General features: G+C 43.4%; 1 protein-coding gene, 1 long non-coding RNA gene and 1 pseudogene across 3 annotated transcripts; 1 reads left to right on the top strand and 2 right to left on the bottom strand.

Annotated features, from left to right (window-relative positions):
• Positions 1–32,539: 32,539 nt before the first annotated feature.
• On the top strand, positions 32,540–38,733 carry LOC308564509. The gene is made up of 3 exons (XR_013999960.1): positions 32,540–32,646; positions 35,773–35,931; positions 38,641–38,733. It is a non-coding gene; the product is annotated as an uncharacterized lncRNA (long non-coding RNA).
• Positions 38,734–109,536: 70,803 nt separating this feature from the next.
• PARVA (parvin alpha) lies at positions 109,537–239,165 on the bottom strand. Its single transcript, XM_081155528.1, has 13 exons — positions 238,646–239,165; positions 148,073–148,162; positions 147,921–147,991; positions 146,319–146,421; positions 132,795–132,935; positions 128,735–128,850; positions 125,211–125,269; positions 123,030–123,049; positions 121,661–121,722; positions 120,863–120,931; positions 117,340–117,441; positions 116,527–116,599; positions 109,537–112,259 (listed from the first exon to the last, which is right to left on the bottom strand). The coding sequence occupies exons 1-13, from the start codon at positions 238,779–238,781 to the stop codon at positions 112,183–112,185; spliced, it is 1,119 nt and encodes a 372-aa protein (XP_081011654.1). The 5' UTR covers positions 238,782–239,165; the 3' UTR covers positions 109,537–112,182.
• On the bottom strand, positions 160,594–161,636 carry LOC308565853 (protein O-glucosyltransferase 1 pseudogene; annotated as a pseudogene). Its single transcript has one exon. The product of its transcript is annotated as a protein O-glucosyltransferase 1 pseudogene (transcript).
• Positions 239,166–239,691: the final 526 nt, after the last annotated feature.

Here is a 239,691-nt window from a genome sequence, read left to right as displayed (position 1 = left end):
TGTACACACATGCTCTGAGCGTCTCTGTACCAGGCAGAATACAAAGATAAGATACAGTTACTGCCCTCAAGGGGCTCAGAGGGAGAGAAAGGGGTAAATTTAAGATGTAGAAGACAATGTGATTAATGCTAACGCTGAGTGACAGTGTGGGGGACTAGGGGAAAGAAGGGAGGCTTGGTTACACTATTGTGTAGGTGCTGGGAAGTCTTCTGTGAAATAATGGACAGTCTTCTCCTTAGAAGAAGAGCGCACAATGGCAAGAGTGTATCCCAGGTAAGTGCTGATGGAGGAGAAGGCATGGAGGCGAGAGATGGGTGAATGCAGCTGGCCAGGAGATTAGAAGAGAAGACCAAACTTTCTCATTGGTAGTTCCATGGCTGGGGTCACCCAGTGTCATAGACACCTCCATCATCTGTAACGTCTCAGAGCAAAAAGAGTGGCTGCTTCAGCAAATTCCACATACCAAGCTGAGTGGTCACACTGCATTCTCCCCATGCTTGTCAGGAGGCTTGTCCAACACACACATGGTCTTCCTCTGGTCTAGGTGCATGGCGGGGAGCTCCCCAAACCAGCCAACCACAATGCCGACTCAGCCGTAATAGAAGATAAGTATAATAAGACATGTCTCTGACTTGGCAGGAGTCGAGTTCTTCCAACATAACTCTTTCCGTGCTCTAAAATAAAATCCATGCAGCTTTTCAACAGCACATCCAGGGCCACTCCGCTTCCAAGGGATTTGCAGTTTCAGCCAATTTGCTTAGAAGATGGCTGTGCAAATTTGCACTACCCCGTGAGCCTGGGTTTGAAAAGGAGGGGAGGGATCTCCAGCTATAATGAGAAAAATTTTTTTAAAAAGCAGAAGCCAGAGCCCATGCAATAGATGGCTGCTCTTGCAGGTCAACTCACGCTGGGCACCACTCACCCAGCTCTCCAAGGAATGCAGTAAATGAATTCCAGTGGCCCTGAATTCATTCACTCCACAGACATATTCTGAATGCCTATTATATGCAAAGCACCATGGAGAATATAAAGTTGTACAGGCCACCATCCATACCCTGAAAAAGCTTACAGTTTAGGAGGAAGAAAGGGCACCTACAAAGAATGGTTCGACATGCTGGATGGTGAAAGTGACACTGAGACATTGATGGGCAAAGGAAGTGAAGATCTCCTGGTAAAGGAGGAACAGACTGCGAGAAGACTTCCTGAAGAAGGCAGCTGTAGAGAAAACAGGTTTTACAGACAAAACAGATAGAAAAGACCTCACTCACACCTCACTCAAATCTCACCACACACGAGTGTGCTAGGGGCCACTATCTCCATGCACTGGGCAGAGGAACCCAGGCTCAGAGAGCATGGGTGACTTGCACAATGTCACACACTCCATCGGTGGCAAAGCCAGGAACCAAAGGTCTCCTTCTCGGCTAAAAGAGGCCTTCCTGTGAGTACAGCACATTGGAAAAATGACAAGAATCCAGTTTGCAGGAAGGATACTGAACGGGCCACCAGGCCAGAAAGATACACTGAGACCACTGCGGAGGTCTCATGCTCCTGGCAGAGGGGAATGCACACAATGGCTGGGCGATGAAGCACACAGGGAATAGGACGCTTTGGAGACATGAGAGCCTGGGATCAGGTGTGATGACCAAGAGCCACGGGGGACAGCGGTCTGGGTCTGGTCCCAGCTCTGACAGCTATGTAAAACTGTGGGCAAGGTATTTAATTTCTCTGTGCCTCCACTTCCTCATTTATTAAGTAGGCATGATAATTCTATACCTACTTCACAGAATTATTGTGAAAATTAAATGAATTGCAAAGCAGTAAGAATAATGCTACCCATAAGAACTGCTATCAAAGTATTATTAGATAATGATCGTTATAATGATGCAGCAACTTAATTAACCAGATGAGACTCACTGAGGTTGGCAGATTATCTGAGAGAGGACTGGAGCAATTCAGACAAGAGAAGATAGTAGTAGCTGCAGGGGGAATGGAAGGGAAGCAACCGATTTGAGAGATCAGAGACCTGGGAAGAAGGGGGATGTTTCACGAGGCCTGCAGCCTGGGAAAAAGGCAGTGTGGCTGGAAGGAGGGGCCACTCAGCCACAGGACTCAGAGGACTCTTGTTGGACTCTGCTCCTTGAACATCCAGGTACACTTCTCTGAGCCTCAAGTCTTCCATCTCTATCATGGGGCTAACCATCCTTCCCCTTTTTACTCTTGGCACTGTTGTGTGGACTTGGCCACAGGACATTAAGACTTAAAACACTGTACAGATAAAGGGCATAAAGCAAAAAAGAGTTGGGACAAGGGACCAGCCTGAGGAATGAGCCCTGAGAAAGAGAGGAATCTCTACTTAACCTTGTCCACCCATGACATTCCCAGATAGTAACACTGAGGGTCAATTCCAACATTCTCGCCCTGCACAGCTGCAGGCTGGTGCCAGCCCAGGAACACTGACAACTGGGGCTTCCTCAGTGTGGGTTCGCTGAGGATAGAGCCCACAAAGGGTCTGGTTCAAGGGGCAGACCAGGAGGCAGCCCCCCACATGGACATCAGGATTCACCATTCTAGGGCACAGCAGAGAGAAAGGAAGTCCAGAGAAAAATAATACCCATTGGCTCTACCTCCTCCAGCTCTCCAGTTATAAAGCCTGTGAACAGATCAAAAGAAGGGTCCTGGAGCCAGCCACGGAGAGATTGGGGGGGGGGGGGGGAGAAACAGCCCTGCAGGGCTGCAGGAGGCAGCCCTCCAGCATCTGCCTTCCACTGGGACCAAACGTTTGTTTACATTTCCTGCATTATCTTGTCACTGGCTGGATAAGATTTCTTCTAGAAACTCATCTTTTTTATGTTAAGTGAAGCCTATGTAGTCCAGGAAACAATAAAGATCAGCAGCTCCTATTCCCCATGAAAGTTTTCTCTATATTAGCTTCAGGAGGAACCCAGCCCATGTCTCTTCTCTGGCAGACCCCATGCCGCCTCCTCACATCACTCACCACTGTAGGCTGGAATGGTCTCCTTAACCAATTCTCTCTCCCACTAGCCTGGGGTTCCTTGAAGGTCCTTAAAAGAGCCTGGAGTTCTCATTCTTCTCTGAGCCCCCACAACCCACCATGGACCATGGCACAAACAAAGACATTTCAGCCCCCATCTGTGGCACCCAAAGACAGTGAGAACCCAACGCACGACCCACTCCTATCACTCAACTTACCCCTTACTCAAAAAAGACTTTCAACGAAGCAGCACCTCATTTGTTCAAGCCTTCCCTGTTTGGTTTTCCAAAAAACCTGATTTCCTAGATCAAAAAGCCTAATTTAGGTTTGAGATCTTAGTTTGTGTTTTGCGTTAGAGTACTGTTTGAAACAGGTTCTGGAAAAGTAAAAGGTCTTGTCACTCCAAAATACAGCCACTAAGTTCAAACCACTCCAGAATCATGCGTTCTCTCTTCAACCAACTTTTTTGTGACTTTCAACAGTTTTAAAGTTGATAAACCAGAGGAAGCCTTTATTTAAAGAAAAAAAAAAAAAAGATCTAAGCAAACACTTCCTAGTGTTCTCTAAGAATTTAGACTCTAAGAACACAATCTGTCCACACAAGGATAAATGCAGTTTTATTAAAGAAAACACAACGGGCTTACACACTCTCTTCAAATAGTGTACACTGTGCACACAAAGAAGCAAACGCAAATTCAAAGGGACAACAGAGTCACCAGTGGGGGACTGCTATGGTTTTGCTCAAAAGCTGAACTATAAGGCAGGGGCCTATGCTAGACACAGACTCCTGGCTTTGTCCTTCCCAAAGTAATCGCTCTCGGGACCATCAAAAAGAGCTCAAGGAGATGACCACAGAATCATGCAGTGGAGCTACTTTATTGAAGAAACAGTCAACTGAATTAATCATCCACAAAACCAAGCCCCTTGGCACTAAATATGTTCAAGACCTCAAACACTCCTGGAGTTTCAATTTATTCCAAATATAGACCTGAAATCATAAACTAAGGAGCGAAAGCAGCGGTGTTTTAAATGATTGACCAATTCCATCCAAATATCCCACACTTCTCTTCTGAGGGAAAATAAATGTGTCAAGAAATATAATTTCTAGAAATTCTTCTATCATGGAAAGAAATGTTTTTAAGATCAGTGTGGCCTTTAAGAACATGAGCAGAAACTAAAATATATGCAAAACTTATTTCCACTGCACTCCACAGATAAAACGTCACTTTTCTGTTTAATATATTGTGTGTTAATAGTTTGGATCCTCTTACTACTTGAACATTTGTCAAGCACCTGGATGTCAGAATCATAAAAGAGAATGACAAGTCTGTTCCTGTCCATAAGGAGCTCACAAGTTGGGTATTTGTACCTAAAATGAAAGGGTTTAATAAATGGGTGATGCTAATTTCTCTAAGAAATTTTTAGTAATAGAAAAAAGGTCCAAAGTTCTCTGCAGCAGTTATTTTATTTTCCCTAGTTGAAAAACAATTAACATAACAAAATGATCTAAAAGAGAGATGCTGCTAAACCCAAAGTTATGACATTTGAACCAAAGGACCTGCTAGGTGACAAGGCCTGTGCTAGATACTGGTCATCTTTGCCAACTTCCCTAGGTTAAAACACTCCCAGGGCTGTGCTTGATTCAACGGCAGATAACTAATGCTTCCCCGAAAAGATCACACATTCACTTTAATCCATTTGAATAATTTCTCAAACAGTGGGCTGGGTTCAAACTGAGATCCAAGTTCAGACAATTCTACATGAAGCTAATCTTCAACAAGAGGGGCCAGACATTTTAGTTACTGGGATTTCATTCATTCCAACTCATTTAACAATTATGTATTAAGCATCAAGTCCAGGGACTTTCTCAACACTCAGCAATTATACTGGCAAATAAAACAGACATGGAACCTTTCCTTGTGGGGCTTACAATCTACCTAGTAGGTTAAGTCAGGTAGGTAATCAAGGAATTTTATTATTAATTTTATTGAGGGAAATAAATGAACAGAATGAAGTGATTCAGAATAACAAGCCAGGGGGGTGGGGAGGGGGAGGGCACAGGCACCCATTAGATGGGATGGTTAGGTCAGGGAGAGTCTCTATGAAGATAAAACCCTACAGAAGATATATTCTTGTAACTTCCAACATATCTGCGACAAAGGGCAGATGTGATTGTTGCTGAAAGGTGTTCTGAATAACTAGTATATATAATTTAGAAAAGACAAAAATATTTTTTAAAAGCATGAAGCTAAACAAATCTAGAAATTTAATGAAACCCCAATAAACATAGTTTCTGAAAAAAAATTTAAATTGGACAAAGTGCTTCTAAAATTGGATAGGTAAACTCATGAGGAAAGCTGGATGGGGGGGTATTAAAAAAGAAAGTAATGAGAAAAGATTAACTGAATTAGATATTAAAACCCTTTACAGAGCTATGATAATTAACGGTAGATAGCAGAACGAATTTAATGTGTGGATCCACAAAGAAAAGATTCAATGAATAGCTGGAACAAGTCAAGAATCAGGTAAAAATGTCTGGGTCCCTACCTCACTCTTTATACCATACCAGATAAATTCTACACACACTCAACTATATGAAGTATGTTATGGCTTCACCTGGGAAGGTTTCAGAACACTCACCGAGGCTTCACCTTGGGCCACTCTGATTTAGATCAAGGGTGAACCGTGAGAATCAGTATTTTTAAAAAAAACTCCCTGGGTGACAAAGATATTCAGCCTGGTTTGAAATCCAGTGGAGAAGATCATCTGAGTCCCTTCCTGCTCTTTCTGTGCTCTGAATACTGCAGAGAGACCTGTCTGAACTTGTGAAGTTAAACCGTTCCCTTCCCATCCCAGACCCCACCTGCCCCCTCCCCCACCCCCACCCCCACCCCCAAGTCACCTTTCTGCAGCCTTGTCCTAGCAGTCTCCTCCCACAACAAAGGCTGACAAAAGGGAAAGAGCACAGCAAAGGAGGACGAGGGGCATGGCTAAGCGACATCGGACATCCTGCATCCCAGTGAGGGCTCACAGCTCAGTCCCTGTTTAACCACTATTGGCTGTGTGACCCCAGGCAAGCCTCCTAATCTCTTAGACTCCACTTCCTCATGGACAAAAACCACCATGTTGTTGTAAGAAATAAACAAGTTAACCTATTGAAAGAACTATGTAAACTGTCAAGCATCACAGGAACATTAGTTATTTACTAGATAGGTGACATCTAGGAACACATTTATATGAGTCTAAACCCCTCACATCCATGTCCCCCTTCCCTACCCCTTCTCAATTTAAGGAAAACAACATTCTCCAGGTTTCCATTTTCTAACTATACAAACTAAACTTCACAAACAAAACAGGTTGAACATAACATTTCATATCAAGCCTAAACTTAAAAGGGATTCAAATTTGTAGAACATGCCAACAAACGAATGCTTCCTCACGTCTGCTTACGTACATGCTAAGGATTTCCAAAACAAACTCTATCTTCTGAGACAACTTCTACTCTATTTCTAAATATTAAGTCCACCTAAAATTTACACTGCCATGTCTCCCCCACCCCCCAAACCTGGGGAACAGTGGAGGAAGTAGGCGTTTTGTTTCTAACACCATTGGCACAGGCACACATCTTAACTGGTCTCCTCAAGCGAGGCATTGCTATTCAATCCACTTGCTAATAAAATCCATTGAATTTGGAAGATTCCCTGACAGAGGAGACTTGAAGCACGTGCCCATCTTACATACTGGATTTATCCTTGGGAAGCATCTGCCAAGGGCCTCTGAGAGCATGCCTTCCACATTGCTCAGAGGTGGGAGGGGAGAAGAGGGAGATGGCGCCATTGGGCAGGACACTCAGCTCTAATGACACACCTGGCTTCCCTCTTCCCAGGTGCTCAACCAACCAGGACTCCTCAGTGTCCAGGGGGGATGGCTGGGAAAATTCCTCACCGGCCACGTTGGAACCAAGCACCACATAACCTGAATCCATAAGGCACACCAGGCAACAGAAAGGCCTAAATCAGGCCCTGAGGTGTTCCAGTCTGAGACACAGATTAAGGGGCCAGTTAGCTAAACATCCTAGCAACGCTCCCTGGGACCAAGCCCATGGCAGCGAACAGGGTGCAGGACAGCAGCCCGGCATGACTGCCCAGGCAGACGCCAGGCGCTGCGGCACTAAGCTAGCTGCCTTCGGTGAGGGGCCTCTCCAGAGCACCACATAGGGTGTATTTCCCAGCAAACTGGTTCGCCAGAGACCATTTGCTTTCAATGAACAGAAACTCACTCCCAATAACCTAAGGGGGGAAAAAGGGCAGGGGAACATAGGTTCATTGTAAGGTCCAGGGGTCTATCAGAAAGCCCCTGAATCAGGAACCGCAGTCAGCTCCGATGGGAAATGGAAACCATCAGGAAATGAGACTATCCCCAAGGTCTCTCGTCTCCTCCTCTGCACAGCTGCTTTGTCTTTTTCCTCTGCAAAGCCGTTTTAGTCCATGCTTCTCTGCACCCGTGGGTCAAACATCTACTCCCCACTTAGCTTTTCCCCGGACTACAGTGTGAACATCAAAGACAATCCCAAAATATTCAGGAGACAGAGTTTAACTCAGCTTGGGTCAGATGTCCCCCTTTGATCCAAACATCAGAGAGAAGGTGGGTGAACTGGTCTAACTATAGAGGATACCTACCTGTCCAGCACAATTGCAAAAAAATAATAGGACAAATGACAGCTCGATGAACTCCGACCTTTGTTAAAGCCACAAGGTTTTCCAAAGGTACCATCTTGACTTCTTATCATCACTCCAAGGAAGCACAGCTGTACAGCCAGATCCCCAAATAACAGATAAATGTCTTCTTTGTAACTTGCTTGTTGGTTGCTCGGGTCAGAGAAAAAAAGCATTTTGTTGTTATCAAATAGAAATTTATTTCTGGTTCCTGCTTTTGCCTGGAAATGAGTAGGACCTGGACAATTCACGAAAATGTCCTTGAGATCATGAATGCAAGGATGGGGGAGAGAGGCAGCCACGATGGAGACACACACAACACACACACAGAGAACGGAAGCCTTCAAGGCAGACGTACAAAAATAATTTTCCATAGCTAGAATCTGTTCAGTGTAAAGGTTCAGCAAAGCTCCCTCCTTACAAAAGCCCACTGGGCTTTTCATCAAGTAGCCCCAAAGAGTCCATCAGTCGGGGTTTCTTTCACCTATGGCAACAAACACATTCCTCACTGACCGTGCACTGCTCTGTGCGGTTGCTAATAAGATATCTGTTACAGGAGGCTTACAAATCCATGTACATTGATTTTAATTAATGAATCAATCCCTGGCCCTGAACAACTTGGTCCAGAGACAGTAAGCAATTCAAGTTCAGTCTGTATTCCCAGCCTAAAATCTACATTAAAAAGAAGTTAATTCTCAGATTGATGCAGGACAAATAAAAATAATTGGGTTTGTATCCCTCAACAAAAAAGAAACATCTCTTCCAAGTTCAGACAATAACTCTTCACACATTAATAAGAGAAATATATTTCCAATGATTTCCTAACAAACTTACCTAGGCTAAGAGATGTTTTGTACAAGCCTGAAATCTGGAAAACCTGGGTCAGATATTATGCCTCTCAGTTAAACCTCTAAAATCAGCTGAGCCCAACTTTCTCAAAAGCTTATCAGAACCTTTCAGCTGAGACTGAAGTTGAACAGAGAATTACCCAAACACAAAGCACAAATGACAAGTAAGGACAAAGTGGCACTCACTAGCCCGGCTGTGCTCTGAATCTGTTGTGCTTCATTAGAAAGGCAGGCAAACTTTTGCATTTGCTTTTATTTTATTGTTCACAAAGGCTGAGGCAGAATTTGACCTTTCTGAGCTATTGCCGACTATGAATTAGAAACAAGCTCAATGTAAAAGACAGCATATCAATATATGAGTGCTCATCATTTCATTTTGTCTCCTTTTTCATGGTCTTTCCACGGGGTTTGTCTACCCAGTCTATTTTTAGACTTTTATCAGAACTTCCAATGACTCCTCCTAAACCTACAGTGGAAAAACGTCTAGTTTCAGTCCCATTTTCTCAAATCCCACAGCCAGCCAACACCAATTAGTTCAGGAAAAGAACAGAAGAGTCAGTCGATAAGTGAAAACGTATCACACTTGATTTTCTTTTTTTTTTTTTTTTAAGATCATAAAAGTCCATGAATTCACAAACAAAACAGAAAGCTGCAGTGAGCACCAACCCCGCGCAGACAGAGACACCAACCCGTGTCTGCTCCAACTTCGGAACTCAGACAAGTGGAGGCTGCTCATAAAAGAGTGAGCACAAGTTGCAGCAGACCCATTACACTGGGAGACAACCACTTCGTGTTTCCACCTTACTCTTAAAAATACTTAATAAAACAGTTATCAAAGTGATTCTGAAGTCAGTAACAATGCCCTGAAACCCTGCAAAAGGACAACCCACCCCGCCCCACTCTCCCCACCCCCAAAGACCCTGTGTATGTGGAAGTAAACAGCAAGCAAAAGCAAGAGACAGGCCAGAGCTCAGGCGGCTGGCACAAGCCTGTGTTCTCTCTTCTCCTTCCCTCCCTCCTCCCTCCCTCTCTTCCCTTCTCTCTGTTTCTCAACTGGGTGAACAAAACAAAAGGAGCTGACACTTTAGCTATACATATGGACTCCAGAGCTCTCTGCCTAATGTCAGCTTGCATGCCCACAAGTTTTAGGATTCACTGGAACACTAAAGCTCCTTGAAACGCTGCCATGCGTCTGTCGGAGCATTTCGGCGGACGCGGCCTGCCACCTTCCTGGCTGAGTGGTGCCGGGCTGCAAGCAGAGCAGGGTACGCCAGTGTAGCCTGACATTCAGATCAAGACCGCAAATTATAACCAGTTTCAGTAAATTGACTCGGGTGCCTTTGTTCCTCAGACATACATCTTCCTACGGCTTACAAACTCAGGCAGCAGAACCTAACCACCAACGCGACTATAGCCAGGACTGGGAAAGGAAGTTATTGAAGCCTGGATTTCCTGCTTTTGCTTGTAGCCAAGAACTATGAGGCTTGTAGTGGTTTCAGGAACTGACTCATCTAATGATTCATGGATAAGATACTGCTTTTAATATGTTTCTGACCCGGCGGCTCAAGAACTTCAAAACCAACCTGAACCTGTGCTTCACTCTTCTTTGCAAATGAACAGTCACAGCAAAATAAACAGGAGGACAACAGTTAATGAAACAATGAAAACATAACACCAAGGGCAGGAAGAGTGGAATGTGACTATCACATGTGAAGCCATGAGCAAAAGCCTAATCCGTGGGCTGTGACTTGACAGCGTCCAAACTTCCCAAAAGTGGTAACAGGTGGGATAAGGTTTATTTTTAGATGTCATTCCCCTAGATGTAAAAATAGATTTAGCACAGCAATATTTTAATTCAGGAGCATCTGGGGTTGTGACTCTAAAAACCCAAGATGTAAGGAAGTGTGTAGCTACAGATTTAACTGTTAGAGTTGCAAACCAGGGAGAGTGCAGGGTTAACCAACTAATGAGTAATGGATAATAAAGGACTTGCAGTGGAACCTGTTCTCTTAAATCATCCTCTACAGAAGACTGCAATTCGGTATTTCCACCCATCTTCAGACCATTCTGCACATACATGCACACACTCGCGCAAATATAACCCATACACCCAGGACTGAAGAGCAAAGCTCTCTAAGAGTTTAAAGTCAGGAGCTGGTACCTCCGGCTGCTCCCCGTGATGTCCCCACGGATTCATTCATCCTGAAGAAGACCCCTAGGGAAAAGTTTTCAATCTTCCCTCACCCACCAATCCTTGGGTTTTCCCTGCCCCCCAATACAGGACATTAAGCACAAGCTCAGTTTCAGGGGCAGCTTTCAAAGTGTTTACAGGTTTCAACGCAAGCCCAGTGGCACAGAGGGAAAGGGGGTAAAGAAAACAAAAGTGTAGGCTGGCTGGGGGGCAGAGGTGGAGGAAGCAGTGAGAACAGTTGACCAGGCAAGGCCAAAGTGCAGGGGCTGGCTGGCAGGCGCTGCTAGGCTGGGCTCCTCCAACAGATTTACTGACATGACGTCAGTGGCTCCAGTCCAGCTTTTTCTTTGGTAGCTTTTACCACACGCCTCCTGAAGCCTCCACTATGTTAGGGAGCCACAGGACCACAATGAAAATTCCCTTTGTGAAACCAAGTTTACCTCGGGGCACAGAGGCCAGCCTCTGAACTACAGGCTCCTCGCCCTCTCTTGGTGCCCACAGAGGAAAGGGGAGGGAATGAACCCCAACAATACTGTACTTTGCTTAATACAGAGGAACCATTAAATGAAGCTGCCTTTAAAAAAAAGAACCGACGGGGGGGGGCAAAATTTCACAGTCCAGGGCACTAATTAATTTCTCAGAGATGCCATGAATGATGATAATTTCAGGACTATTCGCTCATTCTATTGTGAGCCTGTGTTGACTGGACTGTGAACGCACACGGCTTTGTTTCACCACCACCAACAACAAAATGTATTACTGAAGCTGAAACTCCAGGCCTGAACGGAACCTCTGAGGAAAGTATTACAGCAGCTTATCTTTAAAATGAGTTTTTCCTTGATGCTGCTTTTTTGGGTTTTGCCTAAGTGCATATTCTGTGATGCACCAACATGGGCATAAAACAATTTCCAAGAAGCAAAGACAGGAATTACTAAAAATAAGTCTAATAGCAGACCTGTTAAACAAAAAACACTCATGTCAGACTTACAGGCTTTCTATCGTGTACCCACAATAGCGTAACAGCCGTGTTTTGTGTAAGACTCCACTGCACAAATCTGACTAAAACTACAAAGCTTTAACATTTTTTTAGCTACTAAAAATAATGTATTACATACTGATAAATTCTTTAAGTGACTGAAAATTAAATATATTCTATTTTAAACACTTCAAGAGAGGAAGGTATAAGACTTGAGTATTTATTCAAACAGATGTGTGTAAATGACCCCCAAAATATCATCAAACTATAGTTTGCAATCTGAATGGCTCAGAGAGGTAATAAGAGATTTCTCACCTTCTGGTTATTTAAGCAAGGGGTAGAACAAACGTCACTAAAGTCTTCTGTGAAGCCTAAATTATCGTGAGCTTTGGCCTTCGAGATGAGAGTCAAACCATGACCTGTCCGTGGGGAATTCTTTAATTTGGCCTTTTTCTTGAGGAAGAAGTGGACAAGCATGGGCCTGGAAGTAGCCAATGAGACGCAAAGGGGCCAGCATGAGACCAGTGTGCAAAGAAATTTTTTTACCATGGTCAACAAGTTGACATAGTAGGTGGGATCCATTTCCGGAGGAATGGGATAGAAAAAGAAAAAAAAGCAGAGATCCTAGCACCTGCACTGTAGCCCTGAAGTACCATTTCCACTAAAAGGAACCAAAACTCTGCAGAAATGATCCATTTTAAGTCCAAGAATATACAAGAAGAGACTGGATAGCAAGTAAGCTATAACAAACTATTAGGGTTACATCAAAAGGACAAGAGAGTCAACTAAAGAAACTCCCATTGGCCAAATATGGTACCTTTTGAGCACCAATAAAAAGAGTAACTACAATGGATTCAAAAGCATCCAATCATTTAAAATCTATGATTGTATAAGGCTACTCAAACAGGAAAACAAAACAAAACACAAACAGAAACCTGCCTTTCCTGTATAAACTATACACCAAGTTAGCTAAATAATTGATGAGAAAAAGTCTCTCTCTAAAGGGGTATTCTAGCTAATAAATGAAGAAGAAATGAGAGGACTGGAATATTACCAGTGGCTCATATGAAAAGACATAGGCAGAGATCATAAATCAATGGCTGCTAATATCACAAAGACCAGACAACTACACATTATGGGCCTCCTGGTGGAATACTAGTTATAAAATATTCCTTTCAAAAAAATTAAACCTGAATCAGACCAAGCTTCAAATCTGAATTCCCATTTATAGGAAATACAGAGGACAGTAGAATACGACAAACGGGACCATGAGAATGCAACTACAAAACCCAAAATGATGGAAATGCTACAAGAGAAACAATAAGGCTTTTTAAATAGCAAATCAACTGCAAGAAAGGAAAAAAAAAAAAGGCAGGAGGAGAGACCTTTAAAGAGTTTTAAGAAACATATTGACCAAATATAACCTGTTGATCTTGTTTGGAACCTGATCTGAACAAACCAACTGTGGGAAAACATTTATGAGACAATCAAAGAAATGTGAACAGGGACTAGGTATTTGATATTAAGGAATTATTATTAAAATGTTCCTACGATATTGTACTTGATGTTTTTAAAAAGAATCATATTTTTAAAAATACATACAAAAATTTACAGATGAAACAGTATGACATCTGGGAGACGAAGCGGGGTTCAGAAGAAACAAGAATGGCCATGACTCGATGTCTATTGCTAAGTGATGGTGGTCCACGGAGGCTCGTTACCCTCCACTATGCTGAATTTTTCCATAATAAAACTTTTGAAAACCTAAAATAAAATTAAAAGTAGACACGGTTCCTGGCCCCCTCCTTCAAAAAGGAAGAAAGATGCTATGGGAACAGGTACTTGGCACTCCAATGCATGGCTGCTAAGGGATGGTAATCGCAATCATAATTACATCAGCAGCTAACATTTATGGGACACTTACTGCTCTGCCAGGCATGTGTAACCCTCAGTTAATCCTTGCTCTAACCCATAAGGCAGGCACTGCTATGTCCATTTTACAGGTAAGGATACTGGGGTTGAGAAGAAGTAAAGAGGTGGCCCAAGGACAAACAGACAAGTGGATAAAATGTGTGTGATTCCACAATTTCATAAGCATAACGAGAATCAGAATGAATTGTCTTTTCAAAATAGTAACAACTTTTAAGAGGGTTGGTAACTCCATGATCCAGAAGAGTCAATGCTCTCCAGTGTTAAAGAGAGCAGAATCGAGAAGTATTGCTTTACTGATGACCATTTTTGGTGAAACTCGTGGAACTGCAGAGGCAGTCTCTAAAATTTCAGAGTGATAAGAGTGGAGAAAAAAGCATAAAAAGTGGAGGGCATGTGTGCAAGTGTGTGTGTGTGTGTAAAAACATGAAAGGAAAAGGGAAACAATCTGAAGAGAGAGAGAAAAACAACAGAGCAGGAAATCCAGCAAGGAAGGAAGCTGGGGAAAAGCTTAAAACTAAACCCAAAGGGGGAAGATGGAAAAGCAAATAAATGAGCTCCTGTCAGGCTAGTCCAGTCTAGTTGGGACAAATCCTGAGGATCTCAGATGGAGAACTGAAGGGCAGAGGAAGCAGGAGACTTCAGAATGGGTTGGGGGGACCAATGGAGACACTCACTGCGGGTCATTTACTATATTTCATCATATTTCACTTTAAACTCACACTCAAAAACTATTTTATTTTATTCATTTTTCAGGTGAGGAAATGGAGGCCCAAAGAAATTAAATCGTCTACCAGATATCACAGCCAATAAGCAGAACTGGGGTCTGACTTCAAGGCCATGCTTTTAGGCTACTTTACTAAATAAATCAAGCAATAGAGAGCTACACAAAGTTAGGTCAACAACAAAGTGGCCAACAGCAGAGGTGCCAGAACGTCAGTGGGAAAGTCTAAGAAAGGGGCAAGTCCTGAATACAAGAGCACAAGGCCCAGAGTGACCGGAGCTAGGTGAACGGGAGGAAAAGACAGTATCAACCAGTCCACTCCCTTCCACTAAAAACCAGCCACCAAGATGGCACAGACGGAGAGCAACCCCATTTCAAAGCCCCTAATGTCTTTTTTCAGAGGCCTGATTATTCAGAACTCTGAGGAAGCAGTTAACACCCTTCTTACCTCCACCCCCATCACTGCCCATCACATGTCACAGCCTGAGACAGAGCCTAAGTGACCCGGGTGGAGGGGACAGAAATTCACCCCATCTCTTAGGTTCCCTAGCACCCCCACTACCAAGGAGTGAAGTCAAGGTCATGTGCCTAAACCCTACCCCCCAGCACGAGCCATTTCCATATCCAAGCCTTCAGGGTAGTAGAGGGGACTAACTTACTCTGACAGCCTGCCAACAGGGCACATTCCAAAGAAAAACCCGATAAAACTGGTAAGTCCAGTTCCAAGCTTCAAAACCACCTCAGCTCCCCCCCCCCCCCCACACACACACAGAGCCATAGAGCAGTTTGGATCAACCCAGCCCCCAGGAGTAGCCTTACCCTCTCATTTTCAATGGCCAGTACAACCAGTCTGAGAGGTGAGGGGTATTACTTAAGTCTCCATAGTCTGAGGGCTGAAACCAAAAGGGAAAGCTGAATCTTGCCCCTTCTCAGGAAGATCAATGACTAGGGCAGGAAAATTCCCCTAGGAAAAGCTTGACTGAGTCACACCCAGCATTTGAGAACCTCAGCCACAGGTTTGTTCTGAAGACAGTAAAATGGGCCACCAAGAACACAAACTACTTTGTGTTTTTTTGTGCTTTGTGTACTTTTGTGTTTTGTGTACTTTGCCTTTTCTGGGCAGATACTCTAAGCGAGGGGAAGTCTACCTTTGTTTCAATGTCACAATCAATCTTAAATCCATTCAAATGCCTCAATAAAACAGAGGTGACTTATGCCCTGGCCAGTGTTGCTCAGTGGTTAGAGCATCGGCCCAAGTACCGAAGGGTCCTGGGTTTAATTTCTGGTCAAGGGCACATATCTGGGTTGCAGGTTCAATCGCTGGCCCAGTCAGGGCACATGCAAGGAGGCAACCAATCAATGTGTCTCTCTCACATTGATGTTTCTCTCCCTCCCTCCCTTCCACTCTACACAAAAAAGTCAATGGAAAAAATATCCTTGGGTGAGGGTTAACAAAGACAAAACAAAAAAACACCTAGATGACTTAATACGCAGACTTTTGTTAGCCTGGCAGCTATGAAGTCACACAGATCTAAGGACTGGCTTTAAATTTTGGCCCTGCACAGCTGGTGTGGCTCAGCGGTTGAGCATTCACCCAGGAACCAAGAGGTCACTGGTTCGATTCACAGTCAGGGCACATGCCCGGGTTGCAGGCTTGATCTCCAGTCGGGGGCATGCAGGAGGCAGCCAACTGAGTTTCTCTCTCATTGATGTTTCTATCTCTCTATGCCTCTCCCTTCCTCTATCTCTCTAAAAATCAATAAAAACATGTTTAAAAATATAATAAAATAAAATTTTGGCCCTGTCACACTGGCTGTGTGGCCTTGGGCAAGTTACCAAACCTCTCTGAGCTTCCCTTTTTTCAACTACAAATGGAGCTCTTAGATTTCAATAAGGTAATACTAAAGAATGGGCTGAAGACAGAACCTGGCCTACCAGCCTTCCTTTTTTATCCAAATTCTCCCAGAGCGGCCCAAGGAATTAGTGCCACTAAAAGAAGAGTGAACTCAGAAGACCTGCACCGTCTCCACAAAATCTGGTTTGGGGAGGAGAGTATGGGGTGGTAGATGGGATGACTCAGATAAGGCACTCACATTTTATGTCTTTAATCTAAAGCTCAACTCAAAGGCATGCTAGAGGGGCAGGTGGCCCAGTATCACCTTCCCAGAAAGAGAAACCAAAGATTTTCAAGCCATTTGACCAGTCACAGGGAAAGCCAGTATCAGGGGCTGTCTAACCAGGCCTTCCTTCCACACAGCTGAAAATGGAAGACCTAGATCTCAGCCCCCGGAGGACCCTCAAAGGCCTTCTTCCAAATGAACAGCCCCAACAAGGAAACAGTTCTCCAGGCTCTCAACAGCAAAACCCAGATGCCATTCTTAATCAAGATCTGAAAGACACTACAGTGGAGAGGAACCTGCCGGAGTTACTGCCTAAACCACAGATAGTAACTCAGCAAATAGTGGTGTCAAGAGACTCACCTAAAATTGAGCAGTGTCATTACAATTACTTTTGGTTCTGGGCTAAGTACTAAAAATATCTTTAATTCCTAAAATCCCACTCCATTTCCTCTGCTGTACGTATTCAGGCACAGCATAGGACATCTTTACACACTCTCCCAAAGAACACAATAAGCGAGTTTGAAACCAAAGACTGTCAAGAGCCCTGAGACCATAGGTTCAATACCATAATCAGAAATGCCCCAAATTTCAGTTACAAACCTTTCAGAATTCCACTGGGAAAAACTTCCTAAATTACACTTTGCTAGTCAAAAAGGAAATGAATCAATGCTGAATCATTCCTATGAATCATGAGAATTTTTTCTTAATAGGTTAGGAATTGATCCTCAGAATAGCAGAGGATTTGAAACAATTTGGTTGAAACTAGCACAAGTTTATAGGACAAGTTGTTCCCTGAAATTCCCTTCTATTGTAGCTCCAGGCTCACAATAGCTTGGGACACTCCTGCAAGAATAATACTGTCAAGAGCTCAACACCAGAGCACCACCGAGGCCTCCTGCCCAGATTTTCTCTCCATTCTGCTTAATTAAAGGGAGCCGGCCAGTTTCCTCAACAGTTTCCTATTAGTAGAATGACCATGAAGTTTACCGTCCACCGGACATTTGAGAGTAAAAAGGGGTGCTAATTATTAAGGATTACACCAAAACTAGAAGCATAAACCAAGCCTGTTTCAGGCAAGCAGTTACACAGCCACAAGGAACAGTAAAGGACAACCCTTTAGAAAATGCAAATGGATAAAAACTGCCACAGTTACTATGAGGAAGACAGTCAGCATTTGGTGGGAGGACACAGGAACTAGAAAGACCAAGTTGAAATTAAAGGAAAAACTGGGCAGAGCACAGCTGGCTACACGAGGTATAAATTAACCTGACTCTGGGTTTCTTTTTTCCCATCTTAAATCTATTTACAAATCAGATTCAATAGATGACTTGTGGCCCCATATGCCTTCCGGGTTTTTCTTCCTCATGATCTCCTAGTTTATCCTTCATGATTTTAGTTCTTTGACTGTTTAAAGCAAATGAAGACTTACTGTACCTGAAAATGGTGAATTTGTGTGGTGGGTGAATAAGCCACATAGGCAGTTAACACAGTCAACGTTTATCATTAAGGAGAGAGTCATTTCACATCATTAAACCATTCTTCACAAAGAAAAAAATCTTTCATTTAAGATATATCTTTAGGCTCCTCACTAAAGCCAGTAGTAGAAATGTAAACTCTTATTAGGTCATCGCTTTGAATATCAATCTTAATCTCTTGACCAGCAAAACAAATTGCAGAGTCCCTGCGAGGAGTGCAGGGGGTAAGATGGGGAACAAGGCCAACACTGTGCTGTGTGATACCAGAATGTTTTATTTTTCCTATGAGAGTATAATTCACCCACCACACAAATTCGCCATTTTCAGGTACAGTAAGTCTTCATGTAACATTGCTGATAGGTTCCACAACATTAAGTGAAAATACAAAATAAAACCAATTTCACCATAAGCTAATGGATATAAACAAGAATTAAGTTCCTACAGCATCTCATCAGTGTTATAACAAAACAAAGTTGAACAAAACGGGCGTGTGTTTTTGTGTGTATGTGGGGGGTTTTTTGAGAACATGCTGTATACAATTCAGTGGCTTTTAGTAGATTCACAAGGCTGTGAATCACTGTTTTTAAATCATCCTTTCTCCTTTCTTCAACGTCAGTTAGCTGCCTAAAAGCCCCTATCCCCAACAAGTTTACTCATCCCTCAGCAATTTTTAACTTAAAGACTGGGAAGTCACGTGAACTACCACATTAGTTCTGCATACCGTGGTTAAGAGACAATAGATGTCAACAGAATGCAGGTGGTCCCCAGTCCTGGCTCACACAAAGCTATCTTAACTACTCAAACCAGTCACAGGGAGTGGACCAGGTCAGAACAACAAGGGGACGCTGACACACGCTGAAGTGCAGCTGGGGATCTGAGCAGAACACAGCCAGTTTAGGCCAACTGACAGAAAACAGGTCCCTACCCAGCTTCCAGAAAGGATTCGGCTCACCTAACCAGGGTACTAACCCAAGTAGACACTCATCTTGGATTAACAAACTTGCTCTTACATATGCAAATACACGGGCAAAGGGAGGGCTACCTTTCACGTAAAAGTGTTAATTATTATGTAAATTATATTTAAGACCCAAAGCAAAGAGTCTGATGAGAGAGGCTGGCAAAGACTTGATTCCAGAGCGTGGAATACCTACTTGGAGGAACAGGATGGTCTGGGTTTTCACAGCAGACACACTGAGCTAGCTCTTAACTAAACTTTACCACAATTCTTCAAAGTAGAAAACATCATCCCCATTTTCCAGATAAGGAAACTGAGGGCACAGACAAGTTAAGCAGCCTGTGCTAAACAGGTATTAAGAAGTGCAGGAAGGACTAACGATTCTCAGAGGGAAGGGGGGGGGGAAGAGATTAACAGAAGAATTTATATGCATGTATGCATGACCCATGGACACAGACAATAGCATGGGGGGGGCAGAAGGGGTCAAAGGGGGGAAAAAAAGAGGACGTCTGTAATATTTTCAACAATAAATTTTTTAAAAGTGCAGGAAGGCAGCAATGGTAGGGGGAGGTTCCTCTCTGCCTCTAGTTCTCTCTCCCACCTAATGCTTAGTGCCCTCAGAACGTCAGCAGGGAGGAATTCCTCAATGGTTCTGCCAGCAGGCCCAGGGCCCTAAGCACAGTTTCTTTATGAAGGGTTCCTTACAACCACCTTAGAGAGAACTTTTAAGACCAATGCAAAGTTAAGACCATGACTTCTAAGCAAGGATCTAAGAAAGAGGTTTCCTTTTGGGCGGATGGAGGTACATCATACCCACTTTTTAGAAGCAGTTCCATTTAATTCATACTACCATTTGGCAAAGAATGACCTCAAATATGATGTATTTACTGATGGATTTCCTCCACTTTATGAACAGGGGAAGTGTGGTTCATAGCGATTAATGGTCCAGGACTTTATGAGATGCCCCAGCCTCTCCTGGATTTCAGTCCATTTGCCTGAGACCAGAAGTCCGGTTCTTCTAAGTAACTCTGCCTCAGCCCTGGGTGTTCCTCCATAGTCCCTGTCCAGGTTGACCTGGCAGGAAATCCGTGAAGACCTGGTAGGCAAGATAACATTTGAATTTGTTATTTACTGAGCACTTACTGTCAGGAGGCATTCTACTGGAATTTCCAAATGGGGACACCGAGGCTGAGAGAAGAGGTAATTTGCACAAAGCCACAGAACTAGTAAGTGGCTGAGCCAAGAGTCCAAATAAGGTGTGTCGGACTCCAAACCTGTGTGTTTAAACATATGATTTTCTTGCGTTTTTCCAAACCGGAACCAGGAAACTTCCCACTCTAATCTCAACCAGTTCCCTCCTCTCCCCCTCCTTCCCTCCCTTTTCCTTCTTTCAATTAATAGTTCACAGCCAACTTTCAGATCTATACTAGCCCATGACTGGCAATAAACCTTTGTTAACAGTATTTGAAATTTGAATTCATTACTCTGGAGAGTATTTCAGGGGGGTTGTTTGTCTTTTAACAACTTAGGCCTACTCTACTCCCAAAACGGCATCTGGCAAAAAGCAAAACAAAACAAACAACAACAACAACAAAAACTTTTCCTTCAAGGCCCAACTCCGTCACTTCCTCTACAAATCTTTCCTCAGTCCCCACCACTAGGCAACAAAGCTCTTCGGAAATGTCATGAGCACTAACTCCACTGACTTTTTCCCCCTCTATTCTGATACTATGTAAGGAAATTCATGCTCCTAGAAATACAAATGTGTAAAAAAATGAAAGCCCCTCCCCCTTCCCAATCCACCCCTTCAAAGAGAACCCTGTCAATAATGTACAATCTTCCAGATACTTCTGGATAGAGATGTACACATTTCATCAACTCTAAGACACCACTAGTTGGAAGATGCAGCATGATTTTCTTTCTAAGAAATGTTGCAAAACAAACCATCCCAGAGTGCTTCCTTATCACTTAAAAATCATATTTTATGCATATTGAAACTTTTTAATCATGTCGATCTTGTACATACATAAAGAAAAGTATAAGCAAAATAAACCGGATAAGATATACCTAAAACAAGCTCTCAGAGGGACCAATACCCATGCTGTGGTGCACACTGTCGCCCCCTACCTGCATCCGTTCGACAGCCTTTGATGAGTGTGTGCAACCATGTCATGGGTCCAGTCAGAATTGCAGGAAATGTTCAAATATGGAAAAAGTGTGCATCATAAAACATGGGATACACTATTTCCCCACTGGATTGCGATGATCTTTTACATGGCTGTTTCCCTTCCTGTAAATTTAACTGATCACCATTCATTGGCCACCTTTTACTGATCAACAAATCCCTGGCACACAGTAGCACCTGTAAATGTTTAAATGTCCGGGGTCAAGCAGCAGTTCTATGCAAAACTGGGAGCACCTGGATTTCTGGGAACACAGGGTGGAAGGAAGAGAAAAGAAAGAAAAGAATGAAAAGCCGCATATGGTTTATCAGCAGCAGGTTCATCTCTGGGAAGCTGTCAGGATCACCCTTCCTACCCCCTCACTCTGCAATGTCAAGGGATACTCTGAGAAACTCAGAAAGTATTCCCACTACTCAAAAAATAAAACTACCTCTGCAAGCAGTCAGGCAAGAATTAGCCTTTAAAACCTTCCCCAGGAAGCTTGACACAGACCTCTATTATCACATCTGGAAACAACTGCTACACTCGCAAGGGCCAACAGAAGAGAGCGCGCAGAGCATGGAGAAGGTGGTCCTGCCCATTTTATTGCTTCCTGGGCAAAAAGGATGCAACCTTATTTTTGTGTAGTTGCATCTTTAAAACCAACCAAGAACATCTTTGTGAATTCCCTAAGATTCAGTATATATCCTGAAGTACATCACCTCACAAACATAGGGGGAGGAAAATCCCAATCCAGAGTTAGGAGGAATGGCCACATTTTGTCTGATTCAATCTAAGGATAAAAATTACAGAGCGTCTAGAGCAATGGTTCCCAGTTGGAGGCAAAGACCACTGTGGGGTCTCTTAAACGCTGCACCTCCCCCAGCCCTCCTAAGTCTCCAGGGGCGACGACCAGGCTGTAGAAAGCTCCATGGCGGCAGCATGCACAAGCTCAGGTGGGAACCACTGGTGTGGCAGAGGGTACCCTGGGTTTGAGTCAGAACCATCCTGAATCAGCCATGTAAAAGGATCCGTGTACTGTTAATTACCAACTCGAGTCAAAACCTGGGAAAGGCGAGGGGCCTGGAAAGGAGAGAGACAGTATGCAAGAAGGGTGGGCTAGGAAAGGAGCACACGGTCTCACCCTGGCTTCCCCAGTGCCTGGCACACATCAGGGACACTAATATCTGCTGAATGAGATTCATGTGGCTGAGAAGCACATGGTCATGCACATCATCAAATTTCCACAGAGCCACCTACTGTGTGCAGGGAATCTGAGTTCGCTGTGGCAACTCAGGCAAGAGTCATCGCCCACCCCTGACCCCCTCCCTCACTTCACAGTGGAGCAGATTTTAGTTTTGTTTCAGCTTCACCTGACATCTAAGTGGAGGTGTTCTAGAAGCATATATGTCCCTGTTTAACAATTCCTAGTCATAAAGAAGCTGCTCCCTGCCTCCAAATCACAGATAACACTTCCTCGGATATCCAGTTATATAGATGCTAATCATTTTTACACTTTATGATCAAGATAAAAGTCAAAGGTGAAAGAAAATTACGGAGACATTTTTAATGCGTAACAAAACTAGAAACCTTTTATCAAAATAAGAACAATATCAGCCTTCTCTCTCCAGTATTTAAAGCAAAAGCCCATTTTGAATTATGGGAATGTCTTGGCTCCGCCAGTATGAGATGCTATTAAGTAGTTTGTTTTCTGTTTTCCTTTCAATGAAAATACCTGATGAGGTCTTCTAAGTGTCCCAGATTTCAAGACGGGGCTAGGGGCTGGGGACTGACAGTTCCCTCAGCTGACGGGGCTCTTTCCAACTCGAACCGCCATTGTCTCCCAAAGGCTTTCAGATGAAAAGGCAGAGAGGGAGAAAGGGTTGAAAGAGATTCCACCAAAGGCAGCATCGCTCACAATGGTTTCAATAGTTTTGAAATCAGCTAGTCCCCAAGACACCCCCAGCCACGGGGATGGGTGATCTGAAAATGAAGCATATCAAAATGCTATTGGTAAGCTAAATTACCAGACAGCTTATCTGAGGCCCACATCCGCCATATGGTGCCCCAACTTCTGCCGCCTGTTGCTGCCACAACAATAGGCACGCCTACCCAAAGCACCATCGGACAGAAACCCAGCAGCAGTGGCATGCGGGGTGACTACAGTGTTTACATTTTATTTTGTGCTATTAGCTCTGTGCCTCCCCCTATCCCAGTAGAGACTTGAAACACACACATATTCAATGCCAAAAGTACGTGTTACCTGCGGACACACCTCATGTGTGCACATGAATGGGTACACATCAGGTGAACAGAGAGAAAACCAGATGTCAACTTCAGAACTGGAGCTGCCTGGTGGGGGAGGGCGAGCCAGGCAGGCTCCCAGATAGGGCTGCAAGCAGACAATGAGCTTTTCTCAAAACACTCAGGCGGGCGGGCCTTAGGGAGTGGCTATTTAAAACACTTGGCTCCTTTTATTTCACCACCATGGAAGTGAATTCGGCTCTGGCTCTGAAGTGCCAGAGCAAATGAAGTCATTTGGTTTCCGCGGGCTCCCTCTGCATTCTAGCAGAAGTGAGACCAGACGGGAGTCCGAGAGTAGGAAGGTCCAGCTGAAGTTGTTCTTTCTTCCACTTAAAATTGATTCCACAGAGGATTGGGCGCCTGGGCTTCATTAACTTTTTTTTTTCTTTGAAAAGACAATAAGGTCATAGGAAATTTAAAGGATACTGGACACTGGAATGAATGCTCTCGAATATGACTCCCTTTACAAAATGCCAACAAGTCAAAGTATAAAGTTGGCCAGATAAGGAGATCAGCTTCTAAGGGCTTAGTTGGTATAAAAGATTACTGGTGACTTGTGTCAAATGAATTCATAAGATTTCTGCATTTCTTTGTACTTTCTACTCTCTCTAAAAAGGTCTCTATCTTTGCAGAGATGATATTGATAGTAATAAAATATTCATTTCTTAGTTTACTACCTATTAGGGAAAAGAAACCTGGTTTTCAAAGAGCACTCAGAACACATAACATCTGTATGCAAAAATGCACAAGATGCAGATTTGGATAGGTGTAAAGCAAAAAAAAAAAAGTCTCTCTCCTAATATTCAGATCTACTTAACTATTACATAAAGGTACTCATTTTCATCCCCCCAAATTACCCGCACCTAAGCAGACAACATTCTTGGATGAACTTTTCAAATTTTCTTAAACATTCTCAGTTGAAAAAAAAACACACACAAAAAAACTCCTTTCAAGTTAAATTGAGATTGCACTTGAACTCCATCCAAGAGCGGAGCTGAACTGAATTATGATAATTAGAAAGCTGTGCCTATAAAAAAGCAGCGTAGTTCATGCATTTTTTTTTTAAAGTTCATGCCAGAGAATATAAGTTCAATATGTTCTCACATAATTAACATTTCCCACCATTAGCAGCAGTTTTTCAGTTTATATATCAGTAAAAACAACAGCACTCGTCATTGTTGTATATTCCCAGTCAATAGTGTTTCAGTCACTTTACACATACATCTAAACCCGTCAGATGCCTAAAAGCAACCAGAATCTCCGCTGGAGACGACAGTGACTTAACTTGTTCATCAATAAGCTGGCTTTTTCTTAGAAACCCATTTTCCAGTGCTGGGCCCTGTTCCTTAAACTACAACTGCTAATGAAATGCTAGGACAGAGCCTTAATTAATTAGTTTTTAAATTAATGTGGGGGGGGAGGCAGAAAGCATTTCAGTAAATACTGATTTTAAAAAACTGCAGGGAGGAAAGAGGGGCCCATAATACAGCCAGCATGGAGCCTTCCCTTGGCCTGCCACAAAAGTAGAAAAGACAGCCTCATAGAACAACCCCCCCAATCCAATCAGAAGAGAGACCAGTGGTTTCACAGTTAGCCAGGACTCCCAGACTATGGAAACTATTTTTTGAGAATCCTCCCAACCATGCAAAAAGCCAGTGAACAAAAGAACTTAAGCACTGAGAGTGAGCCACCCTCTAAGGAAAACTATCCTGAAAACCCACCCTTCAGGGCACCCCATTTGCTTTGACTAAAATAAAAACACATATTTTGAAATTCTCTCGTTCTGCACCACTACACAGCCCAAATGTATCTGAAAAAATGGATGAATTTCAACTGTGAGTTTAAATACGGGATAAGGTCAAGGAAGCTTGAGATGAGTATGTTACAGATTAAGGACTCTCAATGGTTAACAGCTTTGAAATAAAACAACATACAAACCCCAACAAAAACACTCCAGGTATTTAGATCCAAATATTCTGGCATTCCAAAAACTAACCCAGAATAGGGAAGGTCTCGAACCTCCCTGATTTCAGAAGCAGCCAGTAATTATAACACAACGGGGTCTAACTGGGTATTTGTCAAAAAGCCCAACCCTGAAACGTTAAGTGCTTAGTGTGAGTGCTTAGCATGAACCGGAATTACTTGATTTTTATCACCTTTGTGAATATGAAAGAATAAACCACATCATTGATATTGTTCAAACATGATTGGGATCTCATTTAAATGCCACAGGGTAATCTGTGTCTTCAACAGAGAAAGAAAAAGAAAAGAAAAGGCACCACTCAGCTATAAAAGATTATTCCAGCCATCGGTCAGTCCCCAACAGCCCAGCAGCGAAGCCTAAGTTTGTCAAAGGGCAAAAGGCTTACAATATACTTTTCTTACTGAGTTCAGAAGTAGGACATTAGCCCTCCACTGTCCCAGTCACTGAACTCTAAGGGGGAAACAGCAACACCCACATTTGTCAACAGAAAGGTGGGCTCTGATTTCCCTGTGGCTCTATAGAGAAAGCTGGACCCTTGCTCTGGCCAGCATTCTCCAGTCTTTGGAGAAAACAGGCCCCAAAAGTTTTATCACTAAACAGATCCAACCTCTAAGCAAGGCTTTCACTCAGCAATGTTTTTTTTTTTGTCTTTTTGCACTTTCTTTATTGGAAACAAGACTAGGTGCCTAAAATACAAGCTTAAAAGTGTTATATACCTACTATCTGTGTGTCAACATGGTGATCTTATGTACACTAGATCATACATGCAGTTATTTGCACCAAACTTTTGAGTGATAAAACGCAACAATTTTCATTTGCAGGCAGTATAATTATGCTCACAATTAACACATAATAACGCATGAGATGGGAGAGAAGAGTAACCCCACAGATGTGCAGGCTTTTGTACAACCGCTGTGTATGAGAGATCAACCCATTTCTGAAGCAGGAGACCTTAAAATATTGCTAATGACATAGCTTATTTCTTCAAAGCTCTATGTAAATTTGAGATCTACATTCTCTAACTGTCCCTTTACATACTTTTCTACTGAAAATGTGACAACAAATACGATCTAGACACAGATGATATACAAGTATACTCTTCCCAAATTTCCCCATTAAGAAACGCCCTCTTATACTAGCTGTTCTGTATTGTCAGAGCCAGGAAAATTCAAAATTGTTTATAAATAACAGAAGCGCAACCAACAACAAAAAAAACCCAGGACCTTAGTTTTCCTTATGAACTGCTTGTCCTCTTTCTAAATAAAAGGAGATGTCAGTCCCCAAAGTGAGTATATGAAAGTAGATTTCTTGCTGTATAAAGCAAAAGAGAGGTAGAAAAGAGGGAAAGGAAGGAGAAAGCTGACTTCCCCCAGGCTGTACCCACAGCCCCAACTCTTCCTTATGTATAATTAGTTCGCTGCTGTGGAGCACACACTTTGTACCACAGTGCAAGGAAGCACCTCTCGGTGAGAAATTCACTTCAATCTGGCTCAAGCTAAGCTAGGTTGCCCTCCCTCTTTAAATCAAATTTCATTACGTATATGTCATGAGTCTTGGTTTATGCTTTGGGAGAAAAAAAAAACACAAAATAAAACAAAACAAAAAATCCCTCTAATAATCTCTCAGGCATATTCTCTGGACGGAGTTCTATTTGATACCTTACAAAAGATCACACAGAGGAGGGCTCTAAACAAAGATTCTTTCCTATATTTTTTACTCTCACTGTCAGGGCAAAGTGTCACACTGGTTTTGTTCTAAATTTGTAAAAAAAAAAAGGGGGGGGAATAAAAGAAAGAAAAGGTATTCTAATATTCCCCTAAAACTGTGGATCAAGTAATACTTATCATTTAAGTAAAAATAAAATGGTCTACATTGGCACTTTTATACCATCAGCAAGAAGCAGTAATGGATACTGTTTATCAGTTCATTTTTTTTACACCAACAGCAAATAAAAGAATTGTAAACTCTGTTTAAAACCTGAAACCTGAGATTTCAACACAGAGTTGCACATACAAAGAAACGCTAAACAAAAATATCTGTGACCATTTATGGAAATAGTGAGATTAGAAAAATAAGCCTTTCCCTGAAAAAAATTATCAACAATTCAAAACCTCGATGTTGACAAAGGTTCAACTAATCCATTTGTCTTTCCTGAGTCACTCCGTAATTAGTTCTACCATTTCCTTCTAAAGAGGGAAGATTCTTACCAAAGTTGGATCTAAGTCTGGCATTCAGATGTGATTGGGCCCAAAGATCCTACTTACAGAAGGGCACAAAACCAACTGTGAAAGGATGAAGCAGCTCTGGGCACAACCTGAGGTCTGTTCCCCAAACACTGCCTCCAAAACACCCTAGCCGAGGAGCCCCCCATGAATAAGACAGAAGCAAGATCCATGGCAGACCACAAAGAAGGAGCCCACTCCCCGCACGGACAAGGCAGGGAGCTCTGGTCTTCCTGAAGGGACCTGTCTGTCTACTCAGGTAACCACCTGCAGGCAGCCAGCACGCCACGAGCGATCAGAGCACAACTTCCAGAAACAATCCTAGGGAGAGGTGGGGAGGAAGAAACATGTAGCTGACCTGAACTGATAGTGTTCTACTCCTCTGCAGTATCTGTAGCATTTTATTTTATTTTATTTTATTTTATTTTATTTTATTTTATTTTTTACATTATTTTGAAATCTGATAGGTTTTGCAGACCTCTCTGTCCCAGGACCTGGGCTTCCTCCAAGACACTGTTTTTAAAACACGGCCTTTTTACATTACCCGCTCCTGCAACATCATCTGTCTCTAAGTTTCCAGTGCTTACTGAGGTCAATTTTCATTTCTACAAATCACAGGCAGCCACTTGCTTCTGAGAAGTTAACAAGCCTTCTGAGAAATGCTGGTGGCTGGTATTTCATTGTTTCACAAATATTTTTATCCAGTGACAGCACTCAACTTTAAATAAATCTTTAAAAGAGAGAATTTAAAAGCAAGGAAAATGATGATCTGGATTTTCTTTCTTTCGGGGGAGGAGAATAAGGAGGTGTGAGCCCTGCATTGTTTTCAGCTCATTTAAAATGTTGCCTGTTTAAAAAAAAAAAAAAAAAAATACGCATTTTTTTTTTTTTAAAGGAAACACAGAAGTTGAACTTTCTTTAAAGCGGGCCTCTGGACTTTTGAAAACAAGTGTTGCTGCTACGAACAAAGACTAGAAGTGCACCCTGATTTTCTCCCCTCCTGGAGATCATTTCTCCTCCAATAAACAAACAAATCCCCCAGTATTTCCTACCGAAGGGAAGTTTTCCAGGGAGAGTCTCCTCCAGGGTTTGGTGGTAACTGCGACTCAGTCTTTTTTGGACACAATGTTTCTGCTGACTCCTGAAAATTTTCCACTTGAATGTGCAAGGAAGGAGCGGCGGCGGCGGTCCGCAGTCCCGGCGGAGCGGCAGAGGCGCCCGTGCCCTCTTTCATCTTTGAGAAGAAGGAGCGAACCCCCGCTGGCAGCACGAGTCGGCGCGGACCCCGGGCGGCCTCGGGGGGCCCCGACCGCTGGGGCGGCCCGGGGGCTCCTGGGGGGCGGTCGGGCCGCCTTCGGGCTCCCAGGCGGCTCTCCCGCCCGCGCTCGCTCCAACTTCTGACTTCTCCGAGAAAAACGGGAAAAGGGCCCGCGGCTGTGAGGGTATGTGCGTGTGCGCGCCCGCGGGCGGGAGCGGGGCGCGGGGGGGCGGCGCGGCCGCCCGGCGCCTCCGGGCCGCCCGCGGGGGCCGCCTGTTGCCGCGCGGGCTCCGCGGCGCGCGGCCCAACTTGGCGTCCCGGCAACTCGCGCCCGGACTCACCTCGAGGGGCTCGGACGGCGCGGGGCCCGGCCCGCGCACAAAGCGGAGCCCGAGTGGAAGGGCCGCCGGGGCGGGACGCGCCGCCGCCCCCCGCCCCGCGGCGCCCGGTGCGCTCCTCGCCCGGCAGCAGCCCCGCGCGCCAACTTACCTCACGAACGGAGCCGCCGCGGCGCCGGGTGAGTCCGAGGCAAACTTCGGCGCCGCTTCTCCCGCCCGCAGCTCGGTGCCCGGCCCCCTCCCCGGCTCCCGGTCCCCGGGCCGGACCACCCGCCTCTGCTCGGCACCGCCGCTGCCCCGGGGCCGGCCGGGCGCACTGGTCGGCCGCCCGCGGCTCCGGGCAAAGGTGGACGGGGCGGGGGGGCTTCACTGCATGGCCTGTCCCCGGACGCGGCCGCCCAGGGCCCGGGCCCCGCCGCGCGGACTGGCCCGCGGGGTGGAAGCGAGTCTGCAAAGTGCTTGGTGGGCGCCCGCGGCGGGCGGCGGGGCCGCGGCGGCGGCTGCAGAGGCTCGGCTCGGCTCCGGCGGCGAGGCGCGGCGCGAGCGATGCTAAGAATGTTCGGAATGAGGACAGGAATGAAATGAACGCCAGGACCGAACTCGCTTCGGAGGGGTGGGGCCTCGGTGACGTCATGCGGCCTGCCGCCCAGGGCCGGGGGCGGGGCCTGCCGGCGGTGACGTCATGGGGATTCGGGGCGGGCCCGGCCGGGCGGCCCGGCTGCCGAGGCGCGGGCTCCCCCCTCGGAGGGGCGGTGGGGCGGCGGGGCGGAGCCTCGCGCCCACGGGGGAGCGCGGAGCGCGCGGGAGCCGCCCTGCCCCCTCCCCGCGCGGGCCCCGGGCTTTGTCCCGGGCTGGGCGGGGCGGAGGGCGGCCCGGAGGAGCGCGCGCCCGCCCTGCCTCAGTTTCCCTCGTCCGCGACGGGGGAGCGCGGGCGGCCGCGGAGAGAGCTCCTGGGCTCGCGGAAACCTGCAGGTCCGGGGAGGGAAGTGTCTTCCCAGAAGCGCGAGGCGGCCGGGCGCGGCGGGGCCGCCCAGCGTGCGGTTCTCCCTCCCGGGCAGAGGGGCGCTGCGGCCGGGACGGGGGGCCTCGGCGGAGCCGGGAGGGTCGCGGCGGAGTTCCTCACGCCCGTCCCGCGAGCGCGGTCTTCTCCAGGCGCTCAAGAAATTAAGTTCGCTCGCCGCTGTGGGTTGTACTTTTCTCAAGTAATGACTTGGCTTAAAAACTCCCTAAATTATAAAATGCTGCATCGGGGAAACGTCACATCACACCTTTTCCCCCTTCTTTCTTTTTTTAAAATTTTTTATTTTTTTTGTGGGTAAACTTCACTTCCATAATAAGAATTATTATTTTTTGTATCTTGATTTTTATTTTTTAATTCATCTTTATTGTTGAAAGTATTAAAGATATCCCCCTTTTCCCCCCATGGACCCCCTCCTCCCCACTTCCGCCCCCTCCCCAGAATTATTTTAATCCTACCTTTGGAGCTAGTGACCCAAAAGTGACATAGTAGGCCCAGTGGGTAAATCAGAAAGCAGCTGAGTAAAGTTGACTTACTGTGGCAGAACTGTCAAAAATTTGGGGTAATTGTAATTTGCAAGTTCACTTAGATCAAAATAGCAATGCAGTTCCTGTGCTGTTGGCCTCCTCCCTTCTAGGCACTTTGCTCTTCTTTCCAGTTAGTGCCTCGAGAAAAATAATGTCTAATTTATGTGTCCCAGGAATCCCCTAAATATAGGTAACTGGAAGAAGTGGGTTGTGACTCTCTTTCTACAAAACAAATTTTACTAGTGCATATTTTTATTGAAATTTTTGTTGAGAAAATTAATTCACATGCAATTGTAAAAAATAATAACACAGAGATTGCCCAGATTTCCCCAGTGGTAATGTCTTCCAGAATCATAAACAAGATATTGACATTGATACAATCCACCTTAAATTTCCCCAGTTTCACTTGTACTCATTTGCATATACCTGTATTTATTTCTATACAATTTTCTCACCTGTATAGGTATCCACCACTATGGTCAGGTACTAATGCATTTTATTTCTAGTTTGTGTGCAATAACAAGGTAATACAATGAGGCTCACAATAATGACCCCAGCCACCTTCGCACTGGTTTTTGGAAATGTGTAAAAACATAATTAATTTGGCATTAAAACTGTACTAGACATCTCTCTCCAACTATTCTCACCTTATAAAAGCACCTGATAGAGTCGGATGGTAGTGGCAGCCAAACAATAGGTTTCTAAACCACTATTTGTTTGCCCAGTGCAGGTGCCTTTCAGAATCTAGCTCCTATCTCAGAGCCACCTGGCAGTACAACGTCTCCTATTCCTTACTGAATTACAGAAAAATTCCTTGGCCTGGGATTCAAAGCTCTTCATGAAGTACTGTGACTTCCTGACCAGAATTTGCTCCAGAGTCTCCCATCTGCATGCATATATTTTTTTCCAGGAAGACTGCTTAATTAGATATTTCCTCCCTAGAACCCTTAAAGCTCCTTGCACCAGACACACTATTTGTACAAGTGTACTGGGATGATGCCCCCATATCTGAGCCACTAGAATGTGGACTGGGTCTCATTCAGCTAAGTGTACATTGCCGGGATCTACACATAAATAGGAATAACTCTTGTGACTGAGGATTCAACCCAGGCAGTCCAGCTCCAGGTTTTATGTTCTTAACCTTCCATTTAACCACCCAAATATAGTACTATACAGAGTGCTAAAGATCAACCATCCGCCAGGGTGGCCGACCCTGAGATGTAACAATCACTTGTATCACTGATGATATAAGACAGTTTGTTACTCCTAAGTATTACCAAGGAAGAAACTAACTTGTAACACATTAGAGAAAAGTGATCCACTTAATGGTAACAACTCATACTGAGACACTCTGAGAGGGCCTTAAGCTAGAAAAGAGAGCCAGTGGGCTAGAGCAGTGATTTTCAACTAGTGTGTGGCACACTGATGTGTGGCAAGAATTTTTAAAGCATGTAATACCTAACTAGTCAGGGGCACTGACCTTTTTTCCCTTAGATTGTCAAATAAGAAAATGACAACAGCCAACACAAAAGCTATCTGGTGTGAATGAATAAAAATTATACCTATTTTTTGGTCAGATCGGCAAAAAATAGATTTTTTGGTGTGCCGCAGAATTTAGTAATTAGTTTATGTGTGCCATGAGATGAAAATGGTTGAAAATCACTGGGTTAGATCTTACTCTAAGGAAGCACCTGGCTCAGGAGGATAATGCTTTGTAAGACAAGTAAAGATGTGTTAATAGTAATGATACAATTTGTCTCATTTCTAATGAAGTTGAATACCTTTTCTTATAGGAGTGTAAATTGGTACAAGCACTTCAGAAAAGTTTGCTATTAGCTAGTGAAGTTGAAGATATGCATGTTTATGACCCAGCACTTCCTCTTAGAAATACAACCAAGAGAAACTGAGGTACGTGTGCACCAGGACACACATACAAGAATGTTCCCTGGGGCATTTTTGTAATAACCCCAAACAAGAAGCAAACCAAATGTCCACTAATGGTGGAAAGGATAAATGAATTGTGATATAATCACATGGTGGAATACTGTACAAGGTTGCAAATGAAGGAAGTATAGCTTCATACAACAACATGGATGAATTCTAAAACTACAATATTGAGTGAAAGAAGCATGAAATAAAAGAATCCATGTAGTAAAATTGTGCATGTATATATAGTTTAAAAACAAGCACAAGTGCCTATCAGTAAATTGAGTTGATAAAAAAGCTGTCATACATTTAACAATGAAATACTATGCAACTGCAAAAAAAAATAAAAGTAGGAGCTCTTCCCCTTTGCGACAGCATGGATGGACCTGGACATTATTTTTTTAATGTTTTTATTGATTTCAGAGACAGGAAGGGTGAGGGAGAGAGATAGAAACATTGATGAAAAACATCGATCAGCCACCACCTGCATGCCCCCTACTGGGGATCAAGCCCACAACTGGGGCATGTGCCCTGACCAGGAATCAAACCTGCAACTTTCTGGTGCATGGGAAGACACTTAACCAACTGAGCCACACTGACCGGGCTGGAGATTATTACCCTAAGCGAAATAAGCCAGTTAGAGAAAGACAAATATCACAAGATTGATTTCACTTATATGTGGAATGTAATGAACAAAATAAACTGTCAAACAAAATAGGTCCAGATGCATGGAACAGAATGACAGATCTCGGGGGGGGGGGGGGGGGGGGGCGGAGATTAACCAATGAACACATGCATATATGCATAACCTATGGATACAGACGGTAGTTCGGGGAAGACCTGGGGTGGCAGGGGCTGGGTGGAGGGGACAAAGGTCGGGGGGAAGTGGGGGACATCTATAATACTCCCGACAGTAAACTTTTTAAAAGCAAAATTTAACACTATCGTTTAGGGATGCATACTTAGGTGGCAAAACTAGACTGAAGGAAAAAAATAACATGAAGTAATTACCAGTAAATCTGGGGTGGCGGTTATAAGTAGGGATAGGGTGTTGGGACAAGGAAGGGAAATGTGAGAGGGCTTCTGGGATGCTGGCAATGTTATATTTTTCTCTGGTTACATGGGTGTTCACCATAATGACTCATTAAGCTGTATATTTGTTTCAAGCATTCTTTTCTACATATCTTTTATATTGCACAATTTTTAAACATTAAAATTAAATCTTGACTAGAGCTGCCAATATTCAGATGCCTCCCATGTGCCCAGAACTTGACCTGCTTCTGAGTCCTATCCCCTCTCACACTTTGACAGCCCTTTTAGAATACATCATTCCCTCTCTTCTAGATCTTCCACATCACTCTATACTGGACCCTTTCCATCAGCATTTCAACATACAGAAGTCTCTCTCCCATCTTAAAAGCAACAAAAAATAATCTATTGCCCTAACCCCATCCCCGGCTACTGCCCTCTCTCCTCCCTTTCACAGTTAAACTTTTGAAAGGAGTTGTCTGACCTCATTACCTCCACTTCTTTACCTCCCACTATCCCTCAACTCTCTCCAACTGGGCTTCTGCCTCCATCACTTATTTTATCAAAACAGGTGCCCCTCTAGCCTTCATGACTCAGAATACCCTTCCGGAGTGGTCTGCTATATTTAGGAAGAGTCCATCTAAGGGCCTGCATGCGCCAACCCCTCCCTGCCTTTTCAGGCATCTTCCATCTCTCCTTTCCAACTGAGTGTTCCTAGCCCACTGGGTAAATTTTAGTTCCTCAAATTTATCATCTGTCCCCAGAGCGCTTGTTTGTGTGAGCATAGCTCCTTGTAATACGTTTCCCTCCTCTTTGTCTAATTCATTCCTCTCCTCCTGTGATTAGCTCAAATGTTACTTCATCAAGTGAGGTTTTTTGCCCTGATCCTCAGACTTCACCACATGGTCTTCTATTGTATTATCTAATGCTGGGTAACAAATATCTCCAAAGCTTAACGTCTGAAACAGTAGTAATCGTTTATTACCTCTCATGATTTCTGGGGGTCAGGTATTTGGGAATGACTTGGCTGGGTGGTTCTGGCTTGTGGTCTCATAGGAGATTATAGTCAGGTGTCTGAGGAATGCAGTTACCTAAAGCTTTGAGGGAGACTGGAGTTCCCACTTCAAGGCTGTTCACTCATGTGGCTGGCAAGCTGGTGTTGGTTGTGGTAATGGGACTCTGTTTCTCTGTACATGGACCTCTTCGTATTTCTTGGGCTTGGGCTGCTTCACAACATGGTGACTTGAACTCAAATCCAAGCATTGAGAAAGGGAGAGGGAGGGGAAGAAAAAGACTATTTCTTTTCCTGAACTAGCCTCAGAAGCTGCATAGCATCACTTCTTCCATATTATCTGTGTTAGAAGTGAGGGGAATTAGATTCTACCTTTTATTATTATTATTATTATTATTATTATTATTATTATTATTATTATTATTTTAATCCTTACTGGAGGATATTTTTTCCATTGATTTTCAGAGAGAGTGGAAGGGGGAGGAGAGAGAGAGAAACATCAGTGTGAGAGAGACACATCGATGGGTTGCCTTCCGCACGCACCCCGACCAGGGCTGGAGATTGAGCCTGCAACCGAGGTACGTGCCCTTGCCTGGGATCGAACCTGGGACCCTTCAGTCTGCAAGCCAACGCTTGCTAACCACTGAGCCAAACTGGCTAGGGCTAGATTCTACGTTTTAGAGGGAAGGTGTCAAAAAATCTGCAGACATTTTGAAAATCACATATACTCTCCCTTCCTGGACCTATCACAGTCTGAAATTTTATATTACTCTGTGATTATTTGACTAATCCCACACCAGAACACATGGTGGTTAAATAAGCTGGTGGAACAAGAATTGTATCTGCTTTGCCTACCATTTTATTCCTAGCACCTAGCACATTAGCTGGCAATCAATGTGGAATAAATATGTTATTAATTATATGGAACACCAGCAACAGCCCATTTAAGTAGGTATCATTTTTTCCATTTTATAGATGTGGAAATAAAACGGTTGGATAACTTCCGTTTGATTCAAAGACCAAAGTTTGAATCAAGGTCTCTGATACTAAGCTGGAACTATTTCTAGGACCCCAGACATCCTCCCTGTGACAGCAGAAGCAGCACAGAAGCTACTCTGGCCTGAGCAAAGAGTCTCCTGGGTCCCCACATCTCCTCATCAAGAAGACTTGTGGTAGCTCCCTTGGCTTCCCAGGTACACAGATTTAAGGACAGGACTGTCATTACGGTAAGAAAACACTCAGTCTAGTCATGAAAAAATTATTCTCCAAAATAATTGATCATTGTGAGTGTGTTTATCGTGAGCAATTTGAAGAGAATTCGGAGCTTCTGAAACTACAAGCTTAATCTTGGGAGGGTCAACCGGAGTTGTCACTGAGAGAACTAGTGCCTCCCAGTGAACAGCAATACCATCTGTCCGACCCCACGCATTCCTCCACTCCATGGAAGGTCTTATGTCCTTCACTAGGGAGAAAGGGGCCCGTCAATAGCTGTTCTGTCCAGGGAGCTGACCATTAGTCATGTGTGCCTATTTAAATCAATTAATATTAAGTAAAATTTAAAATTCAGTTCCTCAATCACAGTAGCCCCATTTTAGGGGCTACCATATTGAGAAGTGCAAATATAGAACATTTATATCATCACTGAAAATTCTCTTGGACAGTGCTGCCAGAGGACCTAGGTAGTCCTCGCCCCAGAGAATTCCAGATCCACGGGAGAAGAAGAAACCAAGGGCTGGAGGAATGTATCCACCCCAAGGAGAGCCCCAGCTCACACTTGTAGGAAGAGGTTACTAATTATGGGGCTCTGGGTGTGGATTTGCTTCTGTAGGTCTGTGGTCTCTCACCCAGCTTTCTGCTACTTCTCCATCTATCCCCTGGGCCATCAGCCTCATTGGATTTTATTTTTATTTTTTTATTACAGTTTGCATTCAACACTATTTTATATTAGTTTTAGATGTACTTCACAGCAGATAGACATTCATATACTTTATGAAGTGTTCCCTCTGATAATTCAAGTGCGCACCTGGCACCATAGACAGTCACCACATTGTTGACTATATTCCCTATGCTGTACCTTCAACCCCTGCCTAATTTTGAAACCACCAACCTTTCAACCGCATTTTATTTATTTATTTATTTATTTATTTATTTATTTATTTATTTTGTTAAATATGTCTTTATTGATTTCAGAGAGAGGAAAGCAGAGGGAGAGAGAGAGAAACATCCATGATGTCATTGATCGGCTGCCTCCTGCGCGCCCCCACTGGGGATCGAGCCCGCAATCCCAGGGATGAGCCCTGACCGGGAATCGAACCGCAATCTCCTGCATCCTAGGTCGATGCTCAACCGCTGAGCCACACCATCCGGGCTCAACCTCATTTTAAATAATCGCCATCACTCTCCAGATCAAACCACTCCTTGCCTGCTGCCCTGAGCCCACCGAGCCCGGGCTTAGCCTGGGACAACACATGTCTTTCCCGTCTCTCTGCTTTCAACCATTGCATCTCCATTCTTGGGCCCGTCTCTGTCTCTCCTGTATCAGAGCATGTGATTTCCCTCCTTGTCAAAGATGCCCCGCCCCCCGCTTCTCCGTCAGCGTGTGTTCCAGTCTGTCCCTTCACCTCACTGGAGAGCTTGCTTTCCTCATTGTTCTCTCCCCGTCACCTTCCATCTCTGCCCACCCCACCCAGTGCTGCCTCTCTAGCCTTCAGGTATGCGCAGCTTCCCCAATGGTGTTAATAACTTTAATTCACCCTTAGGGGCCACCATCCGATCTTCCTCTTCATTTCCCTACCAGTAGGCTTTGGGGAGCTGTCTGCAGAAAGACTCTCCCTCCTCATTTCCCACTTCGGGCCTGGCTCTCATCCAAATCAGTTCCTTCCCGTTTAATAACATTCGTTCTGGATACGGCGTTCAGGCCTCTCCACAATCAGTCTCTCCCCTAACCTCTTACCCGTTTTCCTCTGTGCCATCTAACCACCCTTCTCACCATCCACCACACATCTCAAACACCCCACTGCCTGCATCTTTATTAATACCATTTGTCTTGACAGAAACGAGTGCGCCGTGCACATCCCCTTCATGTTTGGGGGCTGAGCTCCGGTGGCCCCTTCTCGGGAAGTCGTCCTGGTAATGAAAGCTCTTCATACTTCCCTGACTCACGCCGCTGAGCACAGGCCGCCTGCTGCTACGGTGTACTCTTGTGCGGCTATTTATCTTCTCTCCCTCTGAGTTTCAGGGTGCTTCCCGCAAGGAATTAGCATGCACGTCTTTGCACTCTCCAGCGTAGTTAGATGCAGAATCTTGTGCACGGTGGATATTCAAATGCCGGGGGATTGACTCATACACTGACATGTCCCATCATCACTTAAAAATGGGCCAGGAGTAAACCAGGCAGCACTATTTTAAATAAGCCTCCTGAAAGGAATATTATGAAATGGAGACTGTCACAGCTATTTGCTGTGTAAATGACCTGAGGATGAAGGTGGAAAATTAAAACCCAATGCACCCCTTTGGAAGGTGCTGGGCCATGGGTGTGAGTGGGTGCCGGGGACTAGGAAGAGCTGCGTGGCTGGCGAGCTTTGTTGCCATTGGGTTTTTAATCCTCACTGTACTTTTTTTTTTTAACTCTCATCCAAGGATATTTTTTCCATTGCTTTTCAGAGAGAGTGGAAGAGAGAGAGAGAGAGAGAGAGAGAAGCATCGATGTGAGAGAGAAGCATCGATGGGCTGCCTCTCACGCACGCCCTGACGGGGGCCAGGGATCCAGCCTGCGACCGAGCGCGTGCCCTTGACGGGGTCGAACCTGAGACCCTTCAGCCCGCAGGCTGATGCTCTAACCACTGAGCCAAACCAGCCAGGGCTATTGGTTCATTTTGGTGGTTAAAAAAAAATCTGTGCTATTTGTTTGTTTTTTCCTTCCCTGTTTGGGGCAGGGAATGGAGTTGGTTCAGGGAGAAAAGGTACAGTCTTTGGGGGCAGGCACGCCTTGTCCTGGACCACAGCCTCATCGCTGACTTGATGTATGAAAACGGGTAAGTAAATCTCTCTTTATATTGGAGAAGAAACATTATTGACCTGAGGAAAGGTTTATGATAAAAACATAAACAACATGATATCATGTTTATAATTTGTTTTCAAAACGCGTATGTGAAAATATATATATGCACAGTAAAAGGACCTGGAAGCTACATGCCAAAATGCTATTAATATTTACTTATTTTCTTTGGCTTTTTATGTGATTCTCAAGCTTAACGTGCAGTGACTTTTATAAAAAAGGCCCATTAAAATAATCTGGGTTAAGAAATTATAATATAAAAATCCCCTAAGCATCTGTGTTTTAAGTAGTTAAAATTATTTCTTTGGGTTTAAAGTTATGTGTGTTTTTCTTTCAACAATCTCACATATGCAGAAAAAGATGAGAGGAAGTTGAGACATGATACCCCATCACTCCCAACTTCTTTATTGTGTCTTTCCTTCAAACAAGAAAATTCCAGGATACGTGCATTCCTCGGAGATACTGCAGGGTTGGTTCCAGACGACCGAAATAAAGTATCACGATAAAGCAGGTCGCAGTCTTTCTGCTGGTGGAGGGCCTCACCTTCTCTTTGTAAAAACACAGCCTCTGTGAAGCACAGTAAAGTGAAGCACAGTAGAAGGATGTGCGCCTGTACAACCTTGTACAACCATCTGGATTAGGAAATTAACACTGTCCTTTGAGACTCAGACCTCATTCAGGTTTCCCCAATTACCTAATAGTGGCCTTTATAGCAAAGGATCCAGTCCTAAATTATGTGTTGTATTCAGTTGTTATGTCTCTTTAGTCGCCTTTAATATGAGTCAGTGCCTCAGCATTTGCTTAACTTTCGTGATTTTAATGCTTTTGAAGATTACAGGTCAGCAGTTTTGTCCCTTAATTGGGGTTTGTGGTAGCCACACTCCAAGAGGGCCTGCGGTGATTCTCCTCTCTTGGTGTTCACACCCGTGTGGAGTCCCCTCCCACCCTGAGTCAGAGGTGACCCATGTGGCCAGTAGAACAGTGAAGAAGTGATGGTATGTGTCTAGAGGCTGGGTCATAAAAGGCATTGCAGCTTCTGCCTTTGTCTCTTGCATTGCTTGCTCCGGGCGAAGCCAGCCCTTGCATCATGAGGACACTCAAGTAGCCTTGTAGAGAAGCCCACATGGAGATGAGCTAAAGCATTTCATTAGCAGCCACGTCAACTTGCCAGCCATGAGGGTAAGCCACTTTGGAAGTGGGTTTTCCCACAACCTCAGGGGAGAGTGTAAGCCAGAGCTGCCCATCCAAGCTGATCCCAAATTCCTGACCCACAGAAACTGAAAGATAATAAATACTTGGGTTTGTGTGTGTTTTTTTTTAATTTTTAAATTAAAATTATTGGGGTGTCATTGGTTAATAAAATTATATAGGTTTCAAGTGTACAATTCTGTAACATTATCTGTATATTGTATTGTGTATTTAACACCCAAGTCAAATCTCCCGTGACCATATATTTGATTTCCTTTACCCTAATAAATGCTGTTTTAATCCTCAAGTTTGGGGGTAATTTTTTACACAGCAATGGCTAACACAGGTCTGTCTACTTCCTCATGGATAGATACAAGCTACCCATCTTTGGTAGGCACACCCCAGTGCTGAAGCTGTGTTCTTCTGATTGCCTCCTGTATGTCACACGTGATTTCAGTTTGTCACATTCTTGGTGATGAAAAGTTAGATCACCTGATTAAGGTGGTGCTTGCCATGCTTCTCCACTGTAAAGTCACTCTGTGTGTGTGTGTGTGTGTGTGTGTGTAGTTAATTTGTGGGGAGTAACTGATACAATGTAACTACACTCTTTCTCACCAAACTTTGCCTGTATTTATTTTTAAAATACCTGTATAGATGCTTGGACTCCTGTTTTACTAAATGGATTATAATCCATTATCATTTTTGATGATCAAATCATGCCATATTTGGCTAGTCAGAGCCCCTTCAACTATTTTCTGTGTCCTTTTGACATATCTCCATCCTGTTTTGAGCACTTTGCAACTTTCTAACACCAAAAAATGTTCCCAGCACATCTGATACTTTCCTTGGCCAGTGGTTGAGTTTGACACTTCCCCAAAGAGACATGATTTCTTTTAGTGGAGAATGGTTTTTAGAAGTCAAGATGTGGGTGCTAAGTATGCTCATTGCTCTTGGGGTGCTTGCCACTTCTCTCTGTATATCTTAAATGGGCAGCTAGGTAATATATTTATGTACTTACACATAACTGAATCTATATTTCTCTCTCTCCCACATATATATATATAACCATGAGTTTATATTGGTACCTCCAATTCCAGTGAAATGCCTTTGGATTTTAGTTGTCTTTTTTCCATATTTGTGGCTCCCTTTTCCAACAGTGGGAAACTGACTCCCATTACTCTCGATACGTGATTTGGCCACCCCCCTTACTGTAACCAATTTCGTTTTCACCACTCCCTGCTTCCCTCACCCCACGGACGCCCTCTTCCCTCCACACTGGGAGCACCCTTTTCCAGCAGTATGGGAGATTAGATATCGGAAGTGAGCCTTTGTATCAGTTTCCGATTGGTGTGTAACAAACCACCCCCAAATGTGGTGGCTTTAAACAAAAATAATTTCTTTTCTCTGGCCTCTGGACCGGCTGAGCGACCCTGCGTGCCTCCCCTGGGCTCGCTCACGCGCCTGCTTTCCGTTAGCGAGCGGGGCGGAGAATGGGCACTCTCACGGCCTCGCTCACATGTCTGGGCCTCGGCTGAGATGGCTGAGAGGGCTCCACCGCTCTCCATGTGACCTTCCATCTAGACTTCTTCACGGGATGCTGGAAGTGTTCCAGGAAAGCAAAAGCCGAAAGGCCTCTTAAGTCACTTACACCACATTCTATTGTCAAAGCAAGTCACAGCACAGCCCAGACCCGAGGGGGGGAACAGACCTCGCTCTAGACGGAACGACTAGAGTAGCAAAGTTCCACGGCAAAGGAGCACCCGCACAGGGAGGCACTATTCGCCGGGGGCCATCAGTGGAATAACTTACCACACTTTCCTAATAAATGATAAGAATGTCAGTTAAAGTATATATTTAAAACAAAACAAAACACCAGTATTCCAAATGTCTCTCTGAACTGGAAAGAAGATAAAGAATCCACAGAGCCCTAAACAAAGTACAAACATGAACCTTGGGAGACAAGCAACCTTTAAATTTGCCTTTTTCTACTAAGATTTTCTGCCAACACTTTAGAACTTTATATATATATATATATACACACACACACACGAGGATTTTTAGAGAGAGTGGGAGGCAAGAGAGAGAGAAAAACATTGATGTGAGAGACACATCGATTTGGTTGCCTCCAGCACTCTCCCCAACCAGGGCTGGAGATTGAACCGCAACCGAGGTACCTGCCCTTGACCAGCAATCGAACCCGAGACCCTTCAGTTCGCAGGCCAACACTCTCACCACTGAGCCAAACTGGCCAGGGAGAGAACGTCTCTTAATAGCTATGTGGAGCATGGGCGATAAGACGGAAAATCTGGAGGCCACAAAAACGGAATCAAATATGAGACCCTTCCCTAAAGCTGGGACACAACCCTCAGGGTGAGGGGAATGAGCAAAACAGTCTTACTGGAAAAAGGAGACAGCCAGAAAAACTTGTATGCACGTCTTGTCTTTGGTGCTGGATGTTGCAAAAGAGAATTATCTGGAAATCTGTAACCACAAACTGAACACATGGGTTTACAGAGTTTTCTGAAAAGAAAAATGCAAGCTGATGATGTTATTTAAAGTGGTCCCCTGTTGTGAGGCCCCCAGTTGGCTCAGAGGTGCAAATGTAAATCTTCTGCGGAAAAATTTAGACTCAGTCCGGGCCTCCAAGAATTCCTACAGATGATGTTTCAACGAAAAATGAGCAACTCACTGTAAAACAAAGTCCCAAAACATACTAAGGGGCGAGGTGTCGTCTGTGAGAACCAGCAGAAACAGAGCCTTTATGCATTCAGATGCTAGACTAGAAGACACAGACTTTGAAGTAACTAAGTTTAATACGTGTTATCCACTGAATTGTGCCCCCCTAGAACTTACAGTTTCAAGCCCTAGCCGCCACTGCGACAGTATTTAGAGTAAGGAAGGAATTAGGGTTAAATGAGGTCATAAGGGTGGGGCCCTGGCTGGATTAGTGTCTATGAGAAAAAACACCAGAGAGCTTGCTTTCTCTCTGCTGTCTGAGGACTCTTCGAGAAGGGGCCATCTGGAAGCCAGGAAGAGAGCTCTCACCAAGAGCCTGACCGTTCTCGTATCCTGATCTTGGACTTCCAGCCTCCAGGCTATGAGAAAATACATTGCTGTGGTTTAAGCCACCCAGTCTGTGGTATTTTGTTATGGCAGCCTGAGCTGACTAATACAATATATTTAAATAAATATAAGACAAGCTTAAAATATGAGCATGGAATAACTTGGCAGAAGTGAGAAAAGTTTACTTAGAAATTCTCAAAATTAAAATTTTAGTAGTTGAAAGTAAAAAAACAAAAACATTTGAAAAATGGGTTCCAACCCTGAAAATAGATTCTAACACTGCATATAGAATTAGTGAACTGGATGATAGATTGAATGAATTTATATGGAACACAAAGAGGCAATATGCAACTTCAGAATAACTGATGATTTTCCAGAAGTATTGAAAACACACATCCTAAATGCAGGAATTCCAATAAACCCCAAGCAGGATAAATAAAAACAAAAGCCATATCTAGGCACATCATCACATAACTACAGAACACCAAAGGATAAGATACTTGAAGCATCCAGAGACCAAAGACACATCACCTATAGAGAGCAACCTTGATTGCTCCCTGACTTCTCAGCAGATCTGATGGAGGCTAGAAGACAGTAGAATATCGTCTTCATTGTGCTGAGAGAAAATAAACTACAATTCTAAACCATGTGTAAATGATATTATATATTTATGTATATATATATTTTTGTATTTCGAGAATAGGTTAAAAATTATTAACTTCAGACAGATATAAAGATGAGAGATTACACCATCCACAGACATTCACTAAAGGAAATTTTAAGGGATGTACCTCAGCCAAAAGGAAAATGAACTCATATGGAAGCCCAAGGAGCATGAAGGAAGGATGAACATATTTAAAAATATGTCAGTAACTCTAAGCAAACATTGTATAACATTTAAAATATGTATTGTCCCATTTGTGAAGGAATGCTGACTAGGATTGAGATACCGGACAACAATATCATGTAAGGTGGGGGATGAGTTCATATGTCCTAAGATCCTTGATTATGGGTCTCCCGACAGCCAACTCACCACTTCCAACTTAGATTATGAAGCAATTTATTTTTTGATAAGTCCACTGATTTGTCCAGATCCATTCTTTCTCCCTTTAACTCCCACATTCCAAGCCCCTATCTTAGTTGCTACTGGCACATATCAGTGAATGACTGACTAGGCCTGTTGGAGCAGTTTTTTAAAATATATATTAAAAAGCTTAAACAGGCCCATACAAGGGTCAGGTTGTTAAAATTATCTTCATTGCAAACAGTTTTTAAAAAACTTTAGAATGCTTTATTCATTGTGTGCTTTTTTGTTGTTAATTCAAAAATGAAACATGTTAGTTAAATTACATTTTAAAAATTGAGAAAAATATAAAGAAAATAAGTGTCACTCATTGTATATCATAAAACTAACCACTCAGTGTTTTTTAAAACATTTTAAAGTTTTTAAAATACAACATTTTAAAGTGCTTTTAAAATACAACAAATAGGTTAATGTAACAAATAGTTGTGTTTCCACTACTCAGAACTGAAAATTGCTAACATTTTGTTATATTTACTTCTAGGGAGTTCCTTGCATTTTCATATACTAGGATAGGTTACAAATAGAAGCCCAAATATTCTACATCTAAATCTTCAAGATCTAAATCAAGTCAACAAACTGTTTAAGTATATTTTACTCTCCTACACTGACAAATATATATTCATAACAAAAAATTATGAAGCTATAGTTTTTTAATACTGAAAAGTTAGTAAATAACAAAGATGATTTTATTTTAATTATTCCTGTGCATGTGTGGGAGTTTCCTGATGGGCTTCTTTTGTTTAGATGGTTAATAAACTGGAATATTTATAATTTATGAATAATTATGTATTGTTCACAAAATTTATTTTTTTGCCTCCATTTCAGCAAAACCACTAATATTGTTAAAAATAAATTTTTTCCACATACTTTATTTTCTATTCACCATAATTCTAAAGTAGACAACTTTTCTTCAGTCATTTGGGTTCTTATATAATTTTTTGTTAATTTCTGTTCAGGCAACTTCTTTCATCTAGGACACTATCAACTGGAATTATTGGTAAAATTCTTAAAATTTCAGAAACAAAACATGAACTTTATATATCATGTTTGCTGAATAAGGTTATTTTATGAGAAATAATTATATCTCATAATTAAAATATATTTAAAGTACGTTCAGATTGTCATATTGTTATCATTTATATGATTCTCATAGTCTCATAAAATATTTTCATATAATAATGTAAAGCATTGTTACCATTCTTTACATATGTTGCATCTTATAGCACTGAGCACAAATCCCAAGTGAAAGACTTGTGTGCATGTTTTGAAAATATATTTATATTTTTGTGTTTGTGATTATGTGAGAAAGTCTAAAGGCAAGGCCAAGGAGAAATAAATGTTTCCCTAGGTGTAAGGGTGCTAGTTTACTTTATCTTCTAAATCAGTCATTTTCAACCTTTTTCATCTCATGGCACACATAAACTAATCACTAAAATTCTGCAACACATACAAAAAAATTTTTACTAATTTGACAAAGAAGTAGGTATTGTGTGTTTTTGTTTAATTGCTCAAACTATTACAGATGTCTCTTTTTCTCCCCATTGACCCGTTCCACCCTGCCCCATGCCCCTCCCCAGTCCCTCTCCACACCATTGTCCGTGTCCTTGGGTTGTGCATATATGCATGTAAATTCTTTGGTTAATATCTCCCCCTCCACTCCCCCCCTTCCCTCCGTGATTCATCAGTCTCGTCTATGCTTCCATGTCATTGAATCTATTCTGTCCATCAGAAATAGGTATAGTTTTGATTGATTTACCAAAAAAAAAAGAATAGTAATTACCTAGTTTTTTGCTCCAGAGTGACTTTTTAAAAAATCAGGTTCCTATTCTTGTACATAGGATTTCTGGTACCAAGAATTAACCAATCAGACACAACCTTACTATGTGACATGACCAATAAGATGCAGCTCTATTATATGACCTATATATTCATGGTTCAAGGGCATTCACACTTGGCGGTTATTGATATATTAACCCTTGTCATTTTTTTATTTGACAATCTAAAGAAAAAGAGAGCAGTGCCCCTGACTAAATAGTCGGGTATTGCATGTTTTAAAAAGCCTTGCCACACATCAGTGTGCTATGGCACACCGGTTGAAAATCACTGTTCTAAATGAAGGGAACAAAAGATTGTTGACCAATTCAGAACTTTTTTTGATGTTTTCTTCCAATTTCATTCTCCCACCTCCTCAGAGGCCACTACCATTGAGCTTGGTTGGTGTATAGTTCTAGGTATCTTTCATGTATATTCATATATAATATTTGTATTATATTTGGAGTATGTTTTTAAATTCTTGCATATGACATCATACTCTGTGTCAGGTGCTGAAACTAGTGTTTTGAAATTCAATTTCTTGGATATAGCCATGTTATATATGGGGATCTATTTCATTTCTGTTTGATGTGGATTATATCATATTATCACATCTTATTGTCCAATTTTGTATTGATGAACTTTCTGCAACTTTATTTTTTAAAAATATAATTATGCATCTTGAAGACTGTTTCATACCAATACAGAAAGCTCTTCATTATCCATTTTAAATGTGTATTTTCTTTTATGGATGTAGCTTACTGAATGGCCAGTTAGACTTTTTAAATCTTTTGTATTTCAAACAATACCATAATAAATGACCTTAAACATACTTTATTTGGTATTTATGTATGGATATCTGCAAGATATACTATCAAAAGTGGGGTTATTGAGCCGAAAAAAATGTGTATCTTTAGTTTCGATAGATAATGCCAAGTCACTTTTCACAGAGGTTGCAGCAATTTATATGTCCACCAACAATATGAAAATTTCTGTTTCTCTCATACTTAAAAATTAAACTTTTTATTTTAACTAATGTAATAGATTTATTGGTTATTTCCTTGATTTTTTCTTATTATGAGTAAGTTTAAATAATATGTTCATATGTTTTATGGCCAACTGTATTTCTTTTTTTGAAAAGTTTTTATATCCTTTGCCCATTGTTCTATTGTATTGTTGGGTGTATATTTCTAGTTAATTTGTAGGAGATTATTATAAATTAGGGAAATTTACCCTTTGTAACAGGAGTCGTAAATACATTTTCCCCCATTTTTTTGTCTTTTAACTTTATCATGGCTTTTGTGTTGGATAATATTTTAATGAACCACCCTTATCAGTCTTTTACAGCTTTTGTTTTTTATATTGTATTTAGGAAGGCCTTCCCCACTATTTCTAATTATATAAATATATATAGTTATACCTATATAAGAGTGAGGCAAAAGTAGGTTTACAGTTGTGACTACATGAGTTTATTCTTGTATTATTAGTTCTTAATTATTGTATTGTTTTCCATATGAACAATCATAAACCTACATTTGCCCCACCCTGTATATATATAACTATATATAGTTTTATATCTATTATAGTTTATATATATATTATAGTTTATAATTATATATATATACAGGGTGGGGCAAAAGTAGGTTTACAGTTGTGAGTATGTGAAAAAGTTTATTACTGTATTATTTATTAATTATTGTATTATCTTCAATACAAACAACTGTAAACCTAATTTTGCTCCACCCTGTATGTATGTGTAGGGGTGTGTGTGTGTGATATATATATATAGTATACATATATACTGTATGTGTACATATACTGTATGTATATACATACGCTGTGTATATAAATATATATACACACACATAGTTTTAGTTTTTATACTTAAAGATTTGATCTATCCAAAATTCCTTTGGTATATAAGGCAAGCACTCAAGTTAATTTTTTTCCCAAATGGCCACTTCCTGTCCCAATAACACATAGTTAAATAGTTCTTGTTTTACCTACTGGTTTGTAAATGCCATTTTATAATATGAATATCCTTATTTGTGAATCTATTTCTCAGTTCTTTATCATAGGACACTGATCTGTTGGTTTATTTCTACACAAATACAGCATTGTTTCAATTTCTATAGATTTATATAGATTTGTGTATGAGGGATTTTTTTCCTATTGAATTGTAACATGTACCATAAAGTACACACATCTTAATTTTACAGCTAAAATGAAGGTTTACCTATACACAAACCTTTCTAAAGGATCAGAATATAGAATATTTCCAGTACTCCAGAAGTGTATCTTATACTCCTTCCCTGTCAATACCCTCAGAATGTAACCACTATACTGACATCACTCTTTATTGATTATTTTTGCCTATTCTCGAGTTTCACATATATGGAAACTTACAAGATTTCCTCTTTTGTGCCCGTTTGTTAGCTCAGCATTATGTCTCAAAGACTTACCCATTTCACTGCATTAAGCAATAATTAGTACTTTTTCATTGCTATGTAGAATTCCGTTGTGTGGAATACTAGAATTTATTGACCTGTTTCGCTGCTGATATACATTAAATGCTTCCTGGTTTGGAGATATTGTGAATAGTCTTGCTTTCAATATTCTTGGACATGTTTTCAATAGATATAAGCAATTATTTCTGTTGGGTATATGCTCAGGGATTGAATTGCTAGGTCCTAGAGTCTAAGTTTATCCAGATTTAATGGACACTTTCAAACAGTTTTCCATAGGGGTTATACAAATTTAAACTTCCTCAATAATGTATGAGCATTCCAGTTATTCTACATTAGTATTATGTATTTGCTGTCTTTTTGGAAGGGTGTGTGTAGTAATATCTGATTATGGTTTTATTTTCATTTCCAAGATTATTGATGATGCTATGCAACTTTTCATTCATTTACTAGAGACTTGGTCGTCCTCTTTTGTGAGCTTGTTTAAATTTTAGCTCATACTTTTGTAAAAGTCTTTTAAACTTTTACTTAGTGATTTGCCAGATCATATTATATGTCCTGTAGAGGATTCCTTTGGTGGATATGTGTACTACAGATATATTTTCCATGACCATGGCTTGCATTTTCACTCACTCAATGTTGTGATTTGATAGGAAATATTTAATGAGCTTCAATTTATTATATTTTCCTTCTGAGTGATTATAATTGAATGCTGTTTTTAATTTCATTTTTAGTTGTTCATTTGTAGTCTATAGAAATACAATTGATTTTTGTGTGATCTTGCATCCTGTGGCCTTGCTGAGCTCACATTAATTTTAGGAGGTTGGCTGTTTGTGAAGATTTCTTGGGATTTTCTGTGTAGATCATTATGTCATCTGAAAATAGGGACAGTTTTATTTCTTCCTTTCCATTTTGTGTGGCTTTTGTTGTACTGGCTAGACCTTCCAGTCCTATGTTGAACAAGAGCAGTGAGAGCGAATATCCTTGTCTTGTTGTTGAATTTAGGGGGAAGGCATTTGTTTTCCACCCTATGATTTTAACTGCACAGTTTCTTGTAGATGCTCTTTATCAAGATGAGAAAGGTCCCCTTTGTTCCCAGTTTGCTCAGTGTTTTTATACACACACAGGAAGTGAATTTTGTTAAATGTTTGTTTCTGCAGCAATTGATATGGTCCTGTGGTTTTTCTTTATTGACCTGTTAATAAAGTAGATACATAGATTGAATATTGAATCTGTTTATATATGTTTTAAATTTTTCTCAGCAATATATTATAGTTGTCAATGTAAAGATCTTAAACATCTTTCATTAGGTTTATTCCTATGCCTTTGATGCTTTTGTTTGCAAATGGTATTACTTCTTTAATTTCATTTTCTAAGTATTTATTATTGGGATGTTAAATAAAATTGTTTTTAACATTGACTTTGTATGCAGCAACTTTCTAAATTTACTGAATAATTTCAGCAGTTTTTCTTTAGATTCTTTTTTATTTTCTTTGTACTCCATCATGTTTCTATGAGTAAGAACAATTTTAGTTCTTTCTTCTTTACTATTTATTTCTATTGGTTTTTCTTGCTGTTGGCCAGAATCTCCAGCACAAAACTATATAAAAGTGGTGTCTTATTTCTGAAATCAGCGGGAAAACATTCACTATTTCACTTTTGAGGATTTCAACTATAGATTTTTTTTGAGGGGGGGTTTCTGTGTACAAAATTCAGAATCAATTTTTTTCAAATATTCTTTAGCCCCACATATGTTATGAAGACCTGCTTGTGAGGGCACTTGAAATATAGTATTGACTAATCAAGACAACCAGCATTCTGCTTTTACTCTCATTAGCCTTTCATTTACTCCCAGGCCATAAGTCTTTGTTTCTTCTGGGCGCTCTGTTTCTTCTGTGCCACCTCCTCTCCTGGTTTGGGAGCGGCCTGCTCTTTGGCAGTGCGGATCCCGCAGTGCGGCAGGGAGAGCGCTTGTCTGGGTCAGTGCGCCCGCAAGCTCTGTGAGCTCTGCGCCCATCCTGGGAGGTTTGGTCACGGGATGTGCTCAATGACCAGAGAATCTGCATCTGCACCCTAAGTTCAGCCCCACTTTCTGCATTTTTAAGCATGTGCAGCAAAAACTCAGCCCTCTGTTTGGGCCGTCAGCCTTGTGTCCAGCCTCACTGTCTGGCCTGGGCACACAACTCCACCATTGTAACCATGGAATGGTGCACGCTGCTTCGGTAAAGTGACATCCTTCAGCTACCGGGTGGCTTTTTAGACATGCATACCCTTGATGGCCTGGCCAGTTTCACGAGTGTTCTTAAAGTGAGCACAAAGATTTGAACCTCTTTATTTGCATGACTTCTGGGTTTTTCTGGGTCAAGTAAATAGTGAACTAATTTCAGGTCACCTCAGACCACTTGTGGGAAGAGGTAATTTACTTTTGTTTCTGATTGAGAAATGTAGCAAATGTTTTTAAAGTGTTTTAAATCAAAGTAAAATTTATATGGAAAAAAAGACACAGATCTGAAGTATAAATGAATTTTAATATACTCATATATCTAGTATTCTAATCAAGATTTAAAACATTTTTATACCCCTCCCCCAATTTTATCTTGCCTCTTTTCAGGCACTACACACAGCATCTAGGCAACCATTGTTCTGATTTCTGTCACTGTTTTAGTTTCCCCTGTTCTGAAATTTCGCATACATGGAATGGTAGAGCACGTGTTCTTTTGTGTTTGGATTACTAGTTCAGCAAAATGTTTTCACTATACCATAAATTTTTATTTATTCTCTTATTTGATGAAGATTTAAGTTCTCTCTAGTTTTGGGGTATAATAAATTAAGCTACTATAAACATTTTCATACAAGTCCTTTTGTGAACCTAAGTTTAGATTCTGTTGGGATAATACCTAGGACAGGAACTATTGGGTTTAAAGATTAAGCCTATGTTTAACTATATAAGAAACTTCAAAACAGTTTATAATAGTGGTAGTGCTGTTTTCCATTACCACTAGCAATATATGAGTTCCAAATGTTCCATATCCTCAAAAAATGTCTGGTGTTAGTCTTTTTAAATTTTAGTTCTCTCTCTCTCTCCCTCTCTCTCTCTCTCTCCCTCCCCCTCACACACACACACACACACACACACACACGCACGCACACACACTTGTGTAATAATCTCTTTATCAGATTAAGGAGCTTCTCTTTTATTCTTTTTCTACTATGAGATTATATCATTTATAGGTGTTAAATTTTATCCAATACTTTTTCTGCATCTATTGAGGCAACTTGAATAATTCTCATTTATTTTATTAATGTGATGAATTATATTGATTGATGTTTTAACAAATTTATTGAAGCACAATTTACATACCTTAAATTTATCCATTTCAAATGTACAGTTTGACACGTTTTAGGAAATGTACACTGTTGTGCAACCATTATCACAAACTTTCACCCCAAAAGATCCATTGTTCCCTTCTGCACATCATTTCTATTCTTATTCCAGACTCTAGGCGACCTATGTAATGCTTTCTGTCTGTATAACTTTGTTATTTCTAGAAATTCTATATAAATGGAAGCATGAAATACGTGGCCTTTTTTGTGGCCTTTCCCACATGGCAAGGGACTGAGGCCTCCTGCCAACAACCATATGAACGAGTCATCTTCGAAGCGGATTATCTGGTCTCCGTCAGACTTCTGCTGGCATCTTGACTGCAACCTCGTGAGACTCCAAGATCCAAATCTCCGCATCTGAGCAACCCGCAAACTCCTGAGCCTGAGATAATAAATATCTTGTTGCAAACATTAAGTATTGAGGTCATTTATTATGCAATAACAGATAACTAATAAACTTATTCTGGAACAACTCCAGTCAGCCATGATTATCCTTTTTACATATCCCTGAATCCAGTTTGTTATATTTTATGTAGAATTATTGTTTAATTTCATGGGAGAGAGTGATCTATAATTTTCCTTTCTTGTAATGTCCTTTCAGGTATTGGTATCAAGATTATGCTGACTCATTAAATGAGTTGGGAAGTGTACTCACATTTTTACGATCTCAAGGAGTTTTTGGAAAATTAGTAATATTTATTATATATTTAGAATTCAAGAGTGAAAACATTTAAACCTAGGGTTTTCTCTGGAGAAAGTTTTAAAATTACAAATGTAATTTTTATAGGTATGGAACTATTCAAAATTTTATATTTCTTATTTCAATTCTGTTAACTGTACAGGAAGTTATTCATTTTACTGTAGTTGTCAAATTCATTGCTGTAAAGTCTTTCCTAATATCTTTGTCATGTAGGATCTGTAGAATTCTTAAAATTTATAGTTTGTGCTCTTTCTCATTTTTCCATTAATCTTTCTATGTATTGATTTTTAAAAATTTTAAAGAACTTTAGAATTTTCTGTTTCTCTATTATGTGCTTGCTTTTCCATTTTATTAAGTTCTGCCCCCATCTTTATTATTGACTTCTTTCTACTTTATTTGGGTTGATTTCCTGTTGTTTACTAGCTTCAAAAGTTGGAAGTTTTCATAATTTACTTTCAACCTTATTTTTTATAATACATACATTTAAAAATTCTCTCTAGGCAGTGCTTAGCTGTTACCTACAATTTTTTATATGTAGCATTCATTGCTATAATTAATTCAAAATATTTAAAAATATTTATTATAATTTCTTTTCTGATCCATGGGCTATTTGAGTGCTTAATTTTCAATCTCTAGGCATTTTCTAATAATCTTTTGTAAAATCGATTTAAAATCTAAATTGACTGTGTTCAGAGAATATGTTCTATATTGTTGCTATTCAAAGTGTTGTTCGTGAGCCCAACACCATCAGTATTTGGCAGTTTGTTGGAAATTCAAAATCCACATTTTGTCAAGATCCTAGTATATATCTATGCTGGCTAAAGTTTGAGAAGCACTGGTCCATGTGATTTCAATTTTTTGGACTGTGTTCAGACTTGCCTTATGATTCGCTAGGTGGTCAGTTTGGTGTATGTTCCACCTGCATTTCAAAATAATGCCCATCGTGCAGGGGTTCAGTGCCCTGTTCTATACGTGTCTGTAGGTCAAGGTGGTTAATCATCCATCTCAGGTATTTTATATCCTTACTGAGTTTTTGTCCGCTGTTCTATAACTTCTTAAAAGAGACTTGTTAAAATTTCCAACTGTAATTGTGGATTTGTGTAGTTCTCCTTTTAGTTCTATTAACTTTTGCTTTAAATATTTCGAAACTGTGTTACTAGGTGTGTGCATGTTTTAGAGTATTTTAATCCTCCTGCCTACCTTTTTATGTAGGAAATTTCCTTTTTACCTTCAACAATACTTTTCTTTAGAATCCTATCTTATGATATCTATATATCTATACCTATATCTCTGTCTATACATATATATGTATATGATATATATTTATATATATCAGCTTTCTTTGGATTAGTATTTACATCTTTAGTCATTTTTTCTTTTTCTTTCAATATGTCTTAACTTTACATTTAAAAGTGTTTTTGTGTAAACAGCTTATATTTGGCCTTTGAAAAATCCAGTCTTTTAGTGTTTATCTTTTAGTTACAGTTTTCTATTTATAATCAACGTATATTCTTAGTAATATAATTAACTTTAAGTCTGCCACCTTCTGTTTATTTTCTATTTGTCCATTCTATCTCTGTTGCTCCTTTCTTGCCCCCTTTTGAGATTCCAATTGTATATGTGTTAGATCTTCACATTGTATCCTACACTCCCCATATACTCTTTTCTATCATTTCCAGTTTTTTCCCCACTCTGAACTTGAGCCTGCATATTTTCACTTCTAGTTCATTAATCCTCTTTGTTGCTGCATTCTTATCTGCTCTTAAACTCATGCCTTGAATTCTTAATTTTAGTTATGATTTACATTTTAACTCAAAGAGAGTGGTAGGATGCTTCTTCTGGTACCTCCAACACCAACGAGAGCTCCCCCCTTCCCTCCCTTTGCAAGCTCTCTCTCTGAAATCAAATGAGGCACCTGGCTGAGAGGAGCCTGTGGAGGCCAACACCGAAATATGCTCATGCCTTGTCACCATCCCCTTCTTTTGTTTCATGTAACTTGTTTATTGGCACAAGTAGACACAATAAATTCCTCTTTTCAGCTTCTTTTCCAGCACATAGGTAATTGTTTTAGTTCCATTACATACCTGTGAGCGCTTTGAGTTCCTTTCATTGTTTTCCAGCTCTTGTCCAGTTATCTCTGGAAAATTCCTCAATAATAATCTTGGTTCCGTTCGACTCACAGCCCCCAAAATGGCCATACTCATGCCAATCAGTGTGTAAATATTATTAGTAGTATACTGTATCAAGAAACAGAGAAACCCTGCATTCAAAGCAAAATTACTCATAATTTTAAAAAGTAGTATAACTCTCTGAGTGCCTTGACAGTGCCCAGAAGTCCCTTTTAAAATCTCTGCAAACATCACCAATACTTTTAAAAGATTCTTTTCTAAATAAACACCCCAAAATTGTTTTTGGATGAATGAACAATACCTGCTTATCCTCAAGGACTAGCAAAATGAGAAAAAATAATTTTCTTATTGAATTTTGTTGCTTTCCTGTTGGTGTACTCATCACAAGTATGGCCACAGCATGCCCTCGTAATAGTAGTCAGAGGGAAACGTACAGCATGTTATCGTCAGTATGGCTTTTCCAGGGGTTTGGGGTGTCACCTCCATGGATAGCGTTGCCTCTGTCGATAGAGAACAAGGTCTACATTCCAAGCAACTGACTTATAGACTCTTAGAATTCACTGGCTCTGAATTTCAGAATAGCTTATACAACACTTAGACACCAAAGGAGGGGATGGGGGCGTAACTTCATTGGGCTTTCTGAGTTTTCTTTACTTGATCTTTTTGTTCTACTTCCAAGGAAAATTATTATATAATGAAATATTGAAGCCAACTCCACTGTAATGAATCATTTTCTCTGTCATCTATGCTGCATGCTGAATCTCCGTTGATGGTCATAATGCTTAGCCCAGAGTGGGCAACTGTCAAATGAACGAATAGATGGATGAATGAATGAATGAATGAATGAACAAATGAGTATCTCATGAAACACAGTTGAAGGGATTGGAAATTTTAGACTGGAGAACATTTAGATAAAACTTGGTCGTTTCTTCAGATATTTGAAGGTCTAGTTTTTGTTTTTTGAAGATTCAACAGTTTTATGAGGCAGATGTAGGCAGAATCGAGACATTGCACAAAGGTTCATTTCAATCCAACAAACACAGGACCTACTACGTGCCACATTTGACCCATTTTGAAAATAGAATCACTAAACAGTACAATCCTGCGCTCCTGCTTTGGGTCGAGTGGGGACCTGTGGCGGTGAGGGGATTTCTAGAGAGGAAGCAATCTTGTTGGGAAATGGGGCCTGGGAACTTGTCTAGAAGCTGAGATGGCACATTTAGTTCAATTTTAATTTAAAGTTTGTTTCCATTTGGAGTAACTAAGGATGGTTAGTGTGTGTGTGTGTGTGTGTGTGTGTGTTGGGTGGGGAGGGGAGTCTAATGGAGCCACCTTTTGGCACCATCACTTCTAAGGGCTAGTATTTAATGCTCTATGAACCCATCCCCTCAAAACTTTTACTTCTTAAGGCAACGTGGATGACTTTGCTGATTAGGCAAAAGGTCAAGAAGTTCCCAGAAAGAAAGACAAGGATTAATATTTTGAGACTTTTTTCCCTTATATCTTATTTGTAAGTGATCCTCCCCCACTAAAAGCAACTTACTAAATAATGTCTTACCTGCATGAGAAAATGTACTAGTTTCCAAAATCATACAATCAGAGCTACCCCTACTTAGTTAAATGTCCAGATTGGCTTTGTTTGGACAATGTGGTCACTACATGTATAGATTTGCAAGGGGCTGACTTATAGCCATTGTCTCGGGAAAGCTGAGCCTTTACTGGTGTGCCTTGGCCCAAAGTGTTAAGTTAACTTGAGGTGTGGGAAGCAGGCTGATGTTTTCCTACTTCTATTAATACCCCAAGGCCCCAGGGAAGGCCTGAAATCAACCAGTTCCGAGTGAGAAAGGCAGGGAACTAGAGAGGCTGTCACATGCTGGAAGCAGGGCCAGCAAGCAAAGGGCAGGCTGTGAGCCCATGAGAATGTCCAGGGCAGGATTGGGAGGAAATGTCAGATAAGAGGGCAGGATCCTGAGTGCTGGGCAGGAAGGGAGGCCTGCAGCTTAAATAATATCACATGAACTCTCCCTCGGTGTGAGGCCTTATCAAAGAGGCTCCTGAGCCCTGGAGAATTCCACACCTCCAGGAAGGGGAAATTCACAGTCCTGGGATCTCCCTTCAGGATCGTTTGCCCCTCAACTAGCATACAAGGCTCTGTGTTCTAGCCACCTTTCTTTTCATACAAAATCCTGATTGTACTCCACCGCCCGCCCTGCTTTCCTGGCTTAGGGACTGTGAGCCTAGGAAATGTATGTGTGATGAGATTTGTGGCCACATTTTCTATATCCCATCTGGGGACACAAGGTCTGATAAGCATGCGTGTGCTTCTGGGATTATGACTAGAATATGTGTAATCAGAGCTGCCCCAGAAAACTGGCATCCACTGTGGCCAAAGCTTTGAGCAGTAGGATCCCAGCTTTTATGGTCCTCGCAGCCCGAACAGCTGCCTTTTCTTATGTTGTGTCCAAGCTAGATTCATTTCAGGTGACATCAGGTGACAGTGGAAATCTGTGATGATGCTGGAGGCCCTGAGGTGCCCCTATTGAATACATAATCATGCCTTGATACAACTCGGCTTCAGTTAGGGTTCTCCACGGGAATGCTTTTCAAAAGCAATGTTGCTAGTATGAGGCCATTTTTTTGTCTTTTAGATTAGCAAGTTTTTTGTTGTTGTTTTAAATTTATCTTTATTGTTGAAAGTATTACAAACGTCCCTCTTTTCCCCCATTGACTCCCTCCACACAGCAACCCCCACCAGGGCAAGTTTTTTGCTTGTTTGTTTTTTAATGATAATACTCACTTTGGCGAAGAAAGAGGGTGAGATGGGTACTGCAGGTAAAATATACATTAATGAAACTTTTATAAAAAAGTTTGCCAGTTTTTCTAAGGAACCTTAAAAAAATTAGAGTGTTCTAGACATAATGCACTTTGGCGCAGTAATTAAACAGTTTCCTTTAGGGAAATGATCAGCTATGTGGACAAAAACGTGTGATGTTTATCCCAGGATTGTTAATGTCAAGTATGAAAATTTAATTCAGTATCTAATAATAAAGAAGTGGTTAAATTATTTGCATTAAACTTATATAATGGAATATTATGCCTGCATAAAAAAATAACATATTTAGAGAAAATACAACTTTCACAGAAAAGAAAATAACAAATCCTCCTAAATACACGAAAAACGCTGATCCAATGTGGGCGAACACTTAGGGATCTGAATACGAAGTGAGGATTATCAGGGCCATCTGGGAGGCCCACATGCTCTGTAAGTGGGAAGATTGTTTCACCACCTTCTCGGAAGATGATTTGCCATAGCTATCAAATTTTAAAATGCACAAATTTTTGATCCAAGAATTCTACTTTGAAGAATTTATCCTGCAGGCACATTTGTATTTGTCTAATGATACACGTACAAGGAGTGAAATTACAATATTGTTTTAATGGCAAAATCTGGGAACAACTTAAACATCTGCCAATAGAGAGAGCGTTGGGTAAATACATTATGGTACAACTATTAAATGCAGCGCACTATGCAGCTGTTGGAAAGAATGAGGTAGCCTGTCTGGGTGGCTCAGTTGGTTGGAGCACCATCCTCTACGCCAAAAGTTTTCGGTTTGATACCCAGTCAGGGCACATACCGAGGCTGCAGCTTCGGTCCCCATTCGGGGCAGGTATGGAAGGCAACCGATTGATGTTTCTCTCTCACATCGATGTTTCTCTCTCTCTCTCCCCTTCTCTTCCCCTTTCTCTCTCTAAAATCAATAAACATATCCTCGGGTGAAGATTTAAAAAAAGAAAAGAAAGAAAAAAAGAATGAGGTAGTTCATTTAGTTAATACTGCTGTGGAGCTATAGCCGAAATATATTAAATGGAAAAAGTGTGGCACTAATATGTGTGTGTATAAATTTATAGACTCTCTCAGGAAGGACATAAAAACTGTTAACAATAGTGTCTTGGGGCACAGGAATGAAAGGAACACTTATTATTTACTTTATGTTCTTTCATATTTTTCACATTTTGTACCATGTAGGCATATAACCTATTTAGAAATTAATTAAAAATTAAAATTAAACTAATAAAGAAATAGAAATACATTTTAAAATTACTGGGAGATGCTTATAATATAAAAATAAATTTTACAAAACACACCGTATTTCTGGTATGATCTCATTTGTTTTTTAAAAAATAATGTACATAAAAAAGACAGGAAGACCATATCAAAATGACACTGAATGATAGATAAATTAAATTTTTTCTTAATATTTTTGAGATTTTTTTTCACAATGACTACATGTATTATTTCTGTAATCTGAAAGAATAATAAAAAACACACACAACTTATCTCTGGTTAATGAGATTAAGGGAAACTTATTTTCTTCTTCATTCCCTTTGGTATTTTTCCATAATGGTTTTGTACTACTTTTAACCAGGAAAAACAAAATTAAAACTGTGATCTAGGAGACTGGATCAGAGTTTCCAAAAACTGTGCCTGGGGCTTCTGATCTGTGAGAGGCATCTGTCCCTGGACACCCTCTGGCCAGGGTGGGCTCAGACCCACCCACTGGCCCTGCAGAGCAAGGGAGAGAGCTTATTCTTATTGCTGAGTCTCACTGTCCCCCAGTCAACCACCTCTCTGTCCAAGCAGCCACGTTTGCTGCTGCAGAGGGACCGTGGGAGTAAGCAGTGGAGTGGGGAGGATTGGGAGGAGCCAGAGGAGCCGTGGCCAAGGGGGAAAGCCAGGCACAGGGGAGGTTCCCGGCTGCAAACATCTAAGGCACAGTGCTGCAGGCTGTGTGGAACACATCCTCACTCAAGCTCCTCTACTCTCCAAGGTTGCTGAGGTTTCTCGAGTGTCTCCCGTGCTGGAAGTCTTTGCCTCCTCTATTTCCAGGGGGCTGTGCCTGTCATTCTAGAAAGACCATGAGTGCCTACAATTGTAAAATTCCTGGCACAGAACCCTAACCCATTGGAACAGCCGTTTTCCTAACAAATAGCAGTCGTATAAATGTAGTGTTAAATTCAACAGTGTAGAAAAGAGCAGAGGAAGGACAGTTCCTGGGTCCTGAGTTCCGGTGGCTGCCATGTACTGTAGCCCAGGTTACATGCTGCCACGTCTTCCAGCAATGAAGCGACATTAGTAATTTGAGTATTTATCACAGCAGTTTTTCTGGAAGATGCCCATAAATTGTTTAACAAAATTCGTATATTGTGACAATTTTGAGACATATAGAAGGAAAGTGTCTTGAGGAGGGGACGCCTTTTTCTAGTTGGTCGGTAACAGCTCTGTTATCGAATATAGAAATTTAATGCAGGAGCCACGGCTTGCCCGTGTTCACACACCAAACCGATCTGCTGTGAAACTCCTGGACGTGAGCATGGGTGGTGGACAGAACTATAAAGGTAGGTTCATACGCATATTTACAGGTGCTAGGAAGGAGGCAGAACCACGGCCCTTTTTGCATCTTGGGTGGGCCTAGGGGGGCTGTCAGTTCTGCCCTCACGCTTGGACTTCTGGCCTCCCCGTCATGAGAGCTGCATGCTGATGTGTGAATTTCAAAGCAATTACTGGCACCTAAGGGCTCCATTAAGCAGAAACTGCTGCGTGACCCCGCAAGCTCTGTAACTTGGTCTCTGTGGTGTTTAAGCCTGAGTCGTGGACCCACACGCTCTCTCCTAGATTGTGCAGCGCAGATTCTGAGATTGGCCACACTGACGGCTCACATCCTTTGCGCTGTGCGTGTGTGCAAGCATGTGTGCAAGCTCACTCGTGTGCATAATGAATGCACATTGGCTTCCCTCTAAAATTCTTGTTGAAATTATAATACAAGTTACTTTTGGCCATGTTCAGTAAATAGGTGGGACAAAAACATCTTGTTCTGCTGAGATAAAGGTAGCTGAAATATGTCAGCCACCCTGGACTGCCATGTCAGGGAAGCTTTTTAGTAATGAAGGGCCCTGAGTCTGGGAATGGCCCCAGGGTCTAGCACACAAGGCCTCTTTCTCTCTCCCTTTCCTCACAACGCTCCACCTCCTCAGCCAAGCTACTTATGAAAAAAGAGCAGGAAGTCACTGAAATCCCAGGGCTCCCTCAGTACTGTTCTGTCTCCTTTGTGAGACTCCTTTTCTCACAGAGCCCTTCAAGAGGTCACTCCCTAATGTCCTATCTAAGCAACCTAGACCCACTCTTGAATTCTAGACCTATATATTTTGCTGGTAGCCAGATGTCTAAAAGGACAAGATGTTATGAAACTCAGTGTTTCCAGAAAGTGAACCTATTAGCCAGCATCCCCATTTACAATTTTCTTCTCCCATATCCTCTATCTTGGTGTGGTGGCTCTGAGAAAGCCTAACAGAGCTCTAACTAAAGGGAGTGTAGTGACCAAGGGTCCAGCTTCTGTGCTCTGAAATCCATCACTGTGTTTGCACTGAGACCCTACTTCCCATGGGCTGCTCCCAGAAATGACAGAGCTTGGCAAAGATACTAAGGCAGATTGTTCCTGGGTGAGGTGGGACAGCTCTGACAACTGACTTTGACTCAAAGGCTCCCTGATGGTCCTGCGGAATCTCCCATAGACTGCACGGCAGTCAAGGATGCGTCTACCCAAACTTTCCTCCCTTGCTTAACATTTGGGGTCTCTTGCATCTGTGGTCTGTTGGCTCTCCCAGGATTTTGTAGCTCCTTTTCTATTTTCCTAAATGAAAATATTTGCACATTTAATCTCATCTTGGCATCTCTTTCTCAAGGAGCCAGAATAATAAAAGTGAGGAGTAATAGTACTATTGGCTCGACTGTATTCTGGAAGGACCAGCAGTTCATCCTCACAGATAAAAAGCACTTATTTCTTGCCTATGAGTGTGTTAAGTGACATGATCAGTGGCTCACTTTGTCAGAGGACACAGCCAGGATCCTCTTGACCTGTAGGACATTGACATTCAGGCATCATTAAGAGACTGAAAAAAATCAAGTGCACACAGTGGGAAAAGGTACTTGCAATACATGCATCTGATATGACTTGCATACAGAATATATGTATTCTTACAAGTCAATAAGAAAAGAGCAGGCAACCCAATTAAAAAAATGTGCAAAGGACCTGAAGAGGCATTTCACAAAAGTCAATGTCCAAATGGCCAATAAGCATTTGAAAAGGTGTTAAACTCCACTAGTTATTTGGGAAATGTAAATTAAAATCCCAATGTGATGCCACTAGAAATGGCCAAAATGAAAACACCAGATAATACCAAGGGTTGACAAGTAACTGGAGTTGAGTCATCAGAACTCTCACACTGTTAGTGGAAGTGTATATTAGGACAAGTATTTTGGAAAACTCTTTGATAGTATCTACGAAACTGTAAATACACATTTTCTATGACCAGCAATTCCATGTGTACATAAGTTCATCAAAGACAGAATAAGAATGTTTCTAGCAGCATTATTCATAATGCCAAAAAGCAAGTCATAACATAATTCTAATTTTTAAGTGCTTAAAATCACACAAAACTAGTCTAGACTGTTAGAAATCTCATAGTGGTTACCTTTGGGGAATGGGGGTGGGTAGTGACCGGAACTGGGCAAGACGGCGGCTTCTGGGTGCTGGTAAGTTATGGTTTATGATCTGAGTGTGAATTTCACAGGTATGTTCACATTAACAAAACCCATCAAGCTGTGCTAGGATTTGTGCAACTTATCTGTGTATATTTTTTTCTTCAATAAAATTTACCAAAAAATGTTTACTCTGTTCCTGAATATTTTTGTTATCAAAATTTTAGAAAACACAGAATAGAACAAGAAGAACTTACAACTCACTTTGAACATTTTAATGATTATCCTTTTAGCTTTTTCTCTATATACTCAGATGTCCTGTATCAGGGAGCCCAGCTGGACCAGTAAGTAAGCTATAATATCAACAGTTAATAATGATCCTAGTGAAGGCTAATACTCAATTTTTGCTAGCAGACTGATCAGAGAAGAAAGTAGAATTAAGACAGAAAAAGAAAATGAGTCTGGAAGGGTAGGTGCATGTGGGGAGGAATTCTGAATCTGATAGAAATTGCCAGAAGATAAAAAACTGAAATCTTGTGTCAACCCACTTGTTGATGACATGTCACAAGCTTGTACAAGCCACCTCAGCCACCAGGGCACCAGGCTGTTTGACCTCATTCCCCTGGAGTAAGATTGATAAGCACATTCCACTGAGACCAGATGTAGCTGGGAGAGGCCAGAAGCCGGTTTACAAGAAGACACAGAGGGAGTGGAGAGGTTTGGGCAAGCTTTTTGATTGTGTCTTGGAGTTATCATGAAAGGTCAAGGAAGTGAGACTTTTGAGGGCTGTTCCAGTGAAACTCTGGATCAAGCCACATCCATTTTCCCATGAAGCTGTTAGGCTGGCTGCTCACAAATGGCAAGAAAACTTTGCATGTGTGTATGTGTGCGAGAACATGTGTGTGTGTGTGTGTGTGTGTGAGCATAAATAAAGGAAATGCTGTGATTGACAAGTTTGAGGGGAAACTGGATGTGTATGCCTTTTGATAATTTGTTCTCAGACCTTCTTCCCGCTAACTTACATTTCACCATATGCTCTTCATGTCAGTTGATAGGGTGAGTAGCTTGGACAGGTACAGAGAAGAGAAAAGGCAGTGTGGGGAAGAGGGAGAGAAAGCTTTGGGATGCCAACACTTCAACTACTAGTCCAAATTTAGCCACCAATTACTGTCACGTAAGTGTAGCAATAGCTAACATGAATTTCAGGGTCTGTGCTAAGTGTATCTTCTGTATGTCACTTAATTTTCAAAACCACTTGAAAAGGTTCTCTTATTGTCCCTGTATTATAGGTGAGGAAACTGAAGTTCAGAAGGCTTAGGAACCTTATGGGAGATCTCATAACATTTTCTAAGATGCAGATTTGAACTGAGGCCCATCGAAATCCAACGTGCCCACTTCCTGGTTCATAAACAACCATCTTTTCACTGTATCCTCAGGCAGCAGAAGGCCTAGGGAGCCCTGTGGGGTCTGTTTCTAAGAGCACTGATCCCAGTCATGAAGGTTCCACCCTCAGGACCTAAGCCCCACCCAAAGTTCTCACCTGCTAGTACCAACACGTTAGACATTAGGTTTCAACATAGGTTTGGGGGGTGGGGGACACATAGATATTCAGTCTACAGTAATATGTTCCTATCTCCAGCCAGTGCAGCCACCCACATGGTACACACTACAGTCAAATCATCTTTAAAAAACAACAACTAAAGGGTCATCCTTTCCAACCCAGCATTCCTCTCACCAGACAAAGAACCTGACCATGTGATCGCAAACATCCAGCCTCCAGAACTGCAAGAAATAGATTTCTGTTGTTTAGAAATCACCCACTCTGTGGTATTTTATTATAGCAGCTTGAATGGACTGAGACAGAAATGTTAACGAGGGCCTGAACTAGGCCTACTACAGTAGGCGCAAAAGACAGTAAGAAGTAAAAGCATTACCGGAGGCATGTGCTCTTACACATCAGGCTCTAATTAGGCTCAGCCAGCCCTAAATACGGAGGTGACTTACAGCTACACTTGACAATCTTAACATCTTCCCAGGGAATGACTTGACTTTGCCTCTGAATAATTTTTAAATATCGAAGCCTAATTCTGTTTAATTCACTGGTGCAGTTTGGTTATTGGTTTATTGTATATTATCTAATTGACAGGACTTCTTCCTATCTTGCAGACTGAAATCTCTTTAACATTATAATTATTGCTGGACAATAGAGTATTCATTTTATTCTGAAAGTAATCATGCTGTAACATCAGGCTTTGCTTTTTGCAATCAATGGAGACAATTTTTTTTTTCATTATAACAAAAAGAAATACTAATTTTAGGAGCCGCAATAGAAAGATAAGGTCCAATGGAGCCATTATTTGGATAGGCAGCTGATTTTACATCACTGGCTGGTGCTGTTTGCTGAAACACAATAGAGTGAGGTACCAGGGCTATTTGTGTAGCTAAAAAGGTCCCGACGTAAAATACACACCCAACCTGAGGGAATTACAGAATGAGCTATGTGCTTCCGCGATATCAGCCAAAGTACAGAACTGCTCTCACTGCCTTCAGGTCTGTAGATCATTAGATTGGGGGAAAGCCTTAATAGAAAGCTGACTCATCCAATATTCAATATCTAATATTGAAGTTTAGTATATGATCACTTATCATTTCACAAAATCACTAATGGACTTGTATGGGAAGGTATTAGTCCTTTTGTTGATGTGATATTTATTATTTAAAAAATTGCCAAGACAGCTAGGTTATGAAAGTCAGTTCAGCAAATATTTACTGAGCAACTACTTTTTTCATTTAGTATAAACAAAAGCCCTCACTGCAATGAATGTGCTTACTCTGGAAAGTGGGGGTTGGTGGGGCAGTGAGTGAAAAAGGTATAATTTAGTATATGCTTACCTGGTCCCCTTGTACACATTAAAGTTTTAAAAATGCTCTTTTAGAATTCAATTGCCATATAACTTCACTTATATTTTTAACTTTTTATTGATACCTAGTTGTTTAATTTCTGCGACTTTGTTCCTTTTCAAGTTTATGAGTCCTCTCAGCTTTTGCATTTTCATATAAATGCTAGAAAAGCTTGTCAATTTCCCAAATAAAACATTGCTGGCACTTTGGTCAGGATTGCATGCAATTTATAGATAAATTTGGACACAATCTTTAAAATATTGTCTTTCATTCATGAAAATGATACATTCTTCCATTTATTTAGACTTATTTTCATTTCTCTCAGTAACGTTTTGTGGTTTTCATTGACAAGGTCTTGAACATCTGTCCTTGCATTTATTACTAGATACTTGATTTTTTTGATACACTTTTTTTGGCTGGAAAATGTTCCCCCAAAGATGTTGGGTCCTAATTCCAGAAACCTGTATATGTGACCTTATTTGAAAAGGGTCTTTGAGATGTGATTAGGTTAAGGACCTTGAGGTAAGGAGATGCTCCTGGATTTTCTGGATAGACCCCAAATGCCACCACAGTTATACCTTTTATTTTAGTTTTGGGGGGTGCACAGGCACTCTTTTAAGAGAGGCAGAGAAATATTTGACCTAGGCACAAAGGGAAGAAGGTCATAGGAAGATGGAGCAGAAAGAGACTTGAAGATGCTGGCCTTGAATATTGGAGTGATGTCACCGCTGTCCAAGAATGCCAACGGCCTCGCAGTGCTGGGAGAGGCAGGAACAGATTCTCTCCTAGAGCTTCCACAAGGAATGTGGTGCTGCTGGCATCTCGATTTTTGTCCCAGTGAAACTGGCTTTGGAATTTTGGCCTCCAGAACTGTGAGACAATAAATTTGTGATGTTTTAAAGACAATTCTTCTGGAGTTGATAGGTGTCTCTAGGTTAAAGGGGTCCCAGGTTCCTTGATGCCTCCATATTTTTGTCTTCTCCATCTTGGTCCAGCGATGCTTCGCTATCTTTCGGGTGCTTTAGTAACTCTAAGCAGCTTTAATATTTTTAAATTTATCTTTATCTTTGAAAGTATTACAGATGTCCCCTTTTATCCCCACTGAGCCACTCCACCCACTCCCATGGTTTAATTTTTTTAAATCCAACTTTTATAGATGTCCTCAGCAGAAGAGTGGTTTTATTATCTAGCCCCACGTTACTCAATAACCTCACTTGTCATTTAATTAATTAATTAATTTATTATTTTGTTGATTTGAGAGAGAGAGAGATCTATTTGTTGTTCCACTCATTTATGCATTCATTGGTTGATTCTTGTATTGTGCCCTGACTGGGGATCGAACCCACCACCTAGACTTATCAGGATGATGCTCCAACCAACTGAGCTCCCAACCAGGGCTTACTTGTCATTTTATTGAGTGTACTATAATTTTTAAAAGTTTATTCATGCCCGGCCTGTGTGGCTCAGCAGTTGAGCATCAACCTAGGATCCAGGAGATCGAGGTTCGATTCCCCGTCAGGGCACATGCCCGGGTTGAGGGCTCGATCCCCAGTCGGGGGCGTGCAGGAGGCAGCCGATCAATGACTCTCTCATCATTGATGTTTCTATCTCTCTCTCTCCCTCTCCTTTCCTCTCTCTGAAATCAATAAAGATATATTTAAAAAAATAAAAAGTTTATTTTCTGAATTGCTTCTAATTTCTCTACATTACTCTTTCTTTCTTCTTCTTTTCCTTCCTGAGTCTTCATTTCATCTCAGTCTGTTATGCTAAAACATGTTTTCTCCAAATGTCTGCTGAACCTTGTTTTTAAATATATATATTTAAAGCAAGGCACTAAATGCAGATTGGAGAGAGAAAGAGAAAGAGGTTGTTAGCAGACTTTACTGATCAGGGGTAACCTGCCATTTCCTTGAGACGACTTTAAAATGCCCAGATATGTAGGCCCTCTCCCGTGAGCGGGGCATGTTCCAGGCTTTGGTGTTCTGGAAGTCTCACCATTCAGTTCAACGACTTTTCATTTATTTCGTCAGTACTCAAGCCATTGCTTCCCACGTCTCAGCCAGGGGGTAGAGTCTCATCAGCATAACATCTGGCCCAATCAACTGGGACCAAGGGACCTGCTCACATATCGTATGAAGCTGCCACTTTCGCACTGAGGCTGGATGTTTTTACTAGAGGATGCTGAACGCAAGGACATGAGCATACCCTTCATGAAGGCATATATTTTAAGCTATTGACTTGCTTTCTTTGCAGCGCTTTTGGAAGTGCTGAAGTCTCTGTAGGTCCTGAGAAACCACTCCTCTCGACTTGGCTGAGTAGGAAAACCATCCAGCTCTCTTGCATAACCAGCTTCTTCTCTTCACAGACTTAAAAGTTTTCCTAAGGCCAACCAGGGCCACATTCCAGGCAGTGGAATGTCATCTATCTGCACATGACGGTGAATACCTGGGCTCTCTCAAAGCGACGTCATTTGTGGCATATATGCAGGCGCAACAAAATTAGAGCAGAAACTTCCCTCAGTCTTTAGGTGAATTCTGTTAGGTCCAAATTTACACAGGGAGATTTGAGGATAAGCAGCGCCCTGCTATCTGTGCATATTCCCCAGTATCAACTTGGGCTAGCTGAACAAGAGAGAATAAAATTTAGCGAGAGAGACTTTAATTTGAACCAGAGCCACTCCATAGTTGTGTGACCTGCGGCATGTTATTCAATTTGGGGGCTCAGTTTCCCCTTTATCTAAAATGGGAGAATAAAGAAACCTTGTTCTGCTCAATTCTGTGAAAACAGTAACTATGTTAAACACATGTTAGTTTTTTCTCACACAACTCCAGTGACTTGAAGGCATTTTGTAAAGCGCCCGAGAAAGAGCTGGGACATTTCTGGATCTGGATATAGTGTCCAGGGAACCTGGGTCAATAACAGGTTGGAGCATTGTTCGTACAAGAGCTGAAATGGATGGTCTGAGGAAACGACTAGAGAGACAGCATTGCGTAGAAAAGGCAAATTAAAAGCTGGACAGTCAATTTGTCAATTCAGAGGAGCTGGGTCCAAAGGGAGAAGCTCGATTGTGTACAAATTAAGCTAAAACCTGAGAAATCAATCATGAGTATAACTTTGAAATGGGCTTGGGAGGCAGAGTCTGGAGTAATTCCCAGAACCACTGGCTATGGCTCCTGGGCTGCAGGCAAGGCATGGCCTGGAGAGGGCAAGGCCAGGCCCTAAAATAAGATAGACTTGGGATATTTACCTTTTTCTTTTTGTAAAAAAAGCTAACATCTACAAGTAGAAGGACTAAAAATAAAAGCCTACCTCTCTCTTCCCAGATGCAGGGCAAACGTAATACACGCATCTACACATACATACAAAATACTTTTGTTACAGAGATCAATCTGTACATAGCATTACTTAATCATATATTTTGGTGATTCATTCACCCAACAAATATTGATTGTGCATTATTTTAGGTGCTAGAAATGTAGTAGTGAATAAAACAGAAATCCTTCTCCCCCCAAATCTTTTCATATTGATACATGTCGCTTATTTTTTAAAAAATATATCTTTATTGATTTCAGAGAGAGGAAGGGAGAAGGAGAGAGAGAGAAACATCAGTGATGAGAGAGTCATTGATCAGCTTCCTCCTGCACGCCCCCAACTGGGGATCGAGCCAGCAACCCGGGCATGTGCCCTGACTGGGAATCGAACCTCGATCTCCTGGATCCTAGGTCAACGCTCAACCGCTGAGCTGTGCCAGCTGGGCCATGTCACTTATTTTTAACAGTGGCGAAATCATTTTACAGTTTAAGGGACATCTATTGTTTTCTCTCCGTCTGAGTCTTTCCTTTTCATTTCAAATGGTGTCTTTCAAGCAAGAGTTTTGAAGTACAATTTATAATATTTTCCCCTTTTATGATTAGTGATTTTTTTTTGTGTGTGTTTTATTTGAGAAAACCTTTGCCTATTTCAAGGCTGTAAAGATTTTATCATGTTTTCCTTTAGAAGTTTAATGGTCTAGCCTCTTGTTATATCTGTCTCCTGATTAAGACTTGGCTTGGTCTGAATCACAGAAATTTGTCTAAAAATGGGCAGCCATAGCTAGTGCATGAGAATCCCTTTACCTTTTGGGGCGGTGAATGCTGTGAGATAAAAGTCCGAGGTGCTGTTGGCCATGTTTGCTGCCTGAGAATGAAGTCTGCGCAGAAGAGGGCAGAGGCGAGAGACAGAGAGAGGCGTGCTCCTGGCCTTGTTGGAACACCTGGATCCCACTGGACCTCAAGCCATATATCTTTAAGCCTTTCAAGTGCATGAGCCGATAAACCCCTATTTTGGCCTCAGGCAGTTTGAGTTATATCTATTTCAACTACGTGTATAATCGAATTTAACATGACTAATGAGCAAAGTAAGGATGTAGACTAAATTATTTATAACCAGTCTTCTATGGGTGAACATTAAAGTTGTTCCAAGTTTTAGCTATATAAACCTTGCAGCCCCGAGGGCTGAGGTGAGGGGGAGAAAGGAGGAAGATTTGGGGTAAATGGAAGGGTCATGTTTGGAGAAAGATGCACCGAATTTCAAAAGAAGAATAAAGTTGGCAATGGGCTCCTCTGAGCCTGCAGAGCTGAGGGGTCTGTTTCGTCACACTCTTCCTTAGAGGACTGGTGACTTCTGCCCAAGGGCAAGTGAGTGGCCAGGAAGATGGGCTGTTCTGCAGGCCAGTGCCAGAGGGGAGCGGGCTCGGGAAAAGGGCGCTGCCATTGTGTGTGCCCCTGAGCGGGCTGTGGCTCCAGCCCTCCTCACACATCTCTTCCTGCTCAGACATAGCCCTCTGTGGAGGTGACTCACAGACCCTGAAACACAAGATCTTTCTGTGAGCTCGAATATAATCTTAAATATAAATCTCAACTATAAATAATTATTAGATTAAAGCTTGAAATTCAAAATGTGCGACAAAGGGATTATTGTTATTGTTAAGGCTCATTTGAAAAGTAAGAGAGTATCCTGGAAATGAAAGACTGCCTCCTCATGAACGAGTCAGAGAGATCTCAACGGCTCTACTGGATTAAAACTTTGGACAGGTTACTTCTTATGTCTTAGTTTTTTAACTTATACAATGGGGATAACAAATGCTTCCTTCATATAATTGTTGTGAGGATTAAAGGAGATGATTTTTAGCAGCATGACACATGGAACAGAGTCAATGAATGGTAATAGACATTATTAGTAAACAAAAGCTCAGAAAAGTAGAGACATGTCCAAGCTCTCATAACTAGGGAGAGTCCAGAACAGTCTCGATACCATGATTTCTGACCATTGTTCTTTTCACTTTACTCTTCAACTTCTGAAATGACTCTTTTAAAAGGACGCCTGGGGAAGACACAGACTAGGCTCTCAGCCAGTGAAGAAGAGTGTGGAGATAATAGGATGTTCTCTGATTCCTTTTTCCTTTAACATTGGACAATTTTCCTTTCTCAAACATTCTCCAAATGAGATCCTCGTGGGTACAGACCTAGGCCACCCCAAGATTTCCTGCGGCAAGGAAGACTTCCCAGAGCTCTTCCCAGGCTCCCCCTAGCGGCCGCTGCAGGACATGCCCAGTGCCAACTAGGCCAGGAAGACTTGGCGCCTCCAGAGGAGAGGGGTCATTTAGTAAGCCCAGGCAAGACAAACACTTCACAGAATGTACCCAGTTGTGATGCAATATTTTCCCAGGGGGAGCACACACTCATAGTCTGCTCTGGGATTCCAGGGCTAAAAGGGTAAACAGTGGTGGGGGATGGAGCTGAGGTCCTCCAGGAGTGGCTGAAGACCAGGGAGCAGAAAGATAAAGCCTTTGTGACCCCATGAAGTCTTTAGCAGCCATGTCCCTCAGGGCCACGGTGCCTGGCCAACTGGGGACATTCCCATTCAATCTGGATCTGTTCCCGGAGAACCAGCTCCCAAGCTCTCTTCCCCTCTGCCTCTTCTTGGTCGTACATTTACACAAACTCCTGTCTGCAACAACCTGTCTCTAACAGATTTCAGTGGGAGCCTGTGCTATTTAATCCCCAGGACACCCTATGAGCTTAAGAATCTTCTATTATCCCAGTCTTAGAGATGAGGAGACTGTGATTCAGAGACCCTACTTCTGCTGCCAAGGATCACACACCCATGGAATGGAAAAGTTGTCATTCAAGCCCAAGGCCAGGAACTTCAAAGGCTGTTTTCTTTCTACCGGGCTACCCTGCACTGAACACTGTAATTGTTTGTTACCTACAGACATCATCAATCATAGAACCGAAGAAAACCTTGGAATCACAGGAGAAGAAAAGCCTTATTACCACGGTTCTACGTGTGTCTCCTTTCCTGGCTTCTCACTCGTCTTCCTCCCTGTGGTTTGTTCTACATGCCTTGCTTTTATCTAAGAACCACTACCAAGCCACAAATTCCTGTTTTGTCTTTAATCCAGGGAAGTAAGTAGTGTCTGCTGGCCTGATCTGTGACTCAGAGCCATGATTGCTTTGGACTGTTTGGGTCCAAAGGGCTGGCTAAATGCACAGCCTTCCAGTTCTTTCATCTCCTTGGTGGAAGTTAAATAAAGGAAGACTAACATTATTGAAACACTATTAACTATCACATTCTGGGGGGGGGAAATATATATATATATGTATATATAATTTATTCTTCACCACAACTATTTGATGTAGGTATCAGTACTCCCACTATATAGATGAGGAAACAGAGTATCCGAGAAGTAAAGTGACCTGTCCAGGGTCACATCTCTGGGATACAAGAGCTGAGATTTGAACCCAATCTCTCTGACTACCAGTCTATGATCTATCTCTTCTACCACACTTCCTTCTGGTTAAAAGCATTTTTTTTCTTTTTAAATCAACTCTAATTAGATATAATTTAACTTATATTAAAATGTCCTCATTTTAAGTGTAAAGTTTGATGAGTTTTGACAAATTTTACGCCCTGTAACCACCACCACAATCAAAATAGAAAATATTTCCATTATTTTAAAAGTTCCATTGTGTCCCTTTGTCATCAATTTCATCCCCAGCCCAGGTAACCACTCACCTGCTTTCTCTTGCTAGAGATTAGTTTTACCTTTTCTAGAACTTCATATAAATGGAATCATAGAATATGTACACTTTTAGGTCTTGGCTCTTTTGCGTGGCATAATGATTTTCAGATATCTCTATAGGGCAGGGTAAAAGGTTTACAGTTGTGAGTACTCAAAACAGTTTATTCTTGTATTATTATTTATTAATTATTGTATTATTTATCTGTATTATGTAAACCTACTTTTGCCCACCCTTTTATGTCATTGCATATGTCAGTAGTTTGTTCCTTTTTTATTCCTGGGTAGTATTCTGTTGTGTCAATACACAAAAATTTGCTTATTTATTCACCGTTTCTTTTGATAGATATTTGTGTGGCTTTCAGTTTTAAATTATTATGAAAAATGCTGCTATGAACATTTGTGTACACTTCTTTGTCTGACATGTTTTTATTTCTCTTGGGTTAATCCCTGTAAATGGAATTTCTGAGCTATATGCAAAGTGTTTAGCTTTTTAAGAAACTGCTGAAGTGATTTCAAAGTGGTATCATTAGATTTTCTTTCTTTCTCTTAGCAATATTTTAGTTTCCATTTTACAGGCCTTTCACAATTTCATTAGATATATATATATATATTCCTTAGTAGTTTATCATTTTGCATGTTGTTATAAACAATATTTTAGTTGCTTTTCTAATTTTTTTGTTGCTAATATATAGAGATGTGGTTGATTTTTTGTATGTTAATTTTGTCCTGCAACCATGTTAAACTTACTTATTAGTTTTAGTAGCAAGACTTTAGGATTTTCTAGGTATACAATCATGTCATTGGGGATAAAGATAGTTTTACTTCTTTCTTTCCAAACTGTATGCTCTTATTCTCCCCGGCCCCCTTCTTTGCATTGTTTAGAACCTCTAATGTTTCTTCGTTCTGAATTTTATGGGGGATATATTCAGCCTTTCACCATTAAGTATACTGTTAGATTAACACATATACTGTTAATCAGGCTGAAGAAGTTCTCCTCTAAGCCCACTCTGCTGAGAGTTTTTATCATCAATGGACTTTGAATTTTGTCACTTTCCCTACATCTATTCAAATGTACCACAGTTTGTTAGTATGATAAATGATATCAATTGATTTACAAATATAAAACCAAGCTAGAATTCCAGGAATAAATCCCATTTTTTATAATTTGCTATCCTTAAAAAATATCCCTGGATATAATTTGCTGATTGGTTTTGAAGGATTTTGCATCAATGTTCACAAAGGATAGCAGTCTGTAGTTTTCTTTTCCTATAATGTCTTTGTCAGGTTTTGGTAATGGGGAACGCTGGCCTCATTTTCTATTTTCTGAAGAGCTTGTGTGTAGAATTTGTATTATTTCTTCTCGAAATATTTGAGTGGTGAATGTAGAATTCACCAAGGAAGCCATCTAGTCACAGAGATTTCTTTGTGTGAAGGTGTTTATTTTAGACTGTGCAGCTGCTATAATAAAAATACCATAAACTGGATGGCTTAAACAACCAATGTTTATTTTTCACAGTTTTGAAGGCTGGGAAGTCCAAGATCAAGGTGCTGACAGATTTGGTGTCTGGTGAGGGCCTGCTTCTTGGTTCATAGATGACCATCTTTTTACTTTGTCCTCACATGGCAGAAAGGGAGAAGTCTGGTCTCTTCAGCCCTTTTCAGGGCACTAATGGCATTCATGAGGACTTCACCCTCATGACCCAATAACTCCCTAAAGGCCTCTCCTCTAAATACCATTACACTGAGATTAGGTTTCAACATACGAATTTGAGGTGGGGAGGAGAGACAAACATTCAGTCCATAGCAGTGTTTAATTACAAATTCAATTTATTTAATAAAATATAGGTCTATTCAGATTTTCTATTTCTTCTTGAGTCAATTTTGTAAGTTCTATTCTTTTAGGGAATTTGTTCATTTCATCTAAGTTGTCAAATTTGTTGACATTATGTTATTCACGATATTTCTGTATTGTCCTTTTAGTATCTGCAATATCTATAATAATGTTTCCTCTTTCATTCCTGAATTGGTGCTTTGTGACTACTCTTTTTTATTCTTGAAAAGTCTAGCTAGAAGGTTTGATTTTTTCATTCTATTGATCACATCAGTAGTTTTTACTTTCATTGTTTTTGTCTACTGTTTATCTGTTGCTTTTTATTGCTTTCTGCTCTTGGTTTTACCATTTTTCTCCTTCTACATATCTTGGGTTTAATTTACTTTTCTTTCTCTAGCTTCTTAAGGTGGAAGCTTAGGTCATTGGCCCCATTCTTTGCCAGTTGATTCAGAGTTTACATTTTGTCTACTCTATTATAATCTGTTTTGATATATTTGGTTGATAGAATTATGCCTTATTCTTCTTTGCATCCTGCATAAATATTAACATAGTGTTCTGCATATAGCAGGTACTTAATAAATAATTATTAAAATAACAACTAATATTTTTGTGTGTTTCCAAGCACCAGTTATAGATGGAGAGCAGAGAACAGTGCACATAGTGGGGGCTGGGCTTACTATTGCTATTTAGTCATCAAAAGTCAGCTCAGACAGCATCTCATCTGAGAAAGTCTCCACTGCTGGAGAGAATTGCTCTCATTCAATTTTTTTTAATATTTAAAAAAATGTTTCAGTTACAGTTGACATACAATACTATATTAGTTTCAGGTGTACAACATAGTGATTACACATTTACATAACTTAGGTAGTGATCACCCTGATACATCTAGCACCCATATGACACCATACATACATATCATCCAATTTTTTTTATTTTGCATGAATTCCTATTGTTGCCCTTACGTTGTATCATAATATTTAAAAATTAGTTTATAAGTCTGTCTATCCTACTCTAGTTTTAGTTTCTTGACAATAGGGACCGTGTCTTGCTCCTCAGTGGCCAGCATAATGCCTGACATACAGGAATCGTCGGATAAACGTTCGTTGGGTGAGTGAGAGAACAAAAGGCCTTTCTCTGCCTCTGGAGCCTGGTGAAACACTCAGAACATATGTAACAATCTGTGCGTTCTTTTGTGCTGTATTTCAGAATAAACATGCAGACCTATTGTATTTTTGAAATGCATTTTAAGTGGAAAAACGTTCAGCATGTGTTGTAAGTTACCGCTCTCCCTCTGAGTAGGGTCCGGAATCAATCAATGTCTAGAACCCAACAGCGAGTGGACAACGTCGCCACCCCTCCCCCACCGTTTCCTTTGTCTTGAAAGAAAATAACTGTTTTAAACCAAACTAACCTCTTCTGTCTTTGTTCCCAGAGTTGAGAACTGTTTCACAAAGAAAGGAGGGTCTGCATCTCCACTGTTTCAGAAATACTGAATTCAGAGCAATTACATAACAGGAAATGTCCCTAAACTCTAGCCAGATCAATTTGTTCCCCCTCCCCAGGGCTATTATCACAGTGCCCTTGCCAAAGCTCTCAACAAGTCTTCATAATCTCTTGCATGCTTAGTTCTCCATGGAGTTTTCCAAGCACTTTCCCACCCATTATCTTTTCTAATCATCACAACAGCTGCTATATGTTCCACGGGGCACTGAATAAAGGAAAGAGACCAGCTCTGGAGCCAGCAGCACCGATTCTGTTTCTGCCCTGCCACTTACTGGTGTGTGGCAGTAGGCTAACAGCTTCACATTCATAACCTTGGCTTTCTCGTTTGTAAAATGGAGATAATAATACTTATCTCACAAGTTGCTTATCATAGTTAGAGCTAATATGTATAAACCATGTGGCATGGTGTTTGGCACACGATAGGTGCTTGCTAAATGGTAGTTATTATTATTGTTTTCATGTTCTGTAAATGTTGTAATTATTTAGGTTTCTTGTAGCAATTCAGGGTGAGATTAAACCAGGTGCAATAAAGGAATACTAATGGGCATCATACAAGCCACAAATTTACTGCCTCCCAGCACGGCTTCTAAGGGCAAGAAAAGAAGGAACTTAAACAAACAAACAAAAACAAAACAAAACAAAACCTCCCCCCAAACTAAATGGGACAAAGGGAAGCCCTGTAATATAAATAATTCTGGAGTACAACTGAATTCATCCTGGAATCTGTGTAGACCTTGTGCTTAAAATGGTTGCATTGGAGAATTTATTACTTGTTAATCTGTTTCTATGAATATAATTAACAAAAATTGAAGTGGCACCTACTCATGCTGGATACTAAGGTTAAAGAGATCAATGAATGAATGAATCAGTAACTGAATGAAAGAGCACAGAGGATGTACTCACCAACTCTGTTCAGAATTGGGAAAGTCTCCACAGAACAGTCTTGAAGGACAGGTTGGGTTTTCCTCAGATGGTGCCATCACTGAGTTTTACAGGTGTGATGAGATTTTGTGAAGATCTTTCATGGAAAGCATTAGCTTGGCATCATGGTCAAGTTTTTCCTGTTCTAAAGGTAGACACAATTGAGTGAGAATCCAAACCCTGTCATTGGTGAGCTAGGGAAACTTGGATAAGTTTGGCTCAGTGCTTATGTTGATTCAGATTAAACTGGAGATATAATGCCTACTTTGGGGATTTTTAAGGATCAACAAAAATTTTCCCAACTTCCTCATATCAGTTTGAATTAATGGAAATGGCAGAAATTCGATAGATGTAAATAAAAATGTCACTTTAATGCTCATAAAACTGTATTAGAAAACTTGGATGTTTAGAAATGATGGCTTCCTATTCTTGTACCCCAACATTAAACATACTCAATGGGCCTAGGCAGAAATGGAAACTACGGGCCTCTGTCTTGGGGCCTCTCCACTATGCTTACTGTGAGGCTCAGCAAGCAGACCAAAATGCATTCTTTCTCTGGGCAGGCAGATCAAACAGTGGTTCTAGCTATGACTGAGCCAAGCATATCTAGTTTCTTCTTCCCAACTAACCAATGAAGTGAATGACCCTCCCCAGAGAGAATGAGGGGGTGAACAAGAGGCCAAGAGTTTTACTCTAATGGAGATCCTTCCACATAAAGACAAGAAGCCAGAGGAAGGGAGGTTGCCTCCAAGACCTACAGTAAAGTGTTGTTGTAAGGATGAAATATGAGGTAATATGTACAAAATACTAAGCACAGTGCCTGGCACATAATAAACACTCAACAAATGTCAGCCTTTATTGTTGTTGTTGTTATGGTAGTAGATTAGCAGGGCCCAATATATTATCTGATATACTCCCATTAAAGTATCCATGAAAATATGCAAAAAGACAAACACTGAAAGCTAAAGAGAAGATCATATACCAAAGTTTAAGAAGTAATTTCTTCCAGTTGTACTGTTGATAAAGATACACATCTTGTACTGTACTCTCTTTTAGAAAGCATGGAACCCCCTTTGGGCAGGAGTCTCAAATGACCCAAAATATCGACAAACACTATGCAGCTACATCTTTTCTGCATTGGGGATTCTCTGTTGAGCTTGGTAGACGTAATCCTATCCTCTCATTTCCATAAATTTCACTCCACATATATCCAGAAGCTACAATTCTCAGGACATGTGATACGTTACATCTTGAAATGAGTAGCTACCCAAGGAAAAACATTCTGGTAAAAATGATAGAGTCCTGGGAACAGTGCCATAGGTAGAGATGGGATGGTGACAGAGGAAGAGGCAGGGCAAAGGATATGGCCTCTGTCGAAAGAACTAATGAATGCATCTGACCCAAAAGTCAGAGGGAGAGGAGAGCTCACCTCAGTCCTGCTCAGTCAAGTGAGAATATTGCCTGCCCAGCCCAGGACTAGGGACCATGATATCCACTCCTGTTCTAAGATGCTTTTGATTTTAAAATGTACTATTATTTTGTTACATTCTGAAAAAAAGAACATTATCAATTAAATTATAACTTGCCATTGATCATGATATGCAGCCAAATATCCATGATGGTAAAATGTGGAAAACTGTGTGCCTCAGAAACAAAAAAAAATAGTATTCTAAGTACAATAACGTTGCCAGTTATACATGTTGCAAATAGCTTTTCCCAATTTGTGGCTTGGTTTTTCTCTCTATGGTTCCATTGATTAACTGAAGTTTTAATGAAGTCAAACTTATCTACCTTTTTCTCTGTGGCTATTTCTATAGTTTTATCTTTCTCATTTCATCTTTAACCTACTTAGAATTAATTTTAGGTATAGTGTGAAGTAAGGGTCCAATAGTGTATTTTTTATTTATGGCCTATTTCCTTAAGAGTGACTTAGATATTAGGTTCTATTCTCTTCCATTATTTGTAAACTTTTGTGCCAATGTTGTACTGAATTTCCTGTAGCTTAACATCTGTGAGAGCAAGTTCTTCTCCATTTGCTCTTCTACCAGGGCATTTGTTTATTTGTGACCCTTTACATATATTTATCACACACACACAAAGTGCTTCCCAAACAAAAAATTGCTAGAACTTTAAGATAGTATTGAATCTATAGATAAATTTGAAAAGAAATAACTTCATTGTAATATTGAGTCTTACAATTCATTGGTATGATATGTATTTCCACTTTGGAGTAGTCCTTATTAATTTCTCTTGATATGTTTTACAGTTTTTGGATTGTCTTGCACATTTGCTGTAAGATTTATTCCTGGGTATTTTTTACACTATTAAAGCAATATTTGTGTTTTGTTGCTATAGTGAATTTATAGACAAATATATATTACATAAAATATAAATGTTATTATATTTACATATTTATACATATAAATTCTATGTATATTATCTTTGAATTCAGTGATAGTTCTAATAATTTGTACATTTAAACTTTTTCTACATATACAATCATAACGCAAGTGAGTGATATCATTCTGTTTCTTTTGTTTTTTATTTTGCTTGCCGTAGTGCATAGTCTAGTATTTTCAGTATGATACTGAATAGAGCTGGTAATGGTGGACAGCCTGTCTTAACCCTGATCCCCAAATACTGTTTCATAACTTAATAGTCAGGAGGACCTTTGCTGCTTTTTTGTTGTTTGCTGTTGTCGTTTTATAGTTATACTGTATAAGATTAGTGAATTTTCTTGGGTTCAAAGCCAAGCTTCACGAATAACTAGCTGGATGATCTTTGGCAAGTTATTTTACTTCTCTGTGAGTTTTCTCACAAGAAAAAAGGGATGTCTTGCTCCAGGTTCCCTGATAAACAGAGACTGGGGAAAGATTAGGAGCCTGAGAGGCTAGAAAAGATGAACGAAGTGGACAGTGATGCGGGGAAGTATGGGAAGCAATGCAAGCTAATGTCTTACTATCCCTGCTGCTGTTTCATGGCATAATCGGTGGCTCAGCAGAGGAGCCACCCAGCCAGGTAAGATGCCTACAGATAGGCTGAATGACAGCCCAGGGCTCGGAAGAGTCAGTGGGGAGGAGGAGAGTGAGGGATTTTGTTCTCCAGCTTCCTGTCTTTTCTTACCCCTTGGGTTGTTAACTCTCCCTCATCTCTGGGCTGCATTATCAGGCTTTTTGGCAGCTGTGGGCAGCCAGATCCCAAACCCTATGGAAGAGCATTTCCTCTGAGTGTGGAGGTTGTGGGAGGAGCCGTAGACCCCTGGTAAGTGGTTGCCCAGCTTCAGGCAGCAGAACTACAAGGGCCTGCATGAAGTCCTTCGGCCGAGGTGGTGAGTGAAGCTGCGCAGGTGGCTAAGAGTCCAGGAGACAGGTGACACTGAAAGACTCTGAGAACTTGCACAAAATAGGTCAGTTTATGGGGCGGCTACTACTGGTGCCTACATCACAGGGTTGTTGTGTGGGGCAACCATGTTACTAATTGTATAATGATTAGAAAAGTGCCTGGTACAGTGAGCTCTCAAATACTATTAGCTAAAATGCAATCCAATTTATCATCTTTTTCTCTATAGACACTAATCTTTGTGAAATACTTAGAAAAGTCTTCTCTACTCAGCTATTATAAAAATAGCATCCATCTGGATTTTATTTTGGCATCTGAAGTGAGATCAGACTCATGCTTTATGCTTTTCTAAATGACTTGACACCAGGCCAAGCACCATGTTATTGGATATTCCATATTTTCTCCCTTTGCTTTAACATTTGATTTATAATATATTAAATTTTCATATTTATTTGCTAATTTACTAACTTTTATTCTGTTCCATTGATATAGCTATAAATTCTACTCCACTATTTTAAGAATTGTAGATTTGATAATAATGTATTGTATGACATGTTCCCATTTCTTGTTCTTTTTTTTTTTTCAAAGGATTTTCCTGGCTATTTTCACATGTTTATAATTTTGGATGAAGTTAAGAATCATTTTTTCAAGTTCCTTCTTCTAAAAAAATTCCCCTGGGATTTTTATTGTGAATACATTCAATTTATGGTTTACATTAGGAAAAAATTATGATGGTGAAATTTACTTTAAAAAAATACATCTCTCTATTTATTCAATATTTAATGTTTTTAGTAGAACTTTGTAGCTTCCCACAAGTTCCAAATATTTCTTGTGCCATCATTCCTAGATAATTTATAATTTTCTATAGTAGTGAATAGAATGTCTTTCTTCTATCATATATTTTACTTGATTACTGTTTGTATGTCAGAAATCTATTCGTTTTAATTTTTTAGCAGCTTTACTAAGGTAAATTTTACAGTGTCATAGAATTTACTCATTCAAGTGTGCATGTCAATAATTTTTAGTAATGTTAATGGGTAGTGCAACTATCACCATAAATTAATTTTAGTATATTTTTCCTCCTTTAATAAGACTTCTCATGTCTGTTTGCAGTTAATCCAGTTCCCATCCCCAGCCCCAGGTGTTTGCTAATCTACCTTGGGTCTCTGTACATTTTCTGGACAATTCATATAAATGAGTCATACACTATGTCATCTCTTGGGCCTTTCTTTCACTTAGCATAATGTTTTTCAAGGTTCATCTATGATCTATCCATTCACCAGCATGGACATTTAGGTTGTTTTCAGTTTTGGACTGTCATGAATACCGCTGCTATAAATATTCGCATGAAGTCTTTGCGTGGACTTTTCTCATGGGTAGGTAGGTAGGAGTGCAATTGCAGGGTTGTATGGTAATCTTATGTTTAACTTTTTGAGAAACTGCCAAACTGGTGTTTTCCAAAGGAGCTACACTATTTTATACTTTCACCAGCAATATATGAAGGTTCTCCATTGACTTTCAAAATATTTATTTTGTATGTGACTATCTTATTGAATAATGTTTTTTAAAAAAAATAGTTTTTCTGTTGTTGCTTGGATTAGTACCTAGGTGTTGAAAGTGACAGCATTCCAACTCAAACTAGCTGAAGGAAAAAAGAGAAATGTCCTGGTTTATGTAATTAAGAAGGACAAATGAAATGCTAATCATATACAACTAGAATTCAGGGACTTAAGAAATAATCAAGAGGGCTCTCTCAGCTATGCTTCTTAATATTTTTTTAAGTCTTGAACATCTTGACAGATGATAGATCCTGAATGATGATACAGTTTTTCTTCTTTTGTTTCTTTATGTAATGATTATGTTGATCAGACTTTTGTACCAATATTATACCCTCCTTGAATCTCTAAAATAAACCCCTATTGGTCATATGGTATTATAATTTTATATATGACTACCTTTGATTTGCTAATACTTTGTTCAGAATATTTCTTCCTAAATAAATGGGTGAACTGCGTCTTCTTTGTTTTATACCATCTTTAACCAATTTGGCTATTAAAATGCTTGCTACTAAAATGAGTTAGAGAGTTTTCTATATTTTTATATGGTTTAAATAATTTAAATAGAATTACAATAATTTGTTCTATTGCTTAGATGAAGCTCAGTTATAAAACCATTTGGACTTACTGCCAGTTTTAATGGTAGATTTCTTGTCATTTTTCAGCTGCTTTTATAATTGGTTTATTTAACCTTTCTACTTTTTGGGTTAATGTTGACAATTCTAATTTTGTTAGGAAGTTCTCTATTTTCTGTAGATTTTCAAATTTGTGGCTATAGAGTATTCATGTGATATTCTTTCTTAATCCTTTAAATCCCTATTACATCTTTGGTTAGAAACTGGTTGTACCCATTTACAGTTCTACCTAAAATGTAAAATGGTTACTGTTTCTTTTCTTTTTTTTTTTTTAATATATCTTTATTGATTCCAGAGAGAGGAAGGGAGAGGGAGAGAGAGATAGAAACATCAGTGATGAGAGAGTCATTGAACCGCTGCCTCCTGCGCGCCCCCTGCTGGGGATCGAGCCCGCAACCCAGGCGTGTGCCCTGACCCGGAATTGAACCCCGATCTCTTGGATCTAGGATCAACCGCTGAGCCACGCCCGGCGGGGAGAGTTACTGTTTCTTTATATCTATCTGATGGTATCAGATGATTAAAAAATTTGTCAAATTGCTGTGTACAAATTTTAGCACATTGACTTCCATTTCCCTGATTTTAAATGAATATCAACATTTTATCATGAGTTTATAAGTTTATGGTTCTCTGCCACTGCTGAATATATGTACATAACCTTTGCCTGCCTTAAAAATTTATTTGCATATATTTTTAAAAACTTATTTGTGACTGCCCTAGCCGGTTTGGCTTGGTGGCTAGAGCATCAGCCTGCAGACTGAAGGGTCCTGGGTTCCATTCCAGCCAAGGGCACGTACCTCAGTTGCAGGCTCGATCCCGGGCCCTGGCTGGGGTGCATGCTGGAGGCAACCAATGGATGTGCCTCTATCACATTGATGTTTCTCTCTCTCTCTCTCTCCTTCTTCTAACCTCTCTGAAAATCAATGGAAAAGCTATCCTCAGGTGAGGATTTAAAAAACAACTTATTTGTGACTTCCAGTGCTGGTCGAGATAGAGTAAATCCACCACAACCTATATTTTCCACAGTACACAGCTAAGAACTCTGAGAGAAATTTTAAAAAACCCCACAAACCTTATGTGAAGATTCTGAAAAATAAACGATAATATTCAGATTGGGGAGGGAAGTCAGATCTTGAAGAACAATCAATATGGGAATGAATTTCCTGGTTTTGTTCCCTCCTTTGTCTGCCAGCTTTAATCTAAGAGTGGCTCCAGTTATAGAACTATAATAGGTATGGACAGAAAAAACTCAGAAAAAACTTTTCCTCTCCCAAATCCAATCTGTTACTTCATACTGACCCGAAGTGGAAATTCTCATCTTTAGTAACTTTAAAAGTATCTATTTTATGGGTGTTGACTATATCTCAGATTCTTGGTGATTACAGTGTGTTTTTTGTACTGCATGCTGTTGTTCAAAACATAATTAGAATTATGTTTTCAAATGTTTAACATTGTTATCTTTTATTATGAGCTCATCTTCAGTGGGGCTTTTCTGTTAGGATCCTGTGCAGCCTGTGTTGGAGGCATGTCCCTCGAAGGTAGTTTTGTGTGTCCTTCTACCAGATTATGTTAACGTCTCAGCCGCACAGTATTCCCACAGATAAAACCCACTGGAGTGAGTCCTGGGTCAAAGGTTATAGCCATTTGAATTCTGATAATTTTTGGCAGTTTGTTCTCTATACAGGTTGTACCAATTAGGACTCCTAATAGAAATATATAAAAGCAGCAGCTAGTAATCAGGTGAGAATATCTAAGTATAGCTTTAACTTACATTATTTTATTATAAATAAAATTGAGCATCTTTTCATATGTTTTATACGCTGCTTATATATTTTAAAATTTTTTATATTCTTTTTAATTTTTTATTGGAGTTTAGTTTTTTCTTGTCTTCGTCTAGGACATTTTATGATCTGGGGAGGTTAGCCTTCTGCTTTCCTATGAATTGCCAACATTTTCCTGATTTGTCATTTATCCTTTGCTATATTGATTATTGAATAAGTTTTGGGGTATAGTAGTTCTTTTCTGTCTTAAAATAGTTTTGTTGCTGTAGTTGCGTCAGTTTTTCTTTTGTTGTTTGTTTTTTGTTTTGTTTTTTTGCTGCAATCAAATTTAACAATCTTTACCTGTGGCTTTTCACTTTTGTGTTTTAATTAGAAAGGTCTTCTTCATTCCAAGGTCATAAAGAGAATTCTCCACTATTTTTCCCACTACTTCATGATTATTTTATTTTACATTTCAAGATTTGGTCCTTTGGGATTTATCCTAGTATATAATATGCGATGGACCTAACTACAGTCAATCTCATTATTCACAGATTCTGTATTTACAGTTCACCCACTTGCTAAAATGTATTTGTAACCTCAGATCAATACTCACAGAGCTATTGCTGTCATTTGCGGACATACAAGGAGTGATGAAAATTGGAGTTGCCTGACACATGCCTGTTCCCAGCTGAGGCTCTGCCTTCTTCCTTCAGTTCTCGTTCTGTAAACAAGTGTCCTTTTTGTGGCCTAATTAGTACCACATTTTTTGCATTTCCATGAAGTTTGTTGGTGATTTCTCTGTTTAAAATGGCCAAGTATAGTGCTAAAGTGCTGTCTAATGTTCTCCAGCACAGGCTATAATGTGCCTTCCAGAGAAAATATGTGTTCGAGAAGCTTTGTTCAGGTATGAGGTACAGTGCTGGCCTTGAGTGCAGCGTTAACAAGTCAACAACGTATATTAAGGCATCTTTACACAGAAACGCATGTAAAACAAAGTATGTGTTGGTCAGTTGATGATAATGTGACCAGAGATGTGCAGAAACCTGACCCTGTATTTCTCCTAATGAAAATGGTTCAATGTTCACTAAGCCCCTGTTTGCAGCATCCTCATAGAATATAACTACTGCCAATGAGGGTCGACTGTGTGTGGTTTTTCACGATGGCTACTAACTGCCCCAACACCATTACTGAATAGCTCACCTTCTCCCACTGAGATGTCACCCTTATCCTAAAGGCTCGTTTCATGTTCTATTCTCTTGGTCAGTCTGTGTTCATGTACCAAGACCACATGAAACTTTATTTTTAAAAAAGTTATAGATCTGCTAAGCATAGTTCCCTCCTCATTTCTCTTTTTTAAAGAATTTTCCAGGATACGCCTGTTTGTGTCCCTCTGTTCCTCCTTTGGCCTGTGAACCTTCCACTACTTCTGTCTTAGCCAATGTTCTTTAATTAAAAGTAACAGAATCCCACTCGTATATTAGCTTTGAAATTAAAGAGGGCCCATAAGGAAGGTGACATGGAGGTGGGAGAGAGCAAGAGGGGATTACAGGATACTTAGCAAGATTGTGTGCTCTCTTGATGGTGGTTGTAGCTTATTTTTAGTGTGTTAACTTAGATGCACGGAAACAATGGACAGAGCTTGCTTAAGGCAAAGATAAACCTTTTGCTAAAAAGTTACTTACCTGGGGAGTGACTACCTACCATGACCTGCCCACTTAGGAATTTATGATTAGATCACCTTGCGAGGTTGCTTTCCATATAATCCTTTTTTCATTCACACAGAATAGATGGGTGTTGCCGAATCCAAGGATGTGAGCAGTCCTGAGCAAAGATGCCCTTAGGAGCCAGGGTCAGGGTCCTTCAGAGACTGGCCCCATGCGGTCTCTCTGTTTCTGTTCACCTGGTCAGTTCATTCCACTCCTTATCTCTCTCCAGAGGCGGGTTCAGGCTTCTCTATCTACAGGACAGAAGATGGCTACCCCACTGCTGCCAAATTACATCTCTTCAATTCAAGTGACCAACCAGGTCAGGGGACAACACATCCCTGGATCCCAAATCTAAACTCCTGGGAGAATCTGATTTGTTCAGTTTGGGCCAATGATCTGGGGGGCAGGGAGCAGGGCGTATATTCAGATAATGCTGCTTTTGTGGCCAAAGGAATTCAGTTTCTCTGGAAGGCAAGTTATGTGCTGGGCAGATGACTTTGTCACTATAGCTAATTGATGTCATTTCCATGCTCTCTCGTTCCCTTTATTCTTTTCATTCTGGTTCTAAAGTCTGCTAAGGTTTTGATGCCCTGTGGTACTAACAAAGCCAGGATGCCATTTCCCTCCCAAGAAACAATTGTTTGTCTCCAAAGTGGTCCGTCCCTGCCTTGTAAGCTTCTTAGCCTGGTTTGCTGGCCTTGGGAGGGATTGCTAGTTTTGCCTTCAGGAGCATGTTAAGTACGGCCTTAATAACCAAGCCAGTGACCTACTGGTTCATCTCTTAGCCTTTGGGGATGACTGGAAATGTGTGTTTTTGCAAACACTGGGGATAAGATAAAACAGAAAATTCAACTCCATAGCTCCCAGTGTCTCCATTCCCTTCAACATCCTAGCTTAATGGTGCTAGGATAAAACAATCTTAATTGCCCGAGTCACTATTGTGGATGAAAAAGAGGTGCTGTAATAAATCATAAATTTCTAACTAGGCAGGTATGGTGGACAGTCACTCCCCAGGCATACAACTTTTTAGTAAAAGGCTGATCCTTGCCTTAAGCAAGCCCTGTCCATTGTTTCTGAGCATATAGGTTAACACACCTTTGAAATGCCTCTTTTTAGACCCTTCCTTCTAAAACATAACCACCCTCTAGAGAGCAAATAATCTTAATCATCCTGCAGTCCAATCCCGCCTTGTTTTCTCCCACCTTCTCGTAATCTTCCTGAAACTCCCTCTTTAATTCTGAATGCATAAAAGAAACTGCAAAACTGTTATTCACCAGAGCATTGGAGATCTTGCTCCCGGGGATATGATGTCAGCTTGGCTCAAATAAACTTATGAAAATAGTCTAAGGGTTTGGATATTTCTTATGTTGACCATGCAGAGAACTCTTTTCAAATGCTTACTGGTCCCTGGTACCAATGCCACCAAGTGGGACAGGAAGCCAGAGCCCAGGGCTCCCTCCTTGCGTGGGGAGCATTTCTCAGTATTACTGGCACAGAGATGTTTGGGGTACACACAAGCATCTGTGCTTGGACAGCTTTAAGCTCAAGCTTCTTTTTTAGTGTGGTGAAAAGACATTGTTAAGAGCTTCTCTTTAGGGAAAAACATAACTCACGGTTTCTAATTTTAAACAGAAAATCCAATTTCCACCATCATCATCGATCAGATGTAGCCTTTTCTAAAAACCATAGGGAGTTGTCATGTGGGATTCTAGTGGATTCACTTGATCTCTAGAGAGTACATTTTAAACAACACACAGAAATACTTGAAGAAAATGAAAATGCATTGGGTTTGAGTTGTCTTTCGTGGGGAAGGACAGAGGGAGCTGCAGGTGGGGAGGTGAAAAGAGGAGGGGATCGGGAAGATCCCTCTGAAGTTATTTTCTTGAGTATCGGAGAAGAGGAACGAGCGTAAAGACCAGCTGAAGAAGTGGGACTCCTTGATGAGATTCTTGTAATGAACACCCCTCCCTGCAGCGCTGCAAGTGGCCCGTCCAATGCAGGGCCTGCAGCCGGAGGGGAGAACCTGACAGTGCCGGTTCCTGTCTCCGAGCAAGGGCAGGCACTTTGCTGGGCCTCTGCAAAGCATCCTTGGACCAACAGTGCTCCACACATTTTTCTGAGACTTTGGATCATTTGCAATTTGCCCCACAACTCCCACACATTTGCCTCTTAGTGTCCCAAAGCCCTCACTGCCGCAACGTTCCCATAGGAATGTGGACGGCTGCCAAGCGGCCTCATGAACATTCCATTCATCTGCTTGGCTGGGAGGCAGCGAGGAAGCCAAGTGGGCTGGCTGTTTAACTGTTTGGGTCCCAAATTCACCCTGAAATGAATGGTCAAGCTTGTTGGACTTTTCCAACAATCAGGAAGAAAAACAGAAGATAAAACCAAAGAGAAGTACTTATTTATTCATATGATCCCATCTGAAAAAAAGCTATTTTTAAAGGTAGCCAAATGAAAACCACATTTTCTGATTCTCCTTGTTGTGAAATCATCTTCCACCAGAAAGGCATTTTGAAGTAATGAGGCTTTGTGAGGTGTGACTAAAAACAATATGACTAATTTATTTTATTTTTTTAAGCAAACACAGCAGAATACAGCCGTCCAAATGAAGGTTGTGTCTTCCAAGTAATCTCAGTGGGATGTTATCCTGCAATTCCAAGACGCTCAAACATGTAAAAATCCTGTCAGGGAATTACTGGCCAAGTCTTGTTCCCACTGTTCTGCTCTCTGTTGATCATTCATTCAGCATGTATTAGACACCTCCTGTGTGCCAAGCACTCAGCCAGGCCCAGGGGACAGAGTGATGAGAGAGATGCAATCTCATTGCATGTTTGCTGTAGGAGGCCTCCTGGGGCCAGTGGAAAAAGTTAGACCAAGCTAGGTTTGAATCCCAGTTTAGCCTGTGCGGGTTGTGTAACCTCAGGCAACTTTCCTAAACTCTTTGAGTCACAGTGTCCTCATTTCTAAAATGAAGATGGTAAAATTGACTTCATAGGATTGCTTTGAGGAGAAAATCAGATGAAATATGCAGTAACTAGCCTTTGTAGAGGCTGACACAGAGTAATTGCTCAGCAGATGAGTTCTTGTGATTATGATTGTTTGAATTACATAGCTAGTTCAACCATCTTTTTGTGGGGACTAGACTCTGAATGCACTTTTGGAAAAGTTAAACATTTTATTATTGTGTGTATGGTAATACAAGGTATGAAATTCCAAGTGTACAGAAATCAGGTGATGGAAATGAAAACTTATTTCCTCCCTGGCTCTTCCCCAGAAGGAACCAGTATAACCAGGATCTTTTGTATTTCCAGATTTATCTATATTTCTTGGAGACAGGTTCATAACAACACTTGTTGATACTTTTGTTGTTGTTGTTGTTGTTAATCCTCACTTGAGGATATATTTTTTCCATTTAATTTTAGAGAGAGTGGAAGGGGGTGGGGTGGGGAGAGAGAGAACATCGATGTGAGAGACACACATTGATTGGTTGCCTCCCCTACGCACCCTGACCGGGGCTGGGAATCAAACTTGCAACCCAGGTATGTGCCCTTGATTGGAAATCAACCTGCAACCTTTTGGTGTGTGGGCCAGTGTTCTAACCACTGAGCCACACCAGCCAGGACACACTTGTTGATTCTTGTTGCATTATTTTTTTTAATGATTACATGGCGTTCCATTGACTGGGTATATCATAATTGATTTAGCCAGTCCTCTATTGATTAACATTTGTTTATAATCTTTGGCCGTAACAACGATGCAGCAAACACCCTCCTTGTGCTCAGCTTTGACTGAGAATAATTAAGCCAAATACATCCAATAGACTCCTAAGGCAGCTCCAGGCAACATCATTGGAATAAGGTGACTGGTCGGAAGTAGATAATGATGACCTGATTGGATACATTCTGGATTGTTTTCTCAAAATACATCTCACTATTCTATTCCTGGAATATTCATACTACTCCTCAAATGCTACCTATTGGCAAAGTGCAGAGTCTACATAATATTACAAGAATGGTGGCATTCACCTGAAATTTATATGATTTTATTAACCAATGTCACCCCAATAAATAAATTAAAAAAAGAATGGTGGCATTTTCGCTCAGACATGAGTGTCTTAAAACCCCGCTAAGGTATAGAATACATGGACACATTTTCCTGTGGTTGGCACCAAGAAGTCAAGGATGCAGAAATTCCAGACAGCCACTCTAGAAGCAGCTGTTAAGAAGATTTGCACTCCAATTTGCTGCCTCAGCTTGAAACAGTGAAATGTATTAAAATGTGCCACATCAGTTAACACGGGCTCAATTAGACTATGTCTGCCAATTTGGAAGGAGGACAAGTGTTCCTTGGTGGCCATCTTTGCGGATGTCCAGGCCTGCACCGGCTGTTTGTGGAATTGAATCAGAGGGAACCTATACGTGAGGTTCTGGCACAATCCAAGCACAACTAAAACCTGGGGATTAACCTTCCTGGATGAATAATTATTTCTGAATCATGAGAAAGGCATATGTGAACAAGAGGCAGGGGGAATGCAAGTCTTTCTAAGAAGTATCCTCTGTCAGAGGCGGACGTGGATCCTTAAATGAGCTCCATGCAAATGAAAACCGGTCCCAATGACATCTTGAGCCAAAGAAAATTCTTGGTTGGGGTTGAAAAAAATGTCAGATAAATAGTTTCTCCTTGCTTCTCAGCAGGCTCCGGCTATCGCTGCAATCCAGATCTGGCCTCTGAGAAGTTCTGGCAGGTTTATCTTGGACCAGCTGCTGTGATGAAATCACAGTAATTCCAGGTTTCCCTCAAATCTAGAGAGCCAAAGGCAATCTGGGCTTCTAGCATCCGGCTTACTGCACTGCCTCTCTCCAGTCCTTCCTCAACTTTCAAGCTTCTGATTTTTTTTTTGGAAACTGAGACAGGGGTAGTGGAGGAAACCCTTCCAGGGCAGTCAAGAAATGTGGAAAATGTTTATTTCGGGTTAATCCAGGAAACCTCTATGGAGCACTAGTGAGTCTATTTAGGTAGGCCACATGGTGTGGCACTAACGTGGCCAGTGTATCCTACAATATGCCAGGCTCCCTACACAAAAGATCTCATTTAATCCACAACCGCACTATGAAGCAGGAACAGTTACTCCTATTTTCCAAAAGAGCAATGAATGGGCTTGTTAATGGTGGGTCTCAGGAAGGCTGAGTCTCTTACTCGGACTCACAGCTGGGGTTTGAACCTGCCGTAGCCTGGATCTCAGGCCTCTGCTTCTTCTCGCTACGCTATGGCCCTGGCCATCAGCAAGAAGGCCGTAGTTAGAGTCTAGGAAAAGAGGTTGTGATAAGAAAAACTAAGGCAAACAAAAGGGAGGAAGCTGAACCCAGATGGAGATGTAGGTGAGTACAGTTTGCTCACCCTGAGGCCAACCTCTGAAGGGTCCTGGGAACCCAGTGGGAGGTTGTAGCTGAACAGGAGTTCTATGGAAAGTAACCTCACAGGGTGACCTGATCACAAATTCCTTATGGTGCAGGTCATATGGCGAGCCACGCTCCCAGGCATATAACGTTTTTAGTAAAAGCTTATCTTTGCCTTAAGTAAGCCCTGCCCATTGTTTCAGTGCATCCAGGCTAACACACTTCGAAATGCCTCTTCTGAGACCCCTCCTTCTAACGTGTGAGCACCCTCAAGAGAGTTCATAATCTACTATCCTGTATTTCAACCTTGCCTTGCTTTCTCCCACCCTCATACAGTCTTCCTTAAGTTCCCTCTTTAATTCCAAATGCGTAAAAGAAACTGCATGGTTTTATTCTCTGGGGCATTTTAAACCTTTCTTCCCAGCAATTGTCATCAGTTTTGGTTGAAATAAACTCATAAAAATTCTCTGCAGGTTTGGATATTGCTTCTGTCCACGAGGCTGTTGGCCAAATTTCAGCAGAAGGTGCTGATTTCGGAACTTCTAGCAACTAGCAGAGACTGAGGTGTTGTGAGAAGGTGCCCATCGCTCTTTGCCCCCCAGGGAGATGAGCCTTCCATGTAGAAGCAGCTTGTTCGAGGGGTTCAGTTCTAGACACTGTGGCCCAGGACTCTGCGACCTGCAGTGTGACTCATGGGCTTCAGGGGGGATGTTTATTGAATTTCTTATCATTCCTTTAAAACAGACTTCCTGGGCCAGATTGGTGGCTCGGATTCCGGGCTCCCGAGAGGATGGCAGCAGATCTGTTGTAGGTCACAAAGTAACCTCAGCCCGGAGAGGAAGGTGGACTCTGAGCAAAGCGCACCCCAGCAACAGCCGGCAGCTTGTGCTGCTGAAGAAGAGGAACAGGATTCTTCGTGGAGCCTGAGGGATCCTGAGCCACATGATGTATCAAGAAGGACACGACTTTCATTTTCCCCTGTGGTGTCCTACAGCTGTTCTTCAGGTCATTCTGAGGCAGCTCCAGAAGGCCCAGAGCTACCAGAAGGCTGGTGGTAACAAAGGCCTGACACTGAGAATGGAGGGCCCGGCGGGGTGTGGCTCAGCGGTTGAGCATCGACCTAGGATCCAGGAGATCGAGGTTCAATTCCCGGTCAGGGCACATGTCCGGGTTGTGGGCTCGATCCCCAGTCGGGGGCGTGCAGGAGGCAGCCGATCAATGACTCTCTCATCACTGATGTTTCTATCTCTCTCTCCCTCTCCTCCCTCTCTCTGAAATCAATAAAGATATATTTAAAAAAAAAAATTTAAAAAATGGAGTGACTGCTGGATTCCAAAAAGGACTCACCGGGACTCTGATCCAAGGGAAGTTTATTATCTAAACAATAAAGAGAAGTGTTCCCTTTTCCTGACTGTGGGCTTTCCCCAGGCATAAGTCTCTAGCTGAGGTGGGAGACATTTTAATTTTTGAATTATTTTGTTGGAAACTTAATGTGAGTCATCAAAAGCCAGAAGAAAATAATGAAACAGCTCAACTTTGCATCTCTTGGTAGAAGAAGGGGAACCCCCACCAAGTAAAGACAAGGAGAGGCAATTAAAATGAGTCTGCGACGACTTCTGAGACCTGCGTATCCACATGCACATACTGGCTTAGTGCCATATGCTTTGTTTTGTTTTAATTGGTAAACTAGCACATTCAGCAGGGCGGGGGGCACAGAGAACAAGACTGACAGAGAGGGTGCGCTCTGAGTTGGGTGGGCCTGAGTTTGCGCTCAGGTCCGACACCCATGAGCCGTGAGACTTTGGGCAAGTTACTTCTTTTTTTTTTTTAAATCCTCACCGGAGGATATTTTTCATTGCTTTTCAGAGAGTGGAAGGGGGAGAGAGAGAAAAGCATTGGTGTGAGAGAGGCACATTGACTGGTTGCCTCCCGCATGCCCACCGGCCGGGGCCTGGGATGGAGCCTGCAACCGAGGTATGTGCCCTTGGCCAGAATCGAACCCGGGACCCTTCCGTCTGTGGGTCGATGCTCTCACCACTGAGGGAAACCGGTCAGGGTGGGCAAGTTACTTCTTGCCCCTCAGTGTCACTTTCTTGTCTGCCAAATGGGATACAAAAAAATATATACTGAAACTTGACATGAACATTATATATTCCCAAAGTGCTTAGCAGGTCATGTGTGCTAAGTAATAATAACAGCAACATAACATATAATAATAACCAAAGGGACCGGTTGTAAGCTCAAGGGTAGACTGCCTCGCTCTTCCTTGCACCCCCAGCACCCTACAAACTGCTTGGCATATAGCAGGCAGCCCTTAAACGTTTGTTGCGTTAAACTGAGCCAGTTTGTTTAGTACCACCTGTATGTAAGGCATTGTTCTAGATACTCCGGGGATTACAGGAGTGAGCGAGATGCTGGGGAAAGTCCAACAGACTAGGATTCAAGTCACTTAGTTCTTACTCTCAGTTTTTTTCACCCGTAAGTCAGAGAAAATAGCATCCGCCAGGATCAGAGAGCGTAGGTCAGCTCCCCCCGCCGTTTCCCCTTTTCTCTTGCTGACAGATCCCGGTTGTGTGCAGGGCTCTAGGCCGCCTCTCTGTGACTCGGGGAAGCATAATAAATCTTCACCATTCCAGGCCAGTCATCCTGGTGACCTCATTCCCTTCGCCTCTGATTGGTTTGAGGGTTGGCCGTGAGGCTCAGTCCTGGCCAAGGAGGCTTGAGAGAATGTCACTACAGGATGCCAAGAAAGGTTTCTTTGCTTAAAAAAAAAAGAAGACACATAGGGAAAAACGAAATAAAACCAAACTCTGCTTCTCTTCCACTGGATATTGCTGAGGCCTCCTGGGACACCTGGAACAGAGGCAGCTGTCTCAAGCCCACGTGGAGAAATGCCAACCCCCCGAGGATGGCAGAGCTGGATGCTGGAAAGAACCTGGGCCTTTGGTGACATCATGGAGCCACTGAATTAATCAGCCCTGGAATGCCTGTCACTAGATGGATTTTCCTTATGGTGTAGGCCAGTTCAATTCAGAACTTAACGCTTTTTTTGTAAGTGAAGGCAACTTAGATGATACATATCTCCCCAGGCTTGTTCACGTTGGTGCCCCTCACTTCCCTTCTAGAAAATAGAACATCCATCCACCAGGAATATTGCAGAAGGGCTTCCTGCCTTGGGTGGGAGATTTGGTAGTTCCTTTTAAACTCTGGAATTCTCTGCTCCTGTGCACTTCGGATAGGAGCTCTGAGAGGCCGTTGGAAAGAGTTCCTTAGGGAAACGAGGCAGCGTGAGCACTAGAAAGAAAGTGCAGGACCTGGAGGCAGAAGCCCTGAGTTTGCTCCTGGGGATCCCACTGCCAGCCCTGCAGCTCTGGCTGAACCACATAAGCTCTTAAAACCTCAGTTTTCTTACCTGCAAAAGGAGGGTGAAAATAGCCCCTGCCTCAGGTTAAAGGTTAAATGAGAAAGTGCCGAAGTGCCTAACAATGTGAACTCCTACGTAGACACAATTGCTTTAAAGAAAAACAAAGAGCAGAAAAGGAAACTTTCTGTTCATCTGGAAAACAGAGAGATGAACTCTATTGTTGGGCTGGGAAACCAACGATTTGGGGGAAGTGGTGGTCTTTCGTGCCCACTTCCTCCCTAGTTTTCCCAAACAACACAACTCTTTCTGAGCGGTTACAAAGAGCAAGGCGGCTGAGAGCAGAGGGAAAGAGAGGAGCCCCTTGGACAGTGGCCTGCAGCCCTGCAGCCACGAACTATTAATAGCCTGTAAACCCTTTCGGAGGAGCTCCAGCCTCTCCCACCCAGGGGACAGCAGAGGGGTCAGAGCACTGCCTGACATGGTCTCAGAATACTGGCAATCTCTCCCGAGGTCTCTCAGTTAGGGAACATTTCTCCTGCCGGGCCGGGCTTCCTCCCACAGAGACTCCGGCCTGAACTGCTAGCCAGGTTCACATCCTGCAGGAATTGACTGACCTCTTTCTGGGTCCTCAGGCCATACACTAGCTGCCCCGAGACTCTCGTGATCTCATTGCACTCTCACAGCACTGAGTGGAGCTATTTTAGAGAAACAGAGCCCAGCTCAGAGCGGGTCATGACCTGTTCAAGGAAAGGAAATTTGGTTCTACCCAATCCACCTGTTTCCAAGTTAGTGCTTCATAACGAAGTCTGGGAGATTTCTGGGCCTTCAATAAGACCATCCAAATTCCTTATCATGCTGGCAGGAAGAGTAAGGAGCCTGGGGTCGAGTAAGCGAGAGGGGCCAAAGCCAGCCTGGAACCTGGCGTCTGGGTCAGAGGAGCTGATGTGCCTCTCAACACTGCTCTGCTGCTAGGGAGTTGTGGGCTCAGGGAGCAGGCAGGGCCCTTCTTTCCCTGTCTGCATAGTCACACCTGACCTTATCACTCCCAAGCTTAGAGAACCTTAGAGACCCTTCCTGGTTCCTGAATGCAGGACAAAGACAATTCCTTAGCCTGACATTCTAGATCCTTCAAAACCAAGCTCCTGCCCCTCTTTCAAAGTTTATCTTCTTCTGTGCCTTCTGTCCCCTCACAGACCCAGTCACAGGTCCCAGGAGAGCCATTTTGAGAGCAAGGATTGTGACTTATGCCTTTTCGGACCCCAGAGTCTGGTCTAGCATCTGGAGCAGCTGTGCTCAGAAACTGCAGGAAGAGCTGTCACCCTTGTCAACTGGGTTCAGCCAGCTGGAACAGGAGGGATGGGGCATGGGACGTGGGGGCCAGGAGTCCACAGACAGAGGGAGGCCCAGACTGCCCTGTCCCAATACAGGGCTGAGTTCTGGTGATCCTGGGTCTCTTGGGTTGGGGGTGCTTGGCCTTCTCTCCTTTAAGATGTGCTGGGGCCTGGATCCAGGCTGCTTTTCAGACACAACTCTGGTGAGACTCCAGGCTGGCTCTATTGAGCTTCCCCAGACTTTTCTCTTCTGCCCTTGGTACCCTGCTCAGTCCTTCTTCTTGGTGATTTTATTTTCTGAGAATCCTGGGCTCTGAGTGGGTTAGGCCCAAATTAGACTGTGAGTGTCTGAGTGGGTTAGGCCCAAATTAGACAGCGAGTGTCAGTCTTCCTAGGTCTGGATGGCAGTGCATCCATGAAGGAATGACAGCGTGAACATTTACCGAGTGCTGGCACGGGGCCAGGAAGTGTGCTGGGAGCTGGTGTCCCAGGAAGCGCATCCAGAGAGGAACCGATCTATCTAAGATGTCATTCTTTTCCCAACAAAGAATAGGAAGTGGGTGGCCTATCCTGAAAAATAATATCATTAAGCCTATAGGTAGAGTCTACCTGGGTTAGCTACCCTCATCGACAATACAGAAGGATGTGCCGGGAATGACTGATCCCACACTTGGCAGTGAGAACCTTCCCCAGTTGTGCTGTATCCTAGCTCACCACGGGTTGGGGAGGTCTGAGAGTTACAGGGGGAGTTATCTCTGCAGGACTCAGGCAAGACTCCTCTCCTTCCAGCTTCTGTCATTCCCAGCCTTGGTCTCACTGCCAAGTTCCACAGAGATGGCCCTCCCACGGACCTGCGGGGAGGTGTCAGCGTCTGCAGTGGTTCAGTTTGCTGTGAGCACAGTCGTGGTGGGTTAGTCACCATGGAGGTCACTTCTGTCTAATTAGTTCTGCCCTAATAGTACCCCTCCAAATCCCCATGACCTCAGCACGCAGTCTTGGGGCCTGGATATCCGTGCTCTCGATCCCAATCAGCAGATGCTCCCTCTTGCTCCGGGACTGCTCAGAGTTAGCCCTCCCTCTGCTTGTGCTGGGAAGTCGTTTCTTCTCTGCAGCGCACCAGTAGCCTTGGGGAGAGAGGTGGGCAGGAGGAACTGCTCCTTGATCACACGCACCCCTGGGTGCACACGCTTTTCCAAGTCTGAGTCCTCCTGGAAACTCTTTGAAGCGGAGATTATCTTCTTCCCATTCTGCAGATGAGAGAAAGAGACTAAAGAGAAGCTGCAGGTAGTGACGAAGCTGGAACCGAATCCAGAACAGCCGGCTCCGCTTTCAGAGCCTCTGCCTCGGTGCTCAATTCATGTCCTTTGGGCAGCTCACGAGAAGCCAGTCCCTCACCCAGGGGAGAGCGTTTGCTCACCGGTTTGCCCTGCACGCCTGTCCCAATCACGGGGCACTTGGAAGCCACCAGCTGCCCTTTGAAGAACTGTGCGCTCACCAAGCCTCCATGAGCCAGGCCAGGGAGACCTGGGGCTTTGGCGGGTACGTGCTGTGAACCACAGGCAGTCTTGTTCTGCCCCGAGGCTGAGTCATCTCTGGATGTTCACATCGGGTCACTCTATGGTCTCATGTTACTTGTCTGACAGCATTTCTGGGTTTCTGGGGACCTTCCCAGCCCTTGTTTAGGGGGACTTGTTTTCTAGGCAACCCATCTCGTGAAATGCCCTAAGCTCACTTGAACTACTTTATTTTCACTTCTCACTAAGTGCGTACTATTTCTTTCCTTGTCGTGTGCCTCCGAGAAAGGAAAGAGCCCTATTTAAAGGGAACACGTTGTATGCCAGAAGCTGACACATCATTCCCTGAGTTTAATCCTATAATGAGCCTGTGAGAGTGTATTCCCATTTCCACAGTTCGGGATGGTAAGACAGAGGATTTAACACCGTTCTTCACACGGCTGATACATGGGAAAGCCAGGATTTGAATCTGGGCCCTTTAACCACACCTTTCACATATAACAAGGTCTCCTAAGGAAGTTGGTTCCAGTAGTGGTGGCCACTTAAACTCACGCCTGAACTCTGCTGTGTCTCCAGGCTGGCTCTATCGAGTTGCCCAGAATTTCCTCTTTTGCCCCAGGTGCCCTGCTCAGTTCTTCTTTCTGTGACTTTAGTTGCTGGGAATCCTAGACTCTGTAAGCCGAAAGGGACTTCAGAAGCCACCCAGGCCCTCCCCTCTGGAGCCTGGATCTCCTGCCTGACCCTCAGCCTCCTTAAAGGCAAGCAGGACAGAGATTGTTTCCTTTGTTTTTGGATGAGAAAATGTCTTCAGAGAGGGTGCGCTGACATTCTCTCTGCTCCCCGAGGCCTGCTTTCTGACTTTCCCCATCAGTCTCTGCCCCAGGAGGCTGCAGCTGCTGGGCTGCCTTGGCCTATGGTTCCTACTGGGAGGCACCGTCAGGTGACTGAGGAGCCTGAGGAGAAAGAGGGGGTGTTCATCCCCCTGCTCCCTCCCTGTCTGACCTTAGGTAGGCAGTAGTGAGTAGAATCTTCCACCAAAAAGCCCTGGCTCCTGTTTGGCGGCCCTTTTATGAACCTCTAGGTCCTGTTGGGTCCCCATAAGAGCCCTGCGCTCCTGTCCCTGGTGTGGTGCCAGCTGCCCGGTGCTGCTGCTCTCCAGTGCGTCAGCGTCCTTCGTGGCTTCCCTTAGCCCTGCTGCCCCCAACTTTGAAAACAGTCCCTTGGTTAAACGCTCACTAACAGTCCCATGGGTCATCTTTTTCATTCCTTTAGATTGGCCATCCATTTCCTGCAGGGACTCACCTGAGATAGGGGTGAAGTGATTTCCCCAAGGTCTCAGGGGTGGAGCTGGTTCTTCAACATGAGTCTCAGAGCTCCTTGTCCGATGGTGCACCTCCTGGTACTACTTGGGCCGCCCTGCTTTCCAGCCCAAATGCTTCTGTCCAAGACTGAGCCCCTTCACAGCTTGTCTCTTGCACACATTCCTAGGCACACCGTTGTCCTCCTTGGGTCACTTTTGAGGGACTTCTTGGCTCTTGTGAGGGAAGTATTACTGAATATATGAACACCCCTGGGTCTAGACCCTGCACTGTTTGTCCTGGCTGGCCCACCTTCTCCAGGGCTGTCACTGCTAGTCCAGATGCAGTTCAGTCCTTCAGCTGCCCTCAGAGCTCAGCCTTTGAGGACTTTTCTGGCCTGGGGCTCATCAATGAATTCCAGGGATTTCCCTGAAGCTTCGAGTCTGCCAAGCTCCTGGTCACTAGCTGGGCAGGTGACCAGAACCACCCCCTGCTGCCTGATGTTGGATAGTGTACTTCATGTGTGTCTATGGGTTGTTTCTTCCCAGGTCCGCCCCATCTAAGCCTTGTCTGAGCCTCACAAGCCATTTAGTGCCTCCGCCTTCTGACTACCCTCCATGGATGGGCTTCTGATCCTCTTGCCTCTGCCATCACCAACAGTGGCTGAGTTCTGGGAACTCTATCCCTTTGAGGAGGACCACAACCAGTGGCCATATTTTGGAGCACAAATGCTGACATCCCCTCCCCCCCACTCCTGGGCCCTGGAAAAGGAAGCCAAGGCTGGGCGTGATGTCAGAACCTCAGTCAAGCAACCTGGACTCATGATCAGCAATACTTCCTTTGGGAAATAAGAGTGTCAGGCAAGGAAACTGAGTCAGAAACTCAGGTGTGTTGGGGGAACAGCAAGAGGCCACTGCTCAGATCCACAGCACCTTAGAACTAGGCCACTAGGTGTGAGTAAAATAACATCATCGAGAGCACTGAGAGTCCCCCTGTGAGCTCAGGGACTGAAGAGGGCTCAACTTATAAGTAGAAGCCTCATTGCCTGAGGCGTAAAGGGTGCAAGTGTGTGTGGTCACCTGGGCACAGAGCGAGGGGGCCCACAGGGACCGGTAGGCCTGCCTTCCTGGTTTCCTGCCATTTCTCTTCCTCACCTCTGTGGAGGTAGCCCTTTCTTCTCTCTCCTGGTTGGTGTATCGTGAGGAAAGGACCTGAGTTCAAGCCTTGGCCCTTGCTGACTGTGTTATTGGGCACGTCACTTCATTTCTCTGAGCCACTTTCTTTGTCTGTAGTGAGATGTAAGAGGGGCTTTGTCCTATGTTGAGCACCGGGCTTGGCTCTGCTTGCCTGACTCAGACAGTGTCTCCTTCCTACGTCACCCTATTCAGGCCTCCCTTCTGAAACTTTGCCCTAACTGCAATAGTGACCGTCCCAGACAAAGAGGGACCAGTCTATAACCGAGCCTTGTGAAGGGGACTGAACCAGAGTGTGGCTATGGACATTCAGTGAAACTGGAAGCTCCATGGCAGATGTGAGTTTTTATTGTTACTGTTACTCTCACAAGCAGAAGACCAGGGTTGGCAAATAGCCTTGTGCTTACTCTGCCGTTCACCTACCTACAGCAGACATTACTAATCAATCCAGCCTGCACTCCCTTACATCGAGCAGTGATGTCTGCAGTGGAGAGGGAGGGAGGCAGGAATAGAGAAAGGAAAGCTATTAGTCATTGTGTCACTGCACAGGATTTATAGCTTAGGATAGCAATACAACGCTCCAAATAAGTGCCTAATAATGCTAGCCACCAGCCCTGTTTGGGTCAGAGGCCCACTCCTGGGCCAATTAACCACAACAGGGTAGGGAAAGGAGGCAGAATCTATCGGAAGATAGTAGCTACCACTCAAACTCAGGAGGAGGAAACACCTGCTATAAGGAAGCGTGTTGTTTGGCTCAGGTGGAGCTGTTTTCTAGAAAAGCTGCTGCCCTGGGTTGGGTCCGAGGGCAGTACCAAGCCCTGTGGGAGATGAGCAAAGAAACCCAGAAAGATTAAGCTGTGTGGCCAAGACGACCCTCTAGAAAGGTGAACGAGAACTCTCCCACTCCAGCCTCTGTGCTTTTCACCTTTGGGCGAGCAGCAAGGTTTCCACTCCCCCCCCCATTGCCCAGCCAACCTCGCAGAGGCCTGCAGGCCCTACAGCCAGATGGTGGCCCTGGAGAGTGAGACCCAGGGAGCCCTTGGCCAGGTTCTAAAAGCAGAGAAGCAGCCACAATGAAATCCAGAAGGCTCTTTAGAGAAGCTTGCAGTTTGGGAACAATCCTGCTAAGTCATAAATGCTTTGAATTCCTCAGCTTTTGCCTTCAGGATTTCTGGCAGCCCCAGGCAGAGGGCGAGTATTCATGGACAGATGCTGATTCTCCTCAGCCGGGGAGGGTCAGACCAGGCCAGCCCGAGAGCCAGCAGACCAAGTCTCTCCTCCAGAAAGTGCAGAGGCGAGAAAGGCTTTTGCTGTGGGTGCTGTGGCACCCACCCAGAACCCCTTAGGACTCAGGCACTCACTCCTCCCCCCACGCGCACCGCTGCCTCCCACTCTGACATCGCCCTCCTCCAAGGAAGCTGCCAGGTCCCAGCCTACACGACCTCTTCTGGGACCAATGACTAGTCTAGCTGTGCACAAAGGCCAGTGCTTTGCTTCCGTCCAGAATATCTCTGAAGGGCAGTCCCAGCCTCAGGGCTCCAGGCGAGGGTGTGGGGGCCACTCTTCCAGCCGCCTCACGGTTTAGTTTCTCTCCCCGCCTGTGCTGCCCCCTCATAAGCATTGTCCCGCACAGCTGCTGGCCCACGGGTCTGTGCTCCCGAGAGGTGGATCCTGTGCCCTCACGGGTGTTCCTGCGATGGCTCCCCTGTATGCCTCGCGTGGACAAACCAACCTCCACCAGAGCCTTTTTCCCAGGAGCAACACCAGCGGCCACTTGGCAAGGGAAGGCGGACTCACGGGGTCTCCCTGTTCAGAGCCCTGAGAGTCATCTCGTCCAGCCCCCCCAGCTTACAGGCCCAAACAGACTGCCCGCGGCTGCAGAGCCGGCTGGTGGCGAAGCTGGCCAGGGTAGCCCTGAGGATAGGACCATGGAGGCAGCAGGGAGCTGTGGAGAGAATCAAGACTTCTGAGTCCCAGCTGCAGCTTCTTTGAACCTCTGTTTTTCTCTTCTGTAAAACGGATAATAATAGCACCTCCTTGAGGGGTTGCTGAGGTGTCGGTACGCGCCCAGCCTGCTCCTGGTATGTGGTTAGAGCCCAACAATAGTTTGACTAAGGTTTTTGCTTTATCACTGGAGCTCATCACTGAATCACCATCTCCTGAGCAAAAATGTGCTTGAAGATGAGCTTCTCTGACAGGGAGCATTCAGCCCTTTGCAAAGCATGGGTTACATATGACACAACCAAAGGGGGTCTGATCCTGGAGACGAGGGGCTTAGCAGGATCCTAGCAGGGATTGTGTGGGAAGGGGTCAAGACCAAGCAGAAGCAGCATGAGAGGAGACCGCCCAGTTCCATGTGGGCTCTGAGCTGGGAGTCAGGGGAAGGTAGCAGGGCTCGGAAGTCACTAGAGCGCTCACACGTGGGGACAAGATCATGTTTGTTTTGTTTCCTGCAGTATCTCCTGTACCTAGCACAGTGTCTGGCACCATAGGCAATGCTTAAATATTTACTGAACAAAAGGATAAATGAGTGAATGGACAACCTTATCAGCCAGAGCCTGGGTGTTTTAGGAATTCCATTTAAAAACAAGGCAAAGTAGAGCAGCTGCTGGCAGGGAGCAAAGGTTCTCTGGCAAACAGACAGGTCTGTCTGGATGCAGAGAGTTAGTGACTGGTCAGGCGGGACAGAACCGGATTCTAGTGGCCTTGAGCAGACAAAGGGACTCTGGTCTGTGGACAGTGGAAGTCACTAACGCTTGTGAGAAAGACTGAGTTCAAGAGGTTAGAACCTGAACTCTAGAGCTGGGCTGCCTGAACTCAAAGCCCAGCCCTGACACTTCCCAAGCATGTCACCTGTATCTCATCACTGAATCTCTGCCTTCCAATTTTCATATGTAAAATGAAGATGAACAGAGTACCTACCACGTAGGTCTGTTGAGAGGATTAAGTCATTATTTGTATCAAGTACACATGGTAAGTGGTCAGTTAGCACCATTGTTCGTGTTAAGAGGGGTCTGAGATTATCGGAGCTGTGTTTCAAGAAATTTAAGCAGGAGACGTGCAGAATGGATTAACCCATAGGGAAACTAGTTAAAAGGCCATTGTAATATCCAGGCATGAGAGGGTGTGAGGCCTAAATAGGGGAGTAATTGGAGGGCCCCGAAGAGCTGGGGATCAATGCAAAGCAGGTGGTTCATGAAGGAGCAATCAATAGAACTGATTGACTGTGTCAGAGGGGGAGGTCAGAGACGGGAGCAGGAAATTCAGAACTCCCTTATGCATCTGAAAAGAAGGGTACCTGGCCAGGTGATGGCACCTCTGGACGAGACAAAGGCTGTCAAAAGGAGCAGGTTTGGAGAGCATAAAAATTCACTTTGGGGTGTGCCAAGTTGGACTTGGGGCAGCTCGTTCAGGAGGAGATGTTGTGAAGCTAGGCATGCTCAAGTGGATGGGTGAGGTGTTGAGGCTGCAGGGAGAGCAGGCGGTGGTAGAAGCCAGGGAACGATGTAAAGAGAGAAGTATGGAGGACAGCCCCAAGGAGCATTCACATTTGGGGATTGGGGAGAGGAAAAGGGGCCACCTAAGAGCACACAGAGCAGCCGCCAGAGACTGGGAGAAAAGCAGAAGAATTTGGTGTCTCTGGAACTTAGCAGCTGAGTTTCTGGAAGGAGGCCAGCCCAAGAGATGCTGACCACTCAGAGAACAACTTCAGTTTCTGGAAAACTAGAGGTGGGTTTTGGGGGGGTCCACAAAAGAAAGGAGATATGGAGGAAATGGAATCAGCATGGATCTCTATACTTCTAGGAGAGTGTCCTAAGGAAAAAGTGAGCCAGGGCCGAAGATGGAAGGCAAGGAGAACTGGCTCAAGGGCAAGTCTTTTCTGTCCTAGAAATTCACATGGTTTGGAGTGAAAGTCAAGATGCTGGAGGAGGGAAGCTTGAGTTTGCAAGAGGATGAAGGAGCTGGTCCTGGAAGAGGTAGGTGGAGGAAGGGGCAGCCTGGGAATTGAAGGGGAAGAAGTGAGAGGTGGTGAGAAGAGATGTTGAGCTGCTATGCAAAGAACATAAGACAAACAGCTTTGATTTCATGGTGACAGAAGAGGTAAAGATGTAGGGTGGAGAAAGAGGGAGGAGGGCAGGGTGAGAAGCTAGGGAATAGGTGCTTGTTGAAATGAAGGCAACCCATGAGAGATGAGAGAGGATTTGCAGAAGTTAGGGAGCACCCAGTGGCAATTGAAGGATGACTCAGCTGGCATGTGTCCATTCTGTGATTTTCTGTAGCAATTCTGTGCTGGAGGACAAGAGTAGAGATACCTAATAGTGGGGTTCACCAAAAAGTGATTTGGAGAAGCAAGAAAACTTTGAGTGTGAGGACAGAGTCAAATGGCTGTCAATAGAGCCCAGACTGGACTTTGGGATTCTTAATGATTATTTGGAATCTATGGAACCAGGGCAGTGATTTCCCAGCAACACACAAGACTTCAGAAAAATGACCCCAAGTCTCCATTTGGTTTTAGGGTGAGTTGTGTGGTTTTTGAAGCACCAAATCTGTATAGAACATGAAGTTGCTGATCCTGGAGGCAAATGCCCCTGAAGATTACAGTCAGCTGGGGCTGGGGTATTTTCTGGGAGAATCTAACAGGGACCTTCAAAGGCATCTGGTGCTATCTCATGTCACTGAATTATTTCAATGGGGCTGCATCTGTCACCCCCATTAGGATGGAAGGGACCCTGCCTCTTCTGATCCCATCTTGTCATAGAATGGGGCTGAACCCCGAACAGGCATTCCACAAACATTCCCTGACTAGGCTGCATTCTGATCATGCACAGTTTGGGGCCCCACCCAAGATGTTGATGAGGATTCCGCTTGTCCCATGGTACTCGGGGTCCGGTAAGCCATCAGTGCTAGGGCAGGCCCGTGCCACCATGAGTGAGAATACTTCATGCGGGGATTGGAGTCATCATGAAAAGAACAGGAGAGAAAGCTCTGAGTCTGGTTGACAAATCGCACTGAAGGCATGCAAATCAGAAAGTCATTTAACCTGTAAATGAAGATGTGTGGATGGGTGAGTTTTTTAAACTAACCTGGCAGGTTCCATCATAAGAGTGGTTGCTGGTGAGCTTGGTCTCTCACAGGCAATGACAGACTCGGTCATGGGTCTGGACAACACATATTTCAATGCAGGATAGTAGGATGTTATGGGAATTAGCTGGGAGAACCAACTGCAGGAGGAACAGGCTCAGGTGCTGCACAGAGAACATACCCTCCCCCTTGAGTGCACCACATCAACCACACTCCAAATGTGGAAGAGATGGGGGGCCTATGGCCTCAGTAACCTAGCTCAGTGCATGCTCACTGGTCACTATATATATATTTTAATATGTCTTTATTGATTTCAGAGAAAGGAAAGGTGAGGGACAGAGAGAGATAGAAACATCAGTGATGAGAGAGTCATTGATCGGCTGCCTCCTGCACACCCCCGACTGGGGATTGAACTAGCAACCTGGGCATGTGCCCTGACCGGGAATTGAACCCCAGTCTCCTGGGTCCTAGGTCGATGCTCAACTGCCGAGCCACACTGGCCAGGCAGCACCATCTTTTTTTAAAATTGAATTTAATGGAGTGACATTGGTTAATAGAATGATATGGGTTTCGGGTGTACAAGTGTATATAACACACCATCTGTATATGGTATTGTGTGCTCACCACCCCAGTCAAGTCTCCTTCCGTCACCATCTAGCCCCCTATATCCTCTTTGACCTCCCTCCAACCCCTAAATGTCCATTACTTTAAGCCAAATGTCCCCACTTCCATTAGAGTTTATACTCCCCAGTATGATGACAAATAAGGAAAGGTGGGGTAAACTCTGAGCCTTGCGTGGAAAAAGGCTTCCTTCCAGGAGTTGCTTTGCAGAAACGCGGGCAAATCTTTGCTGAGGGCAGGTTCTGTTTCTACAGGCGGGCAGTGAGGCCATTGTCAGGGTTTCCAGGAGGACCTGTAAGAGCCCGAGAGTCATGCCGTGCCAGCCCCGCTCCCAGGCTGAGCACACGTGTAGCAGATTCAACATCTATTGTCCTGTCCACCTCAATAAAACCTGGCACTCTTTAAAGCACTTGCCTTAACGACGTTTGTGTGTCTTGGAATGCCGCCGTGGGCTAACAAATCGCATCTGAAGATGTGAAAACATGAAAATTGATAACAAGAAATGAAAAGTCCGTTTCGCTGATAAAACATCATTTATCTTAATCATTGGGGCTTCTCAGAATTTCCTAAGTGCCCTTTCAAATGCCAGCATGGAAGCTAGTGGCCGCGTGTGTGCAGAGGCCTAGGGGGTCCAGGCGAGAATGCGGGCGGCCAAGGGCACAGCCTGCGGGAGAAGCGTCTTTCTGGGGCAGGCGCTCGCTGGACTGGTGTCCAACCAGGGCTCGCTCAAGCCGGGCTTCCCAGGGGTGCTTCTGTTACTTCAGTGCCAGTGAAAATAACATACCTTCCTATGAAAGCTGTTTCTCCAGACTAACTGTGAAGCATAAGCGATCCTCTCGTGGTAGGCATTATAACAAAATAACTCGTTCTGACGATGCGAAGTGGGAGAGTGAAATTATTAGTCTACCTCCGGGGAGCGTAAGCCTTGCCCTGCCCCGGGGGTGGATGTGGGCATTCCTGTCCCCCCACCCATCGAATCCACACAGGGAATTAAACTATAGAAGTCCTTCGTGGTGAGAAGGTTGGGAGCTCTGGTCCCCAGGGATCAGTTTTCTGGCTGTAGCTCTCTCTCCTTCTTTACTTCACACATGCAGCCTCCCCAGCTTCAGGTTCCCTTAGTTCCTCCCAGAGGACCAAAATGTGGAGAGGTTGCGGGTAGTGTAAGAGCTCCTGCCCTCCCAGCAACCCCAGAAAAAGCCCCGGGGAAGTGGAGGCGGGCACTGCCTGAAAGCACCCCCAGCGGATGCCCCAGTCCAGGTTGGGGGTGGGCAGGGGCTCTGTCCCTCCTGGTCCCCTTTGCTCTCCAGCTACCACCATGGTGCAGAGGGGCGTCTCGCACCTCCATATTGTTGACATAGCCTTCTCCAGAGTTTTCCTGCACAGTGGCCACAAGGCTTTTTTTTTTTTTTTTTAGTATTTTTTAAAATTGAATTTTATGGAGGTGACATTGGTTAATGAAATTATGTAGGTTTCAAGTGTACAATTCTATGATATATAATCTGTACATTGCTTTGTGTGCCCACCACCCAAAGTCAAGTCCTCTTTAACCCCTTTGCCCTTTACTATGCCCCCAGCCCTCTGCCCTCTGCAAACCACCACACTGTTGTCTGTGAGTTTTTGTTTATCATTTGTTCATCTGTTGCTGTTTTATATCCCACATATGAGTGCATATGGCTCAGAAGGCTTTGTAACATATATTTCTTCCCATTTTTCTTGTGATAAAATCTGCAATCTTCCGATACCTCTTCCCCCCCTCACCTTCTGTATTCCAGTCACCCTGGCTTTCTGCCAGTTCCTCCAGGGCCCCAAGTCTTCTCCTGACTTGGGATCCTCACCCGTGCCCTTCCCTTGAAAGGCAAGCTCTTCACTGGAGTAGCTCGATGATTCATTCAGGTGTCGCTTTAACATGGGGCTTTGCCAGAGACCCCTCTTGACTTCAAAATCTAAATGAGACCTATTTCATAGTTTTTTGTACTTCTCCACAGTGGTCATCACAAGTTATAAGTATAGCAGGTCCTTGAATAGTGTTGCTTCATTCTTTGTTTCATTATGATGTTGATAAATCAGTTCCTGGCTGGGGCCACTGCCTGTGTGGACTTGGCATGTTCTTCCATGTCTGAGTGGGTTTTCTCTAGAGACTCTGGTTTCCTCTCACATCCTAAGATGCGCACATCAGGCAAACTGGCATGTCTGCGCGGTCCCAGTCTGAGTGAGTGTGGGGGTGAGTGGCCCTGTGATGGAAGGACGTCCTGTCTGCGGTTGGTTCCTGCCTTGTGCCCTGAGCTGCTGGGATAGGCTCTGGCCACCTGTGACCCTGAACTGGAATAAGTCTGTTGGAATTCTCATTTTTATTAGTCTTTCTTAACTGTATATATGCATAACTCAGACTTATTTTAATGTTTAATATTTGAAGTGTTTGGGGTCTTTATTTAGAAGTTGGGTGAAGTTTTTGTGACCAAAAATACGCTGTAGGGACTCAACTCTTGAATATATCAATTAGCCAATGGTAAAATTGGTTTTGTTATGTCGTTTCACTTAAAGTTGCAGTTTCCAAGAACCTATCGAAGACATTGAGAAATTACTATACCATTAATTTGTGATTATTTTCTGAGCTATACGAGTGTGCCTCACTTTCCACTGGACACAGCCCACCTAACACATCGTAGGCCCTCAGCACATACTTGACTATATGGCTAAACGAGTGAATGAGTTCCATAGGGTACCCATCCTGCCTATTTCTCAGGAGGCAAATAGGTCCCATGGTGAAACATGAATGGGAGATGCCCTATTCTGCCGCCCCTTAGAAAGTCACAGCGTGCATTAGTGTAGGGAACTCTGAGATGGGCTCCAATTAGAAAACAAAAAGTCAAGTCCAAACTGTAGAAAGTGAGTGTAATTTTCTTTACCCTGGCATTTTTTTTCACTGAACATCTATTAACGTCCTACAGAATGACTCTAAGATGCTTCACTGGTGGCTTCCTCCCTGGGAAGCTTGAAACTCTCAAGACTGTGAGGCTTGGTGAGGGGCTGCTCATCCCACATTGAGCACCCTCACGGTTGCCTTGCGGTCATCACGTGCACACACGTGATGAACACACGTGCACATATTCATATGCAGTCACCACCATGGTAAAGCGGGAGTGTGAGCAAATTCTGAAAAAAATTGGAGCTAGCCTGGGTTTATATTTTTCAGGGAAAAGAGAGGGAAAAATTGTAGAAATTTGGTATTGGCAGATATAACCTTTGTAGTTATGACAGTGAGCCATTCATACATACAAACTTGTCTTTTGCTGATACCTGAATCTGCAAGTGTTGGGAAGCTGGCACGTAGATGCAGGGCCCTTAGCTGATGAGTTGAGTCCACCTACTACCCAACATTCGCACCTGAATGCAGTTCTCTTGTTCTCTGTATCCACAGCAACTCTTTTGAACCTTCCAATAGACCTAATTGAATTTTATGGGAGTAGAGTGCCTGTAATATTAACATCAGTGAAAATTTTAGGACATGCCCCTTTTGCATATCTAGGATGTTTTATGTAGGTAGGGTTCCTGAGGTAGGGCTGCATTAAAGGCAGTGGAACTCAAACTACTTTTGGTCAGCTCCTACTTAGGGCAAAACTGCCAGACCTACCAACTTTGTCTAGTTTCATTTTCCAGTGGAAAAATAAATTAGTGATAATTTAGGGGGAGTGGGTTATGCATGCCTTTGCTCTAGTCCTGGAGTATGGATAATTCATATTTGAACCACAATGTATATATGTCTTAGAGTCTAGTTATTGGAAAATTACAGCCCCAGGACACTGTTGATGCAAATAAGCTTCAGTATACTCTGTACGCTTAACCAAGCGACCCACAACAAAGTAAATTGATAATGATATAGCTAAGCTAACAGTATTTCATAATTAAAAAGTACCGAGAGTAGCAATTGCAAATTGCAACCAACTCGGGCAACACTGATGATGTGCTGCTAAAGAGTCCTTCTCCCAGATCTTGGAAATGTCAACTCTGCCTACACATGTGAAATCGGAACCTTCCGACCGAATAGAGGAGCAGCGCATGGCTGCTGGGCTTGCAGCAGAATACTTTAGGGTACTTAGTCAATTATAAATCAGTAGCCCTGGTAATAATGTACAAGTGAAAGCTTAATCAAATTGCACACCGCTCACCGTAATAATCCAGAGGAGGACTTAAAGAAAAGAAATTCAGTTCAGGGCACATGGGCATGTCTCGGGAACATGTCCCCTGAGACCTACCCCCACCCCAGCAGGTCTGTCTCTGACTTTTGCAATCGCCATCTAGGCAGCACGGCCTCCTCTGGCTGAGGCTTTCACTCCCTAGCGCAAGCAGACCAGAGACGGGCCTTTGGATTTACAAAGGGCTCAGACTCTCATTTTTAAAATGCGAAATGTTTTAATACTCAGTGTAAATAATCTCCAACAGATAACATTGAGAAAAAGCAATGTGCCTGATAGTCTATATAATAATATGCTATTTATGTTTTTAAAAAGCCAACAATTTTATTTGTATGTCGATGCTTTTTAGGGCTGGATTGTCTCTGGAAGTGAATGTGAGAAATGGATCAAATACCCCTCGACAGCCTCTAAAGAGGGGTATTGGCTGCTGGGGGAGAGAAGGGAGGAAAATTTAGTTTTTTCCCCTAGATACCCATGCCCGCTTCTTGAATTTTGCACCATTTATGTTTTAACTATTAAAAATCTCAATGAATTTAAGCTTAGAAAACAAGTGAGCCTATAGAGACTAGATTTGTTTCAGTTTTTTTTTTTTTTTAAGAGACGAAGGTTAAGTTCATTTTATTTATTGCTCTGATGCCTTTTCCCCCTTCAAAACCTTGCTCATGTATTGAGCAGGAGAATCTAGAGGAAAATCTCTAAACAAGACAACAGGGTGAGAAACGCAGGCCCAGGTCCTGGGACTCTGGGCTGAGGCTAAGGCCTCCTTCTTGAAACACAATTTTCTGACAAATTAGATCTGTTACTAAACTTCCCAAGCGTTTTCGCACGGTGTATATGTAAAATACAGAAAGGAGAGCTCTTACCAAGAGCACTCATTACATCGGGCATTTGCAGCTTGATATACGAAAAAAAAGACAAAACAAGAAAATCCGTAGAGCAAAGCATGTTTAAGCGTATGCACCGCTCGTTTCATCCGCTTTTACTGCTCAGGGAGACAAGGCAATGGCGTATCTTGATTGGCTATCGGATATTTAAAAGAAAACAAGCAAATACTACAGCATTTAGCGTCTCCTAAGGAAAAACACAGCAGTTCACCAATTTTGTAAAAAATAATTGTGTCCCTTTCCATAAATTGGAACAAGACTACATTGTCTTTATATCTTAAATGCTCATTGTGCTGAGTAACAATTCTTTCTTAGAGCGAAATATCCAAAAAATATGTAGTATCTCTAAATTTTATGGGCTCTGAGCTACTGCAGATGGACGGTAGAGAGCTGGAAGGAAATGTTTTGGACAATATGGGGGGCCTAATTCTGGGTGGTGTAGACAGAGATCCAAATGAATTCCTCAGACTAGGAGAGGACTTTGTGCAATGGGCACAGATTTCTGGAGGCGGGTACACAGGCTGGGTCCATCTGGCATATTTGGGAAGATTCTATAATGAAGATATACCAGTAAGAATTCTTACTTACCCCAAGGCCTTGGTCAATTTACGAAGACTGTAAGCCCCATAAGCCCTGTCCCTCATCTGAGGGTATTTCCTTATTTTTAAGTGTGCGAGTGTTTTCCCCATGCTTCCTGTCCTCCCAGTCACCCCCACTTTAGCCCCTTTGCTATTCGCACAGGACCCGGCAGCCTGGGACAACTCGAGCCTTGTATTTCCAAGCTGGGTTCACAGAGCGGGGACGCAAGTCCCCACAAGCCCGCCAGTAGCCCACGCAAGGAAACCGCTCGGCCTGGGTCTGAATGACTTACATTTTTCCTCGCCTGAATTAGCCAGTAATTGCATGTGGGCAGACTTAGCCAGAAACGGTCTAAATGATCAATTAGAGGGCAAAAAGGAGTTCCTTTCTTTAAAGTTCAACGGTCCCTGGTAAAGAGCCCTACTTCCCAAGCCATGCTCACGTGGGCCTGGGCCGAGCTCTCCGTGGCGCTGGAGTATATTGTACATTTGCCTAATGATAATGAATTGAGTAGTTATTTTGCAGGAAAATATGGGGCACTTCCATTACATGCAATCAAGCAAAAAGGCTGTAAAAGGTGTCACTCCATTAATTTTAAACAGAATCCCTCCCAAATGTCACCCTGAAACCAGAGCACGGGGTTATATCAAATCTGAAGGAATTAAGAGTAGTAATTTTCATTTGTACAAAGGAGTTGAGGGACATGATTCCTGCCACACACGCACTATTAATTGGGTTAAATTGGATTTTCCAATTTGAGTGAGAATCACTAAGCCCTGCCCTGGCCTGCTCGGTGGTGAGGTCAGTGGGCTCCTATCTTCTTCGTGGGTGCACGTGCATACATACACACAACTACAGGACATGCAAAGTCTGTGATGTAATTGGTTAGTTGTTAATAAATATGTATGTTGTTCAAAGAGGAAAAACAAATGCCAATTTCTGGCAAGTCACTTTATCTCTCTGAGCCTGTTTCCTCATCTGTAAAAGGGGAGTGTAACACCTGCTTCAACTGAAGTCATGAGGACTACTGAGTTTGAACACATCGGAGCACTTGGTGTGGTGTCTGGCACATAGTTTACACCCATTAAATGGTAACTATTATCTTTATTTTCATCTTCTGTGGGGGTCTCTTGGGTCTTAGCTGGTTCAAATCACATTGAGGGAAATCTGGACCCAGCACCAGCTTGGGGAAAATCTTCCTAGGCCATTGCCGGGTCAGACCCCAGGGCCTGGGAGGTGTGGGTCAGCCCACCGAGTGACTGATCATTTCCTTCCTAATTCAGTTCCCACTATCTCTGGGTTATAGCTGGACTTGTGGGAGAGCACAGAGCAGGGGACAGGAATAAGCAGGTTAAGGTGGCTCGGAGGACGGTCCAGTCTGCCCCTCACTCCACGTTCCGGTACTTGGTGAAGAGGTTGTACAACACTCGCAGCGTGGATTTCAGGTCACAGTTGACGATGTCTGCATCAAAAACAAAAAATATGGACTGCTTCAGTGGGGCCACGTGGCCCAAAGTTGGCATCTGTTGACCTCTTCCATCCACCACCCACTTTGTGTGCCCAACATGGTCCTGCGTGGGTGCCCCCCTCATCCCAAGACATCATTCTGTGCACCAGAAGCACTCCCTGTCCTGCTGGGCGATAGGAGCATCCCCCATGAGATGCCCAAAGGCCAGTGGGAGTTGAAGGAAGGGTTTTGAAGTGTGCAGCAAGAACTCAGAGCAGGGGAGCAGCGAGGGGCAGCGGTGCTGAGCACGGGGTATTGCCCCTCAGTAAAATGAAGCAGACCCCAGGTCATGCAGCCTTCACCCTGGACACAGCATCTCCAGGCGAGGGGGGTGTTTCCCTGGCCCTGACTTTCCCCTAAGTCTCACCAGTCCCTGGGTCCCCTTTGCCACAGAACCAGCCATGGGGGGTGGGAAGGAAGAAAGAACCTGAGGCTACAGTGGGGAGAGGTGGGGAGTTAGGACTAAGTTGCCTCACCCTCGGGAAGGGAGGGTCCCTGGAGGACACAGAAGCCCACTGGCAGAGTGCTCAGGAAGCATGTGTCTTTAGGGGACAGACAGTTTCAGATTAAGGACAAAGCAAGGCAGCTAGGTTTGAGGCTGTGAGTTGGAGTTATTTTCAGGAGAGTTCCTCCATGGGTTCCCAAGCTTTTATACAACCATTTCCTCCATTCCCTCCCTCCCTCTGTCCCTTTTATTTAGGGGTCACTTCCTCTAACCCTCCGCTGCCTCCTCCCCCACCCCCCCCCTCTTGTCCTGCACTCACTCCCTGGAAGGGCCTTCCTCTGAGCAACCAGAGTAGAGAAAACATAAGTGAGAAAAGGAACTCTGCCTACTGTTCAGGAATGTATACTAAGGTAATAAAATTGTATGAAAAAGCAAATAAAATAAAATAAAAAAGACAAAAGCCTGTAGTTATCTTCAGGGAAAAGGGAGAGAATAATGTTCCAAAAGGGCAAATTGGCAGGAACTCTTGGGAGCTGGGAGGACTCTTTCCCCTGAGCTGGGTGGTGGATGCACGGCAGTTTGCTGGGGAATATTTCACTAACCTGAACATTTATATTTTATGCACCTTTCTGTAAATGTGATATTTTCACAGTAAAAATGATTAAAAAACATCTAACTGTGCAGAAGGTCAGATGAGGTAAATGATATACGAGAAAACAATAAATACTTTGGGATTCAAAGGTGGGAGAGATCAGGCTGAGCTGCTGGGAAAAGAGAAGCTGGGGAAGATGTCAGCACCTAGCAACGCCCTTGTCTAGGGACAGGGATCCTCCAAGACCAGGCAGAACAGAGGCCAGTGGCTGTCAGGCTGGGCTGTGGCTCCCACGCCTTAGCCTTGGGACCCTTGCCCATGTGGTTGTCACAGCCAGGTGCACCCAGGCCCTGCAATGATGAGCACCCACAAGGCTACATGCCAAGGGCCCGGGGCTGGGGAATTTCCTTAGGGTTCCTCCCCCCTGCCACACCCCCTCCTGTATGCCTCCTCTGGGCCTTATCCCAGTTCAGACTGACCCTCTTCCACCTCAGCTGGGCTTGTACTCTGCTCCAAGTTCTATTGGTACATCAGGGGCTCCCAGGGACTACCCAAGAGAACTAGTACCAGAGAACTAGTACCGAGCTTTCCTTTCTGCTCCCATGTTGGTTCATGCTTATATCTGAGCCTCCACCTGGGGTCCTGCCCAGTAGCTGAGCCCAGTTCATGCTGAGTCACTCCTGTGCCCGGAGGGCTGATTCTTGCCCTCCCCTGACGGCTTGGTGTTGTGTTTCTTAAATTCCACGCACTCAAGTCAAAGATTAGGAAGTTACCCCAGGTAGAAACGGCTAGAAAGGCAGAGAGGAGAAAAAGTGAGCTCATCAAGGGAGTGAGTGTGAAGGGGAAAGTAGGGTGGTACTGGAGCCAGGACAACAGGCTCCTGACTGGGCTCCTCTTGTCCTCTCCAATCCATTCTACCCACTGTAGCTGGACTGCTCAGCCTCTGGGGATGGTTGTGTTTCCAGGGAACTAGAAGGTAATGCAGCTTGGTTAGCAAAAGCCATCTGAGATGCAAACCCACAGTTTCCATGGGATTTCAAGGTACAACAGAGCTTTGAGTGTCAAACAGCATGGCAGAGAATGTGTTTTCCTGACCTTAAAACCATTTTGCCATGAAAAATGCCTCCACCACAGCCCATTTGATTTTGAAACACCCTCAAAGAATTACCCACATTGGCACGTTTAATAAAGTCTGTGGCATTTACTGCTGAATCTCCCTTTCCAAGGAGAAGCACAGAAACCCGAGGGAGTGCCGGGCATGCCTCTCTATGAAGTACAATTTCACCAAACACCGTTTCAGTTCTCCTTTACGCACTGGAAATTTTCAGCATGGGCATGATGCCCAGTGTAACAACAAATAAAACAGATGTGTTTTTCCATTCACATTGGTCAGGAAGTTTCATATTAAGCAGTTCAATAATTGTATGAGAAATGTCATCGATAGGCTGAGATATCTCTACAGGTTAATTGTCATTGGGAAACTGTCTGTCCTGAGGGAAATAAATGCTTGAAAACTGAAGTATCAAAAGGAGTACTTCCAATTTGTAGCTAGGAAGTTTCATATGAAGAAGCTTGAGAAAACAGAAGCAGAAATGCTGACCACTCTCTTCCACTGTCTCTCTCCTACCCAGGGATAGAGTGCTCACCATCTGGCCACAGGACACTCAGGGTCCATTCCTAATGGCATTAGGATGCTAGTGGCCTTCCCAGGAAAAGAAACCCTAGAGGGATACAAACCTTGGTAGAGTTCCTCCTCTAGCAGTGACTAGACACTTAAAACAAGGTGACAGTAAATGAGAATAAGGGTGGCTTTTGTTGGCTAGAGCTGATAGCACCAAGGTCTGGGATGAGGCATGAAACCAGAGTCACTTTAGGACTCTGATGCAGCCAAGCCTGGTCTTCGGTGTGTTGTTTGTTGAGCTGGGTTGGGTGGTGCTCTGGTGTGGTCTGAAGCCACCCACCAGTTGTGTTGGTTCTGGAGCTCCTTAGGAGGGGAACCAGTGCAGGTCAATGTCAGCCTCTGCTTGTACTTGTACCTACAGCTCCTCTATCCTAATCTCCAAACACAAATCCTACCTGATCCTTGGTTTAGCCCAACTATCACCATGTCTATTAAACCATCCCCCACTCCAGAGAGAAGCAAACATCACCTCCTCAATTCTTACAACCTCTTAGTTGTACCTCTTTCATGGCAGTTATCACTGCCATCCTTTTGTTCTGGTGACTGGGTACATCTTTTCTCTCCCCTGGATGGCTACAAGTGCCTTGAGGTTAGGGATGACCAACCTCTCTTGGCATGGGGCCTCAGGCCCACAGGACAGTGAGTGAAGGAGCCCCTCATGTGGCAATTTGGGTGGAAGGATTCAGAGCAGAGGAGCAACAGGGAGTGAAAGCACACAATCCCTACTTGTCCACTTGCCTTTAAACACCCAGGAAAGTGCAAGCAAAAGGGCCCACACATGGCATTCTTAATGCTCCAAATTGACACAAACACAAAATTATCTGCAACACGGCATTGACACACTAGAGCTGCTAAAATGGAATACTTCAGTCAGTAAGTTTCAGAAAATAAACATCCGTACCAAGAAGGCTACTGAAGACACATGCCTCCTACATGCACAAATGCACACACAGCTCCAAGCGCCAGCACAGGAGGGTCAGTGGAGCATTTTGTTATTTGTGCCTTTTTTAAAAGTCTTACATTTTCAATCCAAACCCAACAAATCATCCTCGAGCAGTTTGGAATAGGCATAGGACAGGAAAGGCAATTATGCTCAGAGCAGAGCTGCCAGCAGTGGCTCCTGCAACCTCCCTGCCTGGCCTGGGATGCAGCAGTTTGGCAGGTCAGAACCCTGTCCAGGGACAGAAGAACCTGGAAACTGGGCACAGGGCAGTTTCCGCAGCAGCACCTCTGCTCTGTACCATGCCTGCTTGGGTCCTTATTCCTCTGATCCTATGCATGAGATTTCAGATTTTTACTTCCATAGATGTGTGATTAGCAGCTCATGAAGGATTTTCAGGACTGGGCGGCTATGCCCTGTCACACCTCCCCCTGCAAACGGCAGACTTCAGAAAAGAAACTCTTCTCTCTGCTATCAAACACGAGCCCTGTCCTTGCCCCGAAGACTCCTGTACAGGACGGGGTCTCACTATATTGTCACAAACCTAGGGGAAGAGCAAAGTACCTTCTGGCCGCGGTTTTGGCTTTTCCAACCCTCCATCTTGCATGAGCTCAAAGGCAAAGGAGACGTTTAAGACCTGGAAAGAGAAATGGGGTGCATATGTTGCCGCACACTCATTCCCGGACCCTGTGGATCCCAGGACCTGCCCCCAGAGAGTGATGGAGCCAGCACTGTAGCTAGAAGGACAGAGGCTGAGCTAAAACACCCTAGTTTGAAGGAGAAACGAGGCTACCAAATGGGCAGGCCACGCGGAGTTGAGCTGGCCCTTTCCAGCCTGCTGTTGAAAAGCACTCCTGGAGAAGCTCAAAATCCTTTCAGTCCCACTGTGGTCCTGTGTCAGCTACCAGGATTTTCAACTCAGGGACATTAGTGCTCTCCGCAAGATGTATGCAACAAGCAGAGAAGGGTTTCTGCCTTGGACCAAATGCGCCTTGTCCAGCGTGCAGGCTGTGGTGGCCTATGACAGGCATCAGAACTAGGCTGAGTGTGACTTCTCAGGTCTGACCAACTTGCCCCGTCACTTCTGGGGAAAGATGAGACTGGTCTGAGGTACCTGGCTGGGTCATATGACTAGCGGACCAAGGCCAGGTTGTGCTGGGGGGTTGGGGTGGAGAGAAAGCTCTTTAGGATGTTCTGTGGTCTTCAGGCAGCTCCTTTCCAGCTCAGTGCTCATCAGAATGGGGCCCCCGTCCAACCACTGAAGACCCTGGGTAGGCAGGAAGTCGCTGCCTTTTTCCCAGACGGTCCCAGCCTAGGTGTGGGCAGATGAGTCAGGGAACGGGGGTTGGGGCCTCCCTCCACATGACCTCCCCTTACCTTCTGTTCAAAGCTGTCTGGGGTCAGGAAGAAACTGTGCAGGGGTACAAAGTAGCCCTCCAGGAGCCCCATGAGTAGCACCAGGTACACCCCATCTGCAAACTAGAGGGAGAGAGCCAGGTGAAGGCACTGGGCCCTTGAGCCCCCCAGCCAAACCCCATCCAGAGGGCTCGTCAGCTTCTGTGTTAACATGTCTGGCTGGTGCAGCACTAGAGCCACCGCCCATGGTCCTGATCTCAGTGGATCCAGCATTTATTGAGCATCAACCAAGTTCCTGATCTGGCACATGGACCACAGACATGAGCCAGGTGTGGCCCCTGCCCTGGAGGAGCTCATAGGCCAGTGGGGAGACTGATGTGGAGAAAATGCAGTAGCTGCTCTGATGGAGGGAAGCACATTGGTCACTCTCGCCCACTAAAGGCAACAGGGAAGGCTTCTGGAGGAGGCGCTGCCTGAATGAAGACCTGAGGGATGAGCAGGAATTAGCTAGGCTGGGGCAGAAGGTAGAAGGGCAAGGGCAAGGGCAAGGGGATGTCCAAGGCCAATGGCATGAGGCTACTAGGGTGACTTGCTTTGTGAACAAAGACCTCGTGTCACACAGGCCTAGACATTCTCCTTTCTCCCATCTCACTGTATCATCGCCTGAGGGGCACATAGGGCAGCTGTTACGAAGTTGGGCTCTGGAGCTAGGCCTTCAACTCTACTACTTACTGGCTGTGTGATCTGAGCAAGTTACATAACTTGTCTGTGACTTACTTTTCTCATCGGGAAAATGGGGTGACCATAGTATAGTATCTACTTAACAGGGTTATCATGAGGACTAAACCAGTTGATATTTGTAAGGTACCTGGAACATTGCTTGATGTGTAGGCAACACTTAATAAATAAATATTAACTGTAGCAGGTCCTTGAATAACATCATTATATTATAATGTTAATGAGAAAAACAAAATGGACTGGCAGCTGTGGCCACTGTCTGTGTGGGGCTGGCATGTTCTCCCCATGTGTGCATAGTTTTTTCCAGGTTCTTTGGAAACACATCCTAAAGATGGGCATGTTGGGTGAACTGGCGTGTCGACATTGTCTGAGTACAAATGAGTGTGGGTGGCCCTGCGATGGAAGGGCTTCCTGTCCAGGGCTGGGTCCTGCTTTGTGACCCAAGCTGCAGGGATAGGCTCTGGACACCTTCGACCCTGACCTGGAATAAGCAGGTTGGAAAAGAATTCTCTTACTCGTTTTTATTATGTTGCTGAAATGGATGTATAGCTCACATTTATTTCATTGTTTAATATTAGAAGAGTTTGGGGGGAGGGGTCTTTAGGTAGAAGTTCAGTGATATTTCTGTGACCAGAAATATGCTGTAGGAATGTAACTCTTTGTTATGTCAACCAGCCCATGGGAAAATTGGTTTAGTTATACATCGTTTTGCTTATAGTCACAGTTTCTAAGAACCTGTTGACCTCAAGTGAAGACGTACTGTATTGCTATTGCTATCTAGGAAAACAAAAAGGAATCAGGACACAACTTACTGGCTCTTATTGACCAAGTACAACCGTGTGCTGAAGGCCATGACAATAGGCTTAGAGCCCCATCCTTCCCATCAGAGACAGGAGAGGCTGGACAGGCTGGGAACCTGGTCCAAGGGGCAATTCCTAGGTTAAGCAGAGGGATTCAGGTCTTTTGCTCAAGGAAGGGCAAGGGGGGGGGGGGGCTGGGCACTTGGGGCAGGATTTGTAGAGTGGAGGCCTGTGGGATGAGGGACATTTGGAAGGAGTAGGTGTTCCAGGTATGGAGGAAGCCTGAGCAAAGATAGGGAGGTTGGAGGAATATCTGGAATTCTAAAACCTTTCACAGGAAGAGGGGCCACCAACTGTTTGTGGGCATAAACAGCAGTTGCTAGCGTTCACAAGAGGCCAAAGTTCTTGGAATCATCTTAGGAAACTTCTAAAAAAAAGTAGACTGAATTGCCTGAAATGTGGCTGAGCCCAGAATCTGAGCTCTACGGGGTGACTGGCTGGTGGGCCTGTGGCTCAGCCTTTGTTATGGGCATACAGCCCTGAGCATGAACTTGACCTAGGAGCAGCTTCCTCCCAGCTTCCATCCATCAGGTGGGTAGGGCCTGAGCATGACTCATCCTAGGCCATGAGTGGGGGTGGGGGGAGGCAATGCTAGAGCAAAACCTAGCATCCTGCCAAAATCAAGGCTCTCCCATGAAAGCAGTTAACCGGGCCTCATTCTGGCTGTGGCTGGAATGGGCCGAGAATAAAAATATCCAATCTCTCAACTCAGGGAAGACCTTGGGTTAGGGTCGGGGTTATTCACAGCTCTGAGTGCCACTGACATAGACAGCTCCCACCCCCAACTGCTCTTGCTGAGGACTCGATGGTAAAACCCACAGACAGACACCCAACATGCTCGGCAGGGACTCCCTTTCATAGCTCCCTGTCTGTGCAAACTGAGCGGAAGTTCCAGAACTCATTTTAGCTCACTCGAGGAAATATCACTTTTCCAGAGTGTTTCTTAACTCCCCAAAGAGTATGTACTCGCTCCACAGAGTCCAGACACACTCAGACAGTGCTTAGGCACAGACCCGGGAATTGCTTTTAAAAACAACAGATGTCCACATGCTCAAAAGAAAACCTCACTTTAGAAATTCATCACAAATGAAAGGAGGTTGGGAAATAGGATAAATTATAGCCTTAAAGTATCTCCTACTAAAGATTAGTTAATACTTATAAAGGAGGGAGAGGAGTTTTACAGTAGGGAGGCCTGGTGGACACCAACTTACCCCAGGGATCAAAGTTACTGTCACCAGTAATGGGCTACTGGACAAAAGTGCCTGAGCACAAGACAGCATTACTTCGGTGGTGGTGTTACTGAAAATCCATAACCTGAATCAAATTGTGAGGGGGTGGGAATTTGAGACATTCCATGAACCCAATGGACTGCACTCTTTAGAAATGATGCCATGCAAAGAAAGGCTGAGGATTTGTTCTATAAGACACTAAAGAGACATGACAACTAAATATAGCATGTGAGAATTTTAGGGGGACTGGGAAAATTAGAATACAGAGTGTTTCTTTGAACCATGTGGTATTATCAAAAGTAGTCAAATACCAACAATTGTTTAACCTAAATAATGTATTATATCGATGTTAAAATGACCAGAATTTGATCATTGGATGTGGTTATCTAAGAGAATATACTTGTTATTTAGAGATGTATGCTGAAGTACTTAGGGTGGAGAGAGAGAAAAACCCCCAAATACAGCCAAATGTTAACAATTGGCATATGTAGGTGAAGAATATATAGATATTCATGATAATATTCTTGCAAATTTTCAAAGTAAATTCAGTTTAATTCCAAGCAATTCAGCCCTCTGAGTGGACTAGAATACCCTTCCTCCTGAAAGAGCTTCAGGGTCAGTATGGAAAGCCCTCCTGGCAGTGCAGAGATGGGGCACTTGGCGTGGTGGCTGTCGAGCAGGCCTGGCCCCCACCCTCCACTTGAGGCTGTCACCCACCTGGGTTTCCAGTTCTGTGACCTCCAGGTTCAGTTTATTCAGGTGCTTATTCACGAAAGTGATGAGAGTCTAAAAAAAAGAAGCAAAGGCCAGGCACTGAGATGGAGACTCACCAGTGCCAGACCCTCAAGGCTACATCTGTGACTCCACTATGAGGACAAGGACCAGGGTGACCACACAGGATGAGGCCCAGACGAGAGCACTGGGCCTGGGACCACTGTGCCGGGCTGTGAGGATGAGCGAGCAGCCTGGGAGGCTCTTCTGCAAACCCTGGAGTCACAGGAAAGGATGGCCCCCAAGGATTTGCGGTCCCGTACACTATGTGACTCAAACTGTGAAAGAGCTGGGGGTCCTGAGAGGGTAGAGTGAGAGGTGGAGTTTCTGACCCCAGGGCGAGGTGGCTGAAGGAAAATTAGGAAGGGGGCCAGAGAAGAAATGACCCCACTGGGTCCCGCCTTCCAGCTCCTTCCCAGGTGCAGGTGCCTGGGCGCAGGGAGACAGAGGGAGGTCTGTGTCCGGAGGTAGGGATGGTTGGGGGTTAAGGCTGGGAAGACAGGGTGCTCATGTCTCAGAACCCCCTGAGAGATGGTAATCCTCTGGATGGGAGAAGAAAGGGACTGGGTGAGGTATCCAGTGAGAAGAACACAGGTAAAATGGGCATCAAGCAGGAAAGCCTGTGTCTGCAGAGATCTGGTGATGAAACCAGTTTCAGGAAGCTTGCAAGCTGCAGGGATGGGTTTTCCTAAAATGGTTTGCTATACTACCCCCCCTCCTTCCCTCCAGACACCCCTTCCCCACCTTTTTCACCACGTTGAGCTTATCTGGTGCATGGTCAAACAAGGTGTCGAAGGCATCACGTTCTGGGGAAGAGGAAAATGTCAAGTGAAGCAGAGAGCTGCCTCCTGGTGGGGAGCCCACCGCCCGTCCTGGCCACAAGGTCGGCTAAGATGGAAACTCTTTGGGGTATGAAGATGCACTGGGAACTCTGGAAGCTGGGTTCAGGGCAAAGATCTGGGTTATTCTTACCTTAGGGGCCATCTGTGTGTGTGTCTACCCTCTCTGTCAACTCTCTTTTGGGCTGGGATTGAGGGAGCTCTGCCAAGCACTTTGACTTGGGACCGGTCATTTCTCTTCAGTCTTCGTGTTCATTATATTATGATTTAGTAATGGTTCTAAAGTGTTTCTGAAGCTTTTTGGAGGTAGAATGTTATCCAAATATCAAATCAATTCACCCCCTAATGATCAAAATCAGGACACCCAGACAACCATCCTGCTAGAGCGTGAAAATTAGTAGGTTGGGAACCACAGAGCACTGGATAGGATGTGAGCTCCTCCTCTTGAGTGATCTAGTCACTTCAATGCTTTGTGCCTCAGTTTCCTTTTCTGTAAAATGCCATCTGAGAAATGAACCCCTCAGGTGTGTCATGAGATGAAAGATGAGAATGTATGTGCATGTGCTAAAGACCCTGATGTGTCTACTGAGCTGAGCTGTTTTAGCATTATTGGAATCATAATAAATACAGTAAATACAGGATCCTAGAGAACAGCAAAGCCACGCCCCCCTGCAGGTTCTCAGAACTGGGAGGTGAAGTAATGGAGGGGATCCGAGGCAGGGAATGAGAAGAGTCTCCAAAGGAGCCTGGGGCAGGGAAGGTCTGTGGTACTGGGGTCTGTCTTTCCCTACTCTTGCACTAATGGGCAAATCTGAGACTTCCAGGAAGGGGATTGTGCTCTCTGACACTCACAGACTTTACAAACAAACCCAAAGTTCTAGAAAATGGGAGAGACCGAAGCTGTGACAAGGAAAGAGAAAGAGCTGCTTCTAGAATTGCTCGGCAGAGTGGGGAGAGGGGACAGTCTGAGTGGGTAAATACATCTTCTTTTACTCTCACACCACACTTAGATCGAGACTGCCTGCAAATGCCCAGGACCCATCCAGAAGCCCAGCAATGTCAACAGTCTGGTTACTTGCAAAAGGCCTGTGCAGCTGGGGTCAGTTTTCCTCTTCCCACCAGTAAGCTGCCCTGCCCTCCCAAGCGGCTCTGCCACCAGGCTGGAGCACACACAGGCACGAAGCAAGCTGAATGCCTGTTCTTCCCAGCTGCTGCAGGGTTAACTAGGCCCCCGAGGCAGCCGCCAGCACATAGCACAATCTCACGCAACTCACCATGCCTTCCCGAAAGAGCCCTGTAGGAAAAGAAAACAGTGTGAATCTTCTCTCCTCGCCCTTGATTGAAAAGCCCCCAAACTCTCTTGGTATTCTGCACTTAGGCATTTCACTGCCCAGGATGCTGTGGGCATTAGCTTGGGGAGGTCAAGTTCTTCTCTCTCCTATACATCCTGTGATACCCATCGAGCTGCACCCCGCCTTGATCCAGGGTAGGTTTTTCTCAAAGAGGGCAGGAACTGGAACTTTTAGCAGTGAAGCAGCAAAGTACTAAGAACACAAGCATTAAAGACAGACTACTACTTGTAAATCCCATGGAACCATTTGCTTGCTGTGTGACCTTGAGCAAGCTGCCTAACCTCTCTGGGCACTAGGTCTCATCTCTAAAATGAGGATAATGTTACACCCACACTAGCATGTTGTGAGCATTAAATAATTTAGTATGGAGAAAGATTTTAGCATAATTCCTGGTATACAGTAAATGCTCAATACATTTTTTTCTCAATACATTTTTGGTTCTCAGTTTATTTCAATTGTGCATCTATCACCCATTAAATGATGATTTGTAGGTAATGCACTGGAAAGAATAATGAACTTGGAGTTAACTGTTGGATGGACCAGTGATAATCTCTTCTACAGCTTTGGGCTGTGGGGTTTCAGGAGGTGTAATCATTGCTTCATGTGTATATTATGAGCACCAATAGATACAAAGTGCTTCATAAACTGGAGTGTGTTGCCATTCTTAGGAGTTTGCATCTGTGTGTGTGTCTGTGTGGTAAGAAGGCAGAGACACCATAGTAAGCACAGGGCAGCTGAGAGATTGCTCTGAGAACTGAAACTTCACGTTCCCTGATTTGGGAGCGTCTCACAGGCTCCTCCGAGATACAGCTTCCTCTTTCACAAAAGGTGAAATAGCAGGTGAGGACAAGCCCAGCGAAGGTTAGGGGAGGTGGGGGCGGGACAGTGAGGAATTCTGCTGCTCTCCCAGCAGGTCTGAGCCAGGGTGGCTTTCAGCCTGCCCTTCGCAGAACCAAGGCCAAGAATCAGGGTGCCTGTTACATCAGCTAACCCTTCAACTGCCGCAACTGGGCCCAGGAGTGACATGGAGGCAGGCCATCAACTGGGTATGTGGGGAAGGGCCACCTCACATCTCTGCCCTACCCTGGACCTGAAATTCCCACACTCCTGGCCCCCTTTTAAGGCACATGCATAGTGTGGTCCACAAAGGCACCACTCTGGACCCCCATCAGCCATGACTGGGGAGGAGAAGTGAGTTTCCTAGAGATTGGGCAAGGCTTGGATGGTATGAGTCAGCTGTAATGGGGAAAAGCCAGAAAAGTCAGCAATGAAGGGAAAGGGGAAGGGGGCCAGGGCTGTTACCATGTTCAATCCTCACAACCTCTCTGGCAAGCAAAATGCTCCCCACTTCCGAGATCAAGAAACTGAGGTCAGAGAGGATAAGGGCACACAGGTAAGTAAAGTGGCAGAGTGTGGATTTGAACTCAAGTTAGGCTGGCTTAGAGGTGCCTGCTCTTTTTACTTTGCTCTTCTTGTTTGAGGAAGGACAGAGGAAAGTTGGAACAGGAGGTGCTTAAAACAAACTTTGCCTGGCTTTGCGTGTGGCCAGGGCGCAGGCCTGCCCAGGGATCTCAAACCCACACACGCAGTCCTGCTCTTTCTACTTAAGACCCAAACCTGTCCTCCCCACGGCAAACCCCTTACATGTTTTGATATTTGAATTTCTTAACCTAAGTGAAAACAACAAAAAACACCACTCTAAGGTAGCGTTTCTGGGTCATGGCACATGACCAAATAAATCAGATTCAGAAAAGAAAAACGTCCTTTTGAAGGTTAACAATTTAAATTCAACCCCATGTTTATGGCATGACGATTTCATGCTGGTTGGCTTTTTGGGGCCCGCTTTTTTCCTGGAGTGCCACAAAATTAGAATTTTTCAATCACTGCTAATTCTCTCTCCCCACTTCCCCACCCAAGTTTGTACCTTAAGCATTGAGAGGCATGTTTTGAATGCAAGGAAAAGGCTAAGCTATAATCATTGGCTGAAGTCTAATCCCTCTTGCAATCCCAATAAATGAAAACTAAATATCAGCAAATGGACGAATTTCGGAGAAACATCTGTGTTCCATTACAGAATCGCTGGCAACAATGGTGTTGACATACTCTGTGTTACCAGTTATTTCCTCTTGGATTTGCCGAGACTGGAGGATTCCTTCTCGTTTCTGAAACGGGGGTGGGGGGAAGGGTTGGGAGGAGGAGAGAAAAATATGCTTTAGAAAAATATTAAAAAACTGATTAGCATTCCTGATACTGAGAAAGTTACTGCTGTTTAAGAAATGAGTCCGGAGTTGAGAAACCTCCAGAAGTGAACCGAGGCCCCTGACTTCCCGGGCCTGGACCATCCCATTCGTACTTAAGTGCAATTCGTGTTTAGTCCAAACAAGTAGGCAGTTTCTTGGATGGTGAATCTTTTCTTTCTTTATTGGAAGACATTCTGCTGGAAGCAAACTGTTTGCCTCCTGGAGTAATCCACAGTAAACCAAATGGAAGTGAAGCCCAGGGTGTGTCTGCCCTCCAGCTGGGGCCACGGAGGGAAGCTGAGAAACACATTTAGCTGAGGGGCTGGGGTGGGGGAACTGAGGCCAACTTGGAGAATTCAAATAGAGGGAGGGTTTGTTTTTCTTTTTAATGGATAAATATGGGAGCTTTTAAATAAGTAGTGCAGTCCTTAGGTAACTAGCTTACTCTCTGAGAAAAGGTTAAGTACTCTGGAGGCTGGCCCATCCAGCCATCCAGCCAGCCATGCATCCATCCATCTGGCATCTATTCTACCCTCTCCCATCACTTCATCATCCTCCTTTATTTCACTAATCAGCGCCTTCTACGTACAACTCCCTCATTAGTATCTTCTACGTACAAGCCCGTGTTGAACTTGGAGCAAATACTATGGGATGTTTGACATAGTTCCTGGCCTTGAGGAACTTAGAGTAAAATGGCATAGATGAAACAGGTATGTGAGAATGGGTTCCCCAAAACAGGGTTTTTGCCTGACGACTCAGCTCAGTTAGTAGGATCCCTTTTGCTCTCAAGGGTCGCAGATAATGAATTATGTGGTCACGCTATGCAGAGAGAAAGTGCTGAATGCGGGACAAGAGCAGGCTGGGATGGTCAGGGAAACCTTCCAAGGGGAGCGATCCTTGAGCTGGAACTTAAAGGACACATAGGATTTGGCTGGACACAGAGGAGAAGCCATTCCAGTGGAAGGAATGGCCTGAGCAAAAAGGCAGAGTCAGAGCACAATGTGTTCAGGGGGTGGTTTAGAGGGAGGGGCTGTGAGTCAATGGGGAGTCAGTTGAGCGATGGTTTAGAATTAAACCCTTGTTACATGGGCATGGGAGCTAATGACGGAGTGTTAGGATTCAGGAGGATCTTCTGATGGACATGAGGAGGGAGATTCACTGTATCAGGCTCCTTCATAGTCAGTTGCACTTGGAGGATGGTCTGGGCACAGAAGTCAGTTTTCAGAGCAAATTCATCTCCCATGAAGGCTGAGGTCAGTGTCCAGAAGGACCCTCCAAGCTCTGGTGTCTCAGTTGAAACCTGCCTTCTTGACCCTCCTACCAGAACTTGCAGAACCTTCTCTTCACATTCTCAATAGCCACAGAATTCCAGTGTCCTTGCAAAATACTTTGACAGAAGGAAAGGTAGAGGCCAAGAGTATATCTGAATTAGATTAAGAAGAATGGACTATCAAAGCAAAAAAGGAAGTTTAAAAAAAATCACTCAAAGGTGATCCAGTGAGGATAAATCATAACTTTTCCAAATTCAGCTTTAACCCATGTAAAGTTTTCACCTGGGGCTGATGGAATCTGTGTTCTTGTCTTTTGAGCCCATTCACAGACTTAAAAATCTCATCCCAACCTCATGCAGAATTAAATGCTTTTATACACGGTGGAAAAGAAATCTGGGTTGAATAACCCCTCGCACAGCATCCTGATTCACCCCTATCCATTATTTGTTCCCTAAAGAGCTCTCTGTAGTTCAGTGACTCACAGCCCATTCTGAGTCCTGCTTCTGAGCCTGCTTAACTTGATAAAGCGAAACACCCCATAAAACCTGACATGCATTGATGTCATTTTATGTAACGTGTCCTCTTTTCTCCCTCATGCTAACAAGATTGCCTATCAGAGAAATTAAACCAACAACGGCCTTCAGATGGCCCATAATTGAGCTCAAAATAAGGCATGAGGCATGGGCTTGCAGTGACCACTGTTTCAAAATAGAAGCCCCCTTCTCCTGTTCGGATCTTGAATCATCGTTTTAAAAAATATATAATGAAATGGATTCACACATTATTGATTGGTAAAAATAACACAATAGAGATGGCCTGGATTCACTAGGAAGATGCTTGTACCAGGAAGCGCTGGGCTGGCCACATCTCCACAGCAGACAGAAAATGCTTAGCACCATGCTTGACACAGCTGAGTGCTCAATAAATGAGGCCAATTAGTCCCTTTCAGCCCACTGCACTTAGTGTCTGAACCACACACATTCGCATTGACTACAGGCTTCTGATAGCCCTCTCCGCTGCTTCTCTCTTGGCAGGCAGGGCCAAGGTGTTATATTCCTATTACGCACCCTTGATGTTTAGTAAGTTCAGTAGCCAGGAGGTGTAAAAGAAATACTTTTTCCTTAGGGCACAAGTGAGCACTCCCAAGCCCTCTTCCATTAACATCTGATCCCTGAAAGCTCAGCTCAAAGACCTTTTGTCTTGGAAGCTGGCCTGGCCTGGGGAGACAAAGTTTACCCGCCCTCAAGGCTCTTCCTTACCAAGGGGCAGCAGAACTGCCACATTCTCTATTGCAGAACCCTGGATACTCAGGGAGCTGCTTATAAGGGGAGTCCTCCCTCGCAGCATGCTTATTTGGAAAAGAACAGAGACAAGCAAACAAAATGACCTTTTGCTAAATGGCATAAAGTTGGAAAATATAATTGAATTTGAGTATCTAATGGAGTTAGGGGTAGAATGAGATAGTCACAGGGAGAGTGCACACCCTCACTGTGGAAATTACAACAGCCATGTGAATGGAAATTCCATCCAACGATCTGGAAAAGATGACTTGAGATCCCAGCTGTGCTTCTCTGGGCGGGTGAGGAGTGGCAGTGTCCTCAATACAGGCACGGCCAGTCCGGTCTCTCCAACACACAAATGCACATGTGCACACCCTCACATCTGCCTCTTCCCAATACCTGTGCAGTGCTGTTTACCCAAAAGATGATGATTCTCTATGGTTTGCAGGGAGTGTGTGCATGCACACACACACACAGACACACAGACAGATACATCTTTCCTCCTGATCCTACTAGGCACGTCTCATACACACCACACACACTCAGATATGCATTACATAGACACCCTCCCAAAAACACACATAAACCCTCATGACAAAAACATGTAAACCCCAGATACATGCACACACAGATTCCCATATACAAGCACACACACTTCCATCCTTTGCACACATGCATCCGAAAGCACAGTCACATGCCAATGTATAAGCACACCCAAGGACACTCAGGATTAATTCAGCTATCCTAACAAGCAACGCCATGTGCCTCAGCTCTCTTAGGAACTCAGCCTCCACACCTCTTTAGGGGCCAGATGTTTGTAGTAGCATCTGTCTTACCTGGACCACAACCACTTGGATGGAAACATGGTCTGGGAGTCGGATTGGTGCCCTGAAATACTGGGACAGAGCAACCAGCAGATGCAGGATAGCTACCAGGCTCTTGGCATGAACAGCTGAAATAAAAGATGATTTTAAAAATTAGAGAATCTTCTTCTAGGTTCTAGGCAGATACAAGCAGATATCAAAATGTAGCTATACCACATCCATTTCCCCTTTTATCTCATCCCTGAGGATCAGGCGACACCCTTGGTCATCACAGGCTTCACCCTGGGCCCCCTCATTCTTGGCCAGGTCCAAGCAGCTGCCTCTTAGGTCATGCTATTGCTGGATTTCCAATGTCATGCCTCCCTGTTCTAATCCAAGGTTCCCAGAGAGACTCTGACAGTGGCTGAATTCTGAGTTCAGATCAGCTCTCCTCCACCTCCATGTTTTTTGTTCACTCTATTTTAATAACCACGGGCATGTCTGCTTTGCACCCTCCCTCCCATCCCATTTGACTGTGAACCCTTCGGGTTATCACAACTACCTTTGTCCTAAGGCTCTACCCAAAGCAGGCCAACTATCAATGGACAGTGAGTCAGGAACACTGGATCCCTTCCTTTGTTCAGGGCTTTAAGATCCCTGGAGAAGAGCACAAAAGATATCTAAAGGGCTTAGCTCCTCTCTTGTGTCATGTATGGTCAGTGTCAGCAGTGCCCCTTGGGGAATGGCTGGGAGGGAATGTTCATGACCCAGTTGGCTTCTATATCTACTGAGCAATGTGCTGGATGCTAAGCCATTTATACTAGAGAAAGCTGGGCAACTGCTGGGTTGTAGTTTTCTCAGTAGATGTGAGGAGAAAAAGACTGTGATGTAATGGGGTGCAGACTGGAGCTTGAGTTCTGATGTGATAACGCTACCATTTATTTACTGCCTACAAGGCCACTTAAGGGAGCTGAGCCTCAATCTGCTCATCTTCACAAATGGGGATAGCTGTGCCTGTGCAGAAATACAGGTTGTAAGAATTCCCAGAGATAATGTAGGCAAAGCTCCTAGTCTGTAGCAGATGCCTAGGAATGGCTGATTTTTTTTATTATAGTTTGAGAAAGTGCCTGGTATCTAGGCAATTAAACCAATCAGCTTTCTCCCCTTCGTTTCTCGTAAAAGGAATGATTCACCAGATAACTTACCTGTCCTCACAGTCCTATCAGCATCATGGTTCTTCATTACAGGGGGCATTTAAGGCAAGAACAGAAATATGCCTAGTTTGTGTACTTAGCATGAAATAGGCCTGGCATCAGGGTGTCGTTCGTCTGCGCTAGGATTGATGAGTCTGCTCTACAGAAGCCTTGAGAAATCACCAAGAGAAGGAAATGATTCAGACATTCCTTGGGAATTCATTAGAGTTTCTTGTTATCGCTGCCGCTTCAGAGAAGGTTTTCTACTGACTGTAAACAACAGCTCAACACTGCCATCAAACAGCAAATGATCTGCTTCTAACTCCACCTTCCAGAAGTTTTCAGTTCTGGGCTTCTGAGCATTGTCAAAAGTTTCACCCACAGTTACAGCCTCACAGAAGGCTCCTGGCACGGGACTGATCTACTTGGTGAGCTCACCAACGTGTTCAGAACTGCACCATCAGTCTAGTCACCGAAGTTGCAGGACATTGGCTACCTCTCCCCCTTTTAATGACAAAACGATGCTAGAAAAGCTGTGGTCCAAAAGGTTGTTCTTACACACTGGTGACATTGTACATCATCGTGACTGTCTTGGTGAGCCATACATAGAGCTATATCATAAGCACCATTCAGATGCCAGACACTTTCGAGTGCTCTCTGTCCTAGGAATTTCTTTCAAAAGAAATAATGACATGTTTTCTCTCTTTCTCACACACACACTACATGTACAAAGATGTTCATTACTGTGTAACACATTATCACAGAAAAAAATCTGGAAAGCACTGTCCAATAGCGAGAGGATAGTTTAGACCAGTGGCTTGCAATTTATTATTATTATTATTATTATTACTAAGCAGAGAAATCCTTTGTTCTAAAAGCCATTAGACCAAACAGATGAAGAAAGTACCACTGCTCTGGTCCCTGAGTCCTGAGTCCTAACTGCAGCCCCTACAGCTGGTTCTCCTCACCACCTTCATCCTGCCAGGAAAGACGGCACAACGTCCTCAAAATACCAGGAAAGATAACGAGAGGAGGCACGGAGCTTCCCCCAGGGGCTGCGCCTGCCGCATTCCTCCAGGAAGAAACCGCTGCTTGTAAACAGGCCCAGCAGTTCTGGAAGCCCGAGGCATCCCAGGGAGCTGGCCATGGAGATAATTATTCCCTCTGACCCAGTAATTTATCTCTGTTCTGGAAATCTATGACAGGACCAACTCAAGAGAAGCAAAGGAGACACAACCTGAGACATTCAACTTGGCACTGTCTGATATTAGCAACAGGCTGCCAAAAATCCTGAAAGGATCAATGTCAATGTGAAAAGGTTTGGGTTAACTATGGGATACCTACCCTGTAAAATAGAGCAGCTATCAGAAACGATAACTGTGAAGACCACGTGGGAATACAGAAAATATGTAGGACTTACTATTAAGTGAAAACAAAACCCAAGATGCACCTGACTTCATCAAGTAAATATATGCGTTGCTATGGATAGTAGCGGGCAAAGATGAGACGAGCCAGACAAGGGCGGCAATGCCAGTGATTATTTTACTCATGCATATTTTCCTGTGAGAAGTGAAAGTAAACATGAAACAAATCATTCAAAGCCAACGATGGTCCTCGAGTGGCTTTTAAAAATTCCATTCTTCTATCTCAGCCTTTCCCCAGTCGGGTTCCCTGCTAAGTTAAAGGGCGTTGTGTTTTGTTTGGAAGGGTATATGGAGGTGGTCCAGGTTCAAAGGAGTGGGAGATGGGATCAAACAAGCTAAGCAGGGGTCATGATGAGAGGACGTTAACGCTTACACCTGCTGCCGATTTCCGCAATGCAGACACATTTCTCAAACTAGTGACCAAGCCTCCTTTTTTCTTCCCCAGTGAGCACTATTAGCATTCCCGGGACACCAGATAGACAGCACCTAGGGCCCAGAGCCATGGCCTCCCCTTCTCCACACGCATCTGTCTCCCTGGCAGAGGATGCCCTGTTCCAAGAGCGCTGAGAGGCAGCTTTTCACACTGTGCGAGCAAAGGTGTAATTATGCTGGAGGAGGTACTGAGTGTCTTGCCTCCAGTGTCAGATGTTAGAAACCTGCTGAAGAGATTGTGAATGGCAGCTACTGGGTCTCTAAGTTGAGAGGTGAAGGTCCCTTTTTCTTGGCCAAGTTTGAAAGGTGTTTTTATGGGGGATGTGTCCATTTTAGGTTTTATAAGTTGGACACAATAAGATATATCTGGAACCCTTTAATACTTAAAACAAAGGCAGAGAGCACAATTTAAATCGTTTTATCAATCTAAATTCTCATTTTTATCTATTGCAAGGAACAAAACAACTCTGGACTCCCCACGGGAAATAACGTCACTGGATTCACCAATTTGCTGATTTAATGTTGGTCCTGATATGGACTCATTGAGGCCGTATTAGACAGCCAGGCCCTCGAGGCCGCAAAAGAATGAATGGTTCATACTTTCTGAGATCCCTGAGTTATCTAGCTGTGAAACCTGAATTTAAAATTCCTGTTCCTGTGCCGACAATGACAGTCATACCTCACTCCCTGGCTTCTCAGCTGCCTGAACTTAGGAACCGCCGCCTTCCGAAGCCCCTACAAGCCGGAGAAGAGCATTCTCAGAGGTCGTGCGGGACACAGGAGCAGCTCAATACGCGTGTCCTTCCTCTCCCAATCTTACGTGAGCTTCTACAGAAAGCCTTGTACAGAGAAGGCGCCCTGCATTTTGACAGTTTGTTATCTGTCCCACAGGGATGGAGGACAATTTCTCTTTGTGTGAGATGTGTCCTTCCTTAGGAAAATGAACGGGTTTGCACCCACGCAGGGCGCTGGCTTCTTGGGGAAACCTCATGGTGGAGACCACAGGCATCATTCACCAGACCCATTTCTCTTTGTCAAACTCACAGTCCACGTTCCACTTGATGCTTCTGGGAGGAAGTTTCAGGGTTTCATTGATCTTCTCCAGGACAGTCTGCAGCTTTTGCTTCTGAGCAATCTCTGATTGGGTGACCTCAGCGACATTCAGCTTCTCGCTCTCAAGTTTCTCTGGGGTGACAAAGAGAACAACTGTGATCTTCGGCCACAGACAACCCTAACTCCCAGGCGTGCCCTCACCCAGTCACTCACTCACTCAACATATACAAGTAAAACTCGTTTGGTTGCACTTGCACAAACGTTATGTTGTTGTTTTTTTACAAATTGAAGGGAAGGCCCAGTAAAAAGATTATGACTCGCTTTATTGCAGGGATCTGGAACCAACCGGCAATATCTCTGAGATATGCCTGTAGATGAGGGACGCTGCTCTCCCCTCCTTGTCTGGCGGTGGCACTGGTGGTGCCAGTGTTGTGGAAACCTTGCGGCCGTGCCTTGAATGTCCAAATTGTAAGATCCCAGGACCTCAGAAGTGAGGCATTTAACTAGGCCGTCATGTTTGAGCTCTTTTTTTCTATCATTCTGGGCTCTCCCTCTTCTTTTCGATTCTGCCTTCTCCAAGGACATCTCTGTGCCCCACTGGAAAGCCTTCTGTGCTTCCCCTGGGCAGCGGTCACGTCCTTATTTCAGGCATTCTGTACACTCCTTGTGGGATAACATGTGTCACACCAAGCTATATTTATCTGCCTTAAGTACCTTCTTTCCTTTAAAACCCGCCTGGAAAGTAACTTATTTGGCGTGTCCTATTTCATTACACACATTTTTTATTTTTATTTTATTTTACATTTTAACAACCCTGAAATCAGGTTGTGTCTTAAAATTGGTGGCACCCTACAGTCAGGCAGGTAGAAGACAGGCGTTTTCGCCGCTTCCCCATGTGTGCACTTCGTCATAGCTCTGCTAGCAGGCTGCTTCCCCATCTCAGTAAGACTACGAGAGCAGTTTCAAAAAACAGAAAATAAAAATTCCAAGCAGTAACAAAGCTTTGCGTAACAGGCTTCCCCCCCCCTTCTTGGGTGGTACTTATATAATGGTGTTTTTTTTTAATCAATGGTTATTGTATGCAATGATATAACCCCTTAATACTTAAAATAATTAGACTGTGTTTTGCCTTTATTTGTCTAAATTCCTGTGCTTATCTATTAAAAAGAACAACTTTGGACTCCCTAAGGAGAAACACGTTCGTTGTCTGTCTGCTATTAGAGTCACCTAAGTCGCCCTCCACAACTCACTGAGGATTAATAGAACTGACATTCTGAAATGTATCTAAGATATCTTTTTTTCCTCATTTTTAGGGGCTGTCATACAAAGTAATTAAACTTTACCGTACATCAATGATTCCCCTATTGCTGACTTTATTTTATTTTTAAGTAGCTCTAGCTTATCCAAGTCAAATGCCCCTTGGGTAACTCTTTGGAAATGATGAGGTTGCCACTGAGAATTTCTGCAGGTTCTGTGGGTTTATGAATTCTTTTCAGTGCTTTAATAGGATGATGCTGAGCTATTCTGATCTCTGATGGCCTGAAATATTAACTTTCTCTTTAGCTGCAGGAAGCCGTCATCCTTTATTTCTGAAGTTCAGGGATTTAACAAGCCTGTATCTGAATGTCTTCCTCTTGAATGTTAAACCTTGAAGACACCCCGTGAGCCTTTTCCACTTTTAGGCTGTGACTTCTTACCTTAGATCGCCTTCTACTGAAGAAATGACAAGTTGTTGCCCTCTTACATCACAGCTACAATTTTGGTAGTTTGGGAGAGGCTGCCCAGAGCGCTAGGTTAAGGGAACCTGTGAAACCTTGTCTTGGCTTAGAGGGAAAGGCTGCTGGGATTAAAAGGCGACAGCTGTCACGATAGTGGGCTGGGGAGGTAGGGAAGGGAGGCGTGAGAGCATGAGAGCCACCTTTTTGCTAGCCTTATGTGATTGCCTAGGAATTTTCATATTTATAACCCACTGGCATTGGACTTCTTAGAGTGATAGCTTAGGTCCCTTTCTACGCTGATATATATCAATATAACTCATTCTTTTATAAGACTTAAAACTTATTCAACTATTCCCCTGTCGGATTATATCCCACTTTTTCCTTTTGGTAATAAAATTTCAATAAACATCGTGTGTGTGTATTACCAAATGATTATTGCTGATGAAAAGAAAAACTCTTGCCTTACCTTACAGATTTTCTTCTTGAATAAAGTCATCTTACCAAGTCCCTGTAATAATTCTGTTGTTATTTATTTGAATTTTTAGCATTTTGGGGTATGCAAATAAGATCAAACACAGTCATCTCTGTTTTGTAAGCTTATATCACTTATTTCCATGTTAGGATATTTTAAAAGATTTACTTGAGAATCTCTTCTGCTATTCCTAACCCTTACTTTATTTCTAAAATAGTCACGTCTCTAAATTTAAGAGATCCACTCAAATATTCCTATAGTTAAATAACAATTTCACTCCCTGTTGCTAAGGATTTAAAAGTAATTTGTCAAGATCCCTAGTTTTCCTCTTTTGTTCTTTATTAGGCAAACTTAGCTAGTGCTATGGAAGTTTCTCTTGCAGAGACTTTAGTCTTCCAGGAAACGGTCTCTCATGTGTCTCCATAGTTCAGAAAACTGCTCATCACTCATTTAACTTGTTATAAAGCAGTAGGCGTGATTTTGCTTTTTAGAAAATTTTCTCCAGTAGAATTATTTTGTGTATCTCTCAGTTGTTTTTGGAGTTAGCACCCAAATATGCTTTTGGAGAGATTATTTTTAGAAAAAAGAGAAACAGTATTATTCAAAAGTTCTGAGGAATCAATACAGGGAAGAAAAACTCAATTACTCTGAATGGTAGAAGAACTGAGATGTTCTAAGGAAAACGTTGCCAGATAAATCATACTCTATTAACGCAACCACCCCTCCAAGTAGAATAAATAAATTCTCTTTCCAGTATGAGTGATTCCTAAGTTATTATATTTGTTTCCAATTATATGGGGAGGGTTAGTTAAAAAATGCTTTTATTGCATCATGGTCAGAAAATCTTGTCTGTGTAATAATTTGCTGAGACTTACTTTGTGGACACAGTCAAATTTTGTGTTTCATGTGTGGTTGAAAGGAATGAGAATACTCCGGGTTTGAGATACAGCTAGTTAACTGTAGTGTCCAAATCTTCTCTGTCCTTATGAACTTTTTTGTTAATGTGTTATTAAGAGAAATATGTTAAAAGTCCACCACTGTGATGGCAGATTTGTCAAGTTCTTGTAATTCTGATTGCCATTTTAAATTTTTATATATTTGATCCACAAAAGTACATTTAGATTTAAAATGTCTTATTTTCCTGGTAACTTTAGTCCCAATCAATATGTAGAGATTCTCCGTAGTAATGCTTTTGGCCTTAAAGTTTATTTTGTTTGATAAAATAAGCTTTAAAATAGTTACTCCAGCTTTCTTTCAATTGCTAATCATCTAGTATATATAATCACATCTACTGTTTTTCTTTCAACCTTTCTCTCTTGTAAATGTAAATAGCATGTAACAAGATTTTGTTTTGTTATCTAGTCTGACAATCTTTGTCTTTTAAAAGGATAAAGTCAATTTACATTGATGGGTTTACCGCTGTACTTGGATTCACTTCTACCAACTTGTTTCTGTTCTGCTTTTCTGATCCTTTATCCTCACTTATATCTTTGCCTTCTTTGGATTAAAGTTTCTCTTCCTTTTCATTTAATTTTCTCCCCATGACTATATTGGAGGTTACACACACTATTTTATATTTTAGTGGCTACCTTAGAAAATTTATCATGTGTATTTAATGTAATAGAATCTTAAGTTAATTGGTATCTTTATCAACATACTAAATAACACAAGGACCTCAGCATACTAACTCCAATGACACTTTAACTTAAGCGCTATAATTTTCTAGGATTCTGATTCTATTTTAATTTTTTAAATTAACAAGTTAGACATTATTGTGATTGTTTAACATTCACTCAATTATTGTTTCAGTCTACCCACCATGGTAATTTTTGCTCATCATTTTTTGTGTTATGTTTCAGGTCTTTCTGTTGGGTTCATTTTCCTTCTTCCTGGAGTACATCCTTTAGAAATTCCTCTTAGTGAAGCTCTGTTCGTAGTAAAGCTTCTCAGTTTTAGTTTGTTTAAAATGCCTTTATTTTCTCTTCAGTTTAAAACAGTTTTTTTTCTGGGTATAAACCTGTAAGTTGATAGTTTTTTTCTGCACTTTGAAGATTTCATTTCAATGTTTTTTCGCTTTTGTCCCTGAAGAAAGACAGCTTGTTGTTCTTTTGTGGGTAATCTATCTTTTCTCTCTGCTTTTAATCATTTGTTTGTCTTCAGTGTTTTTAGATTTCATTATGAAGTATGTAGGCATAGATTTCTTGTTATTTATTTTGTTTGGGATTTATTTTGTTATTTTGTTTGTCTGAGCTTCCTGAATTTAAGAATTCAGATCTTTCATCGATTCTAGAAAATTCTCAGTTATTATGTCTTTAAATATTGCCTATACTCCATTATCTTTCCTTCTATTGCTAGAATTCCAATTACTCATATGTCGCATCTTTAAAAAAGCACACAAGAAACTCTGTCTTCAATTCTCTTCTATTTTCCACACCGTTGTCTCTGTATACTGCATTCTGGGTAATTTCTTCAGTGCCATCTTCTAGCTTACCCAATTCCTTCTTCAGCTGTGTATCTATTGAGGTTTCTAATTTCATTATTACATTTTTTTTCATCTCTAAAAGTTCTATTTGTTTCTCTTTCAGATCTACCTGTCCAATTTTGATAGTGGCTGTTTAAACTTTTATTTTGACATATTAAACATACTTTATATTCCATAACTGATCAGTTGCTTACATGTATAGCAATGGTGGATGACCCCACGGCTTATTGTTTCTGTTGATGCTTGCTCATGATAGCTTGCTTCTCCTGTGTTTGCTGATTTCTGATTTTGGGCTCATTTTCTTTGGGCTCATTTTCAATGGAATTTTATCTCCAGGAGTTCTTCGTGACCTTGTTTTAAAATTCATTCCTCTAAAAGGACATTATTTTTGCTTCTGCCTTGGGGAGCACTAAAACTGGGCCACATTTTAACTACATTTTCAGGTTGGGCCTTTTAAATGCAAATAATTTGTGTGAAACTGAGTCCTAAATTTATGTAAGTACAGAGTTTGGATAAGGAATTATCAAGTTCAGAATTTTTTTTCCTGTTCCACTCATATCCAAGTCTGAGAGACGTTTACCCTACTGCCTCTCTCTGTGGGACCAGATTTGCTAGTTTACCCACAGAAAGTGTTGCCCTTCAGAGGGCCTGGCTTTATTTATGGGTCTCTCATCCAGCCCCCTTTCCTGTCAGACTCTATACAGGCTTTGTGTCTTGACCCTGTGTGTGTGTCCCATTAAACCTCAGGTTTTAAGCCATTAGGAATTAACACTTATCTCACTGGATTTACACCTTATTGTTTTTGGCATCAGAAGAATTTCCTTTTCTTCCACACCAGTTTAAGCACGAAATACAAAAATATGTTTTTAAAGACCTATCCAGATTTTTAAAGTGTGCATTACCAAGAGAATTTGTCTGAACATCTAGTTAGCCATAATACTGAACAGAAAATTAATTTTCCTGTCTTATTATATTAACCAGTATATTGTCCAAAATACTTATAATGGTGGTGATAGCCAACATCTCTGACTTGTTCTTAATACCATTTTTTTTGATATTTCGCTATTTAATATGTTCACTGTTAGGTTCTGTGTAATGGTCTTTATCATATTTAGGTAGTTTCCATTTTTTCTATTTTCCTTGGGATAGCTGTTGAAACGGATCATGTATTATTTGACATCTATTAGATGAATTCAGTTTTGTTACTGAAATTTACATACGCACTCTACCACTTTTTATAAGGTTGATAATATAGAAACATAGAAAAAATTCAAGCTGTGAAAATTAAATCTCCTCTTTACATTGTAGTCTCACAGTCTACAGAGACAGTTTATTGTGACTATTAACCAGAGATATTCTCTGCGTGCTCAAGCGTTAGATGTGTCCTTTAACACACACACAATGACATACTATACTCACAGTTCTGCACCATGATTTTTTTTTTAAACTTAGTAAGGCATTTTAGATGGCTTCTCTACTACTTAGAATAATAAGAAGAAGACTTTCATCCAGCTTTTGAGTTTTTAGAGTCCAGAAAATGCCTCCTCCAGTTTAAGAATAGCAGTAACCACAATCTTCAACTATCCTAGAACCAATGACTGTTATAGCAGGAAGACCTTAGAGCAGTGCTGTCCAAAAGAATTTACTGTTATGATGGAAATGTTCATTTCTGCACCAGCTCACAATTAACCTGGCTAAAACCATTTGCCCTGCCTGGGTGGATCCCTGAGACCCTACCCCCACCTCCCACTCCCAACTCTCATGCTGGACCTGCACCTCTTCCAGTGGCTCCTCCACACAAGTGGCCTGCCCGGGCTCATACTGTGGTCTTTCCTAAATGCTCTCAAAGGTCCACAAACCCCAAACAAGCAGCTGTTGGCTTCAGTCTGCCCTGTATACCTCTTGATAAGTGACCCCAAGCTCAGCACAAGCGGTGACCAGGCTCAACTTGCATTGTAACTCCTATCAGATGGCCTGAAATCTGGCATATGTGGTGGCCAGTATTAGCTTGGAACGTAGTTTCAATTAAGTGGCCACAAACTCAGTACAACTGGGAGTTGGTCTCATCTCATATGGTAGTGCCCACCAAAGTGTTCTAAGTCTTGTACAAGTGGCAACCAGCCTTGGATTGGAGCATAGCCTCTCCAAAGTTCCTCCAGGACCAGCACGTGATAACTAACCATAGATCACTTTTTAGCTCCTACCAGGTGGCCTTAAGCCCAGCACAAGCAGCAGCTGACCTTGGCCTGCAATGGAGCCCCTCCCAAGAGGCTCCAGAAACAACACACCTAGTGGCCAACTTCAGACTGCGTCCAGAAACACCCAACCAGCTCCACAAATGACACACCCAAAGGGCTGATTAGGTTGGCACAAGAGCCCTGCTAAAGTGACTCCTGTTGCATGGGATCAGCACCCCCACATCAGCTCGTCCACTATAGTTATAACTAGCACTCAAAGCCGGTCAGCCTGAGGATCACCGCACTGAGGTGCCAATAGCAATAAAGGCTCAAATACAACAGGAGGGCACACACAACCCATACAAAGGACACCCTGGAGCACCTGGATCAGGTGACCAGAGAGACTGTGCCCCACAGGACACCTACTGCATAAAGCCACTCTGCCAAAATAGGAGCTGTAGCTATCTACCTAATACATAGAAACAAATGCAGTAATCAGGCAAAATGAGGAGACAAAAAAACATGTCCCAAATAAAACAACAGGACAAAACTTCAGAAAAAGAAGTAAATAAAATGGAGACAAGCAATCTACCTAATACAGAGTTCAAAAAATGCTCACTCAATGAATTTAGGGGAAAAATAGATGAACGTAACGAGAACTTCAAAAAAGAGATAGAAAACCAAAAAAAAAAAGATAGAAAACATAAAAAGTAGCCCTTAAAAATGAAGAACACATTAGGTGGAATCAACAGCAGATTAGATGAAACAGAAGATCAAATACGCACTTTGTAAGAAAAGGTAGTGGCAGACACCCAACTGGAACCACCAAAAGAAAAAAGAATTTTTAAAAATGAGGAGAGTTTAAGGACAACTAGAACAACATCACAGGGTTACCAGAAGAAGAGACAGAGAGCAAGGGATTGAAAACCCATTTGAAGAAATAATAACTAAAAACTTCCCTAACTTGATGAAGAAAATAGACATACAAGTCCAGGAAGAGCAAAGCCCTGAATGAGATGAACCCAAAGAGGCCCACACCAAGACACATCATAATTAAAATGCCAAAGGTTAAAGACATAGATTGCATCTTAAAAGTAGCAAGAGAAAAGCAATTAGTTACATACAAGGGAGCTCCCATGAAACAATCAGCTGACTTTTCAACAGAAACTGCAGGCCAGAAGGGAATGGCACAAAATATTCAAAGAGATGAAAGGAAAATACCTAAAACCAAGATAACTAACTACTCAGCAAAGCTATCACTTAGAATCAAAAGTGAGATAAAGAGTTTCTCAGACAAGAAAAACCTAACAGGGTTCATCACCACTAAACAAAGGAATTTCTTTAAGAAGAAAAGATAAAAAGTATAAGAAAATATGAGAGAAAAATATTCTCACTGACAAAGGCAAACATTTAGTAAAAGCAGGGATAAACCAATTATAAAGCTAGTACAAAGGTTAAGAGACAAAAGTAGAAAGATCACTTGTAATTACAAGAATAAACTAAGGGCCACACACAAAAGAAATAAAAAAGAATGACCAAAAATAATATGGAGAGAGTGAGTAAAAATTGTAGTGATTTTAGAATGTGTTCAAACTAAAGCAATCATCAACTTAAAATAGACTGCTATAAACTTAGTGTAGTATTTGAGAAGCTCATGGTAACAACAAACTAAAAATTTATATGAGAAACAAGAAATAAAGGAAAGGAATCTAAATATAACACTATAGAAAGTCATCAACATATTTGATAGCAAGACAATAAGAAAGAGGCCAAGAACGACAAAAACAATCAGAAACAATAAGATGGAAATAAGTACACACCAATCAATAATTACTTTAAATGTAAATGGACTAAATGCTCTAATAAAAAAACATTGGACACCCCCCCCCCCCCAAACATCCCTCCAAACAACAACAAAAAAGACATAGGGTGGCTGAATGGATAGAAAAACAAGATCTGTACACATGCTGCCTACCAGAGATCCTCTTTAGATTAAAAGCAGACACAGACTAAAAGTAAAGGGATGCAAAAATACATTTCATGCAAATATAAATGAAAAAAAGCTGGGGCAGCAATATTTATATGAGATAAAATGGACTTTAAAACAAGGGCTGTAACAATAGACCAAAAAAGGGCATTTCATAATGAGAAAGGGATCAGTCCAACAGAGGATATGACTTTTGTAAGCATTTACACACCCAATGTAGGAGCACCTAAATATATAAAGCAAATATTGACAGATATAAAGGGAGAGATCCACAGTAATACAGTAATAGTGGGGACTTTTACACCTCCATTGACATCAATGGATAGATAATCCAGACAGAAAATCAAAAAGAAACAGTGGACTTAAATGACACATTAGACCAATGCGCTTAATTGGTACTTTTAGAACATTTCAACCAAAAGTAGCAGAAAATATATTCTTTTCAAGTGCATATGGAACATTTTCCAGGATAGACTACATATTAGGACACAAAATAAGTTTCAATAAATTTAATAAGTTTAAAATCATACCAAATATCCCTCCTATAACAACAGTATGAAACTAGAAATCAATTACAATGAAGCCAAGGTAAAAAAAAATCAAAAGATACCTTGAGACAAATTAAAATGAAAACACAACAACCCGAAATCTGTGGGAGACACAGAGAAAGCAGTTCTAAGAAGGAAATTCATAGCAATGAAGCCTTACTTCAAGAAACAAGAAAAATCTTAAATTAACAATCTAACCTTACACCAAAAGGCACTAGAAAAAGAACAAAGCCCAAAGTAAGTAGAAGTAAAGAAATAATAAAGATCAGACAGAAATAAACAAAATAGCCTGAAGAAACAACAGAAAAGATTACTCAAACCAAAGGCTGATTCACTGAAAAGATAAACAAAATTAATTAACTTTTAGCTAGACTCACAAGAAAAAAGGAGAGAGGGCCCAAATAAATAAGATCAGAAATAAAAAATAAAAAAAAGAAATAACAGGAGCAGTGACAACTGACACCATAGGAATACAAAGAATTATAAGAAAATACTATGAACAATTATATGTCAACAAACAGGACAATCTGGAAGAAATTGATAAATGCTAGAAACATACAGGCTTCTAAAACTGAATCAGAAAAAAATAATCTGAACAGACAGATAACTAATAACAAAATCGAATCAGTAATCAAAAAACTCCAGACAAACAAAATACCTGGATGAGATGACTTCACAGATGAGTTTTACCAAATATTCAAAGAAGAATTAATACCTATCCTTCTCAAACTACTCCAAAAAAATTGAAGAGGAGGAAAGTCTCCTAAACTCATTTTACAAGGCCAGCATTACCCCAATACCAAACCCAGATAAAGACATTCTAAAAAGAAATAAAAAATCATAGGCCAATATCTCTTATAAACATAGATGCAAAAATCCTTAACAAAATATTAGCAAACTGAATTCTGCAATACATTAAAAAGATCATATACCGTGATCAAGTGGGATTTATTCTCAGGATGCAAGGTTGGTTCAATATCTGCAAATCAATTAATGTGATATACCCCATAAACAAAATGAAAAATAAAAATCATATGATTATATCAATAGATGCAGAAAAAGCACTTGACAAAAATCTAACATCCATTGATAATAAAAACTCTCAGCAAAGTATGGCTATATGGACATATTGTGACATAATAAAGGCAATATATGACAAACCCATAGTGAACATCATACTCAACAATGAAAACTTGAGAGCTTTTTTGTTAAGATCAGGAACAAGACAAGATGCCCACTTTTATCACTTTTATTCATCATAATATTCGAAGTCCTATCCATAGCAATCAGATAAGAAAAAAAATAAAAGGCATCCAAATTGGACAGGAAGAAGTAAAACTGTCACTATTTGCAGATGACATGATGGAATATATAAAGAACCCTAAATATTCCACCAAAACACTGTTAGAACTGATAAATAAATTCAGTAAAGTAGTATGATACAAAATAAATATTCAGAAATCAGTTGCATTTTATACACCAATAACCAACTATAAGAAAGAGAAATTAATAAAAACATGCCATTTACGATTGCATCCCAAAGAATAAAATACCTAAGAATAAATTTAACCAAGGGGGTAAAAGACCTGTACTCTGAAAACTTTAAGACATTGAAGAAAAAAACTAAAGATACAAATAAATGGAAGAATATATCGTGTTCATGGATAGGAAGAATTAATATCATTAAAATATCTATACTACCCAAGGCAATCTACAGATTCAATCAATCTCCACTAAAATACCAATGGCATTTTTCACAGAACTAGAACAAACATTTCAAAAATTTATCCAGAACCACAAAAGACTCTGAATAGCAAAAACAATCTTCAGAAAGAAGAATCGAGTTGGAGATATCACACTATATTATATCAAACTATACTAAAAGGTTATAGTAATCAAAACAGCATGAGACTGACATAAAAATGGACACACAGATCAATGGAAAACAGCCCAGAAATAAATCCATGTCTATATGATCAATTAATCTATGACAAAGGAGGCAAGAATATTCAATGGGATAAAGTCAGTCTCTTCAATAAACAGTGTTCAGAAAACTGAATAGATAGATGAAAAAAAAATGAAACTAGACCACTTCGTATACCATATATAAGAATAAACTCAAAATGGATCAAAGACTTAAATGTAAGACCTAAAACCATAAAACTCCCAGAAGAAAACATAAGCAGTAAACTCTGTGACACTGCTCTTAGCAATATTTTTTTTGGCTATGCCTCTGGTAAGAGAAACAAAAGAAAAAATAACAAAAACAGATGGGCCTACATGAAACTAAAAGTTTCTGCACAGAGAAGAAAACCACCAACAAAACTAAAAGACAACATACTGGATGGGAGAAGATATTTGCTAGTGGTACATCAAATAAGGGCTTAATATTCGAAATACATAAACTCATACAACTTAACACCAACTCCCTCTTCCCCCAAAGAATACAATTTAAAAATGGGAGAGGACCTGAATAGACATTTCTCCAAAGAGGACATACAAATGGCCAATAGACATATAAAAAGATGCTCAACATCACTAATCATCAGAGAAATGCAAATTAAAACCACTATGAGATATCACCTCAAACTGTTAGAATAGTTATCATCAACACATCAAAAAACAAGTGTTAGCCAAGATGTGGAGAAAAGGGAACACTTATGCACTGTTGGTGAGATTGTAAATTGGCGGAGAAGTGGTTGATTTCAGGGCCAGAGTAAGTAAAACAGAAGATGAGCCTGGTATATCTTATGATGCCGGAAAGTAAGAAAGTGCTAAGAGAAAAATGAGGCAGCATGTCCAAGGCGTGCAGGAGTGGACCTGAAAGAGCTCCCAAGGGTCAAAGCTGGAAGTATATCAGCAAAAAATGAATAACTATAGTATTGGTTTATAATGTAAAATATAAAATAAGTTTCCTTGTGTCCATACTGATATAAATAAGTAAGTGGGGAATAGGGGACAATGTTTTCTTACAGAAGAATTCCAGTTAATAAATGTAGAAGGAATAAGTAAACAGAAAATCCCCACTAGACCATGACAGTTAAAAATGAGGCAGACCTGCTCCACCAATTAAAATTAGTGAAAGAAATTTAAGGAGAAACAAGACATCTGTAAGTCTTAACCTAACTCCCCCCAAATAAATTAATTACAAAGAGAAAAATAGTAACTTTAGAGTGAAGAAATCTGGCAGACACCACTTTAACCAAATGATCAAGGTGAACATCACTAACAAGATGTTAACATCATGTCCTCCCTGATGTGATACAATGAGAAGGACACATCACTTTGGTGGTATTCTTCCCCAAAATGCACAACTTCAATAATTATTTTCTCTTGTCCAAAACCCTCAGTTGGAGGAGAACCATGCATGCAGGTGTCTACTGGGCAGTTAAGCATGAAAGTCTAGAACTTGGGGCAGAGGTTTGGACAAGAGAAAAGATGGAGAACAGTAAGGGGAAGTCGAAGTTCATTCAAGTTTAATTTGCCTTTTCAACACTAAGATCACCCCCAGTTCTCCTTTCCCTCCCCCATGGCCTTACATTTTCACATGAATAGCTGTGAACTGACACAGGGACACACGCTTTCACAGAGGTGGCATGCACAGAGGCTGAACATCACACAGGCACATACTCCCACATACTTGTACTCAACCTAGAGAGGGATACACAGAAAACACACACACACACACACACACACACACACACAGGTCTACAGGTCACAGAGGTCCATACACACGTGTTCACACACACACTCATAGGTGACAGAGGTATATAGACACATGCACACACCCAGACACATGTGAATATACCTACAGAGGTCACAAATGCATAATTTTCTAGAGAGGGTGAGGCATGTTTTCCAGTGTATAGTGAAGTCTTTTCATCTACCCCGTGGATGACCTTGACTACAGCAGCCCCATCTGGTCACCGAGCCTCCCTTTGCCATTCATTCATATAAAACCGATTCCGAGGGGACATCTAACGGCTGCCTCCCCTGGTCTGCTATTCCACACTGCACACATTCATATCCATTCCCGGTAAACCACTGGGAACTGAGCACAACTAATCGGGAGGAAGTGGTCCATCCACCTGCAATTAAAGATCCACAGCCAACAGTGAACTCTCCTCTTACCAAACAGCTTCTGCAGGACCTGTCCGTCATATAAGTCCTCAGCCAGGTCTTTCACAATGATTCTTTCTCCAACCAACACATCGTTAATCCAGTCAATTAATACCTAGAGAGAGAGAGAAAATAAGAGAAGAGTCATAAGGTATTTTCTTATAGACCAGCTTTCTTATCCTGGACAAACACAATCTAAATTAACTTCAGATTCTGAAAGCAGCAAAGCTATCCACAGGACCAGTGTGTGGACAGGGAGCTGCGAGTGAGCCCCGATGGCCCTGTCAGGGTGCAGGTGTACGCCTTGCAGTGCTGCTGACACAGGGGTCCCTGCTAATATTGTCTGGCCCCTACATTCCTTACCCTAATGGCAAGCAGCAGTCACAGTGTTTTGTACTGTGGCTTTGTACTGAGAAATCTATGGGCTTTGGAGTTAAAATCCCAGCTTCACCCACTAACTCTACGGCCCTCTGTGTGGGTCTCCCTTTGTTCCGTGTCTCCCTCCACCCAACCACCTGGCATTTACTAATACCTCCTATATGTCAAACTCTGTGCTGGATCCTGAGGTCTATCATGATGGAAAAAGAGAAACATTCTACCTCCAAGAAACTCATCATTTAGTGAAGGAGACAGAGAGGTATCACAGGGTGACTACAATGACAGAAGCAAATGTGGAGGTCAGAGCAGCACCCAGAGGGGCTGAGCAGTAACACTGGTTTATAGAAGGCGTCCTAGAGGGTGTGACCCCGCTTTGATCCTGCTCTGAAGAGTATCTGGTCAAAGGCGACTGCATGAGCAAAGGCGTGGCAGTGGGGGGAGCCAGAAGCAAGCACAGTGGATGGGGGTCCACCATGATCAGGTCTGGTGTCCCTGTGTTGCCAGGCAGGGGACAGTCTGAGGTTGAAGAGGCAGCTAGGGCATGAAGGTCCCAAATACCACTCCAGCAGTGTTGGCTTCAGTTGGGAAACTGCATACAGGTTTTGAGCAGGAAAATGATATATTCAGGATTTGCATTTTGAATGAATCACTCTGGCACCCAGTGCCAATTTGTCTTGTTTTAGGTGAACTTAGAGAAGTTGAAGAAGAAAAACATAGGATGGGGAATTAGAAGAGCGAATGAAATGAACATTTTTTGAGGGGTGACCACATGTCAAATATTATGCACAATATTTCATTTAATACCACTTATTCCTGATTGAATTCCACCTCCTCCACTCAGCTGTGACCATAAACATACCACTTGGCTTCTCTGAGACTCAGTTTTCTCATCTGTAAAATGGGGGCTGATACTAATTCCTACTTCACAGGGAGCATTTGAGGGTCCTTAATTAAAGCAATGAAAGGAGTGTGTGGACTATAAGATCCTGGCAAATGTGAGCTTATGTGCACTAACTTCTCTGGTCCTTATTATCAACATCATTAGTCAGGCATTTGTCATGTCCCACTTTTGTTAAAATTTAGATGTCCGCTTACTGGACCATGAGCTGCCTGCAGGCAGGGGCTGATATAACTTTATTCTCTCAGCAGTGGCTCGCATGATGCCTGCATGGGGTGGGGGGTCTATAAACACCTGTTGAGTCTGGGAGGCACCTGAAGCCCCTGATTTCTTCTTACCTTCATCAGTTCTTGAAGTTTGGGGTCGCTGCGTGAGTTTGGGTCCACCATCGTTCGCACTTCATTCTCCTCTTTAAAAAGAAAAGGAAGTCAGTGGGGGCAGTTCCACTGGAAGGCATCGGGGTACCCCAGAGAATAAGAGACCCAGTTACCCAGCATGGTGTCCTCAGGGTCCAGCTCAAAGGGGATGGGGCTGAGGGGCAAGTTGATGGCGTTCATGCCCTCCTCCTGAAGCTCGGACACTGTAAGGAGAGGAGAGCACATGGTCATGTCCCGGCCACTGACCGCAGGGCATCTAACAAATGGGTTTGATACTGACATTGAGAAACAAAACCCCAGGTTAGGTTCTAGCGGTGGCTCAGCCTGCAAGCAATTCCCCACCTCTCCCTGCTAAAAGTTTCCTCGGAGAAATAGGGAGGTCTCTGCCTCCTCTCAGAAACAATCTTGGAATAATGAAAGTGAGGTGGGCACTGATGTCTTTCTTAAGTCTCTGCCTTTTGCCTCCTGCCACCCCTCCTTCTGGAGCCCTCCCAAGGGCTTGCTGTTGGTGCCCAGTGGGTGCCCGGTAACTGTTGAGGGTGAAGGAGCTCCCCAGCTTAAGGCTACTTTTATGTTGCAAGCCATCTCCATCCTCGGCTCAGCCTGTGTGTGCCTTCTCTCCTGACCTGGCTCCCCGAGTATTTTTCTGATTGTCCTGCTTCCCTCCATCACCCCCCTGGAGCCGCTGCTCGAGCATGTCTCAGTCCAGCCTTTTCCCTGGGCTCTGGTCCTGCCCCTTCAGCTCTAAGGAGCTGTGGGTCCTGGGGCCCGCCTGTCCTGAAAGCAGAGACTTAAATCCTCTCACCTCTACTCAATTCCAGTTCGGATAATTACTTTTTACCAATTATCTGAAAGCGTTGTTCAGCTAAAGGTTCTTAAAGAACTAACATGGCAGCTGCAATCTACCTTAATAGATGCCATGTCCCATCTTCCCGTTTTATTTTATTTTTTTATTGACTCTGGCCTCACCGATTGCCAGTATATACTTGCAAGAACTCTTAAACACAAGTTAGCCGCTTACAAAGAGTTCTTTCATATTAGCAACTCACTGATGGCTGCAGTTGGATGGAGACCGAGATTGCCTAACAAAGGCACTCTACCCCAAAGAGACCCAACTTGCATTATAAAGCTGGTATTTAGTCCCGGGGCTGTGGGCCCTGGACATTTCATATGGGATATCAGCCAATCACCAGCTTGAATCTCCAAATTCACAGACACTCACTGCTCTATAAAATTCTCCCCCATAAAACAAGATGAAAAATATAAGTGATGCCTTCAAGACTGAAATGATTCTATAGGTACAGGATTGTATTTGCTTCCTAGAGAACATTTGTTTCCTTAGACTCCTATAATTTCTCCTAATATTCCTCCCAGGACTGGCAGTCTGCTGCTTTTCCAGGCTGTTTCTCACAAAGAAGCGAGATTTCCATCACTTAAGAAGCACTGCTGTGCGAGAATGGGCAGTGGAAATAAAGCCAGGCTTAACTGTGGGCGAGGCTGGGCTTACTGACAGGGGAAAGGGACTCCTAGCCAGGGCCTCCTCTGCTCGCAGTCTCCCCCAGGTCTGCACTGTCCAACATGGCAGGGGTTAGCTATTTGCGGCTCATTCAATTTAAATGAATTAAGAATTTAGTTTCTTAGTTGTACCTATTACATTTCAAGTGCTCGATGACTCACTCACATGTAGTTGATGACGACCACACTGGACAGCACATTTGTAGATTTCCATCATCCCAAGAATGGATGGCATTGTCCTAGGTGATCCCATATATCTAAATGCTGATGTCCACCTTTAAATCTCCAGCCTAGACCTGACCTGAGCCACAGGCTTACTTGATGTCTTCTCTTATGTCTGTTAGCAGAGGTCTCAAGTTTACACATCCAAAACAGAACCCTGACTTTTAATACCTTCACTCCCACTACAACAAGGCTACTTCCAATAACACAGTCAGAATGATATATAAAGATGTAAATAGGATCATACACTCTCCTGCTTTAAGACTTCCTTTGGTTTCCTGTCATACTCAAAATAAAACCCCAACTCCTAAGACCTAGAAGATGCTCTGATTAGCCCCCTGCCTCCCTCTCATGCTTTGTTTTCTTCAAGCACACATTATAACCTGAATCATCATTATTTACAGGTCTGTCATCTACCTCTCCCCAGAATGCAAGCTCTGGGAAGACTGGCACTTTTTCTCTTTTGTTCACTATTATATCCCCAAAGAGGAGCCAGACTTCCTAGATTCAGATCCAGGATCACTTACTGGCTATGTGACCTTGAGCAAGTTCATCAACATCTTATACCTCAGTTTCCTTATCTGCAAAGTGGGAATGATAATGATATTGCCTTCCTCCTAGGGTTGTTGAGAAGATTACATGTTTAGAAGAGTCCCTGGCACCTGGTAAGGTCTATCTAAATACATGCTATTATTATTACTTAAAACAATACCTCACATGCAGTAAGCACTCACAAACTACTTGTTGAATAAATGAATAATTAAAACTGTTAATTAAGACAACCCTTCACTTGCATAGGTTATGAGTTGAAGCACAACTTGCCAAAGCAGAATATAGGAAGCAAAGAAGGATTCCAGTTTGTCCTCAGAGAAAACACATTATATTTTGGCATGACCCTGCGTGCATGTGTATAGGTGTGCACGTGTGCACATTCCCGGGGCAGCGTTTTCAGCTTACATGTTGGAAGGAGAAAAGCGCATGCATCCGAAGCCTGTTGTACAGCCAGAGCCACTTTGTGAATATAGAGATATTTATACCTCTAAAGTGTGACCAGAAATACAATATTAGCAGCCGGGACTCCTAAAGGTCAGTCTGAACGGGATCTTTTTTACGTGGAGATCATTGTTAAAAATGTTTTCAGATAAAAAATCCTCAGAAACTCTCCCTTCCCCTCTGCCCTGCCTCTTTAAATTCACTCCTAGAGACAAAACGAACCCAAGAAGAAAGGCTGAGATATGTTTGCAATTGGAAATGTTTTTTTCAGGAAATGATTTGGTACAGAAACATCATTCCCATCCCATTAGCTGCTGACTCGGAGCCAACTGTTTGTAAAAGTGACTCCGCAAACTGCCCCGAACAGGCCTGGCCCCCGCCCCCCGCCCCCGGGCCGCATTAGTGGCCGCCTCCCCCAAACAGCCCGCCCGCCCTGCAGGTTTCGTTTCTATTAAGCCCAAGCAGGGCCCAGCAGAAGCCCCTCGCCAGTCCTGCCTCGGCAAGAGAAAGAGCTGCAATTGAATTTTCTCGGCCTAGAATCTGAATATGATGTTTACCCCCGGACCTCCTCTAACAACCTAAAACTAGGTCTGAACGTGCAGCCCTCGGTGTCTCGCGGCACCATTAGTCATAACTTAATAAACAGATTAAATGCCCAGCTGAAGGCTGGCTGGGAAAGCAGGGCGATTGCCTCCCCTCCTGAAGCGCTCCCCGGGAGGAAGGGGGCTTTGGCTTTTCTGGGAAATGAAGTTTGACTCTGGGTCCAGCTGTGCAGCAGAAAAAGTACATGGATGTGCTTTGGGGTTTTCAAGAGCTGGATTTGAATCCGACTTCTATTTTTATCAGCTGTGGGGCCTTATGTAAGTGACTTAACCTCCCTGAAATTCGGTATAAAATAATTCTCTATGAAAAAGGGCGTCGCTGACACTGCTGGTTTCCTCCCCAAAATTTATTTTATTATTTTTCCTTGCTGAAAGAACCCTCGTTTTCTTTCAGCATACACCCCTCCCTCCTATGCCTCTAAGGTGAGATCCTGATTGGTTTATACTAATCACGAGAATCTTAATTCCCTTAGCAGTAATTGGCTCAAGCGTTACTGTGTGATACAGTTCTGGTAAATGAGCTAGGAGAGGAATTTTTCTAGAAGCTTCTAGAATTTTTTTCTCCACTTTAAAGAGAGGCCCAAGGAACGTTCTCCTTCTAACCAGTATTGCATCAGGATGTCATGCCTGGATTTGCTGCAGCCATTTTGTTGCCACGAGGTGAATCGGCCCAAAGAAAAAGCTCATAAGTTTGCAGAGAAGATAGAAAGAAAGGGTTTTTTGTTGATACAGTTAAGCCACCACCCCTAAAGCCACCCTCGCTTTATGTCTTGTTACAATAAGTTCCCTTATTGTTTAAGCCAGTTGAGTTGGCGTTTTCTGGGGCTTGGATCCTAAGTTCCCTTATTGTTTAAGCCAGTTGAGTTGGCATTTTCTGGGGCTTGGATCCTAAGTTCCCTAATTGATATATGAGACACCAGGATTGTAAAGTGGATGGGTGAATACAGTAGGTCTGCAGTGAATGGTAGTTTTCCTTTCTTTTTTTTCCATGAAAGTCAGAATAGTTGCAGGCATCTCTTACACGCCAGAAATACCTACCGGGACTCAAAGAACACCAGGCGGAAAATGACGACAGAGAGAAGAATGGACAGAGATTTCTAAGGGTATGAAAGGGCCCATTTAAGCAAGGCCAGTAATTTCACTCATTCAACCAATAAACATTACTGGGCGGCCTCCTCGAAAGCAGACCCTGCGCCAGCAAGGGGGATGATTTGCAATGGGTCGCCTCAATCTGCTCACAGGTGGGAGAGGGTGGCACATAAACACAGCATGCAGGACGCTGCACTCAGGGCTGGGAGGTGTGCAACGAGAGGGCTGCGGGAGCTCAGGCAGAGCAAGGCTAACTGTGGATGGGAAAGACCAGGAAGGATTTCCAGAAAGGGGGACATTTTAATTGAACTTGGAAAAACGTAATTTTCACCTGAAACAGGTACCCCACAAAAGGCACATCCCGTGTACAAAAAGGTGTGGACAGACAGGGCCAGTATTGAGAGAGTGGTGATCATGATTGAACACTGGGAATGTAGGGAGAGCACAGAGGAAATGGGGAGGGAAGGAACAGAGGGGTAAATAAGTAGGTGGGGTGCAGAGTGTCAAGGGTGGTGAATTCATCTGTTCCCAGCACTCCTATACCATGCTCCCTGTGTCTACAGACAAAACAAACATACCAAGGGAGGACAAGAGAATAGCTAGGATGTTCTTTCCCCTTCAGTGCAAGTGGGCCCCAGTGAGATATTTAGTCTGCTCTAGATCCTTATCAGGACTCAGATGATTTATTTCTGGTCCTCTCAAAAGCTACTAAAGCTCACTTAATTTCTAAATGGCTGAAGGACCCCCACAGAAGATCTTGGCAGCTAGAGACAACTACATTGTCTGGTAAGCAAATCCCAACACTTTTTCTTCATGTGAAAAATCAAACAGAAAGAACATCTACAAAAAAACTACAGTTAATATCATAATAAATGGTGAGAAACTGGATGTTTACCCCCAAAATTAGAAACGAGGCAAAGATATCTCCTCTCACCATGCCTATTAAAAATCATACTGAAAATTCTAGCTAGTATAATAATAGAAGGAAATAAAAGGTGTACAGACTGGGAAGGAAGAAATAAAACCAGTTTTGTTTTTTTTTTAGATTAAATGATTACTGATGTAGAAAATCCCAAAGATGTAACCAAAACAGAACAAAACAATAAAAAACCCAAACTCCTAAAGCTAATAAGCAATTATAGCAGGGTTGCAGGATATAAGGTTAATATACAAAAGTCAATTGTTTTCCTATACACCAGAAATGAATAATTGGAATTAGAAATTTAAAACACAGTGTCATTTATTGTAGCACCAAAAATGCAATAATTATATATAAATCTAACAAAATACAAACAGGGATATGCAGAAAATTATTAACCTCTGATGAAAGAAAACAAAGACGATCTAGGTAAATAGGTAGATATTCAGTGTTCATTGATTGGAAGGCATAATATTGTTAAGATGTCAATCCTACTCAACTTCACCTATAGATTCAATGCAACCCTAGTCAAAAATCACAGCAAGATATTTTGTGGATATTGACAAACTGATTCTAAAGTTTACACAAACAGGCAAATACCCAGAGTAGTCAACACAATATTGAAGAAGAATATCAAAGTTGGAGGACCGACGCTACCAGACTTTAAGACTTACTACAAAGCTACAGATATCAAGATACAGTATTGGTGAAAGAATCGACACATAGATCAATGGAACAGAACAAAGAGCCCAGAAACAAACCCATACAAATATATCCAACTGATCTTTGACAAACGAACAAAGGCAGCTCAGTGCAGAAAGTATAGTCTTAACATATGGCGCTAGAACAACTGGGAGTCCATATGAAAGAAAATTAATCTAGACAGAAATCATACACTTTTCACAAAATGTAATTCAAAACGGTGACAGACCTAAGTATAAAACAATATTATAAAATTTCTAGGGGAAAAAAAGCATAGGAGAAATCTATGTGATTTAGGGTTTGGCAATGAGATTTTACATACAACATCAAAGGGACAATCCATGAAAAAAAAAAAGATAAGTTGGACTTCATTAAAATTTCTACCCTGCAAAAGATATTGTTAGGAGAATAAAAAGATAGCCATAGACCGGGAGAAAATATTTACAAAACACACAGCTGATAAAAGGCTGGTATGCAAAATATACAAAGAATTCTACAAACTGACCAGTAAGATAACAACTACAATATGGGCAAGAGATCTGAAAAGACAAGACACCAAAGAAGATGTACGGATGGCAAACAAGCATATGAAAAGATGTTCACCATCATTTGTCATTAGGGAATGACAAATTAAAACAACGAGAGACCACTACACACTTAATTGGAGTGGCTAACATCCAAAAAACTTACAATACCAAATGCTGACAATGATGTGAAGCAACAGAAACTAGCATTCACAGCTGGCAGAAAGGCAAAATGTACAGCCATTTTGGAAGACAGTGTGGTAGTTTCCTAAAAAGCTATAGTCTCACCACATAATCCAGCAGTCATGTGCCTACGTATATATCCAACTGGTTTGAAAACATAGTCACATAAAACCCTGCACATGAATGTTTATAGCAGCTTTATTCGTAATGGCCCCAAACTGGAAGCAACCAAGATACCCATCAATAGGTGAATGAATAAAACTGTGGTACATCCAGATGATGAAATTTTTATTTAGTGATAAAAAGAAATGAGCAATAAAGCCCTGAAGAGACATGGAGGAACTTTTTGTATCATTCCTAAGTCAAAGGCTAGTCTTTAAAGACTACATAATGTACGACTCAATTATTTCACATTTGGAAAAGGTGAAACTATAGAGACAGTAAAAAGATCAGTGGTTGCCAGGGGTTTAGGGGGAAGGCTGAGTACAGAAAAAATTTAAAATGGTGAGAAGGTTCTATATGATACTGCATTGGCAGATAACATGTCACATGCATTTGTCACACCCACAGAACTTTCAGTTACAAGGCATAAACCTTAATGTATATAAACTTAAAAAAAATTATTTTGGAGGTTGGGGGTCCAGGGATGGGATGCAGATGTGGCAACAGAATTTAACTGTATTATAAATGGATGAGACAACCTCAGTGAAGGCGTTTAGGGTAATAGTCCTGACTGAAGTATCGCTGGAAATGAGTGGAGTCTCTGTGACCAAAGGCAAAAGGAACTGAACACGAGCACTGTACTCTAGTTAATAAAATTATTTCCCATGGGGGTATGGGTTAACAATTGTGATGCTGCTATACATTATACTGGAATTGAACAATTAATTAAATGATTGGTAAATGGCAGAAACCAGGTTCCTCACTGTTGAAGAAGAAGGTTACAGAGAAGCAAGGTTACAGTAAAGGTTAGGATGATCCATGTAGTAATGGATTAGCGTTGGAGACATCAGTAAGAACTCATGTTCATCTTAATATAGATACAGATGATTGCATATAGAAATACTTAGAGAGATGTGTACATACATGGGTTAGTGCACACATATATTTCCTTGCTGTTAGCTGAGAGGGCCTAAAAGAAATGACACTCCAGTAGCAATGAACACATCTGGCACCCAGATCTTAGTTTCTAGTACCACTCTCCAATAAAAGGACCCAGGACTCCTTGGAAAAGCGATTTATTCTAGGACTGGAGGGAAAATATACAGAAAATATATAAGATGAGTCTGGAAACAGAAAATAAAGAAGCTGAAACAATTTGAGCCACAAAATAAAGTATGGAATTCTATCCTAAACCACAAAATAAATATGAATCCATACTGATATCAAAGATCAAATAAATGAATAAATAGAGGCTTAGGGAAATCTCATCTGTAGAACTCCGAATAACTTATGTAGATCCTGTGCCCTCAAGGAAAAAGAACATAACCCCACGCTCCTCAAATGTGGGCTCTGCATAGTGACTTCCTTCCAAAGAGTACAATATAGAAAAGGGGAACAGGAGTAAGTTCACAGTGGAGAAACCTGATAAACACCACCTCAGCCAGGTGACTACGGTCAACATCACAATCATAAATCATGAGATTTGATGTGATATGTTGAAAATAGCACTTATTTCTGTGCTCTTCCTTCCCCAAAGCCATAACCCTACCCTAATCATGAGAAAAGCATCAAACGAATTCGAGTATAAGAATAGCTTAAGAAATACTCGATTCGTATTCCTCAAAACTTTCAAGATTATCAAAAACAAGAAAAGTCTGAGAAAATGTCACAGCCAAGAGGAGTCTAAGTGTAATATGGAATGCTGGAACAGAAAAGGGACATTAGGTAAAAACTAAAGAAATCTGAATAAACTATGGACTTTAGTTAATAATATATCAATACTGGTTCATGAATTATAACAAATGGACCATACTAATGGACGACATTAATAAGAGGAAAAATGGTGCAGGGCATATGACTCTTTGCAATTTTCCTATAAATCTAAAACTATTACAAAAATAGTTTATTTAAAAAATCAAACCAAATTTCCTATTTTTCCAACCAAATACAGTGTTCACTGTGGGGAAATCCATGATTTTATGGGACTCACATGTTTCTTCCCATCACTAAGAGACAGTGGTAATTTATTCAACATTAGCTGAGCCCAATGGAAGCATCTGTACAAGAGGCAAAGCACAAAGGCCCTTTAAAGGTCCTACAGTGCAAGCTGTACTCATTTCCAAGTGAGAAGCCAGGTTTCCAGGAAGAAGTGCATGTTTTTTTGTTTGATTCCATAACTGAGATGAGAAGACAGAGCTTCGTCATAACTTAAGGATGCCTGGCAGGGTCATTTCTGCTTTCCCAAGAAGACATTTGCCCCACTAGTACAAGAATCACGGAAGGTACAGAGGTCTCTTGAATGATTTCCTCTGTAACTGCTCTGGAAACAACGTCCACTCATGGTCCCTGATGGGCTTTTGTGTTAGTTTTCTATTGTTGTAGTAACAAATTACCACATACTCGGTGGCTTGAAACAACACAGATTTATCACCCTTATGGTTCTATAGGTTAAAAATGCAACACAGGTCTCACTAGGCTAAATCAAGGTGTTGGCAGGGCTATGTTCCTTTCTGCAGGCTCTAGGGGATAATCCATTTTCTTGCCTTTTCTAGCCTCTTAAGAGGCCACTTACATTCCTTGGCTTGTAGCGCCTTCTTCCTCTATCCTCAAGCCAGTAATGGGATGGGGGAATGGTGTCAAATCCTTTTCACATTGCATTACTCTGACCTCCTCTTCGACTTTTAAGTGCCTTTTAAGTACACTGGGCCACCTGAATATAAAGGATAATTTCCCTATTTTAGAGTTAGCTGATTAGCAACCAAAAGTTAACCAGCAACCTTAATTTGCCTTTGTCATATAAATTAACATACTGACAGATTCCAAGGATTGGGACCTAAAAATCTTTGGGGTGGGGAGGGCATTATTCTGCCTATAACAGCTTTCCTGGTTAGTGGGGCAGGTTCTGTTCTCAATACTCACTTTTTTAAAAAAAAATTTAAATATATCTTTATTGATTTCAGAGAGAGGAAGGGAGAGGGAGGGAGAGATAGAAACATCAGTGAAGAGAGTCATCACGCCCCCTGCACGCCCCCAACTGGGGATCGAGCCTACCCTGGGCATGTGCCCTGACCAGGGATCAAACTGCGATCTCCTAGATCCTAGGTCCATGCTCAACTGCTGAGCCACGCCCGGCCGGGCTGAAGACATCTTTAGCTGGGTCTTTATGTGTGTGTGTTCTTGTTCATTGTCAGTATAGGGGTGAAAGATAGGGAACTATCCTCTTTGGAGCTGACCCAAAGGAGCCCATTAAATTTTTTAATTTTATTTCTCTTGGGAATATTAGGCAGAGAGACAGAGTCTGGCAGACTCTGGAACTACACACAGTAGCACCCTAGAGACAGTCCAGAACTCTTGCTGAGGTTCCTGGAGTTGCCTTGTTCTCCACCCTTCCGACTGCTATGAAACTTGTTTAGATTCTTCAAAATGCCTCATATCCTTCTAATAAATTCTTTTGCTTAATCTAGTAGAGACAGTTTCTGTTCTTAGCAACTTGGAGAACCTGGCCTAACAGTGGAATAAGGTGGGCCACTGACATCACACATATCATACTCACCAAATAAAGAAAGGAAAAGCATTACTTGTGTTATCCAAGTATCCCACTTCATTCAAACACACTAAATTATCTTTCCTTGAAAAAAAGAGTGGCCTTTTAGCTCACTGAAGAGAAAGGGGTAAGTTTGAGACCCAGCTGGTATTAATAATAACAAACTTCAAAAGTTATGGGGATAAAAATTATTTTCAAAAACATACATTTTACATATTGTTACACACCATCCTCATACCATCTACATGGAGGTAAACAGGTAAGTATAAAATCTGAGTAGCGTTTGCTATATTTAAATTCAGGTGCTCTAATTGACTTAGCAAAGGGCAGAAGATAATTTGCAATGTTTCAATTGTTAATCTTGCATAGTCCCCCACTGGAGCCAAAGGCTCGGCAATCTGTAAATAGGATCTAGTTAAGCCAACTGTCTCCATCCATCCACTCATTCACCATCCACCCTTCCAACAATCCTTTAGTGTCTACTCTGTGTGAGGCACTCACTGTACTGGATAATGGAGACATCAAGATGAGTAAAACATGATTCCCACCCATCAAGAAGCTCACAGAACAGCAGGAGAAATAGTCAAAAAACTACAGTACAATGTGATGTCATATAATACAGGCATGAGCAAAATATTATGATGGTCCCTAACTGCCTAGACTCTAGGCCCTAGAGGAATGAAAGTGTCAGAGAGAAGGTGACACTTGAGCTGGAACTTGAAGCAAAATGGGAAACACCCTCAGAAAAAATGTAGTTTCAGCTCCTAATTCAAAGGACAAAAAATTTTGTTTCTGGTTTAGTGAGAAGAAAAGTAAAATACAGAGAGAATCATGACACCTATTAGGACCTCATATTGACAAGGCAAAACCATAATATAACTCAGGAATCTGGACCTCTTATTGCTAGACTTATAGCACCCAAGGACATGATTCCCATTAATTTTTAATACTAAAAATATTCAACTTTAAATGTCTGCCTTATTTCATGCAATGATCCTACCAGTGATATTTAACTCCTCTAAGAAGGTCCTTAGGCTTAAATTTTTGTGGATGGGAGTTTAAAAGGCCATTTCTCACAAATGGAATAAAATCCTGATTTTATATGACTGAATCTCACATTTACTAATTTTGAAAGCAATTAATAGCAATCTGTTCTTGGGAGTCAAAGAAAAAGAATTAATTTCTCTGTAGAAAGGTTGGGCTTAAGAGACAAGGATGGTTCTATGTCATCAGACTATATGAGTTTTAATCTAGCAATTTTTCTTCGTTTTTGACTATGTTAGCAAGAGCACCTTGAGAGATTAAACTACTATCTAAATGTCTGTTTTAAAAAGGGGGTAAAGGGAAGAGGTCCCTGCAAGACAGTGAGAGTGGGGACTACTGTCAATGGAAGGAGGAAAAATACTAAGGATGCACAAAGAGTGAAGAGTTGCTGTTCTCTGCACAGTTCCTTCAAAGAGTGAAGACTACTTCCTCAGTTAATTAAAAGGTTTTTGTCTTTTTTTTAGAGACCATAAAAATAAGGGTGTGAAGGCACAAGAGGGAACTTGAGATCCAATTGCAATTGCTCTTGCAACTGCTCCTTTCTGTGTGGCATTAGAGAAACCTGCTGAGTACCAGAGAGTTTAAGCATTTATAGAAGAAGTCATTGCACGCACAACTACTGCTTCCTTAGACCCTTCAGAAAATAATCTCCAGGTATTTTTCACGAACCCTATAGGACTTCCTATAAAATATAGCATCAAAGATCAAGCTTAGAATAATTGCAGAATTGTGGTGATGAGTTGTGCTAGTTCCAAATGACTGAGTTTCTGCTCCAAACAGTGTGACGAAGGAAATCATCCCACGGTCATAGTCAGTTTCATAGTGATGGACATAAATATGTGGATGATCTGAGGCACAAGCTGTGATTGGTCCTGAGAAAATGAAAGGTAGAATCGGGTTCATAACCCACATCTCATGATTTCAGGTCCTTATTTAGCCAAAGCATTGAGCTGCTTCATATCTGCATTGTACACATTTTGGATCTTTCTCGAGACTTGCTCTGGGTGCAGCATGGTAAGGAAAACCAGATATTTGGCTTGATAACAGTATTCAAGGTATAGGCGCCACACTCATGGCAGGCTTCCCACCGCAGGGTATCTCAGATCTGCTGCCGTAGAGTAGACTTTGGTCCGATGATGACTATTAGAGCTCAGTTTTCAAAATTTTGGGAATAATCTGATTATAGCCTTTCTTTCTTGTTACATTATAGGACAAGCATTTAGAGTATTCAGTCAACAGGTTCTCCCAGTAACAGGTGATGCCATCCATCCTCAAGTGGTTCACAATAAACTGGCTTCCCCTTCCAGCGATTTCTTGAGCTATGTCATCATTCGCTTTTACAAATTGTAAGTTCCTGGACGTTGCAGAGATCTGTTTTGACTGGGATATAGTGAACCCACGACTTCAGTTGTGGATAGAAGAATTCCAGCCACTCATCACCAACATGGAAAACAAGTGAACCACAGAGGAAGAGGTGCTTGAGCCGGAAACTTGCAGCTACACCTCGAAAATTAAACAGATACTTGTATTTGCAGTGATCCACAAGATGGACATTCGCAGCAGCTGGCTTTCCCAAGGTCTCTTTCATAGACGTCCAGGCCTGGTTTTTGGTGTACTCTGCATCGACAAGTTTTGGGTTTTTCCGAGATAGAAGAATGAGAGGATCCTGCTCTGGACTTGTCCTTGATCTTCAGGAATATGCTGTGGAGTTTTTCTTTCTCCATGGCCACTGTGCTGCTGACCTTACCAGATCTTCTCTGAAAAGGTCCCATCATCCAACACCTGTAGGATAAATTGGCCAAACAGCAGGTCCCCCTTCCCAAAAGGTCCAAGCAGGATACATGATGTCACGGTACTCTGATGTCTTGCTGAAGGAGAAGACCGGAATGGCAGGCTCCATCCACTTAGGAACCTGAGGATAATCTCGTACACTGATCACCATCTCCATGTCAGGGAGGCGCCTGATAACTTCCAAAATAAAGTGTTCCGCACCACTGCATCCTGAGGGAAACATGCAGTCACTTTCTCGGTATAATCCGTTCTCAATGATCTGATAGTGAGTTCCTAGCTTCCGTCTGACCACCTCCACCATCATCTTCCTCGAGATACCTCCTTGGAAAGAAGTCGGATCCCCTTCTATGACACCACGGTAGCAGCTGCAGTTTTGACTTGAACATGGTTCATAATTCTCCAAAGACCTGTTAATTTGGTCAATAAATACTTTCCATTTTGAACCTGATCTTTCTGGCGGCCTGGCCCTGAGGACAGGAGCAGCAACAGCAGCCACAGCCCAAGCTGGGAGCGCGCCCGCCTCTCCAGCGCCCACAGAGCCACTGCCTCAATCCTCACTCTTGCCTACAACATGTGGGTTCACTTTTTCTCTGTGTGAGATTGCCAAAAGAAATGCAAAATCCCAAACCTCTCCATCCCAGCCTTTAAGCCTGGAGTTTTATTACTTTTAACTAAGAGGATATTTGTTTTAGCAGCCATAATATAAAGCAACAGGGAAACATGGGAGCCAGCTCGTGGTGGCCTCAGCAGACTGTCAGGGTCTCACCATACGCCCCTCTGCTTGACACAGCTGTTTAGTCACCAGGGTCTGATATCCGGCCCTTGGAGTACAGCCAAAAAAAGGGAACTTAGAGGCTGGTGTTGTGATGGGAGCTGACAGGGGGATCTATGGTCCTGAGTCTTATCGTTTCCATGAACGTCTTTGTCTTGGTCAGTTTTATAGTCTGTAGAGTTGGAAGGCTGCCAAGCAAATGGCTCCTAGACATTTATTCATTGTTCAGCCCAGCATGTAGTTCAGCTGTCCTCCAGTTGAAAGTAAGCATGACTGGCTCTTTGGGCAGTCAGAACAGTCTGAACTGAAGCCTTGGTGGAGGTCTCAAGTAAGCCATGGGAGTTTACAACACCGCACAGCACAGAGGGTCCATCACCAAATGCATCACTGTTCTTTGTCTTTTACCACGCCATGTCCTGTTACTGCTTCAGAGGGAGAACCGGACCGCTTCCTTGGTTTTAAAGGTCTGCTTCTCCTTCTTAAGCAGAAGATGATGTGGATGTGCTGTCCTGGGAGTTGATAGTAGAAAACGCCACACCGTTGGGCATGCGTGTGCACCTGCGTGCCTGCATGCACCCTGAGCGCTTGGAGCAGCCTTGGGGGACCTGAGAGCTTGATCTGGTATGCTGGCTAATTACACACGCAGTGTGGGTGCAATGAGCACCGCAGGACAGCCAGTGTGGAACTGGCACTCCTTCTGTCTTTCATTCATAAACATGGATGGACGCCTCTGGTGACAGGGGCTGGGCCAGGAGCTATGACTACAAAGGTAAACAAGTACTTCCTTTCTGGAGCTGGTAGGTTCTTGAAGGGCAGCTACCCGTGGTGGCCCTCAGAGCCCAGCACAATGCCAGGCACATGATAAACACTCCATAAGAGCTCAGAAGGTGCTTTAGTTAGGGAGGGGAAGGGAAAGACACATGCACAAAGTGCAATGCAATATGATAGGGGCCTCCACCCAAGTCCTGAGAGCAGGGTGCCCTTCCAGGGTGGAAGGAGCAACAAAGGAGGCTGTGAGAGATGCAGAGGCCACCGAAGGCCAATAGGGCTCCAGGCACCCTGTGCAGCCTCCACACCTCCCTTGCTTTTACCTTTGGGTATCACCTGAGTCAAATTTCTTCATTTCATTCTCTGTGGCTCTTTATTTATTAATCCTGAACAGCCTGTCATTTATTTTGCAGTGGCCCAGTGCTGCTTAAAAAGTGCCATATCGAGTACTAGTCCATGTGAATTCACAAGTGGTGGCCTCCGTTGAAACAAGGGCTCTGGTGTAGCCATTGAGTGAATATGGCATTGTGTTTTGTTCAGATCAATTCACTGGGGGGCTAAGTTTGGGTGTGTCTGAAGGCCTGTCAGTGGTTTATCTTGAAGGAGCACAGTTTTTAGAAACTCTCTCTTGAATGAAGATGATAATGGTGAAAGAACACACACTTACACTGCACTTCCTTTGTACCAGGTAAAAGATGTGACACTTTAAAAAATATATATTGCCCTAGCTGGGTAGCTCAGTTGGTTGGAGCACTGTCCTGTACACCAAGGTTGCAGGTTCTATGCAGGGCACATACAAGAAGCAACCCCAATGAGTGCATAAATAAGCGGAACAACAAATGGATGTTTCTCTCTCTCTCTCAAATCAATAAATAAAAGTAAAAAAAATATTAAAAAAAATATTAGCTCATTTAATCTTCACAACAACCCAATAGGCAGGTACTATTATTATCCCCATTCGACAGAAGAGGAAACTGAGGCCCAGAGAGGTTATGTAACCTGACCAAGGGAACAAAACTAGGAAGTGGAACCCAGATTTGATCCGGGACCAGCTGGCTCCAGAGTTCACATCCTTAAGACGACTCTGTATGCCATCTCATTTTATGTAACAGTTTTGTGTTGTTGTTTTTTTAACATAACAAAGGCTAAAATACAGTCATTTCTACATTCCCACGGAAAGCCAGAAGGTTGCACGGGGAATGATTTTGTGTATGTTGAGCCCTACGGGTTGTCCAGTCACTCTATTGGGGCCCAGCTCTGTGAGGACAGATGAAAAAGGTGATATTTGAGCAGTATTTTTGTTTTAAATAATGGGTTGATTTATTTCTGCCTAGAAAAGAACATCACGTTCATTTAAGAGAACTTTGAAAATATAAAAAAAACTAAGAGAGAAAATAATCCTATTGTTCAGAGATAAAACGTTAACATGTTATATTTTCTAACAAGCTGTTCTGTTTTATACACATCCACACGGGAGCACACACGTGCACACACACTAACATACCCGGGTACATGCATGGCCTGCTTTTGTAGTATCACATAATCTCATTATCTTTCCTTAGGCTATCAAAAGTCTCACTTTAAATGGCTTCCTCGATCTCTCTTGAAGGTGCACACATATGCTATTTAACCGATCCATGACTGTGGGACTTTAGGTGGTTTCCAGCCTTGGGGGGAGGCGGCCGAGTCTGGAGGCTGAGTCATCCGCCAGCTGCGAGGGGTGCCAGCCAGCGCAGAATGCGGTGCCCCTGGGGACAGATGCACAGCCCATGTGAGTCAGGCCAGGGACCTTCTCTCTCCTGGGTGAGGAAGCCATAGGCCACAGAGTTCAAGAGGCATCTCTGAAAAGTTCCCGAGAAGATCCTTCTAATAGTTGGCCATCTCCCTGCCCCATGTCTTAGTTTGGAGTCCTTTGAAAGTGGAAGAAATCTGAGGGAAAAGGGGGAGGCCCAGCGACAGGGGCACAGGAAAGCCAGTGAAGGGGGTGCACGTCACGGAGCTAGTTGCCTGTAGGCAACTGAGCCTCTAACCCCACGCAGGCTCTGCTCTGAGGAACTGTGCAGGCCGTTTCCCCAGGAGACCTCCCTGTTAGTTGGTGTTAGCCGGGCGCCGCCTCTGTGTGCTTCCAGGCTGCGCTGGGTGCCAGCTGGGAGGGCTCCTAGGGCCCTGGGGCAGCAAAGTGGAGGCGCACCGAACTGTTTACCAGAGCCGGGCCGAAACAAGAGGTGGCCGGGGGGGGTGACGTGTGGCACAAAAGCATCTGCTATGTTCACCTGGAGATTCAGGGGAGCAGGACCCTGCCTCCGATCCCAGGAGACCAGGGGGGCGTTAAAAGTATATATTGCAACACATTTGGGAGGGAACTTACTCTCCTTCACCGAGGAGGCAGCCCCTTTTGTGGACAGATCTCTGTGCTTCTCCCATCTCTCTTTCCACCGTTTGTAAATATACATCTGTGTGCATATCTGAAGAACACCTGTCCCCCCCGTTATTCTGAGCCCTCCACGAGGACGGAGGCCTTGCCCACCTCCGCACTGCCAGCACCTGCCACGCAGCAAGTGCCCAGTGTGCACTTGCTGAATCGTGAACGGTGTGGCAGTGCTGGCCCCTGAGCAGGTCCCACAGCCACATAAATAGCTCTGCCTTCCAGATCAGAGCCCGACATTACACTTGGGCAGGTCTGGGCTTTAAGTAGGGAGGGTAAGGAACTGGAGGCAGCAAAGCCGAGAGAACAAACGTGTGCTGGTTGTGTGTGTGTGTGGGGGGGGGGGGGGGGTCTAAGACATGTAGTTGGAAGCATTTTTGCTGGTCATTTAGACTTTCTCAGCACTAATGACCGAGTCCTGCCTCAAAATGGAAATCCGTAAGCCATAGCACTACAAGTGGCAAAGTGCTGCCAGTCGTGCCTCACAAGAGCCATTGCAGCTCCCTGTTTGTTTTTTTTCTAAACCAACAATCCATGTTGACAGCAAATCTGTACAGAGAACCTATTAAAAGAAATTGTAGTAAATCAGAGATGCTTTAACTGTCTGCCTGGCGTCCTGCTGATTGCAAGCCTGACACTTCCCCTGTAGCTTCCTCTTGTATAACCTTCCATTTGATTCCATCCCACAGATAATTATTGAGTCTTGACTATGTGCAAGGCAATGCGTCGAAGCCTCATTCCAGTTGCATCTTCCAGGCCCAGAGTATAATTTAACTTATGGACAAAAATAAACAGGCACAACAGAAGCAGAGAGTGACAGAGGCCACTAGAAACGGACTATTTCAAAGAAGATAACCTTCTACCATGTGAGCAGGTTTGGGGTAGCTCATTCATTTGCTTAACTATGCATTCAACAGTGTTCCCCGGCAACTTTCCTGGGCCAGGCATTGTCCTGGGTCCTGGGGTCAAAGGGATGAATGAGACCCAGAACCAGTGTAGAGCATAGGACCCTGCGGGAGCCAAAGCAATATCACTTAATTAACCTGGAAGTGGAAATCACAGAGGGCTTCTCAAAGGAGACAGTTTATTTGCCTCTTAGAAGAGTAGTTCATCAGGTGATGAGGGAACAATACATATGAAAGAGCTAGAGATGGGAGAACAGGCACATTTTGGGGAAGACTGTGGTAGAGCAATGAGCCTGTGGGGTGTCAGAGAGTTAAGCCAAAGGCCATATCATGCAAAATGTGGATTTCATCCTGAAAGCAACAGTGAGCCACTGAAGAATAAGAAAAGCAGAGTTCTGCAAGTCTGCAGGACGGCTGGGCAAAGGTTCCCTAGTGGACTCATCTAAGTGGACATCTTCCTGGGGTGGGATATACTCCAGGATAAGGCTGTCTGGGATGGCCTGGGCTCTGGCCAGTCCAAGGGAGATTTTGGATTAATCCCAGCCCAGCCTCTTATTTAACTTTCTTTCGCCTCTAGAATGGGAATCATAATACTTAGCTCACAGGTTTGTAATGAAGCGTTGATAACATAACAGACACACAATGCCCAGCCTAGGAGGACATGCCTGAGTAAGCTTCAGTATCTGTCAGCCTACCCTTCCCCACGTTTCCCAATGTGAGCCTGAGTAATGCGGATCAGCACCAGGGGAGGGAGGGACTGCTTAGAGATGATCTAATGAGACAAGAATGACTTTGGCAAGCCAACACAGCTCTAAAACAAAGTTGGAGGAGACTTTAAGAAATTATGATCTATCCCCTTGTCTTGGGTTTCAAACAGACAGGATGAAAAGAGACAGGATGGTGAAAGAGAGAAAAGAAAAAGGCTGATGAAATGTTTTACAAAGCAGGACATTTTGGAGCAAGTGGCATGCTGAAAGTACCTAGGCAAGCTGGAGAAGGGCTATATTGCGGCTATTATGGAGACGGGAAGGTGGATATGGTCTGGAGATTGCAGTGTGGGTGATGGCAGTGCTGGTTTTAATGGGTGTGGTGATGTTGATAGTGGTGACTGTGGCTTAGATGAATTTTCCAAGGTGGAAAAAAGTGGTGCTCAATACCCATAGCACCTGGATTGTGGACTCTAATTAATAATGCCATTTCCCACTAAAAGGAATCAGGGCTCCTTGGAGAAATGGCTGATTCTAGATCTGAGGCAGAAAATATACTAGATGAGCCTGGAACAACTTATTGCCAGAGACCAATGAGTTATAAATTTCCACTAGGTAGGGTCATATCAAAGAGGCTTTCATTGGCCAAAACCAGAAAACTCTGAGCACCAATAAGGGTAACAACTGCAATGGCTTGAAACACATCGAATATATTTAAACCTATGAGTTAATAATGATACTAGAAAAGCAAAACAATACCTCTCTAGTCACCTGTGGAAGATGCTAAGAAAACCACTCATTTTGAAAACTGATTAATAAAAGGAAAATAATCTAACATTTAGCCTATCTTTCTAAATCAAATGTACCTGTGGCTGACCAAATACTTAATGAGGGAAGTTCTTCTTTATAAAGCATTTTAAATAATAAATAATGATGAAAAAATGAATTAGAATATAGCCATTTAGAAACCTCTAATGAATTAATATATCTAGGCAATGATCACCAATGCCTGCTCATAAATGAGAGACAACCAGATGTAATGCCCCCCACTCCTAAATGGGACAGGACCATCAGTCCTAGATCTACTTATCAATTTTGCAAGGGTCAGAGGAGCATGTTAACTGACACCATTGATGTACAGCTAGCAAAACCTAGACTATGGGAAACTCTACAGGTTTCCTCAATAAATATTTCTCAAGGAATAAAAGAGATCTGAGAGAATGTCAACCAATTGCAATGCCCGGGCCTTCGTTTGATCTTGATTCCAACAAACTGTAAAAGTAGTAAATGAAACCATCAAAATTATGAGGCTGAATAGCTGAAGATGTTAAGGAATTATTAAATTTTGTCTACATGTCATATAACTGTGTTTTTAAAAAGAATCCTTATCTTTAAGAGCAATAACTAAAATATATATACTGAAATAACATGTCTGGAATTCACTGGAAAAGAATTTCCTGGCAGGGGCTGAGGGTCAGATGGGACATATACATAAAATAAGATCGGCCACGGATTAATCATTGTTGAAGTGGGTGAGGGGTTCATTGAGGGTGTGTTACATTATTTTTTTCTACTTTTGTATATGTTAGATATCTTCTATAGTAAGAAGTTCTTACTGTTGTTGTGTGTGTGTTTTCATGGTACTTCAGACCTAGATTCTGGATGTGGGGAGCAGAAGAAAACCACAAGCTTGCTTTGTAAAATAAGGAGACAGCCAGGTCAGTGTGGCTCAGTGGTTGAGCGTTGACTTATGAACCAAGAGGTTACCGGTTGGATTCTGGGTCACGGCACATGCTTGAGTTGCAGGCTCGATCCCCAGCAGGGGGAGTGCAGGAGGCAGCTGATCAATGTTTCCATCTCTCTATCCCTCTCCCTTCCCTTTTCTCTAAAATTAATTTAAAAAAAATAAAATAAGGAAAGAGATCAGGGCAAGGAAGTAAGAGCAAGGTCAGTCTGGCAAAATAAAGCAACTAATGTGGCAAGCCTAGATTAATAGCCTTAATATATAATGACTTCATTATAGAAATCCATAATAAATCTAGCAAAGCCCTTAAGGCACATTAATAAAATACATTAAGTGGCAATTTATATAAAGAAAAAGATACATAAGTAACTAGGAAATATTGGGGAAAACATTGCTTTCCATTGGTCTCCACAGAGATGTAAATAAAAAAACAAAGAAATGCTTAGCAGCAGCAGCCAGGACCCTCTCAGCACCTTCCTTCCCTCTGCCTCTGTTCCACCAACCACCCCCATCACCAAAGGGTAACACACCAGCTCTGCTTAAGAGTCTCCAGGGGTCAAAACCTCTGGATCCCTCGAGGTCTTCTCATTTCCCCCTCAGAACTGTTCTTTTCTCGGTCGGGGACCTTCAACACGAATGCTTTCCCAGTGGGTGCAAATGAATGAATTTGGGTTTTATCCATTCATCAACGGAGTGGGCTGTTAATCTGTGATGAAAGCACTGTGGGCCCAGGGAGGAGCCAGGTCTCCCCTACACATCCTCCGGGGGGCCAACAGAACTCACCATGGCCATCCCACGGGCTCCCGTTGCTCATGGCTATCCTTTCTACTCCTTTATTAACTGCAGTCTTTTCAGAACTTGGATCAAGGAGCCAACTGATGTGACCCTTAACCTGTCAAAATCCATGGGGAGGCATCGCAGCTCAGCCATAAACCCAAACATGTGAATTTTCAAACCATGTTTAATCTGGGTGAAAACTGAGTGGAAAATCTTGCCAAGAACTTGCATAGACATCAATCAAACCCATTTCAGATCCTGTCTTAATCTATTTATTCCAAACTATTTGGGGGAATTGGAAAGGCCCATTAAGGCATTACTGACTCCGAGATCTTAAAGTAAGCTCTTTGTCCTGTTTATATTGCTGTCACTAATGAGAATTACAACACCCTCTCGGCTCCAGCATGGAGTAGAGCTGGCTGGTAGGTCTTAGGAAAAGCATTTAGCAGGCTAATAGCTCACAGAGGCCAAAAGCTTCTTTCTACACTTGCAGAACGCACGCTTAGCTTCATCATTACGTAGCAACAGAGGACAGTAAAATTAGGTAGAGCTTTTCTTTCATAAGTCCTTCATCCCTTTATTTCTTTGTTCATTCCCATCTCCTCCCTCTACCCCTAAATATCTTACACGCGCGCGCACACACACACACACACGGACACACAGGGACACACAGGGACACACACACACACACGCTCTCCTTCCATAACTATCTCTAATAACAGGGCTAGGCTAATGCAGGTCAGGATGATATTAAAAAACCTTCAGAGGCAAAGAGGAGGGGGCACCTACCATCTCAGAAGCCCAAACGCGAGAGATGAGCCAGGAACTGGCCAGGGCACCCCCAACCGTGAATTGCCCCCCCTGCAGCATGCCCAATTTTGTCCAGGCTCCAACCTACCTTTAGGGCAAAGTGCCCCGCAGCCCATGGTCTAGGGTGTCAGCCACAGTCATGGTACCTCGTGCCCAGGGCCGCCCTCTCCGTGCGGCAGCCCACAGCCCTCTGCTCTCAGGCTAGTTTTCGGAGGTCTGGAGGGTTGCAGAGCTATAGCCTCTGTCCACAGTTTCCTGAGGAGACTGCTGCCTGCTCGATACAACTGTCAGCTCAGTGCATCGGTTGAGAACAAGTAGCTGCCTATATAATTTAATATGATGCCACATGAGACTCATAGACCTGCTGCAAAGCAAGCAGGAGTCCGCCTCTCGCCTCTTGGCAACTGGGAATCTGGAGCGCCTGCTTGTTGCTGCTCAGGCTGGGTCTACACCTCAAGTTGCCCGTCAGAGCTGGGCAGGGGTGGAGGCTGGGCTGGGTGTTTTCAAGGGGCCAACTGCTGGGGGCCACTGAGAAGCGAGTGTCATCTGAGGGGATCTGAAATGTCTTAGTCCGCCCACAGACTCAAGGTCATAAGCATCTCCTTGGGCAGAGGCCAGCTGTGGGCACAAAGTAGCTGTGCCTCGCCCTTGAGCCTTCTCTCGGTTGTTGTGGGGGAACCTGTCCACTCAGGAAAGAGAATCCAAACTCAGACAATGACGGTGTGAGGGTTTCTACACGTACACTAAGGGCACGAATTTATCATCTTAAGGACAAGAAGAAAACCTTCTGATATTTGAATATTTGTCACTGTGGCCCTTTTGGGTTTGTTGGCTGGTTGGTTTCATGCAAAGACCTTCCAGGGGGAGGCAGGCCCTGTTTCCCTTGCAGATAAAGCAGGGAGGTGACCCAGCACGGCGCTGGGCTGATTCCTCAGACTCTGGGACCAGTTCATCTGCGCTCTGGTGGAGTATCCCTGTGGAGACCCAGGACTGGTTCCCGAGATGCCAGATCTTGAGAACTTGGCAGGGATGCCCACCACTGTGGTCAGTCCTCCAGGACCCTGTGCCAAAATCACCCCGCCCCAGGGGTGGGGAGAGAGAGCCCTGCTGAGAGTCAGTCCTAGGGAAAGTCTCTGGGCTAGAAGGAGGCACTATGGCCAATCAAGCAGGGGATTCTTACTTCCTTCGCCATCTGACCCCAAAGACCGAAGTGTGGATCATGCTGGGAGACAGTGCTGCCAAGGTGCTCAAGGATACTCAAGAGCCAGGAGCATCAGATACCTAGAAATGGCTACAGGTGCATCTTCCCAGGCAAGGTGCTTGGGAAGGGTTTAGACCCAAGGAACTGACTCAGTCCCTCCTTTTCAGTCCCCTCTAGCAGGCTGGCAGCTCCAGAGGGCAGATGAGGTTTTTATTGTTGTTGTTGGAATATTTTTGGGGGGAGGGGGGTGATATGAGGAGGCTGTCTCAGGCGCTTTTCCCTTTTTGAAAAAAAGTACTACTCTAAGGCCCTGTGGACCACTTGAAAACCCTGGAATGAGAAATGTGGGATGTAATCACTGTGCTACCCATGATCATTTGAAAACGGGGCCTTTTCATAGTTATCAGCTTTATACTTGTCATCTAGGAAGCACCACATTCTTCAAATTGCTAACACCTAAAAGGCACAAAGTATGCAAATTCAGCTCACATTTTTTGATTAATAATTATTATTGTGGCTGGCATTAAGTTGACCTTGCACACATTATCTCATTTAATCTCTGGGGTGCAGAATTTGTAACAGTGGATTTATGTCATACCTGCTGCCTAACACATCAGAGTATGTAAAAGAGAAGTCTAGAAATAGCACTGCAGGACTGGGCTAAAAGGTTTTGATTCACAGCAAAGGAAATTTAATTAAGCATGTAATGTCAATTACTGTCATTCATAATCATATTATTTCTCCCCAGAAATAATACAGATATAAAAGTCTAGAGTTACCTGCATGTTTGATGTAAATAGGATAAAATTATCTAACTTATGAAAATATCCAGATATCAGAAGGAAAAAAGTATCTCTACCTAGCCTCATGTCATCAAATTTCATTAGGTAGGGACATGAGCATCCCACTGCAAGGAAACCCAGCCCTCCTCTGAGAGCAGGTCGGAAAGACTTTCAAAGGTGCCTGAAAATCAAGGGTTTAATAGGTCACAATTTTTTAGCTGCTGTAAACAATCATGTCCTACTTGTTTTGACAAAACCCAGGAGAGGACAAGGAGAGGATGCTCTTGACCCATCCCCATCACTCTTTGGACTCTGTACGGTGAAAAGGACCAGATCCTTTCACAGGGCAGCTTCAAGGTCTAGTGGAAGGAAGGAATCACAGGAAAGCACTAGGGCAGAAAAATGTAGCACAAATGCTAAGCCACGGGTAGGTCCATCCATGAGTATCTACCAGCCTGCCATTTCAGTCATTCCCTTAATCACTTTTGAACTGTCCACATTGCCAGACCCTGGGCTGAATAGTGGAGTCACTATGGGGAGCAAGAGAGCAGCGAAGTCCTGGCATTCTTAGGGTTACAGTCCATGGAGGAGACAGAGACTAGCTTTAAAAATATACACATTTACAGGTACAAGGCAAGCTCTACAGATTCCTAGTGTCTACATATCTAAAATGGGTTAATATTAAAGAACATTTATTCCATGGGGTGTGGCAAAGATGAGATGAGTCAATATGTATAAAGCTTTTGGATTAATACAAATTAATAAAAATTCGACTGCTACAACTATTACTATCTTTACTACTAATGAGTGGCTTCACCAGTTACTAGCTGTGTGACCTTGGGCAATTTTACTTAACTTTCTCATGTTTCAGGTTTCCATCTGTAAAATGGGGTGATAATAATTCCTAAAGAAAAAGATTGAGTTAATATGTAGGAAGTGTTTAGAACAATGCCTGGCACACAGTAAGAGTTTGATAAATGTTAGTTGCTAGTGGTGATTATTTTTTTGCCAGAATCTTAAGACATCACGTCAGCTCATAATATGCTTACAATCTAGCTCAGGACTTCTCAACAGAGGCACTATTGATGCTTTGGACCGGGAAAGCCTTTGTTGTGGGGAGCTGTCCTGTGCACTGTAGGGCGTTTAGTGGTATCCCTGGCCTCTACCCACTGAATGTCAAGAGCATCCACTCCTCAGTCATGACAACACAAATGTCTCCAGACATTGCTTAATGTCCCCTGGGTGGCAAAATGCTTCTAGCTGGAAAATATAATGTACTGATTGGAAGAGAGACAACGCAGAGCTAGAATCTGTGGTCATGAGGGGAAAAAGCAACAGTAAGACAATGAGGGGAGTCCCTCAACAGAAAGCCAGGGAAGGCTGCTTAGAAGAGAGGCCATAAATGGTGCTTCATGACGATTCTGAATCTATGTCCATTTTGTTAAACATGAAAATTATTTTATTGAGATTTGACATTTCAAAATAAGTTAAACATCATGGCTAAACCTAAATTAAAGCAACTATAATATACTGAATATAATTTTCCATTACATATAGTCCCCTCCTCTCACCAAAATTCTGATAGAGCTTCTTGGCTAAATGTTACTCCACTGCCCTGGCTGGTTTGGCTCAGTGGTTAGAGCATCAGCCCTCAGACTGAAAGGTCCCTGGGTTCGATTCCTGCCAAGGGCACGCACCTCGGTTGTAGGCTCAATCCCCGGCCCCGGTTGGCACGCGAGCAGGAGACAACCAATCGATGTGTACATCTCACATCGATGTTTCTCTCTCCCCCCCCCCACTCTCTCTGAAAAGCAACTGAAAAAATATCCTCAGGTGAGGATAAAAATAATAATAATAATAAAATAAATGTCACCATACATTGATTTAGATAAGCTGGGTCGGGGGAGAGAGAGAGCAGGAAAAGGATCTTTCTGGGTCACTCCTAAAGAACTCTGGAGCAGTGTAGAATGGCCACTGATATCTGTGGAGACGAATCCAAATTTTAACCAAGAGACAGAAAATGAGTCTGCTTTCAAGAGGGACAAGGTCTTGCCCACCTTGGCGCCCAGATGCTGCATCCCATCCGATCTCCATGACGGGAACCATCTGACCCTCACCTTTAACTCAGTCCTGCCTCAGTTTCCAGGATCCAACTTGACCTGAGGCTGTCTTGGACTCAACAGCATCATCACTTGACCCCAATACATTGCTTCATTCCAGTCCCTGACAGCCCATTCCACAGGCTCTTTTTGTTGAACTTCAACCTCGGTCCCTGATGATCAATCCCTGTCCACGTACCTGCTTGGCACCCCATCCCGGATCCCTGCCCAAGTACCCTGCCCAGTATCTGGGGCTAAAACACCAGACTGCCCCAAGGCTACTTGCCTTTCTGTACATCTGAGCACCGTCCCTGAGTTCCTGCTGCTGTGCTCTGTCTACCCATTGGGACACTCTACCATTTCACCTTGGATCCTTTTTGCTACTACTGATTTTATGGGACAGTGATCAGAGATTGTTGTACCCCATACTGGCCAGATCGCATTTTCACTGTTAGTATGCGGACCATCAATCTGAGCGTAATCCTATCCCCAAGGAATAGTCATATCCAAGTCCCATCCCTCCCTGTCTTTCCCCTCCCATTGTTAGTACCTGGCAAAGCTCCAATATGACCAACAGAAATCACACTACCTGAGTTTGGTTATTTGTGTTGTGTGGTAAGTGAGCCAGATGGCAGCCCTGCATATATAACTCAATTACAATGTATATATATGTGATAATACAGAGCACTACCATATGCAAGACACCCTGTCAGGTGAGGAAAGGGGAGAACTAATGCGTATTGAAGGTTTATTTTGTACCAGACATTCATTCATGTGCTTTACACAATAATTTTAACTTACAACCATCCTAAGAGGTAGATATCATCATTAAAATTTCCTGTATGAGGAAGAGAGCCAATAAGGCACCAGGTAGAGATCTGAACAGCAGTCCTGCTGACTTTAAGACTTGTGCTCACAGCCTGCCTCTGCTTGCACTGCAGACTTTCCTAAAATCTCTTGAAGGTCCATAAATGCCCCCAAAGCAACAGCTGACCTCAGTGTGCCCTGTACCTCTTGCTAAGTGGCTCCAAGCCCAGCACCACGGGCAGCCGGTCTCGGTTCACAGCACAGCCTCTCCTAGGTGCCTCCACGCCCAACACAGGTGGCTACCAAGTGAAGATCACTCTGTAGCTTTTAACAGGTGGCCCTGGGCCGGCACTGGAGCCGCTCCCAAGAGGCCCCAGGACCAGCACACCTGGCGGACAGCTTCCGACAACGCCAGAGGACCACCCAACCAGCTCCACGAGTGACACACCCGAAGGGCACCAGAACCCTACTAAGGAAAATTCCACTGCATGGGGTCAGCCCCCACGCAACGGCTCATCCACTCTAGTCAGGGCCAGTCCTCACAGCCAGTTAGCTTGAGAGACAGTCCCCCCACTGACCTATCAAAAGCAATCAAGGCTCAACTACAACTGAAGGGCACACACAATCCACACAAAGGACATCCATGGAGCTCCCAAATCAGGTGACCAGGGAGACAGCACCACTGATACACAGAAACAAACACAGGAAGGCAGCCAAAATGAGAAGGCAAAGACACATGTCCCAAATTAAAGAGCAGGACAAAAATCCAAAAAAGATGTAACTAAGAAGACAAGCAATCTACCAGGAACAGAGTTCAAAACACTGGTTATAAGGATGCTCAGTGACCGGAGGGGAAGAGTAGATGACCTCAGGGAGAACTTCAACAAAGAGAGAGGAAACAAACACACAGAAGAACCAGGCAGCCCTGGCTGGGTGGCTCAGTTAGCTGCAGCGTTGTCCTGTACACAAATGCGAGTTCCACTCCCCAGCCAGGGCACACGCTAGGCTGCGGGTTCATTCCACTGTCGGGGTGCGTGCGGGAGGCAACCAGTCGATGTTTCTCTCTCACACTGCTGTCTCTCTCTCTCTAAAGGAAAAAAAATTAAAAAAAAGAAATAGGGTGGCTGAATGGGTAAGAAAACAAGACCCACACATACGTGGCCTACAAAGACCCACTTCAGATTGAAAGACACACACAGACTGAAAGTAAAGGGATGGAAAAAGATATTTTATGAAAATGAAAATGAAAATAAAAGAAGCTGGGGTAGCAATAGTTACATCACACCAAATGGACTTTAAAACAAAGGCTACCCTAGCCTGTTTGGCTCACTGGTTAGAGCAGCGGCCCGCAGACTGAAGGGTCTAGGGTTTGATTCTGGCCAAGGGCACGGACCTCAGTTGCAGGCTCCATCCCCGGCCCCGGTCTAGGCGAGTGCGGGAGGCAACGAATCGATGTGTCTCTCTCACATCTGTGTTTCTCTCTCCCTCTCTCTCCCCCTTCCACTCTCTCTGAAAAGCAACGGAAAAACAAAAACAAAACACACACTCACAAAAAACAGCCCAAAGGCTATAACAAGATACAAAGAAGGACATTTAAATAAAGGGATGAATCCAACAAGAGGATATAACTCTTGTAAACATTTAAGCACCCACCGTAGGAGTACCAAAACATAAAGCAAAAGTTGAGGAAGCACCTAAATATGTAAAGCAAATATTGACGGACATAAAACTCCTAGAAGAAAACACAGCCAATTAACTCTTTGACATCATTCTTAGTAATATTTTTTTGGATATGTGTCCTCTGGCAAAGGGAACAAAATAAAAAATAAACAAGTGGGATTATATTAAACTAAAAAGTTTCTGCAAAGTGAAGGAAAGAATCAACAAAAGGAAAAGCACTGCCCGTGTTATATTTTATACTTTTATTTATTTTTGATAAATAGGTGTGATATGGTAACACATAGTTGTTTTAACTTGAATGTATTCAGTTACCTCCCTGGGATTTGTTTATGGTGAATGTTTCTCTCGTGTGAATTATCTACTCATATCCTTTGACCATCTGTCCAATGCAGTCTTCAAGATTTATATAAAACTCCCCCAAAGTGTCTGGATATTAAGTTCTTAGCTGTTATGTTTATTACAACTATTTCCCTAATCTGTTGCTTTTCTTTTCACCTTTTAGTTTTGTTGATTTTCTTCATACAAAAAATAAAAAAAAAAGGTGAGTTATTTTAAATGTAATTGAACCCATCAAACTTGTCACCGATAATTTCTTCAATTGCTTCAATAGTCAGAAAATTGTCTTTCCTCAACAATTGGGATAAGTATACCATTAAAAACATTAGCTCTTTAAACCATCTGGCATTTGTTGTGGTATAGGGGTACAGTGACCATATTTTCTGAATCAAAAATTGGAACATGTGATCTTCCAAGTGCCAGTATTCTTATGGGCAAAATGGGACAGAATATTGAAATTGAGACTGTCCTGGAAAATTGAGGACATATGGCCTCCGTATGCATGGAGCAAGCTGTTATTTTAAAGGTACAGTTCCAGGCCCTGCTTTTCTCAGATCCTGTCAGCTCTAAGCAACAGAGATTTTTTTAGCCTGAGGCTCACCTTACAGGAGTCCTGAGCCCAACCCCACTAGGGCAGGTGGGATATCAGTAGGGTCAGTCTCACCAGAAAGAAGGGTCAAGAATTAGTTATGTTGTAAAAGCCCAGTGTTCACCCCTCTACATCCATCTCTGCCTTCCCCACCCTGCTCCCTGCACAGAAGTGGCTGCACCAATGAGCATAGTTGCCTTCTGCCTTCAGTTTAAGTTAGACCAATGGGAAGTGCCCCCGAGAAGACCAAAGAGAGGAAGGAGCTTGGGGCACTGATTTCCTGACTCCCTTGTTGTGGAGTCACGATGACCAAAGGCTCTGTGGATTGTGTGGCCGGCCCTCCTCACACCACTTTGTGTATGTCTGGAATTCAATAACCACTCAGATCTAGGAGTGGTAACAGCTCCCCAGGATTACCAGCCCAAGGATGGAGTATACTTAGCTTATGTCTTTTAAATATAACCTTCATGAAACTGTTTTCAAGTTATACAATTTGAGTGTGCGGGGGCCCTGACCATACACCCAGAATCCAGGCTGCCCTGGTGTATGGTGCCTTGGTGAACAACACATGTAATTACAGGTGGTTTTCTCAGACCCCATCACTAAGTTGGCTCTGTACACCAATGGTTAACAGCTTAGTTTTCTTTTAGAAGTAGAGCCCTCTCCTAGACCACAGTTTACAAGACAACTTAGCCAGCCCCTTCCTTGGAAGACGGGACCTCTCAACTCCACCCAGTAACTGCAAGACTGTTCTACCCAGGGCAGACCACCAGGCACTCCAATCTAACTGCTCATATTATCTTGAAATCCTGAATTAATTTCCTGTCTTGGTTGTACCCTATTCCAGCAACGTTTTCTTCACCCAGGCGAGAGCTTAAGTCTCAGAATGCTTCGGGGTTCGTCTATGTGGCAACAGCCAATGGCTTCTTTCTTCAGGGGCAACCAGACCACCTTTAAGATACACTGGACTGTATGCCAATATACATAAAAATGGTTCAGTCATCATAAGCACTAGGCGATAATCATCTGAGTTACTTATTCCTGGTCCCCCATACCTTCATTAGTGTGGACTCATTTCTTCCTGGCCCTTGAGCACTGGCTCCTGGTGCTGTCTGGAGCATGTCTCAATGCCTCCTCTTTCTACTAGCCCACCTCTTATCCATAGCACTGCCTAATGCCCTACTGTATGTTCCCATTAACAATCCAGATTCCACTTCTGTCAAGTCCACACCACTCGGGGGCAACACCGATGTGCCCATTCTATGGGGAATCCATGAGCAAAGGGAAGCCAGGGAGCAGGAAATTTAAACCTGCCTCTTCGAAGCTGTCTCACAGCCCTAGAGTAATGACCTCTAAGTTCAACGCAACAAGCACCCACTGCGCCAGGCTCAGGACCATCCAGCCATGCTGAAAAGGTCGAAGCAAACAGGAAGGAGACAATGAGACAGTAAACTTGGGCAGACAAGGAAGTGGTGACCCACGTGCATGAGATTTGGTAACACTCTGGACGGGAAGCAGGGCTTAACCTAGAATTTGAAGGCAGAGGAGAGAAAGCAAGTCTGGAAGCAAGGTCTTGGAGACAGGAAGCAGCAGGAATGGTGACTATATGAAATCACTGTTGCTGAGGGCATGGGGGAGGGAAAGCAAAAACTATGCTACACCTGCTTCCATCCCAGCACCAATGTGCTCCTAGCTGACACCCACTAGGCTGTGCCTCTGAATCCCCAGGGGAAGTCTAGTAGAACCATAGAACAGGGTTGAGCAGGAACAGGCATCAATAAGTGCTTATTAAACACAGAAATGAATGAATACACTCAATCCTGTTATTGCCAAAAGCCAAGATTCCAGCTTTCTATCTTTGAAACCTGTATCTGCAGGGGGGAAAATGTCACCAAAAAGAGAAAGCAGTGTCACCCAGAGATGGATGCTTTTAAGAAGTTAAGTCAACAAGCATCCTGAAACACCTGGATACAGCTTCCCAATGCCTATAGAAACTACCTTCTTTTCATTTAGGCCTTCTACTCTCATGAAGTTTCAGGGCAGGCTCTTGTCCCCTCAGGTTCCCAGGCTCAGGCTTGGCATCTAGTTCCTCAGGGAGCCCAGTGAGTACCCCCTAAGAGCTCTGATCTCAGGCTGCATGACTGAGAACTCAGCGGGTGCACCTGCACACACCTAAGCAGTGTGGGCTTTCTATCTTGGGCCTGAGGCTTCTGCCTACACAGTGGTTGTCCTCTCTACCCTTTGTAAAGCAGCCTCGAGCTCCTAGTGTCACATTTATTGGTGTTGAAAACACAATGTCTTTCCCTGCACTTCTATGCCTGCCTTTGGCTCCATGTCCCTTGTTTCAGGCACTGAGCACCCACCATCCTAAGTGAGAGTCTCAAGCCTTCCTACTAATAGTACTAATAACTTACAATTGCTTAATGATTTGCAAAGTTTACACATGCATTGTATTTAATTCTGTAACAACCCTGCTAACCACATATCATGATCTCCGATTGACAATGAGGCTCTAAAGTGCCAGGTCCCCCAGCAGCAGCACCAGCCACTACCCAAGGTCCTTATCTCTATTCATAGTCACTGCTCCTTGTTTCTTCCTCACTCCCTCTAAAGAGTAGGATCAAGCAGAGTTGATGACCTCCTGTCCCATGCTATTCAGTTGGTCTGTGCATCAAATAAGGGCTGGCCTAGGCTATGAGGAGTGAGGCCTCCTCCAACTCTGAGCCTCCCTGGTTCTACAATCTCACAATCTTTCAACCTGCCGGCAATTTTCCACATAGTAAGCTTCCCCTCTCAATTTCCCCCAACTTACCACATGCTATGTTTTGACACTCAATTACTACTATACATTTTTTGAAGCCAGGCAGTGAACTGGATAGCAATTCCATATCTCTGGTTTCCTACAGTGTTCTGGAAAATTGTGTTACATTGGGCAAATGGAAGAGCTAACAGCAGCAGGGGGGAAGAAATCATAAAAATGTAACCGTTTTTATTTCATCTTGCCTCGTCAGCAGATTTGGTTGGTGACCTCTCTCTGAGTCACCAAAGGCTATAAAACTTGCTCTAATTTTACATCTGTAGGAAACTGAGTTTGTCTTGCATTTTTCTTTAAAAAACATTTTTTTTTCATTCCCAAACCATAGTTTATTCCCTTTTATATGGAATTTCTTGATAATACCTCAGGATGAAAATATACATACATAATAGCTTTTCGGCTTCACGGTGTGGATTAACCAAAATCACTCATTTCAACAAGGGCCTGGAGGCTTTAAGCCAATTACCCCAGAACTATTCTGTGAGATTTAGCTGGGCAGCCCTCTCCTCATCAATTAAGTCATGGGAAAAGGCTCAGGATCACCAGTGATCTCACTTGGAGAGTGATCTGCAAGGAAAAGCATTTTTTAAAAAAATGTTTTCTACCAGAGAATTTAGAGGCAAGGGGCTATTTTCATTATTTTTGGCATCTGAAGTATGACAGATGGTCTAATCTTTCACATCTCTATATTCTGAACTCTATTCCAGAGGAAAAATAAAGAATCACAATTTAGCAGAGGTCACGAAGACAAAGTTTATAACTGCAGTCCCCCACACCCCCCATTTCCAAGGCTAGGCCTCTGTGGATTATGCTCATTGCTCTTTAGTTGCAAGCAACAGATCTCTCAACCCCCTTCAAGCCCCACTCCTCAAACTAATTAACTAAAGGAGGTTTTTAAAAAGGAAAATTCTGTGGTAGGCAGAATTCTAAGGTGGTCCCTCAAGATTTTCTATCCTAATGCTAGGACTGTATGATTCAATCTTATGCCCTGACAATGTTAGGTTACAAGGCAATAGGGATTCTGCAGGGGTCATTAAGGTTACCGCTAGTTAACTTTGAGTTAATAGGAGATTATCTGGGTGAGCCTGACTTAATCACATGAGCTCTTTAAAAGGAGAGTTTTTCTCCTGCTGATAGCAGAAAAGGAAGTCAGAGAGCCATGGGAGGGATTCGATGTGTGGAGGCTCTGTGTGGCTGACATGGACGAACCACATGGCAAGGAGCTGAGGGCTATCCCTGCGAAAAGCCAACAAGGAAATAGGAACCTCAGTCCTACAACTGCAAGGAACTGAAGATTGCCGACAAGCTGAAAGAGCTTGGAAGTGAATTCTTCCCCAGGGCCTCTGGATAAGAAGCCATTACCACCAATACTTTGATTTCAGTCTTGTGAGACCCTGAGCCGAGAAGCCAGCCCACTGAGAAGTCAGCCCACTGGGACTTCTGACCTACAAAACTGTGAGATAACAAATGGGTGTTGCTTGAAGCTGCTAAGTTTATGATAATTTGTTATGCAGTAAGAGAAAACTATTACAGATTCCCAGAAAAGTCAATGGGCAAAAGAAATACAAATAAGGTCAGGCCACAAAAGGAAAGAGAGACACCCCCAAGCAGCACAACCTTCTCTTCCCCTTTCAGGCACACCTGGACTCCCTGTCCCCTCAGCTTTTCTTTTGATCTTGACCAGCTTCCAGTGCTTACATGTGACCAGCATGCGTGTCAGCCCCTGGCCTGACTAACCCCTTAGGGCCAGAACCTGTCACCAACCAAGGAAGTCACTGTGTCCTTAGTTTGGATTCCATAGAGAGAAGCTGCTCACTGGTCACTTATTCTTTCAGCAAATATTATTGAGCACATACAATGTAATAAGAATTGTTCTGGGTGTTGTGGGGATACAGGAAAGGACAAGATCAACTCCTACTCACAGGGGGTTTACATTCTGGTGAAGGGGAGAGGCAATGAGAAGGGCAAGTGAACACATGTTATGCCAAAATGACAAGTTACGAAGGAAAACAGTGCAGAGCAATGCAATAAAATGAAACAGGGAGTGCTTTTTTCCCCCTTAATCTTCACCTGAGGATTTTTTCCCCATTGATTTTTTTAGAGAGAGTGAAAGGGAGGGAGGAGGGGGAGAGAGAGACACACACACATATCGATTAGTTGCCTCCTGCTCGCACCCCAATAGGAGCTGGGGATTGAACCTGCAACCAAGGTATGTGCCCTTGACTGGGAATTGAACCTGAGACCCTTCGGTCTGCGGGCAAAACTGGCCAGGGCAGGAAGTGAAGGAGCCAGATATTCCAATAGATGACGGAAGGAAGATTCAGGAAGAGCAAACAGAAAGTGAAAGGCTTTGGGACAGAAATTTACTGGAAAAGTGAAGGGAACAAGGAGACCTGTGGAGCTAGAACAGAGGAAACAAGGGCAGGATGGCAGGAAAGGAGGTAGGGGAGGGAGCATGAGCCAACACAAGTAAGGCCTATAGGCCACGGTATGGACTATGGACAACAATTAGAGACTTGACTGCAAGGTAGTGACATGCATTGGCTGGTCCTGGGTCAGAGATCCAAACAGGAGCTTGCCTGGCCCTTTGGCTGGGCCTCTGGGCGCCATCATTTCCTAAGAACGGGGTGATGGGTGAGTTACATTAGACATCTACTTCATGCCCCCATTATAACCAAGACCAACGTGGGTTAATTCAATTGTGTTTTAACCACCTGCTAAAGTGGAAACCTGAGGACTAAATGAAAGGAATGAAGTCCACAGGCAGTTGTGGGTCACTGGTAGACACGGTGAGGGTGTCTGTACCAAAGGTTCTTCCCGCAGAGACAGCTGGGCCCTCCTTACATCTCTCCCGCCATGTAGTTTTAAAGAAGAATGAACAGAACCACTGGCCAAGGAGTGGGCTCATTCCTCATCACCCTTGTGTCCCGAGAAAGATGATGCATGAGGTCACATTCAGCTCAGAAAGTGGAATTCAGACTCCAGAAGAGTTACTGTTTATAAAGTGTCCCTGGGATCAGAACTAGTGAGGTCTCCTCTGCTAACCCCAAACCTGCCCACTCTCCATCCTAAATGCAGTCTTACTCACGTAGCCTCTTTCCCAGAGACATGAGCAACTCTAGGCTGTATGGTGTCCCCCCTCACCCTGTTCTTCCTCAATCTCCCTCTGAACTGGCTGAGCCGACCCCTAACCCCACACTGCCTCTTCTCTCTTCTTTCTTCCTACGCTGCTCCAAGTCTTCATGAAATTGATGCAACAAACACTTATTAAGCACCAGCCTTGTGACACTGTGCGAGGCAGGGGGGATTCAAGTCCTGGGTTCAAAGTTTGATTCTGCCACTGACTAGCTGCCTTAGTTTGGGCAGAAAACTCAACCTTTTGAGACTCTTCTATGAAATGGAGACAATAATACCTACCTTGAAAGGGTGTTTAGGGGTTAGGGATAGTGTAAGCAAAATCTGTAGCACAAAGCTGGGCACAAAGTGGACCCTTCGTGGAATTTCTTGAACTTCTGCTCCCCAACATCACTGACATCTGGATGAGAGATTGTTACCGAATGGGCTCTAATGGTGTTGCAATCAACCCGAGAGCCGGGGCCAGTTCTGCCCATTCTCTCCCTCCACTCTTGATGCTAGTTCCATAAAACAGATTATTAAGTAATTTTTGGTGAGTTGCCAGATATGTCAGGTTTATAGTTAGCCTAAGAGAATATCACTATTCAGCTCAATTATCCTACTGAATTAAGTCTAGCAAATAATACCTTCCTAATATGTATATTATCCCTAATCCTCCAAAGAGAAAGATAATGTTATCTATTTTGTATTTGAAAACATTGAGACACAACCAGGAGAGAAGTCAATTGCCCAAGGTCACATAAGTGGTAAGAGGAGAGCAGGACTCAAAATATCATGTCTGACTCTAAACCTTGCACTGTTTCCACTGTACCCCAGCCTTTAAAAAGGAAAATTCTCTAGGTTCTAGAAATGGCTTATTCATTGTGCCTATGAGCATCTGAACACCCAACATGGCAGCTCAAACCTTCTGCAAAGGACATGGGCTTGCCCACCCTGAGCCCGCAGGCACCGACACTTGCTACCACCACCCAACGAACACTTATCAGTCCTGGGACTCATGCCCATCATCTCAGAAACAGCCTGTTAAGCACCATCAGTCATCTGGGGTGTCTGGCTTCCCATCTGTGTGAATGAGAAAGATGTTTTCAGAAGTAGCCTTTAGCATGGTCAACCTTCTTTGGTTTTTCCCCCCATGTTGCAGGATGAGGGTGAGTGAGAGGAGACGAGGCAGAGGATAGGAACTCAGGGAGCAATACTTTTTAAGTAGAAAGAAAAGGAAGAGCCAGTGGGGAAAACGGAACAAGTGTTCACAGAGTGGGGGAGGCATCCTTGAGACACGACCGTCACAGCTAAGAAAGAGGAGTGCCCCAAGAAGCAGAGAGCTGAAGAGAGAGCTTGGGAGATGGAGAAAGAAAATTTGGAAATTGAGAGGTCACAGGTAGCCTTGGTTGGAACAATTTCAATGAGAGTGGGAGCTAGACGGCAGTTTGATGCATGAGTGGAAGGCAAAAAGCAGCGCAGAGATGAGTTCTCCAGACATTGGTTGAATAAGGGAAGAAGGAAAGTTGACTGAGAAGGGATGGGGAGGCACTGAGGGTTGAGGTAATAGAAGCCAGGACTTTGTCCCTAGTCATTCAGGCAGGTTAAGTAACTGTCTTCAGCAGCTCTTAGCAGGCCCCCGTCAGCCTCAGGAGGAAGGCCTTGAGAGTTGATCCGCCTGGGTAGCTCAGTTGGAGAAATGAAAGAACAAAAGGTGTGGGGGTGGGTTGGGGGAAACCGAGGATGTTGGAGTATGTGGCTGAAATAATCTACAACTGACCAGGATGGATGGGAGGGGACGGAGGATCTGGGAAAATAGGGGGTCGGGAGCAAGGGGTGGAGAGCACGTCTTTGTGGAAATTACAGAGTAGTAGAGATGGTGAAATGGAAGGTTGTGATCGAGGATGGGAAGTTGGGAGGGCAAGTGTTTATGATTCCAGACACAAGCAAGGGAGCAAAGTCCCGCGGTGGAGCGGACAGAGCGGCCGTGGCAGCAGAGAGGGCAGAGAATACGTGGCTGCTGGACTGGTCAGGAGAGAGGCTGTTGAGTTCACCAGGGAGCAGTGGGACAACTCCAAGTGCCAAAGTCCTCAGGGAGTGCGAAGAAGCATCCAGGGGTTCGGAACAGCTGGGAGAGAGCTAACCAGACACCTCAGCTTAAATGGAGAGGTTTTAAAGGGGTCACCGGGGATAGTCAACTTAAAACCAGGGAAGCATGGGAAGAAAGCAGCGCCCAGAGACAGGCTCAGGGTTCTGGGAAAGTGTGAGGAATGGGTTAGGAGGCCCGATGTAGGGGAGTTTCTTCATAGCACAGCCAGGACTCCAGAGAGGGAGCCTGGAAAGAGAAGGGGGAGCTGAATTAGATGGGCATAAGACGACAGAAAATACATGGGACCAGAGAGTATGCCCCATCTCATGTTGGGCCCAACATAAAGGGGAGGCCGCCCAGAAGACCACTCTGAGAAATGGCATCCATTTCCCAGAGGCCTGGGGCAGCCCATGGGTAATTTTGGGCCTCACTGCCTCCAGCAGACCTGCAGGCAGAAGTCTGGTCACCTGACTATGGTTATAGTCACAGGCCAAGGCAGCAAGTGCCACACAGAAGGATGGGAGGCCAGTGTCAGCGTGGCCTTGACAGTGGTGCGCAGAACTGAGGAAAGCAGAGAAGAGTGAGTGAGGGAAAAGAAAGGGACTTCATAAAACCTAGTTTATTACTTGGGTTGCAGAATATTCCCCTATAGGTTTAAAAGGCATAAATGACTTTATAATCCCAAAAAGCATGCTGTAAAGAAAAGCATTGGCCTGTCTCAACAAGCTCCTTTCTAGCAGGGCCCATTCTGGGTAGTCAACTCTTTTGTAAACTCAGGAATACACTCTCAGAAATAATGAGGGCCTAGTTCTAATTAACCTGGACGGGCCTGCAGCTGAGATCGCAATCAAAGCAACGGGAACACAGGATTTATCTGTGCTCCTCGGGGCAGCAAAATGCCACTCACTTCTCTCCTTCAGGGATCAGAGAGCTGCAGAACTGCTCCATGTCAGCCTGTTGGCCTTGCCCCACTGCCTTTCAAAACAGGCTGGAAAAACTGCTTACGTGGTATATTTTAACTGGAAGGCACTAGGAAAATCAGAATTTGAGGGTAGCCTGCACGTGAGTCTTGAGGCCAACCGTGGGTTTATGAGTGTAAAGCAGAGGGCCAGTGGCGCTCAGACCCAAGTGGTTGAGGGAAGGCGAGCTATCTCTCCGCCTGCCTCCCACTTCTCTCTTTATTTTTATCTGCAGGATCAGGAGTGTTAGAGAGAAAAGAGGAGGCCTGGTAACAACAGCTTCCCCGTCATTCTTGGTTACTTACATCTGTGGTCAATTTTCCACACTTTATTCCATAAAAGGTAAACGAGGCACGGTACTTGCAACAGGATAATCTAAACAATATGAACCATGTTACTGTTAAAGACCATCTGGTTGATCAGGCTCAGCCCCTGACTTTTAACTCCTTGAGGTAAGAAAGATGCCAAACTGGGAGAGACCTGGCCCTCCTTTGGTGTTTTCCTTCAGAATCTTTTCCTCCCTTTTCAAGTCAATTAAAACGAGGACCTCAAAGGTCTCTGCCAGCCCTAATATTCTAGGCTGGCTGCCGGTGAAACTCTGCGAGCTTTGTGAATGAGCAACTTGCAAAAATGCCCTACCAAATGCCTTTTCTCTTCTTTCTCTTTAAAAGGAAACATTAAAAGCTTCACCAAAAAAAAAAAAAAAAAAGGAAAGAAAGAAAGAAAGGGCTTTACACACAACCCAAACTAAAAAAATACTCCCAAGTGCTGGGGTTGTTCCCTTTGTTTCTATTTCTCCTACGGAAAGCCAGGGGACTATTTACATAATTTTAATTTTAAAATGCAATGGACACCAGTGAAGAAACAGTGGAGCCCATGCTTTGCTTTTATTTGGGCTTACACATTTTCTGGCCATCTGTTATTCGAGAAAGTTGCAAACTCAAATAAGAGATGGGAAAATTGGAAATCAGATGGTGTTTTTCATCCTTTGGGTGGGGAGCTAATGATAAGAGATTCCAGGGAAGTTTCAAATGTGTAAGGTTATCACAAAAACAAAACTTGGCCTCCCTTGTAAGGTGCAGCATTTCCACCTGCAGAAGGAATTCAGCATTTGACCAAGAGGTCTAAGTACGTTCTATTCTTTAAGTCACCCATTAAGAGCTCTAGCTTTGCCCAGCAGGCGTAGCTCAGTTTTCGAGCATCGACCCATGAACCAAGAGGTCAAGGTTTGATTCTGACCAGGGCACATGCCTGGGTTTTGGCTTGATCCCCAGTAGGGGGCATGCAGGAGGCAGCAGATCAATGACACTCTCATCATTGATGTTTCTATCTCTCCCTCTCCCTTCCTCTCTCTGAAATCAGTAAAAACATATTTTAAAAGTTTAAAAAAAAAAAAAGAATTCTAGCTTTCCTCAGCAACCTCTACACTAAAACCATCCAAACAATTCTATTTAATACACCTTTTAATACTTTAAACCACGCCTTGCAGCATTCCATCAAGGACGCATCTCCTAGTATCACAGCCACAACAGAGCCCTCATTTCTAGCCACCAAGTCCTTCGTTTGTAGCCATAGATCAGATCTAAGCTGCCAGTTCTCTGGGAAAAGGTTTTCAGAGGTCAAGGTAGAAAACAAGCTCGAATGCAATGGCCATGCCAGGCTTCAACAATAATGTCTAAAACCAACTGTGCCAGACTACTAATTCCCCTTTTAAAAACATTCTGGAAAATCTCAAAGATACAAACAGAAAAAGAAGACATACAAGCCCAAGGGAAGGCCAGTTGGTATAATATACACGTGGCTCTTAGTTTACAAACCACTTGAAATTCCAGAGGCCTGAATAAAGCAGTGGTTTTTGTTTTGTTTTGTTGACTCGTCAAACACAGCTACATCCATCTTTCCACCTTGCAAGATGCTTCTTCCGGAGGCACAGCACCAAGCTGAAGGAGTTAACGGTCACCAGGAGAGACCTTGGGAGACAAGGCTTCATATCCCATGATCATAAATCTCTTTCAGGGCAAGTTTGAACCAGGACTCGATTTTACTCCAGCTCCCCAAATTCAGCATTCATCTTCAATTAGATAAAATGACACTCACATCTATTTACATTCTCTTCATTTCCCAACACATTTATCTCTTGAAATAATAACAGGAAAACCCTCCTGTCCTAAACATGCACATTATTTCTAAAAAGAGCTCCTGAACATGGCTGAATAATTTAATTAATAGGCCTTTTTATTGGAATTCACTTTTGATATAAATTCTTAAACTCTGTGAGCAATGTTTTGAAAGCAACAGGCAAGAAAAAAATTAGAAAAAAAACCCACGATTTCATCATTACTCAATTGTAGTAGTGATTACACAACCCAAAGCAAAGTAGGAAAAAGTTCATGTTAACTGAAAAAATGATTTTATTATGATTTGATGACTGGGTATCCATCACTTCACAGGTCCTTTGCAGAGCCCTTTCCTTTTGGGGAAATAGGTTTCATTTCTTTTATGGTTTCGGTCAGATGGACAGGAGACCCCAGTGTAAACTAGCAGCCTTACCTCTGTGGGGACCTGGGCTGTAGCCGGAACAGGGGAAGTTGGGAATTCCCAGCAACTGCTGGGGTCCAATGAGTGCTCAGGTTTGGAACCCACAGCCGAAGATGAGAAAAAGTCCCCACGGGCAAGTGAGGCACTGTGACTAAGCATTGAGGGCACGAAGAGAGAGGAGCAAGAGTCAGGGAAGCCAGAAGAGAGGGGGGCGCGGGGGGGCATCAGCCTGGGAGAGTCTGGACACAGGCATGGTAAGGCCCAGTTGGGCAAAAGTCAGCATTCGGAAGGTCTAATTCTAGACGGTGAGGCCCTAGCATGGGACAGGGGACCCTGGCGGGGCGGGGGGCGGGTGAGAACACATAGGGTTTTAAAGGAACTGGGATGTGAAAAACAGCCAAGGACTGGAAATTCAGGGCAGACACATTCGAGAAGGAGCCTTGGATTCGGAAGACCCACACTTGATTCTAAGCGGCTGAGTTTTTCTCTAATAAAAACAAGTTGGATCCCACAACCAGGCAGTGGGCCTGAGCCTTCTGCCTCGGGTCTGGAGGTGGGGGTCAGAGCGCAGGGTATTTTGTGGCTCAAACCCCATGATTAGGAGGAGGTAGGCAGGAGTGACAGTCAAAATACCTAGCAATGGGCAACATCTGAGTAGGTCTGGAGGTGCTGTCGTCTCAAGATTGTGGGAGAGCCCAGCGGGGCCTCGGGAGGGACAAGGTTGCCTGCAGGGGTGGGTGGGGGCACTGATGGGGATGGGGGATCAGCTATTTACCAACCAGTGCAAAAATTAACTGCCCTGGGTCAGCCCAGGGAGTGGGGTAGACAGGTTATTCTCTCCTCCCACTTGGCAGATTTTCCACATCTGTGTGAAAGGGATATTGCTTAAGAAAGAAAAATGACACCTAGGGTGGAGCCAGGGGGACTTGTTTTGTTAATAAAAGTTTGCTTTGCTGATAAAAGTTTGTGCTTTTGATATTAGGGATTGCATCTCTTTGTTCTGGTTGAGAGACAAGAAGGTCGCCCACTCCTTCAACCTGTTAGGCAGGTTTCGGTTCTTTTGTGAGCAACTGGCAGGGAGCTTTTGAAGGCTAGAGGGTAACTAGTTTGACAGCTGAGCCCAAGTGCTCCTTTATAGTAATCCTCTGTCATAGCCATACCAGATCCCCCTTTCTTGTTTTTAGCTTTAAAGACAGATATGATGGAAGTAAGTATGAAATGTAAAGTTACTGGGGACTACACGAAACATCACCATTAGGGTGAGAAATGCAGTTGAGGCAAGAGCCATGTCAAACTCCCCACAGCATGCTTGGTAGCAGGAAAGAAATGAGACTGAGATTTTCTGCTGGAGGCTGCAGAACTGTATGTCTGGGAGGGGCAAGGTGAAAAAGCCTACAGAGCTCCTCACCCAAAAGAAGAGACTTTTATAATCATTAGGAATAAGGGCAATGGGTGTATTGAAGCTGGCTCCTCCCAGTTCTCGATTATTAAATTGTCAGGAATTCATTGAGCCAGTTGTTAAAGATAGCCACATTAAAATTTAAAAGATTAACTTATAATTAAATAAATTATGCTTAAAAACATAAAGGTAATAAGTACTCAAAACTCATATTTATTTTACCTATGCTCTTGAGAGTACATTTACAGTATCTATAGGGTAGAAATACTACATAATGGTATCTCTCTTCCCAATTCTACATTCAAGGATATCACAAAATTGGCCACTGTGGGTGTATTTGCACTTTGGAAATCCACAAGCACTACAAGTCAGGGCTTGATTTTTTTTGTTTTGTTGATTATCTAGAATTAAGATTGTCAACAATGCAGATTAAACTTAAAAGTGATTCATGTCTGCCCTGGCCTGTGTAGCCCAGTGGTTAAAGCCTATGCACTGCAGGGTCAGGGGTTCGATTCCCGGTCAAGGGCATGTACCTGGGTTGCAGGTTCCCTCCGGGCCTGGCTGGGGCATGTGCAGGAGGCAATGAATTGATGTGTCTCTCACATCGAAGTTTCTCTCTCTCCTCCTTCCTCTCTCTCTAAAAATCAATGGAAAAAAATATCCTCAGGTGAGAATTAACAACAACAAAAAAATGAGTCATGTGTAGTCATTATATTGCAAATAGCATTAAAAAAAAAAGAAAATACACTCCCTGTCCCCATTTGAAAACTATCTGATTCAGCAAAGAAGGTGTTCATGTCATTGGTGAATAAGTTTTACATACTTAGTGCTGAAGCTGAAAGATATTTCAGTTTAATAAATATAATATGCACAAGGGTGAGAAATAGTTTAGTGAATCACATATCAGATTTGATGACAATAAATGTAATGGGAAAGAGTTAGAGGCTCGGGATGAAATTCCACTAGTCAAACATCTTAGAACTGCAAACAAAGATTAGCTATAGATACACGAGCTCAACAAAAACATTCTGTGAGAAGCAATTGGCTCAAGGAATTTACAAGAAAGAGTATTGGGTATTTCATTATTGAATTAGTGAATTGTGTGCTACAGTAAAATTTTAATTTATATATGCATTCATTCACATGCTTTTTCTTTTCTGGAGAGCCAGTTGTTAAATATTTACCTGAACACAACTGAAGGAGGGAGTCTGCAAACTCCTGTCTTGGGGAGGGGTTTATTCCCCCTTTCCCGCTGCCAAAGGGTTAAAGGGTTAGCACTTGTTTTAACACTCTGAACCTGAGTAGACTCTGGATTAATACACATCACACTCTCCCTACCAACACATAGAATTTCCTCCTCCCCCAAACTCCTGAAGCTCCTTCTGTTTTTATTTACTTGGCACTTAGCAAATGCTCCCCCTATGTTGGCTTTTTAACTTACAACATTTTTTATTTATGCCTCATCTCATTTTAGGACAAAGGTGGCTTTCAGAAACTCTCTCCATGCCTTTTAAAGGTGCCTGCATGGAGGGGGTGCTGAAAAATGTATTCATTCAGTTAGTCAATGGGTCAAAGTCTGATCATGGACTCAGATCTCGGCACTAGACATTTTGCCAATCCAGGGATTCCAACATGCACGAACAACTCATCTGTCCTCAAGGATCTCACACCAGCCTGGTGATGGTGACATGATGACAACCAGGGTTTACTCAGTACCAAATATGTGCCAGACGCTATGCCAGGGACTTTGCATATAATATCTAGACATATCAGTATCTGTGAACATGCAGCTGACTGTTCAAAGCAGGTACCTTGAGAATGTTCCTAGGCCGTCTCAGTTCTCAGGACCGTGCTCTGTGCTAGCTTAGTGAAGTTGAATACACACATCTGGGCATGAGTGAATGAAGGAATGGCCTAGTATTAGCATCTAGCTACCCATCCTCTGGGTTTCTTCTCTCCTTGTTCTTACTTTCCTTCCTTCCTTTTATATGAGGGACTTTGTATGGAAAAGAAACTGGAGTGGCCTGAACCTGATATATGAAAATGAGACTGCTTTCCCGAGACTTGTGGTAAGGTGGCCACACCTAATGCAGAGGGCTTAAGACTCCGCCTTTGCTCAAATTCTCTGCTCACCTTCCTTCATTGCTCTGCAAATTTCCCAGTCCCCTCATGGAAAGTACTTGGTACCATTTCAAGGGGCTGCTTATTCTTTAAGGGAGGCCCCATAGGCTGGTAGTGAGTCCTGTCCCAAGTGTTGGGAGGCATCTCCTAGGAGGAAGGAGGCTTGGAGAAGATGGGCATGAGGTAGGAACTGGCAGCCACCCTGGAGATCTACTCTCCTGCCCTTGTCGCTATCCGAGCTTCTGGGGCACACTCCTGGTCTGAACACAGTCCTGCTCACTGCAAACAGGCAACAGGTTTCCTTGAAGCCCAGTTGGAAAACCTGAAGGGAACTGACTTCTAACCACTGTCATTCACCTTCTCTTAACAGAATAAAAGTTAGCAGCATGCAACTATATTTGAGGGTTTTACCGAAAAGCTTATAACCTAAATTAGCCCACAGATACTTCATTCTAACTTTATGCAGCCCACTTGGTAATCCCCATAGTCAGAGTCTCTAGATAATTTTTATGCCTTTGTGCTCCCAAACTTCCTTCTTAAAATGTGTCTGTAGCCCTGGCTGATGTGGCTCAGTTGGCTGGGTGTGGTCCCATGCACCAGGAGGTTGCCAGTTCGATTCCCGGTCAAGGGTACTTGCCCAGGTTGCTGCCTGGATCCCTGGGGGGTTGGGGGGTGCAGTAGGCAGCCTATAAAGATGTGTTTTCACATTGATGTTTCTTTCTCTCTCTCCCTCTCTCTAAAAATCAGTATGTAAACTATTAAAATGTGTCTGTTGTGGTAGAAAACATTTCTAAAGCAGATTAAACCCACCCTGCTCTCTTCAACAGAAAAGGCGGAGCATAGCGGACCCCTTGTTTCCACTCCTGCAAGGCCATCTGCACTGCGGGTTAATGCTGTCTTGGGCTAAAATAATCATGTCTTCATGTCGATGGTTTCGTTTTCTTCTTTTAGGAAAGGATTTGAACAGGGTCATGAAGACTGGTCAGACTTCAACAGGCAAAAGAAAGGGGGAGAAAGGAAAAACGTAGGCCCATGGAGGGCAGTGGATCTCATATTAGATTTCATGACAATACATTTTTGACCAATTTCGTTATCTCACTCTAGTTAAACAGTTATCTGTTTCAGTTTAGGAAGCTAATTTAGCAAAGAGTTATAAATTCCATACAAATGACACATTTCTTTTATGATAACTGTCATATTTCCTTTCTTACTTATTTTTTCTTTCCACTGTATCAATTAAAACAAAAAAACCCACTTGTTTTATTAGTGTGATTTGTACTTGATTTCTGATCCAATTTTTATTTCCTTTCATGCTGTGCTTCTGCTGATTGCTTTGTTTCTTTTCTAAATTTTAAATTCTTTAAAGCAAGATTTCAAACCCTTTTTTAAAAGTCGACATAAATCATATATATTTGTTCCCTTAAATCATGTTTCCTTGTCTCTCTCCTTGCCCTTACCACAGAATATTGGTTTCTCCCAGTTACACAGCAACCCCTCGTGCCTATGACCTCTCACCTGGGCTGCTAATTTATCTGCCTGCTCCCACACTGCCCAACCCCATCAGCCACACAGTGGCCAAGTGACCTATGGCAAGGCCACCCAGTAATAAGAGCTTGGGCTCTGGAGGCTCAAGACCACCTGATTATATACTGGTTCCTTCAGAAACCTATTATGTGATCCCAGACTCGTTCCTTAACATCTCTGGGCCTTGGTTTCAACTGGAAAATGGGCATATTAAAAGTACCAATGTCATATGGATGTTCTCAATATTAAATAAGATAAGATATGGCCTGGCTGGCGTGGCTCAGTGGTCAAGCATCCACCTATGATCCAGGAGATCATGGTTCGATTCCCGGTCAGTGCACATGCCCGGTTTGGGGCTCGATCCCCAGTCAGGGGCGTGCAGGAGGCAGCCAATCAATGACTCTCTCATCATTGATGTGTCTATCTCTCTCCCTTCCTCTCTCTGAAATCAATAAAGACATATTAAAATAATAATAATTAGATATGTATATTACTTGGAGTAGTAATAGGCACATATATAAGCTTAGAAAAATCTCTTGAAATATAAACCAGGTTGCTTAAAACCCAAATTCCCAACCTGGACCACGGTGCCCTCCAGACCTGGGCCTGCCTCACCCCATGTCATTCCCCTTACTCATCGTGCTCCAGTCACACGCTGGCCTTTGGCTGTTTCTCAGACCCACTAGGCTCTTTCATACCTCAAGGCCTTTGCACATGCCGTTCCCTCTGCCTGGCTTCTTCACCTGGCTTCACTTGGCTAACGGCCCATCCTTCAGCTCTCGGCTTCAATGTCACTTCCTAATCTGACTGAGGCCCTGCCTGACCACCCAGACTAACTTTAATTGCCCATACCCTTCTCTTTCCTTTATAGCACTTAGCAGGATTTATAATTATATAGTCATTTGTTGGTTTGCTTGTTGAATACCAATCTCCTTTATTAGAATAGCAGGGAGCCAGGGACCATGTCTATTTTGTTTAACCCTGTACCTCCCGCAGCTAGCACATGGGAGCTACTCAATAGCTATCTGTTGAGTGAGTGGGAATGAGCAGCTGAATTAACAAACTTGGAAGATGAATATGGTCCTTTATGGAAATTATTTTTCCTTTTTCTCCAAATAGGCTACACTAGTTTACTAAAGCTAATAAAACCTGCCCTTGGCCACAGATCTTACTGACTTCACCTAGCCATAAAGTAAGAATCATTAATTTGTCAGCACACTTATTCAATAAATATCTCTTACTGTCTGCCACATTCTTAGCACTAAACAAAAGAAATAGAAGAACTAAATTCTCCCTCCACTCCCACCCCTACAGGGATATTAGGCATATGAGATGTACATAATAACACGGAAGATATTAGAAATATGATAAGGCTGTGAATAGTTCTTTGCCAAAGAAAATAAGTGACACACTCAAGGAATACATTAAGATGAGAGCAGAGAGAAATCAATCAGGGAAAATCACAAGGACGATAGCCTTGGGTGGGTCCTCAGAATGAAGGAGAGGTGAAGAGGAAAAGGGGGTTCTCTGCCAGAAAAACTGGGAGGTGGGAGGAGGATGAGGTCAATGGATTGGGGGGGATGAGAAGACTGCCCTGGTGATTCACATGGGGAGTACAGTCGGGGGAAACTGAGGGCTGGAGGGGAGCCTTGAAGGATCCAATGAGGAGGGGATGTGAAAATCCTCATTCTTTCTGATGGCCAATAACACACACATCTTATCATCTAGCAAGTTGCCTAGTATTTACAGGAAGTTTACATTCAACAGTGTAATTATGAACTAATTATGTTGAATAAAAAAATTAAAAATATGTATAGACTCGTGTCGGAGGGACTGTTAGGAAAGTTCTATCTTTTCCATATATTTGAAAAAAGAATCCCCTAATGGATTCTCAGGGGAACATCTCCAAATTTTCAAATACTAGTTACATAAAAGGTTTCAAAATACAGACAAGACTGTATGTTATCTGACTCACATTAGGAAGTAAATAAGATCTTGATTTAAAACACCTAATAAGGACAACACACACACACACACACAGAGGTGTATGAATTATAGGACTATCTTATTCAAGAATACAGTTTAATAAATCATAAATAATATCCTACAAACAGAAAGGGGAAATGTTTCAGAAACAAATAAATATGAGCTATCCTACAAAGACAGAACTAGCACAACATGGGGAAATTATTAGGATAGTTCAACACTTTGATAGAAAAACATCTATTTTTAAATCTAAGAATTATTTTGGTGAATGCTGAAAAGGCCATCATGAGGAAGAGATTTATTTCTTAAGTTAAAAAAGATTATAAATTTAAATCTGAGTTTCAATATTATTTTTAATGTAGAAACCCTAGATTAGGGCTATCCATTAACACTTTCTGCCATGATGAAAACATTTATTTCTAGACTGTTCAGCACAGTAGTGATTAGTAACATGTGATTACTATGCACTTAAATGTGGCTGAAAAACTGAATTTTTTCTTTTACTTAATTTTTAATTTATTTAAATTTAAATAGCCTGGAGCAGATAGTCTCACAGTGAATAACATAGTCCTGGGGGCTTCACTTTGCAAACACAAGCAGAAGCTGAAGATGCTCCTCTCCTATAGCACTCCTATGGGAGGTAATAGTAGAAAATATTACAGAACAAGATAAAAAAAAAAAAAAAAGAATAAATATAGGAAGGGAGGAAATAGAAATACCACTTTTTTTTTTGCAAATGATATAATAGTGTAAATAGAAAATGCAAGATCAACCAAGTGCATATCAATAATATAAACTAGAAAAGGTAATAAAAATACTGCTATTCCCAATTCTAAGGAAAAAAACCCCAAACTTTGAGAATTTATATTATATACCTAGATAAATAAGATATATAGTGAAGTAAAAATTATAAAATCACAATGAGAAAATAAACTCTAAATAAATAAAGTTACATCCATTCTATTGCTCCATATTTAGGAATTTTAGAGTAATATCAGTAACACTAGTCCAGAAAACAAAAAATAGATTAACATAAGAACAATTAGATTCCTACTAGAATGGTCTAGAATATAATAAATCGCTGGTGAAATTAATAAGAAAAAATAAATACATCATAATGCCAAAGAAGACTGAAGGATGACATAATAACCAAATTTAAGGTTATATTACGAAGGGATCTTCATCAAAACTGAACTTTGCCGGCTCAAAGCCAACACAAAGACGCTAATAAAATAGTGATTCCAGAGATGGATTTAAGCACTCGTAAGTCCTTAGGATACAGCAAACACAAAATAAGAATCACAGTAATGAATGGAGGAATCACCACTTAGTACATGCTGGTGGAACAATCTGGTATCAAGATGGAAAAAAAGTAGATTATATCCACAACTAATTAAATAGGATAATACTTCCCAAATTGGCCAATTAACTAATTAAACAAAAAGTACATTAAAAATAAAAAAAAGGATAGTGTATTTATCCCAGTTGTAGCAGAAAGACACATTCATGACAATTGCAAAACAAAACAGTATTATTATAAGGCTGGAGGAAGGCAGATTCAAATATTTTAAAGTCGATTTCAAGTCTCCCACATATAAAGTAACAAAACCAAGAGGGCAAAAGAAAGCTTTAAATTGTGATAAACATAATGAATAAATATTTCCAACCCCAAATAGGAATGAGGTCTCATACAGTGATACAAACACGTTGTCGTCAGTAAGAAACCACACCTGACAAGTGGCTAAGGAGGAAGAGGAAAGGAGGGCGCGAGAAGGGCGTGAGGAAGTGGCAGGGCCGCTGGAAATCGCCTGACAGGCCAGCGTACGGGAAGATGTCCAGTCTAACTCATAACGAAAGAAATACGAATCAAAATAACTGTGCACTTATTTAAAAACAATATAAGATACACTGGTAGCCCAATATTGGCAGAACTGTGGGCATCACACATGACAGCCGTTGCTGGGGCACTGTGGATTACTCCAGTGATTCTGCAGGCTGCCCGACAGTATGGAACAACAACTGCAAAACCGTTTGATCCTTAATTCCCCTTTGGGACTATATTTCCAAGAAAATCCTCAAAAGGAAAAAAGAGACGGAAAGAAAGGACAGTAAGCAATGTAAATGTTTCCAACAGTATATCAATAAGAACCAAAACTGAATTGGTTTGAAATGACCAACCACAGGGGAACAGGTTAAGTAAATTCTGTAGAGCAATTACATGGGAACTTACAAAGTTATTAAGAATTGTAAGTGATCATGTGAGTAGATCTATGGATAGAAAGGTAAATATGGAACAATTTTAAGTTAAAAAAAAAAAAAAAGTGTAAGAACGCTAAAGGAAAGAGCATTGCAAAAATTTCAAAGCATACCCAGAAGGTGACTGTGAATCAAAGCCCTTACCTGGCTGGAAAACCCTCCAAATGCAGGGAGAAGTCAGGTTAAAGCCTCAGCATCTGGCTTGGCAGCCACCTGGTAAGACTTTGAATTCTATCACTAGATCTTGAACTACTCAATCAAGAATGCTCCAGGCCTGACCAGTTCCAATATTTCTAGAGCTTAGATAGTTTGACTTCAAAAGAACATAATCAGAAAAATATTTGATCAGCCCCAATATTTTTCAAATGCGTCCTTTTGATTTTTCCTTTTATTTTGTGGGTTAAGGAATGGAGTGTACAAACTACTTTTGTACAATTCCAGTTGAAGAATTTAAGCCATTGTCTCCCACCAAAATACAGCAATGACTAAAAGCACTACAACTTGAGCATTACCAATGAGAACTTGGTTTGCCACTGTCCTTGTGATCATCACCAGCCTGTCAAGTGTGGCCTGGGCAGTTTGATACCACTGGTGGGCAGGTGAGATATGCCCTGGTGGATATCCTAAGACCCTGTGAAGTCCATTTCAGCAAAACTGTTCTGCAATTTCTGTAAAAGCAGATTTTGAAAGGCAGATTAGAGGGAAAAAAATCTGTTTGGGGGGATTCATTTGGTATTTAGACTCAGAGAGAGAATCTGATAAATGTGGTTGGGAGTCACCACATTGTACACTCTCTCTGGGAAAGTTCATTCATTCTCATGGCTTACTGGCCACTAGCACCACCCCCAAACTGAATTCTAATCCCATGTCTTTGCCTAGATTTCCTAATAGGATATAATGTAAACTTCTCTTTAAGGCTGAGATGTCCATAAATCCCACTGGTACCATGCCTGGATGTCCTCACCTGTGCCATTCTTTGTAGCTACATCAGATCCTCAGTGGCCTCTCTGGCCGGCCCACCTCCCGGCCATTCCACCTCAAGCAATCTGTAATGGAAAGCACCTGAGTCCATCCAGATATAGCACACAGCAAACTCAGATGGCACCATCTTTCAGAGTTGGTACAGATTTAAAAATATTTTATAAAAAGTCCTAAACAGGTTGAGATGAACAGATGGTTGACAGCTGCTTGGGTGAGCATTGAAGGAAACGGGAATTTAAGACCTCCGACAGCTAATTCCTTCCATCCTTGCTCGGGCTCTGAAGCCTACTCTCTGGACCTGACCGCTGGTTATGCCACTTCCTACTGTGTGACCATGGCTGAATTGCTTTACTGGGCCTGTTTTTTCCATTGATAAACTGGGAACAAAATGGTCCTTGCCCCACAAGATTGGTAAGGAAGATTGAGTGCTTGGCACATAGTGGGCACTCAATAAGTGTTAGCTACCATTATGATCCTCATCATCCGCTAAGAACAAGTCTGGGGCTCTGGGTCGGAGCCCCCTTAGAACAATCCTTACTTCAAAGCAGATAAGATGGGTAAGCAGAAGCTGGGATGGAGAGAAAAGGTCTGGAGTGGAGGGTCTGGAAGCCATCCGGTACCAAGAAAACAAAACAGTCACTTTAGCGGGAGCACACCAAACTGAAAATCCAGAACCTTCTACCTCCACTCTGCCTCTCCTGCTGCCTTAGGTTCCTAACACCCTTCACGTTCCTTCCTTTGTAAGGTCCCATTGTCACGTGAAGGCTGCTCAGCCAGTGATCTGACTTTTCTACTTTTTCATAGTTGCTGTCTATGTGCATCCTAAAAATAAACCCCATCACCTGAGATCATTTAAATATGACTCTTTGCCTCTGGAACTAAGATCACCTAGCCTCGGCCTTTGTTTTCTAGATGAAGATGTGAGGAGCCACTGACTCAGGAAATTCACAGGGAAGGGCTCTGACTCCCAGGGCCTCGCTCTTCCCAGCTGCACTTTCTCCTGGCGTGTGGAATCGTCGTCAGGTGCTGCTGCTGCTGTCTGAAGTCTCCTTGCCTCAGACATTTAGATTTCTCCTTCCCTGCAGGGGTTTGTAGTAGCAATTGTGACCAGGGTTTTTTCTTGCCAAGATGTGGGTCTGTCCATTTTTTAAAATAAATAACAGGAACCAAAGGACGTTCATGGGCTTTAGATATTTCTTTGCAAGCTCTTCAGCACTCCCATTCCTCCTGTTCCCTCTCCTGCTCTGGCTGTGCCCACTCATTGTCACTGGAACCCCTGACAGAGAAGGCTGAAAGGGACTAAGAATTTAGCTCTGCAGTCATTTCCTTGGGTCTCTGAAAAGCCCTCTCTCTCTCTCTTAATTAGCAGCCTCAGCTTCCTCCCCATCCTGCTTTTTCTATACCATTGCAAAATCAATTTTACTCATAAGTAGAACCTCCCATTTCCCAAGCCAGGAGAATTTATCAACTTCTCTTAAATTTCAACCCAATAATCCCTTCCCTAATGCACACCACTTTTCTCCCCCTTAGATCGCCAAAGACCCATCATTTCCCCATGTTCTAACTGTTTACTCTTATTTGGACTTTCTGGCTCTCAGCCCTTTAGGACCCTTTCTTTTTTCTGCCTCAAATAGTGTCTGGTAATACAGTATTCTTCAGCCTTTTTTTTCTTCTCAATTTTGGGCTGCGATCCAATCCCAAATTGCCTCCCCTTAGCAATACTTTTTCTTTTTTATTAAGTCTCTCTTCACTCTCAATAGCATGAAGAGAGGTTGCTTCTGTCTTCATGTCTTACTTTCCACACAGAATGGGTAGAACTTGACCTTTCCTCATCTTACCTCAACTACAAATCACTCCCAAACAACCCCTTAGTTGGATATGACACCAAAAGCACAGGCAACAAAAGCAAAAATAGATAAATTGGAGTATGTCAAAATTAAAAATTTTACTCTGTTGATTGTACATCAAAGGACACAATCAGCAAAGTGAAAAGGCAACCCATGGAATGGGAGAAAATATTTGCAAGTCATATATCTGATAAGGGATTAATATCCAGATTATCTAAAGAACTACTTTAATTCAACAATGAAAAAACACACACAACGGGACTAAAATATGGGCAAAGCACTTAAATAAACATTTCTCCAAGGAACATAAACAACGGCCGATAAGCACATGAAAAGAAGATGCTTAAGTCACTAATCATTAGAAAAATTCAAATCAAAACCACAATGAGATACACCACCTCACACCCACTGGGATGGCTACTACAAAAAACACACCAGAAAACCAGTGTTGGCAAGGGTGCGGAGAAACTAGAACCTTTGTACATAGCTGGTGGGAATGTAACATGGTACAATAGCTATGGAAAACAGTATAATGGCTCCTTATAAAATTAAAAATAGAATTATCATATGATTTAGCAATTCCACTTCGGGGTAGATACCCGAAAGAACTGAAAGCACGAGCTTGAATATATATACCAATGATCATAAGAGTATTATTCACAATAGCCAAAAGGTGGAAGCAACCCAAATGTCCATTGAAAGATGGATAGATAAGTAAAACATGGCATATACATGAGATGGACTATTATTCAGCCTTAAAAAGGAGCTAAATTCTGCCACATGCTACAGCATGGATAAACCTTAAGGACATTATGCTAAGTGAAATAAGCTGGTCACAAGGTATGTAAAGTAATCAGATTCACTGGGACAGAAAGTAGAAGGGCGGTTTCCAGGGTCTAGGGAGAGGGGAATGTAGAGTTGTTTAATGGGTATAGAGTTTCAGTTTTGCAAGAGGAAAAGATTTCAGATTAGTTGCACAATAATGTGAATGTACGTAATATTACTGAACTGTACAATTAAACATGGTAAGAGAGTAAATTTTAAGTTATGTGTATTTTACCATAGTGGGGGGAGAAAAAAAAGACCTCCTTTGTCATAGCCTGGTTACTTCACTAATTTACTTACTAACCTGGACAAATTATTCAGTCTCTCCAAGGTTCAATTTCCTTATCTTTAAGTGGGATTAGTTAGTACCTACCTCAGAGGCCACTGTGATGATTAAGAAGATTATTATACCTAAAGTGTTTACAGGAGTGCCTGGCACAAAGTACTATTCAATAAGTGTCAGTTATCACAGCAGTAATAATAATTATTGTTACATGTGTGGCACTATTAGAAGTACTTCCCTATGTTATGGCATTTATTCTTTAACACCCCCCCTTTGACCACCAATAAAGCTGAAATTTTCTTTTATTATATATTTTTATTAAATATTGCACCATAAATTTTATTTTAAGTAAATTTTATTGCACATCTGAGTCATAAAATATAGGCCTTTATTTTTCCCACTTGAAATGCTATTTAATCTCAATTAATTATGTGAGAAAAAGCATGACTTGTTAATATGTAAATGGCATATATTAGATTTCTGTTTGGAGAGCAAATGTACATTAAAATGTAAATTGAAATGTAATTATGTATTATAGAATCAAAATAGACAACAATGTTTTTAAAGAATCATATTCATAAGTCTTACATATTTTGCTTATAGAAATTAAATATTTTTTTATAATTATTCCCCACTGTAGGGGAAGAAAATAATTTTCTCTCTACTCTTCTAGGTTCTTTGCTCAGGCCCCTCCTGTAATAAAAGACAGAATAACAGGAGGAAAACAGGAGTTTAATAAAATGTATCTCTCTTGTATACATGGGAGATACCCAGGAAAAACTTAAAGCTAAAATTCTACAGGTGAGTAAACAGAGGCCCAGAGAGGTTAAGTGATCTGCCTGAGTCACAAAGCCAGTGGGTGGCGGAATAAAGATTAAATTGGGCTCCAGTGAGACCCAGTTGCCTTACACAGAAGTAAGCAATCATCATGCTGGCTCCAGACCAAGTCAGAACTGGAGCTTATGTCCCAATCCTGAACCAGGGGCGGGGGAGGCTGTGGTGGGGATGGCTGAAAAGCTCGGCTCTGTTCCAGGCCAACAGCCCACCAGCTAAAGAATCCCAACTGTCCTTGCCCTCCTCCCACACCCATCCTGCCCCAGGATGAGACCAGCTGGATCCAACAAAGGGAACACAAGACAAAAGTGGGAAGCTGTTTCCAGAGGTCACCAGGGCCCGCAAGCAGATGGGAGAGCAAGATGCAGAGGGGAGGCCCGTGCTCAGGGCCTGCCGGGGCACCTCACCACACCCAGACCGAGGGGACAATGCCCATGCCGCCCAGCCAGAGGCCCAGGAGCATCTGTCACGAAGCACAAAAGCCCAGGTAGATGGCCTGCACTCCCACCTTGGACGCTCACTGGGCCCATGTCAATTTCCTTGGAGAATTTCTGAGAATGGGGCAGGAATTCAGTTCCTGCTTTTCTTCAGGGTCCAGAGGGATGTGTCAGCAGAAACCTTCCAATGACTTGCACTTTGGGGCTTGTTTTCTTTGAAATTATTTCTCCTCCCCACCCCACTATGTCTTTTAAAACACCCAAGCTGGCTTTGGGTGACCTGTGGTTACTTCCCATCAGAATCTGGTACTGGTGTGGACTCCAGTCCAGAGGAAAGGGTGCCACCAGGCCTATGTGCCTTGCTGCCCAGCCTCTCCTCCCCAAACCCCCACTCCAGAGCTGACCAGTCTAGAAGGGTATTTGCTGGCTCCAGCACTCCGAGAAGACTCAGGTCAGGCTATAAGCAAGAAGGACGGCTTGACCCTTGGAGCAAAAAGATCCAGAAGCAGGATTTTGACATTTGGAAAAGTTTTTTTCCCTTCCCGATGTTGGGAGGGGCTCTGTAAACACAAACTTAACTTGGGCCCTTCTCTTTGGAGAAAAAGCTTAAATAAATCCTCTCTCTGAGTAAAAAATGCTCCTTTCCTACCAATTTTTTTTTTTATATTAGGCAAGTAATACATATTCATGGTAGAAAATTAGAGAGCGCAGACAGAAAAATTATCATTAACACTCCAAACCCTATCTCCCAAATTTAATCGCTGCTAACACATTAGGTATACTTTTCCAGACTTTGTTCAATGCAAATATAAAGGTATGTATTTTTACCTGTCTACACTATAAATATGTATAACTGCTCTTTGAAAAAGTTTCAATTACTGTACTGTGAAAATCATTCCATGTCAATCATGTAGAACTGCACTGTATTTTTAATAACATTACAGTATATTATTATATGATATACCATAACTTATTTAACCCATCTCTTCTCATTAGTCACATAGTTTATTTCAAAGTTTACTCAAGTAAGAACAATACTGTTATCTACACAGGGTTTACACTCTTATTTGATGATTTCTTAAGATAAACTCCTAAAAGTGGAATTGCTGGATCAAAGTGTTTCTGTGATATGCATAAATCCTCCTAACAAGGCTATTTCCATGATATACAAGTTTCCTTCAAGTGACAGACCTTTGCTCTGTGCTTCTAATCTGAACCAGCCCTTGGTTTTCTCAAACACAATTCTTCATCGTAAGTAGTTCCAAAATAAAACTCCTTAAACCCCTTGTCTGTGAGCTCATAAATGACTCAGTGGCATTTGAAAGATACACAGTTTTATTTTGACTTCAGTAATCTGCTAAACAGAGACCCACATGACAGATGTACCAGGATAGTTGCCACACAAAATACATTTGTGCAAAATCAGACTTAACTACCCACCTTCTGATCACCCCTTTCTCTGCACCTCCATCTCTCTGCCCTTCTTCCTCCCTCCCTCCCTCCCTCCCTCCCTCCTTCCCTCCTTCCCTCCCAGCCATCTTCCTTCCTCTCCCCTCTTTTCAGAATTGTTTCCCGTCTTTGTTTTCCATTGCCTCCCTTCTTCTTCTCCCCTTCCTTCCTTCCTTCCTTCCTTCCTTCCTTCCTTCCTTCCTTCCTTCCTTCCTTCCTTCCTTCCTTCCTTCCTTCCTTCCTCCCTTCCTTCCCTCCTCCTTCCTGCAGCAGTAGTGACCCTTCCTGGAAGCAGACAGTGCCAGGGTTGGGCGAAGGCCCCAGCTGCACAGAGAGCTGTGCAAGCTGTCTGTGAAAATTTTTGGTATTCATTATTTACGTTCTCTGGAAATGGGTTCGCTTTGAAGTCTACTGACTCATCCTCCTCTTTAACTTATTTCCTGTAAATGATCCATTAGTTTTTGGCAAGGTTCATGTCGCACAGCATCCCCACCAGAAGGGGCTGTTCGACAACCGTGGACCACTTGAAATGCTGCCTTTTGCCGTGGGACTGGAAGCAAGATGGGGTCGTGGAGATGCCGCTTTCTTAAAAGTTGCTTCCATCAACCCTAATGCTGCCTCGAATTAATAATGTGAAACACATGCTCCATCTGCCTGCTAACTGGTGACAAAGCCATTTATGTTCATAATGGTCAAAATTATTCTACAGATGAAAATTTTTCTAAAACTAGTCACATAGGCTAGTCAATCAGTTTCACCAAGGGGGAAAATTCCCCCTCAATCATTCCACTTTAGACCTCTTTGGTAGTTCACCATGGCATTAAGATTTTGAAAGGGCAAACAAGTGAAGATTATAAACAGCTCTTCTAAATTTTCAAACTTTCTGCCCCTAGTAAGACATGCCTAGGTGAGCACCAACAGCTAAGTGGGAAAGGCCGAGTCTTCTCACAAAGAGCCAGGGAGCTATGCAGGAGTCTTGTGGAGTTCAGAGACCAAACAAATCAATTACAAAGCTTTTTCTTTAAGAAAAATATTAAATTGGGCTGAAAAAGTACTATTATCAGCAAAACATTAAATCTTCCTTTCTTTTTTCCCATGGCTGATGGGAGCAGAAAGATATCCCTTTGATATCAGAACAAATAAAAGTTTGAATTATTGACTGCTCATGTTAATGCTGAATTTTACTACCACCATATTTCAAAATGAAATTGTTCTACATCTATGCCTCAAATTAAGATCTGTGATAATATATACTGCAGCGCAGATAGTGTCTTAGGATCAGATGACGTAAAGGCTGATTCCTCTTGAGAGTAAACATTGGCTGTTGCTTCTTATCGACTAAAACTCTCCTCACCCATTCAAATAAATTTAAGTATTGATGACATCAGGGCAGGCTGTCCGGTCATCAAAGCACATCTGGGGGTGGGGAGGGCAATGCCACTTAATAATCAAAGTGGTTGGTATGTCTTAAATGCAGGGTTGTCAAAATATGCCTTTCTCCTATGATATAGAAATAAAAGGCCTAGGAAAAAGCTTAGCATATCACAAACAAAACTTTACTCTCTTCCCACTCTGCCCCGTTGGAATCCCAGTTTCAAGTCTCTTACTCCATCTTTGCTCCCATGGGCATCTATAATGTCTCTTGGGGACGGTCACAGATTTCCAGTGCCCAAATGCCCATGTGTGTAAGTTCAGCCAGCAGCTCACTTGTCAGAAGCGAACTCTCTTTCCAAGTCCTGAAAGTCTTCAACGCTGGCCCACCGCCCTGAGCACGTCGGTTCATGGGGTGGGGGAGGGGGGTTGGTGGGAGATGTGGGTGAAAAGCAAGGAGTGAAGCCAGCCTCAGGGGCCCAGGCGGGTTCCTGTGTCCAGCCTTACATTCTGAGAAGGACAGGGCCCTTCCATCTGTGGTGTGGTTCCTCTGACACCACGGGCAGTGTCTTCTCCTCCCAAAAGCCTTCACGCAGCAAAGCCTGCAGCAGGCCCACTAACGAGGGTTTTGTTAACATGCATCAAGGGCCACCCCGCCCCGCCCCACAGGACTCCTCTCCCACCCCAGGGCTGCGTTCCCGGGCCAAACAACATTAAGAATCTAATCCCATTTTAAAAATTGCTTTTCACAATTCCTTTTATTTCTTATGAAAACATGATCAAATGTTTTCAAGGACTCATTTGAATATATTTTCACTTTCTGAACAAACTAGGGTACAAAAAAAGACAGAAAGAAATTCCCGGCAGCCGTAAGTCAAGATTGTTTCTCCCTCTGCCAATCAGAGTGCTGTGCACACAGAAAGAACATTATGCAAGAAAAACATCTCCTGACGCTCTCTCATACGTTCTCTCATTTAATCTTGCAATTCTTATTATTTAATACTAACTTGAAGCAAAATAGAAGAAGTTTCAAGCCCCTTAAAATTAACATTTAACCACTCACATACCTCAGAGTCTGTGTGCAACATTGCCAACTAAGTCTGCTGGATCTCTGACTGGGGGAGTGGGCTGCTGTAAAATGTAAATAACTCCTCATTGGCATCTCTAGCTTTTTTTGTTTTAATTTTAAAACTGGAATGTAATTATCTCTTATTTACTAGAGTCACAAACACTGCCAAAGGGAAAATAAACCACTTCTTTGGGGATGAAGTTGCTGACAAAGGTTTGACAAAGAAAAATAATTGAGAGCTCCGTGCTGGCACTGGATGAGTCCCGGAGCATGGCAAAGTGAACTTGCCGAGGATATGCCAGGCACGGCCACCATGTGCCCGCACATCCCCAGAGCCCAGCCGAGGGCACAACGCACACTAGGTCCTGAGATCCATGGCAGCTTCTAGAGGGACTTAGGCTATTGTGTGGGCCAAGAGTCCAAGGGGTTTTTGTCACGGTTTTGTGCAGAAATTGCTTTGCTCTACAGTTACAAACTCTCCTATTTAAGAAAGCTGTCCACGGACAATTAATGTCTTTCAGCTGGGGGCTCAAGTGCTCTCCAGGTTTGGTTCTGGGCTCTACCATTTAGCATTCTTAACTTTAGAAATGGGGGGGGGGGACAGCCTTCGGGACAGGGAACAGCCAGTGGCAGGTTCCTGGAGCCTGCCTATTGGGCACCTCACCTGACCACCATCACGCTTGAAGCTTGAGGGGTCCAAACAGAGGAGGGTGCAGAAGGATCATGTGCGACTGGGTCAAAACCCTTAGAAGGGATCCGCCTCTAAAAATGTGCATGTTTTGAGGTTTTATCTTAATTTTGCTTTTTTTTTTAAATCCTCACTGAGGATATGTTTTCATTGATTTTAGAGAGAGGAGAGAGAGAGAGAGAGAGAGAGAGAGAAACATCGAAGTGAGAGGGAATAATCGATCAGTCGCCTCCTATACCAGGAATCAAACCAGCAACCTAGGCATGTACCCTACCCGCGACCCTTTGGTGCATGGGAAGATGCTCCAACCAACCAAGTCACACCAGCCAGGGCTTAGCTTTGCTTTTAAAGTAAACTGTAAGAGTCTTTTGAATACAAACAGTATTAAATTCTGACAGATATTCCCTCTGTATTTTCATTTGTCTATCACAAATGCTAGGAAGCTCATGGCTCCTGAAGAGTAAGATATTATCATTCTTTTTATCATTGTTATTAATGATAGATTTACTTGTAATACCTATAATGTTCTGTCTTGTATGATTATCTCTCCCTTTCCCCTGGGGCACAGTCATGTTTTATGACTGGCAACTATTCTAGATCCTTTTGAGGTGGCTTCGATGGTTGATAAGGGTTCAGGTCTTGAAGCCAGAAAAATCTGATTTTCTGCCAAATCACTTAATGTGCCCGAGCCTCAGTTTCCTCATCTATGAAATAGAGCTAATGTCTCTGTAGTTGAATGGGCAGGGGTTATGCTGCTCTAATTCTCCTTGCAGGCCCAAAGGCAAATTTGCGGCCCAGGCAGACATCTCTATCCCAATACCTGGCATGCAGTAGGCACCCACGACAAGAGACCTATTGTTATTATTATTACTGTTAATAATATCAGCTGCAAGAACAAAATAATAGATGTTATTGACCCCAGAGTGCAATTTCTACTTCAAGCTTCATTATCTCAAATTAACTCAGCTATTTTTTTCCCCCCTCCTTATAGAATTTTTTTTAAAAAGCCCTGAGATTTTGGCTTTAGGAATATCCATTAAGAGTTTAAGATCCAAAGAGAACTATTAACACTGAAGTGGGAGCAGAAATTGAGAAATCTGAATAAAGTGAAGGTCTGCTGGTGGCTATAACAAGATCATTTGCTCCTGCAAATAGTATTTCTTGGCTATCAGTATCTTTTGTCCTGATTTCTGCAGGCATAGACCTCAGGGGGGAAAGAGACCGACCGGGGCCCACACATGTTTTCAGAACAGGCTGGTACGTCCTGTCCTTGCTACAGAGCCTGGCACATTAGTAGCAAAACAGACCTCTCTTTTGACACACTTTCTTTGTGGATTCTGCAGAACCCAGGGCTTGCTGCAAAGGCCACCCCTGAGCCTTCCTGTGGGGCTGGGCTGGTGAACTGCTTCCTGGAGCCCCCTGGTGGCCCTTTGCATGCTCATGCTGTATCCTCACACCCCTTTGGGCTGGGGAAAAAGAGGCTTTAAAAGATCCAACCAAGCTCTGACTGGGGAGGCTCAATTGGTTGAGAGTCCTCCCCTGCACTGAAAAATGGCCGGTTTGATTCCTGGTCAAGGCACATGCTCAGGTTGCAGGTTTGATCCCCAGTCGGGTTCATATTGGTGTTTCTCTCTCACATTGATGTTTCTCTCTCTCTCCCTCTCCCTTCCTCTCTCTCTAAAATCAATAAAAACATTTTTTTAAAAAGATCCAACCAAGGATTTGTCACTGTCATCCACTACCCACTGGGGGCACCCTATGTCCTGAGGACAAAGTGCTCTGTGTTAAGGCTAGTATAGGAACAGCGGGTCTCTCTAACGTCACAGTCATTCACTAAACGTTTCTCAGCACCTACTGTGTCAGGCCCCACATCGGGCATGAGGAACACAGAGAGGATTATGGGTCAGTGCCTGTTCTTAAGAAGCTTCCAGACTAGAGGAAGGGGCAGAGATGTGGCCCACAAAGGACAAAACAAAGAGATTTGCCAAGTTTTGCAGAAACCTTGGTGACAGTGTCAATCTACTTAGGGAAAATGAGAAAGGCATCAGGGAGGAGAATCTTAGATCTTCCTAGTGACCAAGACTTAGCCAGGCAGGGAGGGCGGCAGGCATTACAGGTAGAAGGATGGATATGCCCTTAAAGCCCAGACCTACTCAGAGTCTGTAGAGAAACTGGGGGTCATATCACAGCAAGGCAAGGAGGCTGGTGAAGTGGGGAGGACGGACTCAGAAGGACCTTGTAGGCCACACCAAGGAGCACGGACTTCACCTTCATTGTGATTTTCCAAACTGTGCTTGAGGCTTCCCGCAGACATTTGATTCTCATTTCACGAATGCTGAGGCTAAGAGAAAACTGTGGCAGCCACCATGACCCACTGACTTGAAATTTCTGCATTCAACTCCGGTCTAGCCAGGAGAGAAACAGCACACAAATTCCAGTAGAGAGGCATTCTGCAAAATACCAGTACTCCTGAAAACCAACAAGGTCAGCAAAAACAAGGAATGTTGGAGAACTTGTCACAGTCAAGAGGAGCCTAAGGAGATGTGACAGCTAAATGTAATATGCTGTACTGAACAGAACCCTGAAATAGAAAAGGGGCATTATTAGGTAAAAACAAAGGAAACCCGCAAAAGTACCAACCTTAGTTAATAGTTATGTATCGGCATTGGTTCATTAATTGTAACAAATGTGCAATACTCATGTAAGTTGGGAACTCTCTGTACAATCCTCACAATTTTTCTGTAAATCTAAAACTGTTCAAAAGAATAGTCCAAACAAACCATTGTCCCTGAGGGACTTTATGATAATATTATAAATGAGAACCTAGAAAAATCTATTTACACTCTAGTAACAATACCAACATTTACTGAGCGCCTATGCCGGACCAGGCACTCTAAATACTCTACATACCTGATCACATTTGACCTCCACAACAGCCCCATGAACTAGGTACTGTCAGCTCCCCCATTTTACAGATGAGGGAAGTGAGTGAGGCACAAAGCAGTTAGACAACTTGCCTGAGGTTATATAAGTGGCAAACCTGGATTTAATTTCAGGTCTGTCTGATGCCAGGGTCCAGATGCTTAATGATTTAATTCTACTTTATTATCTCCTGACTTTTAGTTTTATATACTGATATTTCATTGAAAAAGAAGGTTCTGTAATGATTTTTTTTTAAACTTTTGAAACCACAGCTATAGGTGGAGTGGGTAGGAGGAGGGACTAGGTCACTGCTGGGCATTGGAGCTAACATCTGGCAGCCGCAGTGAGGACGGACCGGCGCAGACACTGGCCTCTGCGGCTGAGATTTCACAGCAGTGTCTCCAAGAGGAGCAGCAACCAGAGAGAATCAACTTCCCTAAAAGGTAAAGCACAAGCCCTTGCATAGGAACCCTTCATATCCAGCCCCAATCAATCAAGCCATGGGCATTGCTGAGCCCCTGAATATGTGCCTGGCCGGGACCTACATCCAGGAGCTCCCTGTCTGCCACCCCCACCGTCAGGACCAATGCTTAAAGGGAAAATAAGCTCAGCCCACGTGGTGTAGTAGTCTGGCTGGGAGCCCCTGCCGGGGGAGAGGCCAAGTCTAGAAGCAGTGCTTCCTGTGGGCTGGGCCCCGAGGACTGGGAAAGAGCAGTTGGAGGCATTTTAGGTAGGGTCCAAGGCCAGCACAAGATGATCCCTCCCATCCCCTGCCAACCTGCATCCCTGAGTCGCCCAGCCAGAGGGTACTGGTGCTGAGAGTCCAATATCTTACCAATACTTCTGTGGCTTCTTCTGCCCTCCAGATCAATGAAAAGCAAGACTCACTTCACCAGTGTGCTTGAGAGTTTACTACATGCCACCTAGAGGCACAAAAGGACTTAGAGGTTATGGAAAACACCAGCAAGTCTCCTAGCTGGTCAGCTCTCCCAAAGCACAAATGCTTTTTTACATAGCTTAGCATGTAGTAGTAGGCACCGACTCATAGATGGTGAACTAAACAGAGATTTTAAAATCCATGGGTGCTAGGTCATATTGGAGCATACTAAACTGGAGTTTAGACTATTTGTTGCAAAATTCTTATATTCCTTTCCTACGGCTGTTGTAACAAATTACCATATACTTATTAGCTTAAAAAAACCCAAGTTTATTATCTCACAATTCTGGTGGTAAGAAGACAAAATGAGATTCATTGGGGTAAAATTGAGATGCTGGCAGGGCTGTATTCCCTTCTGGAGGCTCTAGGGGCGAATCTGTTTTCTTGCCTTTTAAAGCTTCTAGTGGCCACTTGCATTCTTGGTTTGTAGCTCCTTACATGGTCTACAAAGGAATGATGCATCTCTCTCCTGTGCCCCCCTCTGACTCTCTCTGCCTCCCTCTTCCACTTTTAAGGATCCTTGAGATTACACTGGCCCCTTGGATTTTAAGATCAGCTGATTAGCAACCTTAACTCTATTTGCATCCTTAATTTTCCCTTGCCATGTAAGGGAACCTATTTCCAGGCTCTGGGGATTAGGACACAGGAGCCATTATTCAGTTTATTACAAACTTCATCTTCTAAGGTCAAACTTCCCCACTTTCCCCAAAATATGAAAATAATAATTACCACTTATCAAGCATCTATTATGTACCAGGCTAACCACTAGACACCTTAGATACATTATCTTATTTAATTGTAGTTAATGTTCAATGAGTCAGGCGCTGTTATTAATAAACCAAACCATGTTACTCGTGGGCTAGAATCCCCCATGGCTTCCCAAATGTCCTTAGGAAAAACTCACAGCCTTCTGATGGCCCAGTGAGGTCCTATGGAGTCCAGTCTTGGCCCAACACCCAGCCCCATTTTCCCGCCAGTCTCCTTTTGACCTCCATGATTCAACCACGTGGGCCTCCTTTCAGTTCCTTGAACTTCTGTGGCTGTACTTGCTGAGTGCTCTTTCTGGAACATTCATCCTCAATATCTTTACATAGCTGGCTCTCCCTCATTATTCAGATCTCTATCCTATTCCGATCTGTATCCCCAACTCCTAAAACAGGGCTTAGCATATAGTAGGCACTCAATACATATTTATTATTATTATTTTTTAAAACTCTTTTTATTGATATTTTAGAGAGAGAGAAAGGAAGAAGGAGAGAGAAAGAAACACCGATGAGAGAGAAACATCGCTCGGCTGCCTCCTGCACGCCCTTATTGGGGATCAAGCCTGCAACCTGGGCATGTGCCCTGACTGGGAATCAAACCAATGACCTTGGTTCATGGGTTGATGCTCAGCCACTGAGCCACACTAGCCGGGCAATACATATTTATTAAATGAGCAAATCTGAATTATGTAAATGAGGAAGTGAGTGTTATGGCCAAGGTAACAGAGTAGGTTAAGCACTGCCCTCATGCTAAGGGCCTTTAACAGGGCCGAGGGATGATACTCGAGGGTGATGCAGACAGAATCCAACATTTCCAGGCCATGAGCATGTCCAACTTCTTTCCTCTGTGGTGGTGATCACTGGGGCACCTGGGAACACCTGAGAGGATATTAGAAGTGACCAAGTTACACTGAAAAAGCTTGGGTCCCATACTTAAATATATACTGTGATTCTAACTTAATAATTAAGATATTAGATACATGAATAATGAGAAGAAAACATTCAAATGTTAACAGTGAAAAGACTATTGTTTCTTTTTTTTAAAAAAATATATCTTTATTGATTTCAGACAGAAGAAAGGAGAGGGAGAGAGAGAGACAGAAACATCAATGATGAGAGAGTCATTGATCAAGCCCACAACCCGGGCATGTGCCCTGACCGGGAATCGAACCCCGATCGCCTGGATCCTAGGTCGATACTCAACCGCTGAGCCACGCCCGGCCAGGCCTATTGTTTCTTTTAATGCTTCTCTTTATTCTTAATTTTTTTTTCTTCTAATTTTTTTCCTATCAGTGTGTGTTGACTTTGTAATCAGGGAAAACGTCATTATAATATGATTTGAATTCAGCAAAGCAATTTCAATATCCACCAACAGGTATGCTGTGCAATTTTTGGCAACTTGGAGAACAGAACACCTTTCTTTACCATCTCACTGGCTACTCAAGTCAAAAACTGTACTCCTGACCTTTCCTCCAGACCTGGCCCAGCCCTGCTCTTTATGTGTGTTCTCTTCTGCCTCCTGCCCCTTCCTTCACTCTCTTGAATGAGAAACCCATTAGATGGGCAAGGGAGTGATTTTTATTATCCTTGTTTTATAAATGAGGAAACTGAGGCTAAGAGTGTTTAAGTGGTTTGTACGTTGATACCCAGCTGGTAGTTGACACAGCCCCAATTCCTTCCTCTGTAAACCATAAAACTAAGCACATGAGTGGTTTCCATTAATGTTCCCATATGGATCATGTGGAAACCATGTCAGTTACAGTATGGGATCTTCTGCCTGGCCTTCCACAGCCTTCCTCAGTGACTTCAGACAACAGCTCATAAAACTCTAAGAAGAGGATGACCAGGGTCAGGTCCCAGGACCAAAAAGGCTATGGGCTCTGTCACATATCCAAAGCACGCAGATGAGGGGCCCTGATGACTCAAGCTCCACAGCTGGAAGCCAGCAGGGCCACCCGTGCTGCCCCAAACAGGGCCAAATCCAGCACTTTCCACTCTCAGCAGCCTCTCCAGTCCACACCTAATTATTGGCACAAGGCCCTGGCCAGCTGCCATCCCTGTGCCCATGAAGGGATGGCCCCACTGCAGAAGAATCAGGATACAAAAGCAATGCCCACTGCTGGCACCTTCAAATTCTTAGGATAGATGCCAACACCAAGGGCTTTCCCTCTTTCTTCCTCTTGGTCTGCCCAGGCTGAGAGTACTCTCCAAACCCTCTAGGGCTGGTCCCTTTTTCTGGGGCCCAGATACCCTCCTTGACATCCCCAGGGAAGTGGGCCCTGCTATACCAGCATCCCTGCAACAAATGAGCTGATCTCCCCAAATCAAGATCCCTTCACCCCTCAACACTGGTGAAGAACATCCTGCTGTAACATGTAACCCCAAGGCCCAGTGGCAATTTAGGCTGGAATAATTCCCAGTGTTTGCTGAACAAATGAACAAACATACTATGTATAGGCTGTGACTGAGGCCCTGGTAAGTCTCCTATGCTAGCATTTCCCACTAATTAGGGGAAAAAATAAAAGAGCCATATTAAGTGGTGAGCCATCTGGGCAGCTGCCTGAGGTGCAAGTTTATAAGAAATGCTAATACACCCCTGGAACAGTTGGAAATACAGCACCATTTAACTCAGGTTTCCACATACTGGTAAAGGGTATATTAGTCCCAACTTCTGTCAAAGGTGACGGTGCACTTGGTGGGAGGGGATAAAAACAGCACAGTCCTCGCTGAAAGGTAGTTTGGATGAGCATGCTTGCAGGCCTAATGTGCACACTGCAAGGTGTAACTAGAGGCCACACCACCAATCCCCACACCAGTCAGCTCACAGGAACCTGAAGTCAGCAGGTCCAGGTCAGCTGAAACATTGAAACCAAACTAACCCTAGACTTTAGAGCTACTCAGTGGGGGTAAGTGATGTATTGGAGTAACTAAATTTTAGCTCCTTTACTATATTTTCCAAGAGGCTGCTTAGTTCAGAAACTCACACGAAATAAACACCCATAATCTCTTATCTTGAATATAAAGAAACAGGCCTGATAAATATCAGTTTCTCCCCAGCCCCACTGCATAAATGTGAAACACATACTTCAAGTATTTGGCTGATACCTGCGTGGTGTCACCACATCAGAATCCCTCAGGCACAGTTGAGATGCTCAGAGCACTGGCTGGGCACTGGGAAGGCTGGGTGGGGGGTGGGGGGACTCCTATCATCAGCATGTGGAGTTCTCAGGGAATCAGTCCCCCTGAGGGTTATGTAGGGGATTCATCAGGACACTGCTTCCCATCCTGGTGACTTCAAAACCAAGGGCTCAGGCTGCTCATGGCAAAGTTGGAAAAGTAAGCAGATTCCTCCTCCCCTCCTCCCTCCATTATGATTAAGGGAAATGGCAGAGGACAGGGTAAGGGGGTGAAGGAGAAGGCCGAGTGGGTGGATTTCACAGTGAAGCCCTGGAGGAGAGGCAGAGAAACGAAACTGAGCAAAGTAGATAGGACTTAGCGCGGCCCCACACTGGCCTCTGCGGAGCGGGAGGGAGGCAGCGGAGACATGTGCTAGTGGGGTTGATGACGTGTTTTAGCACAAAGATTTAATAGGCAGCGCTAACCACAGGTTAGAGAGAGGGATTAAAAAAATACCTTCTCAGCTGTGCCAAGTACATTACAGAAAAATTGCCATAAACATCAGAAAATATATTCAGGTTTCTGGGATTGATTTGAGGCCCAGAATGGAGACACAACAGCTGAATCACAAACTCAGAAAGGTAGTAAACCTTCAGATAGAAGGCCAGACCCAAGAGGAAAATAAGCTCCTTCTTAGATGTATTATCTGCAGCGAAGCAGAACGTACACGTTGACATCTCTGAAACCACGAGGCAAGGAACTAGCTCATCGCTTCACATTTGTTGGGAGCTTTGCATGTGCCAGGCACTGTTCTGTGTGTCTGACAGGTATTAACTCATTGTCTTACGTCATAAGAAAGGTACTATCAGCATCCCCCGCCTCCGCAGGGAGAGTGGAAAACTACAGCACAATGAGGTTACGTAATTTTTAGTTTTTCAAAAGTTACACAGATAGTAAGAAAGAGCAATCCTATAGAATTTCTTGGAACTAAGGGGAAAAAATGGAACTTAACTGCATAGTAACCCATCAAAATTAGTTCACACGTACTGAACCCTTACTACTTGAGCTATTTATCTATTTGCCACTCTACATCCATGAGCCTACCATGGTTTGGCCAGTGGATGGCGTCAGGATGTTTAGTCCCTGACTCCCACCCTGCTGGGCCATGAGTTGGGAGCAGGTCCTGTCTGACAGCTTTCTTTCCAGCTGCTAATCAATACCCAGTCCTCTTGCCCCTTAAGGCCCGAGGGCAGTAACTGTTCCCTGCTGTTGCCAGCCCTGGGATGCTTCACCATCCTTGGTTTCCTTCAACCCCTCCCACACCTTGGTCGAGGCCCCTTCACTACTCTATTACTCCATGGAGTGTGCCAACTGTTCCTGCCAGGACCTCAACTAACAGATGAAATCATCAACACTTTATGTGCATTTTAAATCCCTACATCAACCCTGCTGCGTGACATTATTATCCTTATTTAATAGTTGGGGAACTTGAGAATTATAATGGGTTGACTAACTGTCCAAAGCCACACAATAATTAAATGGCAGAGTCTGGACTGGACGCAGGCAGGTGTACTCCGGTGTGTACACTCTACTTAACTCCTATGCGATATGGCCCCTCCACCCTGAGCTGTGGAAAATGTCTCTACTTACGGGGCTGTCCTGATTGTTCTATTTTAGTGGGAGGAAGAAACAATTCTAATGCTACTGAAGACATGACCTGTGATCATGGTTTCCCAATCCCAGTGCTCCCCAAGGCTGCTGGTCTAACTGGGCAGAAAGGAGAGCTGGTGGTAAATAATCACACTTTAAAAACCAACCCGTGTAAACTATGGGCTATCATTCCCATCCTCAGATGAGTCTATACCTCAGCACAATGGTCCCCAGCTTCTGAAGACTCATGACCGTGAACATCAATGCCACAGAAGCTGGGCTTGCTCCAGCATGTTCCAAAGTCTAGTATGTGCTGCAAAACACGATTGGCAAGAGGTCTGTAGGAGCTTCTTGAAAAATAAGAGCCCATAGGCAAAAAAAAAATTTTTTTAGAAAAAGTGTACACTGTATCTCACTTTGCTGCTGCTTTGGAAATTCAGAGAGTAGATTACGTCTTAATATCAGGAAAAGAAGCTCCTTTAACCTAACTTTTTCCAAATGAATTGAACACAGTGTACTTTTTGTGGACACTTATTAATAGCTTTCCTAAATATAAAATTAGATAAACGGTCATTCTAAATTCCCTTAATGCCCACATATTTTAGTTAGTTATAATTATTTGCCTATAAAGTCACTATATGTTCCAATTATGGTCTTTTGCATTGCTTAAAAATATCTACCTAGCCAGGGAGGGGACCCAAGGCTTGTTAAAGTGGGAATCGCTGTCCCCATCCCCATTGATACATCCCACCACTGGCATACATTTTGAAAGGGTGCACTTTGGAGCATACTGAGAAATCATTGTCATCTTGATAAATATCTCCTACTGTCATTAAAGAGCAAACAAGCCCTCAAGAAATCCATTTAAGGGAAATATAGGTCAACATCAGTGCCAGACTTCAGCCCGAACTTCCCTCATCACTCCAAAGCCCTCTCTTTGCCCACACTGCTAGAATAGCATGCAGCACGCAGAAATATGGTTAAATATTTGTGTTCGGGCATCTAGAATTTCCTATGATCATCTAGATTTCAAAATGCTTCCTACTTTCCCCATAGTTAACAAAAATACGTCAGAAATTCCAATGGACCTGTAGTTTCCAGAACTGATTAATTCAAGCTGGCATATAATACAAAATAGGCTCAAATCATACACACACACACACACACACACACACACAAATGCAAAAGGAAAAAGAGAAAATATATAGCTGAAGAAATAATTGAAAATACTCAAGAAAAGTTCTAGTCTTAAAAAGTTTGGGTTGCTATAACAAAATACGATAGCCTGGGTGGCTTATAAAGAACAGAAATGTATTTCTCACAGCTCTGGAGGTTAGAAGTTCAAGATCAAGGCAACACATGGTTGTGTCTGGTGAGGGCCCTCTTTTGGGTTCCTTGCCAGCATCCTGCTGCTATGTCCTCACCTGGTGGGAGGGGGCAAGGGCTCTCTCTGGGCCTTTTTCATAAAGGCACTAATCTCCCCCACATCACCTCCTAAGGGTCCTGTCTCCTACTACCATCATTTGGGGGGTTACGAATTTTGAGGGGACACAAACATTTGAACCATAACAGTCCCATGTACTTCCTACATTATTGCTGCACAGTATTTGATATGAATTCAGATGGGTTTTTCTAAAGCTAAGGATTATCAGGGTCATATAAAAGTATTCCCCGTTGTGGCAGCAGAGAAAAGGGGAAGGACCTAGACAATGGAGATACCATGCGTCAACATGCAGACTTTATGTATGGATTTACTTGGGTTTCAATCTAAAGTAGTTTGAAATCTGTTCAAAGTAAGATAATTTTATTCTAGTGTCCAACTGAGTATAAAGCAAAAGAGGAAATATAAATGGCTACATGCATGGAAAATGTTCAACCTCACCAGTAATCAAATAAATTAAAAACAATTAAGGTTGTTTCCATTAATTAAATTATAATAATGAATTCAGACAGAGGATGTAGTTAAATAGGAACTCTCAGACTACTGCTGGGAGCATATATTGGCCCACCCCTTTTAGGATTTGGTAATATCTAACGAGAAATTTAAAAGGCTTCACATTGTTTGACCCAGTAATTTTATTCTAGGAAATTTCCCCTATGAAAATAATATTAAATATGGAAAAGTAATTATACTAAAACTGTTTACCATAGTATTTTTATCAGGGCAAATAACCGGAAACATACCAAAATTCATAATAGAGAGAATAGATTGGTGATCTATGGTACATCTTCCAGATGGAATATTACTATTATATTATAGTCATTAAAGATTATACTCAAGAATTGTTTATAGTAACACTGTAATGGGAAATGGAGTGAGAAAAAAGAAATGTGTATATAGACTAAAACAAACAAAAAACACAGAAAAATACTGAAAGCAAATATGCTAAAATATAAACAGTGCTCGTCTAGGTCAATGCTACTCAGGATTCACAGGCCAGCCTCAGTCTGTGAACTATGTCTTACCTGTCTATCATGACAAGAAAAGAAAATAATTGTACAGTATTCACTTAGAAACTTTTAGCAACTTGATATTGCTGTGACATCCAAGTACATGTCCATGGAATTGTGCAGTTGAACGGGGTATAGACCAGCTTGAGTGTGGTCAAATTTGAGTGGTTACAGGTTACAGGAGCTACGTAGTGGTCACACACAGTAGGACATCACAGTCCAAAAAGGATTAGAAGTAAAAAGGAACTGGCCCTTCATCTAGACCACCAATATAGGTGATAGCATGTAGAAAAATACTTTGATCTTCCTCTTCTGTATATTCCAATTTTTTTAATAACCCTATATTGCTATTGTAAGAAAAACATATATATATATATATATATATACACACACACACACATACACACACACACACACATATATATATATTTTTTAACACAAGAAAAAAGAGGAAAATAAATTCTATTTGACTATTGTATCTTTGGAAAACTTTCCTATAGAAATGTACAAACATATACTTAGAGGCAGGATAACACAGTGGTTAGGAAAATAGATTCTAGAGCTGCCAATGTGGGTTTGAATCCTGGCTCCACCATTTACTCACTAACTGTGGGCTAGTTGTTCAGCCTCTCTGTAACTCGGTTTGTTCATGCATAAAATGGGGGTAATCGTAGATCTCATCACATAGCTGCTGATAGGGTTTGGCAGGATTAAATGAGTCAACATACATAAAACCCTGGAACACAGTAAACTGTATATGTGTTCACTAGCATTATTACAAATCATGGGCAAGGGCCAGAGTCACAACCAGACATGTCCCAATTTTTTATTTGCAAAATGGGTTGAGAGGAATGGTAGAAATACTAGTAATAATAGCAAGTAATATTAACTGCTTTCTGTGTGCTAAGCACTTGACATGAATTAGCTCTAATTATTAACAGCCCGAGAGATTGGTACAAAGTTCTCTTATCCCCATTTTGTAGAGGGGAAAAATGAAGTGACTTGCCCAGGGTCACCAGGCTATTAGGTCTCTTTCTCTCCACGGCATGGGCTAGGCATAGGAGCACATAGGCCCCTTGAGAGCAGAAATGCACGGTCTTGTTCCCAGGGGAAGCCAGGGTCACCAGCCTCTTCAAAAGACTTCGCCAAAAGAAAATTCCAGGATTCATTTCCAGCCAGGGCCCTCGCTGGGCTGGCCTCACCCAGGCCAGCAAACAGCAGCTGGCCTCCCTCCGCAGCCTGGTTGGATGTTGCTCTTCGGGAGTGATTTAAGCCCCAAGGAAGGCAGCTCTTGGAATGTAATGGGGGTGGGGGGACAGGGGTTCGTGAGTCATGCCACTCCCCCTGCTCGGCACAGTCCTGGACACAATTTATCACCCTCATCACTGGGTTTTCTGCTCCTGGCTGGCTGGGGGTTGGTGGAGCAGTCATCCCTAAAAGGAAGTCAGTCTGTTACCAAGTCCCATCTATCCCTGCCAAAGGGACTAGACGTAGAAGGAAGGACACTGTCAGGCCCCAGCTGTTTCCGGGCCTGGAGGAATTCAGGCCGCAGAGAGGCCTATGCCGGGCTGGTGGATCACTTAGCAAGGCTGCTTCAGACATCTGCTTGGGGACGTTCCTCTGTGATTTTCTCCACCAGTGAGAAACCAGGCCTCTGCAGCAAAGAGTGTTCATTCCAGAAAGTGTGAAATCTCTAAATATTTATCCTGAAACTTGAAGGGAGAAAACAAAAGTCCTTCCTTCAGAGAACAGGGGGCCTGGGAGTGGACAGACAGTTAAGAACACACAGGGTTTTGCCTTGAAATCCAGAACATTCTGTGTGTACCAGAAGCCCAAGAATCTGATGCCTAAAAATCTCTGGCTAAGGAAAAGCATTTCCAATAAAATGGGAGATCAGGATAACTTTTAGTTTCCACCCTCTCTTTTCAAGACTGAATTCTTAAGAAGAAGAAATAAGAGTTTTAAGGCTTGGGTAGGCGTTTTCCTTTCCTCTCATTTCCTTTTTGGGCAGCAATTTGGTAGTATCCAACAAAATTCAAACCTGACTTTTGACTCAGAAATTCCACCTCTAAGAATTTATGTATAGATAAACAGGTAGAGAATGTTCTTACTTGTTTGCAAGCATGTTTAATGCAGTACTGTTTGGAGTAGCAAAACACTACCAAACACTTAAATGTTCGTTGATAGGGAATTGGTTAAATTTAACTATGGCACATATAGGCAGGGCATAAAGTTGTTTAAAAAAATGAGATAAATCCATATGTGAAAGATACTCAAGATGAACAGGTATGTGAAAAAATATAAACTACTAAACACTATTGACAATAGTATCCCAGTTGCACAAAAACAAAACAAGTACATATACTTGCAAAATAGAAACTTCTGATACTATGCTATTATTATTCTATAATTATACATTCTATCTATTGCTACCATTATTATTGCTATTATAATAGGCTGCACTATTATCTCTAAAGCCCGAGAGTAGGAAAGTAGAAAGAGGCCCTTACTTTTCAGTTTATATGTCTGGTCTCTTTAAATTTTTTACATAAACATAAACATTTTTAGTTAGTTTAATTGAAATAGAAGCGATATATCAACTGGCTAAACAGAAGGTCGGTTCTCTGGCAGTGAAGACACAGCTCTTTCTCTAGGATCTCAGCAGTGCCTGCCCGGGGCTCCTATTTATGGGATGCTCACTGAGGAATAGGTCGTCCTTTAAACACTTTGCAAGTACCAATTCCTTTCACCTTCATGACAACCCTCTGAGGTGGCCTTAGTAAAATCCTATTTTGCATGTAAGGAAGCAGGGGCTCAGAGAGACTGGTGAGCGTGTCCCAGGTCACACAGCCAGTGTGCGGTGGGACCAGGCAGTGTGGTGGGCTCCAGAACCCAGAAAACCCCACCAGGCTGCCTCTAAAGAAATGTCTGTGGAACAGATAGATTAGAAAAACTGCCAATACCTTTTAATACCAGAGAAAAGGTAAATTATTAAACAGTTACTATTGTACTGTTTATTCATCATTGTGAATTACAACTGATGAATGAAGAATAAACGCCATTCAGAAAAGTCAGCTGTTACAGCAGGCAACGCACTGGACTTTAGTACGAAGAAACCGATTCAAGCCCCTGTGCCACTTGGAAGTTGAGAGGCCCTGGGCAAGGCACTTCACCTCTCTGAGCCTCAGTTTCCTCATCTGTAAAATGGAGATTACAGGATCTCCTGGGGCTACTGTAGGGATTAAATGTGACATCATATGCGAAAGCCCTGCTTGGTATGTGTTGGATACATGTGAAAATGGGGAAAGATGCTGACGATGGAATAAACTGTTCAGAGTATCGCCAGGCAGACCCCATCTTTCTCAATCTGCTGAGTTTTAAAAGAGAATTTAAAAATTTATATTCATGTGTACTCCAATAATCTGAGGAGGCAATCAGTGTTTTTAATTGTTCTGATCCTGCCTCTAAAATATTGATTTAGGACATTTAATACCATCTCCAAATGCCATGCTTAATTTGCATCGGGTCAGAAGCCGGGCTGCTGAGTGTTGGCTGTTGATTTTAGGCAGGGACTTGGGAGGGCCTGGAGCCCACCTTCCTCCTGGCCTGTGGCCAGCCCAGAGCTGGCTTCACCTGGGACTCAGGAGAACTGGCCGGCTCAGAAAGCCAAGTCTTTGATGGATTTTCACTGTTTAATTAAAGTGCAGCTGGGGCCTGGGGCCATGCTGTACCTTTCAGCAAGATATTCATCACGGGTTGCACAACTAGCTTGTGCTGAGGACATTTGGCCAGGGCAGAGCCCAGACTTTGGCCTGGTCTCTCCCTCACTCAGGAAGCCTGTGCTCCAGCCTTTCAGAGGCCCAAGGGCTCATCTTCAGGAGCTCAATTCTTCTAAATGCCGCCTCTAGGGATATCTCAGAATCAGAATTCGAAAACGGGCCAAGGGCTCCCCGAGTCCCTGAAGACCTGTTTTACAAAACATCCCAGGCTGCTCAGCTGTTCTCCAGCAAACACATTCTGTGCTCGGAGCCCACCCACATCACTGCATATAGTATCCAGGCAGCTACAGAAAGACTATTCATTAAAGTCTAAATCAGTAAAGTCTCCTCTTTTATTATAACTACAGAAAACTTCAAATATGCCCCAAAGCGGAGAGGCTGGTACAATCCTCCATGTATTCATCATTCTGCAACAAGAAATGTGTGGCTACTTTGCCCAGTGACACTTCATCCCCTGCACTGCAACACCCGGAAGCCAGTCCTAGACATTTGATCATGTCGTCCATAAGCACTGAAGTATGTATTTAGAAAAGATAAGGGCTTTTTTCTTTTTTTAACATAACTGCACTGCCGTTCTCACAGCCTACAAGTTAACAGTGATTCCTGAATGTCATCGAATCTCTGGTGAGTGTTTATATCTTCCTGACTCTCTCGTAAATGACTTACAGAGTTGATCTGTTTGAATCCAAACAAGATTCTGGCCCAGCTGTGAATTGCAGGTTTGGTGGCTTTCTTATCTCCTCTTTGCTTCAGACCCACCCAGCACCCTGGTTTCCTGTGAGGTGCTCCAGGCCCAGAAACAGCTATTGTTTACATGGCCTTGGACACCTCACCAAGCCCTCTGCTGCAGCTTCCTTCACCTGAAAAATGGGAGTAAAAATTCCCTATCTCATAGGGTTATTGTGAGAATTAAAGGAAATAGGACATGTAAGAAGCTTCAAACAGTGTCAGACACAGAGTGAACACTCAATCAGTGTATAACTGTTCTCACAGTTACTCTTTTCTGAAAGATGGTGACTTCAACAAAATTCCCAGGCACGGCATCCAGGCCACCAAACAGATACACGTGGGAAGAAAACTGAGTAAAAACCTGTGCAACTCCCCACATTTTTCTCAGACTTTGGGCCACAGTTCACAGTGAGGTAGTAGAATGTAACTGTTAGTTAAGAGCAACTCTCTGGAGCCAGACTGCCAAGGTTCAAATCCCATGTCTTCCACTTGCTAGTAATGGCAGAATGATGCATGTATTTGCAAAAACTCATTTCCTCTCCCTCTGGGCAGATAACTAAACTATGTTTCTTGGCCTCTTTTCCACATAGGTGTGGCCACATAACTGAGTTCTGGCCAGTAGTGAGCGGGCAGAAGTAGTATCTATCATGTCTACGCCTGGCCCATAAAAACCTCCCACTGCAATTTTGTTCTCTTTGTCACCCACCAGCTGATTGGTGAGGACTCAGAGAACTTGGAGGAAGGCAGAGCCATAAGATGAAAGGGGCCTAGATCCCTGAATGACCAGGTAGAACGTTGCCACTGGGTTCTGCTGTAAGCAAGAAATAGACTTTTTATTGTGTTAAGCATCAGAGAATTGGGGGCTTATCTGTTATAGCAGCTAGTGTTACCTTAACTAGTACAATTAGCCTCGGTCGTGGGCAAGTTACCTGGTCCCTCTGTCCACCACTTTCCTCACCTGTAAAGGGGCAAAGATGCTAATAATACCTATTTCATGGGGTTGTTAGGAAGATCAAATAATATATATACAAAGCCATATTGCCTGGCCCATAATAGCACAGCCCAAGTGCTTGCCTCTGATGGCATTATTACCACTGGTGTTACTATTATTATTTGAAAAGTCGTAGCATAGCAATAAGAATTTCCACATTTTACTTAAATGTACAAGTTTCAATTCTTTGTTATTTTCCAGGTAGGATTTTTTTTAACAATTTGTGGCTAAAATTATATTCCAGCCGAACAATTTCCAACTTAATAATGAAAGCCAGTGGTATAATAAGATTATGACAATTTTACTTAACAGGAAATATTTCAGGAGCACAGTCATTCTGCCGAATAAAATGCATCTAATACAAGATGTAGCATGTCTCCGGTGCTCCCAGCCAATGTTAAAAAAATTGGAGAATGAGACTCCCTCCGTGTGCAGCTCTCTGGGGTGGTGGCCAGAGCTCCCGTCATGCCCAGGACTGAGGAAATGTGCACTGAACTCTAAGGAATTTAAGACACCAATGCCCAGGTGATCTAAAAATGGCCAAAAAGCAAACAAAAAGATGCTCAACATCATTAGCCATCAGGGAATCACAAATGAGAACCACACTTCACATCCACTGGGATGGCTTTAATAAAAAAGGCAGATAACAGCAAGTTGGGGATGTGGAGACATTGGATCCCTCATCCACTGCTGGTGGGGGTGTGAAATGGAGCAGCCACTGTGGAAAACAGCCAAACAGTTCTTCAAAATGTCAAACCTAGGGTTATCATATGACTCGGCAATGCCACTCCTAGGTATCTACCCAAGAGAAATGAAAACATATGTCCACACAAAAACTTGTAAATGAAAATTCATAGCCACAGTATTCTTAATAGCCCCAAAGTACAAACAATCCAAATGTCCACCAACTGATGAATGGATAAATAATGTGGTATACTCATATAATGGAATATTTTTCAGTCACAAAAAGGAACAAAGTACTGATACCTGCTACAGCATGGATGAACCTTGAAAATACTATGCTAAGTGAAAGAAGGCACTTACAAAAGACCACATAATGTATGATTCCATTCATATGAAATGTCCAAAATAGGCAAATCTATAGAGATAGAATATAGATTGGTGGTTACTTGGGGGTCAGGGAATGCGGACAGAAAGCAGAATGACTGCTAATGGGCACAAAGTTTCTTTTTGGGGTGATAAAAATGTTCTGAAATTGGTTGTGTCAATGGTTGCACAGCTGGGAATATGCTTTTAAAAAATCATTGAATTATCCTGTTTAAATGGGTGAACTGTATCTCAATAAAGTTTCAATATTAAAGAAAAATATGTATACTCCTCCACATGGGTCAGACATTTCCTCTGGATTTGAGCTGCCATCAGAAAGCCAAGCACGTTCCCACCTCATCAGAATCCTTTGGGAACTATGTGCCCTGTGTTAAAGCCCAGGTTCATCTCCATGTGCAAGTGGCACACATATGCTAATGAGTCTGAAGCTCAGGAGAGAGGTCATGGATGGAAATACAGCTTGGGAGTTATGAGCACATCCAGGTAGGAGATGAATTGTCATCAACACACCCACGAAAGCCAACAGCCCTTTGATACCGATCCAGCACAAACACAACCGTCTGACACCAGAGATACAAAGCAAGGTTGTATTGGTGTTTTTTTCCCCCACAAGGAGCATAAGCTAGTCCATGAATCACACTTCCCAGAATCAGTAATACTGAAAGGGCTAGGTAACTGGGAGCCGAAATTACTTAAATTGATGTCATATCATTTGAAAAGCTGACATTCAGGTCCTACAAACTGAACGACAATTACTATCTATCCAATTCATGGCCCTGGACTCCTGTCTCCCACCTGCTCTAACATCAATTTAAGCAATTCTGAACTTTGATCTCCACAGCAGAATGTCTCTGATTTATTGAAGTGTCAAGTCCCAATTGTGCTAACATCCACCCCTGGCAGGGCCATTATAAGGTGTGAAATCTGGGTGCCCATCACCCCAGCCAAGTTCAGCACAGCGACAATCAGAAGGAACAAATCAATCCGCCTCTCCATAGTCATCATGGGAGCCTTGTAATTTACCATAACGACGGGCATGGAGAAAAAGCGGGGAGAAGGATCATTCTGTTCTCCAGGCCCTTGAGGTGCTGGAGGGGCTACTGAGCCCTCCAAGAGAGGCCTTGCAACCTTCAACCAAAAGACAGTTGCTCCTCCTTGCAAGGGGCCTGTATCCTGAGTTGTTTTGAATGGAATTGTGTTACCCTCCCTCCGTGTTATGCAAATAGCATCAAAACTGTCCGTTCCTGCTCCCCCTGCTTCTCCCAGCTGTCATGATTAACTACCTGTCCCCTGTAGATCTGCCCCACCAGGCTGGGAGCCAGGGAGGACTCAGCTTTATGGTAAACATGAAAACCCGTCCCCACTGAGAGGAAAGTTTATTTCCAAGCCTGGAGTGTAGGGGGATGAAGTGAGAGAGGCAAAACTGAGGTTCCCAAGTGAGCACTGGCAGCCTCCCCTCCTACATCCATTCTGTGGGGCCACTGAATCCTGAGTCCACCCCGAAACTGTGGCCTGCCACTGCCCCTCACCTGCTCGGCTAGGGTGCTGACATGCCTGCTAAGTTCTGCCAGCTTTTGTCCCCAGGATTCTGAGTCTGAGACCCCACCCTGCACTCAGATGAGCCTCCCTGATTCAGGACTCACGCACCCACCAGACGCCAAGAGTCTCTGCACCCAGCCACCTCAGTGCCCACCTCCACTGACCTGAAGTTCCCTGCCCCTAAACTGCTGATTGGGGTTGCAGATCATCTTCCAGACTCATCTTGCCTCCCCACAGGGGTTCCCAGCCTGCCCCACAGCCCAAGCCATGTTGGCCAAGACAAAAACTGCTTTAAAAAGAATTGTTTTTGAATTTAGAAGTCAATGTAATACTGCAAATGGCAGATTAATTATTCAACCGATGAATGCACCTCTGAAAGAAACAAGTGCAGAGCCTGCCTCTTGGTGTCACTGGGAGCCCTGCCTCCTGGGTTTATGTCACGGAGGAAGCAGAACAGGCCGGTAGCCTCGCCCCTCTGAGGTCCAACATCATCCCCACCCAGGAGACCTGCTGTGTTTTCATGAAGAACATCATTCTTGGATCCTCAATGTCAGGCTGTTTCTCACAGCGGAACCAAGGGGAGTTGCCTCTAGATTTTAAAAGAGATAAGGGACCGAGTGACGGGAATGTGTATGATTCAACGATGAAATAAATGCCCTGGCCACATCACTCCCAGGGAGGGCGTCTGCCTCCATGGGTAACTCCCCAGAAATATGCCTCGAGGGGGCTGGGTGTGATGATTACATGCTCCAACTGGCTCAGATCCACTTAGGAGATGAAATAAGATACCTGACTACTCACTCCTACTGCAGGTTGAGGAAACTGAGCCCCTGAGGCATCAGCCCAGCCCACTCTGTTAAAATCCAACTGAAACTCAGAAGGCTCCCAAATCCTGCCCTTTCTCTTGTCAGCCTGTGGGTTCTTCCTCTAACTTCAAGAACATTGTTTCCTAAGGGTCCCTCAACCCTGTGAACCTAAATTTGTCCGCCGCAGCACTTAACCCACTGTCTTGTGATTCCTTCCCATTTGTCTGTGGTTGCCAAGTTGTGGGGCAAGTCCAAGAATTCAAAAGTTGAGAAAGTGACAAAAGGAAGGACTTCTTGACCAAACCTCCACTGGGTCCCACTCCAGCGGGACAGCGGGTGGTGGCTGTGACTCCCAGGGGAGCTTCAAAGTTGACCATTCCCAAGGTGGCCATGCCTTGGGTCCTGTTATAAGGAGGAGCAGGCACTGGGTGTGATACACAGGACCATATATGGATGGAAGGATAGCCAGAAGAGAATGTTCTGAAATAAAGACCTGCCTGGACTAGAGCTTATTTTGCACACATTACTGGCCAGAATGGAAATCTGCACCCTCTTGAGGCCTTGCCCTCCCATCCCACCCCACCCCACCTCTTAGGTGACCTGGTCCTGACAGCCAGGAGCAAACAGAAACTTTCAGCCTAACAATGTTGGTCTTACTTTCAAACAGCCTACCAAAAAGACCACCCAGACCCAAAGCAGTAATTTTTCCCTAATTAACAATTACAAACTACTGACAGTAAGCAAGCCAATTGTCAGCCTTTGACCCTGTAATTGCACTTCTGGTGCTCCATGCAAAGGAAGCTATTCTGAATTTTTTTAAAAAGAAAAAAAAAAAGCTTTAGGCAGCATTATTTCTAAGACAAAAAAAAAAAAAAAAAAAAAGACCAAAAGAAATGGTTAAGTAAACAATAGGACATTCCCTCAATGGAATATCATGCACCCACAGAAGTATATTTGATAAGATTTATAACAACATGGAAAATATTTACCTTATAATAATAAATGAAAAGTGATACAGAATATTTATCTATCTAATATCCACGGTATACTCACAACTATAAAAAAGAAAAAAAGTTATAGTGAAGACAAAAATTAGAAAGAAATCAAAATTCTAATAGTAACTGCCTTTGGAAGTTGGTACTTTGCAAGATGGTTTTCTCTTTCGATTTCTCTGTAAATTCCGTAAGCATGAGCTAATTTTACAATGGGGAAAAAAAACTTTGATTAAAAAAAAATCGGATGCTCAATGATTTGGTTCATTCTTCCTTCCCCAAGAGAGCGTGCAGTAGGTCAGAACACTTCTGATTAAGGTCACGGTTTCCTCCACCCACTGCCTAACGTTTCCTCAACGCGGTTCGCAGGGAAGACAATGACACTAGTCACAAAGTCTGGTTTTTCTAAGGCTCTGGCACGCTGGTACATTCCATGTAAATAGAACTTTCACTTAGCAGAAGAACCGGATCTTAGGTGAGTCCCGCAGTGACGGCGCCATGTAAACATCTGTCCCAGGCCTGAACAAACCTGAAGCAGCTGCCCGATCGGAGAGGGGGATCGGAGAGGGGGATCGGAGAGGGGGATCGGAGGGAGGCCAGGCTCGGGGAGGCGGGCAGCGAGCCATTCTCCCTTCCTCAGTTCTTCCTCGCGAAGTGGGGAGAGGCGCAGAGCCTGAGCTCGCTTGCTGAGGAGCACTGACAGCGGCCTGCTCGGACTGTCCGATTTCCTTAACCCTGCGGGCACTGAGCAAACGAAGCTGAGGAGAGTTTCAGCCTGCACATTTCTCTTGTCTCCACCAAACCTTGCAGAGAGGTGATTTCACCTCAGTCCTTTTACGCTTAAGCACCCGAACATGAACATGCGCAATGCCATTTCTGCAAAGCAAGCTTTTCTGGGTGAAAACAAAGAACGCTGGCTTCCACACTCGTCTCCTCACCACCTTTGACCAGCGGGCCTCCCTGCTGGCTCAGGGCTGCCCCTGCATAATCAGATTCTAGGACCCAAACCTCTGGTCTCTGGGGCCTGTGTGTGTTTGTCAAACAACAGGGCTAAATGATAATGTCTTTTCACAAAGGGTAAAGTGATTCCAGGGCGAGGGAGGAGGCAGTTTTATAAAACACACACACAGCTAGCAGTTGAGCCCGGATGGAATCAGGGGACTAGAAACATCATCCGAGTTTAGAACACAATTTGGAGAAACCCAGGCACTCCCTCAGTAGAAATAAAATGCCCAGTGATGATTCAGGCAGTTAGTTAAGAAGCATTTTGAGGGCACCTGGTAAGACCCTGGTGCTGTGCTAGGCACTCGGGGTTCAAATGTGAGCAGAATACACACACCCCTGTCCTCCTGCAGCCCAGAGGGAAAGCGAAAGGGAAGGATAAGGGCCCGGACTAAGCCAGATGAAATGTTCCTGTCCTGGGGGCTCCCGGCCTCAGGCAAAACCCTCATTTGGATTTCTCAGGCTACAGGACATATTAAAAACTTAACAGGAAGTTTACAACTTTTTCAAAAAGTACTTTATTTTAATTTCATTTTTAAAGTCTTGAAATTGTTGTAGAGCTTTCCCCAAATGTGTTCTTTCTTTCCCTGACAGTGAGTGAGTGGAGAGTTTTGATGCTTACAAATGTTTACATGAGGATCTCAACCCTTCTCCTGTCCTAATGACTAAAACATAATTACGAGCTGCACTTGTAAACCAAACAGAGATATTCCATGAGACAAGAAGGCCGATACCTAATATGGAGGTGTCCTTGGGCCCGGGGCCCACTTATCCTGGTTGCCGTCTCTTCCTCCCAACACAGAGGTGCCTTCAGTAGAGGAGGAAAGAAAGAGGCTTTGTGATGATGTCATTCCCAGACCACCCTACACAGACAATAAAACTGAATTTGAGAGAAGTCTGGTGAAATGAGAGTGCAGAAATCACAGAATACCAGAGTGGCAAGGGCCCTACAAGGTTATTCAGCCTAATCCCTGATGTTAGAAATGGGCTAAGGGGAAGAGACTTGTCTAAAATTACACAACCAGTTAGTGGTGGGCTATTCTCACCAAGATAAATATGGGAAAACTCACTCCATAGAAATTCCAATATTGTTCTGTGTTAAATATTACCGGAGGCAGGAGGGCAATAGGAGGAGGGGTTTCACCTTAGTGTGTGACATACACACACCTACAAACGGCTGCAATGCAATGTGTCCGGTGCTACCACAGAGGTATGGACAAGGTGGGGTGGGGGCCACAGAGAAGGAAGCGTCTCACTCTTCCTGGGGGAGCTATAAATGGCATCAAGCAGAAGGGGATATCTGAATTGGGTCTTAATGAATGAATAGGAGTTCGTTGTATAGAGAAGGGAAGATGGTCATTCCAGAAATATAGAACTGCATGTGTAAAGGTTAAAACATGTGGAAGAACATGATGTGTTTAGGGAATAAAAAGTGGTTTCGCATGGTTAAAAAGAAGGTTTCTTGAAAGGGAAGCCCTGTGACACATCCAGGAGACAGTGGAAAGTTGTATCAGGACTACAGGTGAAGATCTGGATTTGAGAATCATCAATGGGTATATGGTCATTGAAACTCTGAGAGTAGAAGAGATAATCCACAGGAGAAAAAGAAACCGAAATCAGGTGAAGTCAGAACCCCAGGAAATGTTGCTGAGGGGCAATCAGGTAAGAAAAGCCTGAGAAGAAGCCTGAAAAAGAGGCATGGGAGACACAGGGAGCAAATTCAGTGTGGATAAGGTCAAGGGACAGAATAATTTTCAGGAAAAGACAAAGTCAAGTAATGTCAAATGCCACCAAGAACCCAAGTGGAATCAGGATTGAAAAGGAGACTGACTTTGGAGACGTCAGCCAGTGACACGTGAACAGTGGGAACAGAAGAGCCTCTGCAGCTGCCTTCGGAGCTCCGCACTCTCGTTTCCCGCCTCTCCCACTGGCCACTCCTCTTCATTCTCTCACTGGTTCCTCCTCAGCTCCCAGCTTCTGAAAGTTGGAAAGCTGTTGGGCTCAGTCCTTAGACCTCTGCTTTCCATCCACTCTCCTCTCCTTGATAGTCCCATTCAGCCTCAACACCAGTGCGTCTCCAGCCCAGACCTCGCCCCTGAACTAGGCCCCTAGAACCAACTGCGAACTCAGCATCACCCCTGGCAGGCGCAGTGGCGCCCTAACTAAACACGCCAAAACTCAGCTGCTCCTTTCTCCCCAAATCAGCTCTTCTGCAGAATTCTCCATCGCAGTTAAAATCAATCCCATCTTGCCAGCTGTTCAAACCGAAACCCTGGAGTCATCTTGATTCTACTCTCATCTTCCATCCAATCATTCAGTAAACCCTATCTGCTATATCTTCAAACCATATCCAGAATTCTATGCTCACCCTGTCTACAGCTACCACTCAGCTCCAGGCCACCACTGTCTCTCATCTGGATCATTACAGCTGCCCCTCCTGACTCACCTCTCTGCTTCCACCCCTGTCCCCTCAGTCACTTAACACCGACAGAGTGATCCTGTTAAAACAGAGGGTGGTCATGTTATTTCTCCGTGCAAAACCCTCCAAAACCTCACCATCTCACTCTGACTAAAGGCCCTTGTCTTACAAAGGCCTCCAAGGTCTTTAACAATCAGCCCCACTCTGACGAATTACCCCTGACACCACACCACCTTCCACAGTTGTGTTCACTTTCTCCTCTAGTTACAGAGACTTCCTTGCTGGCTCTCAACACACCAGCCCCCGCCCCTGCCCCCCCCCCACCCCCAGCCTTTGAATTGGCCATTCCCTCCTCCTGCAATGCTCTTCTCCAAGCAAGATATGCCTAAGGCTCTCTTATGACTTCCTGCAGGTCTTGACTCAAATATACCCTTCTCAGTGAGGTCTTCTCTACCCATCCTACTTAAAATTGCCAGCCACCCCTCATCCCGCACCACTCCATTTTCCCCGTTTCTGCGTTATTTCACTCTGTAGCATCTAGCACCACTCAGACAAATTACACATATTTTACGAATCTCTCTCTTTATTATCTGTCTCCCCTACTAGAATGTAAGCTCCGTGAAGGCAGGGGTTTTCATCTGTTTTTCCCCGTTGCCATGTCCCAGCACCTAGCACAGTGCCTGGCATATGCTAGGCACTCAAATAACTGCTGAAAGAATGGGAATAGTGGATCTGGAGGTGACTAGGAGGCAAGAAAGAGAAAGCTGGTCAACATACAACACTTTCAAGATCTCTGGTGAGCAGCTTAAGAGGAAACCAGTACCAGGAGATTTTCTTTAAATGGGAAAGACCCAAGCATATTTACAGAATGTCAGGGAACAGAGCGGCATGAAAAGGACTCAGGGTTTGAGAAAAGGGTATGTGGCTATGCCAAGTCTGGGAGAAAAGGGAAAGGAATGGCCCCATCGCAAAGGGAGAAGGGACCTCCATGGAAGGGACTAGGGCAGGAAGGGAGGTGAAAGGAGAGCTGTAGGTATGGGGAAGGGGCTGAAGGGAAATTAAATAAGCTCACGCCTGGTGCTCAGTTTTCTATCTCAAGGTCTGGGGGAGAGCTTGAGTGGTGCGGGTTTGAGGAGGCACTTTGGAAAGCGAGAACGCAAGCTGATTCCCAGGGGACAGCTCAGCCATGCTGGTGGTCCCGCTCACTCTGGAAACCATACACCTGTGGCAGGGTTTGGGGATCTCCTCCAGTCCCACTGGCCAGCCAACGAGAACCAAAGTGCTGAGTCGTAGGATGGTTAGAAGAGTTATTAAGTTAAAGCCCTTATAAACACTTTGGAGACTAGACAACGCTCCTCTCTGAGGAATAACAAGTAACTGGGAAAGTGATAAGAATAACCATTGCTCTTGACCTAATTTAGGTCCCTTCGGCTAGCAAATCCATTTCAAGAAGGTGTTCCTGGGAATAGCAAGTCTTGGGGACAGATCCGGAGGAAGAAAGATGAAATGTAGCCCTTTGACAAGTGAACTCTGAAAGGCTAGTCTAAGGAGCTACACAGGAGGACATGTATGGTATAAATGGAAACCCCGAAAAGAAGATCCACAGAGACAAATAAAGGCCTCTTAGCTACAGCTCACTAGAAGGGACCCAGATGTTTTAAAATGCTGAAATGTGACATTTTGGAAACCAGAGGATCTGACTTGTACGGAAGATCCCTAATTTCCAAAGGGACCAAAACAGTGCTTACACGGGCTTCATATAGTCAAGGGCTACTAGGCTATTCGCAGAACCTGTAGAATCTTCTGCAGTCCATAATGAAAAGACTACTTCAGCATTTAAAGACCACGTGAAATTGAGCTGTCAGTTTTAATAGCTAATATTATTTGTGCGATGCTATGCATATTACATGCTTTGTCTCATTTAACCTTACAACCTCCATGTAAGGAAGGAATTTTTATTCCCATTTTATAGATGAAGAAACAAAGGCTTTGAGGGATTAAGGAACTTGTCCTAAATTCTAGCAATAAATAAGGAGCCAGACCAGAAATCAAACCCAAAAGTGTCTAATCCCAAAGGCCTGCTTTTAACCTCTATAACCTCATGCCTCTCTAATGCTATTTTTTCCTTATGAAAACACTGGAGTGATGACTAGTTTTAATGTATTCTTATGAGACTTATAATTATTCTATGATGTAACTAGTAAGTATTCTTTGGAAGACATATTTTTTATATAAAATTATTGACCGAAAAGCTAACTGACATGTATTATGTTCTCCCAATCTTTGTGTACTACAGTGGGACACAACAGGTATCAAAGGAATGAATGACAGTCCTCGGGCCAGCAGAATTCTTTGCTAAAACATTGAAATAATTTGTGGGTAGACCAGCATCAGTGTCCTTGAGGAATCATGAAGAATGGGAGGTTCTAGCCCTGGCCAGTGTGGCTCAATTCATTGGGCATCATCCTGTGCACCAAAAAGTTGCCAGTTAGATTCCCAGTCAGAGCACATGCCTGGGTTGCGGGCTCGATCCCCAGCAGGGGGTGTGCAGGAGGCAGCTGATGTTTCCCTCTCGCATCGATGTTTCTCTCTCTCTCCCCCCCTTCCTCTCTCTAAAAATTAATAAAAAAATTTTTTAAAAAAGAATTGCAGATTCTAGAACACTAGAGGTAAAGTGGAAGAAGGCAGTTTTTGCAAAGCACAGAGCTGTGAAACTATGTATGATCTGGAGCAAGATCTAACCTTGTTACTGGAGTGATAGTTAGTGGGCCCCTGGCAAAGTAAAGCACTGATCACCAAGACCCAGCACAGGCTCACCAAGAGCAGGTCATTTCGAACCCACCCCATTGACTGGGCCCGGTGGTGTGCAACAGCCAGCAACTGGAGCTGGTGAAGACTCCCCTTTAGGAGAAGCATGTGCTCTTCAACTCACCCATTTACACCGCCTGGATTAGCTAACAGACTGAATGACAGAATCAGGACTTAACAGTCAAGTATAACAAGGATTAAAGAAAAGAGCTTGCACTTGATTTCAACAATCCAACTGAGTAAACCTGAGAAAAGGAACAGAATGATTTAAAAGCAACGAACATAAACATATCTTTCAGGCGATAACAAGCTCCGAGAGAGATTAACAGTGTGATGTAGGTGGCAGAGTAAAGAAAAGCAGCGCTGGCTACACTAATAGAACACGGTGTTTGTGCTGGAACAAAGGAGGTGGCGGCCGTGCTCTAACCAGGGCTGACTGCTCTGGACTACTTATTGTACTATGTTGACTTCTGGGCAGCTCACTTTGAGAGGGTCTGCCAGTTATTCTCCATTGCCCCCCACTATGATCGATTCTCTGCACTGCTGTACCCTAAGGGAGCTGACCCCTATTTCACCCAGAATCCCTTGCACTGGTGACTTCCCACTGGGTCCAGCCAATTGGAAGTACCAGTGAGAGATTCAGGGCAAGGAGAGAACATGCAAAGTCTCGCTTGTGCCATGTTTCCCTGCTCCATCCATCTCCACGTTCCCGACAGTCACCCTGTCCCTCCACAGCTGCAGTTCCCGTTAGGCAGCCCTGCTTCCAGAGCTCCAGCTCTCGATGGGTTCTGCTTTGCTCCCCTTGTCCCTTCATGCCCAGGGGTGGCCACAGCTCCCCCATGTCTGCGGCTGGCCCCTGGGTTCCTCATGGTCCCTCTGGGTTCCCTTAACCCTGCCCACACCTCTGTTAAATAGTCCCTTCCCGACATTATTTTCAAATTCCCAACTAAGTTGACCTTCTGTTTTCTGCAGGGACCCTGAGCAAAACTGAAGAGATCAGATGTCTATGCGGACCACCTATAGGGACAGAAAATGTTTGGCCTGGTGAGGGGAAGAAGGCAGGAAACAGGCTAGTCCACCTGAAAAAGCGAAGGGCCATCATCAGACTCAGTCTCCATGAATGGAACAGCAGTAGATGCGGGAAGACCAAGTTTTTACTTTTACAGCAAAGTAAACTGTTCTGAAGAGTTGGCAAAGGTGGGGTGAGCGCTCCTGGGAGATCATGAGCTCCAAAAATTGACTTGCCCAGTCTTAAACTAGAGAGCCCATATCAGGAACACCGTAGGAAAACGAAGGGTCATCTAGAAAGGCCTTTCCAAGTCAGGATTTCATGATTTGCTACCAACTGCACACTACTCGATGGTTTACCAAAATAACCAAACTGGGGAAAACATTTTGGGGGATGTGTTTTGTTGCTTTTTACTTCAAGATAAGTCCAGTTCTTTGTGTCGACTTGGATAACTCTCAACAATGAAGTCCTTTTTTACGCTTTAAGGTAACTCAGGAACATGAAACTTATTTTACATTTCAGTATCACAGCCTTCAAAAGGGTTATTCCCACACCACTGAGCAGTCCATGAAAAAAATAAAACAACCAAGCAACTTCTATCTACCCATTGATCACTAGCTTCCTCAGAACTGTCACTTCCTTTTTCAAACCAAGCGCCAGGATGTGAAATCTGTCCCTGAGACAAAATATATTACAGGCAAATTGTCCCGGAAAAAAATAAGCACTTCAATTCACCCGGCTGGGAAAAAGGAAATGGTTTTTGCAGGAGCTCTCAACTCCTGAGTTCACAGAAGGGTCACGGCCATGATGCTAAGTGTGTGAGGCGCATCCAGGGTTTGAGTTTCGCTCATTCATTCAACAAACATCTGATGTCGATCTGCTCGTTAACAGAGCCCCACTGGGCCCTGGGGATGGGCAAGATCCCGAACACGCCAACGCTGCATCTCGACTTCAGCAAACAACCTGATTTCAAAGACCAACGAAAGGCAAAAAGTGACAGTGACGGCGCCTAGAAAAGTTTCCGCAGAAACTTGGGAAATGCCAGCATTTGGGCGCGTAGAGGGCGGAGACTCGGGCCTAGGGGAGGACACCGCCTCCCCGCTGGCGCGCCCGCCGTCCCGGGCCCTCGGGCCACGCGGCCCCGGCCCCGGCCCCCGCGCGGGCGGGCGTCGCCCGGTCCCCAGCCCCGGCCGCGCCACCCCGACGCCGCGGGGCCCGGAGCGCAGCGCGGGCGCGGCCACCAGCGGGGCGAGGGCGAGGCCGAGGCCGGGGCGCGCCGGGGCCGCCGGGACGCTCCCGGGGAGCGCGCGCGCGTCGCCGCGCCCCTCTCTTCGTCGGGCACCCGCGGCGCGCTCCCACCCGCCCGAGCCCGAGCCCCAGCCCCGCGGACCCCGGCCCCGCGGCGCCCGCGGCGGGCCGCACTCACCCTCTTTGGCTTTCTTCCTCCGGGCCAGAGTCCCGCCGAGTTTCCCCAAGAAGGAGTCATCTTTCTTCCGGGATGGGGGCGACTTGGGAGTGGGGGACTTGGGGACCGAGGGCGACTTTTGCGGGGAGGTGGCCATGGCGTCGGAGCGGGCAGCCGCGGGCCGGCGGGACGCGGAGCTGGCGCTGGGCGGGCGCGGGCGCGGCGGGACTGAGGCTGCGGCTTTGCGAACGGAAGCGGAATTATTCCAAGCATTTAAGGCAGCTCACGCTCGCCTTTCCCTTCCCTCGCTCCCTCCCTCGCGCCGCCCTCCGCCGGCCCGAGCTGCGCGCTCAGGCCCTCCGCTCGCCCTGGCCAGGCCTCTCCCGGCGCCCCTTGGCTGGCCAGAGCTGGGAGGGCGCCCCACATCGGCCCTGGCCGTGTGCAGTCTGATCTGTGCGTGCGTGTGAGTGACCCTCCATCCTGGGAGAGCTGGAGGCTGACCGCCTCCTTCCCCCTGGCTCTGCACCCAGCACCGAGCCTTGCACAAATGCAGGGCTGTGATTGGTGAACGGAACCCAACCGTTACTCTGTTTCCCGGGGTCTTGGCTCCGCTGCTGGGTGAAGTGCTTGCTTTCCCCCAGCATCTCTACCTGTATAGTGAATAGGCCCGTGTCTTGTGCCCAAAAGGGAGTGTGGAAACAAATAGAGCGAACCAAAATGTGCTCAGGCCCCACCAATTGGGCACGTCCAACTGTTCCTGCACTTATCCATAGCTGTGCCCCAAGTGGGCACATCCAACCTCCTCTTCACTCCCATATCCAACAGAGAGGTTTGAAGCTCATGCGCACAGGGTCCAGGCTTCTTATTCTTAGAGACAACCCTGCTTCTAGCAGTTCAATGGCTTGTGCAAAGGAGGATTCCAAATGTTGTAAACATGAATGGGAAGGTACAACCTTGGGGTCCTGTGAGACAATGCCCCCCTCTCCCCCCAAGTAAAAACAACAGAGTAACCACCAGACTTATTTGGGATAACAGGGGTGTCCTCCACACAGTGTTTCAAGGACTCA

Source organism: Miniopterus schreibersii (assembly GCF_964146895.1).
Source record: "Miniopterus schreibersii genome assembly, chromosome: 12".
Taxonomy (NCBI): domain Eukaryota; kingdom Metazoa; phylum Chordata; class Mammalia; order Chiroptera; family Miniopteridae; genus Miniopterus; species Miniopterus schreibersii.
The sequence above is the reverse complement of the archived record's forward strand: the minus strand, read 5'-3'. Positions and strand labels throughout refer to the sequence as shown.

Coding starts and splice junctions, on each gene's coding strand:
- PARVA (XM_081155528.1), bottom strand. CDS start 238,781: ATGGCCACCTCCCCGCAAAAGTCGCCCTCGGTCCCCAAGTCCCCCACT. Junction 132,936..146,318: donor GGTCCTGCAGAAGCTGTTTG/GTAAGAGGAGAG, acceptor TTGTCACCCCAG/AGAAACTTGAGAGCGAGAAG. Junction 120,932..121,660: donor AGCTCAACGTGGTGAAAAAG/GTGGGGAAGGGG, acceptor TCTTTTTTTTAG/ACTCTCATCACTTTCGTGAA.